The sequence below is a fragment of the Sciurus carolinensis genome, chromosome 16 (genome assembly GCF_902686445.1).
Source record: "Sciurus carolinensis chromosome 16, mSciCar1.2, whole genome shotgun sequence".
In the NCBI taxonomy this organism is placed as follows: domain Eukaryota; kingdom Metazoa; phylum Chordata; class Mammalia; order Rodentia; family Sciuridae; genus Sciurus; species Sciurus carolinensis.
Genome location: NC_062228.1, coordinates 9,248,166 through 9,505,189, shown reverse-complemented (window position 1 = coordinate 9,505,189; position 257,024 = coordinate 9,248,166). Strand labels below are relative to the sequence as shown.

Below are 257,024 nucleotides of genomic sequence, written 5' to 3'. Positions count from 1 at the left end.
GAAAGGCAGGGGTGGTGGAAATCTCTTTTTTCCAACAAAGAGGTTAAGCCTTCTAGTTTATATTTGTCCTTCAGTCCTGGGTAAATCACTTCATCACCCTGGACTGCTGCTGCTGCTTCTATTTCTCTTCTTCTTTTTTATCTCCTGTGTAGAAAGAGGTGAGTGATCTACACCAGGGTTCACAATGTATAGGCCTGACATAAGTCATTTGAAGCCCAGTGGAACCCGTCACCTTTGACCTATTTAAAACTTCCTCTTCCTATGTGGTCATTTTGCAATAAAACCCACTTGTTCCTCATCCCACCCATCCAAAACCAACACACCACAGCTGCTGACCACAGTAATACCCAAAGGTCAACACCAGTGCCACCTCAATAAGTTTCCCTGCTTTGCACGTGTTTTCTTTTAAACTAGCCAATCCGTATCCTTCCTGGAAAGCCCAAGAGAGAGGCCGATGCTCCCTCGTAAGGGCCTTGCCCCATGCCCTCTCTCCACTGCTTTCCCCACTTCATCTGCTGGTTGAGCTTTCTGCTGTCTCCAGACTTCCGGTCAGCACTCTTGACCTCCTGAGACTTTAAGTAATATGTTCTTCCTGCAGTATGTTGTCTTCACCCCTCATTGTGTCACATATGAGACAAACTTTACCCCTTCCAGTCAGGGTTCTCTAGAGAGTAGCAATCTTGACAGGAATAAGCTGGACACAACCAGACAAGAGCCACAGGGTGTCAGTGGTGTAGGTATTTCCTGTAGAGGGACACCGGCTATGGGTGGGAAGCGTGGCCATTGGGCCATCACCAGGATAAACAGGCACCCTGAAAGATAGCACGGGACCATCCAGGACCACCTCCCATCAGGGGAGAGGTGGAATTTATAGCCACTTTACATGGCAGCCTCGGGACCAAATCAGAGAAGACTCACCCAGTTGAGTTCATCCGAAGGAAAGCTGCCATCCACCTGAAGCTCCCGCCTGCAAGCATCGAATGCCTGTGTTTCTGCTACAGCCATTGGTTCTCAAATCGGGCCACATGGTAGAATCAATAGCAGTCCTGTGGAAATAAGGAAGCTTTGTCAATTCCAGAAAGCAGATTCAGGTGGTTTGGGATGATGTCCAGGTAAGAGGAGAACAAAAATTTTTCCAGTTGTTGAGTTTTTCAATTCTTCCAATTTTTTACATTTGTTCTTGAGGTGGGGATGGGACAACCAGAAGATTCAAGCCTGGAATCCTCACACCTAAAGGTACCACCCAGGACAAATCATTTTGCTCTCCAGTCTCCAATTGTCTCTCCTGTAAACCTGAAATTATTTCAGTAAAGTTGTCAGGGAAAATAAGAGGTTCTTTTCCTTCCCCTCCTCACAAAGGGAAGGACACAGCCTCTTCTTAGAGTTACCTTTCCCATCAATCTATGTGTGTACCCTGGATCTAAACGTACCTAGCGAAATGGGATCTTTCAATCAGTGACTCGGAAGGATTTCTCACCAAAATGTGGGGCAAATGTCACTTGTGAGCCATGTGGTCCAGGTGACTCATTCAATAACATAAAGTCACACAGAGAGGATGTTATTCCCCCTTCAAGATTTTCAGCCTAAATAAGGGTTTTTAAATCTTAATTTTCAGCTGACTAAGGGTTTTTGAACCTTATTTTGATTAAAAATGCCTGAAACTCATCTCTGAACTTCTTATGTTCCCTTTTAATTAAAGCCTGGACAAGCAGGCTATTTTTTTCTAGAATGTAATACATTTCCTTTCCTTTTCTTCTATTTGTGTTAGCATTTTCTTCTATTTGTGTTTCCTTTTCTTCTATTTGTGTTTCCTTCTAAGGGAAATTGGCATTTTCATGTCTGATAATAAAAAGATTCTTTTAAAGAAATTAACACTAGTTTAAAACACTAGATTTAAAGAAAATTAACGCTTGCTTAACACTAGTTTCAAATAAAATTAGTGGGTTCAACACAGTTGTGACCAACATCAGTACACCAAAGTTAGTACTTCCCGAACTTGAAGGATGCTCAACAGAAACCCCAGCCTTAAGCTGTTACAGTCAAGGAGAGAGGAGAACTCTGGAAACAGGTGGGAACCAACACTATCTTGAGATAAATGTGAACAATTGATATGATGCTAAAGAGCAGGGTTTATGTATAGAAAATTGAGCAGAGTTCCCGTGATAGAGATGCAGAGGGTTTAGGGGATGTTATCAAAGAATGTGTATTATCCTTTAAACCTGGTTTGTACACCTATAAACACACTGATAGGACTCTAGGATTCAGAACTAAGAGATGGTGCGCTGCTGCATAGCTCTATTTGGGACATTTTATAAACCTCTGGTAAACTCAGTTTGAGCTGAATATTAACAAGTGAAGCTCATGCAGATGGAAGATGCTAGTATAATAAAGATTTTGAAATCTTTGTCACAAGAGCTAAGGCCATAGGATCTGGAAGTATTCTGAACAGGAGAGATGTTCATAGTGAAAATCATCGTTGCAAGGAATATCATGGATCATGTGACCCAGAGGGACAAGCGAAGACTTGGGCACCAAGAGTAGAATCAGCAACCTAGTGCAGTAGGATGTGCTCCATTCCCAGAGGTTACCTGACAGGTGGGGAGCATCTGACAGGTGTGCACAGTCGGGGGAGGGCTAGGCCTGGTTAGTGAGCATGGGTGTCAGGAGGGAGGTGTAGCATGGAAAGTATCTGCGGTGTCACAGACTATTTTACGCACACCGTGGGTGGTCCTCTCATCCACAGGGGAACTGGAAAGTTTTGCCACTTGCTGAGGTTCTCGCAGCTGGTAACCCATTTGAACTCAGGTCTGTTGGTCTTCCCAATCATTGTGCTTTCTTTTGAACCCTGTTCCCTTTGCAGCTCTGAGTTATCTCTCCCTTGTGGATCGTAACCCAGACTGAAACCAAAAATGTGGTTCCATGGATGTGTGTGTGCTTGTTATGGTCTCTGACTGAAGTCACCAGCAGCCAGTATAGAAGAGAACTTGAGGGGTGGTTCTGCGGAACCCAATGACAGACCAAGGCTCCTAGGACACCTTACAGAACATCCATGTCTAAATGCTAGCCATCAACTGTGATCAATGATGTACTCGTCCACCCAGTTCCCACTTTGGAAATGGAGGATTAGCCCTCCCGCTGCTGACAAGCTGCCCTCAGCTATCGGTCCCTTCAGGAACCCCCTCAGTGACAGTCCTCTTCCTGGGGCGGCCCACACCCAGTGACCCATAAGACATGAAGACTTGGCCCTCTTGGCCGAGCTAGGGAAGCTTATGGTCATCCCAGCTTTAGAACTCCCTACCAGGTCAGCTGGGACTTTGATGGAAACCTCTCTCTCTGCTCCATTCTGCTTCCCTTCCTCTCCCTTCTTTGGAGTTGACCCCAAGTGTAGTGCCTAGTGAAGATCCACTATGCCCATCTCCATTTCTGAGTTGGCTTTGGCAGTCAACTGCACAATCTCAGCTCAGCATCTCCCACATGGATTGGCTTGTGTTTCCATTATCCGAAGGAGGGGTCTGGCTACTGAGCTGCACTCATTTGTTCCAATATTCTTCAATAAATATCTCTCAACCACACCTATGGGCCAACCAGTGCTCTAGACTTTACTAGAAATACAGTCACGAGGGAGGGGTCTATCTCAGCCCTGTAGGTACTTTCAGCTAAGGGAGAAGAAAGTCACAGGAAACATAATCACAAAGGGAGTGATGTAATGGTGTCAGGAAAGGTGTTGCAGAGAACTGGGGACACTTCCAGTGAGGCCATGGGTGTCCCCTCCTGGTTTAGGGAAGCCTGTGGAGGTTCTCTGAAGAGGTGATATTGAATCTGAGGCCTACACACTTGGCTGTGGGATGGGCCCCCCATGTGAGAGTATGGAAGTAATTCTAAATAGAGGTAACAAGGCCAGATGGGATGCTTCTATGTTTAAGAAAGAGGGAGTCTTGGATGTCAGCAGCACAGTGAAGAAGAGAAGTGGACAGGAGGCTAGCATGGATCTCACAGGGCCCTATAAGTTCAAGTGCAATTGTATTTGCATTGAAACAACGAGTTTTGCTGTGTGAGTTGGGTGGGATGTTACTTCTCATTTATTTTAGTTCTCCTAACAACCATTTATTTCCCCATTTTTATAATTTAGGAAACTGAATTTCAGAGAAATTGTGCGTTTTGTTCAAAGTTGGAAGAAGACCAAAGAGGCACACCTGGATCTGTGCCTGCCTATGAGAGAGAGGCCTGTGAATATCTTTTGGGGGGTGACATTTTCTCTTTGAGCTACAGCTTATAAAGGAATGACCTTTACCCTATTTTAATTACTTTTAAGCCTGAGAGTCCTTAAATGTTTTTTTATGAGGGTAAAACTGAAAAATATTCACTGCAATGGATCAGTGCCCTCCATTCTGTAAGACCACTCGGGCTGGTGTTCCCTAACAAAACCCACATCGTTCGTTTCAGTACGCAAAGTAAGTTGGTGGCTCTTCAGCTCTGTGATTATTATGACATGGATGTGAGGTGTCCCTCCAAAGCTCCTGTGTTTCTGGAGAAATGTTCAGAGGTAAAACGATGGAATTGTGGGAGCTGTGACCCCGTCAGTCCATCCTAGTTTGAATGAACTGATTGTAACTGTGAGGAGGTGGAGCGTGGCTTGAGGAAGGGGTCACAAGAGCATCGCCTGGAAAGGTGCCCCTTTCTTGTGGTCCCTTACGCCCACATACATCTGCTTCCTGGCTGTTCTGAATGGAGCAAAATTTCTCCACCCTATTCTTCTACCAGGACGTGCTGCCTCACTTTGGGTCCAGAACAATGAATTCAGCTATCTCTGGACTGAGACCTCTGAAACCCTGAGCCCCAGTTAACTTTTCCCATAAAATCTTCTGATTGGATATTTTGGTCATAGCAACAAGAAGTTGACTGGGGGGCATGTCCCCCCAAATACTCCCGTGTTAATGCAGCAACGTTTGGAGGTAAATGATCGAATTGTGAGAACTGTAACCTAATCGACCATGAGTGCTTAGTGAACTAGGTGGTAACTAGGCAGGTGGAGCGTGGCTAGAGGAGGTGCGTCACTGGGGACTTGTCCTGGAAGGGCACAGCTTTCCTGTAGCCCCTTCTCCCTTCTCTCTCTCTGCTTCCTGGCTGCTATGAGGTGAACAACACTCCTCTGCCATGCTCTTCTGCCATGATCTTCTGCCTCACCTTGGACACAGAGCAATGGACTCAGCCAGTCATGGACTGAGCCTCTGAAAACATGCACCAAAATCAACTTTGCCTCCCTTAAGTTGTTCTTGTCAGGTATTTTTGTCACTATGACAGAAAAGACAGAAAGGAAGGTGTCTAGATAAAATATGTTCTTCAAGGGAATGCCCCCAATGCCCTAGTTCCTCTCATTTGTCCCCACTGCCTGAAGTTTCTACCACCTCCCGAGGCCATTAAGCTATGAATCCATCCATGAACTCTCATTTATGAGGTCACAACCTTCAGAATCCAGTCACCTACAAAAGACCCACCTCTGAGCACTGTTGCACTGGGGACCAAGCCTTCAACACCTGAGCTTTTGGAGAACATATAAGATCCCAAACCATAACGGGCAGCATGCAGACCTCGCTTAGCACTGTGAAATACACACAGGCACTGGGGTCAAATGATTTAGAATTCGGGTCCATTCTCCTCTTACCTCTGTACTGTGGACCTGACGCTGAACTCTGTCAGCCTCAGAGTGCCTACTGAGTGCATGCCTCCGTGCCAACCACTGAGGGCATAGAAAGTAACGAGCTATACTGAGTCTCTTCCCTGTGATGAAATGAGAGCCAAGATATCAGCCTCAAAGCCAATGGACCCATTAAATGAGGTAGAAGAAGGGACAGTGTGTGATACCTAGTGGCATTCAATTAACATCCATTTCCTTCTCCTTTTCTACCACTAAAATCTCTGGAGGCTCAGCTCCTCAAATGCCAGGGGAACATCTGAGGATGTCCATGTTGGCTTGAGGGAAGTGCTAGTCCTGGCTTGGAGGGTGCTTCATTTGGGGCCTTTTGATCGCTTGCTTCTCTCCCACCTCGGGTTCTGACAGTTTCTGGGGCATTCTTGAATCTCGGACCTTGTCTTGTATGTTTCCATCTCCCGTTTTCTCTGTGGTACATACTGTGCAATTTCCTCAGAATGATCTTCCAGTCCACCAAGTCTGTAGTGCGACCCAGGCATGGGGCCTCCCCATGACCCTTGAATGGGTTTGGTATGTGTTCAGACAGATTCTGGGGACGCCATTGGCCATTTCCCTGAAGAAGAAAGATCTCCTAGGAGTCACATTCAAGTCCCATTCAAGATGGGCAAAGTACCCATCTTGTTAGGTGCATTAGAAAAACCTTCTGGTGACAGTTTACAAAGAGGAACCAGAGATGACTGGGGGAGCAGGGACTGTACTGGTGTACGTGGCGGGGACTTCACTCATTACTGAACACACTGAATTGCCCTGTCTGAATATCTGTGTCTATTGCAGCTATACCTGAAATAGATACCAAGAAGGTGGTAACTGAACACATGTCTGAGTCTGACCCAAGTACAGGGTTTTGAGTGTGAGGCCTTTGGAACCATGGTAGGAGAGAAGGACCTTGACAGAATGACTTGCCTTTCTTGAGTCTCAGTTTCCTCATCTGTAAAATGGAAATCGGAACACCTAGCTCCCAGTGTGACCCTGATCTGACCTATCCCTGACTTTCCACTCCATTCCAGGGGAGCACACTCGGGCCTTCTCGTACCTCCATCCCTCAAAGCTCATATGCCCAGGACCTTTGTGTTACTATGCCCTCTGCCCAGAGCACACTTGGCAGCATCCTACCAGGGCTGGATGCTCTTCCTCAGTCAGTTCTTATGGAAAGCAGGCTGGATCCGTGTTCTGTTCATTCTGCCACTCCCTGTCTTTTAATTGAAGTGTTCAATACATTTTCCCTTGGAGTAATTCCTCTTAAGGGAGGCCTGGCTTCTGTTATTTTGTTGTTTCTTGTAGTATAACTTACCTCTTTTTGGTTTTGCCTCATTTCCAGCATAATTATCTTCTCTCCTAGTCACTTGATTTTTATAGTTAAACATTTTAATTTCCATCCCTTTCATTTGGGGTGTGTCCTATAGCTATTTCTTGGTGGTTCCCATGGGGTCCCATTTAACTTGGGAACTGGATACCGCTCTGGGGTAAATCTACAGCAGCCTAACTTCAATAACATGAAATACACTGCCCCTGGGGAGCTCCAGCCCCTCCCTTCAGCTTCTGATGTCACAAAGTTACATGTGTATGCATAATTGGGAGAGTGATTATGCATACATGTGTATGCATAATTCAGGAGTCATAATTGGGTTTTGGGGGGCTACATTAGTCTCTTAGACCTTGTAGAAAACAAAAGCAGCATTAATTTTTTATTGTCATGAATTTGCCTTTTCCAGAGATCTTTGTCTTGATCCAGCTGAGTTTCTGTCTAATGCCCTTCAGTTTTACCTGAAGGTCTCCCTCGATGCGTGGTGACCAGCTCCCTCCACTCTTGCCTATCTGGTGCTATGGTTTGAATGTGCATCCATCCCTCCAGAACTCTTAACAGTATCGAGAGGGGGCCTTCAGGAGGTAGGTGGGCCACAAGGCGCCAACTTCATGGATGCGGTGCGTGTCTTTAGACTAGAGGGCTTGTCTAGTGTGCACAAGGCCCTCTTTTGATTCCCAGCACCACATTCACACAAAAGTACATTAATTAAACTGGGTATAGTGGTTACTCATTCAAGGCCAGCCTGAGCAACTTAGGGACACCCTGTCCCAAAATAAACAGGGCTGGGGTGCAGCTCAGTAGTAGAGTGCTTGCCTAGCATGCACAAGGCCCTGGGTTTGATCGCCAGTATCTATAAATAAAAAGGTGGGCTTGAGACAGTTCAATCTTTCCACTCTTCCACCATGTGAGGACATGGTGACAAGGTCCCACCGTAGAAGGAGGATGCCAGCCCTCTCCACACACTGAATCTCCTGGCAACTTGGCCTGGGACTTGCCAGCCTCAAAACTGTGAGAAGTCAATTTGGGTTAGTAGATTCCCCAGCCTAAAGTATTTCCTTACAGCAGCACGAAGGGACCAACGCATCGGTAATGCCTCCACTTCTCCCTCCTACGGGAAGGACAACTTTGCTGGCCACAGGATGCTGGGCTGACAGATTTGTCCTTCATCACTCTGAATATATCAGTGCCCTGCCTTCTGGGTTCCAGGGTTTCTGATGAGAAAACCGTTGAGGACCTTACAGGGAAATGCTGATGAAAACTCCCCTCCTCTCAGTACCCTGCTCTGTGGTGTGTAGGAGGCAGACCACGTGTTACAAGGTCACCACGTGAGGGAAGGCAGCCGTCCTTTCCACACCCCTCATTCTCCTGAATGAAAGGAATTGAAGAGCCTGATGTAGACATGAGGAGGCCTTTCAAAGCCAAAACTGAAACTTACTTTTAGACTCAAAATGAAAAGACCTCTGAAGCATGCTACAGATTTTAGTTTTCAAATGAGAAAATATGAGTCTCTATAACCCACTGAAGCAAAAAGCTTCTTGGTTCCTTTCTTATTCTGAAAGTGGAAAAGGTTCTGGAGGCCAAAACATGAGATGCCCATCGCGAGATGCATGTGGCCGTGACTAGGCCATTTCTCGTTCTGACCTCGCGTGAAGCCAGTGTGGGCAACTCCACACATCAGTTGTAGGAGGCCCGGGCTGAGGCGGGGCTTTTGTCCCAGCACAGGAAGCTCTTGTTGGGTGACCTGTCAGACTCGCGGCTCATTGGGTGATTTTGGTCTTCTGACTGTTTTTTTTGATTTGGGAGTTTATTTTTTTATTTTTATTTTTTAATATTTTGGTTCTTTTTGCTTCACCTTTTTTTTATTTATTTATTTATTTTTTAATTTTTTATTTTTTTTAGCTTTTCTTTTCCTTTTTCCATCAGCCAGCCTCCCTTGTTGGCGTTGCTGCTGAGGATGTGGCGCGAGAGAAGTCAGAGCAGCGCGGTCATGAGCGTGTGGCAGGGCCTGTGGACCAGCAGCTCCGCTGTGGAGGACTATCCTCATTTGCCATCATAAGCTGCTGAGGAACATAGGACAGGGCTAACTGCCCCAATGAAACTGGCCCAACAGCTCCTTATGGGGACAGAGGTGGCCATGAATGTCCTGCCGAAGGCAGAGGAGAACATGGTCTCAGTTCTCTTCAAACTGGATGTCATGGAGACTGGGAAACACCCAAATGTGATGGAGATGTTTGACGTTTTGAAAACACTGCCAGCATCCTCCTGATCATGGAGGACGTGGGGACCTCTGAAGGACCACGTCACGGGGGGTATGTGGGAGGAGGAGGCCTGGGGGCCGTTCGGGCGGATCACGTCTGCCATGTGCTACTGCCACGAGAAGGTCACCACCCAGGATCCTGAAGCCAAGCCATGTCCTGAGGGCATGGCTGAGGCAACCGCAAACTCTGCTACTTCAGCCTGGGTGGCGGGTTCATGGCTGGGCGGGAAGCTGGGCATGGTCTGCAGCACTTTCCAGAACTGTGCCCCCAAAACATACCAGCAGAAGGAATATGACAGCCCTGCCGTGGATGACTGGAACCTGGTGTCGCCTGTACTTCGTGGTCACAGGGAGGATCCCACTCAAGAGGACCACCTGCAGAGCCCAGGGTGCAGAGCCTATGCACAAGGTAAGACATCCCTTGTCACTTTTTGACCAGAGTGTAAAACCACATCAGTGATTTCCTGGCCATGAACTCCACATAGAGGCCCACGGAAGATCAAATCATGGGGTGCCAGTGGCACTTACCAACACTTACCAACCAGCCGTAGCGAGCCACTCCCCAACTGCCCAGATCCCCTGACAACGACCATCATGTTGACACGGGCTGCAACCCGGACTACACGTGCCATGGGTACGCAGCCGATGCTCCAGTCCCCGATCGCTGGGGCTGCTGTTCCAAGCTCAGCTGGCGCCTACGGAGGGTGGGTCTTGCTCACTCCTCACAGCTCCTCCCAACTTCATTCTCTGTCCAAAGAGGAGCGCCAGCAGCCTGCCCTTACTCCCTTCCCTTTCCTGCCCTCCGAGCATCAGCTGGCTGAGGAGGACAAGTAGTCAGGGCAGAAAGGCAGCAGAAGAGCCCACCTGCCTGCCATTCCTGTCTGCAGCCTGCATGCCAAGATCCCCACTCCCAGCGTAGCCTCCAGCATGTCCCTGTGAGCCCTGCACACAGCTCAGCAGGTGGGACACAGAGAACCGCACATGCTCCAGGATTCCTCAGAAGAAGAAAACCCCCTCTTCCCTCAGCAACCCCAGGGTGGGCCACAACCTGTACCCATGACATCAGCCAGGGTCCAGGGGAACACTGGGTGCTGTGGTCCCTCTTCTTTCTGCTGAGATACCCATAACAGCACAAGGAATTCCTGTGAAGCAGACTGCATCGGGAATCTACGCCTCCTTCCTTCCTTCTTTCCTCCCCTGGACTTTGGACAGCTTACTTTTTTTTCCCCACTGACACATAAAAATTTTACGTATTGGTTGGGTATGATGATAGCTGTGGGCTTGTTGAAAATGACTATTACGTTGGGGTGCATTCCTTCTATATCTAATTTGTTCCGAGTTTTTATTATGAAGAAATATTGAATTTTATCAAATGCTTTTTTTCTGTGTGTATTGAGATGATCATATGATTCCTGTTCTTTGTTCTCATTATGATTTAGATATGAGGTGTCCCCCCAAAACTCATGTGTGAGAAAATCCACAGAATTTTTGGAGATGACATGATTAGATTAGGAGAGGTATCACCTAATCAGTGGGTTAATCCATCGATACGGACTAACTGGGTGATAACTGTAGGCAGGTAGGGTGTGTCTGGAGGAAGAAGGTCACTGGGGGGCTTTCCTCTGGGGTTTATGTTTTGTCCCTGGTGAGCAATGCTCTTGCTCTCTCTTCTTCCTGGTTGCTATGTTCTGAGCTGTTTCCTCTACATTATGCTTCTGCCATTATTTTCTGCCTCAGCTTTGGCCCAGAGCTATGGAGTTGACCAACTACGGACTGAACCTCTGAAACAGTGAGCCAAAATAAACTTTTCCTCCTCTATAATGTTCTTGTCAGTCTTTTAATCACAGAGAAAGCTGACTATAAAACAATTCTGCTGATGTGGTGCATCATATTTATTGATTTGCATATGTTGAGCCATCTTTACAATCCTGGATCAATCTGACTTGATCATGGTGAATAATCTTGTTAACGTTCTGTTGGATTCAGTTTGCTAGTGCTTTCCTGAGGATTTTTGCATCTAGGTTCACCAGGGACATTAGCCTGCAGCTTTCTTTTTTCAGTTGTGTTCTTCTCTGGTTTTGGTATTGGGTAATGCAGAGTGAAAGGATTCTAATAAGCTTGAAGTAACTTCTATTTTATAGTTTCTATGAGGTCAAATGAGATGCTACTTTAGAATACACTTTAGAATACATGCTACTTTAGAATACACACGTAATTATTTCATTGTGTGAATGACATTTAAAAATTATTTTCTGATAAAGTTGCCTAATTGGGATCCCCAACAATGACATCTTCTCATAACATTGATGCTTCAGAATTATGTGCACCTGATAAATGGGGCTTTGAACTCCAGAAAGAAAACTCCAACTCTGTGCAGTGGCAGGGATTTGGGCCACAGAGAATGGGCTCAAAGGGCCTTTTGAGGCAATTAGATGCTCTGCTGACAGCTGGCCTTTCTTTTGTGTTTTCACAATGTCCAAAAGCAGACTGAGGATTCAGGCTCCAGTGTACAGCACTGAGCATTCCAGGGGTTTCCTGAATGTGATTATACCCAGGAGATGGCAGCATCTACCTAGAGATGCTCCAACCAGCCATTAATGCCTCAGGATGGTATGGAATATGCTTACAGAACAGCAGAGGGCGCTAAGGCTCCACCACTGGGTGGAGAACCAGCGCTGGTTCCAAGGATCTCCTCCTAGGAATGTCCTCAAGTCTATGACTGTCTGCATTGGTGCTACTTTTCCACATACGCACGTGACACTGTCCCACACAAGATTTACAGATTGAGACAAGGCTACTGAGGCACCAAATTTCAAGGTAGCTCCCCATTCTTACATTTCAGCCATCACAGGAAGTGTTCAACATTAAACACATGTTCAGGGGCAGATCATGTTCAGGGTACAAGTCAGGCAGGAGTTGTATCCAATAGGAAACAACTAATTAAAGAGCTAGGACTAATTGCATACCCGCTACTCTGGGCACAGTGGTCATGAGGTGCATATCACATGAGGTAATACCCAGTGACAGCTAGATAGATACATAGTTTCATACCATCAGAGAAGTATCTGTGTCCTTTATCTCCTCCTTACACTTGAGCCAACTGATTTACAGTGTCAATTCTTGTCATACAACTGCCTAGTTCTTGAAAAAGAGATCCAATCCAAGTTGTGTGATTCCAAATCTTCTATTCCTTCTGCCTCCCCAACTTCCCCTACAAAACTCAGACAAAAGAGAATTTTTTTTTTTTTTTTTTTTTTTTAACAAAGGCAGGTCCTAGTTAAATGGAACATAATGTGAAATTCTGGCTTCATGTGAATTCTCAGGAGCATTGCATTGAGGTTTTTTTTTTTTTTGTAGTCATAATAGCACTAAAAAATGCTTAATTATTATACAAGTTTTAAAATTTGTCAAATAAAATTGTTGTGCTTGTTGCTGGCATATTCTCAAGGTGAAATGAGATCAAAGTGAAGGCTGGCCCAGGAATCCTTTCCACACAGGCCATTATAAATCAGCAAAATGAAGCTATTCAGTAAATCAAGATGACTTTCAATAAAGAATCAATATGAGAATTGATGGATATAAGAATTGATCAAAGAACAGAGTTTTGAGCCATGGGATGGGATGATTTTTCTTTACCTTGGTCAGACCATTTCTGCAGGTGCTGATTTTCATCACAACAATTTGCAGAAGTGTTTTGGCAACTGGAAAATTGCCAGAAGGAAGACTGATGGCCAGATACAACTCTGGGTCAGATGTGGCTGGGCCCTCAGCTGCTTCCCATACCATGGGCTAAAGAAGAGATGGTGTAAGGAGAGTATCGCGCCTGCATTTTAATATGCAGGGCCCGTTTTGATCAGATACAGGCCTTTGAATATGAGTTAGACACGGAGGCAGAGTGTATTTCACTTCAGGAGAAACACCAAAGTTCCATCCCATAGTCAAATAAGTGTGCCCGTGAGAGGATAGACAGACATTTGATGAACTGACAACATCCATAAGCCGAAACTCTTTTCCATGTGACATGTGCTAAGCTAGATACTAGGAACACAGCAGTGACCAGGCAGGCTTTGTCGCTGCCTTCGGGAGACTTGATTCTGGTGGGGAAACCAGCACTACAACCACAGCGTGTGAAACATGTTATACGTAAAAGGTGAAAGAGCAGGTTGCCAAGGATCCCACAGACGGCACCTACTACCTCTCAGAGAAGCATTTCCAGAGAAAGGTTGTCTAATTTGATACCTGAATTGAATTAAGAAAGGAAAATTTCTTCAAACCAATTACATTTAGTAGTTTCCTCAAGCAAAACAAAAATGATTCCGGAAATGTGTAGGACTCAGAACCAGAGCAACTTCTGAGAACTTCCACCGCCAACGGGATCTGAGAGCATCTACAGTGAGGTAGAGACTACCTAACTGGGAATAGCTTGATTGGTTTCAGAGCCTCCTGCAGTTCACTAAAGCTCAGCCACTGTAATTAAACGTGATGGTTTTGGTCTGCTGAGGCTAGTGCAGGAGGCTAGTCCACACAGATGTCCTCCTACAAATATTAACAACAGTGAGCAGAAGTTAGTTGGATAAAGAGGGTAGGAGAAAGGATTTTCCCACAAGAACAATCCACCTTCCCAAACACTGAGGTGCCTGCCTTTTCCTATACATTTGTAGTCTTTCCAAAACACTGAAGGGTCTTATTGTATCTGTTGACTGTTGTGGCTGCCTGTCAAATCACTCTTGGCGTGGTCTGGACTATGGCTCATGCTTGTGGCTTGGGTTGGGCTCAGCCAGGCGGTTCTCCTGCTGATTGTCTGGGATCACCAATGGGCCTGCGGTCATCCCTGAGCATAGCTGAGGTGGGCAGTCCAGATGACCTCAAGTTTCTGGTGGTTCTGGTGTAGGTATCCCCAAGACACCTTGTTCTCCACCTGGACTCTCCCCTCCATAGGAAAGGAGGATCTTTATCTGATCTCAGGCCAGCACTTCAAGAGGGCAAAGGAGGGTGTTTGAGAGGACTTGAGGACCTGGAGGGTAGGACTCGCAAGGTATCACTTCCATCACACACATTCCATTGGCCAAGACGAGTCTGAGGCTGGCCCAGGTTTGAACAGTGAGGAAGTAGCTCCCTCTTTTAATCAACCCAGGAAAGAACAAAATAAGAGTCTAGGAAAGACACCAGAGAAGTAACTTCTTGAGGGAAGAGTAATGTTTTCCTAAGAAGAGCAGAGCAGGTGGGGTACAGCATACCAGAGGGAATAGGGACCTCACACTCTGATCAGAGACATTCGCAGCATTGGGTATCAGAATAGGGGAAGAAATCCTGGGGCAATACATGGCAGGGGGAGAACATCATACCTACCCATGTCTCACAATGCATTGGCTTGTCTGTGAGATAAGCAATAAAGACTGACCTTATCCAGATGAGCATAAGATCAGGAAGGGGCTTGCATGAATAAGAGTCCTGCGAGAAAACATTTAACCCAGGGATTTAGAAAACAATATATTATTTAGATTTTGTGACTTTGAAGTGTCATTACATAGGCCCAGTATAAAGTAGCCTCAGGATTATTTTTCCCTGCAAATTTGGTCAGAACCTTAATTATTGGTGCTTGCAGGGTCTCCTGGTTCTACCATCTCTGCATCCTGCTTCCTGTATTGGTGACGCAGCTTCAGTGGGACTAAAGGAGAGGCCTCTTTTCTTCACAGGCTGTAAGGACCCTATTTGTGGACACCGAAGTTGTTGATTCTAAGGGTCTCTGGAACAGCATGGGGACTTTGGCACACAAAGGCAGAAGCCAGCTAAGCCAACACATGATTCTCTGCCAGCTGGATTTCCAGAGGGTTTTCTTTTCTTTCCCCTATTTATCTTCAGTCAGTAGGGAAAGGACATTTTATTGCTGAACAGCCAAAGAGAGGAAGAATTGAAATAGCAATCAACTTTTGGCAAAACCAGGATGGAGGTCATTTCTTTTGCCCAAGGTCCCATGCTGGCCAGATGACCTCAGTCACTGGAGATGGATAGTGAACATCTCCTTGTGGTTCTGGTCGCTCTGTGGGCAGGAACGAGGCGTGATTTAAACTGAAAGCTGAAACTCCTTTGAGCAAATCCTTCTGTCATTTTGAGGCGAGCTGGCAACTACCTTGCCTTTATATTCAGAAAGTGTTTTGAAAGTCAAGCAGAGACATGTTCTGGAAGCCACAGGGAACACAGGAGTGTCTTCCGCTACCTAAGTACACCCCTTTGTTTCTTCAAACCAGAGAAGCAACTGTAGAAACACCCATCAGGAATCCGGCAGCTCGTAAGCATTGTTCGTTGGAAGTCATGCCCATCGGCCTCAAGGTTTTGTTTTGTTCTGGGGGAAAGCGGAGACTCTTCTAGGTGGCAGAGATGAGGGCTTGTTGACTCACTTCATTGTGTGTTAGATTAGCAGGACTCTGTAACATGACATGCCCCTGAGCTTCAGGTTGCATATATTTTGCTAAGATAGAAAGGATTCCCCTTAGGGACAGGCAGGCCTGGGGCTAATTAGACTGAGGGTGAATTCATCACTAAGTCTTTCACTAACAAAGACAAATGACCTCATACCTTTTACAAGGCCCTAAAAAATTAGGTGAGCCAATCCAAGGTCCAGCCAGCACATACACCCAGTCAGATGGCTCCCTGCCAGAGGGTTCTCACTGTTGGTTTGTGTAGACAAAGATGAGAAGAGGCAACTGTTATCAGGCACATGGTTGATAAGACCCGTCATATGGCATGATCTTTGATCCTCGCTGCAGTCTTTGGGAGAGAGACATTATTATTACCTGCATTTGCAAACAAGGAAACTGTGGTTTGGAAACATCAGGATCACAGTGTGAAGAGCTCAGGTTCTGTGGACACACAGCTTTTTGTTTCCCTACTCATTGACTGTGTGACGCCGCGCAGGGTTTTAAATCTCTGAGATTCAGTCTCTTGTGAGATTGTGACACCAGAAGAGAGTTCATTCACACTCACACACACACACATAGACAACCTATGGCACCCCCAAAGTGTTATTTTATCCAGCGGTTGTTAGGTGGACTGGGGCGGATCTTGGTTCAACTCTGGCTCTGCTGTCTGCTGCAGGTCATTCATTGAAGAACTAATTGAGCCTCTCTGGGTCACTTGTCCTTATTTACAAAATGTGTTCAATTGCAAGAGCTGCTCCAAGGACTTGTTGTGATATTTAAAACTGACCATGTTAGGTAAGGCCAATTATAGACACTGAAAGAATGATCAGAGTGACGATTCTTTTATCAGGTGGAGACATGGTTGGTCCAGGTCACTGTCAAGTTCACAGGGCACATGCAGTCCTGAGCCAGGGTCCAATCCTACATCTCCTCACCTCAAGGTTGGACAGTTTTGTGTTGTGGGACAGGCACAGACTAAAGGCAAGGATAGCAAAACAATGTGAAATCCCAAGACATGGGATTTCTGTAACATCAGAAACTTGAGCAACTTTTAAGAGACAATGGAAGTGCGGGAGGGCTGAGCTAATGCCTTCCTTATGACCAGGGTGGGACTGCACAGGCTTTGATCAGGGAGTCCCACAAAGCGCCTGTGTTGCAAGACCTGCATGGCTGTTCTGGTCTGGGCAGGAACTGCATTGGCCATGGGCCTGGGCTGTGGATCTGGGGTGTGAATGGCAGAGTCAACTCAGGTTCAGGTTTGATAGAGGCGTACAAGCCATGGTCACAGAGTCCATAATGCTGTTGTTCAACCCCTTGATCCCCGTAGCTGCTGCTTTTCAGGGAAGTGTTGGGGGTAGTCATTTATCTATAGCAGGAAGTGCCTTCTCCAGTATCATTTCATGAATTCACTCTTTTTCCTAGCACTACAACTGGACAAAGATCAAATGGCGACCATATTAAGATTCCATTTCCTTACCCAAAAACAGGTAATGAAGTATCCCCTTAGGATTTCAATGAACACCATGGAAGATAAGGTAGGTACAGCACATAGCTGTTATTTATTAGTCTCCACCTTACTACTTATTAATAGGTCTGTCAGAGACACAGTATTCGGGATACAACAGCAAGAAATGGATTTGATCTTGTTTTTATTGTCTGAAAGTCTGAATTTGAGGCCTGGTTCTATCACCAATGACTTCTGTGACCTAGGGGATGTCACTTTTTCTTTCAAATTTTTTTCTTGTCTAATTTTGGAAAAGATCATCACTGAAAGATCATTTTTCAAAAAACATCAGTCCCTATAATAAGATTGTCTTTAGGATCAAAAGGGGTTCCACCTGGGAAATTTGGTGCCTTTTGTTCTTTTCCTAGTATTCCTCAAGGCACTTTATGATGGTAGAGACCTTGAGGAGTTCTGCAGCCGAGAACCTTTTGGATTTGGGTTATATCAAAGTTTTCCAAAACCATTTGACCACAGGATTTTCTTTTTAGTGTATTATAGTTATACCTAACAATGGCGTTCATACTGACATATTCATAATTACATATAACAGTTTCCTCCATTTCAATCCCAGTATTACCCCTCTCTTTCCCCCTCCTTTGACCCCCTTTCTCCACCCTCTCTAACCACAGAATCTTTTCAGTGCCATAACAGCTAGTCACCTTCCCATGGGTTATTCTTTGGGACACACTGAGCAAGGTGATCTCCTAAGAGTCTTTTCAACTTGGACAGTTTTTTCCTTTCTATTCCATGCTTCCTTCTCTAGTTTCAGCCTCATGTGCAAGAGAGGATGCTCCCTTGGTTGGCAACAGCCACTTATCAACACTAAGCCAGGTGGCATAGGTAGCTGACAGGTCTAGTTACCCGGAGCCACGTGGGTAAGGTACACATCCGTTGGTGTGTGTGCAAAGATGATAATATGCAAAATCCAAAAACGTGCTTCACAACATTCTTCCCCCTCTCTGTCCTCTAAGCACCCTTTTTATCTTTAGGGATTTTATCCTATTTTTCTCACCCAAAAGGAAAGAAAAACTTGGAACCAGAAGTCTTTCATTATATTTTGAGTCACTGAGCCAAATAAGAGCCATGGTCTGGAAATCAGAAAGTTTAGATTCTAATTCTGATTGTCTTGTGAATTTGATCTGAACCCAGTCACCTGTCCAATCAAACCTTGAATTTCTCCAACTAGAAAGTAAGGGAGTTGAACAAGATGGGGCTCTGTGTTCTCGTCCAGCAGGAGATGTAGTGTCTTTCTAGATAGATGGCTTTCTTTTCATCCGGTGGTCCTACCATCTGCCACTGCAGCCCCTGAAGTGCCACCTGATCCTGTGTGGTATGTATTAGCCTCCCTGCAGCCACAAACACTAGAGGGGACAGGAGCCCATCTGGCTTTTTTGGTTTGTTTGGTTTTGTTTTGGTACCGGGGATTGAACTCGGGTGCACTCGGCCACTGAGCCACACCCCCAGCCCTATTTTGTATTGTATTTAGAAACAGGTCTCCCTGAGTTGCTTATCGCCTTGCTTTTGCTAAGGCTGGCTTTGAACTCGTGATCCTCCTGGGCCACTGGGATTGCTTGTCTGACTTTCTAAAAGGGACTTCACCTCACCCCTGGTGTGTCAATGCGCACATCGACATCACTCTCATTCTTTGGGAAGATTCTCTCTTCAACTATTGGGACAGCTGTGTCCACTAGATCAGTGACTTGGATTGTAGGAATTCGGGTGTTTTCTGTCTTTGAAAAATATTAGAATAAAGGAATGTTATTGACACAACCCTAATTTAAATTGTGTGAAGGATTTTACTTCAACCCACAAAAGCAATGATAACCAGACCTAAGCCTGTAAGGAGGGCCAGATACAAAAGCTTAGATGGAGGCACCAGGATCAGAGTAAAGACTGAGGGGAAAGATCATTCTTTCTTTTGTGACTGTCAGACCCTTAACATCCCTAAGCAGAGTTGATTTGGGGGAACTGATTGTTCTGAATGTGTGCCTTGGCTTCCGTGTCTCCAAAAGTGTGCTCAGATCCCTGAACTATTGAGCTCAGAGAATCTCTCCCCGGAAGAAGCCTCGATCATTGATTTTGAGGTGGTTCACTGTACCCTTATCCTGCTCCCAGAGGCAATCAGCTAATCAAGACTTGATTTGAGGCTTGTCTGCGTCACCTCAGTTACTCTTGTGGGGAGCCATACACTTGCAGGTAGAGAAACATCAGAGATGGGCTGCATCTCTGGGTGTCTCTGTCTTCAGCACTCTGTGACCTCAGGTCAGGTATTCTACTTCTCTGAGTCCTACTCACCTTCCTTTTCTGTCAAATGGGGACAGAAATCCTCACCATGACACCTCTTCCACCTCTACTGTGTAACATCTGTGGACCGTCTTGGCCTTGAACAAGGTCTGACTGCACCATGTTCTCTGGTGTCTTTGAGACTTGGCAGAGCTGTTCTGGTGTTAGCAAGCGAACTTGAACTCATTGTCCCCCACTCAGACCACGTGTTCTGTCCCCGGTTGGTTATTCTCAACACCCGCAGCCTAGATGCCCCCAGCTGTGCTCCCCCGACACCCTGCATTTCCTTTTCCATTTCTCAGAAAACTGAGAACACCCAAAGTGCCCACCCTGAGGTGCTCCCAGATGCTCATGGATCTTTGATTGTTTCCAGGATCCCTCCTCTACATGAGGGCAAACGGGCATGTCATAGTTCATAAATGAGCATAAGGAATATATCTGATTTCAATTCACCATGGGGTGAAAAAAGGTCCTACTAATGAGCTAAGTGAAATTTAAAAAACAGATTCAATGATCTACCATGAGCCTATAGTAAAGTCTGGGTATTTTACCTCATTTAATCTCTTCAAATTCTGATACATATATGGTAGCAGTGTAATAGGAAAGAGAAAGAAATTGAATCTCGTGGAGTGTAAGTCACTTATTGTGTCAATGGATCCTTCAGAAGCAGAGGCTGGAGAGGAGTTAGTGATGTGAGGGGTTCACTGTGGGGTGGGGTAGGGGCTGCTCTGGAAAGGTAAAAGGGGGAGGAGCCAGATTTTGGCAGGGAAATCCTTCAGACTAAGATGTGGGTCTGGGGTTTGGCAGGGAGAGCTGAAGACCGTGCTGCAGATTTGAGATGGTATCAGCCAACTCACCAGGGGTCTCTAGAGCAAAGGAGACCTGCGGGGGAGACATGGCTATCCTCTAGTCCCCACAATGACGAGAAGCTCAGGAGACACCCGAAGGCACCGAAGCTGGGAGTTCCCAGGTAACTGCGTTCCTTGCCGCAGGTGTTCTAGATGTGCCAACTGAGCCAGGATCTGAAAGTGAGTCGGTCTGACTTTGAAGTCTTCTTTTTACCACACTACCCTTCTGAAACGTATGGGTCCTCCTGTGACATATTCCAAACTGAGGCTTCTAAGACCAAATGCATGACCAAGGTCAGCATAAGACCAACGTAAATCAGACCTTAAACTTCAGTGTTGGATGTAAAGCAAGTTATGAGGTGACCTTCTAGTTCATAATCTTGCTTCCATTACTCTGTTTCCTCTCCCTTGAAATTGTCTTGGCAGGACCAACAGGGATCATATCATACCCCGAATGATTAAAAGTTATTAAAACCCAAGATGATTGAACCCACTGATTAAGCAACTGTGTAGACATCCAAATCACTTAACAGGCTCTGATGTTTTCCAAGTATTGTAACCTTGGGTTGGAAAGGCAAGGGTTTACACAAACTGGATCACTTCTCATGCTGCCTCTACCAGGGCTTGCTCAGAGCCAAGTCTTGATTAACTATGACCTCATCCCCATCTACAAGATCCTGGGACTGCAACCTTTAAACCTCCTCCACTTGAGGGTCATTGTAGTGAGATGGCATGGGATCCATTATAGTATGAATTTTCTGGAGCATTCATGAAACTACAAGTCTTTGAATTCAATGCGCTTTCAGATCTTTTAAAAAACTGCAAATAAATATTGAGATGGGTTCAGCTTTTCCTCAGATGACTCTGATATTCAGTTTTGTAAAGCCAGATCTAGAAGTGGTAGAAAAGTTAAAAATTTCTATCACTTCACTTCTCAGATCCTATTTAGAGTTAGTAAGGGATCTGGGGTTGACTATCAGAATAATTTAAAGATAAAGATAAAAATGGTGCTTATTTGTAGTAGGTACCAGAATCTTGAACTCCTTTATAGTCTACGTGGATCCTAAAATTTCTAGTCAACAGTTCTGTGGTGGGAAGACAAGTCTAGAATCCATCCAGTAGACTGTTAGAATTAAAGGGAGTTATTGAGACATTCAAATCAACATGTTGGTGGCTGGCTGAACTGGTATCATTCTCACCATCCCTGAAGATTACTGGGGCAGGGCAGGAAAGTATTCCCTCAAGGAGGCTGCAGATGAGAGTCTTTAAAAGGGAAGAGGGCAGCAATCCACAAGTTCTCCTGCATCTCTGAAAGTCAATCTCTAATAAAGGTGGGCATAGACAGTCTGTTAGGAAACAATTCACTCTTATCCATGCCTGGTACCATATTTGCTCACACTGTTCTTTTGAGTGCTGTATACTCTCATGTCTGTACTTACTAACTCATAACTGATTGCAACACTAAATCATCCAAAACAGCAATAATGTCCTTTCTGTGTAATCTATCCTGACTGTAACACTTTTCCAATCTGCTTTTCATCCTTTTCCCTTTAGACCCCATCCTTCTCCGTGCCCCCTTATCTCAGAGCATAATGTGAATGGGGGTGCCACCTACATTGGCTCTTCTTTTCTGTGTAACAAATTAACCTGAAACACACTGGCTAGCAACATTAACCCACTGAGTCCCAAGTTTTCAGCTCTACAGATATTTCAATGACATTGACACAGGTGCCTTCAAATAAGTTGGAAATCATAATCAAGACTTACATAATTTTTTATTAATAAAATTAATAATGAATATTATCACCCATCACTTATTTTTTCTCAAGAGAATGGAACTCCAAAACCATAACTATTTCAAAGTTACCATAAATGATATATTTGATGTTCAATATAAGTGTTTTTAGCATTCCATAAATGGAATGATACATGGGTTGAGCTTTTATTACCTCATAGGAATTCAGAAGTGGTTGGTTGTTTGGATCCGGCTTGGGTGTCCCATGAATCAGGGCAACACTGTCTGACTGTCTGGCTGGGCTGGGAGTCTGCTTCAAGTTGGCTTTCTCTCATGGTTTATTGTTGGGAGACCTCAGTTTCTTTTCATGGGGCTTCTCTGAGGACACTTAAAGACCCTCATAACTTGGTGACTGGCTCTCTGCAGAGCATGAAATCCAAAGCTATAATGTTTTCGATGGCCTAGGCTTGGAAGCCACACAATCATTTTGACCATGTTACAGGTTGACCCAAGTCAACTCTTCTCGATATGAAAGGAGACTGACTACCTAATGACATGAAGACCAGGAGCCAGAGAGCATGGGTTTTTCTTGGAGGCCAGTTGTCACCCCAAAAGTTTGAAACCACTGTTTCTTTTGCCTTGGTTGCCCTCGTCTCTACCTGGCATTCTCTCATTTATCTTCCCAGACATCATTTCAGGTGCTACCAACTTTGTGACCTCTTCTTTGAATGCATAAAACAGAACTAGTTTCCTGTGGGACTCCATGCCTACAACTGTGTTCTCTCATGGAAAGGTGCATTTGATTGTAAAGCACAAAGTCTCTCTACCAAAAATGATGTGAAAGAAAGGGCCATATCTTACCTACTGTTTTTAACATTAAGTGAAGTTTTGGCAAGTAACAGGTGCTTATGGAATATCTCAATGGATTAATATCATTTCCCATCTTATCATCCCTAACTTTCTTTTAGTGGTTAAAACTAATGCTAACATAATGGGGGGTGGGAGGGGTTAGGGTTAGAGTTAGGGTTAGGGAGCGGGGCAAGAATGGAGGAAGGAAGGACTATATAGAGGGAAAAGAGGGGTGAGAGGGGTGGGGGGAAGGGAAAAAATAACAAAATGAATCAAACAGCATTACCCTATGTAAATTTATGATTACACAAATGGTATGCCTTTACGCCATGTACAGAGAAACAACATGTATCCCATTTGTTTACAACAAAATAATAATAATAATAAAAAACTAATGCTAACAAACAGTAAAGTGCCAAACAACCCTTAGGAAAGAGGAAAAGGCACCGAGTAATATATTTTTCATTTAAACCCTAAATCTATGTATAACTTTTAATAGGAAGCAAATTTCTGTAGGGAAAACTGGGATAAAATGGATACTGTAACCATAGAGCAAAAAAGGCTTAGAAATTATGTTGGCCAAATCCTTCCTTTAGCAGATGGGGAACACTGAGGTCTCATTTTAACACACATTTTTTATGGTGGGAGAGTTAATTAATCTTTATTAAAAAATAGAGAACTAAATAACTTGAGTAGAATCGGTTTTTATTCTTTTATCACTTTCATAATTTCTAATCTCTTCCCCCTAAATCTTCCTTGAAAAACAACAATAGTGAATAAATGACTTGGATGGGCCAGAGTGATAAGAAAAGCTGATATCAAGTTCAAAATAACCTCATTAAGGGAAGACTCAGGCATTTGGTATCACCAGCACAGGGAGATAAGAGCTCTTTAAGAAAATTAAACACTTGGAGGTGGTCCCACTTGTTTCTTGAAGTCCAGTGTTCTCTGTCTTCCCTGCAAGAGCCCAATTTCCAGAGAGGAGTGTATATACTCTAGAGACGCAAAAGTAAACACAGCAGCAAAGTCTTTGCTGAGTGCCGAAGATCAACATTCTACAATAAAGCTGACTTCCTTTCAGCAAAGGGGGCAGGAGGAAACAGACACCGAGAACACTGACTTTTGCAAATTCTCTCTTGAATTGAAGCAGTAATTTTTCTCTGTGTAAATCAGGACACATTTAAGGCCCATATCTCGTTTCTCCAAGACCTTTACCATCCAAAATTGGTTGAAAGTAGTTCTCATTATAGACAGCTATGCCAAGATTAACATGAATAGTAAGTTGCTCTTAGGGAAGGAGAAAGAAAATAAAGTATCAGTGTATCATGGGGACTGTATTGCAAATAGCACCATCGCACAAAATCCCCCCACTGAGGTGCAGCCAGGGCATTTGCTGTTAGCACGGCAACAGTGGCACACATCTAGAGATTTGAGTTTGCAACAAATTCCTTAAAGACAGGCACAGTGGTGCACACTTGTAAACTCAGTGACTCAGGAGGCTGAGACAGGAGGATCTCAAGTTCTAGGCCAACCTGGGTCATTTAGCAAAACCCTGCCTCAAAAGAGTAAAATGGTCTGGGAATGGAGTTCAGTGGTAAAGTGCCCCTAGGTTCGAACTCCAGTACTGAAAATAAAAGAAAAAAGAGTTCCTTGAGGACCACTTCCCCATGCTCCTCGTGTCCTATATCACCATAGCAACTAGTACTCAGCACAGATGTTTTCAATCTTTGCTTGTTGAACGCACCCAGGGCTGATAAATAAATTGCTTTAGTCACTTACACAATAGGCTGAAGTCATTCTTAGATTTTCATTGAGAATGGAAACCATCATAAAATTATGGAAGATTGAAAGGCTTGGAAGAGCCCTTAAATGACTCATTTATGATATTGTTGGGTCTAAATCAAAGGTTTAGGCCCTGCTGAATATTAGGATAATGTGGGGGAACCTACAGTTTATCTCAAATCAATGGAATCAGAATCTCTGGGAGGTGGGACATGGGTGTGTTTTATACATTCTCTCCAGGTTTTTGTAAGGTACATTCCTTATTGAGGGTCATACCATCTAAAGGTAGGTCAGGGCTCAAAGAGGGTATGAGACTAAATCAAGTTTGTGTAGAGAATCAGTGCAAATTCCAAACCCCAGGCTTTCTGGCTTCCAACATGGTTGTCTTTCCAATGGACTTGATAATGTGCTTGTTAATTAGCATACTTATGTCTACTTGATCAATGCGAGGAGTAGAAACAGTAAGTCTTAAGCTCTCTTTCTTTGAATAATGTTCCTCTGTCACCAGAATATTGGAGTCCATTATTTGTTGAGAATTTGGCTGAAGTATTGTTTTTGAGAAGCCTCAGAGTCCAGAGAAAGCACACTAGTTGCAGGTCCTATAAAACCAAGTCTTTAGCTGAGACTAAGCCAGTGACTGAGGCAAATGACATTCGGTCTAGGACTGTGGTTCTCTTTGCATACCAAAATTACCTGTGTGCATTTAAAAGATAAAAAGAAAGTTCTCACCCAACTTGAGGCATTTGCATTTAGAGACTCTACATTGGCCCAGGAATATGTATTTTAGAAGATTCTCAGGTGATCCTGATTTCTGCTCCCCGTTGAAAACCCCTTTTCTAGTGATGGCCTGACAACTTTCTAAAGGGCTGATGTTCTAAAGATGTCAAAGATTCTTGATTCTGGCTTATGTTCACTTGAGTTTTTCTTTTCTTCATTGAGGTACCATTTGCATACTATGCAATTCATCCGTTTAAAATCTACAACTACAATGACTCTGGGGACTTCAAAAATATATGCAACCATCACCATGATCATTTTCAGAATATTTTCAACACCCAAAGAAACCCTCCAAATGTTCTTGCTATCACCCCCTCTTCTTGGACTCCTAGACTACCCTTAGCCCTAAAATCACTGATCTATTTCCTGAATATATAGTTTCTCCATTCTGGATACTTCATAGGAATCAAATGATTTGTGATGTGATCTTTCATGATTGGATTCTTTCTCTTTGCCTGTTTTCAAAATTCACACCTGTTGTAGCATGTGCGAGTCATTAATTCCTTTTGTTTTCATTTTTTATTATAAATTGACGAATCGTAAGTATATGTACTTATGGATACAAAGTGATGCTATTATTCTAACAGTTTTCTGGTAGAGTCTTTAGGGTTTTCTATATATATATAAGATCACAGTGTTAGCAAATAGACCATTTTATTTCTTCCTTTCCTATTTTTATGACTTTTACTCTTTCTTTTGCTTAATTTCTTTGGCTGGGACTTCTAGTACTGTGCTGGATAGAAGTAGTGAGAGTGGGTGTCTTTGTCTTAGAGGGAAAACCTTCAACATTTTGCTGGCAAGTGTGTTAGTTGTGAGCTTGTCACATATGGCCTTTATTACATTGAGGTATATTCCTTCTATATTTAATTTGTTGGGTTTTTAATCATAAAAGGATATTGAATCTTGTCCAGTGCTTTTTCTGCATTGATAGGGATGATATGATTTTTTTGTCCTTTGTTCTGTTATGTGATGTATCACACTTACTGACTTGTGAAGGTTGGACCATTTTGCAACCAAAGGGTAAGTCCTATTTGACCATTGTGAAGGATCCTTTCGATGTGCTGTCAAATTTAATTTGGTAGTATTCTGTTGAGGACTTGTATCTATGTTTATCAGGGATATTGGCTTATAATTTATTTTCTTATAATGTCCTTGTCTGGCTTCAGTATCAGGGTAATGCTGGCCTTGTAAAAATGAGTTTGGAAGATTTCCCTCATCTTCAGTTGTTTTAGAAGAATTTGAGGAGGATCAGTATTAGTTCTTTAGATATTTGGTGGTATGCACCCATGAAGACTTTAGGTACTAGGATTTCCTTTGGGAGATGTTTAAAAATTATCAATTTAATTTCTTTACTAATTTTTTTTTCAGATTTTTCATTTCTTCATGAGTCAGTCTTGGTAGGTTGTATGTGTCTAGGAATTTATCCATTTCTTTTAGTTATTCACTCTGTTGGCATGTAATTATTCATAGTCATTTCTTATGTTTCTTCGTGGGTCCGTGGTATCAGTTGTAATGTCTCTTTCATTTTTTATTGTATTTATTTGATTCTTATCTCATTTTTGTAGTTTAGATAAGGATTTGTTAATTTTTTTTAAAAAAACTCTTTTCGTTGATTTTTTTCTCTATTTTTCTAATCTTAATTTCATTTATTTATACTCTGATCATTATTTCCTTTTGAGTTTCATTTTACTTCCAATTCCTTGAGGTATAATGCTAAGTTTTTATTGAAGATTTTCTTTTCTGGTTTAAGTGTTTATTACTATAAATTTCCCTCTTAGAGCTGCTTTTGCTGCCCCCCAGAATTTTGGTATGTTGTGTTTTCATTTTCATTTCCCTCAAGATATTTTTTAATTTCCCTTTTGATTTCTTCTTTGACTTATTGGTTGTTTGGGATTGTGTTGTTTTTTTCTTTATACACTTGTGAAAGTTTTTTAGGAGTATGTTGTTTAATTTTCATGTATTTGTGAATCTTCCTGTTACCAATTTCTAGTTTTTATACCATTATTACTAGAAAGATCACAGATAGAATGTTGATCCTGCTGTATTTGTCCAGCTTGTTTTGTGGCCTAACATATGCTCTATTCTGGAGAAAGTTCCATGAGGCTTGAGAAGAATGTGTTTGCTGTGAAATGCTCCATACATGTCTGTTGAGTCTATTTTTCCTGAAGTCTAGTGTAAGTCCAATGTTTCCTTATTAATTTTGTCTGCAGGATCTTTCCATTGTTGAAAATGGAATATTGAAGTCCCATATTATTACTGTACTGCAATCTATTTCTTAGATCCTTTAATATTTGCTTTTGACCTCAAATGCCTATATGTTTATAATTTTTCTAGTCTCACCTGACCTCTATATAATGTCCCACTTTATCCCTTTTAGCAGTTTTTGCTTAAAGTCTATTTTTCTTGGTATAAATATAGCTACTACTGCTCTCTTTTGGTTTTCACTTAGTGGAATATCTTTTCCCATCACTTTTGGTCTATATAGCTTCTTAAAAGCAAAGTAAGTCTCTTATAGGCAGCATGTAGTTGGACTTTTTTTTAACCCATTCATCTTCTCTTTTTAATGAAGAAATAAATTTAAGACATTTATATTCAAAGTAATTTTAATACAGAATGATCTATCACAGCTATTTTGTAATTATTTTTCTGGGTTTTGTAAATGCTTTCTTTTTCCTCTCTTGATGTCTTCTTCTGTGGCTTGACACCTTCTTGCAGGGGTATCCTTTGAATCTCATTTTGTTTGTTGCTTCTACTGTCAGTGATTGCTTTGTGTTTACCATTAGGCTACATAAAACACAATAGATCAGTGGCTTCAAGCTGATGACAATTTAACAACTGTACACTTTTACTCCTCTTCCTCACATTTTAAAAATTTTTTTATTTGTTCTAATTAGTTGTACGTGACAATAGAATGCATTTATACATTTTGATAGAGCATACAAAAATGGAGTGTGATTTCTCATTTTTCTGATTGTATATATTGTAGGATCACATTGGTCATGCAGTCATGTATGTATATGAGGTAATGATGACTGTTTCACTCTACTATCCTTCCTACCCCCACCCCTTCCCCTTCCTTAACTCCAAATATATAGTAAATATATTCTTCCCTATCCACCCCTCCCCCATTGTGAATTAATATCCACATATTAGAGAAAACATCTGACCTTTGGGTTTTTTGGGTATGATATTCTTAGCATGATATTCTCCAACTCCATCCATTTACCAACAAATGCTATAATTCCATTCTTCTTCAAAGCTGAGTAGGGGCTGGTGTTATGGCTCAGTGGTAGAACATGTGCCTGGTATGTTGAGGTCCTGGGTTCGATACTCAGCACCACATATAAATTTTATAAAAATCCATTGACAACTAAAAAAATATTTTAAAAATTATTTTTAAAAAAAGCTGAGGAATATTCCCTCATACATATACACTGCATTTTCTTTATCCATTCATCTGTTGAAGGGCACCTAGGTTGGTTCCATAGTTGAAGGGCACCTAGGTTTGTTCCATAGTTGAGCTGCTATAAACACTGATGTGGCTGTGTCACTGTCATATACTAATTTTAAGTCCTTTGGGTATAAACTTATAAGTGGGATAGCTGGGTCAAATGGAGGTTCCATTCCTAGTTTTCTGAGGAATATCGTATTTGGGAATTTTCAGTCATTATTTCTTTAAACAATCTTTCTGGTTCATTTTCTCTCTCTTCTCCAGTATCTCCTATTGTGCAAATATAACATGTCTTGACAGGGTCCCATAATTCTTATAGACATTCTTCATTCTTTTTTCTTTTTGCTTCTTTGATTAGATAATTTCAAATATTCTGTCTTTGAGCTCAGTGACTCTTCTTCTGCGGGTCTGGGGATTCGAACCGTGGTCCTCGCGCATGCAAGGCGAGCGCTCTCCAAGAGGATCTGTCTCTCGAGCTCCAATGACTCTTCTTCTATCAAGACTGCTACTGAAATTTTCTATTGACTTTTTCAGTTCCTCATGGTAGTCTTCATATCTAGTATTTATATCATTTTCTGTCTTTATTATACTTCTCACTTTTTCATTATTGGCTTCCAAATTTAATTTTATCTTTGTAATTTCTTATAGTTCACCAAACTTCTGTAAGAAGATTCCAAAATTCTTTGTCAGTCATTTCATAGATCTTTACTTCTTTGCAGTTAATTATTGGAGTAGCATTACTTTCTTTTAGTGGTGTGATAATTCCCTAATTCTTCATAGTCCCTGTGTTATTCTCTTGGTGTCTGCTCACTTGACAGGACAGCTACCTTTTCTGATCTTTTTCAGTTATTCTCTGACAGGGATGGACATTTACTATTTAGTGTAGTTTGTGATTCTGGTTCTATCAGCAGGTAATGACCCCAGTAAGCAAGAGCTTCTGAGTTCTTTTTCTTTCCATATTTTTTATTGATGCATTATAGTTGTACACAATGGTGGATTTGTTGTTACATGTTTGTACATGCACAAAATATAACAATATAATTTGGCCAATTTAATTCCCTAGTATTTCCCATGTTCTCCCTTCCTTCTCCTCCTGGTCCCTTTCCCCTTCTTTACTGATCTCCCTCTTATTTTTACAAGATTCCCCCAACCTGCCCCACACCCTTTTGTTTTCCATTTTCCTCTCTAGTTTTGACATAAGAGAGAAAGCATACAACACTTGATTTTTTGAGTTTGGCTTATTTCACTTAACAAAATGTTTCCAAGTTTCATCCATTTTCCTGCAAATGGCATAATTTTATTCTTCTTTATGGCTGAATAAAACTCAAATGTGTATATATACATTTTATTTATCCATTTGTCCACTGATGGAAACCTCAGCTGGTTCTTTGGTTGGGTGGGTTACTGCCTTTGCTTCAAGGTAAGGTGGCACTGTTGGTTGGGCTTCAGCAAGACCACTTATTGGGCTTTGCATTTAGGCAAAGCTGCTGGCCAGACAGTGCAACTGCCTCTGATTGGGCAGGGTTGTGATGTGTATTCCCTTGCCAGGTTGTACTGCTGTTTGGGTCTTGCAGTTGGTAAGGGCTCTAGACTGAGTTTTCATACTAGGCGGAATAGCTACTCTAGTTGGACAGGTCCTAAGCTCTGTGGTAATACATGGCTAAGGCTTGCCTTCCTGCCTAAGCCTTACTGAGGCTGAGCTAAGCTTTTGTTTGGATTCCCGGTTCAAGAAATTCCAGCTCCTGTGCTTTGCAAAAATGCTCTATAAAACATTTCCCTACTTGGGGGGGGATCTTGGAGTAGACTCTGAAATTGGGCATGGAGGCTGGCAATCTAGGGACCCCAGCCAGATTGAACTTCTAACTGTGCTGCTGGGAGCAATCAGCTCCATTTTAAGGTTGAGTCATGCTGTTGACTGGTATTTCTGATCAGCTGCCACCAGTGGCAGAAACACAGAAAACCATCAAGATATGTATGCTCGTCATGGTGAGTTCTGCATCTTTTCTTTGTTTCTATCTGACTCCACATCATCCAGTCCTGCCTTTATTTCCCATTATTCTTCCTGAGGGAGATTGGAGTGGGCTTCCTGGAAACATCTCAGAATGCTAGGGAAGCTAAAATATCCTCCTCTGATTCTCTTTCCCACTGTAGAAACCAAAGACACAAAGGAATTCTCCCTGTGTGGTGCTTTGCCAGCTTGGGAAAGAGTAAGGGCAACACACTCAGGGTGGACAATTTCTCTTATCATTCTAATGCAATTTCTGTTTGACTCTGTGGTCTACACAGGTGTCTGTCTCCATCCCAAGTTTTGGGATTATGATAGTTCATTTTAGGTGGATATTTGACTGGTTTAAGGTATATCCAGGTAGCTGGTACAGCATTATTTCTAGGTATGTCTATGAGGGTGTTTTCCAAAGATTGTTATTTGAATCAGGGGAAGACACCATTCTCCTCCTGCCTACCCTCAGACATCAAAATTCTAGATTTTCTGACTTTGGTCTCTAAGACTTGTACTAATGCCCCCAGATTCTCAGGCCTCTGGTCTTGGGTTGAGAGTTATACCATCACCTTCCCTGATTCTGAGGCTGTTGGACTTGGACCCACCCATGCTACCAGCTGCTTTGGTTCTGCAGCTTACAGAGGGCCTATCATGGGACTTCTCAGCCTCCATAATCATGGGAATAGTAAGTGTGGATATCCTTACCTTATTGTTGATCCTGAAGGGAAGTATCCAGTCTTTATAAATCAAGTATGATATTTTATGTAGGTTTTTCATACAGACACTTCTTCAGGAAGAGAGCGTTCTCTAAATATTCTATTTGCTGAGAGTTTGCTGGGCATTGAACTTTGTAAAATTTTTTTTTCTGTGTCTATTGAAATGATCATATAGTTTTTCTCCTTTATGCCTTTAGTATGTTGAATTATGTGGTGTAACTTCTTTGAATATTCAACTAGCCTTGCATTCCTGGGATAATACTTGATTACAATGTGTTATTTTTATACTTAATGGGTTTTATTTGTTAATATTTTGTTAAATATTTTTGCATCTATTTTCATGAGAAAATTGGTCTGTGATTTTTTCTTCCATTTTTTGGTAGTATTTTTCTTTAGTGGAGTTATCAAGGTTTTATTAGTCTTATGAAACAAATTTGTCAATGTCCCATTCTTGTCTATATTTTGAAAAACTCTGTGAGATTGGTGTTATTTTATCTTTGAAATTTTGCTAGAATTTGCCAGTGAAATGCCTTTGGCTTGGGAATTTCTTTGCAGAAATGTTTTAACAATGAATTCAATTACTTAAAAAGATGCAGGCTATTAATACTTTTCATTTTTGACAATTTTGGTAAGCTGGGTTTTTCAAGGTATTTAAAATTTTAAAGTTTTTGGAGAAGAGCTGATAACAATATCACCTTATTATCTTTTTAATGTTTGATAGCATCTGTAGTGAGAATCTCTCCTTTCATTCCCAATTTTGGTGATTTTTGTGTGTCTTTCTCTCTCTCTCTCTCTCTCTCTCTCTCTCTCTCTCTCTCTCTGGTTTGTTCATTTTTAATTTTTTTCAAATAAATAACTTTTAGGTTTGTAAATTTTCTGTTTTCTATTTTGTTGATTTCTTATTTAGTATTTCATTACTTGCTTTAGAAACACTCTGCTTTTCTTTTTCTACCTTCTAAAATATAATCTCTAGTTTATGCCTTTCTTATTTTTGATATGGGTACTTAATGATATTAGTTTTCCTTTGAACACTGGCTTAACAATATGTTTTAGTACAAGATGTGTTTTATTAGCCTTGAGATTTTTTCTTTGAACTATGCATTACTAAGAAGTGCATTACTTGATTTCTAAGTATTTGGGGATTTGATTTTTTTTTTTTTTTTTTTTTTTTTTTTTGTACCAGGGACTGAACCCAGGGCTACTTTACCACTGAGCCACATCCCCAGTCCTTTTTAGTTTTTTTATTTTGAGACAGGGTCTCGCTAACTTGCTGAGGGCCTTGCTAAGTTGCTGAGGTGGCTTTGAACTTGCAATCCTCCTGCCTTAGCCTCCTGAGTTGCTGGGATTACAGGCATGTGCCACTGAACTTGGCTTATGGTTATTTTTAATGTGATTTTATTTTTGTAAGAGAACAAAATCTGTATGATTTCAGTCCTTTATCTTACAAGTTAACTGACCCTTTATTGTTTTAAAATATTCTTGTGTCTAGTGAGCATTGCATCTGTCTTCAAGTCTATTCATTTGATATTAGTATAATCACTCCAGCCCTCTTTGCACTCTGAGAATTGTGTCTTTTGTGGATAGCATATAGTTGGATCATTCATTGAGCGGATCTTCCCTTCTAATTAGCGTGCTTATTCCTTTTACATTTAATGTAAATACTTATTAAGTAGGATTTATAGCGGCCCTTGTTGCTATTTATTTTCTGTATATCTTCTGTATTATTGTATTCCTCTGTTCCTCTATTACTTACTTTTTTGTGTTAAATATATACTTTCTAGTGTGCATTTTATTTCTCATTACCATATATTTGAGTGTGTTTTAATGGTTTTCCTGAAGATGACACTATATTCATCTGATGTGGATTTATAGAACCCAGCCTCCACAGAGCATTATATTTGTATTTGCCTATATAATCAGTGTTACTGCTTAGAGGCTTCTCTCCAGTGCCCTGGTGCCTTTATTTCTCTTCAACCTGAAGGACTTTCTTTTATATTTCCTGGAGGGCAGATCTACTAGAGACAAACTCCCTGTTTTTGTTTAATTAAAAGTACTTTAATTTAACCTTCTACATTAAAAAGAATAGCCCAGCTGCACATGCACATTTGACTGACAGGTCTGTCTTTCATTCCCTGCCTTCTGGAGCAGGTGATTCCTGGGGAGAAACTGGCTGTGATTACTGAGAATCACTTGGAGGTGACCAACAACTTCTCTCTTACTCATTTCATGATCCTATCCTTGGCTTTGGCTGTGACCACTTTTTGAAGTATCTAGGTGTAGGTCTCTTTGAGTTTATCCTACTTGGAGTTCATAGAAATTCTTGCCATATAAATTAGTTCTTTTAGGACAAATTTAGAAAGTTCCAGCCATTGTTGTTCAGTCTTGCTCATTTTCCTCTCTGCTTGGGACATCCCTTGTGTGCGTCTTGGCAGGCTCAATGATGTCCCGTAGGTCTCTGTGGCTGTGTTCACGCTCATTCTTTCCCCTCTGTTCCTCGAGCTGGATGATCTCAGTTGGCCTGTGCTCACATTTGTTGATTCTTTTTTCTGTCAGCTTCATTTTTTTCTGATCACTCTTCATTGGTCTGACTTTTTCAACTCCAGAATTTCTATTTTTTATCATTTTGGTCTTTTTATGGTCTCTATGTGGTGAGATGTCATTCTCCTACTTTTCTATTATTTTTATGTACTGTGTTCTTTACATTCGATTTTCTTTCATTTTTGATATACTTAAAATAACTGATTTCATATTTAAAGCAGCAAATTGAAACTGTGGGGTGGATAGTTTCTATTGGTTGCTTTTCCTCCACTGCAACACGCATACTTTGTTTCTTTCCATGTCATTCATGTATATAGGTATACATGTTGTTGTTAGGAACTTTACAACTTGAAAAATAATGGCATTTGGGAAATTAAGTTTGTTTCCCTTTTCTAGCTTCTGCTACTGCTATTTGATAGTTTATTCAGCAACGTTCCTAGACAAATTCTGTAGGTCTATATTGTTTATTCCGTGTGGTCTGAAAGATCCACATTGTTAGCTTAGTGGTCAACTGGTGATTGAACAGACACTTCCATAAATACATGTAAACAGAAAATTCAATCCCAGTTGTGCTCGAAGTTCTCTTTGCATATGGTGGTGAACCCTTAGCAGGCACCTTACAGCTCTGCCTTAGCCTCTACCTGCTGCTTGTGTGGAGCCTCCGGCCAGTCTAGGTGGGCATTTTCAGATGGTTCCTGAACAAGTTTACAGCCCGGGACCTCTGCTCAGCCCCAGGCATGCGCATGGCCTTCTAGAATCCCAGGAATACGTCAGAGCTTTCCAAAGCCCTATGCACATCTCATTCTAGAATCCTGGAAGACTTCCCAGCTAGCTAGTTGTTTTCTTCAGCTCATCGCAATCTCAGGCACTCATGGTGTAAATTAGTTGCTACTGGTTGTTTTTGACAAATACCTGCAAAGAAAAGACTTTTCACACTCTGAGTCAGGTTAATGGGAGACAAGCCTTTCGAGTGGGCTTTTCTAAGAAACCACCAGGAAGGACAAATAATAACACTCCTCTGAGGATTGCACTTTGAAGGAACCCCGATACCCTTCTGTTCCTTCCAGCTGCCAGGATATTGACTTTCATCATGACAGACTCTGGGTTGCCCAGGCTTGTATGTTATTGGGGAGAGGAGGATGCAAATAGCCCAAGTAAAATATGCAGTTATTTTTCTTAAATTAATGACCCCTACATTGTTGCACGTCTCTGTTCAATTGCTAGAGTTCTGAAAAAGCTGAATCTGTTTTTCCAGAGTTCTCACTGCTTTTATGAAGAGGCTTTTTGGAAGTCCTATTCCACTATCACATCACTCTTTTTATTTTTTATTCACGCATTCATCTTTCTCTCTTCAGATTGGATGTTTTCTGCTGCTCTATCCTCAAGTTCATTGTTTCTTTCCTTTGTCTTATTCATTCCTCCATTAAGTTTGGGCAGTGAATATTAACAATATTACATTCATCAATTATAAAGTTTCCATTGGTTTTTTTTTTATATTCTACATTTACCTGCTGACTTTTTCCTTTCTGTGTGAGGACATTTTCCTTTCATCATGAAGGATAGCTCTTTCGTTTCCTTCTAAGTTTGTATCTAACTTCAAACATCTGGATTCTTCCACCATCTGGTCAGTTTGGCATTGGCGCTAGCATGTGTTGATGCCATGGAACGGTGTCATTTTTGATAGGTTTTGACTTGTTAAATCACGATAGATTGTATTGTGGGTGCAGTGAATATTTTATTGTGATGACTCTGGGTTCTCTTTTGTTCTTCTGAAGAATGATGTTTTTATTTTAACAATTTGTTAGATCAGGTGGGAAACATAAACTCCATCCCTCCTACTGTGAGGAATTAGTTTAAATCTCAATTCAGTACTTGAAGTCTTTACTGGGATGGTTGGGACTTTCCTACCTGTGAGTGGTGTGGTCAAATATTTATATGGAGTTCACACTCAGGACTCAGAAATGCCTTTCTCTGGACATCCCCATGATGGAATCTGCTTTCATTACCTGTCAGGATGCCTGGGGTTCCTTTCCTTGGCTTCTCCATTCAGGAACTCCATCAGGAATCCTGCTCCCACCCAGATGCTGTTGTGTGTCTACCACACAGCTTTAGGATTATGGTACAATCAAGGAAAGACAGGAAGAGAAGAGAGAGGGAAAGAGAGAGAATAGAGAAAACAGGGACCTTGCCTCTTTGTTGTTTGCTTCTCTGCATTGAATCCCTGGCCACATGCCTGCTGGATTTTTCTCTTCAGTCTTTAAGCATTTGCTTTCTACAGTTTTCTAAGGTTTGTCTGCTTAGGAGTTGTTCTGAAGGAAGCTTATATAATCAAACTCCAAGTGGAAGATACAGGGCAATTTCTAAGCATGTCTTACTATTGACATTTTTTTTTAAATCGATTCCTCTCTTTACCAAGTAGAAAGTTTTTTTTTGTTTTGTTTTGTTTTTTTTTTTTTGTTATTTGTTTTGCCTGAAAGAGACCTGTATTCAAAACCCAGTTACATATTTTTTCACTGTGTGACTTTAGTTAGTTATTTAACTTGACGGAAATTTGTTTTTTTCCTCTTTAAAAGTGAGGAAGTGATAATAAGTGATTTGATGTGAGAATTAAAGGAAAAAAATCACAAACCAACTAAGACAATATTTGGCACACAATTGGGGCTTAGTAATTGTCAGCTGCTTTTCTCTGTGGGAGGGAGTTGAACTACATGGCTACTTCATTTCAAGGCAGTAAAACCGAACTCTGAATTCTCTGGGTTGATAAGATTATCTAGATAGCTGCTAAATCTCCCTGTCACTTTGTCCTGGGAATACTGAGACACCTAACTCTAAAACATAATCTTCCCAAAAGCAATCCTTTACAAGGCAACTCTGAAAGACTCTTTGTGCTAGCAGACAATACCCAGAGTGTGCCTTCCAAGTAGACAATATGGTAAAGCAGCACGTTAATCTTGCCTCGAATCCTATTTCGTGTCTTCCGGACTTTGCAGAGGGGAGGTGGGCGGAAACAATTGATGTATTGAGAATCACAGGCTGACCTCCAACTGAGACCTCTACCTGGGTGACTACATTTGGACAGAGAACAAGTACTTTGGCCCCAGTCAAAGGTGGTTTCCTGTTCCCCAACTGAGGCTGGCTGCAGTTCAGTTATGAACTCTGCTAGCAAGGCTGTAACACTGGAAAACACGTTAGAAGTGCCCACCCAGTCAGGATTTAATTAATTGTCACACAGGAACCAACTTCCTCCCACTCTGGGGAAAGGAGGATGCTGGCAGCTGGCTGATCTCAGGCTGCCAGCTCTCGGTCCTTTGAGGACCTCAGACATGCACCTGTGCCAGGAGCTGGCAGCAGAGCTTCAGATGACCCAGGGCCTCACGAAATCTAGGCAAAGAGTCAACCTGCTTGTCGGCTTCTTTTCTGAAAAGGTTCAAAACTACAAACTCCTTTTTTCAGTTTTGTTGCAGTATAATTGGCAAATAGAAGTTGCATAAATTTAACGTGCATGATGTTTTGATCTATGTATACATTTGGAAATGATTACTACAATCAAGCTAATTAACATACCTTTCACCTTACATAGTAACCATTTCCTTTCCTTGATTCCTTTTGCATGGTGAAAACAATTATGCTCTATTTGTACATTTCACGGATAACTGTGGTCACCGTGCTGTGCGTTGGAGCTCCAGGACTTACTCATCCTGTATCTGAACTTCAGACATGGTGACCAGCTTCCCCACTCTCCCTGGAAAGCACTACTCTCATCTGAGTTTGACTCTTTCAGATCACCCTGGAGTGTTTTTCTTGGTCCGGCTTGTTTCACTCAGCAGTATGCCCTCTAGATTCACTCAAGTTGTTGCAAATGTTGGAATTTCCTCCTTTTTTGGGCTGAAGAACATTCCACGGTTCATGTCTGTGTGACACATCCATAGCCATCCGTCTCCCCGTGGCCTTCTGGGTCAATTCCACAGTTTTGCTTTTGTGAATACTGCCCCAATGACTCGGGAGTGCTGAGGTCTCTTCACTACACTGATTTAATTTCCTTTGGACATATACCCAGAATTTGGATTGCTGGATTGTACAATAGTCCTATTTTTAATTTTTTGAGGAGATTACATGCTGCTTTCTACAGTTGTTAATTCACATCCCCACCCCCAACAAGGGTCCCTTTTCTATACATCCTCACCAACACTTGTTATCTTTTACCCTTTTGAGAAGGGGTTTGAGCTGCATTTCCTTGATGATTTGTGATGTTGAACATCTTTTATCTGTTGGCCACTTATAAGTCTTCTATTTAGAAATATGTTTAGGTTCTTTGCCCATTTTTAAATCTTTTTTTTTTCTTTTTGCCGAGATGTGTGAATTATTTACATATTTTGGCTACTAACCCTGTTACTTAACTGTCTGTGCCTTAAGGTCATATGCAAAGAACTCATTCCTACCAATATCAAGAGACTTTCCCCCATGCATAAAATGCTTCCTCTTCCCTCAAAATCTTTGCTGTTGCAAGAGCATCTGGCACCTTCCTCACTATCCTGCTTTCTTTTCTTCTTGTCACTCTTGCAGTTATCACTTGTATATTGCTTGCTATGTGTCAGGTGCTCCCCTTTAGTGAACAGTACTTTGTATAGCACTGAAATCAAGTCTAGCTACTACAGGTCTTCCTGCTGGGTCAGTCACCGGGGAAGGAATGGCATCCTGTTTGATAGTCGGCACAAGGTAGGGAGGAGAGTAAATTTCCAGGCTCCTGCGGTTTTCTGCTTGCAGGAAAAGTGGGTAGTAAAAGTATGAATCATGCTCTTGGCAAAAGAAATGCAAGTGCTAGCTTTGGGAATAAAGTCACACAGGCCTGTGTGCAAGAAAATGGCTAAGGAACCCAGGGACGGGTAGAGCACAGGGTAGCTTTGGCTACAATCATACGCCTCTCCTGCTCACCCTTATCCTGGCTATAATTTCATAAGCAGCTGTGCGATTCCTTGGTTTGTCTACATCCATGAGTTGTCATCCCCCAAAAGGCAGAAACCCTGTTTGTCTTCAGTCTCATACACTCTGGTGCAAGTGACACTAACTTCCGTTGAATGAATGATGTGTTCCTGTTCCTTGATGAAGAAATTAGGGCTCAAAGAAATGAGGTGACCTTGCAGTCACCCAGAGGGGTTCTCTAGGTGAACTCAGGACATGGACTTGAAGTTCGTGTGGATGCAAATTCCTCACTCTTCATCAACATAACAGTGTCTCCGTGAAGCAAATGCCACTGGTGAAGAATCTCTGAGTTTGGGTTCACGTGTGAAATTATGAATTCATAATTATTTTGCATGCTGGTTAAGGTTCAGATATTAACAGACATTCAGAGAAACGTGGAATACAACAAGCCTATCTTTGGTACACGGCAGATGTGTATTAATTAATCACTCATTGTTAATATCATGGTCATTTCCTCATCACCTCTGCACACTCCTGTCGCTGGTCCTTGGGAACTCTAACATCTCATTACGTTGTTATTCTTGGTTTTCTAAGTAGGTCCTAGGAAAATTTTATGAAACTGAACAAATTATTAAAATTTCATCACATGACCCAAAGCAGATTTTTTTTAAAGTTTTCATAAAATCCATAAGATATTAAAGAACACTCTGTCCAAAATTCCTTCTCCCAAGATACCATTCCCCACCCCCTCTTTTAATGTGTAAAAGAGTAATACCAAATTAGTTTTTCTTGCCCTCCATCCTCTTCAATTCCAGTCTTATCATGAATATTTTTATCTCCTATGGGATAGAGGTGGCTATCAATGCAGACGGAGATGCTCTTGCCAAACTCTTAAAAAGTTGGTTGAATAAGTATGGTGTGAGAGGGGCCCCCATGATCTCAACTGTTTTTTGCATCTGAAGTTCAGAATTTTGATTTTTGTTTGTCTAGCAGAAAACGTCCCTATCATTCAATAATATCACAACAAGCATGAACACTGACAGCCCTTATTTCCACATATTTTTACTTAAACCACTTTATTGAGATATAATAAGGATGCTGTACAATCCCTCCCTTAAAAATGTCCAGTCTAGTGATTTTGGTATATTCATGGAATTTTGCAACATTCAAATTCATTATTAATTCATGCCTCAGGGAAAAGCCATTCCTCAATTCCCTGAAGATACCAGATTTTAGGAAAGTGAATAGGCCAGATAGTTTTAGAAATTAGTACTTTCAAGAGGTTATCCTCTCCCTACCAGAGGGAGGATGACAACATTTTTTGTATTTAGTTGTAGATGGACACAATACCTTTATCTTATTTATTTTTATGTGGTGCTGAGGATCAAACCCAGTGCCTCACACTTGCTAGGCAAGTGCTCTACCACTAAGCACACCCCCAGTCCATCATTCTTAATGACATTTTATGGTACCAGAGTCTTTATTTTAGAGGAAGGGAACATAAGTTGACATCCTATACATTATATGAACTCCCTAACAATTTCTTGCTAGGTTTCTATCTGAAACTCACTACTTATTAAACTGCCTTTAAACTCTGTGTTTGCCTGTCAAGTAAAAATAAATGTTTTGTAATACAATGAAAAGTAAGCTTGCCTGAAAATCATGACTGACTTGACCTTGCTGTAAAATCACTGGGTAACTTTAGGATAGGTCATAAAAAATTGGGGTCTCAGTTTCTAGATCTGTGAAAGAGGAGAGAGATGATCCCTAAATTATCTTCCTGTTCTTTGTTCTATTCATTAATTTACAAGAGGACCATTGTGCATAATGCTATAATTTTGTGATTTGATTATTTTGGAAGGGCATTAGAAACCCCTCTGCATTATCCTGGTGCTCCCTTCGATGCTGACAAGAGCAGACTCAAAGCAGGCCTTATCAAATGTTGACTAGGATGAATATAGACATGAGAGTTTAAAAAAAAAAAAATCTTAGGACTATGTGACCTGGGGACATTATCTGTCTATTGCACAGTTAAGCACTCTAGGTTTTCAAGTATAAATCTGGGTCAGAAACAAAGCATTTTTCCATGTTAGCATCTCACACTGCTCATAAATGCACAATAAATTCTTTTGTTGAAAGAATGAATGTATGTTAGTTAGCAATGTGCTAACTAATATACAATAACAAGTTGAGGCAGACCAAACTATAAAAGAGTGGATGTGACTCTGCATGTTGGAGAGATTTTGATCCTGAAAATAAATACTAACGCTCAGAAAACATGAAGTGTCTGTCCCCTTAGCGGACCAAGCTGCAAGTAATAAAAACTTTGGACAATAAGGGTATCATAACAAAAGAAGAAATTTGCTAAATACAATAACAGTGATTGCCTCATTGGCTTTGGACTATGCAGATAAATAAATAGACAACATGTTACATTTTAAATAGTTGGAGCCAACCTTTAAAAAAAAAAAAAGCACAAAAACTGTGAATTAATCAATATAGCCATTAAACAGAAATCAGAGCCCCAGACAAGCACAAACCATGAATCTAACTTGTTTATACTTTGGCATGGCTGAAAGCATCACTCAAGGAGTTTTTCCTGTTACGTAAGACTTTTTTTTCTTCTGTTGTAAAAAAAAAACATTTCCTTTGGTTGTGTTAGCAGATGAGTTTCTGGCAATGTTAGGAAGGTGACAGTTGGCACCATTAGGGAAAATGGTTAATTCATCTCTTGGCACCTAATGAAACAGGACAGGAAATAGAAGGATGGCCTTTATTCTGCTTTCATGAGCTGCAGATTTCTCCATAAACACACACACCTGAGGCCCTGGGAGTTATGTGCCAAAGACGTGTTCCGATGAGCATTGCATTGGCTTCTCTATTGTGCCCCTCGAAAGAAAAGAAAACCGGACTGTAGCTCTTGCATGTGGGTACTTGACTGAGAGAGTCAGCCGGTTGTCCATTCACCAAACATGGAGCGTGGCCACAGATGTGCTTGGAAGTGAAGGAAACAGAGAGCTGACCAAGGGCAGATGACTGGTCCTTGCCCATGAATCCTTACCTTGCCCAACAAAGGGTTGCCAGGAGAAACACACACATAGAAGATGAGACAAGCGAAGGACCCCTGTATCAGTTGCCTAATATGGGCCAAGCCCTGCAGAACTGGGCAGGGTGGCACATGCCTGGCGTGGGGTGGGGGTTCTACCTAGAAAGACAGACCCAAGGCGCTTCCTTTCTTTGCCTTAGACCAGTGTTTCCAAAATGAGCTGTTCCTTCCAAAACCATGAATGCCTTTCAAAACATGAATTCCCGGACCTCGCCCCCAGGCCTAGCAAACTGGATTTCTTGAAAGGGGCCTGGGAAGTGTATGTATGAAATACCCCCATGCGATTTTGATGTGGTTAGTTATTTAAAAATCATTTTTTTGAAACTAACTTTAGGTCCATCTTAGCTTTCAAGGGACATGGGGACAGAGGAGAAAGGGCCCTCTTTCCAAAAAAAAAAAAAGAAAATAGAAGACATTCAGCCCCTAATAAATGGAATGAGAGTCTTCAGGGCCCCAGGTAGAGCTGGCAAAGCCTCTGCATGTGGGGCAGCAGGGGCTGACAGGCCCTTCCTGTAACCCAGCCACAGGAGCAAGGAGGGAGCTACAGGGGAGGTGTGCCTGGTTCTGTCTCCAGCAGGGACAATCCCTGGCCCTGGTTCACCCTCAAAGACCATCTCCTCCAGGGCTCAGTGAACTCATCCCAGCAAAGGTGCTTGCTCTGTTCATCCACCAGCTTTACAAAAGCCATTAGTCCCGGTGGAGGGAGGGCTGAGGAGCAGAAGGACCTAGGCTCATGCTTTTGACATGTGATGAGGATATTAGGATGTGGCACCAGGTGACATCGTGATACCCTACTCATGTGGGGCAGAGGTTGCCCAAGAGAGGAGGAAGAGAACAGGGGTAGAAACAGAGGGGTGGTGAGAAAGGCCCATGGAGTTTCCTGTTTCCAGACATCTCCGCCTTCCTCTCATCCCTCTTAGGATGACAGAAACAAGCCCTGAGCCTCATTTGTCCATTACACCAACAGTCCCCCCACCCCAATTAAGCTATAGTTTAGGGAAACTTAGGGATACCTGCACACATCTCTATGATATTCAAATGGGATAGAATGGGGGAGAAAATTTGCTACAACTTTGCAGAAACTGACATAACTGGGCACATTTGGCAAAAACAAGTTCTGGATATGCCTTGCCTGCTCCTCACAAAAATTCATTGAATGACAGCCACACAATCTTCAGTGTCCAGCTCTAGCAGCAAAATATAATCACATGGAATAATCTGCCCTTTCTCTGAGCAAATGCGAATTGGGATTCAAGATAATCTTATCAAAAGAAAATTCCATGTTTATCCTAAGCTTGGTGACACTGAACTGAATGTTTTTGAGGAACTATGGGTCATGCAATCATTCTTAAGAGGAATTCATTTTTCAGCTAGAAGTAAGCCAATTGTGGGGATATGTTTAAATTAAAATTAGCATGTTAATATTTATTAGACTTTTATGGCTACCTTCTGTGTGTACCATGTAATATATATTCTTCACTTGAAGGAATTATTAAAAGTCAGCTCTTAAGAAAATATTTAAAGAACATATTTTACTTAAAATGATAAATTTGAGCCAGGCACACCTTCACAGGAGCTCCTAAAGCTCAGGAGGCTGAATCAGGAGGATTGTAAGTTCAAAGTCAGTCTTGGCAACTTGGGGAGGCCTCTGGCAACGAACGTGTCAGGAAGGTGACAGTTGGCACCATTAGGAAAAATGGTTAATTCATCTCTTGGCACCTAATGGAACAGGACAGGAAATAGAAGACGGTCTTTATTCTGCCTCATGCTTTTGACACGGGATGAGGACACTGGGATGTGGCACCAGGTGACATCGTGATACTTAGCAACTTAGGAAGCAACTTAGGAAGACCCTTGTCTCCAAAATGAAAAAAGGTGGGGATGTAGTTCAGTGGTGGAATGGCCCTGGATTCAATCCTTGCTACCAAAAACACTAACAAAAAAGGATAAATTTTAAAATGAATAGAGGTGATGTGTGCTTTGTCATGGTAAATGAGTGACAACAGTTTGAGGTTCACTTCCCATGAGCCTGTGGTCTTCTCACCTGAATTCAGGGGTGACTGATAGGTAGGTGCTCAGAGCCTCAGCACTAATGGAGACCACAGAGGCATTGAAGGAGTTAGGATCTTAGGGGAAAGGTGCAGTAAGGCAGAGCATGGAATGCTTGTGGTTTTTTTCTATATTTTCTAAGCTAAAACCATACCGCATATGAATACATGACCTTTTCATGTCACATGTAGTAACAATGGTTTCTATTGTTTCCTTCCATAAGCCAATCCTTGCATGAGACACAGCTGTGGGCTCATCTGTCCCTACCCTTAACATAGGGAACCCATGTCAAGAGTGTTCTGGTGCACTGTCCCCATCCTAATGAACTTGGAGTTGCAGGCTCCAGACACTCCAGTGCTATTGCCCAGGAAATACCATCATCCCAGAGAGAAGCAGTTATTAGGGAATAAAGACTTAAATATGCCACAAGTCTTTATCCTTGGTTGAAAAAATGTGTTTAGTGGGAATTTATTACCTCCCATCTCTTATTTCTCATCTTAAATTCCCAGCTCTGCCCATAATTTATCATTAAATCATTTATTGCCAAACTCCATTTACATGCCTCTCAAAGGCCTTAAGAGTTCTAAAGCCTACAGGTTCCTCTTTCTCTCTCCTCCAGTGTAATGCAGCTCAGTGACAGGAGAACCCCAGTGGGCCTGAGTTTGAGTCCTGACCCCATCACAACCTGACCATTGGCTCTGGGGCCAAATATGTAATCTCTCTGAATTCCAAAGTCCTCCCCAGCAAAATAAGGGTAATAGTATCTTCCTAATGGGGCTGTTGTGGGGATTAAATGAGATAGCATATATAAAGCATAGTACCTGGCACCCACTAAACACTAATCCAGTTGCTTCTAATAATATTCCCCAAAACCACAAAGAGAACATTTTCCCCCATCACCAGTTACATTTTCTATTCTTAACCTTAGTTTATTATTGCTTGCTAAGTAGCAATAATCAGATAAAATCCTCAAGTATATGTTAGGACTGTGCATATGAGTTGTGTTGCAATCAAAATACAAGAACACAGGCTGGGGATTAGCTCAGTTGGTAGAGTGCTTCCCTTGCATGCACAAGGCCCTGGGTTCAATTCCCAGCATCGCGAGGGAACATACCATCTATTTAGATCCACTGAATTTACTTTGTCCAAATGGTTCTTATTCTCCCTAGGTCTGATGATTCAAAATTTCAAAAACCTGAAAACAATTACTTGTTTTTTCTTCTTCCATCCCTTCTCTCCCATTTTTTGCAAAAAAATTTTACCAGGCCACCTTTCAAATAGAACTAACAATTCATTATGAGCTTTGTCTCAGATGATTTCCATAAATAAATGTTTATAAGCCTATACAGTAGAACAAAATAGCTCAAGATGGGGAATGTGTCATCTATTCCAACCCAGCCTTTTACAGCTGGACTTCCTCACACACAGAGCAAGAATCCTCTTTTTCCTTTTCTCAGTGAAGTTCCCTTGAGATTTCTGACCCACATTTATACAGTGAAACTACCTTGGAAATCACTGAATTCCCACTATATCATTCAAGAACTTAACAAGTTTCAAAGATAAAGAAACAGAATACTTTATTATAAAACTTATAAAATAATTAAATATTACACTTATATTTTTGACTTTTCTCTATAATCCAGGGTTTTATTCAACATTTTTCCTCAGAATATCACTTACTCAGTGAAGCAAGTGATCACACATAATAGGCTATTAATAAATTAATTTTTTTCCATAAAATAACAAAATGATAATTATATAAAGACACAAATAACTTGCCGGTTGGGGGAGGGCACGAGGGTGGTGCTGTGGAACCATTTTTATTCCGGGATAAATTGGCTGCTACTCCAGGGGGCTGAGGGAAGCTCCCAATCACTCTTTCTCTGAGATTCAAGAACTCATGATTTTAATTAGTATGGGAACAAAGGATGCTGCTAAATTTAACCAACCACGGTCTAGTTGGTTATGCTGAGCTGGCTAATCCTTGTCTGAACCAAGACTTCTGAGAGCAGTAAAATTGGGTTACATTCATCAAAGAAGTTGAATAGAGTAGCATTATACAAATATGCCTTTTATAACCACTTCTCAAAAAAAATTACAGGGGGCGACAGTCTTGTAAGTTACTTTGGTTTTGGCAAAATAGTGTGGTGTTTTTCCAATTGAGAACAATTTTAAGCTTATTAATGCCCAACAACAGCTGGCCTCTGCTGACTGAAAATCTCATCTGAAATACCGTTAAAATACTCTGGGTTGTTGAAGGGTCTTGGCATCTCGTGATTATTAATAACCCAGCAAGAAGACTGGTAGACTTTTCTCTTGCCACTGTTTTTTTTTTTTTTTTTTCCTTGTTAACTAAATCCTAGGGCAAATTTAAAATTTGTCTATTGGAAGGAAAAGCCACAGGCAGCCTTTAATTTTCCAAGCACTCTGATAATATGTACAGAGCAGTATAAATGACGTGCTCCTCTCCTTGGGACGTGGCTGTTCTGCTATTTAGCTCGTCCTAGATTTTTACCAGAAATGAACATCTCACCCCCGAAAAGCAGCCTCCCACGGAATTGTTCAGCAAGCACCAAAACTCAGGAGGGGGACTGTGTAGAGGGCAGTGGGATTTGCCTTGGATGAGATGTTTTTCCACCCCAGTGTGAATTTCAATTACATGGAGATTTTAAATAGTCTGTGTTGTCCTCCTTTTTAGAATATTCCTTTAAACACTTTTCAAGTTGTTCATTTTAGTCTTGAAGACTTTTCTCTATAAGCAGAATATACTTTAAACAAATTAATAAACAACACACACATGCTAAATAAACGTAACATGAAGCTTGCCAGTCCAGCAGCAAGCGTGATGGTAAGCACCGTCTGGCTTGAGACAACCCCTGTTCGGGTGTTCATGGTCAGAGTCAAACTGCGAACTCCAAGTAACAGGCAAGGTGTTCCATCCATATCTGATTGGACCTGAAGGCTTAAAAGGACCTCTTTAAAATAGATGTCTTTGCCATTGAATCCTCTGAGGGTCAAGGGGGCCTGTCCCTTCCCGCTCTGTCAAAATTAAAATTCAACAGACCTCAGCGTGATGCCTCGCTTTTACCTAACAGTGCAAATCAAAGACTTTTCTTTCTTTTTGTTTGCAAGTCAGATTTGTCATCGCTTTCCGTTTTTCAAGTGCTTCAGGGTACCGTGTGCTTCTGGGGATGGAATCTGGGGCCTGGAGGCAGCCTGCCACTCGTCCACCCTGCAGAAGCTGGCAGGTGGCTTGCAGTGCTTGGTCTCCTCGCTGGAGGCTGGGAGGTCAGACCCTGGCCAGAAGCCATCAAGGAGGACGTGGCCATCAGCTCTTCCGTGTGCAGGACTTGCAGCACTGCTTGCCGTAGAACTTGTGGTTGCAGACGCCATGCTGAGGGACGAGGTGGCACCAGCTGAAGAGATCCACACAGGACGGGTCCTCTGAAAGGAGAACGTGCAGTCAGCACCTTAGCTCTGCCCGCACCACGTGAAGACGGGGTCCTACAGGACAAAGACCTTGGGCCCCCCGGACTTGTGCCCACTGAAAGCCTTCCCATTCTTTGTTAGAACTTTGTCAGGGAAGGGACAGAGGCAGGGACAGAGTTAAGATACCAGAAGGGACTGCAAACATTAGCAGTATTTACAGAGGGGAAAAGACACATGTTGAAAAACAAAGAAGTCATATCCCGTAAGAGATCATTGTCTGTCCTCACATCACCTGGCATCTGCCTCTGAATGGAAGGTGGAAGGGAAGCACCTAGAACAGCACTTTGGGGATTCCCCAAGGATCCCATTCAGAAGATCCAGGGACTGCAGCTGTGTATTTCTAATAAGCACCTAAGGGGGTTCTGATGCTGCTGGGCCAGGAACTATACTCAGGAAGCAAGGAGCCTCATATAGTGGGAGACAGGACACCTGGATTTGAGGCCCTGCCCTAACCTTCCACACAGGTTTAAATAAACCTCTCCAGTTTGCAAATGGGTGAGTTAATACCTGCCCTTTCTGGTTTCTCCAGCTGCTCAAGTCAGATGGCATGTGATCATACACCGGAAGTGTGACATCATACGTCTGGGATCTCAACACAGCCTCCAGAGGTACGGAGCCCTATGACTCACACCAATGTCTTTATGTGGACAGAAAGGTAATGGCTGAGGCACGAGGGTCCAGGAATTTCACTGTATCCTTAAAGTAGATTTTCTATTTCAAAATTGTTTAGGGTCTCTATTATATAGGAGTGAAATATTCTCATTCAGAGCTGGAATTCTCCTCTTCCTCCTCCATCCAAGCCTGCAGTTGCCTCTGGCCTTCACTCACCAAGCCCTCCCTCTGCAGGCAGCTAGCTGATCTCCTCCTAGTCCATCCTTCAGTGACTCTCTGCTCTCCTGCTGTTCCTGACCTGCAGCTCCTTTTCCTGTGATCAGATCTGCCTATGGTTCCTTCAAGTCTCAAGTCTTCTGCCTAAAATTCCCTTTCGCACACCCTTCCCACCGTGCCACGCCAGTCTAAGGATCTCTTAAAGCCGCTGTGTCATGCTCCTGCTGCAAACCCTCACATCCCTCCGTAGTCACAGTGCTGTAATGGGATCTGGCTCCCCCAGCCCTGGCTTCCCCTTCTCCTCTCACCCCTCTCTTGCCCAGTTCAGCCAGGCCAACCCCCTTGCTGGGGCCCTGGCCCACCAGCCTGCTCTGGCTTCCACCTGGATTTCTTTTAGGATCACTTTTCCTGAAGACATGGGGAAGGTTTTCTTTTTGCTTCAATTCTGTACTCAATGGTCATTTATCTGTGAGACTTTTATGACCATCTATAAACCCATCCAAGCTCCCTGACCCCCAGGAAGTACTCTCCATTCCATACCCTGCTTTATTTCTCTACATTGAATTTGTTGAAATTTATACTATGTGGTTACTTATTATCTGTCCTCTAGGATGCAAACTACTCGAGAGCAGAGTTTGTTTACCACCTTTAAAAGTATTGCAAAGTAGGTGCTCAAGATTTATTGAAGATATTAATTTCCCTAACTATGGTGGCTAAAATAACAAATTTAGACCCTACTAAATCTAAACTTAGGTGTAAAGATGAAATGAGATTATTCTTTTCTTTCCAATAACTCCCGGCTGTTGAGTCTAGAGAATTTGCCAACAGGTTTGGTAAAGAATACAAAAGGGAAACAAAGAATTTAAAAAAAACAAAACATGGGATTTTGATCTGAAGATCTAGAAGAACAGAGTCATGTTCCCTGAAATGGGGACTCCTGCGGGGATGGGTTAGGCTTACCAGGAGGTTGGTTTGACATATATTGTTACAGATACAAGGGGAGACATTGTGAGGAAGAGCCAGCTAGAGTTGAATTATTTTTATAATTTGCTTGTGTTGTGTCTGATACCCCAATCAATTAGCATGTGCTTTAATCCCTATAATATAAGCAAAAACTGACCCAGATGTATCTTCAGATTATTCTACTGATACAAAGGAACCGCAGGAGGATGACACAGGCTGCTAACTTCACCGCATGTTGACACTCACCCCTCTGGAGATAAGATGGCATCTCAGCGGGTACCTGGTACTACGGGCCTCATGTAACCCAAGCAGTAGAAGTCAGGTGTATGGGGATGCTCTGACTGTAAGTACTCTATTTGACAATAATGCTGGTTATTTGGGCACCTAGCTCCCATGAGTCAGGTATTTGATTTACACTATTTAGGGTGGAGTCTTCTTTATTTGCTTCACCCACTGCCTGCAAACAAGCCCCAGGCATTATAGGTTCAGTAGAATCCACCCAGCTTCTTACTTCTGCTCACCACTCCCTGGGGGTGAGCTCTCTCAGGGGACGGCTGCAGCACCCCTGACACAGGCTAGACAGGCCCCCACCTACCCCAGGCATCCTGCCCTCTTCTCGAGGTAGCTGCCTGAGATCTTCTCACAAGCCATCCTACTGCTCCCCCGCTCAAGGTCCTCCAATGGCTTCCATCGAGTTCAGAGTCAAAGCTGAAGTCTCAACATGACTGACAAGGCACTCCTGTTCACGTCTCTGTCCTCATTCAAAGTGGTCTTGTCTGACCTGCTACTTCTCTTATCTCCTCCTCCCCAGTCAAAGCTTTCTTTAAACCCTGCTTGAGTTTTCTTCCTGCTGCGTTATCATCTGATAACACATTTATTGCTGTTTCTATCTTACATGCAACATGTTTGGCATGAAAGTGGGGACTCTGTTCATTTTGTTCACTACTGTGAACTCAATAAGCAAGTGTTGAAAGTCAAACTACCTCATTTAATATCTTTCAAGGTAAGCATTATTTCCCCGTTGAATAAAGACTTGCTCAAAGCTGTGTAGCTTGTAAATTTCAGAGCATGGATTGAAATCTGTGGTTCTGTTTCTACAATCCTTGTTGCTTCCTCATGCAGTGCTGTCCATCTGAAGATAGGGGCTTCCATGAGGGGCAGCGTATTAGCATTACCCACTTAACCTGATCATGCCTAACTTTAATCTCACTAGTTACAGCCCAGACATTGATGTGAAACACAGTGCACTGTGATTGACAACACTACAGTGGTTTCAGGTCAAGTAAGTACGGTGCAAATCATCCAAGATGGATACCCAATCATGACACTGGGTAAGGCATCCCACTGAGATAATATAAAATGAGGTACTCTCATGATTGGCTATTGTTCTTTGGCCATGCTGAGGGGCTTCCTAGACTGAGCCTTGGTATGTGTAGGTTCCTTCAGGGTGGTCTAACTTTCAGGTAGAAATGAAAAATCACTAATGGAAAGGAAGGAGAGAGTCTGGAAGCACATGATCAATTCCTCAGAAGTGTACATTTCTTAAAAAAAAAAAAAAAGTACATTTCTTCCCCATGGACAATTCTAACATCGACTAGAGATGATCTGGTTCTCAGCAATTGCTACATAACACATTTTTTTGTTTGTTTTTGCATGCCTCAGTCCAGATAACTTAGAAAAAGAAAGAAGAGGAAGGAAACTGATGTCCCAAGCCTGGAGCTAAGACGCAGATCCAGAGCAACTTAGAGATGGGAAGTGATGCAGACAGGGGAGCACGGGAGGAATAGTCCTGAGTCTGACTCACCCCAAACTGGAAAAATCAGGGTAAGAAGAGATCAGACTGTCTTGGAAAAAGCTGTGTTTGGATGAAAAGAAAACCCAGCCGTTATGTGCTAGAAAATGATTCTTTAGCGCAAGGAAATCTGATTAGGCTGAAAAATACTTCCTGGTGTTTGTCAGATGACTTTGAAAGGAGCTGGACTAGGAGAGAAGATCTCTCCTATAGCTGGATTTCCCAGCAGCACCCGCTGCACTTCACTTGAACTGCCTTAGGCCAGCACACATTTGTTGTAATTGACTATAATTTATCTGTCTCCTCAATTAAAATGAGTTCCTTGAGGACGACTCTTGTTCCCTCTTCTATTCCCACTGATTAGCATAATCTCTGACACATGGTGGTTACTTTTTCATGTTTGTTGAACAAACATTGAATTTAAAAAAAAAAAAATGGGTCTTGCAATCTGGCCATTTCCCACTTTTGAAGTAAGAATGAGTGGCTACAAAGCCTTATAGAATTAAAATGTTCCCTCCACACCCGGCAAACTAGATTATTTTGACCGCAAGCACCCCTGAGTTGCAGCTTGTACATGTCCAGGGAGCACCGTCATGTACCTGCCGGTGTGAACGGCAGGCCACAGAGCCGCGCAACACACGAGATGCACAGCCCGAGGGTCAGCTTGTGACAAAGTCTCCAAAGACGAGTGGAACTGACGGGCATGGTGCCCTTTACCTCGCTTTTCAGGCGCTGGACAAAAGTTTGTGTTGCAGGCTCGGAGCACTGGAGGCTTCTGATGGAGCAGGCAACTGGAGGAAGGGTGGCCTTGCTGAACACAGTGGACCGAGCGGGTCTGCACCCCTCCCCCGCAGGTGACTGTGCACTGCAGAGAAGGAAAGGAGAAGGGAGTCAGAAGGGCCCGCTGGATGCTGTCCTCCCCGAGGTCTCTGATGTCAAAGAGAAGGACTCCCCATGTTGCTGACATTACCAAGATGCCTGCCGGTGGAGCCGAGATCATCTGGAGCCGGGCACAGGCACTTAGGGCCCATCCCAACGCGTGTGCGCCTTTGATCTGATTAGAAGGGTCTTAAGCAAAGGCTGTCTAGCCCGAGAGCATGCGTCTCCCAGCTAAGTGACTCATAAAGAGGAGAGGTTCCAGAAGTAGCCTTAAGAACACAGAAACAAACCCAGACACATCTAGGGAATGGGGCTCGGTACTTAAAGAATTCCAGACCAACTTTGCAGATGCCATAGGGGAGGGGATGATTCAAAACTAGGACAGAAAAAAGAACTGATAATCGGAGACACTGGAATTATGCCCTCGGTAATTCTGAATTAGCACGGGAATTGGGTGTTTCCTAAAAGCCAGCAACTTTACTGTCCAATTAAAGATGGTCAGCTTTTTCTTCCAGATAGACAGGGATATAAAGTTATTTCATAAGGGGAATAAATGTTATCAGGGAAAAGTATAGCCCTTTAAATAGATTTTGTTTTGCTTTAAAAATTCAGTAATTTATTAATTTAATGGCGACAGATAAGCCTTCATTTGGGACAAACATCACTATATGACTTTGCATTTGGGAGGAAAAAGTATGAGTTTTAGAATTAGCCTAACATTCGAATATCAAAACCTCTAACCCAGGAGTTGGTGAGATTGTATGAATTTGGGGTTTTGGGGGCCACATGCTGTCTGTTGCAGGAACATAGCAAGAGTCAGTGTGGGCGTGTGGACTGTGTTCTCATAAAAAAGCTTACTTACAAAGAAATGACAGGGGTCAAGGGAACAAATTTGGCACCTTGGCATTTGTTGGCTAAGGCTTGATCTAAATAAATTATAAGAATTGATTTCAAATGTGTAAATCACAAAACCTCAGGGATAAAGAGCCTAGCGTTATGGATCGCATGCTGCCTGGCCCGTGACAATAATCATGCCATTCTCCTCCCTGTTTTATTTTCAGATCCTCCTCGATGGACGTGTGCTTAGGTGGTGAGGTGGGCAGTCTGTGCCAATGTGTGCTGTGAGGAACCAAGAACATCTGCCACAGGCTTTCCCGAGGACATGCTGTTCTCTAAGACTCAGTGTCCCATAAAACCCAAACCAGTGACCCAATGTCTTCAGAAGAAGGGTGCCTCTCACCTCTGATGACAGAGAAGTCAGGTGGCTAAGCTGCCAGGGCTGAACCTCTTCTGTCTCACCTTCAAAATAGGGACGAGACTCCCTGCTAAGAGGACTGTCTCAGGGATCAGCTGAGAGATTGCACACGCCGACGTGGCGCACACAAACGGTTTGGAAAATGCTGGCCGTTACTGTATTATTATTCAAAAACATGATCAGAGAACCAAAGAAGCTGTGGTTGTGAGCAGCATTTCTAAATTAGCAGAGCGTCATGGGCCTGATGTTAAGTGCTCTATACTCATTGCCTCATTTACTTAGCAGAAAAGCAACTCTTCCAGTTTTTATGATTCCAATTTTCTAAATGTGAAAAAAAAAAATTACAGATCAAACTTTAGGGTTGCTTAAGTAGCACAAGCCTTTCTTCTTTATACTCAGGCAAGTGTTCATGTGCTGTGAGCGACCATTGGTGGGCTGCCTCCTGTTTGGCATCTCACTGGTGTGTCAACTCCTAAATCTGCCTGCACCCACCTGTTGCCATGGCGACGAGTACCACCCAGCTGCCGTGTGGTACACTGGACAAGACCTTCGGTTGCAGGTTTCCTCCAAGTCCAGGTTTGGTTTCTTAATGTTGCGGCACCTTCGTTCTGGGAAAGTGACCAGTTTTCCCTGGAAAGTCTTCTCACTGCATTTCAACTCCCTCTTCCTCACACCCAAACCACAGGTTGCAGAACACTAGGGGCCGAGAGAGGAGGCGTGAGATTGCATAGCTCCACGGTCAAATCTGCTGAGCGGAGGTGCTTCTACAGTGTCAACCCTACACCCGTGAGGGACATAATGATAAGCAGCCCAGTCCTGGATACAACAGGCAAGGAGACTAAAGGACAGGGCATTGGAGTGACTTTCACGGAGCTCATTCACACCATAGACCACAGAGACACTGCTCATGGGAACTCAGAGATGCCATGTGGATGTCAGATAAGTTCCTCCAGCAAAAAGATGAGAAGAAGCATTGGGTAGTATTCATTCAGATGCCAGGTCTTTCTGAGGAACTGGGAGCCAAGGAAAGAGAGTCAAGAGACAGCGGAGGGGAAGACGCTAATGAATAATTGTCCTTTATGTGTACCCTGTCTCTCCCTTGATGAGATATAATCTAATGCTGTGTTTTGGCCGAGAGAAAAGAGAGAGAGAAGGATGGAGGCTGATGAAATAACTGGGAGAAACTAAACAGTATTATGGGATAATGGATGGGGCCTCCATGCAGTCAGTAAATCGGTGTCAATATCACATACCGTCCCGGGTGACAGTGAACGCCACCCTTTACGAAGGAGCCAACAAGTACAGCTCCCTTGTAAGGATGAGGCAAGTGGGGCTAGCCCCGGGTTATGCATGTGGCCTTCAGGTTATCATGTCTTTGAAAGAAAACGGGTGAGGAGAAGGGAGACTATGCTTACCATTACTGTGTCATGATATGGACCCGTTTATTGTTTAGACAGAAGGAGGGACAATGGTGCTCACCAAGCTCCTTTATTGGAGCTCATTGTCCCACTATTAATTTTTTTCTCTATCTTTCCTACCAAACTGTAGACTCCTCAAAAGCAGAGACCTCATTTGTCACCGCTGTATGCTTTGGGCTTAGCTCCTTTTCCTCATGTCTGTGAACTCGGTTGAGTTTCCCAAGCCAGGGATGGAGACAGCACCTCGTCCCGCACATGAGCCTGAGGGTACCAACTGGTCTCTTTAGGAACTCAAGGGTATGGCTCCTCTCCATGCCAAACACCTTCATGTTCGGGCTGTCTTACTGCAGGGTCTGCACAGGGCCTCCCCGCCTCTGGGTCTGCCTGCTTTGTGCCTACTCCCTGATTTTTCCACTTGTTCATTTAAAATTTCATTCGAAAAAAATAAAATAAAATAAAATTTCATTCGGTCCCTCAGTACCTATAGGACGTATTCATCGCCAATGAAGTTTCCCAATACACCCCGTGACCTGGCTATACTGAGTGCAATCCTGTCATGAAGAACCTGCCCACCCCCACCTGTGCGTGACTCCTGCTCTCCCTGGAGAGTCTCTTCTGATGAGAACTCTTCCTGAAGTCCAGCTCTGGATGACCTGCAGCTCTTGCACATGTTACAGACTGCTTACAGCACCCTGCACGCCATATCCATTTCCCTTCATGTGCTCTATGAACTTCTGTACCCTTTACCCAGGCATAGGCCTGATAGGTAGGCTGGGCACTTTATCAATGATTGAAGAAATCACTGAGGAGGAGCCAGCAATTAGTAGGCTCCTGGTATATGCGTGCAACAAAAAGGAGCCTGGCAAATTTGGACACTGGAGGATGAGCTGAGCAGTTGACCCCTCCCCCTGCCCAGCAGTGCAGCTGAGCTCATACCTCGCTCCACGAAGAGGTGACCCACTGCAGCCGGTTGTTTTTGGGACATCGTCCTAGCACACAGCCCTCCTGCGCCTCAGGTCTGGGGATGCCGGCGCACAGGTTCTCGGGAAGGGTCTCTGCAGTAGAGCTCTTGCACAGGAGTTCACGCCTCCGAACTCCTCGTCCACAAGTCTTGGAACACTTGAGAAGAAAAAAAGTGCCATTGGCATGCTGTTTCAGTAGATGCTTTTCAGGTGAGTAAATTTCATACTGATGAAGTGTTTGCAAAAATTATTTGTAAGCATTTGAACAAAATTCCCCATCAAGTCCCTTGTAGCAGGAGAAACCTGCCCAGGGGTCCAGGGAAGACTATATAAATTGCCATGATTAGCTTTGCCCTCAACATTCCAAATGGCTTCTGGCTACCCCGGGTCTGAAGATGAGTTATATCCATCACAAGACAGAGGTTTTCTTGGTACAGTGCTAGAAAATGGGACGTGACCTGTCCATTGGGACAATCGTGTATCTCTGCCACAAGATGCAGTAGACCTGGGCACTTGGCCAGAGAGGATTGCTTGTGACTCCAACAAGGAGAATAACAGCAGAAATGTGTGCAGACTGAGAGAATATGGGTGTGTGCTATAGCAACAGCAGGCAGGTAGTCGGAGAAAGGGGGCGCAGGGGACCAGGTTCTTACCCCTGACAACTGTGCTCTCCAGGTATTGTTCTAACTATGGGGAGACCGCATAACACACATCGAACACCTGCATGCAGAGAGCTTCATGATGGGGAAACTACTCTTTCACTCTCATTCTCAGTCTTCAAAAGAATTCTTCAAAAGACTCTCCTTGATTTCAGGGGTTAAAAACTTGTCAAGGTTCTTAGAACGCTGGCTCTAGGCTTGTCCTCAAGGGATACGCCACCATCTTGGCCCCTATGATCTTATCTGTCTCTCAGAAGGACCATATGCCACATGATCTCTCTTACCCAGATTTCTTAATTACAATCAGCAGGGTGTATTCCCAGCTTGCTCAGAGGACCAGTGTGAGAACCTTTGCATTCTTAAGGGAGACAATAATGACATCAGGGAGAATCCCAAGAGCAGCAAATACTTAATGCCTTCCATGTAATGATGTAATTTAGTATGTACACCACAGCCTGCATCACACAACCCTCTAACAACTGTACAACCCAATCACTATCATCCGGGTTTACAGAAGAGGCATCTGAGAATCCAAGGGTTGAGGCATCCTGTCCAAGAAAATCACACAGTTGCCAAGAGAGACAGAGGACAAGTCAGTCTGGTGCCAGACCAGGGAGCCAACCACGACACACATCACCACTCTGCTACACACCAAATATCTAAATGGTCCATTCTTTAACAAAATTCTAACTTTTATGTTTGCAATTCTTTTTTAGAATGGCAAAATGTGCAACCTGTCTCTAAGGAAAGAACAGGTTGCGATACATTCTGAAGAATCTCTTTCATTTCAGGTGTGAGCAGGTTCTCAAAGAAACACATTTGGTTTCAGTAACCAAAATTTTACAAAAGAAAAAATATTTCCATGTGAAATTTGGGGTACACTCTATGAACTAAAGCTCTTCTCATAAGGACCACTTGAAATTCACCGGTCCCTATTATCCATGGCCACCATACACATCTGGCTGAAACAGTCCTTTGAATTCTCCCTTTGTAAATTATAGTTCCCAACTGGAAAGAAAGAGAACAGACTCAACATTATATACTACTTACATGTACCCTCTGTTAAAAATCAATGTGCTCTCTCATTAAGTACCCCCTAGCATGCTCAAAGATATTCTTTCCCACCTCTGGCTTCTTATTCTAATAAAGATGCCCCAACATGGGGTGGGGGAATGTCTTCCTCCCACTTCTGCTGGGGATGTGGTACTACACAGCTCAACTTAAGAAATCAGCACCTTGCATGATACAAGGGACTTGAAGGAAAGGAAACATGGCAGACATATGATCAGTGGCGGCCACCTGGCTTACAGTGCCAGTGACCATTCCCCTGCAGCTTTGAGTTCTTCTCTAAAGTCTGATTGCCATCTATGGATGAGCGGAGGATGAACCCTCTCCCGCGAGGGGGTGGTGGGGTGGGGGTGAGGAGGAAGGACGCCTCTGACGCTTATTCTCTGTGGCAGACACCTGTCCTGAGTGCTGTAGGACACCTGCCTCTCTGCACTAGGTGCCAGCAGCACCCAGTCCCCCCTCCAAGTTGTGACAATAAAAAATGGCAAGGCTTCCCTCCGTGGAGAGCCTCTCCTTCAGAGGGGAATTCTGAGTTGTGAATGACAGACAGTTCAATGTCTCATCCAACCTTATAATGTTAAACCTCTGGGAGTTTGTTTCTCTGGGAGTTTGTGACAGTAGTGAATTGAGATGCCCAGATCCTCTGACTTTTTTTTTTTTAAACTCTCTCTCTCTCTCTCTTTTCCATCAAAGTGACAGTTAAAAATTTTTCCTATGGCTCATTCTTTGCACTTGAGTCTTTCCACTTGCTCTGGAGAACTCAGTTGCCAGGTCTATGTGCCAACCTCTTGCTGCACTTCCTAGGCACCCCAAATGGCCTCTGTGTGAATTTCTAAACCACTAAGGAATATTCTAAGCTCTGGAACAGGGGATCCCAAACTTCAGGTCCCGTAGGCATCACTAAAGAATGATAGCTAAAATGCAGACTCCCAGGTCCCAATGTTAACCCAGCCCGATGCCCCATGAAGATGTAAATGGCTGAGCGCCCCTTGGGGAGCAAAGACACCTTGCTGGTTCGCCACCTTCATCTTGAACTGGGGGCGAGACCAGTGACTCCAAGTCTGTCCCCATTACCTGTGACCAGGGTCCAAGGCTCCATTCTGGAGGGCAGGCGTGGCTGTTGCAGACCTGGACCTGGGTGGGTGTGCTCACTGGGCAGAGGGAGTGCAGCACCGCCTCCTCCTTTTGGAAGGGCTTCTTCTGCACGCACTGCACCTTCCGGCTCTGCTGGCCCCCAGCACACGACCTGCTGCACGCGCTCCATTCACCTGGCAGCCAACTTTCAGCGAAGAACAAAATTACTCAACGAAGCCAAGACTTTGTATTGTCACCGGTAAAGCAGTTACTCTGACAGAATTAGCAGCTAGCGAATGCTTTAGACCCATTGTAAAACCAATAAGGGCAATTGGTAGTAATTGCTCTTTATAGATTTTGAATCATATGCTAAGGTGACTCAGATGTAAGGAAGCACGTTGGATCATCACACCGTTCTAGGAAAAATACATTCCTGCCTTCTGCAGGGGAAGAAATACATGCCATTTTAATATCTGAGCAGTTCATTCAGCCAAATTTATTGGGATCTTAACTATGTGTCAGGGCCTCTCCTAGGCACGGGGGTTGGAAAAATGAATGAGGCAGCATTCTTTCCACCAAGGAGCCTTCAACAGAGCGCAAAGATGGGTGTGTGGGCAGAGAGTACTTTCTGATGTGTGCCGCCATGGGAATTAACACAAAGCACATCACCAGGCTAATGGAAGAGTGGCCGATGGAAGGGGTGGCGTGTGCTCACAGGTCTCACAGAGAGGATTCCTAAGAGGGCAGTTCCCCAACTACTTTTCTGATTATTCTTTAAGTTTACAACTACTTAGAGATCTAACCTCATATTAATGATTGGCAGACCAGTTCTTTCACAACTATCTAAGACTTGGTGTCTGTTGTAATGTCAATCAGTGGAAACTATTCATTCTTTCCAGCAACCGCTGTTGAATAATTGAACTTGTATGATTTGCAGGGATAGCAAAAGACAGACACTCCGGATAGGGCTGTTATGCACTTGAGCCATGGCAATAATGTCTAAAACTGATCTCAAATTCTAAGTATCATTTTAGATAAGACCAAATAGGTTTTTTTTTTTTAAATACCTTTGCAATTCTGTCACTTTCTCTAGTCTTTGTTTTCCTTTGCTTTCTCCTGAAAACTTGATGTGTGAAATTAAAGACCTTTAATCCAGAGAACTAAGCACATGAATTCTAGGAATACACGTGTTCTTAAAACATCACATAATCCACATTATCCTATTTTAAAAAAAGATGATATCCAACAAAATAATTCTTCATATCTACATAATTATTTGTATCTTATAACAAGATATAAATAAAACATTATGAAATTATTAGTTTCCACATTTGCCCCTAAAATGGTAATTTCCTACTAAATTTCACTTTCTTTCATGGGATTACGTGATGAGTTTGGGAAGGTACAAGAGGTAATGCTGGGAGACTTTTGCACGACATGGGGACTTTTCCACGACATGGGAACTTTTCCACAGCTGGCCCCAGCTAATTCTCCACCTTGTGGCAGCCACCGGCACCTTCCGGCCCAGACCTGCATGGTCCATTCACCCTCACTACCTTCTCTGCACTGTACTGCATCTCAGTTTCATCTTCACACACCCAGCTCTGCCCTTCCACTGTGGATTGAGCGGGTACAGGAGCCACAGGCTACTGACCTCCAAATCCCAGTTCTCAGGGGCCTCACGTACAGCAAGTGCTTATGACGTGTGTGTAACATGTGAAAGTAACAGAGTCAAGCAGATAAATCCCTTTGTCCTCCTAGTTCTCAGAGTCTAGGCATGTAAACCCTTCCTTCTACACCCCTGGGGAAGAACAGTCCCTGCGAGGGTCCTTTTTCCCAGCAGAAAATACCGACAAATCATAAGATAGAGGAAAAAGGCAGGGAGCTGAGTCCTGCCCGCACACCACCTCCGCTCTGCAGAACCTGCGGGGTTGTTCTGCTCTTCGTCCCTCACCAGACATCGCGTCTACATGCAGTCACTAGGGAAGCTCGAGGAGGTGGGCACGACCTTGGCATGTCCTTCCATGCACACAGAGAAAAATGAGGGCTCTTTCTCTGGTTGGCTGGAATAACCAATGATGGCGAGGAGGTTTAAAAGCAACCAGCTTGCCATTCGAGTGCTCTGCTTATCCCCGCACGTCCACAGACACACACCCAAGTACACATCACCATCTCCACCACCACCTTGGGAGGTTACTCCACAAGGGTCAAGAGCACTTTCTAACAATCACAAGTGAGAGCCACTGGGATATTTCTCAGGCTCAGTTATTTCTTGGCGAAAGAGGAAAATCCATAAAAGCCCCCTGCCCAAAGTCTTTCTCCTTTTTGTGTTCTAGACCAAGAGAAAAACTGGGTTAACCATTGGGCCTATGGGATTGGTGGGTTGCTGAAACCCCAAACCATTTTGACAAATGCAGTATGAGTTCCAAAGAAAAGATATATAGATCCATATTTAAAAAGATCATGTGATATGATTGCATCACCAAAAACCAGACCCTGCCTACTAAGAGGATCTGAAACACTGGTAACTGCACCCATTGCTTTAGAAGAAACTGTCCATTTATATAAATATATTTGGCAGAAGATAAATCACATAAGAAGAGACTCCAGTTGTCTGGGAAGCTCACTTAAAATTAGTGTTCAAACAATGGTGTGGCAAAAATCAGCCTAAGAACAAACCCACTGAGCTCCCCATGGGGACTGTCATCGGGAGTGGGGATCAGCACTTGGCTTTTGCCTCTTTATTTTGTGTCTTGCTACTATGTAATTTGCATTTGGGGTTTTTCATGGTCTGCACAGCATTATGATTTTTAAATTCTTGGATGGCTTACATAAAAGTTAAGCATACAACCACATGTAAATGTAACTAATATAGAATTGTGTGTTATTTAAATATCTGTTTGATTCAGTTCTGAGAAGTGCTCTATTTAAAAGTTAAAAAAAATATACTTCATAGCCTAAGATAATATTGCTCAAGTCAACTGAGTGTCTAATACAGATTAAGATTTTTCAAGTCATAATTCAGCCCTACTTTAAAAAAAATTTTTAGTGCATCACAGATATACATAATAGCAGGGTTCATTTTGACATTTTAATAAATGCCTAAAATGTAATTATCTTCATTTCAATCCTCTTCCTCTACTCTATTGATCTTTCTTTTATTTAATTTTAACTGACACATTAATAGTGATATATAAAATTGGAATACACATGGTATAGTCATGCATGTACCTACGAGAATTTCATTCCCCAGTTCGACCATCTTTTTTTCTAATTTTACCTGACTTTGCATCTACTTTTCAATCACTCTTAATCAGAAGCATTGACAGTGGGCTTTGCATTATCTCACACCAGCAACAAAGGCATTCACACATAGGTATGAACAGAAAGATTACCAGATGACTTACTAGGCCGGGCAGGAGAAAGCATTGCATATTTTAGGTTCAACTGCTGGCTTGGTTCTTAAATTGCAGAATGAGGAATTGACTTGAGTATTTTGATCTCGTAAGCAAATGGCCTTTACACTTATGTAACCTAATAAGACATCAGAAGTAACAGAGTGAAAATTACAGATAATTAATCAGTTCAATTTGATTCCCAAACTTAGCTTTGGATTTACCAGTGTTCTGATACTCCATTTAGGATACAGAATCCTTTTATGAAAACACTTCCCTTTGATGATTGTAACTAATCTGAATTCCATTTATCTCCAAGATAATAAACTTTATATTTTAACAATTTGAATGCATAGAGTTTTAGTTTTCAATACTATGAGGATTCTAGCATCATAAAGTGATAAATACAACTTTTTGGAAACAGCAACTATAAAAGGAAACACCCCAGCAAGCTTTGACACATCCGATGGAAAATGTTTTCCATAGAAAACCCACTAATGAATTATGTATGGGAAGGCGAAGATTCTGCTTTGTCATGAAGCATCTTGTACTTTCTTACTGAATAGATAGCAGGCTGCAAAACCTGGAGCTCTGGATGTGCACTCTGCCCATCAGCTGGAACTGTGGGCTTGTGGGGTGGCATCTGACTGCCTTGCTTTTACTGTTCATTTTAGGGCTTCCTATTGGAGATATTTTGTGTGTGTGTGTATGAATAATTGCATTTTTTTAGCTCCTCTAGTAGGAAAGCTGCCTCCCCTTTGAATTGTGCTTCTTTTTATTTATGTGGCAATTTCCCTTAAAGTGGACTCGGAGAAGCAAATGAAATGTCCCTCCCGCTAGGATGAGTGGTACTCAGTCCAGCTTCTTGGGTGCGAGCAGGTTTGTTTTAAGGAGGCAGGGATCACAACTACATTGGGATTTCTAGAAATTACTGGCATATTTCCACAGAACTTGTTCATCGGGGCCCTTCTTCTCATATGCCCAGGGCTCATTCTACAGTCTGGGAATTGCATGAAGGCCTTGCTAAATCAAGGCAAGTGGGGAGTTCCCCAAAGACTTCTCCTGCACCCTCATCTTGCCTGGATTTATTCCAAAATAAATCCAAAACTGAATCAAAAATGAATCAACTCTCTTTCCTTCCCCAGGTGATAAGCTTTCCCTGGAAGCAAGAAACAATTGGATGTGTTCTAAAATATATTCTTAAAACACATTTGATATCTGAGAAATTGCTCACAATCTAAGACTCAGCAAAAAGAGAGCAGAATACAAAAATCTGTGTACAGCATGATATCTGTTCAGTAAGAAAGAATACAAAATGATGTTTATGGCATGTGGCTGAGACTGTCAAAACTATGTGTTTTCATATGCAAAGGAGGAAAATAAAGTATCGATGTTGGCTATTGCTGATGAAAGAATTCAGGGGAATTATCTTTATAACAGATTGCCATTAAAGTATTTATTATAAAGATGTATTATCTTTTAATATTTTCCATGTGCATTTAAAAATATTTTCTTGTATTTTTGTTAATTAGCAAGGCTACCTACAGATAAGCCTTACAGACATTAGAGTTTCTTCATTTTCTGTATCTTTGCTCTATTCTTGATTCAAAGAGGTCTCACTTTGCTGAGTGGGATGGGCCAGGAGGAAGACCTACTGTCACCTAGTGCTCTTGACAGTAGGAAATAAGCGACCAACCATCATGTTCTGGTTTCACGGATGTGTTGATGACCTCTCATTCTTTTTCCCCAAGGAGCAAGTGAGACAACTATTGACACCTACAAATAGGTGACATTTCTGGCATGTATATAAAATTCCTTCCCTCTACATGTTAAGTGGATGGTTGCTGTTCTTTCCTGGCATGGGTTATTTCTTGAATTAAACTCACTTCTCTCCTGAAAGAGACTTCCTTGACCTTACTCCTAATGGCACGGGATGACACAGTATTCCCATTTCAGACGGTCATCTTAAGTTTGCCTGCTTGTGTTCTCACTTGTCTTAATCCCACTGTCTATAAGTCTAGTAAGATGTCAATAACAAGAGAAAGCAGGCAAGTCAGGATTGGGAGAAAGTGAACCGTAATCAGAAAACAAAGAGACAGAAAGACATAACAAGAGAAAGACATACACCTCTCTCTTCCTATCTCTCTCTGTATACATGTGCTTATATTTATAAATAAATGTATTTCATACATTCCCCCCCCATAAGGTTCAAGCATGTAATTTTTGAGCTTTGATTGTGGTTGATTTGAACTTTGTGAGAATTTGTTCTTTTCCACAAAGGAAAATTCTCCAATAGTACAATAATTACGTTTCGTAGTGATGGTTCCCCTGAAAGACAGTCCTTTGGTGACTTATCGAAACCAGGCATTGTTAAAGAGTCCTGGAGTGAAACCCCTATTCTTAGAGGAGACAGGCTTGGAAGACAGAATCAGGAAATGGTCTACCTCCGCCGCAGGAGACGGAGCAATCCGACTGCACTGTACTCCAGGTGTGGTGGTGTCTTTTTGTAGCTGGCTGAGTTCCATTCGTGGCCTTGGGAAGTGCATACTTCCAAGCTATCCCTGGATTTTTGCCTTGCATCAGAATCTGGGGATGGAATGAGATAAAAATCAGAGATCAAGATACAAGTCAGACCCTGGCATTCCAGAAATCTTGCTAAACTTCTTAAAGATACTTGTAAGTCATTTTGAGCTTAAAGCCAATTTGCTTCATTGTTCCCAAGAATGTTTCATGTCAATTTAAAGTTTTCCCATGATACTTTAAAATATGATCATTTATAAGATGAAACTATGATTTAGATAGACGCTAATATGCAAAGCACAATTTGCTGTTTTCCATAAGCACACAATCTTTAACTCCAGATATACCTATCGATAAAAATATGTGTGTATATACACACACACATACAGTTTTTACAATCAAATGAAGAAAAGCTTTGGAGTTGGGTCTCCACCCTACTCAAACTGGAAGGCCTGGCATGGTCCACATCCACTCAAAGGCCCCCGCAGATAAGTGGGGCTGAAATGGAATCTATGCATATCCATTTTTATGCTGTATCTTTGGCTATAACTTATAAACTTACTCCTGAGTGTTGATAGCAGGTGAGCATAGGAGAAGCACCCCAAACCATAGGATACCCCACTTAGAGTTGCCTAGAATCAACTCTAGAATCCAAATGGGTTTCCAATAGAATTTCCAAAGAGAACTTGCCCCAGAAGAATGGGTCTATTAATTGTGTGCTAGGTCTAGTAGGTACTGAGAAAAGAAAGCCAGAGTTGGTTTGGTAATATGTGGACTGGGATGTATTGAGCCTCAAACAGGCAAGGACTCAGGGTAAATCTGATCTCCTAAGGTCTGACTATGAGGATGAGAGCAATCTTTATTGGGCATTTCCAAGGTGCCATGCACTCTGAGGGACATTTTCTGTGCATTATCCCAACACATTCCTCCAACAACTCTACAGTGCAACTGCCTATTTTTCCATTGAATAAAAGGAGAATATGTATAAGATCACACAAGTGATTGGAGAACAAGCCTAAATAAAAACCTCCCCAAAATGTGTCTAAACAGAGCAATGGATCACCTTGTTTTTGATGAGGGCAAAAGTCCTGTTTTTAATGCCCTCTTTTCTTAACTGTTCCCTTTTATTTTTTTCCTTCCAAGTTCAAAAGCAAAGCATGAATATAAATAACTAGCTTTCTCCAGCTCCATGAGTCTTATGGAAAATCCATTACCACCAGAACTGGGCATTCATGCCCAAGAGGCAAAAACTACTACTAGTTAAAAATAGGATCCTCTGGCTCTATCTCTGTCTGGTGGGATCCCACCTCAATTAAAGCTGGTGGGTGGTGGCTTTTCAAGGACCTCCACTACACCAGACTACTTTTTAGGATGCTACCAAATGATTTCCACTTTACTATTAGCTTAAGCGTTTCCAGGAACGTTATGGATGACATAAGATTCCATGGTGTGGACATCTCTTTGTAGGGCAACAAAACAAATGTGGGTGCTACCCAGAAACAACCAAAATGTTAACTGATGGACCTGTGTTACCCTCACCTCAACGGAGACAAACTTGAAACCACATGAGAGGTAGCACCATTAAAATGAATGGTGGGCTGGGGATATAGCTCAGTTGGTAGAGTGCTTGCCTTGCAAGCACAAGGCCCTGGGTTTGATCCCCAGCACTGCAAAAAACAAACAAACAAACAAAAACAAATGGTGTCAGATCCTCATTAATTGCCAATGAAAATCTTTTCAAAATCAAAGTCCCAGGGGTCATTTTGTTTTGAAAACCTTTCTAGTCTTTGCTTTTCCTATTTTTGCAGCTAAGCCATACAGTTGTTCTTGGAATCATGTGTTCAACTTAAATATTCACACATCTTGAATAAATACCATGCTTTCCTTATTTGGCATTTCTAGTGTTTTTGTTAATGTTTTCATGTGGTATAAATGCAGGCACCTTAGAGTTTTATTTACGAGCCAAGTAGAATTGAGGGCAATTCTACTTGGTGTCCGTTGATATTTCAACTGATAATCCTGGTGCCCGTTGATATTTCAACTGATTTTCTGTTGAAGATAATCCTGGTGCCCGTTGATATTTCAACTGATTTTCTGTTTCATTAAAGTGTATTTCAAATGTGATACTTACGGTTGTTATTTTCTTTGTGTAACAAAAATGCAGAGATTTTGTAGGGAAGAAAATAATACAGTGTATTACATCAACAAATATGGCAATAAAATGCAGGTGAGTTGGGTGAAAGCTAGGGAGAGCTACAGCCCGTGAGGCAGGACCATGTTCCGCTATAGTGGAATCACATCACACATGGATGTGAAGGAGAGAAAGTGTCAGTACTACACGGAAAAAATTTTACTTACCCATCTCCATTTTCTAGACCACCCAGGCCCCCAACCATGCTAGATTCTGATCTGTACTGACACAGGGGACTGGATCTTCAATGGAAATGCAAAGAAACTATAAAAGAGAGCTTTTGCCTTTTGAGCTTCAAGGACTTAGATATTCTGGTGATTTGAGAATAGCTTAGCGAAGTTTCAACAAGCATTTGCAATATATTCTATTTCCATGTTTTAGAGCCTGCACACATGGCATGTGGTTTCACTGCAAAAACATGTTGTGAACATGTTGGAAGATGCATTTGAGAGAAAAATTAGACTGAAGATGAAAGCAGCTGTTTGTTTCCCTTTATAGCAAAAAAAAAAAAAAAATCCTCTAAGAGTTGTTTTTACTCTCTGCTTCCTTGTCTCCTCATCCACCTGTTATCCTCCCCAATCAGATCTCCCTCTCAATCACATCACTGAAACTGCTCTTTCAAGGTCCCTTGTCACATCCCGGTAGTTAACAGTCCTTGTCTTACATTGGACACAGTTGATCACTTCCTTTTTCTTTTTTCTAACCACCAAACTCCCATTTTCCCCCTCCAACTTCACTTACCTTCATTCCTAGTCTCATTTGCTGAATCTTCTTTATCTCCTCTCTATTCATTGTCAAAGTGACCTCAAACTTAAATAAATTTAATCTAACCATTCGTGGCTGATGGCTGCCATATTGGGTGCACAGCTGTTTGTGAAACCTGGCCTCTAACCTCCCATTAACCTGTCTGACTGCCTACCTGGCATTGGTTCTTGAATGTTTAAAAGGTGCGTACACGTCCAACACTGAATTCATCATCTCCTGTGGCCCCAGAAAGGCTGCTCCCCCCTCAGTCTTCCCCATCCACAAAATGACAGCCCCCTCTTCTCATTGTTTAGGCCAACATGGAATCTTGGAGGCATCCTGGACTCTTCTTTTTTCTCATAACCCACATTTACAAGGCCAGGAAATGGGGTTATCTGTGCTTTCAAAACACTTCTTATCACCTCTCCTGTTACTGCCACTGTCCTGAACTAAGCCACCATCATCTCTCCTCCCACTTCCATGCCCAGGGCACTGAAAATAGCACTCTGGGGAGGAGGAGAGGTGATATCCTCCAGTGGAGGAGATGGGGCAGGCCCACAGGTGAAAATAATTCAATGACAGTTAATCAACAGGTTAAAAGCATAGAGCTATAGAACCTGCCAGGGTTGGAAATCAAAGGCTTTTGTGAAACTGGAGGGGAAAATCACCTGAAATCGCACAGTCACCTAAAGCAGCTTGGTTGCCATTATCTTATTAACAAACTATCTTCTGGCCAAGAAGCTGCAAAGCAACAAATAAAAAAGAGCTTATGTTTTCTTTGAGGCTTTCTATTCCCCACAGAGGACAGATGGGGTTTCCCACCACCCTTTCCCCAAAATTAAAATAAAAACATGAAAGGATCCTCAGAAAAATAAAACACTTGAGCTAAAAGTAAGAATAACACTGAACAGAAAATCTAAAAGCAACGGGGAAATGAATCCATTTCACATTATCAAGGTTATAAGGAACTTATGTATCCAGCCAAAGCGAGATGAGAAATGGCCCAAGGTACCGTAAGTGCTCACAGGAACAGGCAACTTTAAATTAGCAACTCATAAAACACACAGTGGCTGGATGCCTGCGTATGCATGTTCCATTACAGTTTTACGGCCACGGGTGTACACAATACATTTGCTATTTTTGAACATGTTGATGCTTCCAGTGAATGCATACATAAATAAACCACTCAGCTTTACAACATCAAGTGACTCAAGACTTGACTTTAGAGGCTATGTAGCTATCAATTCACATGCAGAGCTGTGTGATCTCGTAGGCCTGGAGACAATATCTGTAAAGACCAGGAGCAAGGTGACTTAATAATTTATTATAACATCAACTCACAAAGGCCTCTTAAAGGAAGTAAGAACTTGAACAGAGGAGGCCAGATGTATGAAAGTGAGGACAAGCCAATTATCACACCGTGTTAGTCTCAGGATGAGTCCTCTCCTCTGCCCTTTTCCTTATCCTGTATTAAGGAGGAAGGGGACCAGGGACAGAACAGAGAAGTTGCCTCTTATCTTCTATGCTGTGCTTGTAATGCCTGGGAAACAGACTGTCTGCCTGTCTGGCTGATAGACTCTCTGTGGGTCTCTCCTGTTCTCAGAAAGACTGAGTTTTGTAAAAGAAATCAGTTTTTCCCTCAGGAAGAATGACCAATAATTTATGGATCCAATGCAAAATGAAAATTCAAGACCCCCTTTAGCAGAGCATTCACACAAACCCAGAGCCCTTTTGAGCACAAGGTCATCTGCAACTCCATAGGTTCCATAGCCACGAAACCAGTTCTGCCAAACTTAGAATCGGGGATCTCCTCAAGTGGGTTAGTTTTAAGACCCGAGTCCAGATTTTTCAAATTTGAAATGACTTCTCCTTGCCTTCATGGATGGAGACCATATGCCCCAATTTGGTGGCCTGGTTTGCCCCTAAGCACATCAGTGTGACCAGTGTTTTAACCACAGACGGCACCTCCGCTGTGAAGCGGGAGGATCGGCAGAGGTGTGCACCGGCACACGGCCAAGAGTCCAACTTCTGAGTGCTGGAGAATGCACCCAGGGTAGCACATAATTTGAAAAGGAATATGCATCACCTACGAAGATTTTCACACCTTTTCAGTGACCTTGTCAAGAGCACTCGGTTGCTTTCCGCAGCACTAGTGGAGAGCGAGGAATGCCCTCCAGGTCCCCGGAGCACCCATCCTGCTGTCACGGCATGACGTCACCACAATGCCACTTCCGGCCATCCCAGGCTGCACGTCAGACAGTGTAGCCAAGCTGTTAAATGCACAAATTTGGAAAGACTGCTAGTGATTCAGTCTACTTAACTGGATGTAGTCCAAAGAATTTTCGAGCCAACTGGCATTGGGTCTCTAATTTACAGCTGGCAAGTAACCTCCTTAAATGCTTCCAGGTCCTCAAAAGAACTGTTTAATGTCTACCTTTAACACACGAACCACCTGACTTCAGACACAACACTCAGCAGCTTTTGACCGCAGGGTGCAGAGTTATAAAATTTACAGCTTCTTAAGTTGGAAAACCACAGACGAGGCTGGGCTCTACCAACTGCCCTCTAAAGGAGGGGGAGGTAATAATGTATTTTCTGCCTGGGGCACACAAAGTTAAAACAAAGGACACTTGGAGTAATCTTGGGTAATTACCCTCCTTTCTTTCGCTTCCACTTTTAATTTTATTTAATGCATGCTAGGAAACCTGTTCTTTTAATCTTCCACAATATATTTGATTGCTTTAAAAGTAATAAGAACAATACTTACTGAATGCTTCTTGTGTGCCAGGTAAAACATTGTAAATACATTCTTTTAAAATTGATAATATAAAAAGGCTCTATTAATATTCCAGTCGTATAGGTAAATAAACCAAAGCCCAAGGTCACAGAGCTGGTAGGAAGCTGCAGTGGACTCAGTTCTCCGGTGTCATCTGACTCCAAACCCCGACATCTTAACTCTCACAACAATGCCTCCCAAACATGGCGATGGTGTCCAGGATTCTAATTTTAAATTTTAAACTGTGTTAAATTTTGGAAAGGTTTTTTTATCACTGGGATTCCACAGCAAGCTAAGACGTTACTGTGTGATACAGGATTCAACCCTGAAATGTTTACTTCTTGAACATGCTATTATCTAATTTAAACGTGATTCTTAATCTCCTCTATTTTCCCCCTGCTTTTATTTGTTTTATGGACTCGTTACTTGAACAACTGCAATCCTACAGACCCTACTGCTTGGTCCTTCCTTGATCAGCCTCATAATGCACCACGGTACATGTCTCAAGAAGGAGCGGTTTGGCAGGGCCGATTCACGGTTTCCTAAGTTCACATGCTTTCTGGATCCCTGTGTGAGGTTGAAATGCAGCCAGTCCGCTTTGCCTTCTTGCTTTTTGGAAGCTTGAAGAATCCGACCAGGTATCATCCCTGCTATTAGGTGTGAGTGAGTCGGCTTTGACAAGAGGCAGTAAGAGGGAGACCCTAGCTAGGGACTTGGAAAATGCATCCGGGAGGCAGCTTGGAAGGTGTGCGCTGACGCACTGACTCTCCACCCGGCTCAGAGGCGACTCATCAGCCTTCCTCAGAGCGCAGTGAGCAGAAATAAATAGCATCCTCCAGCCCGGCGCAGAGGTGTCTGCCACGAATTAACCGGAGGCCCCAGCTTCAAACGGCAAAGGGCCACCTCCAGATGAAGGACGTGCCACTGCCAGGTGACCTCAGAGTCGTCCTCTCGAGGTTGAGTTTTATGTCATCTGTTCTGAATTAGCTCTCCAGTACCTCCTGGCCTCTGTCGCGTCTTGCGTCTTCGCTCAGACCACGCTGCTTGGCTGATCTCCTCTCCCCTGCACCGATTTTATCTAGAGCCACATCTTCAGTCATTTCAGCCCCTGTCCCTCGGGGAGGATTTAGCCGGCAGGGTCGCCAGGAGGGAGCTAGACCAGAAGGTAATTAATACTTCGTCAACGCTGCTCACACGCTATCATCTCATTGATCAATGTGCCTGTCCACCTGGTCCCCTGCCACCCCATCATCTTCTTTTTGCCAAAGAGTGGAGGAAGTTGTTTATTACAGTAATTTTCTTTCGATGTCTTTTCCTGCCTCGAAACTAGCCTGGGGTGAACCTATTCCTCACTCCCTGTCATTGCAGAAGCCGCTGCGTGTTTCAGCTTCAGGATTCCCCTCGGGACGCTCTCCAACAGGAGCGGGCTTTCAAAGAGTTAATCACCCCTTTCTGCTGCTTCGCCCAGGAAAAAATAAAATGCTGACATTAAAGAGAGTCTTTCATTTTCTAAGACTTTTTTAAAAAGCAGCACTGTAAAAATACGGACGATCAGATTTCAGTGGTAGACTAGCAACCTGTGTTATCATGTCGTTCTCCATTGCTTGGATGAGCAGACGGGGATGAAGTCACTTTATAATGAAAAACTCACGACAATTTCCTCACGGCCCCTCCGACCGCTTGACGCTTTGATAGAGAATCTGACTCACTCCCCGTGGCCTGTGCACGTGTGGGAGATGACAGAGTGACAGACACTGAAGGCGGGGGAGGAGAGGTGGTACAAAAGCTATTCTTCAGTCACCTCCAGATGCCGTGTCATCTCTACAGGGACACCTTAGCGCATCTCACAGTGCAAGACTTTTTGCACTAGAATCCTTACTGCCGAGGCCTAAAGATGTCTAGTCAACAACCTTTTCCACAGTACTTAAACAAAGAACTAAGGAAGTGACCTTAAATCCCCTGCATCTAAACCTCAAAATGGAAAGACACACAAGCCCAGTGCAGACGACTTCTTCAGATAAAATGAGGGTTTGCAACTGAGCTGTGTAAATTTCAACTCTGGTTCTTAGTAGTCACACTTCCATCACTTGAAACTTTCATTCTTGTACCACATTTCCCCAATACACACTACGCTAGGCTTGGGGGAGGGAGTTCGGAACTAACACACATATTTTTGTTCCCAAACCCAATAAAACAAACATAATACGGGGACTACTGATGCATAATGTCCTAGACACTATCAAAATAAAAGCTCACTTTTAATCCTTCAGATGACCAACAAGTATATAAGTTCAATTAGGTATTATTTTTTAATCTTCATGCCAGACTTAGGTTGTAGAGAATAAGTTGAAATAGATGGAAGTTATCTAGTTTATAAAAACTGTATCTATAGTGATCTCAGAAAGCATACAGTTGCCAGATTAAGGTTTATTTCTTCTTCTGCTGGAGCATGTGTGTCTGTGACTAGCTTTTTCCCTGGGCAATGAAGAAATATATATACATATACATATGCGTGCGTACATTTTCAAAATAGAAGTGTGATTGACAGACTTAAATAATGCCTAAAAATTTCAAGGCCTAAAACAATCAGACAAATCCTTGATTACCCTAAGGAACGTCCCTTGGCCACCGAGGAAATCAGTGAGGTCGGCACTGTTTAAACTGACATCCACCTGCTGCCAATGTTGAATCCATCAGAGCCCAAGGAGAATGACTGTCTCTAATAGAGACTGCATTTTAAAGTTGGACTGGCTCAGGACTTAGTGATAAAAGTGAAAGTCTGTTTTCCATTTAATTTAAACCTTGAGCTTAGACATCCTGTACAGTTTTGACATATAAAAATAACCAGAAGCAGAAGACAACTTTTATTTGGTGTCAGGCCATGCCCTTGTGTCCTGGGGTTACCTGACAGCAGTCAATTACTCCCAGGATTGCATTACTCTGCTCTGCACGGAAAACACCAGGCGTATGCGCAAAGATCTGGAGCCCACCATTCTGGGAAGGCAAAACCTCCTCTCGGGCTGAGGTGAGCCTTCTGTGAACCAGTTGGTCGGCAGCTTCCTATGGGTAAATCATTCACACCGACCCAGCAAGCCGAGTACTTCAGGAAGCACACTGATTCCTCAAATGCATTTTAGGGGATCAAATTTCATCACTTTAAAAATGCTCTTCACTGTACTTAACTGTAGACGGCGTGGCTCTGAGGCCAGTCCTACAAGATGATCAAACACAGTGGTTTTATACTACAGATGTCTAGGGGTCTTCAGAGGACAGAAGATCTGCTCTCCTGGCTCCCAACTTTCAGGACAGAAGTTCTTCTTTCATTGAGTTATTTTTCTAGCCTCAAAGTAAGATTTTTCAATTTGAAAGAAGGTTTTCACTTTTTTCTTTTTTCTTTTTTTGGTTTCAGGAATGGAACAGGAGCTTTTAACCACTGAGCTACATCCCCAGCCCCTTTTTTATGGTTTATTTAGAGGCAGGGTCAAAGTTGCTGAGGCTGGTGTTGAACTTGCAATCCTCCTGCCTCAGCCTCCTGAGCCGCTGGGACGACAGGTGTGCGTCACTACACCTGGCAAGGTCTTACACTTTGCGTGGATAAATTTTATCATTGGGTGTCATTCACTGTGTGAGTGTGTTCCATAATGTTCTAGATACCATGTCAGTTGTTGAATCTACAAAGAAGTCATCCTCCGATAACACAGGGTTGCTGGTACCAGGTGCTGTGGGACACGGCATAAGGCATCTGGTCATCCTGACGAAGTCACTTCCCAATGAAAAACTCAAGACCCAGGTACTCTAAGTGATTCCTCCAAAGTCACAGAGGGACAGTGAGTCACAGCATGAACTACATGTTCCTGTCTAACCCCAAAAGAATAGGGCCAGGTACCAAGGCATTCTCTGAACACTCTTCAGACTTGAGACCATAAAGTTTGACTGCCAGGATTTGTGTCTTAACCATTGGTGCTTCTTATCTAGCACAGGGTTGGGTGTCAAATGATTTCTCAACATCTCTTTCATTTTTTTTTTAAATCAGATGTCAAGAGGAACAAAGAGAAAAAAATTTCTTTCCCCGTAATAACTAAATCAATATGTCTTGAGATGGTCGGAGATAGGAATTAGCTAAGATACTGGGAGGATATGCTGCCACCCACGTGAGTCAGAAAGAAGAGCCTGACCCTCACAGTGGAACCCTTGTTTGTCTTGGCAAACACACCCTTGTGCTGAATTTTACACTATAATGAGAACTTAGTGAATATGCAGCAATTTTAAGTGGCCAAAGAGAAAGTGCCTTTGTTTGTAGACTTATACTTTCTGTGGATGGAACAGCATTTTCCACTTTGGTAGGTTCCCACACTCTGATTTCAGCGTCCCACAGGATTGTAAAACATATTCAACATTTTTATATTGGAGCGAACGTATTTTTGGCTCCCGAAGTATTCATTTTGGTTCAATTGATAGTTGCTGTATGGAGAGAGGCATATGAACTTTATTTAACTTCCTTTAAAGAATAAAGTCATGGGTCACTTGGATATCAAGATACAGTCTAGTTTTGCAAAATTGTTATTCATTACTTATTTTCCTTTTAAGTTTCTAAAGTAACTGCTCTATCAACTTTGGAAAGATATAAGCATATGATTAAAACTGACCAGAAATTTGATGTTCTCCTGAGAATAATAAAGTATAATTTAAATATTAAAGATATTAACCCAAATTCTTTTAAAAGATAAAATAGACATAATGTGGGGGTACTGGAGTTGATTTTTTTTTAACCTTCAAATACACTTGTGACTTTTGAATGAAACCATAAATCCTTTAAAAATACAAATAAGGCATGTCTAATTAATCATGCAGGTTTCTACCCACATAGTTTTCTGACAGCTCCCATTTCAAGGACATTAATTTAAGCTTTCATTGAATCTGAATGAGTACATAAAAGACTTTGGAAAACAATAGCCGAGCAGATGTGACCTTACTCCACCATGGCGAAACTAAAATTTTGTATTCTTATGGATATTATTCTAGCTAGTTCTTATTGCATTTATGTGTAGTAAAAATATATATATATTTGAGCCAGGTGCAGTGGCACATGCCTGTAATTCCAGTGGTTTGGGAGGCTGAGGCAGGAGGATCACAGGTTTAAGGCCAGCCTTAGCAATTCAGGGAGGCCCTTAGCAACTTAGTGAGACCTTGTCTCTAAAGAAAAAGTAAAAAGGGCTGGGGATGGAATCTTGTACCCAACTCAAAGGTTTAGTTTTTGTCAAGGCTAAGTGTGCAGCTGAACGAGACTTGGAGTTGAGCTTTCAACAAGACCCACAGAGGCTCAACCGGAAGCCGGTATCTGCCCAGGGACAACATGTCAGTTGTTACATTTGGTCAACAACAAGGGGACAAGGGGACAGGCAACGAGGGGACATTTCAGGTTTTAAAGATAAAAGTAAGGAGCTCAGTCTCTGCCTGTCACTCTCCATCATTTCTCCTCTTATTCTTTGTTGTGGTTTTTCTGCAGAGAATATATGTTTTAACAGCGAAACTTAAATTACCAACAGAGCTGTGAAGCCCGGGAAGGGTTTTGTGGTGATGAACAAAACCAGAGAGAGAAACAACAATAAAAAAAAAAAAAAGGCTTGCTTGTCATGAAGTAGCAAAAAGCCTGTTCCTCAGCAGGAGTGATCTGCACTCTGTTCTGATTGCCTGTGGCAGAAGCCGGGAGAGGCACCTCGCCCCGCTTCCTGAGTCGCATTTCTTTTTGTCCCCAGCCCCAGAACGCAGTCTGGATACATTTGCTTAGTGATGGATCAAAGGCCTCTTGGCACAACCCGGCATCTGCCACTGATGCCTTTCAGGCTGAATGTACTTCTCAGAAGGGAAAGAAGTTTGCTGTGCAGAGCTTGATAAAGAGAGTGGGGGAAGCCCTCCCTCCAAGAAAAAAAGATTGAAAAATACCTAGAACACTAACTGGGGAATCAAATCTTATGCCTTTGGTTTAATTAAAGTGCAATTTCAAGGATCAGATTCCTTCTTGAGCTCCACCTTTCCCCGACCTTTGTCCGATAGGATTTGGAATTCCTGCTTTCTCCCTGTCAAATGGACAGCCGAGAGGGACAGAAGAGCACCCCTCCCGGTGACAGCCTCTAGTTAGTGTGGAGAAATCTTGAGGGATCTTCTGCCACACAGGCTGAAGCCACAGGAAGTCCAGAGGACCACAGGGACGTCAACTCACGGTCACCGTCCACGGCTGCGTCTGCAAACTCCAACATCGGCTGGGGCCAAACATTTTTCTTAAAAGCGATTTAAAAATCCAGCAAGTGTAACTTGTGTTATTTGGCCCATTCACGAAGGTGAACATTGAGCAGCACAGAGATAAAGCCACTTGCGGGACTTATATTAGCTGCTCAGGGTTAGGGGTGGGGTCAGCGTGCTCCTAATCTTTGAATCTAAAGTTACATATGGATTTTCATTTTATTTTATTTTATTTTTTTGTCATTTGTCTTCTACTCAGTTTCCAAGGTAAATGCTTAAGGCTACTCTATCGCTACTTTGGAGAACGATCCTTCTCTTGGCACCATCAAGTGGCCGCCTTGACGTTGTAGGAGAGGCAGGGGTTTTGAAATCTGAAGAGCAGACCGCCGGGTCTCGTGAGTGTGGAACGGACACTCAGCAGGTCTCTGAGGTTGCCTCTGGAGATCAACGGAATGCTTGACAAGCACACTGCAAACTGACTTTGCACGGCTTTGGAGGACGGGACGCAGACATCGATTTTAAACACCTTAAAAATCTAGAAGGGGGCTGGGGAGATAGCTCAGTTGGTAGAGTGTGTGTCTTGCAAGCACAAGGCCCTGTGTTCAATCCCCAGCACAGCAAAAAAAAAAAAAAAAAAAAAAAAAAATCTAGAAGGAAATAGGTGCAGCTGGAGCAGGAGTAGGAAGAAGACCCAGACCTGGCTCCACTGTCTGCGCAGGTGCAGGTACAGGGGAGGAAGAACGGTGAAAGGCCAGGGTGCTGGGAGACACACCTCTGTGTGCGAAATCCCACCACGCCCGAGAGGGTCCCACCCGGCGTGAGCACGCCTGCCACGCCAGGCGTGTGCTCCCCTTCACTGGTGCAGCCAACCAGGGTTCAGGGTTCAACCATCTCCTTGCAAGGCCTATTCTTGGCACAGCAATTATTTGGCTACTCCCAGGAGGCAGCTTATCAAAGAAAACTGAAACCTAAGTGCTCTGCTCAGTTAACAAATGATACATGACCGAGTAACATTAGGTGTTTTCAGGAACCATTTACACGTCCCTTCCAAGGCTGCTTCGGATGCGCTGCAAACGCATGCAGGACTTTCTGTTGCCAGCCACTCTTCAATCTCAAAGATACTCGTGGAATAGAGGGTGGTCAAAACGGAACTCCCCTCCCCAACCCCGCAGCAGGCATCCTCCAGGCAGATGCAGGGAATGGTAAAAGCTCCCACCAAAGTCTCTAGGAAGAAGCCCGAGACCTCCCCTCATCCCTTCCCTGAGCCCACCTCCCATGCATCCCTAGAGACCTTCCCATCGACGTTCTCTCAATTCACAATATTCGACAAACAGATCCACTTCCTCTGTGTTCATAGTCACCTTCTGAGTTTCAGCTTCGTGCACTTCTTACTTGGAATTCTAGAAGAATCCATTTTTTCTGTTCCCAACTCCCTTGGTGCCCCCTCCAGTCACCTACCTACAGAGTAGCCAGTGTGGGTTTTGAAAACCCTCACTTCGGTGAGACCCTGATCTTCTTAGCACAAAATGCAAACTGCTCACCACGGATTCAAATGTCCTCTGTGGCTCCCCTCCCACCCACCCCCACCCCAGGACTCTCTCCAGACACTCCAGCTACATGGGACATTTTTAAAGTTCTAAAACAGTAAGTTAACTCTCAACGTGGGGTTATAATTGCTGTACCCTCCACTGGAATATCCTGTGCTCCGTCTGGTTTACTCTTCTTTTAAAGTTTCATCCTAGATAACCTTTCTCCACCAGCTATCTAATCCAGAGGTGATCTCCATTTCCTTTTCCCTTACTTTCTTCCACAGAACATACTGCCACCTATAACCCTGTGTCCATTTATGTACTTACTTTTGTAACACTATACTGTACTTCCTAGTACTCTAAGTCTCATGATAGCAGGAAGGTTTAGTTTTTCTAGTGGGTTTTCTTTTTTTTCTTTTGGCACTGGATAATTGATCCAGGGATATTTAACCACTGAGTCACATCCCCAGTCCATTTTTAGTTCTTTTATTTGAGACAGGGTCTCATTAAGTTCATTAGGGCCTTACTAAGTTGCTGAGCCCGGCTTCGAACTTGTAATTCTCCTGCCTCAGTCTCCCAAGACTCTGGGATTGCACCACAGCACCTGGCTTTTTTTCCTCTTTCATCTACAATTATATATCCAGTTTACTATCAATGTGGGACACAGCAGAAGCCCAGGACATGGGACACAGAGTGACTTAGTGACTATTGCATGAGTATTTTCACTTTTCTGCTTTTTAACGTTCTAGTAAATCTAAGAATCCATTGGAGACACTCCAAGATGTCATCTAAATTCCCCCCAAAGAACTTAACATACATAGAACCCAAACCCCAACATATAGGTTAAGAAACTTGTTTTCACTGCTTTACTCACCAAACTGTCAAGAACTGTAAGAACCCACCATCAATGTCACAGTCACATGGTATTATTTGTTCAAAGAATTATCCAGTCCCATGGCGCATGGAAGAGACATTGGTGCCTTTGTTTAGACAGAGAGAATCTGTCTCTGAAAATTGCTTTACTAATTATATATCCCAACAAAATGCGCTGTGACCTTTGGGACACAGCAGGCTATAAGCCCCATGGAAGTGAGTACCGAGACACTTTCCTCAGGACAAAGAACACAATAATGCAAATATTGCTACCTGAATAAATTACCATACCCAAATCACAAAGGAGAAAGAGAAAATTTTAAGCAAAAACCATCAAACAAACTCCTGATAGCAATCCTCTTAATATTCAGCATTTAGATCAAGTCGTATGTCTGAGTTGGTCAAGATACACTGTCATGTTCTCACTGTGTTGTGAATTCAGATCTGGGCAGAATGCATTTCCAAACAGTACTCTGTCTATCCCTCACTCTATTTCCTACTTTTTGGTTTATGTACCCACCAGGGAACATCCATAGCAATTTCATGTTGAGAAAAATCTTATTAAGCCAGGTGGCTGAGCCATTCCAGTGTCTTTGATATAAAATAATGTCATGGCAACAGAGTCAGAAAGACTTTAGTTCAAACCTGAGTCCTGCCACTTAAATGTATCATGATCTCTTTAAGGCTTGGTTTTCTCATCTGCAAAATGGCGATTCAATAACTACTGCATGGCACTGATTAGCATGATGCTGAAATACAAGAGGACGCAGTAACTTACAGCCTTAGCAATTCCAGTCATAATGCTGCATTGATCAAATCCTTCCTTTCCTTGAGAAGAGCAGTGTGGCCAGACTGAGTGTAGATTTCAAACTCTTAGATGGGAAAGATTTGGACTTTGGTTCACCTCTGTTTTTTCCTAGCTGTGAGAGTAAGTCTTTTAGCCTTTTTTCACATTTGATCCCATATTTTTCTGACAAATCCATGAGGTAAGTGCTATGGTTTGGATAAGTGTCTCCCCAAGGTCCAGGGTACAGGCTTGGCCCCAGCCCATGCTATTGGGAGGTGGTAGAAACTAAGAGGTGGGACCTAGCTACAAGTCTTGCAGTCATTTGTGAGCATGCCCCAAATGGGATATTAGGACCCAGGGCCCTCTTCTTTCTCTCTCTTCCACCTCCTGGGGGCTCTGAGGTGAGCATCTCTACCATGCATGCCCACCATGATGTGCTGCATCACCACAGGCCCAAAAGTAATGGGGCCAGCCGATGATGGACAAGCCAAAGTAAACCTTTTTCTCTTTACAAGTTGATTATCACAGGTATTTTGTTGCAGTAACTGACTGAATCACTACATTTTCCACCCCCATTTTTCAACAAGAAATTGAAGCTCAAAATGATGAACATAAATGCCTGTTTCCTAAGTGTTCAGAATATGCAAGTATCATTTCTATACACGCTGAAACAAATCACGTGCCTGAGGGAGCAAACCATCAGTCCCATTTTACCAATGGGAAAAAAAGTAACCTCAGAGACATGATGAAGACTACATAAAACGTACATATAATCATCTTGCAGTTATTTGCAGACATGTTGGCTGGGTTCATTACCGTCATTATTACCCATTAATGTATTCATCTTTTCTTATTTCTGGGGAAATCGTGACCTACATAATTATGATAGTTTAGCATGACAAACTGTGGACACTCAAGCAAGCATTTTTCTCTATTAGATAACTGCTCCTCCCAGGTTAGCTGACCTGGGTCTTGGATAACTACAATGGACCATCCACATGACAGACACAGACCAAGGGGAATAATTTACCAAGTATTCCCGCTGTACTCCTTAGAGTTCAGGAAAGCCAAGCATGATGGTGAAAGTCTGGCATATAAAATGTGAAAATCAACACATTTTTCTGGAAGTCCACTGACTTCTGTTCTCGTCCCCAAAATGGAATCGTTAACTGGCATTTCCTCTTTGTACTTTTTATTTTTATTTTTTTAAATAATAGTAGAGATTGTGTGCTTTTCCACTGAGCCACATCCCCAGCACCCCCACCCCTCTTCAAAAATTCTTCAGACAGGTTCTTGCTAAATTGCTGAGGCTGGCCTTGAACTTGCCTCAGCCTCCAGAGTCACTGAGATTCCAGGCATGCACCACCATATCCAGCTCCTCATTAAACTTTGAAAGTTAGCCTATTAGGAAATAAATTTGAAACACAAGGATTGGAGTCCTTGGAGCTAGCTCAAATTGGAGTCTTTGCTATAAATGTACCTAGAAGCACTGAGAACTGAATCAGCAGAAGGGGCTTACTTCAAAGACCAGCGTCTCATTGGTGGGTCCTGGTGCATACAGTTGTTCTGGGTGGTTTAAGGAGCGCTGGTATTCGAATGTGGTCCCAGCAAAGGAGAAGTCCCCTGGCCAGTCAATGCTCCAGCCCCCTGTGAGGTAATACTTTTGACTGAGGCTTCGAACGGCAAGATAACTGGAAGAAACCTGCAGCTCCTGGATTTCGATGCTTCGGGCCCCAGCTGGGATGATGACCACTGGATAATATTCTAAAGGAAAGAATAGAACATTTCTGCATTCTACATTGTGCACTGCAGAAAGGCAACCAGAAGCACTTAAGATGAGGGGCGCCCATTTTTATACAGCAGAGTTTTTGAATCATTAACTGATATTTGCTCCCATTCCACAAAGTAAAAATGAATAATTAACTCATTTTTCAAGTTGTAGAAACGTTAGAAGAAAATGTATTTGACTCTCCCAGTGTTTCACCAAGCAGGTGTCTATAGTTGAGAGACACGTTCTCCTGCTTCCCAGACCACTGATATAAATGAACAGGGTACTAACTATAGGCTGGTAGGGTGTTGCTGGAGAAGTAAGTCACTGGAGATGTGCCTTTGGGATTTATATTTTGTCCCTGGAAAGCAGAGGTCTCTCTGCTTCTTGCTCACCATGTCCTGAGCTGCTTTCCTCCCCTACACCCTTCCACCAGGATGCTTTGCCTCATCTTGAACCCAGAGCAATGGGGTTGGCCAGCCAAGGACTGAACCTCTGAAACTGTGAGCCAAAATAAACTTTTCCTCCTCTGAGTTGTTCTTGTCTTGTATTTTGGTCACAGAGACAGAAAGCTGACTGACACACCAACGAAGGCCACAACACTCAAAAACCCTCCTTGTTCTTCTTCATCTAGCCAGAAGAAACCTGGCCATGTACCCTCAACAGTGAGCCTCAGAAAATAGGGATCGAAGGTTTGGTTTTACTCAAGATGTTTAGATAACTACTTGGAACGTTCGTGTACCACGGACAGCCCAGGTCAGCTAACTTTCTAAGTTTCTTGTGGGGCTTATGACAGACAGTTGGCACATTGCAGAGTCAGAAGGCATTCCTTCAAAGCATTTCTGAGATGTGCTATGCTGACAAATCCCCCTCCCCCTAAAAGGCATCTACTCTCCCTTGTTCCTGCAGGAGTGACAAAGGCTGCTACCGTTAGCCTGACTCAAACCCAGTCAGCTGCACACATGCTACACCAGCCTTGGAAGAGGCAGAGCAGCATCTCTTACCGTTTGCTTTGTGCTGGTTGAGGTACAGGCCTTTGTAAAACTTGCAAGTCGAATTATCACCTTTGCAAACACCACATGCATCCAAAACAGCTTTAGAGCCAAGTTCATGATCACATCCCACTGGCTAAAATAAAAGAGAAAAATAAGAAATCAGAAACATCAGTGACTAAGAATAACTAGGAGGCACGAGTTTTCTGTGTTTATAGATGGTTACGGAGGTAGCGCAGCACCCGATGTAAAGTCCACTTTCAAGTTTGGTTGGGGCTCAAATCTTTTCTCCACCATTATTATATATGTAACAGAACAGGTTGCACGACTAAGCTGAGACTCTACATCTGCGAAAGTGGGATAAAGTCACCTATAAACACCAGGTAAGAACTTCGGGCCAGTTCTGTGATCAAACAATCAAAATGCTGGAGCATATCTACGCCTACACACACCCTTAGAGGATCAAAGAGCTCACAACCAAACTGAAATGGGGGAGTGAGTGAGCACCCAGCAAGAAAGGAGAAGAGACAGCGCTATTTCAACAGAGATATTTTGAGGTTCTAACAATGCAGTGAATGTACTTAGAAAAAGGCAGACGTTCAGTATTACTTACGTTGCTCTTTTTTTTAACTTCACTATGGAAAGTAGGGTATTCCACACAGGGGGAAATGGAGTCAAAGAGAAACTGAAATAACTGGATGGGGGTCATGCAGAAAGTGAGCCAGGAATGTAGAGATGGCTTTCACATCCCGACTGACCACACTCCTGACGGTGGAAACTTACTACGAGGAAACACGGCATGACCACACCCCCAAAGCAGGAATGTTCTCTTACTTCACAAATCCCATCAATACAGACGTCGCTTTTGTGGGGGGAACAAGGAGTCCCATCTTTCACCTTGCCGGACATGGCAAAAAAAAATTCAAAGTTCTCCGCCTTGCAGTACAGTTTACATCGATCTTCCTCTAGAAGCAAAGAGATGAGAGTGGACAGGGTCAAGGGAAAATTGCAAGGAAAATGCTCTGACCACTAAAAGATCAATTAGATTTACTCAGCAAACGATCGTGATCAACATGGACGATGTGACGAAGTTCCATGCGTGTGTATCTCTGGACCCACACGTGCATGTGGCTTTTAAAAATATGAACCCCACCTAACAATCCAGGGGCTGGGGCTGGAGCTCAGTGGTAGAGTGCTTGCCTAGCAACATGTGAGGTCCTAGGTTTGATCCCCAGCACCGCAGCCACCACAAAAATGACCATTTAACCAACCATGGTGACAGTCACCATGTACAAGACTGGTGAGTCATGTAGCTAGCCTCTTGGATAGTGAGTAGTCTAGGCTTCTTGAACCCTGTGCTCAGCCATAAGTGAAGTGGTGTTGCTGTGTCCAGTGAAATTAATTTTATGTAACAGGTCAGGCCCTGGTTTGATTATCTTGATTTAGGACCGGACTACTTTAGATATTTATTCCATCTGTTAAGAGGAAAAGTTTTAGGCATGTCATAAAAAAAGCACACTGTCAATGTTCAGAAAACATATAGAGCAAAATCATATCATGAAGAGGAAAAAGGAAAAATAAAGAATGCTGAAGGTGGAAATGGATCCCTAGCTGGCCGCGAAGGCCCTCAGAAGTTTCTGGGACCACAGGTAACAGAAAAAGATATTATATTAATGGTTCTCATGTTACCATATCAGAAAGGAGTTACTATGTCAACTTCTCAAACAGAAAGTGCTCTCCTTGGCGGGGAATTCCAGATGACGTCGCTCACAGGGGACCTTATGTAGGCGACACGGAGTGACATCCCTAACAACAGTTTTACAACAAATGTGTAAACAGTTTGCAAACAGTCATGATTCATCAAACCCCCCAATAAAAGACAAAGTCAAAAGTTGATGTGAAAGAAATTAAATTATCGTGGTCGAAATATGTAGATGCGTGGGTGGATGAAGTTTCTCAACTACGATTTTTGAAAAATATCAGCTTTATTTTAATGCCTCCTAATTTCTGCACACGAGATTAGGAAGTTGGACGACACACATCCCTCTTTTTTCTATCATTCCCAAGTTTTAACATATTCCAGAAAGCTCACTTTTTCCAGCACAGATTCCTGGGAAAGTCTGTGAACTGATCCATTAGAAACAGAAAGAAAGAAGGGTGGGGGGAGGTCACCACTGTAGAACAAAGGCTGTCTACAATTAAAGTCTTCCTGTGCTCTTCTTCAATGGCAGCAATGCCACAGACCTTCAAGTCAGTCAGTCTTTTCTGATATAAGTATAAGAAGAGGGAGAGACCAGATGCCCTTAATCTGTCTCCCTTCACTGGGAAATGAGATCCAAAGGCTATGGGCACTTAATTCCACATATTCTCATATGCAACTTCCAGATCACCTCCTACGCAAAAAGAGCTCAGTAAACCTCTGCAGAGAGAATAAGTGAGATTGCATGTGCCCTATTTAGTGAAAACTGCAATCAGATTAGTAAAAGGACATTGAAACCCAAGAGTCATTCTAACTGGAATGAGATGAAATCACAGAATAATTTCAATTTGCATTTTCCTGATTGCTAGAGATGTTGAACACTTTTTCATATATTTGTGTTTTTTTTTTCTTTTGTTCATAACTTGATGGATTATTTGTTTTCTTGGTGTTAAGCTTTTTGAGTTCTTTGTATATTCTGGATATTAACCCTCTATCAGGAGAGTAGTGGCAGAGATTTTCTCCCATTCTGCAGGCTCTCTCTTCATGGTCTTTATCATTTCCTTTGCTGCAGAAGCTTATTAATTTGATGCTGTCCTCCCAAAAAAGTATCTTTTAAGTTATAAAATTTATCTGTCTAACTTTTCATGTATTTGACATAGAAGTCATTTAAAAGACAGTAACAGAACAGATTTCTCAAACATGGTATTTGAAGGAAGTTGCAATGTGGAAAAGACCAAGGGATATCCAAGAAGCCAAAGCAAAGAACAGAGGGAAGTGCAGAGAAGGATGCAGAGCCCCGGGGAAAGGACCATAGGTAAGAAACACAGGGACAAGAGAGTATGCGAACAAATCTTCAAATCCCTAACTGGGACCAACTTCAACTGTTCTGTCCACTCAAGTGCTTGACCTGGCTGCATAGCATCCTTCCCAGCAGGATGCCTCTAGTGATGGAGAGCTTCCTCCTCATAAAGGGGACAGATGCACTCCCATCTGGGACGGGAGATATTGGTTCATTCATTTCTGAAGTCATAGACCCTGAAGAGACAAGCATGCTCAAGATGGACCGAGCCTTAGTCTTTGTGCAGCCTAGATTCTCAAGGGGAGAAAGATAACAAATTGACTGGGTTCAAAAGAATACATCCAGGTCCTGATAAGGGCTATGAAAAAATAAGGCAGGGTGAAGGTGTCGGAGAGAATGGAATGAAGGACAATACTTTGGAGGGACTGGCAAGGGAGGTCTGAGAAACTCATGAGATTCCAAGAGAGCGTAGCCCTTGAATGGTGTTCTCTGCAAGAGTTTCAGACAAATCTAAAACCTTTTCTATTCAGTCGTCCTCCAAAGTCTGGACTATAACTAGTCTCTTTTCTATGGCAATGTCCCCCAAGTTCCCCAAGTCCTTCATTAGTTCCTCTTAAGACAGCTTTCAGAATGTTCCTGTGTGACCATAGCTGTGCTTTTGGACAGTCACGACCCAGAACCCGGTCGATGGTCCTGAAATGGCCAGGATGGTACTCCACAGAGATGCACCCTTCTCCTTTTGGATTTGGAGGCTCTACTTGTTATACTGATGGCTCTAATAACAGTGATTTCCTTGATGCAATTAATATAGGCTCATCTGGAGCTTTTGCACAAGAACACTTCAATTGTTAGAAAATTGAGTTTCTTCCCCTTCCACACCCCTCTACACATGTGCATTTGGGATTCACGTGTATCTTTTCTCAAGGGAACATGGGTGAGTTTGGATAAGTCAAGTGGATACAAAAGCGGAAAGAAAATAAGGAGAATAGTAACAGTTTAATCCTGCTGAGGTAACAGAAAGCACATTAAATTCTCACATTGCAGCTAAAATAAATGCTGTGGTCTTTAGCCAAAATAAAAACAAGTCGATTTAAAAAGCAAAACACAAGCCAGTAACTTTAAGTTATAATAGGTACTAAGAACTTAGTACCGAGGTCATTTTTATTCACATTTTTTTGAGGAGGGAGGTGCCCACGTGCACAAATGCTCTTTATAAATAGGGCTTCCTGGGCTTGAAATCATTGGACTTGTCAGTTACTGAGGATGATGTCTCTGTGGGGTATATATGGTTTCACGAGTTTTGGGTCTGGACAACTCATACCAATTTCAATTACGATCCCTGGGAGACAAAATTGCTGAAATGTCAAAATTAAGTTTGGAAACATAACCAAACACATGGATCCTTCTTGCTTACAGATCTGGGAGACAAGGAGTGTCTTGTGAAAAAAAAAATGTGGAAAAATAAACCAAACGTATGAAAGTGAACAGAAACGGAACCAGGACGAGTCTGGGGAGGGAAAGGTGAACAGCGAAGCTCTGTTACAGAGGCAGCGGTTTCTTCTGAGTTGTTCCTTCTCAGGGAGACGTTTATGAGTGTCCCAGAGGCTGAATTACCTTCCACTTTGGTGTAGGGTTTCCACTGGTAGAACCATCCACGGAAAGGTTTGCTGTTATACTCTGCGCACTGCTGGGCTCGGAAATCCAGGCTGCTCTGGTGACAAGGCTCGGTGTTGCACAGCTGATAAGCCCGGTTAGAGCCGGGACAGAACTTGCCACCATACTGAGGCCTAAAAACAGAATTCAGAACGTTAATGCTAGCCATCGAAGGCCTCGTCATCAGGCACATGCAATCATAAGGGAAGCAACAATCTGAGCACTGTCACAGTGTATTCAGCTGTACACAGTTTATTACAGGAAGGGGACTATGTGGATATGACTTGCCACAGCCCTCTGCATCCACTGCAGACATAATTAACCAATCTAGGCATTCTTTTTTTCTCTCTCTCTTCTTTTTGCAGAAACTTGGCCTTGGCCTGGGTTCAAAATCTTTCTCAGCGTAGCCTTCGGCATCTATTCCTCATTAAATTGGCATTGGGACATAAAATCAAACTTATTTGCCATCTCCGATTTGGTTTTTATGTCCTGGCAATTTCTTTAGTGACTGATGAAAGAATAATTTTTTAATGATTTTTATTGGTGCCTTGTAATTATCCATAATAGTGGGATTGTGACATTTGTGCAGGCATGTACATAATCTGATCAATCTTGTTCCCTGGACCTCCCTTCCCGACCTATCCCTCATCCTGCACGAAAGTCAACCCAAAGTGGATCAAAGACCTAGGAATTAGGTCAGAAACTTTGCCACTACTAGAAGAAAACATAAAGTCAACACTCAACATATAGGTGAAGACATGAACTTCTTTAACAAGACCCCTAAAACTCAAGAAATAAAATCAAGAATCAATAAGTGGGATGGCATGGAATTAAAAAACTTCTGCACAGCAAAGGAAGAAATTAAGAGCATGAAGAGACAGCCTATGGAATGGGAGAAAATATTTGCCAGCTACTCTCTGGACAGAGAATTAATATTCAGAATATATAAAGAGCTCAAAACACAACAAATAACTAACCAACCAATAATCCAATCAATTCATGAGCAAAAACCTTAGCAGACATTTCTCAAGAGAAGAAACACAAATGGCCAAGGAACATCTTTCTGAAAGACTCCTCCTGTCAGGGAAATCTGTAGACACACCCACCAGCTTAATAACATGCTGTGTGCTCACGTGCCAATTGCACAGTGCCCTTGAACTGGCACCCAGGGGCCTGACAGGAGCCCATCCTCACCTCCAGCTTCTCCCATTTCCCATCTTCCTAAGCTTTTCCATGCATCTTCGCAGAGAGGGGCAGGACCCTAGGGAGAAGGCACAGAAAATCCTGTTTGCCATGACCTCCCATCCAGTTGTCGGTCCTCAGGATTTGGATTGATCCTGAGCTCTGAGGGAAAATATTGCTTTGTTCTCATGCACAGAACCATTTCCTAACTTTGCAGGGAGTCTCCTATTTTCCTGCCAAGTACAGTGGGGAATGGGTTTCCAGAGTCGGGAACCCCATGAGGACACAAATGATCATTTCCGAAGGGCAAGCTCTTTAAGATCTCAGTTGGCAGACTCGGAGCTACAAAAACCAGAGACAGTAAGACAAACACCATCAGCACCACACTGACAACTACTACTAACCACCCATCCAGTCTACTGTGCACAGAGCAGTTCCTTCTTCTCATTACCCCCTTTGCACAGCTTTCTGCAAAGACTGAAGCTTGACTGTGGATCACTGTGCATCAAAATTCAATGTCAACGTGTAACATGAAAGGGAGCTCCAGATTAATAAATTGATGTGATTAAAATTCCTGGTCTCCCTGGGAAGCACGAGCATGCTATAAAACACCTCTGGATTTGAGCCAGCATTTTATCAAGCTCTCCCCTAACTGCCTGCTAAGTGGACTCAACAGAAACAGGAAAGGTCACATTGCCAGAATGAGATGTTTCTGCTATTTCAAAACATTCCGGAGAAACTACTTAAAACATGCATCAGAGACCGTGCTAGATCAAACCCCTAAAGACTCCTTAAATTATCTTCTAAAAAGCATCTAGAAAGCCTGAAAGGGCTTCATCATAACTTCAATATTCCCAGTTGTCTTCACAAGGCGTATTGCAAGCAAATTTCTCAGGGTAAGACTTTCCGCCTGAAATTCAACAAATAACCCGCTTTTGGATTGATCCTGTGTAACGAAGGGAAAGAGCACCTCAACGTCTTACTCTTGCAACTCACAGAACTTGTAACATGGAAAATACCTCCAAACTCAAGCAGCTTTCCCCTCGTTTCCTAGACGAAAGGAAAAATGGCTGACTAAACTGAGAAAACTTGGTGAATGATGAAAGCCACACAGCTAGAGGAGGCAGAGCAGAGCCCAGCCTTGGGCCTTCACTCTCTGCCCAGGACTCTATTCAACCCTGCCCAAGTTTAACTGAGTTAGGCAGTAGGGGCCCTACGTGGGAAGAGGGAGAGAGGAAGGGTAGTGCAGTGGTCAGGGAGCCAGCTTCTTACATGGAGACAGTCCTGGATTTGAATATTCTGCCTCTTCCCAACTTGGCTTTAGGCAATTTTATTGAAACCCCTCATCTGTAAAATGGGAGCAGTTTTGACAACTGATTCAGTACCCGAATTTGAGGGTAAAGTTAGCACAAATAAATGATATGTTTTTAAATACTTCATACGCTGCACTGGGTATTTTGCTATCTGGATTTTATATATGTGTGTTTCATTTGTCATTATGGTTGGGTCAAGTCATCAAAGGTAATGACTGACATGAATTTGAGCTTTTCTGTTAATCTCCCAACTCAGATATATTTTTGAGTAGCTTTTGAGGACAAATTAAGAGAAAAAAAATCTACCATAAAATCCTTCAGTGTAGTAAGCTCTTTATGATTAAAAACAAAAAAGAGAAACATAATACAAAAGTCCAAGCATCTGATTCTGCCTTTATGTTGGATTACTAACATTTGCTTCTGCGCAGCTCGTCCTGACTGCTGGTGGCCATACGGATGGTTGGCTGGATTACCCTCAGGGTCACTTGGGGAGCTCCATTAAATAGACATATATACATAAGTATGTATATATACACGTACACATGCTCACACCCATGGATTCCCGGGTCCCTCCACAAACTTTCAATAAGAATGTATGACCTGTGCTTTTAAAGGAGGTCAGTGTGTATTTTTCAAGGACGCTGGGGGCTCTGATCATTAAACCTGGGAATTGCTGGTTGGAAAATGGACCACAGAATCCATTCAATTATTGTTCTGCAGACATGGTCTACCTCTGCTCTCCATTTGCCTATTAGTGTTAGAGTAGCTGGTAGATAATTCTTTCTCCAGAGACTCATGCTTCAGGAAAGTTCTAGAATGCCTTAGAATGTCACTGCTAATTTTCTTGAGAAGTATATAGATCTCTCCTGGTCTCTCTTAGTGTTTTGCAACCAGAAAACAATGTCAAAGGGTTAAGACTGGTCTGACTGCCATTTACATCATGGTGCCCGGGTTGGGGCTGCTGCTGTGACCAGCATCCTCTGCCTCCCCTATCCAGCTGTCATCCATAAAATAACTGCTTTCAATTTATGTGTCACCTCCAACCAGAGTGGGAACAAATGTCTAAAGAAGTATTTTTGTGAGACACAGAAACCAGGGTTTGGACCAATTAAAACCCCTCGGTACAGACATAGAGAACAGAGGTGTCCACAGGTGCTGGTAATGGCTGTTCCAGGATTAGATAATGTTTTACTCTATGAAACCTCAAAAATTTGATAAATCCATAACACAAGCAGGAATGATCTGTTTTATGAAATAAAATATGTACTGGGAAAAGTATGTGGGCTCTAGATGAAATAGAGCCCACATTGCTTCTCAGATGAGAAAATGGAAAAGGGTTCAGCTAACTGATGTGCACAGAACCCAATGCTGAAACTGAAGCAAGAAAGGAACCAGCAACTTGCAATCAGAAAAATAAAAACAGAAAAACAGAAAAAAAAAAAAAAAAGCTTCACTTCAACAAAGCAAATTAGGAGCAGAGATGGAACAATTAATTCAATTGTCCTGGGATCACCTATCCTCTACTTGTTTTATTTGCGACTTCATGCAGAGTTCAAGTAAACACTACCCTTCATCTTGTTCAACATGACGAAACTGCGCTGAGTGGAAATACTTCAGAGATTAATTCTTTTATTAGGCATCTCTGAAATTACAGTATGGTGTTTCCACAAGTGATTCTGTATTATAATGAGAGTTCTTCATCCCATAGAGATGAGAAAGGTTTTAATTTAAATCTCAGGGGTGTCATTCATGCACTTTACCAGCAGAGCTATTAAACTGGGTCATCTATTTCTTTCTTGGGAAAATACCGAGATTGTAAAATTTTGTGATGTATAAAAACCAGATCCATGAAATATGCTTCAAAAATGTAAAGTAATACAAAGATTTTAGCAGTTCTATCCAAGACATGGGCTGCATTCAAAGTATCAGATGGGTGGTTTTAATCATCTGGTATGAGTTATAAGTGCATCAAAGCCTTCCTCCCAGTGACTGGGTCTGATGAGACCCCGTTGGCTCTCAATGGAAGATGATTCTGGCCCCCATAAGACATTTGGCAATGCTTGGCATCATTTTCATTTGTCACAACTTGAAGGTGGGGAGTTGGAAAGCTACCCTACTAGTACCAGGTAGGACGATGGCAAAGCTGCTGCTAACTATCCTGCGATGCATAGGGCAAACCCCACAGAAGAACTTTCCAGCGCTTCATGTCAATAGTGAAGTTGAAAAACCCCAGGTTAACCTGAGATATCCCAAGGAGTGCTTGACAAATCATGGTCAAGTTAACTCCAAACTGGTCCTTATATTTGGGGGAGGGGCAGGGAGACAAACAAAAATACCCAAACAAACAAGAAAACCCATTGTTTATCCAGCTCAGCTTGCTGACTCAGATGAAGTACCCTTTGTCTCTTTCAAAGTTTCCTTCTACTCTAGTTTCATTATTTAATTCTCAAATTTACCATTTATGCAATACTTAAGACATGCCAGTCCCCTCTGCAAACATTTTACAACTATTAGCTGTTGTAGGTGCTATCATTATCCTATTCTCATAAATTAGGACTCTGGGAACAGAGGGAGCCTGTTGTGGGTGGCCACACAGCTAGCAGTGGCAAGGGCCAGCATGCAAACCCAGGGGCTCCAGCGTCGGTATTCTTAAGCCCTGTGTTCTTCCATCACTCAGGCTGTATTGTGAAATCACCTGCGCTATTTTCAAGGTCCCATTACATTCTTCTGACTCCATAGCATTCTCCAGGTCCATGACTATCAGTGATGCCTCCGCCTCTCCCCTTTTATTCTGGTAAACTTGGGGTGAGGGCAATGAAAACCACACAGTCCCCAGAACCTGCAGCTGAGCGCCCACTGGATGTTCCCTATGATACAGGCACTCTCTAGACACCATTTCTAATCCTCCCTAGAATATCACAGGAGTGTCTTAAATACAGCTCCATTCCACACAAAAACCCAAGCTCAGGGTTTCAGTGAATTTCCCAAAGTCATACCATTAAGAGGTAGCAGATACATGACCCCAAGTCCCTCTATCTCCAAAGCCGAGGCTCTTTCTAGAACACGTGCAACAGGAAATACCTATCTGACACGTGACTTAGCGTATATGACAGTAGCCAGTACATCGGCATTGTCACAGAGTATGGATGGCAATTCAGACTCCAGTATGACTCAACCAGAGTGTCCACAGGGACCATGGACCAATTTCAATCCATATGTGATTTAACTGTTTTCACAGAGGCTTTTTTGTTTTCAAAGACAATTGAATTTGCTGTCAATAATTTAAAAATGGGAAAACTTCACACACAACACTTTTCGGTGGTTGTTTCTTTTGAGAATCAGGCAGAACAGTTGACCTGTGTTGGCATATGTTCCTACAAAGCAAAAATAAGCACATTTTCTCCAATTCACAGCTTGAGACACACACATTCTACCAACTGAGCTTCTGTACTCTACAATCTCTCAGGCACCTGACTGTATGACTGCAGAGCCCAGTTTAGGTTAAGAAAGTAACTTGGGCTATGACTGGTGCCTGACTGTTATGTTCATGCATGGAATAAGTTCTTGCCTGTGGTTTGGTTTCTGCCCACCCTGCCTCTCTCTGCAAACTAAAACCCTGGTTGATTGTTATTAACCAGAGGGAAGAAAATGCACGTGTCACAGGCTGAAGGTTAATGCCTTTCAGAGGCTGACTTTCTGCGAAAGCCTTACTTGGGGTTATTGCAGTGTCTCTCCTGATACTTGACTCCTCCACCACAAGTTCTGGAACATTCTGACCACTTCGACCAGGTGGACCACTGGCCATGGATGGGCCGGGGCCCGAGCTCCCCAAACTTTACACACTGGCCTTGCCGACACCACTGTGAAAAGAAGGTGGGACACGGTTCCTGTCAGAGCGCACCTGGGAAAGCATAGAGAGATGTGAACACCCATACAGAAATGGGGAAACCGGGTCTGTGGGCACAGAGGAAAGCGCAAGACACCTTGATAGATTGCTTTCTTGGCAGAGTTTTATAATCAGTTACTCCACGTCCACCGCTTGCATGTTGAAGGGCTGCCAGCTAGAGAGAAGCAGCATCTCCCACCAACGAGCTGAGAACCACATGCTCCATGAGCTGTCAAGGTGAAATGCTGGGTGAGATTCCGCCTAACAAGTCAGGGTCAGGGGAAATGACAATGGGCCTCCCCTGTCACTTAGAAATAATGCTACCTGGGAAAGACTCAGATCACTCACTCAAGGAGAAACGGTTTTTAAGATAATAACAAAGCATTGACCACTTTGAAGGATTAGCTCATGGAAACACACAATTGTACACACAATATATTCTTGCTGGGCACCGCCACTGTTGGGCATTTCTAAGGAAGCCAAGTAACTTCCAGTCTGAGCACAGCATCGTCTTCAGATAACATATGTGGTCCTTTTGTCTATATGGAAGGTCCCTGTTTCAGACCTCCTGATGACTTTGAACTCTCAGCATCTGATGGATTAGCTCTGGGTCTGACATTCACAGTTTCTACCCACGGCAGAGCTGGGATCTGTGCTAACCTTCCCCTTTCAGTTCTTTGTAGCATATTCCAGGCCCTGCTGGTCATCTCCCTTCTTGAGGATTTGGGGTTTGCATTAGTCTCTGGTAGGGTTTTTTTTGGGGGGAGGAGGGTGCAGATATTTTTCTTGTGCTGCTTTTAATATGAGCAAGTTCTGCATGACTTAGCATAACTGCACACTTTCCTAAAAGCCTCTGCAATTAGATCCAAAAGGTTGGGTTTGAACCATGCCAGGTTTTGCTGAGTGGGGGTTCAGTTTCAAAATTATGGGGTGCTTGTTTCACTTTTAAATCTTCACTTTCCCCCATCATACCTTGGGCATTGTAGCTACCTTGGTTGCTATAGCACTTTGGGTAAAGATATTGCTTCCTTTCTTCAAATTCTGGCCCTGTGCTGATTAATTCTTCTGTTCTTTATTTTTCTCTTCCCTGGATTAATTGCCATTGCAGAGTCTGCATGAAACCGTATAATATGGTTGAGAACTTTCTGGGGGGAAAGCAATCCATCATTTGAGGATTTTGTCCACCATAGGCAAGCCTCTTCCTTATCAGGAAAAGTAGTTCTACGGGACTGGGCTTTAGTGACCACCACAAAACACCAGCCAAGCCATGGCAGCTGCAGCTGACCAAGTTGCTCCTAGCCCAACAATGGTAGGTACGAGGTACTTCACACCAGAATTTCACAGAAGCCTTGCACAGCACATAGGGGTTACAGAAATTTAGCAAAGAAAATACTAACTTGCTTAGTCACACAGTAACCCAAATAGCCACCTACTAGCAGAGCCTGAATGGGACTCAGCAGCCGGGGCTCCTAAACAGAATTCATTCTACCTTTGACCTCTGAGGCAAATTACTGATCTATGTATCTTAATTTTAATCTAATTTCCCTTCTGGAAATATATATATTTTAGATCTGTTTCAGTCATTCAATTAATTGGACTTTCTATTATTTCAGTATTCATCCCAGGGTTAGGTTAGACTGCTGATAACTTGTTCCCTCTGGTTCTCCAATTAGTTTAGAAGGTAGGAACGCCAATATCCACATGCATATATAAAATCTATGTATGAGATGTAAATACTAAATGTACACATACACGATTTTATCCAACTACTCATATATATATATATATATATTTCTGGCACTACTTACTTCTAATATTAAACTGAATGGCTATGACTTGCACCAATGCCTCTTCATAGAAAGCATGCATGAATCTTTCCTTGCACACGTATCTTGAGATGAAAGTACTTGGCTTTCATTCTCACTTATTTACTGGATATTCATGTTAACTCATGGAGTGAACAGTCTAGTTAATTACGATCACACCCTCCACGGAAGGAGGAGTCAGAAGATCATATACATAGAAATGCAGTCATTATTATTAGGAGTGATGGTGGATGGGATTCACCGGGATGCTTCCTGCTGAGGGGGACCTTACAGTGACAGGCTTTCCTTAGAGCATGATTATAGCCCAAGTTTCAAAATGATGAGGACTGGGGAGGTAGAATTAGGACATTTGTTTTCTAACTTCTGGCCTGATGTATTTCTGCTTACTGAAATCTAATCCAAATACATCTTAGTCCCCATGGAACTTCAGTTCCTGATGTATTGACATATTAAATCTTACACCTTGTTATATCTTATCTATTTCCCTCATTTATAGCCATCTGTTCTTACATATGCCTTCCCATGTTTAATGCTGCTGGATTTTTTAAAAATGAAAATCATCTATTAATTCTCAAGTTATGAGTTCTAAATTTTCAGGTATCAAAAATAAATGGGCTTATGGGGGCTGGGGTTGTGGCTCGGTGGTAGAGCACTTGCCTGGCATGTGCAAGGCCCTGGGTTTGATCCTCAGCACCACATATAAGTAAACAAAATAAAAGATTCATTGACAACTAAAAAAAAAATTTAAAATAAAATAAAATAAATGGACTTAAATAGTTATTTTCAACTATTCAATTAATTCATCCATGGCTTTGTACCACCACAGCTTCACAGTAAGTCTTCACAGTAAGACTTCTATTAGCATTTTTAATGAGAATCCTCATTGGGATTTCCTAAGAGCAGTGTATCTGATTAAAAACTGCACATAACTCCAATTTTTAAAAATTTAATTGTATTAAAGTATAAACATTATAGATCTTCCAAGAGATATTGAATAAATGCCTTAATGAATATCAGAAGTACATTTGCTGACCACCCACTGATTTTCATTTGCTTCGTCTGCCTCTATTTTTGGCTACTCCCTAAAACGTCTCTTCTTTCTCACATCCAGCTCAAGAGCCTCCTCTCTGGTGTTGGCCTGGGAGAACCCACCCATGGAAGTGAATCCTAAGAGCGTACCCAATCCTGAGCAAGATTCGCTTCCATTCCTCTGGGCTTTGACAGCCACTGGTGCTTACAGAAGACGAGCTTTAAAGGGAGTTGGAATCACTGCCTCTGCACAGCTTCCCCTGCTGAACTGTGAATTCTTGAAGGGTTACAGCTGAGTTCTATTCACTTCTATATCCCCAGAGTCTCCTGTCCCCAATATCTGGTACTGAAAAGATCACACAGAAATTGAATTCACTTTAAATGGCCAATTCATCTACAAAGGATTGTGCTGCCTTAAGGGAGTCACCAACAGAGATCTGTAAACCTATGACATGTTATCATTTGTAGCAAATGTGCCAATTTTTGTCAAGTGAATGCTCCAAATCTGGATCAACTACTGGTACCTTCTAATGTTTTGGATATGAAGTGTCCCCCCATAGACTAATGTATTGAAGGCTTGGTCTCCAAGTGCTAGTATCCAGAGTTGGATAGTGAGGGCTGTGGCCTTACCGGTGGACTACCCCACTGATAACTGAATGGACTACTGGGAGGTGGTGGAGGCTGTGGGAAGTGGGACCTGGTTGCAGGAAGTCAGTTCCTGGGGTGTGCCCTGGAAGTATATAAGTACATTTATTGTTATTGCCCGCCCTCATCTCTCTTTTCTTCCTACTGCCATGAGCCGAGCAGCTTTTCTCTGCCACACCCTTCCACCATCATGTTCTGCCTCGTCTCAGGCCCGAAACAATGGAGCCAGCATGGACAGATGCTACTGCAACCAGGAGCCAAAACAAAACTTTCCTTTACTAAGTTGATGTTCCCATTAGATGTTGTGTATTTTGTCACAGTGATGAAGAGCTAACTAACACTTATCTCAAGTGAACTTTCCCTACAGACTGCTTGGAAAGGGGAAGAAAATGAGAAACTAATACATGAGAATGTTTCATTCAAAACAGAGGTCCGCCATGATTTTCCATAAAGGAGGTGAAGAGGCTCACTAGCAAAAAGGCCTTTTGGCACTTGTGGATGGAGATGCCTCTTCCCCTTCCATAGCAATATCATATAAATGATGGGCACCGATGCAGCATGTCAGAAGCTCCACGACAGTCCTGTGAGGTGAACTGAGTGGCAGAGGCCTTGGTCTGGACAGGCAGTCATTTCTTTGCTACTAGTGGGAACATCTACTCCCTGACACTCTTACCTATGGTATCAAGCTTAAAAGGCAAGTGGAAGGCAATGAAACCCACTAGCTCATTCAAAGAGAGAAATCTCAACTTGAGACCCCATCTATAAAAAGAAGAACAAAGGCAAAAAGAAAAATCTGCTTCAACAATTGAACTGACCATTATATTAGCATTGTTTTATAATCACTGCTCATTAATGCTCCTTATTTTAAAGAGAAGACAGAAAACATATGCAGCCAAAGCACTCCATTCTGAGGTCACAGTGCAAAGAGTCCAGGTCTATGCCTCATCAAGTTTCCAGAGCCCAAAACTAACAAGTATGCAGTTTACCATACTCAAGCCACACACGGTCCCTTCCGCTGCAGGCATAAACTTGGTCTCACACCTGTGACCCACTCGGTGGCACCAAAGTGATTTGCAAATGTCCTGAAAGGCAAGAAGGGACTGGTAAGGGTGGTAAAGCAAGCAAAATGAAAATATTCAAAGCTTTTGTACACAATATTATATTTTGAGGTGGCGGCTGAAATCAGACAAATTACTCAGAAAATAGAGGCAGATGAAGTTGGTGGAGGCCAAATGCTCTAGCAACTTGTAGAAGCAGGACATTGTGACCACACTGTGTTCAGGTGTTTAGTAACTGGGAGGCAGCAGCAGTCAACTGAGAGAACCCTTGGATGGACCAAAGAGACAGGGTTCTAATGACAATAATAACCAGTGTAGCAGAGTCAATCAAAATGGGAATAAAGCAATTCTGATTCAAATCCTTGTCCTGGACATGTGCCCTAGGGATGTGCTGGTGGGGTTGCAAATTAGTGCAGCCACTCTGGAAAGCAGTGTGGAGATTCCTCAGAAAGCTCGGAATGGAACCACCATTTGACCCAGCTATCCCACTCCTCGGCCTAAACCCAAAGGACTTAAAATCAGCATACTACAGAGATACAGCCACATCAATGTTCATTGCTGCTCAATTCACCATAGCCAGATTGTGGAACCAACCTAGATGCCCTTCAGTTGATGAATGGATAAGAAACTGTGGCATATATATACAATGGAATATTACTCCGCCATGAAGAATGATGAAATTATGGCATTTGCAGGCAAATGGATGAAATTGGAGAATATCATGCTAAGTGAGATAAGCCAATCTCAAAAAACTAAAGGACAAATGATCTCGCTGATAAGCGGATGAGAACATATAATGGAGGGTGGGAGGGGTTAGCGTTAGGGTTAGGTTTAGGATTAGGGTTAAGGAGGGTGGCAAGAACGGAGGAAGGAAGGACTGTATAGAGGGAAAAGAGGGGTGTGAGAGGTGGCGGGGGAAGGGAAAATAACAGAATGAATCAAACAACATTACCCTATGTAAATTTATGATTACACAAATGGTATGCCTTTACTCCATGTACAAACAGAGAAACAACATGGATCCCATTTGTTTACAATAAAAAAATAAAAAAAGAATTTCTTAAAGCTACGGTTTCTTCTGTTTTCCCCATAAAAAGTGGTAAAATTAGCACTTGACTCTACAGAGCTGTCCTCGCAGATAAATGACATGCTGCATGCAAAGTGGTTGGCTTGCATGGCACCCACGGTTCTCCAAAACCTCGGCTATTATCATCATCGCCATTACTTTCTTCATCCTTATTACATCTTTAATCATTTCAATCATTTAATGCTCACACTAGACTTCTGAAACAATTTCAGCTATCATGCTCGACTGTGGTGGGCGAGAAAGGGCCCCAGAGATGTTCACCTCACAATCCCTGGAACCTGTGACCATGTGAGCTTATACAGCAAAGGAGAATGAGAGCTGCAGGTGGAACTAAGGTCACTCCTCAAGTGACCTTGAGACAGGGAGACTCTCCTGAATTTTCCAGGTAGGTCCAATGTAGTTGCAAGTTTTCACATGGGGAGGAGATGGAGAAAGGAGAGCTTGTGGGGTCTCAGGAGGAGGAGACTGGCTCTGAAGGAGGAGGGAAGGTCTATGAGCCAAGGAATGCAGGTGGCTTTTAGAAGCTGGAAAGGCCAAGAAAATGGCTTCTCCCGGATGAGATCACAGGGAACACAACCTGGCCCACCCCTGCTCTTAGCCTGTTCCAGCTACTGCCTCCAGAACAACAATGCAACAAATCTGTGTTGCTTGACGTCACACTACGCTCCTGGGGGTGCATTACAACACCAACTGGAAATTAATATGAGCACCACCACTGCAGGGGCGAAAGCCGAGTGAGTGCCTCATCTGAACTCCTGCAGCTGAGGAAGCGGAGCTACCATGAAGTCACACAGCTGGCAAGTGGCACTCAGCACTGGAACTGGCCTCATTCCAGAGTCCGGGGTCTTCATCATCACCTGGACCTGGGCTTGCCAGGAATGGATACTGGAAAGTTCCCAAGTGCTCCAGGCCTCCGTTCCTGACCTACGGAGTCAAGGGACTGAACCAGGAGACTTCCAGTTCTAAGGATCCAAGTCGCCGCTGAGAAGGATGCCACTAAGGGAATGTCACAAACATCCAGAACTTCAAAGTGATTCCACTTTGCCCCATTCTGTTCACAAAGGTAGAAATGGGAACTCACCGAGGGGGTGCGGGGAAGAAAACGAGATGACTCTGGGGGTTACTTCTTGTGATTGTGAAAATTCAATTCACCAAACACCCAGTTCCCCAAGCATTCAAATCAATATTGATTTTACAACTAGAAAATAGGGCCAGAACAAACTCGGTAATGTTTCACCCACCAGCAAAAGCTTTCTATAGGATTGAAGACGGGAAGTATGTACATGTTTCTGTAGAGAAACCAGAAATATATGTGGTCATTCTGATCTTGTAAATCATAAAAGTCTTTTCTTCAAAAGAGAATGGAAGAAAAATTCATCTCACTGCTTAGAACACCACCACCAGCAGCTGCCCCAGACCTGGCTCACGTAACATTTGCAAATCTCGGAAGAGCTCATAAGATGGAAAATAGACATCGTCCCCTGAACTGCCACTGACGTTAGAAAGCAGGAGGCAGCCCCCCAACACAGTTAGCATTGGGGCGAGCACTTTCATGGGGTCCATACCGAGTCACCCTGGGGTCCAGGCATCCACGTGATGTGGAAAAGAGTGCAAACTGGAGGAGCAAGAGGACCCAGCTGTTGGAATAATTAAAGCCACTTTTAGAAAGGCTTTCGGAATTAAATTATTTTCTTCCTTGCAGCCAGAGGAAAGCCATAACCCTTACCCACGGCTCGTGTGTCAGTCACTAAAACAGGCATGGGTGCCTCAGCCAGTGCCAAGCCACGGGGCCGAGAGAAGGGGCAGCTGGAGAGGACAAGGAGATAAAGCAAAACCAAACAAACAAACAGAAAAAACACACAAGGACTGCAGAGTGAAATCACACGGGCTGTATGAACATGTTATTTCTCCTGTGGTGAAGAGCAGAAGTCGAATGGAATTATAGGCAACTCCATGCTCTGGCGACCATGAATGCCCCCTGAGAAAGCTCCCTTTCAAAGTAAACAGAAAGGCAAGTTTGCACTTTTTTGTGTGTGTACCTCTCATTTTCTTTTTTTGAGACTATTCAGCTAACTTTTCCTTATCTATAATTACCTGGACTTAAGTCATAATTTAAGGGCAAAAGAAATAACCACAGAGACCCCAAGGCCTCATGCTGCCTGGATATGGTTTTGCTGAAGGAGACCATGTTTTTAAGGAAAGAGTCTCAGGTGCCCCATCCTCTGTCCAACCCCTTGCTGATCATGTTCTCTAGTGATATTCCACTGGATGTACACCCCTTCACATAAAATCCGACATGCTGAAAATGTGAATTGCTTCTGAAAAATCCAGTTTTCTAAAACATCTCAAACCTCACACATTCGGAATAGAATTCCTCACCAGCCCTCTACACCTGTGCCATGTTCAGCCTTTTCCACCCCATCTCATGGTTTCTCTAGTCTTCCAGCTGTTCAGGCCCCAAATCCTACAGTCATCTTTGACTCCTTTCTTTCTCTCACATTGTATCAGAAAATTCGCTGCTAGATCATGAAATCACATGGGCTTTACCTTCAAACTATTTCTAGAATCTGAACAATCATCTCCTCTTCCACCACTCCCTGTCCCAAGCCACCTTGCATGAGGCTCAACACCACACCCTATAATGGGCCTCACACTCTGTCTTTCCCCATCCCCACCAAGTTCATTCTCAACATAGTGCTGTCCAGTAGCTACATGTGGCTTGTTAACTAGGAATTTCCATCATCTTAATTGAATAAAAAATTCACTTCCTCAGTCAGTCACACTAGTCACATTTGGAGTTCCTAAGAGGCAGATATGGTGAGTGGCTACCATATTGGATACAGAACGTTCCCACCACTACAGAAAGTTCTACAGGACAGCACTGGGCTAGACATCCTTCCACAACAGGTCATGGCATTTGTCAGTTCAAAACCATGCAATGCCTCCTACTTCACTCCGAAAAATCCAAAGTCCTCATTATCCCCCTACAAGCCATATGTCTCCAGGTCCCCTTCAGTGATCTGCTCTATCCACATGGGCTCTGCATTGTTCTGCAAACACCTCCAAACATGGGCCCTTGCCCTGCTTGTCCTACTTCCCCCACTACCTGAATACCTAACACCTTCTCACCTCCATCAAGTCTTGGCCTAAGCTTCACCTCCTATCACTTAACCAGTCACCATGCAATCAGCCTCCCAATTTCTCTTATCCCACTCCAAACTTACTTAGCACTTCTGACTTCATGTACTATGTCATGTACTTATTTACAGTGTCTGCTGTGTGTAGCCTTCCTCCTCGTTACAATTCATTACTACATGGGTAAGGAACTGCTTTTTCTCTGATGCATCCCAAGAACCCAGATGAGTGTCTGGGACAAGGCAGGCATTAATAAATACTTTTTAGTAAATCTCAAAATGTGAATGAAAATTGTTGACTTTATAAGTACAAATCAGCTACAGTATTCATAATAACTCTAGAATACTTAAAAGTGATCTTCAATTTTAAAAATGTTAAGAGAACCTAACGAATTATGCTGCTGCTCAGGGTCTTCCCTGAATTATTTCTCGGCATCCTCATGGTGACCTTTTTAGGAAGGTTGTGATCCTTCCCTTCCATGTGCTCATGGGAAAGCTGCTCAAGAGCAGTTCAGCAGATTCCTCAACAACCTTTAGCAGGTAGGACTCTGGTTGGCCTGAATTTAAACCCACTTATGTTTAAACTCATTGCTCAAAGTTTAAGCTAAGCAATAATTAAAAATGAAAAAATGAAAAGAGTTAACAATGAAAAAGTAACAACAAAAATTGTCACTGGTATCATTTTTTAAAAATCCAGTTTGCAGAGGACTAATTTGCTATAATAATATGCACTCATTTTAACATATGGTTCTAGGAGTCTTGACAAAAGACATATGCCACTGAGACACCACCACAATCAGGACAGAACACTCACATCACCACCAAAATTCCCAAGAGGCAACCAGTGTTCTGATTTATATCCCCATAGATTAGCTGATGCTTTTTCTTAAATGTCATCCAAATAGAATTACACTGAATGGATTCTTTTATGGTATTTTGCTTAATTTTTTTCTCGTAAGTTATTTATGCTTTTGTGTGAATCAATGTTTTTCTTTTTTGAATGATGACTTGTCTCATTGTACAAAGGTACCAGAATTTGTTCATTCATTCACCTCTGAAGGCTATTTCAGTTGCTTCCAGTCTTTGGCTCTTACGCATCAAGCAGTACCTAAGAACCCTCCTGGACCAGTCTTTTTGTGATCACCGTCTTTTATTTCTGTCAGGTAAATACCTTGGGGTGGATTTCTGGATCAGAAGGTAACGCCATGTTTAATTTTCCACATTTAAAATGCTCTGCCAGGCCATGTTTCAAAATGGTTAGGCCATGTTACCCGCTCATCAGCAACAGGAAAGAGTCCCAGCTGCTTCATGTCCTTGATGACACTTGGTTTTGTCGGTGGGTGTGCGGTGGGTTTCACTGTGATGTGTTCTGTGTCCTCCTGCTAACTAACATCGAGCACCATTTCACGTGTTCCTAGACTGTCATTGATTGACCCTCCTTTGTGACGGACCAGTGAAGTGTCCTGCTACCCTTTCCTTGCTATTGTTGTTTTTCTCATAAGGGGACCAGCCCTGGTGCCATTCTCTATTCCCCATATAGATACGTGAGAGGCGACAGACACAGTCAAGAGCATGTGCTACCGAGACCCGATCTATTCTGCCATTGACTAGTTTTGTAAACACAAGCAATATATTTATATCTTAATGTGAAAAATTGTAGATAACAGTGCATATTCCAAAGGTACATATGAATGAATGTTTTAATGTATGAATATGTATACACACACATATGTATATAATGTGTCTGCAGCATCGTAGTATCTGAAAACTGAATATGTACAGCTATTCTTATACAAAGGAATGGCTATCCTTCCTCCATGTCCTAAAAATTCATTCAAAATACATTCATTTTCACCACAATTTTGACTTTATATCCTGGGTTTTTTGTCTTCTTATCCACTGGCACTTTCTGCCTGATCTTGGCTAGATAATTCGCTTCAATTTCCTTACTGTTGGATTGAAGGGCAACGATAAATAATGCCCCTATCTGTTCTACCAGTACATAAATAAGACCCTGGAGTCAGACAAATGAAGATCAAAATAATCTTATTATACACAGCTGAAGATGAATTGGTGGTGTAGAATGTGGTGAATCTACAGCCAAATGCTGTGTTAAACTAACTACCCATCCCCATTTGCAGAGAAAACACGAGTCTCCATCTGAGGCACACCACCCGGAGGATTTTGGAAGAGAAGTACGCTTCCTGTAAGGTCCTCTGGCACACAGGCTCAGACACCTTCTTACTCAGACAAGTCACACGGACGTCCTTGAGGAAGGATGAGAAAAGAGAGCATCGTCTTTTACTTTATGGAAATGGGAGTGGTGCCAAAAAAACGTGGGCTCCGGTCGCCACTGCTAATCCAATGATGCGTCACCAAGCATCTGCGATTCTGTCAGGCACACTAGGCATGCCACCCACTGAGCAAGAGATGGACAGAGACAGTTACACTGTGGCGTGACCCTCTCGTGATGCTAACACAGAGGATGGAGAGAGAGCCCAGAGACAGGAATGTTCTGGCCTCCAGGGGGGATACAGGAGGTAACTTTTGAGCGACATCATTAATAACAACATGAAATGATGAGGTGTCTGTCACTCAGGTGGCCATGCAGTGTTCTAGGATGGGGAATACACAGACAAAACCTTGGACACAGGAGAGAGGAATTACTTGGAACCCATACAGGGACATCAATATTACTGGGACATAAGTATGTGGGGGAAGTTAGTAGAAGATAAAGCATGATGTAATAAATTTGGTATATTACAAAGGGCGTGTGAGAAGATACTAGGAAATTTCTATTTATTCTCCATTCTTAAATCCCAATGTCAAATTCTTGGAAGAAGAAATACACACACATCCTACTATCCTTCAAAGGGAATATATTCTGAGGTGATTCACTAGAATCAAAATACCATCCCCACAATTTCTTTTTAGCTTCAAATTCTCTCAGTGGAGCTATAAACAAACATGACAGACCTTCCTATGTGACAGTAATAGTGCTGGCTACCCAGCCACAGGATGGACTAAAAGATGGAGCAGCTGTTCGGCTGCCCATTTCTAACTCGGAGCAGAACCAGCATGGAAGTTCTGATTGGACTCCCCTGCAGTGCGTGGACCTCTGACTCCCAGCAGCAATCACTTTCTGAGCCAGAAAACATACCAAACGGACGTTCACCCCTGGTGCTATAGATGTCACCCTCCATTAGATCTGTCCAACTAATATGGAACCATTAGCTGGATTAGCAACTCATTTTCATCAAAATTGCTATGGCTTGGGGATGGTCTGTTCCCTGAGAGTCCATGTGTTGGGAGTTTGGTCTTTGGAGTGGACACATTGGAACTGTCCAAGATGTGGGACCTAGTGAGAAGTCATTGGGTCAGTTGGGAGTTTGCCCTTAAGAGATAAAGGTATTACTCATGGAACTCTGGTTATATTTTGAGAGAGAATTCTTAGAAAACACTGAACCTGATCCTATCCAGTCTACCTGTTTTACTATTTGCCTTTTCCACCCACCATGATGTGATGTAGAAGAAAGGGCCAGCATCAGAGCTGAGCCAATGCTAGTACCATACCCATGAACCTCCAAAACTGTGAGCTAAAACAAGTTCTCATTCTTCAAAAGGAGCCTGCCTCCAGAATTTTGTTACAGCAATGAAATACTGACTAATACAAACACTTTGAAAGAGAATAAAGATCAAGTTTAATACCAAATACACAGAAAATTTGAAAGAAGAAGGGGAAGTGCGAACAAGTGATAAAAATAGCTGGCCTCAGACCCTTTGACAAGGCAGCTGCTGTGAAAGAATAGTCAAGTACAATGGTAGTGATGATGCTGAAGAGAGAGGGAAGAGAGCAAGAGGAAGCCACCTCGTTCCTTATGGAGTGATACAAATGCAACAAGAAGTTACTCTCCACAGAGTTTCCAGGGAAGAAAAGACCTTCTCCTTATGCATGTGTACTCTGAGATTGAGGGCAGTTAAGGCACTTGCCCAAGTCACTGTTCTAGTAAGTGGTGGATTGAGACCCTAAAGCCAGGACTATCTAGTTCAAAATATCAGTGTGTGTGTGTGTGTGTGTGTGTGTGTGTGTTTAACAGTGAAGGTTGTTTACCTGTGGTTCTCAACCTTGAACCTGCATCAGAATCAACTAGGGTCTTTTCTAAAATAGAGACATTTTAAAACACCTGAAATTTCTTATTCCTTTGGCCTGAGGTGGGACTTGAGCATTTGCATTTCTAACAAGTTCCAGGTGATGTCCACAAACTATCTGCTAGTTGGAGAAGACACTTTGAGAACGGACTTTGTGTTTGTTTTGGTGCTTCTAACCACTATGCAAAACTGCCTTTCTAGAAGTCATGGATAAAGTTGGCAAACTGAAGGGGAAAAGGTAGAAAGTAATGATGGGATAGGGAAGGCCTTGGATCCAGGTGACCCTTCGCTTGTGCTGCTGGAGCAGAACAAACGGGTTTAATTGTTTCTGGAAGCCCCTCCTGGTTAGAGCCCAGCAGGCCTATTCAGGACCCTCAGAGCTATGGCCATGGTTCAGACTGTAACTAGGGTTAGGAATGATGTTAAAGGCGAGGTTGTGTGGAAGCAACACTCTCCAGGTTCTCGACCGGTCCTTCCTTCCTTATTTTCCCTCAACACCATCTAATGTATTGAGTAAGTCTCTCTAACCCTTGTCCCCTGCTTCAGATATCCCTGTCTGTGCCTCTCATCATTTTAGTCCATCTTCTAGATTGGAAATGCCATTTCCTCTTGTTCTGCTTCCCAGGGAAGACCCTCAGACTGAGATACTGTCTTTTAAAAATATGGTGGGGTCCCAGAAAATGGTCTAAGAATAGTTGCTTAAACCCTGTGCACTGCCTGACCCGGGGCTGGCAGCCCACAGACATTTGGGGCATGCAGGATCCTGAAGGAATGAGAATAATTTTAGGAATTTCCTTTGTATTTCTAAAGGAATGCTCATTACCCATTGTGCCCTTGCTGTACAATAAGGGCATAATGCAAATCGGATGAATGATTGGGAAAAATAATATATCCTCTAGAATGAAGTGACAGGCACAGCCAAGGGACAAACTTTTTCAACAAAAGTCTCAACAGATAAATAGCAACCGCTGTGGATCCGGTAACTTTTACATGGTATACCAGCATTTGCTGAAGTCACGACCATGTGCTGTGGAAGAGACGGGGATAGGGACACACACACAACACACACCAGGATCTAGATAAACTCTTTAACAGTTATACACTTAAATTGCATTAAAAAATATAGACCCATATTCAAATCTATGATTTGATAGATGTTATTTCTTAGGATTGAACTTACATTTTGAAAGTGGGTTGTTTCATAGAGAATGAGTAACTGAATAAAAATACAGAAATGTACAAATCCCACCATTATGTACAACTATAATGCACCAATAAAAATGTGGGGAAAAAAACACCAGACACACTGTGAAGGTAGCTGTTAATGACTGAATGTTAGTGTAGGAAAACCTGGTGTTCACCAGTGGAGAGAAGGAACAATATCAACGTGGATGATTTGTTAAGATTTCACCATATGAAAGTTTTGTGGCTTTGAGCAAGTCGAGTATCTTCTCTGGGCTCCAGGTGAAAAGCAATAACTTCTACTTCAAAGTTTTTGGGGGACAGTGAGGTCAAGTGAAATAAATCTTTGAGCAAATGCCTTATGTGAAACAGAGGCTCACTTAGAAACTGCAGGAAGTGAAAGTGGGTGGCGGTGTTAGGGATGATGATAGTGAGTGATGGTGGGAGGTGGTGTAGGTGACAGGGGGTGGCAGTGGTGGTGAATGAAAATGGTGATGATGATGGTGAATGGTGGTGGTGATGGTGAATGGTGGTGGCGATGGTGAATGACCACAGTGGTGATGGTGAATGGTGGTGGCAGTGGTGGTGATGGTGAATGGTGGTGGTGATGGTGAATGACCACAGTGGCAATGGTGAATGGTGACGGTGGTGAATGGAAATGGTGATGGTTTGATTGGTAATTACGATGGCACTGGCATTGTTGCTATGGTGGTGTTGACACCAGCATTGGTGGTGGTGGGAGGGGGAAATAGGGCCAAGAGGAAGAGGAGGAGAAAGGAGAGCAATAATAGAGGGGAAAAGAGAAGCTATTGACCTTCATGGTTCCCAGGTACCAGGACAAGTACCTAGGACTTCAATTTATTTCACTGGACACTGGTACCAAACCAATCTAAAAACCTTCTCCTCTGTACTGATGTACTGTAACTCTACCAATGTGATTCTTGACCAACTGGAATGAGATGGCTCTCGTTTCTACATCCTGGGCTCCTGCCTTTTACCATTTATCTTTTTCACTATCTTGAACAAAATCCTTAACAGTCTTACAAAGAATACTCAAAATACACTGTGTATTTTTACATACCAAAAACATTGGCTGCCAGTAACAATTTTCCTATACTATAAAAGGTATATGGGGTGGTGAGGATCTTAAGTGTACTGCATTGAAAGGAAATATGAACATAGAAAGAACAAAAGCAATGATTCGCAGCAGGCAAAAACTATTGTTCCCATATTTACGACCAGGGGTAAATTCTTCATCTAGGGAGGAGGAATTTGCTTCCAAGGATACGGTCAAGTGGTATTGAAACCAGGCCTGGTCTATGGGGGATAAACCTGGATAAATCGTTGACAGTAAAATTGCCACTTAATTATCATGCCAAACAACTGACACTTGAGAGATAACCCAGATTCTAACCTTTGGCCTCAGCAAGCCAAATGTTTATCCTTTGGGTAGGTACATTGATGCACTGCAGAATCTTAATGTAAGTTTGAAATCACAAGCAACATACCTTCACAAAACCAAGGCTGCACAACTTGGCTTTTGCTCCGAATTGCCACTTGCACTGTGTGTCGGCATCATAAATCTGTCCTGGTAGTTTGTCCGGATATTTATACTGTCCTGTTTGCTTGGGCTCATCTACTAGACATCCAGCCTGAGGTGTGCTGTAGTGATAACACAAGGCTATTAATCACCGTGTTGATCTGTAATCTTTGCACTTAAAACAATACCCCTCTGAATGCAGTCATGCAAAGAAGAATCTAACAAGGCGAACGGGTATGTTTAACATTCAAGTGCACAACTATTCCAAAGGGTGAGTCCTGTCCAGGTTATGGAATGTGCTCGACCATGAGAGGTGTGATAGGTGCTGGAAGTTCTAGCCATACAATTGATGTGGCTTGGGACTGGAAAGGAGATGGGAAAGGTAAACAGACAGACCTCTCCTCGACAGTCTTGCTCAGCAACGTTCACCACATTTATACTGCGTGCCCTCTCTGTGGCAAGCATTAGACCAAGCCCTGAAGGTACAAAACAAACCAGACGGAGACAGTACCTGACTTTGTAGAGCTCTAAATCATGCTATGCTTTTTATAGATGGTGAGGCAGAGGTCAAAGATGTACTTTGCCTCAAATAAGCTTTACAATCACAAATAAATAAGGTTACTTGGAAAATTAAGAGGAGGGTACATTAGGTACGAGGCAGAAAAACTTATCTGAGATTTGTTCATTTGGGATGTTAGGGACAAAATTCATTGTTGATGTGTGTGTGTTCTTAGAAAACACATTATCTCCACTTAAATAATTAAACTGCGGCATCACAGAGAGGTTAAACTGCATGGGTGGGTAAAAGCAATTTTGGAATCAAACAGAAGGGGTCCCATAGACCATGCATCCAAGATCAGGTTGTAGAACTCTTGTACCCCCCACCCCCATTAATGACAATGATGCTCAGGGAGTTTTTTTGTTTGTTTGTTTGTTTTTGCGGTTTGTTTGTTTTTGAACCCAGGGCCTTATGCTTGCTAGGCAAGCACTCTACTCGACTGAGCTATCTCCCCAGCCCTCATGGAGTTATTATACGGATCAAGTAAGAAAACTCAAATCACAGTAGAAAAAGTTGGCAGCTGTTGCTATAATTACAACCCAAATCATTTAACTATAGCATATTGTGATGGAAATTTGATCTATATCAAGTTGATCATGAATTATAATAGTTCTTGATTCCATTCTCATGTGAGTTGGAAAAGATAAATTCAGACCACACATAATAAAAACTAATTTAAAAAAATCTATGTGGCAAAGCTTATTATGAGCAAAACATTTATCAATTTTTTCCTGTCCAATGACCTTCGTTTGTTCAGATGTCCTTGAATTTAGTTTGCCTTGCCTATGCTAATTCTGTGAACATTTGGAGATAAAACACATGTGTACAAGTCAGAAAGAATAAAAAAAAGTCAGTTCCTAAAGACACTTCACTAACATCTGGTCAAAGAGAGACAGGATTAGAACTAAGAGCTTGTTCGTGTGGGTCAACACAGATTAAAAAGATGCACCTACATACATATAATTGAACTTGGCATTCATTGTTTAAGGTGAATCTAATAATTCCTACTTTTACTAAAACAGTCTGGGAGTGCTGAGTTTTCAAAAGGATTTTACACAGTTGTATCTCCTTCAGATGTTTTTGGACATAGAGCTAGCCCGTGCCATTTCAAACAAAAGTCAATCAAGAAAATGTTCTATTCATGAAAAAAATGAATAGAGCATTCTTTATAGCTCTTGAGACAAATTGATGAGATTAAAAGAATTAATTACAGTACAAAGGCAACACATCCAGCAGCCTCTGGAAGCAGAGAGGGGAGAGAGGTGGGGTTCTGAGTACAGATCCTGAAGTCAGAGTGGACCGGTGTGAGTCCTCCACCTGCAGCAACGTGATTGACCTAAGACTCACGTTCCTCCATTCCAAGGTGGGGACAGCAGGAGGACTGCCGTGGGGACTGGGCATGGCAGTGTGGCCAGTACTCAGCACAGTATGAGGCCAATACACCACTGCAGGACTTGCTGGTCTTTCGGCTCATTGAGGTCAAAAGTCACTGCCATCAAGTTTTCTTTTCACACCTGTTGCCACCGTTTCCTGCCACCACTCCAAACCCGGAGCACCCTCAGGCTTCACCTCTTACCTGAGGAACTTCTTGAGATACTGTCGGCTGCACGAAGACCATGAGAACACCCCGTTGTTTCCGGTCAGCGTGGGAGACATGATGTTGCCTTCCGCCTTCCTGCAGGGGTTCCCTTCGCCATCGTGGATCATGCCGAAGCTGAAAGGGAAGGCAGAGGACCACCCACCTGCGGGTCCGCTTTCCAAATTACAACCAGAGGGAGGGGACAGATGCACGGAGAATTCAGGGATCCCAGGGAGAACGTGTTGTTGAAATCATAAGACACAGGAAGACAAAAATGAGACCGGACAGACGGCTGTGGAATTCACACAGAAGAGTTTAAAGGATGCTCAGGGTTGTAATATATTTTTTCTGGGCTGTGAAGATCAGAGAATGGTGGATCTGGATCTGCTACACATTTTAAGAGTGAGAAAATCGTGCTCAAGATTCCTAAGCTAAAGTAGTGATAGGACAGTCAACTTCTAAAATTTAAAATAGCCAATTTTTTTTTTCTTGCCTCCAATCATGGATCTATGGCATGGAAGTTCAGAGTGAGTAGGGGGAAGGTACAGAGAGAAGATCATCAATTACAAGTTATTTAAGAACAGTTCATACATCAGGCTAGTGTGATATAAAAATTTCTCCCCAATGATGACCAGTTTATTAGGTGAAATTAAAAACTCTGAATACAATTCTCTTATAATAATGAACACCTTTAAAAATGAATGGTTGAAGCCATCTATGGAAGGTATAAGAAGGACTTTCTTTAAATATATGAGAAAATTTTAATTTGTTCCATTTGACAGCAGAAAGTTCTAGCAATTAAAAGAGTAAAAATGATTTTAGGTGATCTACTCCCTAGAAATCATGCACACTGGATCTAAATGATTTGCAGTTCTCTAGCTGATAGAATAAACGTGCTATTAATGCATACACCTGTATATTCCCCCCCAATACAAGCACCTTAAGACAGAGCTTACTTATTACTTATTACTTACTTATTTACTTATTTATTATTTACTTTATTTATTTTATTATTATTTATTATTATTTTTATTTATATATTTATTACTTATTATTATTATTATTTATTATTTATTATTATTTATTATTTACTTATTTATTAGCTTACTTATTACTTATTACTTATTAAAGCAGTTCCCTAACTGCTTTAATAAGCTGATCTAATCACTATAAGGAAAAACATTTGGTGTACAAAAAAAAGTCTTTTGTGACTTTTTTTAGGGAGGCAGAGGACAGAAGGATATAGATATCATAAGTTAGGAGGTTCTTAATCTCAATATTTAAAGAAGTAAGAACAGTTTTTTATAAAGCAGGTATGATTCCTGTGGAAATAAACATGTTATTGTGATATAATTCAATTTCTATAGCTATCTTTTGAAGACAGGTGATACTAAATGGATATAGTATAACCACAGATGACTTCCTTGTGACCCACATGTCCATTATCTGGTCATTTGCCCAACATTCCTTCCTATTTGTCAGTCAAGTAATGGAGGGTGGCTGTGCATCAGGATTCTATCTGTGAATTCCCTAGGTATTTAGAGATGACTGTTCACAAAAAGGTCTTCATTAATCTCAACATAGGTCCAGGGAAAGTGTTCTGTCATCTTCAATTTTGCCTAATTCTTTGTACCTAACTTGGAAGTCAAGATTTATTTGGGAAACATTCCTTTTAACAATATTTATGAAATCCTATAACTTATAAATGAAAAGCAAGATTCCCAAAAATGTAGAAACAGTGGAAAGAGATTGAAGATATTACTCAAAGAGGTAATGGTGCTTCTTCAGTACTTCTTTGGAATTTCATGGACACAAGAAAACTGAATTCGAATTGATTTTTGTGCTTTAAAAAAATCTAACTTTCTAACTTACTTTAGCAGCATCTTAGAAAATCACACATTATTTTCTTTATGTGCCTATTCCATAAAACTTAAAGCTACAAGGCCATGCCATCTAGAACTTGTGTTCTACATCTGTTCTCCTCTAATCTCTGATTCCTCTCCCCCACCCTACCTGAAGGGTATGTTTTACTTTTCCCTTATCTAAAATATGGGGTTTGGTCTTGGGTAATTTTAACTCATATACAGGAATGATGACATTTTTTCAATAAGCCAGTATTGTGTAAAGGGAGCTCTGCTAATCTGGACTTTGTGTTCGTAAGATGAATTCAGACATTTGCTTGACATGAACCGATATTTTATTTCCTGTTCTATACAAAAGAGCTTTGTGCTTAATGGGAATTTCTGCACCTCCATTCATAATGAAATTGGCTCATTCATCTCTCACTGAGAAAGTGGCTGTGTGTATGTGTAAGTAAAATGCTGGGAAACTATTGGATAATAGCAGTGGCCAAGATTCAGATTTCCTGAAGATAATAAACTTAACTCATAAGAGACATCAGCACCAAAACATCAAACTATGAATTATAGATGTTGAATGGATGCTGTTTGCTTTTTCTTTTTCTTTTTTTTTTTTTTTGGTACTGGAGATTGAACCCAGAGGGGCTTTGACACTGAGCCATATTCCCAATCATTTTGTTTTCTATTTTGAGACAGGGCCTTGCTCAATTGCTGAGGCTGGTCTCGAACTTTCAATCCTCCTGTCTCAGCCTCCCAAGTTGCTGGGATTATAGGGGTTTGCCACTATGCCCAGCTTGATGTTTGCTTTTATGTCAGAAATGAACTGGATGATCTAAAGATGTATAAAAAGTCATATGTTAAATTAAATATGTATATACTTGTACATATGTACACATACTCCTAAACTGGCATATCCAAAGAGCAGGGCCCTTTGAAAGCATCATTTTGTGAAGTTGTAGTTCTTCCAGGGTGGCAGATGCTACAGCTCAAGTGTCTGATAATTCTCTGGAGGTTGTCTCCTTACCAGATTATATGCCCAGGAAATGAATCCAGTTCACTACTCAGCTTCTCATTCCATTTCTAACTCTATTTTCACAAGATTCATCACATCAGTTCAAAGAAGAAGTGCACACAATATTACCCACTACAAGAATATCCAGCATGTGCAATGAAAATTTATTTAAACCAGCACACTACTGCACCCTGGAAGTTTGCACGTCTCCATGATTATTTCCTTAGTGTAAAGAATGAGCTGAAAGTCTCTTCACTAAAGCAAAACATGAAGGGAGATAAATGGCTAAAAGACCAGAGAATCAATGGAGTAACCTGAGGTCCATTTTTGCACACAATGTAATGCTGCAGCATAAAAAGAGTGACATCAACAATAACTGGCCTTGACTGAGCCCTTCTTATAGTCAGGCCCTGTCTGAAGCTGCCCACACGATTTGTCCCATTCATCCCACCCAGGTCAAGGGTCATCGTTAGAGGAGGGTCGAAGAACCCACTGGCTGGTTTCTGTGTAGTGGTGAATCAAGGAGCCACTCACTTGTGCCCTGACTCATGAGCAATGGTGAAAGCAAGGCCAAGCCCCGTGTCTTCATTGATGGTACAACTTCGGTACTTACTGCACATCCCGCTGATGGGGGCAAACCCTATGGAAAGATGAATGTCGGATGTTAATACAAAGGGGGCACACAGGCGTGATCGCTTCTCACATTCTCCAAGGGCTCCACACACTTTCAGTTTCATGGATTAATGCATTCAATTTTTAGCAAGAAAACACTTAAAGGTATATAGTTCTGTGTGCTGGGTGGTATAGTAACAGTCGTAGTAGTAGGAATAATAATATATAAATGTTCGTTTCATATTTTTTGCTGTTTTTAGATATTGTCATTGATTGTTCCTCCTAACGTCCTTGTAAGGTCATAAAGCTACTATGATTCCCATTTCATATATGGGAGAGTGTCACACGCAGAACATTTATTTGCCTTATTATCATCATCATTACACAAATGGCTGCCGACTCCACACACTGTGCAGTGTGTCTGCCATATGATTACATCAGGAAACTGAGGCTCGGAAAGAGGAATCAGCTTGCTCAAGATCATACTGCCATAAATTCCTGACTTGGGAATCAAGCACAGATATGACTGAACGCAAAGCCCATACTCTTTACATCAGGACATGTCGCTTAAAGAGAGTGACCCATGGACACCTGGTAGGATTCCTGGGGCTTTGTTTGTTTTTCTCAGACTCTCCTTATACTCTGACCTTTGTTTGACTGATAAAACTGTCCTTTTCGCAGAAAATCTTTTCAAAACATCAACAATGTGTTGGGTTATTAGATGTTACTTTATATATTCCAAACTCAGAAAATGAAGGAATTTTAAAATTCATTTAAAAAACCCATCATTTGGAACAATTCCTAAGATGGTGTTTTTTTGAAGACTGTGATTAATGGTGAATTACTAAAATAGACTTATAGGGCATTATAGCTATTCTAGAGAATTCTAGAAAAACAACCCAATGTGTTGTAAAGTCCAAACTACCTTTATTTCTAAAATATCATGAAAGATTAGAAGACATTTTGAAGAAAATGATGCAAGAAAATCATGTAAATTTATCTCAGCTCCCCCCAGATTTCACTATTAACCTGGATTGTTAACTGTGTCAGCAAACTGCGGCTTCCATTGTTGGCTTTTGTCAATAAAGTTTTATTAGGACACAGCCACACTCATTGGCTTATGTATTTTCCATGGCTGCTTTTGCCCTACTACAGCTGATCTGAGTCTTGCAACAGAGACCTGGCCCGCAGAATCTAACACATTTACTCTCTGGCCCCTTTCAGAGAACGTTTGCTGATCTCCATCTAGACCATCACTAGTTCATCAAAATAGAAAAGGTTAAATCCTTTCTAAGCGCAATGAAATATTTTAGAAAATATAGCCTTGATGTAAAAGTCCTCACTCTCCCTGCCTTGTACAAATAGGGAAGAACTGAGTCCTCCAAAGTCCAGCCACTTTCCAAAGGAGGCGCTGCACCCTAGTGGCACAGTCAGTCCCAAGGAAAGCAGTCAGTTTCTTTTCAGCTACCTGGTTCTGCGGTCACGATGCTTATGGAATTATCTGCAACGTGTCTAGTTAAACAGGGACGCATATCAGACCTCAATGATCACTGCAGGATCAATAAAGAAAAATACAAAAGAATTAAAGTAAATGGCTCCTTATTCTGCACCATGTTCAGTTAAACAGAACAGCATTTACCAGGGTTCATGAGGGGCCTCCACAATTTAAATACAACGATGTGCTGCATGATGGGATTTGAGTCAGCAAAGGGCCGCGCACATGATGGTGGTCTTGTAAGAGTCTATTCTCTACTGTCTCATCCCTCTCACGGTGTGTAAGCAGGTGTGACCGTATTAGGACTCTAATGACAAGGGTCATCCACCCAACGAAAAGTCTCCATACTGAACACAGGTGGGCATCGAAGGATCTGTTCATACCATACCTAGCGTGTCACATGGTTCATTCTTCCAGGAACAAATATCAAATCCGGTGAGCAAGATGGCGTGGTCATGCCTCTTGCCATTCTTTCCCACGAGGGCAGACTGCCACTGGCAAAAACTATTCAGAGACTGGTCTGCATGATGGTTGATCAACAATCCTCCCTACGGAAAACCCACACAAATCAGAGCACCATTTTTGCCACAGAGATGAGAAGTTTGAGTCATTCTATGGATACAGGCGAATACAAAAATACCGTGCTTCTAAGGAAAAAGGTAAGTAGAGAAAAACACTTGAGCCGAGACAGAGGGAAAACAATCTAGTTAGGAAAAACAGCTGCTGTAGGTAAATGCTCTTCAATTTTAAAGCAATACAGAATCCAGGTAAGGACTTCCCAAACAGTTATGATTCTACAATAAGTAAACTGACATGGATTGGGAACACCTTTGCTCATGCCCCCAGGTACCACCTTCCTAAACCTGTCGAACTCTTAGAACATCATCATCAGCGAAGGGTGATGACCATCCACAGCTTCTTCAACAGCACAACAGAGATGCTGCACACTGCCATTTACCTCTATGCCAAATCCCAGGAAAGGGTCTGACACATGGCAGATCAGGACCAACCAAGAATCAATGCAGCACAAGTCCTCAAGGGTAAGATAAGACCTAACCTTAAAGAAATCGTTTACCAAAATGTCTGCTCAGTCAAAACTACTCACTTGGGTCAAGTTGAGGGGTTTGAAAAAGAACTTTAATTATCTGTGAATTAGGGTGTCTCTAGCTTCATGTCCTGGGGCAACATATAAGTGGTAGGCTGCGACCAAAGTGTCTTCCAGCCAGCACACACGCCTTCTGTCTTTCCAAAATTCCAAGAACAACTTGACAAGTCGTTAACCTCTGAAGCTCTCCACACCTGGGCAGTGAGACCCCACTTTTGTCTCACCCCTGACTCCCAGCCTTTCACATTCTTTATTGGGGTTACAGAGGAAGAGGAAAGGCCTCAGGGGATTGAAGAAAACAGTCTGATTGGTAAACTCTACTTTGGAAAAACAGCTGAAAGGGCAAAACTCTCCAAAGTAGTGAGTACCGTGCAATTTAGCAGTTATTATATGTTTGGTTTTGTGATTCTCCCCAGGCCTGTGTCCTGCACCTCACTGTAATTAATTCCAGGGCAGTGAAGAGTCCCTTGCTCATTCTCTGTAGTGCCTAAGAGGGTGTGAGGGAGATCGCAGGTTTACAACAAGAATTCTCTGATAACTTACTTTCAAAACATCCTTATGCATCTCCCATCACCTGGTATAGGCGGCTTCAAAAGCCAGTAATCCTTAAATCTATGACCAAATTCCACCTGCACGGTGAAGTCGACATGATATTTATAAAATAATTTCACATTTTACCCTGTTTTCATATACATTTAATATTCTGTGTACCTATGGTACACATATGTGCATACACACACAAACTGTGGTGTCTGAATTTCATTATTGGATTTTATAGCCCTATTAACCTGTACTTTCCTTGAGGAAAGGGTCAAATGTGAGTATCTAATGACTAGTACGTGGATCCGCACACGGTGCATATTCAGTAAATGTAACCCGAATGGCAGAATGAATGAAGACATGAGTGAAGTTCACCACTTACAGGCTCTTGTTCCAAAAGAATGAGGCTCACCACAACAATGTTTATGTCACTTCCAATGGTCCCATCTTTAAACAGACTGGAGACCTGTTGGAACAAGGGAACTCTAATAAAATTTCAATCAAGAATTTCCAAACCATTTTGGGGGAACCAGTCAGGCATAGTCACAGGTGTGCAGGATTTGGTTTCGCCAAACACGTGCCTGTGAAGGCAATTTCCTCAAATCTTGATCCCCTCCCAGTAAAATCACCTGGCTCCAGCTCTGCTTCTGCCCAGGCACGGAGTTCTCTGAACTGTGGCCCTGTGTGAGTCAGAGGGCTCCAGACGGCCCCTTACCATGTTCATGACGGTGAGAATGTAGGTGGTGACGTTCCCCTTGCCATGCTTCTCCACCATCTTCCTGTCTGCCACCACCAGGGTCTCCACGTTTAGCCCCTTATGTGACTTTCCGGCTGATCTTCGGGGTCTCCCTGAGTTTCCGTATTCATCAAACCTTAGGTAGGTGTCCTCAGTGGGAGGCTTGGGGGCATCTATAATGAAGATAAGAGCGTGTGGAAGTAATCTCAGTGGAGAATATCTGGATGAGACAGATTGAGAGAGATCTAAACAGGGGAGGACAGAGACTAGTAATCGTGGCTGCACTACTCCACTAAGTTGTCTGCCCTGGCACTCTGCACCTGGCCTGTGGTGGAGAAAAGTCCATCCAATAGCTGCTTGGATGTATGGGTGGATGGGTGGGTAACGGGTGGATGTAGTAGCCCCAACATGTTCTAAAAAGTAAGAGAAAGCAAGTCATAATTCTAATTAGTAGAGAAAGCAGGCTAACAAAAATAAATTAAGGGATCCTTAAAGAAGAAAATGCTCATTTTGTTTTACTCAGAAATTGTAAAAATAGACATTAGTCTTGTTATCTGAATTCATGAAACTTTATACATTATTTTCTCTTTTTTGGTGGGGAGTACCAGCGATTGAACTCAGGGGCACTCGACCACTAAGCCACATCCCCAAGCCCTATTCTGTACTTTATTTGGAGACAGGGTCTCACTGAGTTACTTAGTGCCTTAGTGCTGAGGCTGGCTTTGAACTTGTGATCCTCCTGCCTCATCCTCCTGAGCCGCTGGGATTACAGGTGTGAGCCACTCTGCCCAGCATATTTTCTAAATAAAATGTGAACTTCTCTAAAACCTCGTGCTTGCCTTGTGGTCTCATTTCATCAACACAAACGTAAATATTGCACATGATAAGCCATCCAGAAGGACTCCTCTTAGTTACTGGGGAAACAGTAAAGTCAGGGGTGATAGCAAAACTGTCTTAAATACTTCCACCACAGTTTTTGAGCAGAGACCTGCAAGTCCCTGTTGGGGCAGGCACGACACCTGTGGTCAAAGCACAGTGACAAGATCAAGGACACTGAGAAAACTCAGGATGTAACTATGTACTAAACAAGTACAGAAATAATTTAATAGTACACTGAGAAAAGGACACTGAGAAAACTCAGGATGTAACTATGTACTAAACAAGTACAGAAATAATTTAATACTATAACAACGATACAGTCATGATCGTACACACAGCTGTCCACAGAATAAAATTAGAAGATCAAATCATGAAGAGTTAGATGTAAAACTGCAAGTTCACCCTGTGGCCCTGGATCTCAAGTGCCTTTTCCATGAAAAAAAGAATAATATCCACTCATAAAGCTGTCCTGATATCAGCTCTGATGTCTCATGTCCCGTACATTCCACTCCATCACTGCCGTGATTGATGCCACCCTTACAGACAGGTGCTAAATGGATGTTCCTCAAGGAGATGTTTCAACAACACCAGAGTCAATGAAAACTGGGAGAAATGCTGCTTTATTAATGCTCCTGGTTAAATTCCCAGTGATGCCAATTCCTCTTCTCCCTGGGAAGAGCCCTCATCAGCCTGTGCCATCCAAGGAGGTAACTGCTCACCACTTGTGGCTGCTGAGTCACTGAAATGTGGCTGGTGCAAGAGAGGAATTGAATTATTTCATTTAAATTGAAAATGCAATATATGATTCAGTTAATGAAAAAGGTCTATCTTTGGAACAACCAAAATATGTAAATCTATTTTTTTAACCTCAAATCTTCTGAACTTTAAATATGAATTATTTCTGATAAAAATTTATCACCTCAACTCCAATTGAGCTCTAAAAGTAAAATAAACACTGGATTTCCAAAACTTAATATAAAAAGAGAATGGAAAATCACTCATTAGTAACTTGATAGAATGATTACCTATTGAGATGAGATTTTGAATATATTGATTTAGCTCAAATGGCATCAAAATTAATTGAACTTTTGAAACTTTTAAAAAATGGGATTGTTAAATTTAAAAATGACATTTGAGACTCATAGTGCATTTCTACTGGACGTTGCTGGTCTAGAAAATACAGAAGGTGGTGCCTGGGTCACAAAGCACGCTCAGTCATTCACTGCTGCCTCTCTCCCTGAGCCAAGTCTCTTCCTCATGTCCCCCAAAGGAACACCCAAGCACTCCTGGACATTTGCCTCTGCTGGCTCTCATCACTGCAAGTCTGTCTGGGTGCTCTTCCCAAGGGCAGAGAAACCAAGATGAGACTGTGGCCAAAATGAGATGATAAAAGAGAAGGAAGGAAGGGAGGGAGGGAAAGAGAAAGAAAGAGGAAGAGAGAAAGAGAGAGGGAGGGAGGGAGGGAAAGAAAGGAGGGGGAGAAAAAAGAGAGAGGAAGAGAAAGAAAGGGAAGGAAGGAAGGAAGGAAAGAAGGAAGGAAGGAAGGAAGGGAGGAAGAGAGAAAGAGAGAGGGAGGGAGGGAAAGAAAGGAGGAGAGAAAGAGAGAGGAAGAGAGAAAGAAAGGGAAGGAAGGAAGGAAGAGAGAAAGAGAGAGGGAGGGAGGGAGGGAAAGAAAGGAGGAGAGAAAGAGAGAGGAAGAGAGAAAGAAAGGGAAGGAAGGAAGAAAGGAAGGAAGGAAGGGAGGGAGGGAGGGAGGGAGGGAGGAAGAGGACAAGAGAAAGAGAGGGAGGGAGGAAGAGAGAGGGAGGGAGGAAGAGAGAGGGAGGGAAGGAGGGAGGAAGAGAAAGAAATGAGGAGAGAAAGAGAGGAAAAGAGAAAGAAGGAAGGAAGGAAGGAAGAGAGAGAGAGAGAGAGAGATACCACATCTATCTAAGTCTTTCCTAGAATAACCCAGAAGAACTGTCACCCTGGCAGGAACCGGGCCGGGCTTTCTCCTAGACCACACACCGTCATGAGTGCTCAGCGTAGCCCCGTCTTAACCTGCAAAGTCACCCGACAGCACGCAAGAAACCCATGGAGGCCCAGCTAGGAACAGAGTGAGAAAAAGTTTCCTTACATACATTTCTTGCGTCGTCCACAAAAATGTTGCTTTTGCCACCTTCGATGGTGGTACTCTGTCTCTGGACTCGGGGACGCAGGGGGAGTGTGACTTGGGGAGTGGCCAGGGGAGGTCCGGCGGGAGCCAGGGTAGCCACGGTACCGCTGCACCTTCTCCTCTGCTGTCCTTTTGTACAGTACGTGAGGACGGTGGCCCGCGGGGGAGCTGTAGTTGTGTTCCTGGGCCAGCAGCTGAGGTAACGGTGAGATGAGGAACTCATTTTTTCGTGTCCTTATTAGACCTGACTAAAAAGCCAAACACAAAGAACACATTCATGGTTCCATGCATCCCTTCTTCCAGGATGGATTTCCAGCAAATGCGTGTTGACTACTTCCCGTGGACAGGCACCGTGCAAACTGCTGGACCTCGGTCATCCCAATTTTATCTGCACCAGTATGTCGCTATCTCTGTTCCCATTTTACAGAGTTGGGAACTGGGGACAAGCTAGCGGGTGGAAAAGCTAGTGTTGGCCCTCTACCTCCTGAGCCAGAGCTCTTTTCCACTGGGCTGTCAATTGGAGGGGATGGCACCCAGGTATGAACTGCAGACCCTTACATATGCTAGACACACTACCACTGAGTCACATTTCCAGGGAGGCTGGCCATCTTGGTGTGGGTGTGCCTACAGGGCTGAGCTCTGGACAGCCTGCTGCCCTCCGCACGGCAGACACTGGTGCGCAAGATATTCCATCTTGATTTCACAGTGCTAGGTAAAAAGACTAGCAAGGGCAGCGGAGGAAGGAGCGGGTGGTTATCTGTAAGCGGGGATCTAATGAGCTACCCTAGCATGAAGAGATATATTGGCTAAATCAATAAGGAGGGAACCCCGGCGAGTCCGCCCAGTGAGTTTCTCCTTCCAAGTCCAGGCGCATGTATCCTTGTACCTGATCCTGCTGCCACCGTGCACCTTTGCCTTTGAGCATGGACTCCACTCCCTTCTCTGGATATCAGAGTTCTCGGGCCCCACTGTGAAAATTGTAGTCTGTGGACCAGCAGCTTCAGCCTTACCTGGGCTTGTTATGAATGCAAAACCCTTGGGTCTCACTCACCCAGACCTGTAGAATCATGATCTGCACCTTACTCAGATGGACAATTTGTACACCCATTGAAGATGGAGAAGCACTGTTTAACAGACCAGTGACTTCTCAACTGTGCTGAACATTAGCATCCTCTGGGCATCTTAAACACGTGCGTACACTCTCCTCCAGGCAGAATCCTACACCTTTAACATCAGAATCACTTTCCATGTGACTGACACCACAGTGGTTTCTATTCATCTCAATATTATGAGTAGCTGTGAACCCGTGAGCTAGGCCTTACCTTCTTCATGTGCAAAATGGGGAGAATCCTTCCTGCCCTGGCACTGCACAGGGAGAGAGAAAGTAACCTCTGCTGAAGTCCTTTATTTGCTGTGGTCTGCAGCAATTTGATGACTGATAAGGAGGAGGAGGAGTGACTGACTCAACAAGTATTCATCGGGCACCAAGCAGGCACCTGGCATGCAGGTGTGCACTAGGCACACACCTGTGCAGGAGCAGCACAAACCATGTGGCTTGCCAGGGAGACGCAGGCACCTGAATCCGTGAGGATGATGCAGAAGGTTAAGTGGGGTGAGGTGGTAAGGACAGGTCCCCATGGGAACACGGCTGGCACCTAACCCAATCTGGGGGCAGGGCAGGTGACTGACTGGCTGCAGAGGGGCTGTCCCCAGGCCTTAATTTGGCCCTAAATTGGAATCAATTTCTTATTCCTCAAGGAAACCCCAGAACATGTGGTTTGGTCCTGATTTTCCTGCCACCATCTGTATGGACTGTGGCACTGACATGGTATCTAGAACCCAGACACAAAAAGAGATGGTTTCATCCACCAAGTAGTCACTGAGCGCCCAAGTCTTGGTCTTATTCTAGGCATAGGTATTTAGAAAAAATAGGTACCTACTAAATAAATAAAACAGTTCATGTCCAAGTCCTGGTGGAGATTATGAGAGAGGAGAACTAATAGGCAAGATGAAGAGAAAAGGAAAGTCAAACCCCACGGTTCCAGGCAGGCTGCCCATCTTCTCTCCAGGACCATGTTGGAGGGGCACGCCCTTCCACATCTGGCCCAGGCCCTGCTAGCAGAAGCTGCCTTGCTCATTTAGACATTCTGAACTGCACCTGTCCTGGCCACATCAGCCAAGCTCTCACCCAAGGCAAGGACCCTCACCCCATGCACCCTGACATTACCTCTTTTCCTGGCCCTCAAATATCTGTGCCATCCGCTCCCTGCAAACCCTGCCAGCTTCACCCATCCGCTCTCCCTCATCTTCCTGCTGCTCTAAACAGGATGCTGCTGTCGTTCTTCCAAGTCCTTTCACTCTCCTGGTGTCCATGCACATTACTCTTTCACCTGCCATCTTGTTCTCCAATGGACTGGCTTGGCTTTCTGGTGCTCATTGCTGATGCCCCAGCTTCAATGCCATCTGCTCAAAGAAGCTGTGCTCCTGACCCTGTCGAAGGGATCCTCTCCTGCTTCCAAATCCATCTAGGCTGTAGTTTACTGGCTTTGTGTCTGTCTCCAATGAAGGCAACAAACACAATACAACCCTTTGTCCCTCTCTGACTCATGACGTGAATGTATACTTGCACTACCAGAGGCTGCCTGGGGATCCCAATTAGCAGCCAGTACATATTTGCTTCTTAGAGACATTGACCAGAGTGGAGGTGTACTGAGAGCATACCAACAGGAGAGGGGAAAACCAGAGCCCAGAAGTGGAAAAAGTTTAAGGCCCCAAGACACGGGAACTCAGCAATCCTGTGATTCAACCTCACAGCTACCTGGGAGGAAATCCCCGCAGAAAGCACACACAGATGGACGGTGGGCTCCCAATTCCCTGAGTGGGGGCCTCTCATCCAAGACAAGCCTTCACCTCTTTCAAACGGCATGCAGACAAAAGACACCATTTACAGTCCCCCAAGACAGTGATTAGTTAAAGAAAAAAAAAAAGTGAATTAGCCTTGAAAGCCCTGCAGCCTTACTAACTTCCTTACCTGGTTCAACTAATATCAAAGGCTTAAGTCACTTAAGAGCTTTGAGTGGACTAACCGGTTTGGAAGCGTTCAATTTTCTCTGTTTCATGAAAACTGTAGGTTACACAAATACGTGCTGAAAACTTCTATACTGAGAAAGCAATAAAAAGAATCCTCCTATATTGGGACAAACACCCTGATCCACACACTTCAGCATGACAATGACAAAAATCTAGAATAAGTCTTTAAAATGAAATGAGAATTGTACAGTGCTGGATAATAAAGAAGAAAAACATTCTTTTTCTGGTTTGATGAAAAATGTTGGAGTCTAAGCAAATGAATACATCTTATAACATCAGGATATAAGCTCAGGGATTCCAAAAGAGCCAGACAGGGGTGAGGGGGACAGATCCTTGGTCTCCCCTGGCCTCCAATTAAAAGAGGGAAGCAAAGGTTAAACTAGTAAATATCATAAATGAATATGAAATATTTACTTGTATATAGCATGAAGAAAGAGCTCAGGTTCTGAGAGGGACAGTAACAGAAGGGGTGGGAAGAGGGGAAGTTGATTATGGGGTGGCATTATAGAGTGTTTTTTAAATGGGCATTTCCATTGAAACCAGGGGCAGTCTTAGTGAAACTCAGAGACTGACAGCTCAGAAAAGCTCATGAGAGCAGGAAGAAAGCAGAGACCCTTGCTGCCTGCAAAGAAGGGAGCAGAGTATGAGGTCACTTGGGCTTCCCCTGGAGAAGTAGACAGGAAAGGCCCCAAGTCCACTGCAGTGTGGCTGCTGGCAGCTGCCGGTGGCGAAAGAAATGCACCCAGTTCTCCATTCCCTCCATAAGGCAAGCCAGGGGCAAAGAGCTGGGCGGTCCCACTGGACTCTGCAGAAGGACCAGCTCACAGTGACTCTCCCATACTAGCCCCCTTTATCCCACACCCCAGATAACATAATGCCCAATGTCCTACTTACAGGACAGCTTATGCATGTAAAGGATACTGTCTTGGCCCCATGTCCTTTTTATAGGACAATCGATATTTTCACTTATTTTCATTATGAATAATAATAAAAGATATGTAAGCTCTAGGCTATGGTCCCCAACCTATTTAATGTACCTGGGTGTAGTTTGTTCCACTATTTTCAGAATTGAAAACCTGGGATATAAAGAGTTCAGAGTGTTCCATTCATTCCAGTTTTAAAGATAGAGAAACTGTCACATGGTTTAGAGCTTCTGAGCTTTAAAACTAAGTGCTTATTGACCATGTTCCATATTCTATTCAGATATTTTACCATTTTATTCCTTAAAAGGTGAGAAAGTATGTTTTGTGAGCAGACATGCCCTATTTTAGATTTCAAGAGCAAAAAATAGAAGAACAAAATATAATTCTCAAAAAATTCACATCAAGTATAACTCACAGTTCATGAAATTTCCCCATTTTCCTTTAAGATGCCCTCCCTATAGGTCATATTTCAATTCCATTAAAGGCTTTAGAATTAACAGGAAAAAGGAGAACAGAGATTCCAGGAATACCTGATAAATTCAGTGCTCAGATGCGAGCACAATTCACTTGAAAAAGTTCATTGTGAATAGTCTTAAAGAGGAATAAAAGCCAGGCACAGTGGCGCATGCCTATAATCCCAGTGGCTTCAGAGGCTGAGGCAAGAGGATCAAGAGTTCAAAGCCAGCCTCAGCAACGTCGAGGCACTAAGCAACTCAGTGAGACCCTGTCTCTAAATAAAATACAACATAGGGCTCAGGATGTGGCTCAGTGGCCAAGTGCCCCTGAGTTTAAGCCCCAGTACCAAAACAACAAAACAAAACAAAATAGGAATGAGAATCAGGCAATAACAAGTTCCTGGAAGGTAGAGGCCATGTCGAAGGAACTTGCATTCCAGGCCTATATCTACCAAAAAATCAAAAAATTAAGACTTTGTGAACTAATGATGCCTCCTGCAACTGAATCAGTACTTCCAATGGAATGATATGAGTAAATCTTAAAGAAGTATCTTGATATGATAATAAAAGGAGCCCAGGGGGCAATATCATTATTCTATTTCCTTTTTAGTCAAGTCTAATTGACAGATGCAACAAAGTAATCCCTCATAGCCTGGATGGAAAAATACTGGGAAAGAGGTATATTTGTGGTCACCAATAATCAAATTATTTTTCATTTTTTAACTTTTAATCTAACCACAAAAACCTGTAAATATATTGTTATTTCAGTCAAGATTACCACATTCTTTCGAAAATATATTATTTTATTTAAACAAAAGCACTAAAGAACAAATAATTGATTAATTGTAGGAGGACACCCCAAAGGAAAAAATCCTCAGTGGAGAATCAGTGACAGGCTAAAGAATGTGTGTTTGGGGGTGTGGTGGTGCTCACCTGACTCAGGAGGCTGAGGCAGGAGGATTACAAGTTCAAAGCCAGCCTTAGCAATTTAGTAAGGCCCTGTCTCAAAATAAAACATAAAAAGGCCTGGGAATGTCGCTCAGTTGGTTAAGTGTCCCTGGGTTCAATCTCTGATACAAAAAAAAAAAAAAAGTGAGAAAGTGTAGTTACTATAAAACAGAAATCTACGGTCCAGGTTGGGGGGGGGGGGTAAAAGGTTAAAAATAAAGGCCAGGAAGTCTTTATTTGAGGAAAACCAAAGGCAAGAGGATATTTTAGAATTTCTTCCAGTAATAACAAAAACTATTGAGATAAAATGGAATGAGAGGAAAAGAGTTAAGCGAAAGTTTCAACATAGAACTGAAGGTGTTGAGAAGCAAAATTTAAGCTTTGCTGAGGCAGGAGGATTGCAAGTTCAAAACCAGTCTCAGCAACTTAGCAAGGCCCTAAGCAATTTAGCAAGACCCTGTCTCTAAATAGAAAATAAAATGGGTTGGGGAAGTGGCTTAGTGGTAAAGAGACCCTGGGTTCAATCCCCAGTACCCAAAAACAAAACAAAACAAAGCAAAACAAACAACAACAACAAAAAAATCCACAAAATTTAACAATGGCTTTAAATAGAACATTAGGGACTTGATAAGTCAGAAACTGTTTACCAAGTCCAGGGGAGAACAAGCAGAATTAGTTGGGCCACTGATCAGGCAGAGGCGAGGAAAATCTGATGCTATCATGCCAAGTACAGAATGACACTGATAATATCCTCCAGAACTCTAGGAATATAAAATATAAATTTTTTGTCATCGGCATCTGCACACAGAGATGGTTTAATAGACAGTTTGAATCGATCTTCAAACATGGACTTCAAAAAAGAATGTATGTTCCAGATTCCCAGTTACTATTAGAGGGAAAAACATGTTTTGCTTTTGGAGGAAAAAATATAGATTTTAAAAGAAAACCTGGCACTTGCTCCCCATTGTTGGTTACCAATGTTACTACTGTGGGATTCACAACACCAATATCATGTAAATATAATCCAATATGTGGGGATTTATATTTTCCAGATTTGTACAGCCACCAATGTTCCTTCAAAACCTGTCAATCCACGCTTAATCAGGTACTGTCAATAAGAGTCACCAAGTGTCCACAATTCTGCCACACTGAAGTGCTTCTTTTGTCTTTCTCTGACCTCCTTGGGAAGTTCCAAACCTCTCTGATAGTCAGGGCCCTGGCCTGTGAAATGGGAATAATAATAGCACTTCATTTGCAGGGTTTTTAGAGTATTAAATGTGTTAATATTTTTAAAGCCCAAAGACTGTGCCTGGCCCGGGGGTAACACTCAGTACCTATTTATTATTCTTATCATTATTATTTGAGGGAACAAAGCAGAGAAGCCAAGCCTATTTCTAACTGCGTTTATAATTTTCCTCTTCATTGGGACCTGGAATTCTGGTCCAACTGAATAGTAAAATAAAATAAAAGCATGAATATTATTTCAGTTTATTGAGAAAGCAATGAAAGGACTAAGCAAGGCTTAAAAGAAATGAAAAGAGACATCGTAATGAAATTCTCACATTCTTGACTGAAGGTATTTAGACAGAGACAAAATCACAAATGTCTCTACCTTGGAGAGTGGCTTAGCCCAGGGATTCCAGACCTTGGTGTGTTTGGGTGGAGATGGGAAAGATGGCGGGGAAGGAAATCACCAGGCTACTCCCTTCACATGTCCCTCTCGGTTGGTGAGCTTCACATCCATAATGTTGGGGGGTTCAGATGCTTCAATCCAGCCTTACTGCCTTCTGAAGCCTAATATCTTGTCTTCCCTCTCCACTGAAAAGAGGTGACAAGTCCCTTTTCAGTCTGATCAGCGTCACAGGGAAAGAAATATTTGTGAATGGCCTGCAAGAGTACATGGAAGGTCTCTCCTGGGAGTACTTTCTGGAGAACATGGCAGAATGGACCAGGACCATGGAGCAGGGCTCTTAGGTCATGTTCTGGTCCTCTGTTTGGATGAGACAGGTAACAGTCTTCCCTTGCAGCAAGCACCTGGGCACACCAAGGCCCTTCCCCATTTGCCCACTAAGTCCTCAGCCTGCTGTTCACATGGCTGTACCTGTGAGTGGATTTGTCCATGGGACTCTTAACGTCAGTGAGGCAGGGAGAGTCTCCATGACTTTCTGAGTCTTGCTGACGATGATGAACTAGAAGTAAAGGTACCAAAATCCTGCTTTGGAAGTCTTCGTCAAATGCTTGGTTTTCTTCTCTACCCTCACCCAGATGTTCAAAATGAATTATCCTTTCCTTTCACTTACATGAACCTGATCTAGCTCCAAAACAAGATTAACTAACATGGCCTTGACCACAAGCAATGGCTTATGATCCTGACACAAAGATAAAGAGATTCAGTCCCTTTCTTCAAAGCACTTGCACTATAATCACCAGGACCAGTATAGATCACATCATTCTAGCAGCTCCTTATTTAGCTAATTAATACTATTTCTATTGAAATAAATACTTAATGACTTCAACAGCCCAAATCCCATGAGACCAAAATACAGTGGTTCACAGCTCAATATTGGTTTGGAAGTTATAAGTACCCAGATTCTGTCCAAGCTATGCCTGGTTCATTCTCCAGAATTGACTCTTGTTTTTTAAGCTATTATATGAAAATGGTTGATATATTTACAACCTATTGCATAAATTTTAATATTTCAAAAATGCATAAATGCTAATAAGTGCATATAGTTTTTTTCTTTATTTAAAAATATTTATTATTATAATCATACCTTTTTATTAGAGAGACAGGAAACTGAAAGAACATTATAAGGAAATGGACTATTACTATATTACTATGGTAAGAATGGACTATTTCATGCAAATTTAATTTAATCTCTCGTATCAAGTGCTTTGTAAGATTTCATGCTACATTTTCATCCAAATGAAATGAGTCAAATGAGTAAAGAGGTTTCCATATGGTCTTTTTCAGCTTAGTGACTTTGCTCTTGGTTTACTGTGTAATAAGTCAGTTACCAGAAATCATTTCATAGATTTCCTTCATTCTTTAATGGTGTGATTTCATTATTATACTCTTTGCTATGTAAGTTGCCCACCATGTTCATAATAGCCTTTACACCCATATAGTTTTTAAACATTTTTTAATTTGTTTTAATTAGTCACAACCTACATTTCAACACTTATTAATTAATCCATGATGAGTAGATCTTGGAGAGTCCTTCTCCTCCCTCTCCCTACCTTCTCTTATTGTACCACCTATAGGAACAAGCCCCTGTTTCTTAGGTACCAGACAGAGAAGGTAGCATCTCATCTGCAAAAGCTCACCTGACCCTCAGAACCCTTCCATTCAAAGGGGACCTTTAGTTTTTCATTAACTCCTCTATATCTCACGGTTATCTGACTACACCCTAGACATGCATCCTCTTAGGATTCAGGAGATTGTGACTTCAGGGGAGGGAAAAGGGAAGTTCAAATAACAGATTTCAAGGTAGGACACTATCAGAACAGACCACTTCTGGGATGGCACATTGTATGGATCAGAGAGACTCAGAGACACAAATTGACTTGGGTCTTTCTCAGAAATGAAGGCTGAGGTGGAGCAGCATTAAAATCAGAGGGTCAGGCTGGTGGCCTCCATCTCCATCTTCACACTGAAAAGTATAAAATAAAGGAATGGCCCTGTGACCAATGGTGACATTGAGACATCGAGTCAGCCTCCCTCTTCACATAGAGCAGTTTGAGTGAATCGGGGGAGATGGTCCCACCTCTATAGCCATCTGAGTGGAGGTTTTTAGTGAGAAGTTCAGGACCCATGTTTGGGCTCCCCACAATTCCTCTGTGTTGCAAGCAGCAGCCTATGGAATGTGGGATCACATGGCTATGAATGTTGACAGATGTCAATGTCCAGCTGACCTCTGGAGCTCCTACCTCTGCCCCCGTGCTTCCATTCCAGCTCAGACACGTTTTCGTATCTAAGCTCGTCTCCCTGTTGACAGTCTGTTCTCTCTCATTCATAGTTATTTTTATAAACCATAGTTATTTTTACAAACCATCACATTGAACAGACATCCCTCATACTCTATTACAACAAGATGAATTCTTGGCTAAGAAATAAGAATTTCAAGATTCCCTCCAGTTCAGTCCAGCCCCCTCCAAACCCAGCCCCTAGGAACCTCTAGCATCTTCTGCCTTTTTCTAAAAACTCAACTCCAGCTGCATGGGCTCCATTGCTGGCCATAAATAGGAAACCTCAGCTCCCATCTCAGATCTCAGTCTCTGTGTTTGCTGTTTCCTGTACCTAGAAAGCTCATTTCATTTTTGCATTTTTTTTTTAATTCCAAAAGGCCCCCTCTTCAAACCATCTTATTGTCATTTTCCATCTCGGTCATCTTGATTTTTCAGTACTTGATGGTCCATCCTGTTGCTCTTTGCCTCCGTGCTTATTGTCCATTGCTATTAGTTCCACGAAGCCCGGGACTTGTGTCTCTCTTGCTCATTCTTTGCATGCCAAGGGCCTGGCATATGGTAGGTGCTTTGTAAATAATTTCACAAATGAAGCCACATGATTGGTGCTAAGGGAGTCATAAAAGTAAGCAAGATATTGATGCTATATTCAAAAACACTTCTACAGCGGGAGACAGACATAACTAAGCAGACACACTTCTTTCCCAACTCATCGTTCTGATTTCCGGATCCCCCCATAAGCCTCCACTCCATCCTGTACTTTAACATAGCGCTCATCAAAGAGGCTGTAATTTCTCTAATTTCCCCTCATTCCCGGTAATGTAAATCCCTGGTGAAGGAGAGATAGTGTTGTATCTGACTTTGTGCCTTTGGGACTCAGATGGCACTGCATGACAATTCATCCTGAATTTAGGAAGGGATATACAAAGTCAAAATCCTCTGGGAGGGAACCACCTCTGAGGATATGTTTGGGCTCATATGCGGTGAGGAACGTCTGAAGGTTCTGAAGAGAGAAGCCATCAGAACACAATCGACGCTAAAGAAAACTGGCTGACTCCTGCACTGTAGAGATTTGCTTCCTCCTGTAGTACCAATCTAACACATATTCTGCCGGGCATTACTGTGAAATATGACAAAAATTTAGATAACAGGAATTCCTATAATGAGCACACATCCCCTAACATGCAGTTTATCAAGTTTTGTTATGCTATCTGTGCTCCGGATTTCTTTTTAAAAACTTAAACATTATACCTTTGGGTAGTCACATACTGCAGTCTAAACTCTCAATATCACATCAATTCAGGTAAATATTTTGATACAAGATTAGTATCCCTTTCCATGAAAACTAATTCCTTGCAGCCTGACAATCAAAATCAATTCTTGGTATCACTTGCTACTTAAATTCCACTCAAGTCTATTTAATTTCTAAGTTTGGACAAGGAGGAATTTATGCAGTTGAATTTCCAATACATGCTGGCTGAAAATAGTGACTTTCCAAGAAGGAAAAGTTGACACGCGTGCATCCTGTATCCCAGTTGAAACCACATGAACAGGGCCTGGTGCATTTGCAAGACGTGGAGGAAATCGCCTTTGGGGTAGACGATGCTCCTTGTTCCCCAGGCTGCTGCCTGCTGATGTGCAGGACATATGTTTCTACTTGTTTCTGTGGTGGTGATGGGTTATGTCAAGCTCTCCACCCAGCCCTGCCCTGCCCCTCTTGGAACCGATGGCATTCATTTGTTAAACAGACAGCTGGTGCTGGAAGCCATGCCAACGATCAGCTGTTAGAAATGTGATGAAGTAACCACGTGGCATCAACCCATTGGGCAGTTGCTGGAGGGGCTGGATGACTGACTGAACATCCCAAGGTCTCCTAAGGATGGGGTGGAAGAGTCAGAGGTGACCACCATGTTGGAAACGTCTGGTCCCAATTTTCCTCAGTTATTTATCTTCTCCTGCAGGTCCCCTTATCCCCTGCCTTAAGGTAAAACCAAGGAAAATAATCACAGGATTATGGGGTGTTAGCAACTGTGTGGTCAATTCCCCTGATTTTATGGAGGAAGGAAATGAGATCCATGGAGAACAAGGAATTGTCCCAAGTTTCAAAACCGATGAGAACTTAGTTATCTAGCATTAAGTTTTCTTGTCTACTTAAGGAAGAGACTGGACTTGATTTAAAAGACCTTGTACACCTGAAATTCTATCCTCTTTTCACTTGGGAAGATATGCAGGTAACTTACTACAAAATACAATTTCTGTTACAAGACAGCAGAGGCTGGAATACACTTAGCAATAAAAGTGTTTGTTGATGCTATGTCCCACGGGAGTCCAGCTAAGATCCCAAGAGCCAGACTTCAACCTGGATGCACACCAGGCTTAAAGATCCAAATGCTGTACCCAGCCCAGACTTTCAGAATCTGAATTTCTAGGGGTTGGAAAGCAAACTTCCAGAACAGATGCTGCGAATTTATACCCATAGGCCCAATCTGGCTCTTTGTAGACTTTTCTGGTTCCTCTCAGTGTTAACATTTTATTCCATGTAGAAATTTGAACACACTATTGTTATTTCATTCGGTTTTTCAAGAGAAGCTAGAAGTTCTGTTTTGCATGCATGGGTACTTGGCAGCAGCTAAGGAGAGGCTACCCCGTAAGGCAATGGCATAGGGTTTCCGGTTTAAAGTCCCCACTCCTACCACATCCCTCATGCTACCAGTCAGGTGTCTGTAGACACTGGACTTTGTGACCTTTCACCTAGTTAAACCCTACATCAGACACACCTTGCTAGCTGAGGCATTTCTTTTTCCTTCTTTTGTATCAGCCAGACCACCTGGCGCAAAGCTCACTGCATAGATATGTCACATACAAATGCAAGTATTAAGGAAAACATACCTTGAAATATGTGTGAGGAGAGGAGATCTGGGAATAAAGGAAAAAGAACCGGGATTGTGAGTCTAGATCTAGATTCAAATTCTGACTCCATTCCTGAAAATCTTTGCAACTTTAGACCATTTGCATAAACTCCTGTGGCCTTCGTTTCCTAGTTTGTAAAGCGAGGATAACATAGAATTTTACTCTTAGTATGGCTCGGGTGGGTGAATAATATGTATGCATACATATGTATGGATGTATGCATTTACACATGTATGTACATACGTATATTTGTATAAGACTTGGTAGAGGCTGTGCATTGAGAAATTAATGAATGCTCATTGTAAACATGAGGCAGGAAGATAAACACAGCTTTCTTAGAAGGTTGGAATCGAGGCCTGGTTTATTTAACCTTGTGAAGTCTGTGAGTTTGCAGATTCTTGGTGCCTTCATACAGAAACAAACTACAGAAGCCTGCAAGAGGGTAAACATTTCTGTCCTGTGAACTATGCTTGCCTTCTGCTGCATCCAAATTGCCACTCCAAACAGATGCTGGGGAGGAAGGAGGGAGCCTGAGGGGGGGCAAAAATAGCAAAGGACTGTGTGCTTCAAATTAAACTAATACCCTCCATCCAGATCCAGCTTCAGAGAGACGTAAGTAAGAGAAGATGTCAGGCCAATGCATATGCTGCTAACTCGCTAACACACACATAACAGAGTGTGCAGGGACTTCCAAGTTTGTCTCATGCTCTCATAGTGGTCCCTGGCTCACTCAGCTGTCATGCAAGATCCCCTGTTATGAGCACCGTATGACAGAAATGCGACAGTAGCTTTCTTGCCCAACTCTGGCTCATTTCCATCTCCTGCCTGATAGTTACCTATCAGGCTGTCATGTCTTACATTCCAGAATGTAAGATGGCCCAGGTCACCGTCATCATGGAATAAACTGGATTTCAACAAAGCAAGCATGTCTAGGCTTCCGGATTACCAATGAAAACAGGATTTTAGAAGCAACTCAAAAAGCACACTATGAAGAGCATTCACACAGAGGCGCTTCTGCCTAACTCTGTCTGCTCGTGCTTTGCACGCCACACTTTCTGTATCCCATCCTGGTATTTTAATGAACATATTTTAAAGAGAATTGCTTCTGCTATCATGTCTTTCTTTAAAGAGGTGATTATAGGCTGCATATCAGTGACTTACCATGATCACATTAAGAAAATCAACGGCAGGATGTTGAGTTCTTTAACTTCTGCCAAAAAGAGAGTTTTATTTGATTCTCCAACCATAGCTGATAACACATGAACTGTGACGACAGCCAGTGTCTTATGTTTGTCCATCAACAACCAAGGCTGTGAGTAAAACTGGGCCTTTTTTTCTCCCCAGTTTGTTTATTTAACTGATGACTGCTGCTCTCATTTGTGTGGAACAGACACATCTACCCAGCTTGGATGAGAAACACGGAGCCTGCCCTTGTATTCTCTCTGGTATCATCTCTCACCACTTGACCCACCCCCATCCTTTCCTGCTTTCCAGGCAGGCAGGCCTTTCTGCCCTTCTTTAAACTTGCTAAACCTGTTTCTGACTTTCCCTACTAGGAACACTATAAGCCCCGTGTTCTCTGCAAGGTTGGACTTATCTAGTCCGAAAATTCTTCCCTGATCATCTAATCAAAAATAGTCCCCAGTCAGAATTTTGGATTGCACAGGCTGGAACCAAGTGCCTGGGTTCAAATGTTGGCTCTGCTGCTTGTAAGGCTTGTGAGCTTGGGAGGGTCATGGATGCTGTGTGCCTTGGTTTCCTCAACATGATGGAGGGTACGTGAATGGTATTGGCTTGATCCGGGCTTGAAACACTAATATACACTTAAACCACTTGGAACACTGAGGCACAGGGAGTGCTGGGAGGCCTGTTGCATTCGCTGCTTCCCTGGCTGAAAATACTGTGGTCTTTGACCAGCATTCAGGGTAGTGGAGAGGAGGGAGTCTTGCAAATTCTACTCAGTTTTATATCCTCAGCTTCCTGGACCAAGAGAAGCACCAGATGCATAACAGATTCTGAGCATTTGTTTATAATAATTAATAATATTAATATTAATAATATTAATAATGTCCAAATGATGCTTTTGAGGCAAGATGGCAGCTTCTAATGAAACTGGCATCAGTCAACCAAAAGAGGGAGTCATTAGATGGAGGATCAGGGCTGCAAGTTAACAAGAAATAAAGGTAAGAGTAGCCTGACCTTTGCATTATCTGGTTCCACAAAAAGTATAGAAGTTCCAGTCTAAATAGGGATTTGGATTTATCTTGTTAGCTACTGTTTTCTTTTTCCCTTTGGCAGGGAAGAATAGTCTGGAAAACTTCTTTCACCACAGTGTATGATTGGCAGATTAATGTATTCAGTCAATATTGAGCATTTATAATGGGCTAAGTGCTGGCCCAGACCCTGGATCAAGGAATGAAGCAGGGCTGCCCACTGTTCTCAGGGTGCTTGGGTTCCAACCAGGAAAACCCAAACACGACAAGACAAACCCTGACCCCCAACACCCAGGAGTCTGGGAGACCAATGACAAGACACTAACCAATTCCTGGAACGGTTTCTTACCAGAGGAGACATCTAAGCTTAGTCCTTTGTGAGGCCAGAGCTGACCAGGTGGATGAGGAGGGGGTGGGGAAGCAGCTCCAGGTGAGGGAGCAGAGGTGAGCTGGGGAGAGGGGCTCAGTGCCTGCGGCGATTGGATTTGTCAGGCGTAGCATGGCTATGCGTCCGGACACGCGCACGCTACCCGGAGTGGAATGCGGCAGGTTTTTTAGAAGCCTCGAGCCTCAAAAACATCATGTGAACACTCGTGTGCTTCAAAATAAAAACATCATCATTAGCAAAAATTTACATTGAGGTGACATGTGAATAAGATTCTGCAACTTGGAATAAAACCCACAGAAGCCACTGGGTTCACCCAAGTTAAGGACTTTGGGCTTTATCCTGAGAAAATGTCCTCTCATGGGGGATTTAGAGAGGGAGGGCGGCCGTGGCTGCAAGGTGGAGGATGAATTGAGGGGAGGAGCAGCTCCGGGGCCAGGAACCACATCCAATGCTCCTGACTGGGCCTCTGCAGAGACAACCAACCCAGGATGTCAGAGAAAGAAGAAACCAACCGGAGGAGGAGATGAGATTGACATGGTGTCACCACCAGTAAGTGGCAGAGAAGAAAATCTCAGGAGGGTGCTCGGATCTCTCCTGTAGGCACCTGGGTACCCTTGGTCTCCTCTTTATCACCTGCGAAGCCTCACCCAGCCTGCTGGTTCCCCGTAGATGGCTCCCTCAGCCCATCGAGTCTACAGTCTGGACTTCCCAACTGAGCAGCTGCTAGCCACTGTGGCTATTTAGTTCATTAAAATAAAATAAAATTTAAAATTCAGAGCCTCATCCACACCAGCCACATTTCAAGTGCTCAGCAACCACACGTGAACAGAGTGGAAGGTCCTGCTGAGCAGTGATGAATTGAACAGTCACCAAACACGTTGGAGATGCTGCCATCAGCCACATCGCCATCCTGCCATCGACCTTATCCATCAGTCTGTCCAGTAACCTCACCTGTTTGTGTTTTGTTTTCCTTTTTAATCGAAAGGACATCAAACCACTTCCAGAAACCACCCACTCGCCATAAGCACGAACTGCATGCACAAAGGCCATCGAAGAGAAACACAGCAGTTAGACACCAAGTGCGTGTGCTTCTCAGGCTTGCACAACACCAAAACAGGCCCGGGGCTAACGAGCGGGACCTACCATGTCAATAGTAGTAAATGCTTGCAAGAGAGAAGAGGGTGCCTTAACAAGATCCCGTCCCTCTCCCTTTTATAACTGCTAAAAGCTTCATGAACCAACCAAGCTGCTGGCCTTAGAAATAACGAGATTATAATATGTGAGAACAACAACAAAACCTACAACTGTACTTGGCTTCCAGCAGAAACCAAAGAACAGAAAGAAAATGGATTTTTTCTTTTCCTGGCAAGGAGACCCAGTTCATTTCAGATCAACCCATGCTTCTCTCTGAGTTTCCAGAGCCTCACCGACGGACCGGACCCTCCCACACCTTGGGATTTAGAAGGTGGTTTGGGAAACTGAACAGAGGTGCCCGTAGAGAAATGTACCTCATCCTGCTAGTCACTAAATAATAATGCATTTCATTGACTACTTATATTCACAGGAACTTCATTCATTACAAGACCAACAGTCCCAGATTACAGATGCCCAGTCATGGTACAGGAAATTGAGCAAAATGATAAGAATCATTTAATCAAATAGTTGACCACATACTCTATGCCAGGCGTAACGGGCAATGTTACAGGAAGGAAGGCAGTCGGGTCACGTGGTGTCACTCCTCCTCTGTTTAGGACTCAGAGCGCAACCTGGAGCTCCTCCATGGCCCTTGGGATGTCAAATTTCAGACTGGCATGATCTGAACACACCCCTTCTTTGGCCCCTTCTCCGAGTGCTCGGCCCTCACTGACTCTGCACAAGCTACCCTGGCCTGAGGGCTGGTCCTGAAACAGGCCACATGGGATCCCCAGGTGGGACTTGGTCAGGTCTGCTGCTTCTGCCCAGGACACGTTCCCACGTGGCTCTCTGACCCATTTCCTCCTGTTCTGTGGCTTTCTCAGTGACAACTTCCCGGAACTCCAGTGTGAAATCCCGCCTCTCCTGCTGGCTGTAGCCCTTCTTTCCTCCTAACACTGTGCCCTCGGGGACACCACCAATGCCTCCACTACAGTCGGTTCCTTCTCCCTGGAGCAGGGACTCCAAGTGGGCAGGCACATTTTTTGTTTGCTGCTGAATCCCCAAGTCCTGGCTGAGTGGGCACTGTGACGACTGGTTAAGGGAATGAGCACCTCCCTCCTGGTGGCACTTACATCCTAGGTGGCAGAGCCTCATGTGAAGGCACCAAGTGCTAAAATTACACCCTTCTGATACCATAAGAATGCATTTCATTTCTTATTAAATTGAATCAGACATTAAATCAGAAGGTGCAAACACAACTATCGAATCCTATTACATGCTGACTTGATGGGTGGGCTGGAAGAGGGACCTTCAACAGTATGAAGAGACCATCGCCTCTCAAAGATCTAAAACATTCATTAAAAAATGTACTCAAGGAAGAAAGAGACTCAGAATCTGTGGGTATCCACAGAGGGGTAATGTGATCGCTATTTTACAAACGTCAGTCACATTTTTATGGATCGTCTTTAAAGCACTTGAAAACTGGAAGGGCTCTCAGTGACCATCTGGTCACCAAAAAGGTGACAATGGATGTTCAGGGCAGCCTGTGATTTTTTCCAGGTCACAGAGTGGTCACACACTGCCTAGGGCCAAGCGTGGTCTCCAGAGTGTGTCCCCAGTCCTGCGCAGTCTCTACTATCTGGTGGGGTTGGGGCAAGGCCTCCACACACAGGCTTCCTGGGGGTATGTGGGCAGCCAGGCAGGGTGGCACTCTGGGGGCTCAGGCCGCTGGGACTGAGATTACAGACAGGCTGAGGGACAGCGTTCTGGACCCTTTGCTATTCAGCCAGCTGCTATGGTCTGAACATTTACAGTGGGCCCTCAAAATTAATATGCCAAAATCGAGGGGGTGGACTTAGGAGGCAGGAACTTTTGATAGGTCATGAAGGTAGATGAGGGATTGTGTGTCCTTATAAAGTAGGCCCCAGAAGCCACACTGGCCCTTTTGCCATGTAAGGACACAGCAAGAAGCTGTCAGTCTGCAACCCAGAAGAGGGTCCTCTCCTGAACCAGATCGTGTCAGATCCTGACCTCCAACTTCCACTTCCAGACCTGGGATAAAGTTCTGTTGTTGGAAGTTACCCAGTCCAGGGCGTTTTGTTACAGCAGTCCAACAGACTGAAACCCCAGCCAACCAAAACACCTCCCGGGGCAGGGCCTATCATAGCCTAGAGGGCTCTAACGTGAGGCCTGCTGCAGTTCCAACCTTTCTTCAAATTCCCCGGACAAATGCTGGCTGAGCACGGGGCCCATCTCCACCCGGGAGGATTCACGGAGCGCTGGTTTGCACCATTTTCAGCTGACTAGGAAGCATCATGTGGCCTGAAGGGATTATCACTGCCAAGCCGTTGGACTCAAGTTGACAGGGCTTCACATGATTGATGGTGATTTTGTTTGTTTTTCAAGACCATCAACTTCATTATGAAGATTCGTCCAGCAGAATCCATTCAACTTGATATCACTGCACATTAAAATACATCCTCAGCAGCCATTCAGCAGGGTCAGAGGGGGAGATAATGGTCCGACTGGCAAAGGGTTTTTTCACTGGGCCAAAAGGGGCCCATGACTGTAAGTGGAACTGTTTATAGACTGTTCACTGCTTTTGTCTGCAGAGCTGCTAGTCCGAGGATAGATAAGGCGTTAGACCCACCTAAATCCCAGACACTAGCTAGGTAATAATTTTGAGACTACTTAACCTCTGAGCCTCAGCAGTCTCATCTAAAAGATTTTTTTAAATAGCTGTATTTGGGGACTGATGTGAGGATTAGATAATTTTCCAGTCCCTGGCACAAGGAAAGATGACAGTCATTAGTGTTATTGGAGAAGAAAGTTTTGGGAGAGAGAAAATATAACTGACAAAATTCTGGCATTTGCTGGTAAATGGATGGAGTTAGAGGATATCATGCTAAGTGAAATAAGCCAAACCCAAAAAACCAAGGGACAAATGTTTTCTCTGATATGTGGAAGCTAATTCACAATAAGGAAGCAGATGGCTAGGGAAAAATAGGGTCACTTTATATTAGGTAGAGGGGAGTGAAGGGAGGGGAAGGGGAATGGAGGAAGGAATGATAGTAGAGTAGACATTATTACCTCATGTGCATGTGTGGCTGCATGACCTGAGTGATCCTGCAATATGTATAGTCAGAAAAATGAGAGATTATACTCTATTTGTGTAGGATCTATCAAAATGTATAAATGCATTCTACTGTCATGTACAACTGATTAGAACAAATAAAATAAAATAAATTTTAAAAAATTTGTGTCAAAAGAAACGGATCAGTATTTAGACAGACCTTAATGAGCAGAAAGGAGGTGGTGGGGGTGGAGATTGACCTATCAGAGAATTAGAGAAAGCAATTTTAAACATAGTGTATGAATAACAATAACAATAACATTCCCTCTCAAGATGTGATTTTTCAAGGAAAATTTTCAAGACAATTCCTACCCTACCATTAAAAAAAAAAAAAAAACAATCAGGAAATTCTTGGATTTTTGGAATTCTGGGATCTGAAAATGAAAACTATACTGACATAATTAACATAGAATTGCTATCTTTATTCTTCCTAAGAAGGGTCATCACAAACCCAAACCTATCATCTTCTGTCAATATCATTTAATAAATAAAAAACTAGGACATTTTATGAGCCAAAGGTAAGAAAGAATTTGAATATACACAGATGCATACAAACATCCCGATTTCTTCTTGTCCTCCTTGAGCATCATTGACTTATCGGGTCTGGGATGGTCCTTAGGCCCGTGCCTGCATGAGATCCATGGGTGAGCCAACCCAGCAGGCCTCGCACCAAGGCAAGCAGCGAAGCTATAAGACAGGAGACCATCTGCATATACACAGCCATCCCACACTGCGGCCACCCTCTCCGCCTGGGTTCTCAACACGGAGAAAATCAAGCAGACCTGAGATCTGTCTACCTGTGACTCCTGAGAGTATGGATGCTGTCCCCAATCAGGAGGTTCTTCACAAGAACCATTTCTGGTCTGACAAGGACAGACTGAGTCCCCAAAGCCTGGAACACCCAAGGTAGGCTGGTGAGAGGGACACGCATTTAGGTCTTCCTTCCGAGTCAACCAACAGTTAGTAAAGGTGACCTGAGATGGGGTTGGAAGGTGGTTAGGGAGTATCTGTGGGGAGGCCAAAGTCCTCTGAAAGTCTAACATGGCCCAGGAATGTGACCCTAAGGAACCTTGCTCCTCAGCTGCCCACTCAGCGGGGCTGTATCATGCTGGCTCACCAGTTGCTCAAGCCAGCCCTGCTTCCTCCTCCTACAGAGCATCTGCACAAGCCACTGTCTCCACCTGGGGGTGCTTATGGGGTCTTCTTTTAGCCTGGATAGGGTGTCTTTCTACCACCTCTCACTTGAATCCCCTTTTCTTTCAGAGTCACCTTCCCTCTCTATGAATCACTCCTTCTCGGCACCTTTCTTTTGAAGCAAATACTAGAGTTGCAATTGTACATCTCCATGATTCTTTAACAGAACACCCACCCAGACAAGGTGGGAGGCTGTACATTCCAGAAGGGCAAGGATCATACCCTGTAAAAATTAATCGCCTCTCGCACGCACCCAAGGCCCTGCAGTGGAAGAGGAATTCAAAAATAGAATCATGAAAGAAGGAAAAGCACCATGAAACAGGACTCTGGAAAAACCTGAATTGGAAAAGCATTTTAAAACCTGCTATAGAGAAAAGTGATGTATGTGATTCCTGTTGTTATTACTACCACTGTTACTACAAGTAGCCATGGTGGTAATGGTACTTCCCCGTGTTTATGAGGCACTTACCCTGATGGACTGGGCAGGGTGCCAAGCTGCTTAATCTCATTTAGTTCTCCCAACAGCACTCTAGGGCAGGGAAAATATCATTAATATTTTGTAGATGAGGAAACCGAGCCTCCCCTGCAAAAGTTAAGTAACATGCCCAAGACCACCCAGTTGGTATGAAAAGATAAAATTCTTCACTAGTCATTGACTACCAAGTTCTAGCATGGAACTATAACAATCTCTAACTATCTACAACCCTCAGTTCAAGTCTTATCTAAAATTAAAGACGTGTAATCTGTAGACATTCCAACCGGGTAAATAAAGTTAGTGCCACTTGACAGTGAGGGAAGCCAAGAGGTTAATCAACTTACTGTGTTTGCCATAAAGGGAAATTTGAAATATCAGCAGAAAAAAAAAATCAATATGGCTTCAAACTGCTGTAAATTAAAAACAGAACACAGCCCTTCTACAAAAATATGACTACACTTCAGCATAAAGTCATTTAAAAATAACTGTTTCCAGACGCCATATGGGTTATGAACCAGTTTCACATGATTAGTATAAATTTTGAAGGAAGTTGTTATCAGAACCACAAGGTTGAAAAAATCATTTTAGACCAAAACCGCAGGACATTTTTGAAGGTAAAAAATCTTAATCGAAAATCAAATGTTGAAGGTAAAACAATTGGTCAAAGAAAACCTGCAAAGAGGAAGTTCCAAGTTCCAGCACACGGGGGAAATCAAGATTCCAAGAATGCGCGTAAGAGATGGGGGTTGGTTTATTTTGTAAACCAAAGTCAGAGACCAGGTGGACTCCAAAAACATTAATGTTTTCAGAGTTGCACATGAAAGGGTTTCCCAGCTTTGTTCACCAATGATGTGCCAATCCACGTTGCTTTTTAAAATACTCATGTTATTCCAAATCTAACGCTATTATTTCTACACGAAGAGTAAGGAAGAAAAATAGTTTCAGAATCTGATTTAGACATGGGAAAGAAGACAAATCAACGGGGTATAAAAAAGAGAGCTTTGTGTGTTTATTTACTCCTTTGCAAGGGAAATACATTCAAAAGAAGGGGAGAGTCCTTGTTTTTCCAATTCCCCCAGGTACAAACATAAGAGCACCTCAGGCTTCCCCAATGCTGTGTGGATAATGTGAATGGAACACGTTGACCTTTCCCTGTGACCATGGGCACCATGACAGTTATTGGGTAGACGCTGCATTCCAGTGACGAAGATGGTGCTCTGCTTTGTCCAGCTTAATGCATTCATCTTGACTAAATATGAAGACCTGGAATAATGTGGAGTCACCGGCACAGCAACATCAATGAAGTCTAAGCACCAAATAGGTGTGTCCTTTCTGCACATAAAGCATAAGAGGTTTATCTTAAAAACCAAAATGGGAAACACTGATGTTTAAGGAAGAGGTGGATGTAAACTGTTAAGTGCATATTTACATCAACATATAGGTTTAAAAAATGTGGAAGGGGTCACCCCCCTCACACCTGGGAAGATGTCGCATAGTACCCAGATGTGTGCCTTGCTTGGAAACCTCAGAGAAGCTGGCGAGTCTGGGGTGCTGGGAGGCAGTCTGCACCTTCCCTGTTTGCCAGAGGACCCTCTGTATCCTCCTATGTGCATCAAGATTTCTCAATTTCCTTGTCCAACCTGCCTAGCCCAGGATTTGAATTTGGGATATCTGACATAAAGGAAGACACGGGTAAGAAGCCAGGTGTATAAAGTCCCAAGAAGAGCAGAGACCCCAGGGGCAGGAGGAATGTCAATCCCATCATGCAACGAGGTGGAGGATTTCCAGGAAGCAGTGACCAAAACCGTCAATTACTTTAGAAAAAGTTAGAGAATCTAAAGGCTGAGAGCAACACGACAGCTTCGCAACGCCAAAGGCATGATTACTTCAGCAACAACCACTTCAAGGCATCGATCAGGAGGCTTTCTCAGTCTCTGCAGCACTGGCATTTTGAACCAGGTTAAGTCTGTGTCGCAGGGACTGTTAGCGCCTTGCCGGAAGTCGAGCAGCAACCCTGGCATCTACTACTAGATACCACACTCAGCCTGAGTTTTACCTAGAATCAAGAGTACTTCATCTCTAGACGTTCCAGTTGGGTAAAGAAAGCTGTTGCCACTTGACAGCGAGGGAAGCCAAGAGGTAGTGCAGTAGCAATGGCCCTTCCCAATGTGATCACCAAAAATGTCTCCAGACATCGCCAGATGTCCCCTAGCAAAATGGCTCAGAGCCATTCATAGACATCCAAGACCTGAAGAGAGGGAGGATGGAAAACATGTACCCAGATGTCTGGGATGGATAAGATAAACAGATATAGCTGCCACCTGTGCCTGCACTGACCACCAGCTTCACTCCGTTAGAATCAAGCTGGTCTCCAGCCCGGCGGATGCGTCAGCCCTGCGCACTTCACTGTTGTTAGTGTGAAACTCTTTGCTGGTGGGAAGCAAGACCAGGACTGCTTTGGCTGTTCTGGCCATCACCCAGCAGAGGCAGGGAGTGGGGCTGAGGATGAAGCTAACGTGGAGGAAAGCAGAAAGCAGAAACCCCTGGAGATGGAGACAGACCACGTTCTGCTGCCATTGTGTAGCACTTGACTTCCTGAGTCAGATCCAGACACTCTGTTTGCTTTTACCACTTGGGAAAAAAAGAAAAAAACAAGATCCAGGGAAGCTCCACAAATTCTGAAGTTTCTATGGGGCTTATTTTGCTCAAAGACTATCCAGTTAAGTGATGCCTGATCTTTCTCCTAAAAGCCTCTGTCTACTACTTGGTGTCAGGTTCCTAGAAAGTTACCTCCTCTCCCTGGTCAGCGGTCATTTTTATTTCAGTCATGAAATGGAGAATAAAACTCCAGATATCTCCCTGGGCTGTCTTGGGCTGTTAAGTAGGGCAAATGCCCAAGCACACAGCATAGTGCCAGGGTCACACCACGCACTCAGCACACATCAGTAGACAGCATTCAGTGGGCAACCACGGCTCAATTACCCCCACAGCGGCTGCTAATGCCAAGGATCATTACTACAGCAACTGTAACTACAATTCCCCAAGTAATTATCTCTGATATGAATTAACTGCACATAGCTGGGCTGTCTCAATCTAGAATCTTATATGGATCTATCTTTAAGAAGAGGGCGTTTTATCTGAATGACTGGTGAGGTATGTCTTTCTATAAGCAAAAGGGCTTTCCAGTACCAAAAAGCACACAGCACAGCACTGGTTAGAATAAACCAATGCCCCACAGCTGCATCTCCCCCATCAGCTAATAAGATTTAAATGGAATCTCTGATCCTGCATAGCTGAAAACCTACCCATCGATTCAGGATCTCAAAGATCTCTGTGGTGGCTTACACACATGCCATACAGCCCCCTCTAACTTCAGCCCCAGCTACAGTGGATACTTCGGGGTGAGTTCAGCTTTGCCTCCATTGGACCTCATCCCACCTCAAGCCAGCAGCATGTATCTCTGTGTATCTTACAGGGGATTTTGTCTACACCACAGGTTTTTGTCTACACTCAGCCTGTTGCTCACTGGAAAGAGTTAAGAGCCCTGGGGCAACCCTCACTGGGAGGGGACCCCTTGAAGTGAATCCTTCAGGGTGATTGCAGGAGGCACTATGTTTAACTCTCAAGAGATTGTGGCAGAATCAAGCTCATAAAGCTTCTAATAAAGTCCTCTAAAAACAAGCTCATACAGTAGTTTTTTCTTCCTTATGTCATTATCCCTGACCCCTCACCTCTGCCTCTTGGGACCAACTTCCAAACAAGCTACCTGTATCCAAATGCCTGTCTCAGGTTCTGCTGTGGGAGAAACCAAATTAAAAAAAGACGTAAGTCAAGGCATGACAATCCAAGATAAGATGCAATATACAGGTTTACTGGTTCCAGATGCCATTTTCAGAATTTTACTTAAATCAGTCCCTCAGTCCTTGGAAGTAGGTAACATTATTGACCCTGCTTTAGTGATATGGAAAGTGAAGCATAGAGCTTTGAAGAAATTGGCTCAAGTCCCATAGCCACCAAGTGATGGAGGCAAGATTTGAACCAGCTCTTGCCCCAGAGTCTTAGTCACTGTGCCATACTGTCCTTGTCTGAAGCCAGAATCCATAAGCTCTGTGTGATGGTGGGTTTAAGCATTCACTTTGCTGGGTTAAGGGATGTCCAGATGGCTGGTAAAACCTTATTTCTGGGTGTGATGGTGAGAGTGATTTGGGAAGAGATTAGCATTCGAATCAGCAATGAATGAAGGAAGAAGACTCACACTCAGCTTTATGGGCTAGCATCACACTACCCATGGAGGACCCAGATGGTACACAAAGGCAGAGAAAGGGTAAATTCATTCCTTCATTTTTTGAACTGGGGCATACATCTCTTCTGCCCTTGGATCCTGGAGTTCCAGGGTTTCCGACCTTCAGAACATGGGACTTACACCTATAGCCACTTCAGGATCTTCAGTTGTCAGCTTTGGACTGACAGTTATACCATCAGCTCCCTTGGGTTTCAGGTCTTCAAAGTCAGACTGAATTATATCATCAGCTTTCACAGTTTTCGTCTTGCACAATGTTTTCTTGGCCTCCATAATCCCATGACCCAATTCCCATAGTAAATTCCTGTTATGGTTTGGATGTGAGGTATCTCCCCAAAGCTCATGTGTGGGACAATGCAAGAAAGTTCCGAGGAGAAATGATTGGGTGGTTAAGAGTCTTAACCCAATCAGTGATTTAATCCCTTAGTAGGGATTAACTGAATGGTAACTGAAGTAGCAGGGTGTGGCTGGAGGAGGTGAGTCATTGGGGACATGACTTTGGGGCATATATTTTATATCTGGCAAGTGGAGCCTCTCTCTGCTCTCTGATCATCATATGAACTGGTTCCTTCTGCCACACTCTTCTGTCACGATGTCCTGCCTCACCTTAAGCCCTGAGGAATGGAGCCAGCCACTATGGACTCAGACCTGGAAACCGTGAGCCCTCAAATAAACTTTTCCTCGGCTAAAATTGTTCTGGTTGGATCCTTTGGTTGCAGCAGTGAAAAAGTTGACTAAAATAATACCCCTCTTATCTACCTACCTACCTATCTGCCTTCTTATCTACCTACCGATTCTAATGATTCTCTTTCTCTGGATAACACCTCTGTCTCCTACTCAAACAGTGGCAAATACACAGGTTTAGAACAGTATCAATAGAAGAAGAGGTCGAAATTGGAGAATATCATGCTAAGTGAGATAAGCCAATCTCAAAAAACTAAAGGACGAATGATCTCGCTGATAAGCGGATGAGGACATATAATGGGGGGTGGGAGGGGCTAGCATTAGGTTTAGGGTTAGGTTTAGAGTTAGGCTAAGGAGAGCGGTAAGAATGAAGGAAAGAAGGACTGTGTAGAGGGAAAAGAGGGGTGGGAGGGGTGGGGGGAGGGGAAAAATAAAATAAACATCATTACCCTATGTAAATGTAAAAAAAAATTAAAAAAAAAAAAGAGTATTTCTTAAGTTTTCTGTTATGATACAAAATCTGACCCACCCACTTGCATCCTGTGCAAAGAAAGGAAGATTGCTCTGGTCTGTGTCCATGTCCCTTCACCACTAATCCCCATGGTCCTCTCCTAGAGGCAGTCCCAGGGGCCGGCAGTGTCCACAGACCTGACAGTCCTGGGGGCACCCTTCCAAAGGCAGAGGCAGCTCTTCCAGGGCCTGGCCTGGAGCACTGAAGCATGGGAAGCAGAGAACTTTCTAGTGCTGGCTGAGATTTCTAATGGAACTTTCAATGCTGAGGGCAAATTTTAAGTCTCAGATTGAAGCAGAACGTAAACAACTTTAAAAGTCAACTTTAAATAGATTGTTTATGTGCTTTCCCTTCCCCAGGTACAACACACTCACATTTGATCGACAATGGATAACTCATCTAAAAACAACAGAAAATAAAATTTTGCAAAACAAACAAACAAAAAAGTAAGGCTGGATTAGCACTGTTGGCCTGCACGAAACAAAGCTTTAACTTTTCAGTTCTTATTCGTACAAAATTATCCTAATTTTCTGCAGTTTTAAGAGATGGCTGGCTCAGGACCAAGAGCTTCAGCCATGGTTGAATGCCCCGAATTCTTTACCTCTGCATCCCGCTCCCTCGTGGGAAATGGCCCACAATGTTGTAGAAGCACATTTATCAAACACACATGAAGAATTTAGTAGGCAATAGTCGCAAGGGAATACATTATTAATGACTATTTTATCATTATTATCATAAATTACAACATATAATAGCTCCTACATGACTGTGTGTTATGTGCCAAATACTGTTTAAACATCTGTACATGCATTAACTCAATTTCATAGTCCCTATAACCACTAGATAGCTAATAACACTGCCAACTTCATAGTCAAGGTGACTGATGCACAAAGATCAAGTAACTTGGTAACATTTTTTTTTCTTTTTTTCCTTTTTCAGTGCTGGGGACCAAACCCAGGACCCCCTTCACCTTAGGCAAGCACTCAATCACTGAGCTAAGTCCACAGCGCAAGATCAAATCATGTATCCAAGGTAATACCAATGATCAAGGGGGAAAACAAGAATTTGTCATTAAGAGGGGACTGACACCATTAAGAGGTAGAGTCATAAACTTTAAGTCCAGACAGACTCATTTTAATCCTGAGCTAGTTGTTATGAATAATGGCCAGCAGGGATGAATCATGCCTCAGGTCGCCTCATAATGGTATCTGGAGGCAGACAGGATGAAGATTTAGGCAGTCTCCTTATTTTCACAACTCTATGAAGTGGAAGAGCCAGGATTTGATTTTAAGATTGTCCACCCACAAAGCCTGTGCTCTCAACACCATACGTCACACCCTGTGTGACTCATGAGGCAGGAAAGGGGGATGACTGGGGTCTAGGGACCCACGTAGTTAAGATTCAGTAGGCCCCTGGCCTCTGGATATCTGGGTCCCTTTGCCTGAAACACCCCTGTGGTCCTCTGAGCACACAAATGGCCATGTGTCAGCCAGCTTATCCACTGGGGCAGATTCCTTCATGCATTCGAAAATATACTTGTACTCATCAGGGTGGTGAGAAAAAATCCGCCACAGTCCTGTACCACAGTCCTTAAAGTTTAGAGGGAGAGACACACGGTGGCCAAAGAATCACATAACTTAGTAGGAGAAGGGAGCTTTGAAAGGTAGAGGCATGATGCTCTTCACGTGGGAAGGAAAGGAACCTGAATGGATCCCATCTGGGAAGAGAGTGCTTGGTCGGGAAGGGAGGCTTGCCCAAGAGCGGGACCTCGGAGCAGGGAGCCCAAGGACAGCTGGAGTTACATGCAGAGCACGTTTCTTCAGAGCGCCACCTCTGAAAACTCTTCCAGAGTCGGTTCTTGTAACCCAAAGCCCTGACTTTTTACAGCCTAGCTGGAGGAAGTGGAGGAGGAAGAAAATATGAATGAATGAATCAAGAGTCTGAATAGACGTCTGCATTTCTGCTAAAACAATTACAAAATGCCAGGAGGCGAGAGAGGCCTGTGACCAAGGGGAAGGTGGAGACTTTCAGGGCAAGAAAAAAAAAATAGATTTAGGGAATAACTTCTCAGGGCCATGAAGAACGGGGTTTGGGAGGAGATGCATTTTAATTCCATCCTACTAGGTCATGATACAGACTCAGGGCCTTTCCTGCAGGTTAATAACAGAACTAATGGCAGCAATATAATGACAAGGAAAGAAGAAACAAAATCATAGAAAACTGACTGCAAAGTGTGTGTCACTAAAGGCCACTTCAAAGAACATTGAAACAAGAGTGCACATGACTCGATTCTCCAAACCGTGGTAGGTGGGGTCATTAGCAATGAGGGACCTTTGGTTGGTTCTGTCTGTCTCATGGAAGGCTCTGACCTCTCAAAAGCTCAACAAAGTCGTCCTGTCCATCTACCTTCCTAATGTACTTCACAGTCCACTCTGATCCTCTGCATCAGATGCGACTGATTCTCTGCCAGGTTCTGAGGCTGCAAAGATGATTAGGATGGGTCTCTTGTCCCCAGGAGTCAGTTACCTGCCTCGCAGGGGAGATGGAAAAGTTAAGTGGGTACAGCAGAGTGACAGAGACAAGCCCCGAGAGCTCGAAGCAGAGCCCTTAACTCAGCCTGGGAGAATCAGACGATCTCCTGGGAGAATCAGAGGATCTCCTGGGCAAATCAGACGATCTCCTGGGAGAATCAGAGGATCTTCTTTATGTTTAAAATGGAAAAGGGTGTTTGAATATTATCTTAACGAAAGAACAAGGACAGAGCCTCTGAGGGGGAAAAAGTGTTTTTAGCACTGCTGCTAATTACCTTAGCCACTGGTGGGGAAAGGATTCAGAGTGATTTTAGGCAGATCAGCTCTGACTCAAAGTGACACTGAAATTCAAAGGGAGTGTTTGTCTTGAAGCAGCTTTGGCCACCCTGTGCTGGGACCGGGAGAGAAAATCTGGCCTCCTCAGTGGTGTGTTGACAGCTAAGTGGATTCAAATTCATGTCCAGACAAGCAGCTCGTGTTCAAATGAGTCCAGCATCTTTCAATACTGAATGAAAAATCAAACCGAAACAATGGAATGGTTTTCAACATCCCGAGTACCTCCTGCATCCCGCTGGGCAGAGCAGCCGGCACTGCGCAGTCCGGCGTCCAGCATGGCTGATTTTAACCATCGGTAGAGCGGATCTGTGGCGATGCTCTAAAAGACCAGACAGACTCTAGTCAGCTTTGTGTTCTGCTTAATGCTGATAAATGCTACCTGGGAAATGAGTCCTTCCCGTGTGCTCTTAAGTACCACTTTCCATAAGCAAGGAAAACGTGAAGTAGCTACGAAGTTTCTTCCTCTGCCTCCTTAGCCTGGAGATCTTAGGTGATCAGCCTCTTGTATTAATCTAGCAGGGCTTCCATACCAAAACCCCACACACTGGGTGACACCAACATTAGCTTATTCACACACAGTCCTGGGGACCAGAAGTCCAAGATCAAGGCCTTGTCCTACTGGGTTTCTTCCTAGTTTGCAGATGACCACCGCCTCACCAGGTCCCCATATGGTAGAAGGAGAAACTTCCAGTGTCTCTCCCTCTACTAACGATGGCAGCAGTCCTTTCAGATTATGGACCCTCCCTTATAACCTTATTGAACTTGTACTGCCACTTCACAGGCCTCCTCGCCAAACGGTCATGCCGTGTGTTGGGGGGAGAAGGTAGGGACATAGTCCCTAATGCTTCTCTAAGACTAAGTGTCTTCTATAAAATGATGGTAATAAAAGAACTTCTATAATGTGGTTCTAAGACTTAACTGGGTAACAAAGTAAAGCACTTTTATTTTAAAAGTAAACCCTTATCAATTGAAAATCAATATCATATGTCAGATTAAAAATCTTAGGCCTTACAATATAGTATGTCATGCTTAAAAGTCTTAGGCCTTATAATTTGTCAAGAATACAAGTAACAATAAATGTTGGGGAGGATGTGGGGAAAAGGTACACTCAAACATTGCTGGTGGGACTGCAAATTGGCACAACCACTCTGGAAACCGGTATGGAGAGTCCTCAGAAAACTTGGAATGGAACAACCATTTGACCCAGTTATCCCACTCCTCCTCGGCATATACCCAAAGGACTTAAGATCAGCATACTATAGTGACACAGTCACATCAATGTTTATAGCAGCTCAATTCACAATAGCTAAGCTATGGAAACAGCCTAGGAGCCCTCCAACAGATGATTGGATAAAGAAAGTGTAGAATATATACACAATAGAATATTATTCAGCAATAAAAAAAGAATGAAATTATGGAATTTGCCAGTAAATGGATGGAACTGGAGATTATCAAGCTAAAAGACCGAAACACCAAAGGTTGAATGTTCTCTCTGATATGTGAATGCTTACACACAATAAGGTGGAAGGGAAAACGGAAGTACTTTGAACTAGACAAAGGGGAATGAAGGGAGGAGTGGGAGATGGGAATAAGAAAGACAGTTGAATAAATGAGAAATAACTTTCCTGTGTTCATATATGAATACCCAACCAGTGTAACTCCATATCATGTACAATCACAAGAATCACAAGAACTCCACATATGTATCCTATGTCAAAATACATTCTACTATCATGTATAAAAAGAATAAATTTTTAAAAATCTTAGGCCTTAGATCTAGAAAAACATTTTTACACTTCCTATCTATTTGTAGAAGGAATTTTGATAAGGGAATGAACTGTTCAACTACCTTCTTGCATGCAACTCTTATTACTATACAACTCTCATTTTTTTAAAAAATGTCATTACATGTAAAATGATTGCTGATTGCTCCTCTTTGTCAGGACTTGTGTGGTTGTCTCTCAGCTCTTCACAGTACCAGCCATGAAACAGGTGTGCAACAGAAGTTTGTGTTGGCGGTTCCCATACTCCCAAATTTTAACATCCCCTCTTTTCCAGTTTCTTTGGTAAATTAATAATAAGATAATAAAAATATAAATAGACTCTATCTTATTCTGGTTCATATTCTTCATTGAGAATAACTAGATGATCTTTATAAAAATTTCTCTCTCTAATAATATCTAGGAAGATATTCAATAGATAACATGACATTGAGTATCGAAAAGGTTAAGATCCCAGAATGAAGGGAAACTAGAGGAGGTGACCTGACCTGTCTACATCACTTCCCCCCAGGGCATCCAATGATAAGGGCTGACTAGCATAAAGCAACTGATTACAGAAAGAAACCTAAGCATAATTTTCTGCTGATTCAAGAAACTAGGAATACAGAAACTTGTGTTTGGGGCTAATAAAAATATCCAGGACATGTAGGGCCAACATCCCATAGAGGAGAGAAGTACAAAGTAGTAAGTTCAACAAAACGAAATGCTCATCCTTCGAGGAATTTGCTACTTCCCAAATAATACTGGTTCAGAGAAGTCAGGCAGAAAGTGACATCCCAATGTTTGGGGAAGCTAACCCAAGATCTTAGTTTCATGAGATGATAAGAGTAACTGGATGGAGTTGGAGAATATCATGCTAAGCTAAATAAGCCAATCCCCCCAAAAAATGAAGGACAAATGTTTTCTCTGATATGTAGACGCTGATCCATAATGGAGGTGGGCCAGGGAAGAATGGAAGAACTTTAGGTTGGGCAGAGGGCAGTGAGAGGAGGGGATGGATAAGGGGGTGGAAAAGATGGTGGAAAGAAACAGACATTATTATCCTATGTACATGTATGATTGCACAAATGGTGTGACCCTGCATGGTGTACCACCAGAGAAATGAAAAGCTGTGCTCCATTTGTGAACAAGGAGTCGACATGCATTCTGCTGTCTTGTGTAACTAATTAGAACACATGAAAAAGAAGGAATGTAATCTTAGTAACTCCCAAAAGGAAGAAAAGTGGTAATCACCTCAAGTCTTCATTCGGGATACCTGAAAGAGTACATCCTAGGAATATGGGAAAACTGGAAGGAGATTTACAAAGATTAAAATTCAGCCTCAAAATAGGTGATGGGATTAATTTGGTCTACCTACTAGATTCCACACTTATAGAACTGCCTCTAGAAACTAAAGGCTCACCTAGAATCTGTATACTTTTCCACATGTAATGTTGACCATTTGATTAAAATCACAAGGCATAACAAGAAACAGGAACAAATCCAAAAGAAAACAAATTATAAAGCGACCCACAGGTGGTGCAAATATTAGTGTTACTAGCCACAATTTTGGGAGTAATGATCATGTTCTGGAAAGTAAATAGCAAATAAAAAAATGCACTAGAAAATTAATATTTATTTTAAAAATCAAATTTTAGAATTAAAGTTATAATCAATAAGTATGTTTAACAAAAATTCAGACACAGAAGAGAGAGGATTAATTTCTGGAAAACACATCAGTAGAAAATGTATATGATGCATATTATTTGAAAATATGTATGTAATACATATGTAACTAGAGTCTCAGAAGAGCCGAGGCAATACAAGGCAGATACAATATCTGAAAAGTTACTGATCAAAAATTAAAACTTATAATAACTTTCAACCATATATATCCATGCTGTATTACAAACACTGAGAAATTAAAACAAAAAAGAAAAACATAGCTAGACACATCATATAGCAATATTGCTTCAAACCAAAGCATTAAGAAGTCTTAAAAACATCCAGTGGGAAATGTGAAGGTAAATAAATAAAACTTATAGAATTTTACATTAGAAAATATCAATACAAAAAGCCAAAGACCAATGAGTCGGGAGATGTTAAAGTAATATTATTTATCAAAAGAAACCATTCAAAGGGTGTAAAGTCAAGCCAGAGAGAAGAAAATGCATTTATCCAAGAAGATCCCATATCCAGATAATCCAGTAGAAAGATGGCAAAAACCCCAGATATTTGACAAAAGAAGAAATCCAAATGTCCAGTAAACATGAAAAGTTTGCTCAACTTCAGTGAAACACAAAAACACAATATGATCTACTAAGTCCACTCCAGATTAGTTAAAAAAAAAAAAAAAAAGACAAATATATCAAGTCTAGGCAATGAGGAGGAAGCTAAGCTCACACTCAGCTCGTGAGAATGTACATTGGTAGAACCTCACTGGAGAACCATTCGACATTTTCCATGGACAACTGAATCTGTACATTTTATGATCCAGAAATTCCATTTCTAGATAAACATACTCAACAGAAATGAGTACCTCTTTGAATCGTAAGACCTGCAAAAGGAATATCCGCGACCGTTTTACTTATAATAGCCCCAAAACAGAATCAACCCAAATGTCCATCAGCAGTAGAGTGGACAAATACACCATGGCTCTTTGTGCAATAGGACACTTGAGAGAAATGAGAAGGAACAACCTGTGGGCATGTCAACGTGGACGGATGTCGTGGACATGCATGCCACAAATGAAGCCAGTCCAACAAGAGCGTTCCACGGATTAGGTTTATACGAAGTTCAAAAGCCGGCGAACTGATCATGGGTGGAAGAGCCATGGTACTGATCATGTTCGCGGAGGGAGATCGGAGGGAGGCCTGAGGAACGCTTCTGGAAAGCTGGTGGTCAGAGATATTCTGACCTGGTTACAGGAGGACAGTGGCCGCTTTGTGAAAACTGAGCTGCGTATCATTGCCTGTGCCCCCTTTTGTGCATGAGCTCTTTGGAACATTTTTAAAGCAGAATCTGAAACATTCTTTTGAGCGAAGCGGTATGCAGATTTCAGAAGCACCTTGTAAAGTGAGTGGCACCTTTTAGTCAAAACCTGCAGACTAAAGCTGCACAACCCCAAGCCTGGTCCTACCCAGACAGACGCTGAAGAAAGCGCAGATAAGAACTGCATTAGAGTCAAAAGGAGCATTTAACAGAGGACTGGCTTACTCCACAGAGAGCGACAAAAAACTGTTCTCCTCAGCTGATGTATCAGGATAAACAGTACCACAGACGTCCTGCCCGCAGTAGCTGACTCGACAGCCCAGGCTGACAGATTTACAATGGAGAACAGAATCCTCAGATAAAGACCCATGTGCTCTGTTTGGGACTTGATTACCTACAGTATACACTGAAACCCTTAAATCAACAGGTTGATGGCATTTATGGTGAAGCACTCCGACAGGTCTGCTCCATCAGACAAGCCTCGTCTTGAGTCTGAGCCCAGCTGAAAGCTGTGTGATCAGAGTGGCACACGGGTTAACACGGTGGGGGAAGCACCACACTTCTGCTCAAATAAGGGACCTCATTCTTGTGCTCTGGCGGTGGGGGAGGGGAGAAGTGGCACCGATGTATAGAAATGTACATGATCTTTGAGGCAAACCAGTGCAAGAAAATACTCCTCCAATGACTCCTACCTCTCATTGTTGTTACCATGACAGTGGGACTCTCAGGACGTGTCCTGTTGGACCTGAGCATTTCACATGATACCACTTGCTATATTCATGAAATATGATGCTTTATCACAGTGTCTCAAACCATTTGACTAAAAGCCAAGGATAAAAATATAGCACACACACACCCACGCAGATCCATACTGCAGAATTTCACCGATTTCTTGAAACACCCTGTCTAGATAGTATATAATCAGATATTCCATTTATGCTCCTCTGTTACCTATCCTTGCTCATTAGTGTGGACCATTGCATTGGCCTATAGTCCACTGATTGGGAGAAATCCAAATTTTGAAAAATAAATGTTCTATAAAGAATCAACGTGTTTTTTAAACTGCCGAGTTAGGCTACCCTTTATCATTTTATTGATCCTCAAAAATCTTCTGTGCATTATGAATCTTCTAGGGTGCTTATTGAGAGTGCAGGTTCCAAAGTCCCAGTGGAGAGATTAGGATTCCATAGGTGGAAGTGGGACTTAGGAATCTGGATCTTTATCAAGTGTTCCAAACAAGGTCTACCTAGGCAGGTACGCTGGAGATGAGAGCATGACAGATGCAATCTCGTCCCTTGGTTTTCAGATGAGGAAACTGAGGCCCAGAGAAGGAAAATGATTTGCTCACGGAGCACGTGAGAAAGTGATGCTACCTAAACCTTAAAACTTGGCATGTTGATGGAGGAAGAGGGACCTATAACAACAGAGGTGCCTCTCCAGAAAAGAGAACAAAATCCAGGACAGTGCAGGTGGCTGCGAACACCTCCTCCTTCCAGCCAATATGCAACAGAACATTCTGCACAACAAATCTTTCCAAGTCCTTCCTGCTTATCATCAAACCTCACGGTGCAGTACTGCACAGCAATATTAATATTCTGGCCTTTCAGATATTTCCTGTTTATCCAGCAGTTTTACAAGACCATCATTTCAAACTGGCTCATTTATTTCAATCGAACCCCCTATTTTCCTGCCAAGTGCCAATGAAGCGTGAATACCCACTGTCTACCCATTTAGGTGGGGCGCTGAAGGGAGCAATCATTTACTGTGGCAGCAATCATTCATTGTGACGGCTGACGCTCACCCAGCACTTAGAACACCTGGAATACAGCTGCCACAGCCTTTCACCACAGAGCATTTCCACCCACTGCCGCTCCTCCTGGGGTGCTTTTCCCCAGCACAGCCATAGCACTGGTTCCCTTGCATCTGACCTTGATCTCTGCTCAACTGTCAGTTCATGACTGCGATCAGCCCAATAGAAAGGAGCACAATGGATCAGTTCCTCACTCGGGCCCTTCTTTGGACCACTAAGCTATACTGTTCCTGGATACCTTCTGGTTGGACATGGTGGGTGACATTCAGTACATATTTGATGAGTGAGTGTGTTGATCTGAAATTTTTATATTTAAAATATCTGATTTCACGAATACATCATTACCGTGAGGTTCAGTCCCTCATGACACCAGCTATCTAGTGCAGGAGACAGACATCACTCAAACACATGACTAAGTGTAAAGACACAACTGTGGCATGTCAGAAAAGAGAGGCAAAGTCAACTCTGCTAAAGAGGAGTAAAAAGACCCTGTAACAGTTCATCTTATGTCAACTTGGTGAGGTCACAGGGTGCCCAGACACTTAAGCATTATTCTAGGTGTGCCTATGAAAGTGTTTCTGGGTGAAATTAACCTCTCAGTTGGTGGGCCCAGTTAAGCAGATGGCCCTCCCCAGTGTGAGTGGGCTTCATCCAGTCAGTGAAGGTCTGAGTAATGGAGAATTTGCTCTGTCTTTGAGCTGGAACATCGACCATTTTCTGCTTTCTGACTCAGACTCGAACTTACACTATAGGTCCTCCTGAGTCTAAGCTGGCCAGCAACAGATCATGGGACTTCTGAGTCTCTAAAAAGCATGAGCCAATTCCTTATAAGAAATCTCTTTACATGCACACATGCACACAGAGAAACTGGTTCAGTTTCTCTGGAGAATCCTGGTTAATATGGGCTTACTCATGATCAGCCTACCAGCAAGAATAGGAGGAGGAGGCATATCTGAAAATCAGTTGCTATTATTTCCCTCGACTGAGAATAATTTCAGAAGAATAAAGACTACCCGCTCCTTATTTCAAGTATTTCTAAGAAAAACTCTTTTGGATGGGTGTGGGAGCTACAAAAGCCAGGATTCAATGAGACAAAACAATAGAACCAAAGTCTCAGACTCCTCAGTTAGAAAGAAGCCACGTGGGGTCCAGGGGTGACACATGAAGAAGACCTTCCAAGGGGCTGATTCCTCCAGGCTTTCTGTGGAAGCTGCCTGCTTCAATGAGCATTGCTTCCAGCAAGCAAACTCTGCTCAAACAGCCAGCTGAGCAGAAATACAAGAAAGCTGACCTTTCTGATATGCTAAATGTGATGCCACATCAGGTACCATCTACATTCAAATGTCCACTGCTCTGGGTTATTTTTGTCACTGAACCTCTCTACTAGAGAGAGACATTGATAATAGTGTGACACTAGTTTTTAATTTCCTAACCAGAGATCTTTTAAAACCATATATTGCTTTGCTTCCTAAATATGTTATGTAGCATAACTGGGAACATTATTGTGGAAACCAAGTATAAAGCTGAGTATTAGTAACAAGGTCTCCAAAAAGAGCAAAAGTGAATTAAACTAGCATGTGTGGGCCACATGTAAAAGAAAATGTGCATACAAATTCTGAAATTTTTCAAAATATATTCTCAATTACCTGCAAGGGAAATATTTAATTCAGCATCTTTAAGTCTGATTTTTCATCAATGCATGCAGTTTTCTATGTGATTGTGTAACGAACAAGTGCCTCCAAACCAAACTGCCAATCTGTCCACACCAGGGTCCTCAACAGGAAACTGGACAGGCTCTGAAAGTACTGACGGGAAGAAAAGCAATTTCAGCAAACTAGGCAGTAAAGGGGGACTCTCTTCTGCCTGTTTGGTTTCTCTGTACTTAGAGTGAACTTCCGGGTAGGAGATGCCACACCCATAATCTCCAGTACGGGAGCCAGCACTTGGCTCTTGAACCAAGCCCGGTCTGAACCGAACACGTGTATGAGACTTTGAAGACACAAGCAGAAGTGAAGTATCTCATTGATCATTTTTGCACTGATTATATTTTTAACATCTTAACATAAGATAAAATGCCAACATAAATTCCGCCCATTTCTTTTTCCTTTCTTGCCTTTTTTTTTTTTCCAGATGGCTACTAAAGAGTTTAAACTTAAATATCTTGGTTTGCATTCTATTTCCACTGACCACTAGGCCCAAAGAGATGTGGACTCCTATGCATTACAAATATAAAATAGATTTTATTTTCATTTGATGAAAAAAAGATTAAGGGGGAAAAATCCCTTCTGTTGTCATTACTTAAAACTAAAAATCTACTGCACACTAAAATCAGATACATTAAAACAAAGACACAAACAAACTTTACATGAAAGTGGGACAACGTAATCCACTGATAAGCACTCTTGATTTACGATATTACCCCACATGTCATCATCCCAACAAATCAAAGGAACCAATTAAAGTGGTTAGAGTGTGAAGTCATCCTCTACGCCAACCATGAAGCCTATCTCCCGCCAGCTGCTCACTGATGGGCATGAAACGTGCTCACTCTGGAGTTCCTGTTGGCAGATGTGGACAGGTGTGTCATAAGAAGACCACTGACAAAGTAGTGAATCAACAAGATAGGTCATGTATCCCAGATGCACTGTCAGGAACAAATATTGACAATGACAATGCCAGATGCCGTAGTACTCTGTGTGACAGGCACTGCACCCAGTAAATGTGGGTCCACAACGTGCACAGGCAGACTGCCTGCTGAACTTATAAAGCAGTCACTCTGCTGCTTTATACTTCACTCTTTCCTCTGTGAGACACAGAGCTCTTTGCAGAAAGTGTCCATAGCTTGCTCATTTCTTCTATCATAGTTTGGAATCCCAAAGTTCATCAATTTCAGGCACACTGGACATCAGGACTGTGATGACCCTATTCTCCGTTGGCAAGATAGTCACCAGCAACTCTGACTTATATCCCTTCTCTTTGCTACCCTCAGATGTCCCAGCATATGATCTCTTTGGCTCTGATCCTGTTATATCTCTAAACCAATCACTATAGACAAGGATATCTGACCTTCTGATTGGTCACCAGAGAAAAAGCATGTCACCTGCACCCAGAACCCATGGATATGAGGTGGAAATAGAGGTAAGGTAGGTCCCCATGGACAACTGCAAAGTTCTTATCACAGACTGAGACATTTTAAGTGACCGCTGCCATTTCTCAGTTCCTGAAATCCCACATGAAAGATAATCGATCTATCTTTTTTCTCAGTGAATGAATGAAAAATATCAAATCCATGATGTATTTCAATATAGAAATGACTTATTTCTAAATTGCATACACTCAAGTAAGAAATGCTTGTTGAATGTCTTTTATCTGCCAAGGACTATTAGCCACTAAAAGGACAGCAGAGATACAGCCCAGACCCTCACTGAGCTGACATTTAAGAGGGGAAGGCAGTATAAGCAAAATAATCCACAAATCTGGTACTGAGTGATTAAAAAAAATAGTATAAAGAAAAATAAAGCTGGGGAAGAGAGTGGGGAGCAATGCAGGTGTCGGGAAGAACTTCTGCAAACACACATCTGCATGGAGAAATGCAGGAGGTGAAGAAGGAAACAGGAAGAACACTTGAAGTTCAGTTAGTGAGGTAGAACATCTGGGGGTGCTGGAAGACAACGGGGGCCAGAAGAGCTGAGTGTGCTCGGTGGAGGAGATGGGAGGTGAGGTTGAAGACACCAGATCATAGGGCCTTCCTCGCAGGGCCACGGGAAGAATCATGGGCTACATGCTCTGCCTGATGGAAAGCCAACCATGGGTGGAGATGAGGAAAGTGAAATAATCAGGCTCATGTCATATGGGGACACAAGAGAGGAAAGTGACCAGATAGAAGCTGCTGTCGGAACTCAAGTGAGAGACCACAACACCGTCCTTGGCCATGATGTTAATTCTGCGTTGTCCCCATTACTTCCCACCCTCACATTGGAATATCATAGGATTTAGGAACACCATTTTTATATTCCCATAGTCTATCACAGTACTAAGACACATAACAGGCTAGAAATAAATGTGTTGGTTTAGAAGGATGGGTGGGTAGATGGATGGGATAGACAAAGAAACAGAGGGAAAAGAATGGAAAAAATGCCATCTGGTTCTTGACAGCTAGAAATGCTGGGCCCAAAGTGACTTTGACTTTGTTTATCTAGTTTATAAGAAACAGTAATTGAGAGGATGTTGCCAATTATATAAATACGACTGAACTACTGTTAACAAATGAATCTTTTGAAGAAAGGGATGAAACAGATTAAATGAGGTCAGCTGGTAAGTCTATGCCTATGGGAGAACGAGATTCCATGCCCTGAATTCCCATTAAAACAGAGCTCCCTCACTCCCCAAGCACCAGGGCTTTCTGAAAAGCAATGTGTAAACGACCCAACCACATGCAGTAGAGACGAAAGTCTAATATACCTGTACAAGTTCTTAGGCAAGAGTACAGAAACAGATCATTTCTTAATTAATTTCCAGAACTAGAACAACCCATTGCCCTATCCTTATAGGTCAAGAGAATACACAAAATATTTCATTTAGATCTCAGGTGAACTGCAAGCCCAGAAATATAAATCACATTTCTAATCTACTTCCATAGGGTTAGATCTTTTTCAGAAGAATGCAAGAGTAAATGTTATTATATCTGTTTCTTTAGCAATCCACTTATCATCAGTAGTCTGGGTTGGCATGCTATGAAATTCAAAATCAAAAATACATTTTTGACACACGCCCAGGTGGTTTTTCTGCTACCATTCAATCCACTCCCAGCCCCAATGCACCATTCATACAACCTCAGCATCTAAGTTCCTCAAAGGAAGGTGTGGTAGAGTTGGGTATCCCTCATCCAAAAATCCAAAATGCTCTGTAATCTGAAACTTTTCAAGCACTGATGGGATTCCCAAAAAGTTTCAGACTTTGGATACTGGACGCTAGGTCTTTAGTAAAGTCTAAGTAAATATTTCAAAATCTGAAACACTCCCAAATCTGAAATACTTCCAGCCTCAAGCATTTTGGATAACGAATACTCAACTTGAACCTGATATCATTAGTCTTAATGTTACTGAAATCAACAGCATGTATACTCAGGGGGGAAAAAGTAAACTTGAATAAATGCATTTTATTAATGAAGCTAGTTTGTGATTGTGATATTGCTAGCTGTTAGCTGGTGACAATTGTGGCTATGTCTGGAAATATTTTTGGCTGATATAACTGGGGTGCTACTGGCATCTAATGAATAGGGCTTGGAACGTTGCCAAACATCCTGCAACGCAGAGACATGACCCCCACAAGAAGGAATTATCCATTCTAACTTATCCATAATGCCCTGTTGAGGAACCCTCTGCCAACAGACCAACTTCCTAACAATTTTCAAAAGTGGCTACCTAAGGAAACTTGCTTCTCCTTGAACCCGCTGTCTTACCTATCTCATGATGGAGGGCAAGTGGTTGACCAGATGACTTAAGATGACCATGAACCTGAAAAGGGTACTGAACACCTGCAGAGTAAGCCCCAAGGACACTCTGTTTTCTACTGCAGCTCAATGAGTTATCACAAATAAGCAGCTTAAAAACACTGGTATTAACTCACAGTTCTGTCAGTCTGAAGGTAGGCCCAGCCCAGAGGAGTGCTTAGCTCAGAGTTTCCTAAGGCCAAAATTGGGATCTCAGCAAGGTTGCCTCCCCTTGTGGAAGTTCTGGGAAAGAATCCACTTCCAAGCTCATTCAGGTTGCTGGTGGAATTCAGTTCCTTCAGGGTACAGGACAGAGGCTGCGTGTCCTTGCTGCTGTTAGTCAGAGGCTGCTGGGCTCAAGGCTGACCACTTTCCTTCTGACATGGCCCCTTCTGTCTCTGCTACCCACAGCAAGACTCTCTCCCACGTTAAGCCCCTCCAGCTACGAGTCTGACTTCTGCCTAGGAACTAGAGCTGGATTTAAAGGGCTCACGTGACTAGATCAGACATCCCTGGAAAATCTCCCCATCTTAAGGTGAATTGTAAAATCCCTCCCCAGCAGTACCCAGATCAGCAATGGAGTGAAAGACTGGGAGGGGCTTATGAGTACCAGGGGCCAAGAATTATGGGGGCCACCTTAGAATTCTGCCTTTTACATTTTTTTATACATTATCTCATTTAATTCTTATAGTACCCTTTGGAAGGTTTTTGTGTGTTGTTTTTTTTAAATTTCCACATCACAGACAAGAAAATTAGATTCTCAGTTTGAGTACTTCCCAAAGCTGGGTGAAGGGTACACGGGAACTCTATTATTTTTTGCAAATTCCTGTGACTCCAAAATTATTTCAGAATAAAATGTTGTCCAAAAAAATAATCCGAAGACCACATCATGAGAAAGTGAGAGAGACTGGCTTCTAAAATCCCTCACATTTTAACACACCACCCCAACATCTCCAACCATCCAACAAGACATTTCTAAGATGACATCTTTAAAGCCTCCACATTTACCTAGACCCAGAGGTGCTCAAACTGGGCTATGCTTTAGAACCACTTGGGCAGTCTTCAAAAACCCAGATGCGTGGGCGCTATCCTCAAACATTCTGTTTTGCTGGGTACAAGCTGGGATCTAAGCACAGGTATCCATGTTCTCTACTGCTCCCTGTCCTAAGAATCATGGGTCTAGACTTATTTTTCAGTCATAAGTGACAGAGTTAAACATGCAATATTAAACAGATCAGCGTTTGTTTTACACACAAATGGAATACTTCTGCTTGAATTCACCTGACTCCAATGCATTTTACTGGAAAACAAGAACTGTCAAACCCTGAGATGAGATGTAGACATGTATATTAGCATATTGAAAAGTGAGAGCACATTTAAGTACCATCTTCTGTCAATGGCAACTCTGACCGGCATAAAAAAGATCCACTCAATAGTCAAGGCAAAGAGAAAATTGTGTGCATCATTTATTCACAGAGAAACTAACTTTGGGTAAGTATTTGGCAGAATAAAACAGGAAAAAGAGGTGGGAATTGTAAAATCACAGGGTGAGCCCAGATGCTCAAGTCACCCTGCTACAGACCTCGGTAAGGTCGCAGAGATAATCTCCTTTACCAGCTTATCTCAATCTCTTTCAAGTGCCTTCTCTCAAATAGGGGTGTACATACAGCTGACGTCTCATAAATTAGTGATGTGCACTACATAATTTATATTAGAAAGCATGCCCCCTTGACTGGTCGTGGTAATAAGGGCAGATAAAATACTCCAAAGCTCAGTGGCATGAATAAGCAATCAAAAGAATTCTGCTGAGAACGAAATCCTCAGCTACATCAAAGGCATCCCTCAGGAGAGGCGAGCATGCTGTCCAGGCAGCGCTCAGCAGACTTGCATTATGGTAGCTGAGTGTATTCTGCCCTGTAATTGGGTAGAGCAACCGTGGGAACAGGCTTTCAAGGAATCACTTGATGTAACTGTTGAGGAGCTCCTGGGTTTGTGGACAGAGATGTGTATGAAGTCAAAGCAAATATTTTTGGTCACAAAACCCTTCATGTGCAGTGCTATCATTAGGCCTGTTTATATTTGGACTTCAGAAATTAATGAGTACCATTTTTTCTTAAATCGTTTATTGCCGATGGTGGGAAATATGCAACTCCATCAGCCCATGTGCTCCACTGGAGGGAGCTAGTCTAAGCTGCCTCTTGGGCTCATGGACCATTAGGATGAAATCCTCTCTCGGTAGATTGGCTTGCGATTCAACCAAGGTAATGGTGATGGCAAGAGTGAGTGACACATGTCAATATAAGCAGGTAAATCTCTGGCCACAGTTCATGTCCTGTAGGCTTTTGACACTTCAGTTTTTCACAGTGAGAAGTCTCTCTCCCTCATAAATATAGAAGTGAATATAAGAAAAGTCCTATATATGCATGTTCTTTTCACCAACATCAAAACACTGGAAATAAGCATATAAATCAGAAGGGACAGTATGTAACAGTTAAAAGAATAAGCTAGATCTATGTCTAGGGATAAGGAAAGAACCCTGAGTTATACGTTGCTTTTAAACTCCCTGTTCCAAAAAAAGCATTGGCTAGTGCAATTTACATATATTTTAAACATACATGTGCATAGGCATCCACACAACAGGACAGGACAGACACAAATTCTGGTTTCCAGACGTTTCAGCGTGGAGCCCTGAGCTGGCTGTGCATCTCTTCAGACCTTCCTCTGTGCATTCATCCACAGCAATAAGGAACCAGTTCTGTCTTGTTCTGATTCAGAGATGAATTCAATGTGGTTCCCTGAGGCTTACAGGCAGGTGAGAGCAAATAAAGCCCAGAGTCCCATACACGTGTTCTCAGGTATGATGGAGCTGACATAACATGTGGTATGTGATGGAATAAGTCACTAGGTTCCCAAGGAAATGAGTGAAGCATGACTGGAACTGAGGAGATCCTGTAGCAGAAGGAAGTCAAGGGTGAGAGAATGAGGAAGAGAGACAGCATAGGGATGATGGACAAGGCGGAATATCTTGGATCCAGCCAATCAGGTCCAAGAAGGAAGGAGGGGAGATGAGGACTGGGAGGGGGAGAAGATAGAAAAGAGGTAGGAAGGAAAGGGCAGAGAAGAAGAAAGGGTAGGATGGAACAGGGAAGGGAATAAGAGAGGAGGGGGAAGGGAGGGAGGGAAAACAAGGAGGGCTTAGAAAATTAGCCCAGAGCCCACAAAACAGTTCAGGAGGGAGCTGTTCTGGTTGCAAAGGAAAGTCTTACAATACAGAAAGAATGGTCTCTGCATTAGTTTCACATTAGATATCCTGACCCCCATCATTCATCTGGCTAATACTAGTTTGTTTGTTCACAGTCACGCTGTCATAGCATGATACAGGCCATAAAGCAAAACCAATTCTCAAAAAAAAAAGATACAAAAAGTCGCAAGGAGTCCTGCTTCCCCTGAGACGGTTCTTTGCAAACACCCTCAGGAAAAATTCACAGTCAGTCACCTGTGCCCACTGGGACCATGCAGGCAAGTTTTCTTCCCTTTATTAAACATGGACACACAGGCTCTATTTAGGACAGATGGCATTTCGGAGGTGGGGCCTGAACATATGTATGTATTTTATTTTTCAAAGTGCCCAGGTCTTTTTGAAGCATCTTGCAGAAGAAAAAAAAAAAAAAAAAAAAACTACTTTACCTTAGACCTTAAAATACTGATAACCAATCCATACTTAAACATTCTAAAGGGCTACCTCTGTGTCTTAGCTGAGTCTCCCAACAGCTCCAGTTTTAAAAGCCACATGTGCTCAGTAACTATTAACTCTTATTTTTATCTAGGCTTAAGTTTTTTCCTGCCTGTGGAGGATAAGGGTTGGCATTAACCAATTCTGCAAACTCCTTTATGGAAGAAGATCTTCAATGCTGATGATTATTACTAAATCCTTATTACCACAGGGTGAGGGCCCCTTATCTGAAATGCTTCTGACCAGGGTATGTTGGGTGTTTTCTTTTTGGGATATTTGTATATACATAATAGATATCTTGGTGATGGGACCCAACTCTAAACATGAAATTCATTTATGTTTCATATACGCCTTACAGACACATAGCCTGAAAGTCATTTTATACCATATTTTTGGTGTACCTGTGTTCAGACTGTGACCCATGGCGTGAGGTCAGGTGTAGGTTTTTCATTCATGGTATCATGCTGCCACCCAAAAAGTTTCAGACCTTGGGGAATGGCGGATTTTCGGATTGAAGAAGTTCATCCAGCACCAATATGACTGTGTCAGCACTGTTAAGCATTCGCACAGAGTATATTTCTTTCCATCAACACACCATAGAGAGGTACCATGAGCCTCATGCTACCAATGAGGAAACTAAGCCCAGAAAGTGTGAACAATCTACGTGGGTCATGCATTAGTGGCGCCTACAGCCAGAACCTCAGTCAGAGCCCACAGTCATGGCGCCCAATGCTTTATTGAAAGGGAATTTATCCAAATGATGCTGTGTGTTTTGACCTTCCCCTTTGAATCTCCCTTTCTCCCACCTTTTTCTTCTCAGCTGATAAACTAGTGGTTACTTTCTCCCACAAAACCCTCAGCATTCCCACCAGGATGGTGGCCAACCCCCTAAGTGTTCTTTTCCTGTTCTCACAGACCTGGAAAGCCTTGGGGATTGGAGATTACAGTTGCTTAAGGGCCATCTCCTGCCTGACCATCTCCTAGTTCAAAGTCAAGAACAATCAACACAGTCACATTCCTACTGTTCATCAAGTTAAGTGCTCATCATAAGTCTCCAAAATCTGGGAGACGGAATGAGCATTTCCATTTCACAGATGAGAAAACTGAAGCAAAGACACAGGAAGGAAGCCCAGAACTCACGACACAGGGGCCTGGGAGCAGGACTGGCAGGCAGCATGGGGAGGCAGGATGGTCCTCTCAGACTCTCCTGTGAGGCCTTTCAGCCTGGCCTGCACCACTCTGGTGTCCTGCTCTCTGGCAAGAACCTTAGTTAGTTATTAGGTTTTTTGAAGAGTTTAGTCTGGCGTTTTGCTCAAAGTGTTGTTATAAGCAAATAATTCTCTTTATAAATTATGTCTGAGGAGGATTCAGAGGAAAGCAGCCAAAAAAAAATTTTTTTTAAGTCTTTTTACCCTTGATGAATTGAGTAATAGCCTAAGAAAACACCTCTGGTTTGGGTCAGCCTGTATCAAAAAACACAAATACAACCCAGTCTAATCCTTAATTTCACGTGATCCTCTCAAGTGACCACGAAGTTCCAAGGGGGTGTATGTAATTCAGCAACCCCTGTGGGCTCACAAGGCCTGCTAAGTGTAGAGCCGTAGACTAAGGTCACTTAACTTCAGCCCTTTTATGAATGGAAATCAGCTTTCTAAAGACAACTTGGCAGGCAGGGACCAGCAACAGACCGCTCGATGACGGAGCCTTCTGAGTCATAAAATACTTTTGAAAAGGAGAGATCAAAGCATCCCTGCTGCCCTATTGAAATCCAATGGCTTCCAAAGTTCCTCACAGGGACCCAGGTTCTCTGGGGAATGGGTCACTGCAGTTGTAGTCTGAAAAGGCCACTACTAAAGAAAGATACAATGGGGACATTAGGGCAGCCAGCCATGGAGGAGAAATGCCACTTACGGTTTAATTGTTGGGGACAAAGGAACAAGAGAAAGGAAGTGACAAAATTAGATGGCGCATCAGGAATTGAGGCTGGACGTGGTACACATTCCACCGGGGCCTCCGATGCAGACTCGGAGGACAATCAGAGCAGGTCCCCAACTGGAACGTGTGGTCACCGGGGGACATGTCAGGAACCAATGAAGGGCAAATAAACTGAGGCCTAAGAATTGCTCCTTCATGGTGACACACGGAAAGGAGCAGGTATGAGATGGTGACAGAAATATGGCTTGCAAACGGGAGGGGTCAGGTCAGAATCAGTGCCCTCTTTGGGATCTCGCCATGCACATGAATGTGCTGAAGTATGAAATGTGTCACAGTCAGATTTTCTTTAAACTTCCCCTGACTTATATGACCATGAAACTCTTATCCCCAAAGCCTCTCCTAACAGTCAGAAAGCCACACAAGAGATCACAGCATCTCTGTGGGGCTTTTCTTATCACCAAACTATGAAGAGATGTCCCTCAAAAAATCTTCCATGACCAGACAAGCTGGAAGAAGCCTAAACAGAGTTAAATAAATGTTATTAACGTAACAGTATTAAAATGGGATTCAAGGAGAACTTCTCTGACTTGCTAATATGTAAGGACACTATAATTCTTCAAGAGGTGGCGTATTATACTAACTTGGCCCTGTTTTCCAGAGGCTACCCCCTGTCAGCTCTTTGGTCTGTGGAACCACAACTTGGTTTACACTAAAATAGCAACTTCCAGGCCTAAAAGCCCCACGGCATCTTCTCCCCCAGGTTGTGAGCTCTGTGCTGGGCACCAGCATCCTCTTAATCTTAACTGTCCCCCCTGCTCTGCACAGTGCCTGGCACCACAGAGGTGGAGAAACAGTTGTTGGAAGAAAGAAAGATGATTCAGTGGGTCTTTCCTGTAAATTCCAAAACTACAACCGTTTAGTGCCTCTCAAATGTTAGTATGCATCAGAACCCTTTGGAGAATTAAAAATATGCATTTGGGGGCCCAGTCCCCTGAGCTTTGCTTGCAGTTAAAGGACACCACAGTTGTAGCACCTCAAATAAAGCTAACGGGGTTGACCACACTCCAAAAGTCACTGTTCCAACAAAAAGGATCACCACAGTCGAGCATGTTAGAGCAGAAACATGTCTTAGAGCTCCTAGTACTTAAGAAGAAAAACACAGGTTTGTTCTGTGAGAAAACCATTAAAGAACACAGGTGAAAATCCTACACTGGCTATGGTTCAACAGAAAAACGAGGTCCCCCTCCAATGGCCTGGGCTTGCAGACATGACAACCTCCTCACTGCAGTGGTCAGGGGAGGCTGGGGACAGCAGAAAGGACACACATGACAGGTGTCGATGATATCAGGTGGCGATGAGATCAGGTGAACCCTGAGATTCTGGGAGAAAGGCTGCAAGCCCAAATGCCTTCCCAGAGTTTAAGGTCCCCAGGTGCCATGGGCAGTGGTGGCCTAGAAAAGGCATTCAAAATTTGAAAAAACAATCACCTCCAAACATAATGTTGGCAGGATTCATTTAGGGAAGTTTGTAACTTCTGTTTTATGAGTTATTTCCAAGGAAGTAACAACCTATTCAACTCCTGCATAACGTGAGACCTCTCGGTTGGGAGCTGGGGATGCAGCGTGCATTTCAAGAAGGTACTACGAACATTCCACACCAGTCTGAATTAAGGCTAGAAAAGCTCCCGCTGGAATATGCACACCTGCCTGTATGTCCACATGGATGCCTACCCTTCCGCCTCTCCCCATTTTCTGCTGGGGTTTCCCTAGTAGTCACCGCAATGGCTAGTTTTCCCACGGGTACTTTGCCAGGTCATTTGGCCATGTCTTCTTATTCTCCTAATGTCCACTGCATGCACACAAGGAGATCTGGGGTCTTAAGGAAGCCTGATGCCAGTGGCCCAACCCCACCAGAGAGCTCATTTGCTGGCCACGACCCCTCTGAACATTTGATGGGCAAGACTCCCCAAAGCTGATCATGCATGTGTCCTGTGACCCAGCAGCCTCATTCTTAGGTGTATACTCAACAGAATGCGAACACAAGTTCACCAAAAGGCATAGTCAAGAATTTTAAGCAGTCCTCTTCATAACAACCCCAAACAGAAAACCCCTGGAGAGCTAACCAACAATTAGATAGAAACATTGCAATCTTCACACTCAGAGACAGCTTGTGGTTCTGCTTGGGCACATTTTTGAAATAGACACAATTAAACTATGTTAGAAGTAGGACAGTGGTGGCCTCTGGTGGGTAGTGAAAGGGACAAGGTGGGTCTTCTGGGGCATTAATATGTCCCATCAGATCTGGCTGGTGTTCACACCGGGGTGAACTTTGTGACAATTGACGGAGCTTGACTCTTCCAATGCAGGGGGATGTGTACAGGTGAATGTGTTTTGCAGTTTGGTGGGGCACAGAGGGATGGGTTATGGTAATCTCCCCACCAGTGACCAAATGGGCCCTGCCAGTGTCCACGAACTGGATAACCAGAGTCAGAGGCCTAGAGAGCACAATGATCTTAGAAATCACCCCACGTGGTTCACAAATGTAAACTGAAGTCTAGAGAAATAAAGTTAATAAGTTAAATCTACACAACCTATGTTTCACATCCCGACCTAAATCAGCCTTTGACCCAGGCAGATCTGCTGGTCAAAAGATGGACATTTTTAACTCACGGTTCTGTGCTCAGTGATCATTTCTCCCTGTTCGAGAGTGAGTCTCTTCCTGATGAGAAACAACCTGACATCTCTTAAGGAGAAGTGATCAGACTTCATGTCATGGACAGATGGTGGAATGCTAGGAGGACCCAACATGGGGTCAAGTTTTGTGGGAAAGAGAAAAGCAGCGAGCCAAGAGCTCCATAAGCCAGTCCCTCCCGCAGCCCTTGCGAGGTCATCCCTCCTGATTCCCATTTCAGAGATAAAGAAACTAAGACACATACAGGGTAAGTCACTTGTCTACAGCCCTCCTGGTAAGAGCTGGTGTAAGAACTAGAGCTCTTAACCATGCGTATACAGAATGAGAGTGTTAAGCCACTATGGTAGCTGGGCACAGTGGCACACACCTGTCATCACAGAGACTCAGAAGCTGAGGTAGGGAGATCGCCAGTTCAAGGTCAGCCTGGGCAACTGAGTGAGACTCTGTCTCCAAATAAAAAATAAAAAGGACTGGGGCAAAGCAGCCCCTGATTCAATCCCCAGCACCCCCGCACAAAAGGCACTATGGTAGACAGCCTAAGCCCCAGAAGACTCTAAAGGGGAAATGTGTGGGCAGCACCAAAGAACAGCAGGCTCTATACCATAAAACAGAAAACCCCAAGACGTATCCAGGTATGTGTGCACGTGTGTGGGTGACCATGCTGGAGCACAGGTCACTAGTGAGCAGCAGCCGTCATTTTTTAAATAGATCCAGCTCAGTTGGAAATTGTTAAACCTTCATACCTTCAATTAACCAAAGAATATCATGACAATGGTTATGGGGAAAGGTTTTATCTGAATTTCAGGCCACATCACGGAAAAAACTACAAAAATAACAGTGTTTCCACTAGCAAGAATATGGAAGTGACTTGCCCCACCCCCACCCCATGGCTTCTGCCATGACGCGCCCTGGACATGACCAGCTACATCCTCAGTGGGCCTTCTCAGCTTCCCTCTTCAGGCCATGCCAAAGCGTGAGCATGATCACCACACGTCTTTCAACAAAGTCTTCTGTCAACCCAGCACATTGTTTCAATCCAAGAGACATTTTTTAATTTGCAAAACAAAATGAAAGCCCAGAACGCCATTTACTGCCTCATATATTTAATTGAATCCTGAGAGAGGTATCATTTACACCAATAGCCCTGGCCTTGTGGTCAACAGATGAGGAATACACAGAGAGGAAATGACATTCACTTCAAATGCTTTTAAATGTCCTGCCTCCCTGAACACCACCCTTAAATTCTGCCAGCCCAGAACACACCACGTCCGGTTCTAAAAGGATGCCTTCTGTGAGCAGGACACCACCAACAGATTAAAGAAAACAAAAAGCCCCCGCTTCAGTAGAGTTGAAGGTTAGGGCTTACCAGGGCTGCTGAATGCGATTTTGCACTGAAATACAGTTTTCCCTTTTCAAAGCAATGTAGACGCACGCAGCTTGTTAGATTTATAGAACGCCTGGTCTCCCAAGACTTCACAAAGCGAATGGCATCCATCAGATTAATTTCCTTAGGGATCATCTCAAACATGGAGAATGAAAAGGCCCAGACCATTAAACATCAAAAGAATGTTCTAAATGGTAATTAAAGTTCTATTATATTTTCTTCTTTCTGAGAGCAGATTAGATTAATTCAATTGAGAATATTATAAGTATCAAAGCTGACAGTGTGAATGTGTGGAGTTGGCTAGAAGAGCACTTAATATTGGAGACATGTGTTCACTCGAGTTTACAGAACACCAGAGAGGGAGCTGGACTAGCTGGGGTGCACTCACCAAGCCGGCACACGTAGACACAGCGACGGAGGAGGAACTGTCATTTCTGATAAATCCCTGATAGAAACATCGCTGCACCACAGGTTCCCGAGTTTCTGAAGCACCGTCTTTTCCGAGTACCTGGACAATAAAGTGACTGCTCAAAATCGCCGAGGGCTTAAGTTCTAAGTGTAGTTCCTGTCCAAATGCTGAAAATCGGTAGTGCAGGGAGCCGCCGGCACTCTGCAGCGATCGTTTTTTCCTGCCGTTGTGCAAAATGTCGTGTGAAATATATGACCCGCCCGAGTCCACTTCTACTGGCGTGACAAAGACGTAATCTGCAATGGGAAAAGTTCAGCGGTCAGCACCCAGAGCCCACACTGCCAATGGTCACTCTCCAACAGGCTGACCAAGAGCCACGGACGGCTCATAGACCCCTTCCTTCTGGTACCAGGCACCTGGAGCAAATAGGCTCCACAGCAGCTCTGAGGAGGAGGACCTGGGGTCCCTGTGACTAGCTCTGCCACGATACTTTCTACACAAACCAAGAGCCAAGCACAATTATGACACATTTCAAGGACATGAAAAAGGTCACAATTCTCATGGTCTGTAGATGAACTCTTTATATTAGCCATAAAGTCATTCATATGGAAGATTTGTTTTCTGGTAGGAAGATAAAAATTGATCAAAAACCACAAAAGCGAATAAATGGGATTTTTTTTTAACCCAGGATATGAATAGTTTTGTGCTCAAACTGAACTGAGAGCATTTTTGCAGGGGCACAGTTAAAACTGCACAATACTCTAAGGGATGTGTATCTTCAGATCATCCCTCAGGTTACCAACAAACAACAGCAGTTTCTATTTCCAATACTATTTACTTGTGATGATAAAACTCCGACACTCGGCTCACCCTTAGCATTTTACTATGAGTTTTCACAGGGACAATCCCATTTCATTGTAAGCCTAAAATAGAGTGCATGCCTAAAAATGCCGCAAAATTGTCAGATCCATCCTATACAGTCTGGTGTGGAAAACTGCTCAGACATGTTGGAGGGGGCGTGGCAGATTGGGGGACACCTGGAAAGGCATGTTTAAAAATACCTTCGCCATTGCTCCCCAGAGCAGCACTAATTGCTGCATGCTCTAGAGAGAGAGGGAGCTAAAACACTTTGCTGTTTGCAAAAGCAAAGCCAGCACACTGTTTTCTTTCACAAAACATTGAAACTGAAAAGCATCGTCCCACAGAATGATTTGGAACATGCCCTTTGTGCATTAAAAATGCTCTGCATTTCTACTTTCGAGGCACAGAATGGGAAACTAATTTGGAAAGTGTTTAGAAAGATTCTGAATAACTACAATGCATGCGTGAGTCACTTGGGTCTTTGGTTACTGGAGGGTGGGGGGTGGGAAGAGGAAGTTCTCTTTTCCCAAGACAGTCAACAACAACAACCAAAAATAACAAAATTGTAGAAAGCTAAGGAAGACAGAACCCCTCAGCTAGTATCAATGAGGGATATTCCAATGAAGCACACACTTGCAAAAACAAAACCAAACCAACATGACAATAACTTTCAACTATTCTATATCTATTACCATTTGTGATCTTTATTGCTTGGACAACTCTTATTCTTATATCCTTTATTCCTGTCTTTTCCATTGTCTCCTGGTTTTTCTCTTTTAACTAGAAATGCCACATAATGGACATTTTTCAGAAATTGGGAAAAACTGTTTTCCCCTTCTCTTATCCTTAAAAACCTGAGCAAGACATAGAAGATTTCATTTTACAAAAAAAAAAAAAAAAAAAAAAAAAGAATCTTAAATGTTTCTTCAAAAGTATGAAGCTCTGGAATAAATGCAGACTTTATTAGAGAAAATCTACCTCTGCCCTCTACCAATGCAAATCCTACCTGACTACAAATGCATCTCGGATATGGTCCAGACAGAGTTTCTACAGTAAGTTGTTTCTTACCTCCTTGTCCAAAAGCATCTGAAACTTGGCTCACTCCAGAGGCCTTGTGGGAGCCTTATCCAGCCAGCCCCACCCCCAGACACCTGCTACTGGTTTGTTTCCAAGGGGAGAATAAACAGGCTGTGGGTTACAATCAGTCCTTGATGGAAGAGAGGTAGTCAGAGTCCCCTGTAAAGAGTGCTTTGATCCATCTCTTGAGCTGACTAAAGATGAGGTCTTTACAGGTGATGGCTGGGTCAGAAGGGACCTCCAGCCATGTGATCCTGATGCAACAAGGAGAGGTGGTTTTTAGAAACTGCAGCCTCTGATTGGACAAAAGGTAAATTTCCCATGAGCTAATTTCTGGGTTTCTTGTCCTCTCACCCACGTTCTGCCATCTCTTCTCTGTGACCCTACCATCCTCCAGTCCCAGTGTGATCCCTTGCCCCCTGGTAAGAGGAGTTAATCCTGCATCCCACAGAATATAAGCTGAACAGCGAGGTTTTGCTAGACAGCTTGGTTCAGCAATCAGTCATTCTCTTGTAGCTGCTAGGAAACGGTGCAAACAAGGATTTCCCTTCTGGGCACCACTGGGAAGTTGATAAATGACAGAAGTTAAGGATATTCTGGAAGTTTATGGCCGGGAACCTCAGAAGAGAGAATAAAGGGCTCCAAGACCTAAAGCTACTGCTTTCCTCTCTCTAAAAGCCATCTTTGGGCACCCATGACTCAAGCGCGGTAAAGAAAGGAACGGAAGTGGAGAGGGGTGAGGAGGAAGGAGGTGGTAAGAGAGGGGTGCCCCGTCCTGCATACCTCACCCAGGGTGAGTTTTTGTGGGCTTCCCCAGGACAGGAGGAAAATGCGGAAGGAGCCCTTTGATCCTTAATTCCCTAGTTGGTGTCCACTTCCTTTCTAACTTCTCACCGCAGTTAAGATTTTTTTTCTTAACAATTCATCTATGAAGGAGGGAAAGTATTTTTTTCATTTATGTGACTTGCCGCTTGAGGCACTGATTTTTCTGATAAGTCCTTGCCACAAGTCCCGCTCTCCAAAAAGGAACCATTTCCAAGACAGCACACACCTGCCAGGGTAGGGGCTGCGCTTTTCTATCTCTTCCCTCTTCGGGCTAATAAAGGGACAAAGTGCCCTGAACGGCCCCTGGGGAGGGGACGCAGATACGAACCATCATTTAATCCGCTGCCGCCGCTGCTGCTGTCACTGGCAAAGGCGGTGGCGACTGAAGCACAGCAGAGGCAGCACAGCTGGAGCGCCTGCAAGAGAAGAGATGGCATCGCGCGTGAGGGGCGCGGCTGGGCTGCCGCCCCCTACCACCCGCTGTCCGTGAGCCCCTCAATGGCACCTGCCTTGGCCAAGCGCCCCAGTCCCGCGGGGCCCCACGGCGGGCCGGACCCTGCGGCCCGGAGGGCACATGCGAGCAGGAGGGCGCACTCCATGGTCAGGTGCGGGCGCGGCGGCTGCTGGTGGCCGGACGTGGCGGGCGGAGCGCACCGGCGGCGCACATTCTCTCCGCGGCAGCCCGGAGCCCCAGGTGCGGCGCCAGGTGGGGGCCGCCGCCGTTCACCTGGCAGGGCGGGCGCGCCGGGGCCTCGCCTCCCCGGGCCGCCCGCGTGCTCTCCCTCCCGGCGGCGCGCGCCGCCTGCGGCACTCCGAGGGTGCCCGGGACTCCCCGGGCCGGAGCTGGAGCGCAGGCGGCTGGGAGACTCTGCCGGTGCCTGCCCGCCCGCCCGCCAGGCTGTGCGTCTGTGTGTCGGTGTGAGCGTCTGCGGCTCGGGGGAAAGCCGCGCCAGCTGGCTCCCCCAGCGCGCCCGCCGGAGCCGAGCGCCCGCCTCTCCACCGCGCGGTGATTGGCGACCAGCGGCTCCCGGGCTTGTCCGAGCCCCCGGGCTGATGCAAGGGCGTGGGATTCCGGGCTCGGGCTCGAGGGAGGGGGCGAAGGGGGCGGGGAGGCTGGGTGGGAGTTGGGGGAGGGAGGGACCAAGCGCGAGAGCGGGAGGGGCGCGCCGGGGGTCAGGCTTGGCCAATGTAATGGGAGCGCACGAAGACAGGAGCTGAGAAGAGGGCGCAGGTAAGAGGAGCGACTTCTTTCTCTGTCGGCTCAGACTTCTCATTTGCAAGTCTTCAAGCGAGAGTCCAGAGTTCAGGCTTCTCAACATCTATCCCGGTTTCACCTCCTTTGCCATGGACCCTGTCCTAACAAAGTAGGAATCTTAGCTCCTTGATGAATATGAGGAAACTGAGGCCCAGATGCGCTCAAGATAACCCAGCTAACAGGAGTCTTGCAGGCAACTCGCAAATCTAGGGCAGCGGGAGGACTAGAACAATGAGCCTGTCGCTGTCCGTGTGTGAATACTCTTGGTCTGGCTGAGGTGACCTCCTCCAAGTGGCCCTGGGTCCAACTCTGGAGGGTTGAATCTTGACCCCAGACACCCAAACCTACAGCCATCATCCATAACAGAGTCTGCCGTCAGCATGGCATGTCTCCAGCTTGCTGTGTGAATGTTCATTCACTCAGTACATTTATTTAATCCTTTGATGCCTACGTTTGCAGTGAGGAACAAAATACTTTCTCACGAGCCACTGGAAAAGACCCTCATTGGCTAACTCAGCAACAGAAATGGAACCTAAATGATCACTAGTTCTATAAAAGAAGATAATGGGCTCCTAATTAGAAAGATAACAGCAGGATCCAGTTTAAATGGGAGCAGGTATGCACATGTTAAAGACATCTCTTGGGAAGTGACTTTGAAAATAAGACCAAAGGGAAGTATGAGGTCAGTTTTATGTGGAACAGGGGGCACAGCATAAGTGAAGTTTAAGTAGGACTAGCCTTTGCCATGACAGAGAGTTACAGGCCAGAGGGAGGGGCAGAAAGAGGTGGCGGGATATCAGGACCCAGTAAGGAAGGCAGGGAGAGAGCATACAGGAAATTGCTAGATGTCACACAGTAAATGTGTGAGCGAGCATCTGTGTATAAGAGGCAACATCATTTAAAAAAGTGTGGATCTTTTTGAGAGTCCAGGTGCAGAGGCAGGGTCAAGAGAGGAAGAAGTTAGGCCACTGTTGCTAGCTAGCATCAAGGTGAACAATGAAGGTCTTGGACCAGATGGTGCAAGATGGTGACATATTTCACTGCTGTGGGTACCAAACAGTTCAAAACCAGGTCCTTGTCAACTTAGAATAAGTGATAGGTCAACATGTATAGTCTGTTTCAGCATCAAACAGGTAAACCTTGGGGTTGTAGACACAATACATCAAAATAATATTCTGAGGACTGAGTATATTTTTCCAAGCACCTTATAAGTGGGCTTTAAAAGTAAGAACAGAGAGTACTTATTTCCATGACTTCATATATCCTTACCTGTGATCCTAGCTTGAAATGCAGATTCCTGGGCCACAATCCATTGAAATTCTGATTCTGTAGATTTGGTGTGGGACCCCAACATGCTTTTGTAGCAAACACCAGCAGGTGGGTTCTGACACAGGTGACTTAAGTGCTTTATTTCAGTGAAAAACTGGACTCTAAAGGAAACTAGACATCAGACATGCAGTAATTCTAGTTACCAAGCAGCAGATGGAACAAGAAAAGGAAACCAGGGTCCACAGCACTGTAAGTCACACCATCAAGTAAATGCCGAAGGAAACTGGGGTGAAGGGGTAAATGGTGTGCCCACACTCAGCTGAAAATAACCGTGTCACTCCAGTGAGATGTATTTGCACGATATTGCTTGGTCTTCATCTTCTGTGATTGGTGATACGGGTTCTTCACAAGGGTCAGGGATAGAGTCCCAGAAAACATCTCTAACCTATACACTATGCTGGATTATAGAGTTTCTCTATCTTAGCACTATTGACATGGGGGCTGGATAATTCTTTGTTGTGGGGACTGTCCTATGCATTATAAAAAAGGGCATTGAACAGCATCTCTGGCCTCTACGCATTAGATACCAGTAGCACCCCACACACAGAAAATTGTGACAAAATGTGAGATTTTGACACATTTCTGGGGGGTCAGGATTGCTCAAGCAAGAACCTGGGTGAATAGTGCAGATCTGGATTCTATTTTGTGTCCCTTCTCCAACAACAGGGAGTCTTGTAGCCTCTTATTCAACTGGACACATGTTTGTTGAGTGCTAACCCTTTGGGGCTCTGGAGGCCACCTCCTGGACCTAATGTAAGAAGTACATCCCCTATTGGTCTTCCAGATCTTCTCCCATACCCAAAATAAGTCTTTACTCCCTGTAAATTCCAACCCTCCGTAGTTTGGCACAGAAACAAAGACTAATTTCTTGCATAGTCACAGATGTAGTTCCCAAACTTCCAATTGTGTACATTTGCAGATGACAAGTTCCAATCTCTTCTGTAGGACTGACACACAAATGCTTGCAAAGTCATAACTTCTGAATGATTTTTTTTTTATACATTCAATTTTCCAGGAACTGGCCCTGCAATATGTATAAATTGTCTCTAGATGGTGACAGAGAGTCATGAGCATGTGGTCCAGCCTTAAGATGTGAATTACAAAGTAGCAGTCTCTTCCAAGTTACTTGGAAATAGAAGTCTCAACCTATTTTAAAACTACAAATTCAAGACACCATAACTATCTGAAGTTCACAGCAAACCCATGGGGAAGGGAGATCACTGATGTCTTGTATTCTTGTATTCTTTTGGCCCAGAACATGACACACAGTAGGCATTCATAAAGGGAGCAAGGACAGGAGGGAAGAAATTTTTGAGATAAAGAAAAATCATACAGTTGTTCTCGCTCGTAACTTAAAAAGTTTCTCCCTTTTCTCCCTGTTTTTTGTTTAAATCCATGGTACAGATGGCTTTGGTTTTCCCTTTATTTTCTAGTGACATAAGCATAACTTAAAAAATAATAAAGCAATATATCTTTAGTAATATACCTCCTTCTGACCAGAAATAAATGGTAACTTCTATTATTTATACACTTTTCCCTTTGTCCCTGATCTGTGAAAACAGAAGGTAAGAAGTATTTACCATCTCTCTACCACGGTGCTATAATCCGCTTCTGTGCTGTAATCAGCTCCTTATTTTCTCCTCCTTTCCAAGCTGAGTGGAGGGTCTCAGTGTCCTCAAAGCTGCATTAAATAGTTTGTTGGGTTTATAGGACAGGTGTTTAGCATCAGTGGGGAGGGGGAGAGAGAGGAGGTAGAAGATCACAGAAAGATAGAGTTCACCACACAAAATAAAGAATGAAGTTCAAGCCAGTGACCGGCAATAACCTGTTCTCAAATTTATCTACTAGTAACGGTACAGGAGGTGTTCGAACCTCTTACTTTAGCCACAAATTTACAACTAGTCATTTAGAATTCTCTCCTCTTCTCCCTGCATTGTACCATCCAAGCCCTCGGTGTGGTTGGGTTTCCCTCATCTCAGTTTTCCTCTGTGGATTGGACTCCTTGCCTCCCCCTGTCTATTTTTAGCCATTTCCCAAGCCCTACTATTAAAAGTCGCTTGTGTTCCAGAGGCTGAAGAGGTAGTATTAAAACTAGACTACTTATTTCCACACATGAACTCATGGCCAAGTTCCGAGCCCTCTGTATAGTGGAAGAGTAGAACATATACTTTGCAAAGGCTCTGGAAAATATCAGGCTGCCTACAAAGGACAAGTGACTTTTGTTTTCAAGCACTGTCCTCCGCTTCTCCACACTGCGATCCCATCGTGCACAGACTTAGGCTCCACCTCTCCCTGAGCCTCAGGACTGGGGCAGCCAGGACTGGGAACAACTGTTAATCAGAATCACCTGGAAAACTTTAGAAGTACACATTCTTGGCCTCCCTACCAATATTCTAATTAAAGGGAGTCTGGGTTTCTGATGTAACTGAATGTATTACAAAATGATAACTGTGATTCTCAATACATCCTCTTTCACTGAGTGCCAGCATGACTTCCTAGCCAATAGGACTGAGGCTTCCAGTGTCATTTCTGATTCATGAGGACGCCAGGTAGAACAGAAAGAAGCAAGAACAACCCTGGAGCTGGATCCTTGCTGTGGTGCTGAGGGCTGAGGGGGAAGGACTGGTCCTTGTTGCCTGATGCAGTTTTGTGGTGGCAGAGTGGATTTGCCTTCCCAACTCCCCTGTTTCCCTTCTTCTGACTGAATCTATGATGGAGGCATGTGTTAAGTTCAGAACATGAAGTGTGACCTATTATAATCTCTTGCAGGTGTTGAACTACACAATTTGGGAGAAAGAGTCCATCTTTCAGTTAAGGTTGTTACACTGTGTGTTTGAAGTCTGGAGTTGTCAGCAGTCCTGTTCCTGAGCTGTGAAATGGATATTCATCTAAAAGTAGGAAAGACAGAAGAAAACACACAGACTCTGGTTTCAAGTTCTGGTTCTTGTACCTTCTTCTTAAATCCTTGGAATTACTACCAGTGAAACCAAGAAATCTCTCTTCACCCCTCTTCTCCTTTTTAGGTTAGTCTGCCTAAGGTTTCTATCATTTACAATGAAAGTAAGCCTAGGACTTTGGTTATGTGTATTAGTCAACTTCCTGTGACTATAACAAATACCTGAGATGATCAACTTATAAAGAGAAAAGGGTTATTTGGACTGACAGATTAGAGGTTCCAGTCGATCCACTCCTGGTCCCATTACTTTTAGGCCTGTGGCAACACATCATGGGGAGAGGGTGTGGCAGATCAAAACCACTCACCTCATGGCTCCAAAGCAAGAGTGGAAGAAGGGACCAGGTCCCAGAATGCCTTCAAGGGCACACTGCCAAGGATCTGAAGCCTCCCATCAGGCGCCACCTCCTGGAGGCTCTACCACCTCCCACCCTGAGGATGCCACCTTGGGGAGCAGGGCTTTACCACATGGACCTCTGGGCAACACTCATGATCCAACTGCATCACCATGTGACCCCTGAACACAGTCTCGATGTGCTCGTCTCTAGCACAGGGACAGCCATCCTACCCAAGGGTCTTTATTTATTTCCACGAGCGTTGACGAGGCAGTGTGTATATGGTGGCTGATACAACATCCAGGACCCTTGAGGGCGCCCCCTTTCTCCATCTCCTTTTGCTTCCTATCCCTGTGGCCCATCTACTTCCTGAGGCTGGGAACTCCATGAAGATGAAGGCCACCTGAATGATTTCTCACCAAATCCAGCCAGGGCCCAGAAGCTTCCCATCAGGTTTCAGAGTTGTTGTTCCCAGGTACCCTGCCGGGGGCACGGGACAATTGCATAAACAAATATGCTCCCTTCTGCATGACAAAAGTGGAAGCTCTGGGCTAGTGTTGCCTCTTAGGACTCAGAAGCTTGAGACCTTCCGGGTTTCATTTCCACTCACTGCCCAGCAGCACAGGCCATCCAGTGCCCAGCTTGGACTGGCATCGCCTCTTCAGACTTTTCTTCTTGTGGCCTGGGGAACAAGGAGCAAGGATTCTTCCGTCCACAGCTTCATAACTGTGCTACTGTTCCTAAATCACCAGTTCCCGTGTGCCGCTGCTACCCAGCAGCCTTCACGCTTGCTCTCACGGTCTCAGGGTGCTCGTTCAGGACTGGCAGTGCAGGTGACGGCAGGTGGGTCCCACCTGTAGTAGCTTCCCCTTCACATCTCACCAGCCTGCTATTCGGTTTCTAACCCTGGTCACGTGCTTCTTTAATAAAATTGCAATGAAGTCTATAAATGAATGAACAAATCATAGAAATAAGAAGACATAGATCCTGCTCCTTTCTCTCAAAATAGTAAAAGTGAGACAGAGAGTCAGTCCTTGAAAGTGTTTATCTTCTTTAAAGAATTTGAAACAAAGTTCCCTGCCACTTCCTCAAAACCTCTCATCTCTTCAGTTTCCAGATCATTATTTGTCCCGTGGGGATTTTTTCTGTCTTGTTTAAATTTTCTTATCAATAATTTCTTTGCCATGTGAAGAGAGAGCCTATGGAATGGGAGAAAATCTTTACCACCTGCACCTCAGATAGAGCACTAATCTCCAGGACATATAAAGAACTCAAAAAATTTAACACCAAAAAAAAAAAAAAACCACCCAATTAATAAATGGGTAAAGAAACTGAACAGACACTTCACAGAAGAAAAAATATAATTGATCAACAAATATATGAAAAAATGTTCAACATCTCTAGCAATTAAAGAAATGCAAATCAAAACTATACTGAAATTTCACCTTGTTTCAGTCAGAATGGCCATTATAAAGAATACAAGTAACAATGTTGGCAAGGACGTGGGGGGAAAGCCACACTCATACATTGCTGGTGGTACTGCAAATTGGTGCAGCCACTCTGGAAAGCAGTATAAAGAGTCCTCAGAAAACTTGGAATGGAACCACCATTTGACCCAGCTATCCCACTCCTCGGTTTATACCCAGAGGACTTAAAATCAGTACACTACAATGATGCAGCCACATCAATGTTCATAGCAGCTCAATTCACAATAGCTAAACTATGGAACCACCTTTCAACAGATGAATGGATAAAGAAAATGTGGTACATATACACAGTGGAATATTAGCCATAAAGAAGAACGAAATTATGGCATTTGCTGGTACATGGATGGAACTGGAGATTATCATGCTAAGTGAAATAAGCTAGTCCCAAAAACCAAAGGCCAGATGTTCTCTCTGATATGTGGATGCTGACTCACAATAAAGTGGGGGTGAGAAAGAATAGAAGTTCACTGGATTGTACAAAAGGGAATAAAGGGAAGGGAGGGCGGATGGGAATGGGAGAGACAGTAGAAAGAATCAGATGTGATGTTCCTCTGTTCACATATGAACACATGACTAGTGTCAATCCATATCATGTGCAACCCCAAGAGTGGGAAGTTATACTCCATGTATGTGTGATATGTCAAAATACATTCTACTGCCAGCATAACTAAAAAGAATAAATAAAAAATTTTTAAAAAGTAATTTCTTTGCCCTTTGATGCCTCTTCAATATTGGTGCTCCATAAACTCATCCTTGTCCCTTCTTTTTTTCTCACAAGATGATCTCCCTCCTTCCTGGGCATTCAGAGCCCAGCCCACCTTCAGGGGCTCCAGGCAAATCTCTGTTCTGAACTCAGACACCTATTTCCACTCACGCACAGGATGTTTTAGCTGGATGCCTTTGAGGCCCCATCTGCTCAGGGTCCCCAGCTGGGAAGCTCTGGGTTGCCCGTGGATGGGGTGGTGAGGGGCGAAGAGAGCAAGGTCAGCGCATCTACCACCTGAAAGATCTGTCCCAGAATCAGAATGACCTTATTTCAGGCCTTAGCCTCTGTCACCTGTGACATCTAGAAACAGATGCTGCCCCAGGCAGAGTTCCTCAGTCACCCTCACGTGGCTGGATATGCACACCTCCTAGTGTCCCCCAAACACCTGCCAACTCCTCCTGGCCTCTCTGAGATAATTGAGAGCGTATTAAAGGCCATAACCCCACCTGCCCACGTGGTGACCGTGCCAGCTGTCTGGAGCAGGGAGGGTGCCACCGTCATCTGTTCCTGGTAGTGAGCATGGGGCCAGCACAGGCGTGCTTGATAACGCAGTGACTCAGACCTCAGTGCCCCGCAGGGGAGTAACCCAGACTGCTGGAGCAAGCACTTTATGCCACCTGCACGGCCAACCCCCCTCCAGAGCCTTACTCTATGCTGGAAGGGACAATTCCCACAACCCGTCAGGTCCTCATTCCTGAGGTGGTGTTTGTTTGTACGCCTTCTCTCACTCCCCACTTTTCCTCATTTTTCTCCCCTCCCTACTCTCCAGCGCACAGGGGTCTTTCCTTTTTTTCTTCTCATCCTAACTAAATGTTCTCCTCCTCCTCCAAGTGCCTCAAACATAGCCTAACTTTTAGCCACCTAACTCTCCCCCTCTGCAGATATTCTCAGCCTGGGTGCACATTGGCCAAATCCCCTCCCCAGAGATACTGAGTTAATGGGCCTGGAGGCACAGTGGACTAGTTTTAAAGTCCCCTGATTCCAGGTCAATCTGACATGTAACCAGCTGACAACCAACCTCTGTCCAGTGTCTCCAAAGTGGGGTCTCCAGACCCGCAGTGCGGGCGTCTCCTTGGAGCAGGACAGACATGCAGTCTCAGGCCCTGCCCAGGACCGCCCAGGCACAGCCTGCGTTAGCTGGAGACCCCCAGGTGAGTTACGCACAGCCAAGGTGGAGCAGTGCCATTGCAGAGCCAAGCAGGACTCCGACACAACTGGCTGAACTTGGAAAGTCTCCTGCCTTCACTACAAGACAGAAAAAAATAATAATACTGGACGTAGGGTGGATCATCGAGTTAAGTGGCAAAGCTGGCCCTTGACAGGTGGTCTTCTTGTCACCATTTTCTCCCTCTCCCCCTCCTCTCCAGCATCCCTCTGCCCACGGTGGTGGGGTGGTGGAAGGGTGGTCTTTATTCCCAGGATCCTGACTCTGTGATCCTGGGAAACAGCCAATACTAGGTTTGGAAATGCCACATTCACATCCAAATTAAATAGTTCCAATTTTAGGCATGCGAAAGTTGGGGTTCCATGACTTGTCCACATCACCCCTGCCACCCACACACTCTGGCCTTCAGACACCCTGTCTCCCCAGCTACACAGTCACCACCCGGCTGTACCCCATCACATGGGCCATTTGGTTTCGGAAGCTGCGTGACAACTTGGATGGCGTTTCCACAAGGCTGCAAGGCCTGATATCAAGAGGCCAGTCATTGAAAACCAATTGGTGGAAGTCCACTGACTTTTGCAAGGAATCAATTTAAGGCATCCAAGGGGTCAGAGGGGCGAAGGGGGAGAGGGCTGTATTTCTTCTTTTATAAAGCAGGCTGGGACCTATTTAGAGAAATACCAAGTAGGGCTTATATCCAAACAGCAACCCAGTATTTCGGTAGCGTCCCATCGCCCCCCATGACTGGATGCAGTATCTTGCATTTTCAGTTGTCAGGAAAAGGAGAAGAGCCCTCTGGAAAAGTCTGGAAAGTTATCATTGAACCGGAATGTGACAACGGCCTCGGACATCAGAACCTACTTGTGCCCGCCCGGCAGTGTGGGGCGTTTTCTGTGCATTACATAGGAGCTTCCATCTCTCTGGACAAAGCGGGGAAGCGCTTCCATGGTGGGTGGCCCCAATTAAACCCTGTGCCTAGCGAGCTTCCGCCCAGGCAGACTGGAAGTCAGCCAGGGCTGATTAGAGAGCAGGTACCTCAAATGGCCCCACACTGCCATAATGAGAAAGCCCTGGAAAACTGCTGGATGACACAGAGGAAAATCGTTACGATCGAAAGCCCCCCCACCTTAAAAAAAACACACTTCTCCAGAATTGTCTAAATATTGCTTTGCTCAGTGAGCTGGCTTTATAGTAAATGAAAGGTCTCTTACCAACACACAGCCTGGAGCACATTGCTTTAATTATGAAACATTTATTTGGCTTAAAAGCACATAAAGAAGACCAAAACAAAATAAAAACAAAACAAAAACAACTCCCCCACCCCCTGAAAAGCAGATAAATTTCCACATGTAATACAGAACTGAGAAGCAGCCCTCATACAGAGAACTTAGAGACACTACTGTACTTAAAAATGTAATAGGTATTTGTATGATGGCGAAAGTCCATATAAGCTCTTCTTGAAAACTGCAAGGAATAGAGCAAGTATGGGGAGGGTCAGAACCATCTGTCCCACCCCTCACGGTGACCACAGTTGACACACTGTGGCACGTCCTCCTCCCGCAGCACTGTTTAACATAGCTGAGGTTGTACTGTACGGACTTTTGTGTCCACTTTTGTGACTAGTCTTATTTACGGAATGTGTCACAGGTACTAAAACTCCCTGAACCATCCTTGGGAGTGGCTGGGCTGTAACCCAGTGAAGGATTGTGACGTAATCTGGAAGTGGCCTTGCTGAGGGATGGCTGAGCTGCACCACGTTACGCCAGCAATGGGCACACCTGCACCTGAGGATGGGGACGCGAGCTGGAGATGGATGTTTCTTGAGTAACTCTGGGCCTCCTGTGTCAAGGATGATTCCATGGGGATCCATTGACTCCTCCATGGACACTGAGAAAGGGTTACGATGAATCTCCTTTAACAGATCAGGCCATGGGGGTGCTCTGGTAGGGGCGTCAGTGGCTAAGGGCACAGAGCTCAGATGAGGACTCCGGGCTGTCATTCTCCCTTCATTTTCACGCCTCATCCACCTGTAGACACAAAGCGGTGTAGTCACAGAGCACGGGTTTGGAATCCAAGTAGTATCTTCCTTGTACCTTGGAAATGTTGGGTAACTCATAAACACACGCTGCTTGTGTTAGGCGGCTTTCTAGCACTGTAATGAAACACCTGAGATAAAGCATAAATAGAAAAGGTTATTCTGGCTCTCGGTTCTGGGGGTTCCAGTCCTGGATCTATAGGTCGGCCACGCTGCCTCGCATCTGTGGTGAAGAACATCATGGCTGGAACACGTGGCAGAGCAAATTTGCTCACCTCATGGCCAGGAAGCAAAGGGAGAAAGAGAAAGGGGTCAGAGACCCACTCTCCCCTTCAAGGTCACACTTCCAATGACCTTAGGACCCCCAACCAGGCCCCGCCTCTTAAAGGCACCTTCCAGTAGCAGTGCCCTGGGGTCAAGAATCCAAACTACAAATGCCCTTTATGCTACTTAAACTTACGCAGGTGCTGTCACTCACAAACCTGATGGCTGCACCCTCGAAAAGTTAGATTCAGACAGTCATGTCTTTTCATAGGAGCTAAAATTCAGAATGCAGCTTTACGTGTGAAGGATAGCATATGTTTACTTGATAAGGTAGATCCAAGAAAACAGAAGCAAGGCAAGGCACACACGTATCCAAGAACATTCCATGGTAGTTGAGAGGGACTTAATTTGATGGTGCAATGAAGAAAAGTAATAACATCAGTGAAAAAACTTACTGCTACTAATGGAAGGCTTCCTTGGAACTGGGCCGACCCTGGGGAACTTTTAAAGAATGTCAGCGTCAAAGTAGTTTTCTAATCTGGAAAATGAAAGTCAGAATGTCTGATGCACAGTGAAGGTAAGTCACTGCCAGCTGACATAATCTGGATGGGAGGCGATGGTAGCATCAGGCAGTTTCTGGCTCCACCTCATTCCAGAAACACTTGTTGGGCCTGTCTCGCCATCTTTTGTTGGGTAGCATGATGTGTTGAGCCACTGGGTGTGACAACCTCCAAGCACGCCAGCGTCCATTTCCGGTTTATGTGGTGACACCCTGTGGGAAGAGTCAGCCAACAGGTGTCTACCATAGCCTCCCTCCAGGCCTGGCCACGAGACCTCAGCTGACCATGGACAGTGTTGGCAACTCTTTCAGAATTGCACAGAAAAGGACCCTCATAATTCACAAGGTTATCCCTACATGTCGGAAGACTCACCCAGGCACATCACAGGCTTGACCCCAGGTGGCATTCATAGGCCAAATTATTGGGAAAAGGAGTTGAGAGAAGGAAAAGCCAGGATTCAGTTCCTGAGCAAAGCAGGTAACATGCTGTGCAGAATCAGAGGCCTGTTAATCCCACACCTTACTCTTCTATGGAGAATAACTGATCCAAGGAGCCTCAGGCCCCTCCTGCTCCCCAGTTCCCACACATGAAAAACAACTGAGAAGAGACGGACAGATGAGGAAACAGCACGAAAATACCTAGAGAATGAAAACCAAAGGCAATAACTACCAAAGGGGTGTCACGTGACATCAAATAAACCCTCTAACAGAGGAGAGAGAAGAAATGGTGTGAACCGGCCACAGCAGGGCTAAGCATTTTATATGACTACCTCACGCCCTGGACCCTTAAGACAGCCCTCGGAGACAGGTGGTGTATGCCACGGATGATCTCTAGAGCAAAGTCCCTTCTCCTCCTTCTACATCGGCCTGACCACGGTTGAGCCCTGTACCTTAAAACGCAGACACGCACAGGATCCCTAAATCCCATGCACCACAGAAAGCCAGTCTAGCAGCCTGGCAGGGCCCCCAGGGCTCTGCTCTCTTTCCTGACACCCACAGACCTCTCAGCATCACCCACCCTCGCCTCTAGCACTGTTCTCCCCTCTGCCGGGCATCGACCCAGAGAATGTAGCCTGTTGTCCTTGTTCCAGACCACTCAAGGGGGCCGTGAGTGTGCCTGGCAATGGCTACTAAAGTTTGGACATTTTTGCCAGCTTCATAATACTGGGGCAAAACACCTATCACATACAATTTGACAGTTTAGCCGCTGGAGAGGGGACAGTCCCGCAGCATGAAGGGCATTGGTGATGTGTAACGCTTGCCACCATCAGAGGAGAGTTACATCACAGGGTGGAACCCAGGTGACAGTGAACATCAGGTGTCCCCACCTTACCTGTTACTTGGCCCCCAACCTGGTGCTTCAGGTCTTCAGGTCCCCAAAGACTCCCTTCCTCATTCCTCCTGCGTTTCATGCAGAAGAGTTCAGCAGCCAGCCCGAGCAGTCCGAGGATCCGCTCTGAGGAAGTCAAAGGTGGTTGGTTCCTCGCTTCCCCTCAGCAGGGGACCACAGGGGTCTCAGGTCCTCTCCCGGCCCCCCCAGTTTCCACAAGTGAAAAGCAACTTGGAAGAGACGAATTCCCTAAGTTTAGGCCTCAAACAAGAACGAACAAATGTCTAAGATATAAGTTCTGGGATGCCTTCTCTCCGCCGTGGAGCAGGAACAACGCTGGGCCTGGGTCTCTCATCCCAGGCTACGAGTGACCCAATGAGTCTGTTGACACAGGCTCTTGGTGGGAGGTAAGGCCAGTCCAGGGGGCCCTGGGTGCAGGAGCGCTCGACTCCTGTGGTGTGGATCCCCGTCCTTCCCCCATGCGCCCTGAACAAGCCCAATTTTACTCTGCAATGAAACATGGAAAATAAAATCACCAATTAAAGTAAACCGGGAGGCCCGCCCTGCTGCCCCTTGAGACCTGCAACCCAGGAGCCACATTCTCTCCATGTCGACGGTGTTCTTCATCCAGATCGTCCTCCATCCAGGGGACCTAGGGTGGTGGCAGGAGGCACATTTGGTCACCACGCTAGCCTGGGGACTGCTACTGGCATCTCATGTGCAGAGGACAAGGACACTATTCCACGTGCACACTGGCCAGGTCAGAACCCTCAGCAGCCAGAGATGGTCAGTCCAAAATATCAAGAGTGGTGAGACGGAGGAACCTGGATGTGAAAGGCCGTCCATTCAGAGACATTTCTTACGTACCATCTGCGTGGAGTACCTTGTGCGAGGGCTGGGAACGGCGCAGGCCTGTTTGCTGACTGTTTTTATCAGAATCTTAGTAAACACCCAGCGAGCACAAACAGGTCTGGAGCCCTGTGTTAAGTCCTTCACATGTACAGCGTCATCCTGTATAATCTTCATGTCAATCCTCTCCTCTTCACCATCCCTTCCTTTTTTTAAACAAACGATAGCCTGAGACTTCAGAGAGAGGGGGTAACTTTCCCAAGGCAACCCAGCATCCGGTTTATGTCTCCACATTCAATCGCCTACCAGCTAAAAAGCAATTGTGAGTCACAGTCTCCACATTGGAGTGCTATTACAGAGAGGATTTATTCTACCTCGTTTTTTGTATTTAATGATTCCACCAATAGAGCAGGTTTTCAGCCTGGGATCCCAAGAATGACCGTTGCTCTAGTTGATGGCTTTAGAGATGCTAGATTGTCATTTGAGGTGAAAGAGAAGAGAGAAAAATCTAAAAGGGGGCCATGGCAGTAAGGTCTAGAAGGCCAAATTAGTCTCCAGTAATGACAAAGCTTCAAGAGTGTGTGTGTGTGAGAGAGAGAGAGGGAGGGAGGGAGGGAGAATGAACTCAATGGGTGGCAGAAGAGAGGGCACACGGAATCCTGGTAGATGGTGCTGAGGAGAACCTGGACCGTGACAAAAGTCAGTCCTGGGAAGCTCTGTCTCCCTTTCAGTAGATTTCTCTCTCTCTGCACATTAAAGAGCCCTCCGTGCCCTCTTATTTTACCAGGGTCCTCTGAGGATTAAAGGAGCGAGGGTCTTAGGGGAAATGGAGAGGGGCCTGGGAGAGGGGGGACCCATCAGACCCTGATGGGACCCAACCTCCAGGGCAGGAGAGGGGCAGCAGCTTAAGGGAACCGGACTCCTTGGTGTCGCCTTGCTAAGGTAGCCCTGGGCGCAGGGTAAGGACTGCGGAGGCCTCGAGGCGACGCCAGCGTGAGGGCTCTGCAGCCCGGGGAGCCTGCCCCATGTCTGCTGCCCACCCACTGGTTCAGTTAGCCACTCCGAGGGGCCTGGGCCAGATGCTGGAGCAGAGCTGGGGCACGGCCGTGGGCTGGCTCAGCTTCCCTCCTGTCGCTGAAGTCGGCGAGGCCCACCCTCAGGGCACTTCTAAATGACCCCTCTGCCTTGGAGGCAGCCAGGCGTGCATGTCCTCAAACACCGGCCCTTCGGGAAACAGCACGGCCCTGGCCAGCCCTGAGCTGCCCGTGAGCATCGCTCTGTGGTGTCATTCACTTCAGGGTCTGAACGCCCTCCCTGTGTGCAGGTGATCTCCAACTCCACCCGCCTCCCCCTAAAAACGGCCCCTTAATGTGTTTTGTTTCGTATTCAATCCCACATCCCCGCTTTGACGGTCCAGCACTCCTGGGTCTCTCTGCAGCCGCCCGCCCTGGGACACCAAGCTGTACACCCTGAAACCACGTGTCAACCGTACCTCTCGAGGTGAGCTCCCGGCCAAGGAGGGCTCCCAGAGTCCTCCCTCATCCACGGTCCTCCCACCCTCCTCCCAGCAGAGCAGAGGATGTGAGCGCCAGGCCTGAGCTGCTGGACCCCAGCCAGCAGGCTGGGAGTCTTCAGGTGGGACCTGAAATAGTCATCAGGCCAGGCAGACGGAGGAGAGGGGCTTTCAGGATCCTACCTGAGTGCTCTGTAGGTGGCCGCAGGGCACTTGACTCAGATCCAGGAGAGGCACCTGGCTCCACGCTGGCAGGGCGCCAGTTTCAGAGGGTAAGCTCATCCTGAATGACGGTGTCTGGGCTCAGCTGGGGCTATATTGTTGTGGGACTCTTTAAAATTAATTCCTCAATGAAAGATGTTGGAAACCTAAGCCTTCCCGGCCTCCCGCCCTGTTTTATTTTCAGTCCTGTTGAGGACTCAGAGACTCTTGCCAGGAAGAGAAATCGCTGCTGGAAACCGACTCTGAGCATTGCCGGGCACAGCGGTTGAAATACTGAAGCTCTCCCAGGTCTGTTAGGAAAGAACAGAACTCTCCATCTGCCCCAGCATCCAAGGCTGTGCAGGGTGCACGGGAGGCAGCGATCTCTCTGGGGTGCCTGAAACAGGGTCTAAGAACCGTCTCCCCAAAAGGTAATGGGCTGACGCAGTAGTTCTCAAGTAGTTCTGTGGTCCCCAGAAGGCTGCAGCAGCAGCACCAGGAAACTCATTAGAAATGCAAATGTTTGACACACCGTCACATAATGAACCGGGAACCAGCCCCCTCTCTTAACAAGCTTAGAAGCCGATTCTCAACACCACCAAAGTTGAGAATCCCTGTTTTAGGGACGATGATTGTTTTTTTCCTCCCCCATTAATAAACCATTCCAGAACAGTTAGCTTAATTATGTAATGATCCTATTGTGCCTTGTCATAGTGTATGTGTTCAGATACTTACTGAATTACTACCATGGGCGAGGCCTAGGAGGCTGGGATGGCAAATAACAAGAGACGTTCTTATGCGCTTACCTCTGGTCAAAAGAACCAGTACTGACCAAATACATAAACAAATAAGTGTATAAACACTGGTTATTTAAAGTGCTTTGAAGGTGGGCACAGTGGCACATGCCAGCAATCCCAGCGGCTCAGGAGGCTAAGAAAGGAGGATTGAAAGTTCAAAGTCAACTTCAGCAACAGGGAGGTGCTAAGCAACTCAGTGAGACCCTGTCTCTAAATAAAATAGGGCTGGGGATGTGGCTCAGTGGTTGAGTCCCCCTGAGTTCAATCCCTGGTACCAAATAATATAAAAAAGTGCTTTGAATAAAAAATAGGAAGTTTTATGTTTATATTAGAGCATTTTAATGATACATAATAGTGGGATTCATTGTGACACATTCATACAGGCACATAATTGGTCACATTTCATTCCCCAGTACCTCCCCTTTCCCTTTCCTCCTCCGTTTCCCTAATCTCCTTCCTCTACTCTGTGGTCTTCCTTCTATTTATTTACGTAGTTTTCTCATCGGTACATTATAATTATACGTAAAAGCGGGATTCATGCATATTGCATAAGTTGGTCCGTTTTATTCCCCTGTTCTTGGTTCCTCCCCTCCTCTCCTCCCTGCCCCTTGATTGGCTACCCCACGCACACCCCACTCTAGGGATCGCCCTTCTCTTCTCATTGGTGAAATTTCTTAGTGACATCACACTGGCCTATTATGGGAACGACACCTGAATTGAGATAGAAGGGAAGCTGAGAAATGATGATGGTGAAATCTGGAGTTGGAGGTGACTTTTCAGGCAAAGAAAAGGACACAGGGAGGCCCCACATGTGCGCTGAGACGGCTCCTTCAAGGAACTGACCCAAGATTAGAGTGGTCCGAGCACAAGACCAAAGGACATAGAATCATGACATAGTGCAAGTGACAAATGCTTGGAGTCATGTTAAAGAGTTTGATCTTACTGCTGGGGGTGTAGCTCCAGGGTAGAGTCCTTGTCTAGCGCGTGCTAGGCCCTGGGTTTAAGTCCCAGCACCGTAAAACACTGGTCTTTTATTACAAGGACCATGGACATCCAGTGAAGCGTCTGACCACAGGGTAGGGACAATAGGAGCAGGCTGGCCTTCCGAGGAGCCCGTTCTGGCTGGTGCGTGGAGAACGGGTGGAAGTACCATGGGGGTGGGGAGGGGGAGGGGTGGGGTGGCAGCCGCGGTTGTGGCCAGAGGTGAGGAGTAAGATGAGGACAAGGTAGGGGAGGTGGACGCTCAGGACGCGGGAGGGGCTTAGAGACAATAGGAGGAGCTTAGAGACCATGGGAGGGGCTTAGAGACCTTGGGAGGAGCTTAAAGACCATGGAAGAGGCTACAGAAATGAGGTGGGCAGGCTGTTCAGGAGGAGTCTGCTCACCTCTCTAGAGGAAGGGTGCTGTTCAATGAGGTGACGGTCTCTGAAAAGCATAGGTTTAGGACAGGGTGGGTGACAAAGCCCCAAGAATTAAGCTTCTCAAGTGCTAGGCTTCAGCTTCCCTTGAGGCTCGTGGGTGTAAGGGCCTGGAGTGGGATGTCAGAGGAAGCTTTGGACTGAAGGGACCACGATGTGGCGTCTCTCACACTTTTAGTCTTGAGAGTGAAGCCCACGGAGTAAAGAGTGAGAAGATGATGGGTCCCGAGATCCAGCCAGCAGTGACCCCAGTGCATGGAACTCATGTGCCCCCAGAACTCAGCTGAAGTTTGTATAGCACCAGGAACAAAGATGGAGAGGAAGGGGAAGGATGAAAACAAGACAGCAGAGTATATTGATTTCAAACCCCAGTTCTGTCCTCTGAACCTGTGTCTCATCTATCCAAGCCTCAGTTTCCCCATCGGTAAAATGGGACCACAGAGGTCCACATCTCACACACATATTGTGAGGATTAAACAACGTGACGTTTGTCACAGAGCAAACCTTACAAATCGTTACCCTGTACTACATCTTATTGCTCATGAGAGTGCAGAAAAAATGACTCATCAATTGAATGCATGATACCAGTCCCTCTTCTCACCTTCTTCTGGAATCCAAGTCACAGTAATGGCCTCAGAAGTGGAGGAAGGGAGCGGACCTGGAGTTCTGCATTTCATCTGACAACCCTGGGCCTTCATTTTGAGCCTCTGTCTTGCTGAAGCAGTGAGACCAGAGTCAAATGGGGCAAGATTCTTTTTAAAATATACATAGACCATTGCTGTTGTTTTTATTCTCCAGGGACATATAGGTGCCCCTGGATTCCCCTCGGTTTCATCTATCAGGAGGGATTATGTCAACAGCTCCATCTGACCCTGCTCCCCCTCATCAGTTTTAAAAGTTGGTATTACTTTGGAAAGCTCCTCTCTTTCAGAACTATCAACGTATCCTATGCACTTTTACAACAAAACTAAAAGGCAAACACCAGGAGTTATAAGAGATGCCAAAATGACTGGACCAGTGAGCTTGTTTCCAGAAGACTGGGAATAACCGAAAACTGGTTTATGAGCAGCCAGCAAAAGCAAGCAGAGACCTGGGAACATCAACCCAACCAGCCTTCTCTTTATGTTAGCATTCATTTTAATTAGCATTGGAGACCTGCATAGATTAAAAGTGTAATAGTCATGGGAGTAACTAAGACCACTTGCCACTGTGTTTTATTGGGTGTTCTATCCACTTAATGACTGAAAATGTAATGACAGAAGTCAGGGTTCTTACTCGGAAGCAAACTTTAAAAATGATTAATAGCTCTATTGCATCTTTGGATAGAAATAAGTACAGTCTCAGAATCGATTTAAGGAATTCCGCTTTCTCTTTGCTTGGCCCTCAGAGAGCATAAGAGAAGCTTGTCCTCAATGCCACATCCTAAAAAATGATTTGAGGAATAACTCCAAAGGTGTCTCCGGCCAATAACCTCGAGCTGGCTGTACCCTGGAAAAAGTCATAGAACCGGGAATACTGTCTGAAATCTCATAAGTAACAAAAAGGATGATCCCAACAAATTGGTTAGCAGCATGGTTAGCAGCACTCCAAAGGCTTGCCATAGAGACGTCACAAACGATCCCTCCCAACACCCTCGTCTCCACCTGTCAACACTGAAATAAGAAGGTGTGTGTCACTAATAAACAGTGTCTCAAACATGATGGTGATGAGAAGAATAAACAGCAACTAGAATTAAATGCATGTTTACTAGGGATAGGTTACTCATTCGTATGCATTAGCCACTTAATCCTCAAAGTAAGCCTATGTTGTTCAACCCATTCTACTGAGAAAGAAACTGAGGTCCTGAGAGGTCAGATCACCCAAGGCCAGTTACCAAGGCTACTTGCCTAGTGAATGCCAAAGTTGAAATTAAGAAAAAGGCTTATCTGACTCCAGTGGAAGCTTTCTTCACATGAACTAGGTAGTCAAGGAAGATTAAATTGTTACCTAGGTAGACGTAAATTACATGAATTTGTTAGGTATCATTACCATGGTTGTTCTAAAGAAATAAGGGAAACAATATAAATAGAAAAATGAGAAATGGAGTCCACATATTTTTGTGCCAGCCTTAATTTGTGTGTGTGTGTGTGGTGGGGGAGGAATGGAGTTGATTTTGTTTGGCCAAATCTGTGTATCACCTAAACTTTTTGCTTTTATTTATATAACTAGATTTACTTCACAAATTAAAATATTTTTTATCTAAGGTGAAATTCTTTCAAATTCCGTATGCCCCCCCAGAACCTTCTGGAGTGCCAGAAATGGAATGCGTTTCCCACATGGGAGCCCTGGGTCAGTGTGGCGGGGAATGCAGGGCGGAAGACAAAGAAAGCAAACAATGGCTGGGAGACGGGTGGCTCCAGCAACCTCATCTCCGACATCTTTCTCCAGCTTCCCAGGGAATCCCCATCGGGCAGGACTGGGTTGCCTGGGAAACTCTGGTGTGTTTAACCTGACCACCTGCCATCGTGTGACATATGGTAGGGCTAGTCAGCCCTACCAAGGACCTACCGTAGTCATGTCACCCGGGTCTGCACACTGCAAGCCCTATGAACTCTGAATCCAAAATCAGACAGCTGCCCAGAGGAAGGAAAGGCATCACAAAACGAAACGTGAAATGCTCTCAACAGTGGGCTTAAGAACATGTATCTCTGTGTACAGGCAAAAAAAAAAAAAAAAAAAATGCAGCAAAGCCCCAATGTTTAGTTTCCAAAAAAAGAAAGAAAAGAAAAGAAAAAAGAAACATCTCGCCAGTCATGTTCCCGTGTCTTCTCTGTGGTCCAATTAATCAAATCAGAATGGTTCTCAAACTGGTAGCCACTTGCCAAGCCTGCAAAAAAAATGTCTGATTCTGATTATTAAATAAACAACTCCCAAAAATGGAAGCATTATGGAAAGAGACAAACATTTTCTTCCCCTGAATTGCAGTGTTTTGAACTTCTCCCACGAGTTGGTGGTAGAAAAAGACTAAACTAGCTAGAAATTGAGGATCTATCGGTTTATTCCAGACACCAAATATCAGAATGTCTAAATTGCCTCTTAAAAATGTAGGAGTGTTGTTTGCTTTGTCTTCCATTTTTAAGCAAATAATTGTGACACATTCTTGGATGGTAGAGCTTTCGTGGTACATTTCTTTACCGAGATTCATAGGATATGTCTTCCCTTAAATGTGGCAGTTCTGATGGCCAGTGTGAGTTCATTCAGTTCTGGTTTCATAGCCTTGTGCATGGGTCTTTGTGCCGTAAATCAGAAGGTTGGTTTGCACAGCCTCAAGGCAACCTAGAATCAGAATAAGAACCAACTGTTTTGCATAGATGGGTCAGAACCCTGAGTGCCACCTACTGCCTGTAGGAGAATGTTCCTGTCACTCATCTGATCTCTAGATCCACCTTCTGTGAAGCAGCAGCACCTGATGCGATTGTTGAGCCTATTAATGAAATAATGTGAAATGAAAAGATCTGTCGAGGCTCCGACTCCCTCAAGGAACAGCTGGAGATCCTTGCTTGAAGCATTTTAAAAAGAAAGAAAGAAAGAAGCACAAGGCCCTGACAAACATCTCCAGTCCTTCATTTTATCTTAACTCTCGCCATCAGTCATTAGCAGACATTGTCATTCTGCTCTGGTCTTGGAGTTGTGCCCATTATTTCTCTTAGTTACACAAGACAGCAGAATGCACGTTGACTCCTTGTTCACAAATGGAGCACAACTTTTTATTTCTCTGGTCGTACACTATGCAGGGTCACACTACTCCTGCAATCTTACACATACATAGGGTAATAATGTCTGTCTCATTCCACCATCTCCATCTTTCCCACCCCCATGCCCCTTCCCCTCCCCTCCTCCCTCTTCTGTCCTATCCAGAGTTACTCCTTTTTTCCCTTGCCCCCCCCCATTATGGATCAGCATCCACTTATCAGAGAAAACATTCAGCCTTTGGTTTGGGGGGATTGGCTTACTTCATGATATTCTCCAACTCCATTTACCTGCAAATGCCATAATTTCATCTTTAAAGCTGAGTAATATTCCATTGTGTATATATACCACAGTTTCTGTATTCATTTAGTCATTGAAAGGCATCTAGGTTGGTTCCATTGTTTAGTTATTGTGACTTGAGCAGCTGTGAACACTGATGTGGCTGCATCACTGTAGTGTGCTGATCTTAAGTCCTTTGGGTATAGACTGAGGAATGGGATAGCTGGGTCAAATGGTGGTTCCATTCCAAGTTTTCTAAGGAGTCTCCATACTGCTTTCCAGAGTGGTTGCACCAATTTGCAACCCCAACAGCAGTGAATGAGTGTGCTTTTCCCCCCACATCCTCACCAACACTTATTGTTGCTTGTATTCTTGGTAATTTGTGCTCAGTATTCCTTTAATAAATGGTTCCTCTGGTGCTTGCTCAACCACTTGATGAAGACACCATTCTCACCCCCACTTGGCATGGGGGAAAAGTAATGCTGGAGGGTCACATAGCTCATCTAGGGTCACAGGGTTAGCAAGCTGTAACACCAGGACCTAAATCCCAGCAATCCAGGATGTCAGGTGGGCTTCATCAGCAGAAACTCAAGAGCACTGAAGCAGTGAAGTTGGCAGACAGCCCTTTCAGGATAGGCTGGGATTCTCATGGGCTTGGCTCACGGACTCAGCATTTCACCCTTGGAAGGGGTGGTAACGCCTTTGAGTTCAACCTCTCCCTTGAAGAGTGGGAGTAAAGAATCTTTTCCACGTACCCATGACAGATGACCACTTATTCTCTGCTTCACAGTCCCTGTAAAATAAATCCAAAATGTGTGTGTACAGATCTTTGCACTGTTGGACAACGACTCATTACAAATTCTTCCTTAAATTAAGCAGAAATGGGTTGACCCATGAAATTACACCAAGGACATTATTAGTTCATGTATCTGGAGACTCAGCAAAGTCTGTATCCTCTTCCCTGTGATAATGTCTGACATAGATGAAGACAATACTCACATCCATAATATGCTTGAATGGTTTCTCTGGAAGAAAAGACAACCCTCGGGCCTAGGCAGCCTACCGTCTTGGGGTCAACTCTCATTTGGCCCTCTACTGGCCATTGATCTTGGGGCAAGTTCTTCAAGCCTCGGTCTCCTTATCTACTTACTGATGAGTCCGGTACCCATGCCATTGGATTTATGAGAACAGATATTGAGTTTCCAACATAGCACAGTGCCAGGTACAGAATAAATATCTAGTACGTGTTGGCTACTTTTCTCTCTTTTGTGGTTTCGTTGAACTTCCTCTGATGCTTTATGAACCTCTTGAAATATGGGAGTCCCTTTCAGACACAGTACTGCAGATATTCTCAGACCAAGCAAGGTAGGACAGTCAGGCCCTATGACATATACACTCTGATTTTTTAAAAGTGTCCTTATCATTCCAGTGATCCCCATTAATCCTGGAAATGGATTTAAAAAAATCAGATCTCTTTTCCCTGTTTCTTAACCAAGTCTCATGTCTCTCATGCTAAAATTAGCAAACTATTTACTCCAAAAGTTCACACTAGTTTCTTTCCCTATTGAAGTCTATTTTCTAGTTTTCCATCCCTTATTCCTGCCTGCTGATCTCATTGTGTGATCATTCTGTTCTCCATGCATTAACAATCCCTCCCTACTTCTGTGGCAGCCGAAAATGTGATAAGCATACTTTCAGCCCAAGGAACTGATAAAAAATGACAAACCAGAGAGGGCCAGGGAGTGATCCCCAAGTCACCCTGCTGCAGACCTCCCACCAAGTTGACAAGGGTCATTCATCAGCCCTGGCTGGCGGGCTGGCTGGAGCCCCTCAGCTATTTATGACTGTGTCCAGTGGTCCTGTCATTCAGTTCCCTTGTGTATGTGGCCATCAGGGAAACCATCAAATGCTGTCCAGAAACCAAGAAGCATTTGGCCCCTGGTCTAGCAGCCTCCTAGTAAAGCCATCGCTGTGGGATGGACAGCCCCGACATGAAAACACAAACCACGTGAGAATCGATACTCATTTACAATCGGCGCGGAATTTAACCTGAGCTTCCTTAGAGATTACCTTCCTTAAAAAGATCAGGTCACTTCTTCAGTTGCCCAAAGTGACTGAAGTAGATGTCCTCCATTGTAGGACACTAGGCAGCCCAACTGTTCTCCAGTAAAATTCAAAGGCCGCAGAAAATGACTCTAACAAAACTTCAGGTCCGAGGATTGTTTTTAAAAGCCCTGAAGGAAGAGTTCTGCTTTTATACACAAGATCATTTTCTTCTTCCCTTTCCAGGGTGGTGGTTGCTGCTCTTCAAAACTCTATTTGATCTTCTCTTCACTGTAAGAAGACAGAACCACGCAACTTCGACCCAACTTAGGATGGGAAGAAATAGACTTGACGAGATACCTCACTCTTACAGTCTTAGCACTTGGTCCTCTTCTTCCTTATATCGTTCCTAATTTACTCTATTCTAAGTGGGAAAAAAGTATTCTAGGAACTTTTCTTTAATCGTGACATTTCCACAAGCTTCTTTAAGACAGTAACCTCAGCATAATAACTAAAAACTCACCTTTTCTTTATATGTGTTTATACATTACCTACTTAAAATTGCGGACATTTCTATTTTTAAAGTAGGATTGAAATATTTCCTTAGTTGTGATGCTACATATTCTGCTGATGAGATTTAAGCTAAGTTTGATATATCAGCTAAGTGGATAATAATATAGATCTTAAAACACTGAAAGTCTAATCAATACGACTTTTAATTTTTGTATAAATAGGATAACAAACCCTTAACTGTATTAGTAAATAATTGCTTTTTATGTACTTGAATTTATCTTCTTCCCATTAGTTTCCCTAAAAGAGAATCAGGTCAAAGAGAATGAATATTTTCATTCCTCTTAATGTATACTATCATATACATTCAGAATAATCTATAGTGCTCTCTCTCATGGACAAATATGTTGCTAACACTACACCTGAATTTTATATACTGCCTTACATCCATAGGCACACACACATAAGTAATTTTACACCTGTTCTTTTTTATTTGTTCTTTTTAATTATAAAAAACAGTAGACAAATTATACATACATAGAGTATAACTGGTTGTATTTAGGATCCCATTCTTGTGGTTGTATGTGATATGGAGATACCCTGGTTGTATATTCAGATCAAAGGCTAGGAAAATTCTATCTGATTCATTCTACTGTCTTTCTTATTCCCCCACCTCCCTTCATTCCCCTTTGTCTATCCAATGGATTTCTTTTCTTACCCTCCCCACCCTCCTTTGTTTTGGGTTAGCATCCACATATCAGAGAGAACATTCAGCATTTGCTTTTTTTAGAATTGGCTTATTTTACTTAGCATGATAATCTCCAATTCCATCCATTTACCAGCAATTGCCATTATTTCATTCTTCTTTATGGTTAATATCCCACTATGTATACATACCACATTTTCTTTATCCATCCATCTGTTAAAGGACACCTAGGTTGTTTCCATAGCTTGGCTATTGTGAGTTGAGCTGCTGTAAACATTGAGGTGACTGTGTCACTGTAGTGTGCTGATTTTAAGTCCTTTGGGTATAAACCGAAGAGTGGGATAGCTAAGTCAAATGGTGGTTCCATTTCAAGTTTTCCTAGGAATCTCCAAACTGTTTTCCATAGTGGCTGCACCAATTTGCAGTCCCACCATCAACGTGTGAGTGTACCCTTTCCCCACATCCTCGCCAACACCTATTGTTGCTTGTATTCTTGATAATAGCCATTCTGATTGGAGTGAGATGGAAAATCAGTGTAATTTAATTTGTATTTTTCTAATTGCTAGAGATCTTGAACATTTTTTCATATATTTCTTCTGTGAAGTGCCTGTTCAGTTCCTTTGCCCATTTACTGTTTGGGTTATTTGTTTTTTTGGTGTTATACTTTTTTAATTCTTTGTACAACCTGGAGATTCATGCTCTGAGGTGCGGGTGGCAAAGATTTTCTGTTCACATTCTTGATTGTCTCCCAGAACTTTCTTGTTTGTTTTTTGTAATATCCCACCAAGCCTTCATCTGTGGCTTGTAGGTATTTACACAGTATACAAATAGTGGCATTTGTTATATCACTTTTCTCCATGGTAAATTAAAAGAAAAGTCATCTGTTTAGTTTGATCCCTTTCCTTCGGAAATGGTGCAATTGGAATTTGGGAGGTGGCAGTTTGGGCTCACCTCATTTCCCTATGATCTACCTAGAACATGGATCAGAGAGCTGTTGGTGATGCTGAACCAGCCACAACAGCCTCCAGCTTGGCCCAATAAGAGGCAGCTTTCAAAATCCACCCCATATCTGCCATAAACAGATCCTTCAAACCCTCCGTGCCAAGCATGATGGGTGCTGTGTTAGAGGCCAGATGAATAAGACGGGACCTTTATACTTAGAGACATGTAATTGCTGAGGAATCATAATGGAAATCTTGAACAAAACAAAACAAAACTCCACAGAAACAGGAGGCTGAATGTGGAAAATGCCCTAGTTGGCACAAACATTCAGGGACTGGAAAATGAATCTGAGGTTTGAAATCCCTACTTGGGGCAGGAAGGGGTGGTGGAGTTCATAGTGATTAAGACTTAATCAAAGTCCCAAAGAGACATTTTTTTTTTCTGCTGCTCAAGTTAGAAAAGAGTGCCAAATAAGGCTAATTCCTGGGGAATCAGAAATAAACTCTTCTCCCTAGAGAAGGGTCTTCCCTTACTGGTTGTTTTTTAGAAGTTGAGATTGTGCTGAGAAATGCAACTGTTGGGGAGTTGTTCTGTGGGAGAGTGCAGTGTGTTTGGGGCGTGTTTGCTTTTGGGTGGTGCTTTCCCAAGAAGAAGAGTCTGGGGTCCAGAAGGACTCTGGGAACTGGGCTTGGTTCCCCATAATCTTGCAAGTGAGGAATGTGACTTGTACACTGAGCCACCTCTGAGTTTTGCCATGTTGCACTAGGGATGGTGAAGACAATTTGTCACTCTGATATTTATCAGGCATGTCCACCAAAGGCCAAGTGTTTGCATCTTGTCTCTTCCGCCACCCACAAATCCCACCGCAGCCAGACTTGGAGCTGGAAAATGGAACGCGTGTGCTGCTTTCTTTTCCAGGGTAGCTGATCGGGGTGCCTGCGGCCTTACCATGAGAGGGCTGTTGTTTATTGATCTTGAGTAATGCTGGGAGCCTACATTCCAGAGTGGTTTATAAAAATACTGGTCAAATTAATAGGTCATTTGATTACCTCCTCATGGCTGCCAAAGTTTCCATACATTTGATACATAAAGAAATACAAATCACATCCTTTCTTTCCCTCTTACCCTCCCCCACCTCTCCACTGTGTTTAACTCTTGAGTCCTTCCACTCGATTAACCTGAAACACGTAATGCAATTGGTTTCAAAGGGGAGTGGAGAGACCTGGATGCAAATCATGACTCTGCCACTCTGATCCAGGGGCTGGGTGGCAGCGTGTGCCCTCCATGCAATCGGATTCAGTTTCTCTCAGATCTTTAAATAACTGACCCCCGCATCATTTGGGTACCAGTGCAAATAACTTCCGAAGGAGGGCTTCCCTGACCATTTACATACCTATCCCTGGTCCCTCTCTATCCCCTTATATTCTGATATTTAGTTATTATTATTTAATATTTATTTTTAATATTTATTTTTTATCATAGAACTTGTTACTATCAAATATCATCTAACTTATTTATTTTGTCTCCTTTAACGAGAATAAAACCTTCATAGGGATAGCAGCTCTTTGTCTTATTTAGCATTAGCATCTGGCATGTTTAAGGCTTAGGGCAAGCAAACAGTATTGTTGAAAGCAGGGTGAATGGGCCCTTAGGTGTGGCCTCAAAAGCACATTCAAAATGAAAAAGTAGACAAAGCATACTCCATCCATATTAATAAGTGTTGTAGGTTAAAGGATCTCATCAAGAAAAAGAAAAAGTCATGCTACAGAATGGAAGAAAAATATTTCAAATTGTGTATCTGGGTTTAATATTCAGAATATATAGAGAACTACAACTCAACAGCAAAAAGACAAACAGCCCAATTAAAATATGGGTAAAGGACTTGAAAAGACATCTCTCCAAATAAGATATACAAATGGCCAGCAGACACACAGAGAGATGCTGGCCATCATCAGTCATTAGGGAAATGCAAATCAAATCCACAATGAGATGCCAGTTCTCACCCACTAGACTGGCTACACTCAGAACAATGGGAAATAACAAGCAAGGGTAGGACGCAGAGACACTGAAGCCTTTGAACATCGCCAGTGGGAACGTAAACGGGTTCAGCTCCTATGGACACAGCCTGGCAGCTCCCCCTAGTCAAGCATAGAATTATCACATGACCCAGAAATTCTGCTCCTAGGTATATGTTAGGTCTGTGTATGAGCTGTTTCCCCTGAAGATCAGTGCAGAGGTGAGATGATTAGATTATGGAAGCTTTTATCTAATCGGAGTAGTCCACTGGAGGGTTAATGATTTAATGCACTGACTGGGTGGTAACTGTGTGCATGGGGCGTGGCCACTGGGAGCACGACCCCAGTGAGATACCAGTTTGCATCTGTCCTTGGTGTCTGGCTCTCTCTGCTTCCCATCTGTCAGGAGCTGAGTTTCTTTCTTCTACACTCTTCTGAAGATGTTCTGCCTCAGCTCAGGCCCAGAGCAATGGAGTGGGCCCACCATGGACTGAGACCTCTGAAACTGAACCCAGATAAACTTCTCCTCCTCTAACTTGTTCTTGTCAGGTATTGTATTCACAATACTGCCATCCTACAGACCCAACAGCACTGAAACAATTCAAGGGACTAAAACAGACACCTGTATTCTAAATGTTGAGGGCAAATAGGGAGTGCAGATTTCAGGAGGTCTGATGGAGGATGGCTGACCATGAAGACAGCACCCACTTCTGCTGGCCCCAGGGTGGGGACTTAGGTCAGCAACTGCAGGCATCTTGCTCTCCTGAGCCTCAGAGCCTCGGTTGTAAATGTAGGATCATTTGACCTGTATCATTTGATCACAGTAAAGGTGGAAGGAAACATGGGCACTGTCACTCACAGAGTCAGGTGGCTAGTTCAGCCCCCATTTCCTCCCTGTTTCCACACTCGATCTTAAACTTTGCTATTTTTTTTTTTTATTCATTGTACACAAATGGGGCACAAAGGTGCCAAAAACATCCGATGGAGAAAAGATAGCCTCTTCAAAAAATGGTGCTAGGAAAACTGGAAATCCACATGCAGTAAAATGAAATTAAACCCCTATCTCTCACCCTGCACAAAACTCAACTCAAAATGGATCCAGGACCTAGGAATTAGACCAGAGACCCTGAACCAAATAGAAGGAAAAAGTAGGCCTGAATCTTCATCATGTTGGCTTAGGACCAGACTTTCTTAACAAGACTCCTACAGCACAAGAAATAAAAGTAGGAATCAAAAAATGGAATGGATTCAAACCAAAAATCTTTTTCTCAGCAAAGGAAACAATCAACAATGTGAAGAGAAAGCCTACAGAGTGGGAGAAAATCTGTGCCACATGCACTTCAGATAGAGCACTAATCTCCAGAATTTATAAAGATCTCAAAAAACTTTACACAAAGAATACAAATAACCCAATCAATAAATGGGCTAAGGAAATGAGCAGGTACTTCACGGAAGATCTACAAGCAGTCAACAGATATATGAAAAAATGTTCACCATCTCTGGTAATAAGAAAAATGCAAACCAAAACTACCCTAATATTTCACCTCACCCCAATTAGAATGCCTATTATCAAGAATATAAGCAACGATAAGTGTTGCCAAGGATCAACTTGACTTTGTAAAAAGAAAAACAAAATTTTCCCACTGAGCTCCTCTGCCTTTAAATGATGTTGTGCCTATGTTTTTTTTTTTTTAAATTGGTAGTAGTTTTCTTTCTTTTCTGTTCTGTAGACTCGTTCAGAGATGTTTTATGTGGTTAGGAAGAGCATGACTTCCATAGTTGTGCATGAATATATAAAGTTTGCCAGTTCACGAGAAGCATGGCTTTCCAAAGCGGTAGAGGGGTGGCTTGTGTAATGTCTGGTCCTAGTTCCTAAGGCTGTGCCCCACCACTGTCCAGAAAGAATAGACCAGGGCCAGTATAGCTGGAGAGTAACTGATGTTTACAGAGGTCACCCTTAAAACTCCCACCAAAGCAAATAGTTTAGGGTCCTGCCTTTTGCAAAGAAATCTCTCCAAAGGGCAGAACTGATTTCAATCAATCGTGGAAAACACTGTCTAATTGGACTTCTGGCTGGGCGGGAGAGGGGCTGCATTTCCCATCTGCTCCTGCAGAAAATGCGAACCAACTTCCTCCCGCAGTCCTGGAGATAATTTTCAGAAGCCCATGGACAAAAGAACATGGAAATCTCAAGAACCAAACATAATTGGAAAGGGTCTCACTTTCTCGCCTGCTGATTGTATCAAAGGGAAGCTCTGCTTTGGCTCAGCCCAAAGAGAGTGTCTTCGATATCTGTTTAAAAGGGAGATTAGCAAGAACTGGGGAGAACAGGCTTCAGGCAAGAGGCTTTGGCAGGCAACGGTATCTAATTAAAAGGTGATTTTTAAAGGCATAATGAAAAGAATATGATGCCTTAAAATTCTCATTGTGGAAAATGATGTAGATTCCTTTTTATCTATTTTTAATTTAGGAAAAAAGTGAGTTGGCTTAAAGGTGAGTATCAAGGAGCTATTGGCACAAGTCCCTCTGGACTTGTGCTGGGAGCTCTGTTGCTTCCCTCAGGGGTTGTCTGTCCACATGATCTATTTTTTACCCCTTTACTCCTGAAGGTCAAGAACAGGCAGGAACTAATGTAGATCTTTGTGAAATTCTATAGGAACTAGAATAATGGTCCCTTTGATATTTCCTTCAATTTTAGATTCATTACCTGTTTTAATCAGAATTCTCTAAGGGCTCTTTAAACTGTAGCTGCTTACTTTTTAGATGAAAATGTTGGGGTCCAGAGAGGCAGTGAAATTTGCCCAAATGCACAGACCTAGCAAGTGGGAGAGCCCACCCAGGACCCTGGCTCCCTGTTCTCCACCTGTCCAGTGAGGCTGCCCAAGCAGGTTTGGGGCAGTATTCTACTCTTCCCGGTTCCAAACGTACTCCATCCTGCCAGCTCAGGCCTATCAGCTTAGGCCAGCTGGGACAAGAGAAATTTCAGCTTGCCAACTCCAAGGCAGAGACCATCTGGTGTGTGAGAAAGACGTGTGTGACAGTGACCTCAGGGACGAGATGACACCAGCCCCAGAGCCACTGGAGACCCTGCAGTTCCGTTCTCCCAAAGAGCTCAACTGATGGTCTCTTCCTTCCGATGACATAGGAGGCTGCCCTGTGTTTATTGTTCCCACAGCCCAGACCCAGGGTGGGCCTTCTGCGAGCACTTCCCAGCCCCACCCTGTCTGAACATGCGAGCCCCCCCACGCTCTCTGCAGCCATCCCAGAGAACTGTCTAGGCCCTACAGTCGGCAGAAGCTGAAAGCCATTGTCACGAACGCCAGAGGTGTCTGTGTCTTTTGGTTTTTTAGTTTGGATCACTCTGATAGTAGAAGGTCTTCTAACTTTTTGACAACACCAAAAATTCAAATAAAAAAAAATAGGAAAATTACTTCCCAAACAGGAACCCATCCAGTTATAATGGCACTCACGCCATTGAATCGTGGATGGAGTGTATATTCAGACGCCAAAGCTTGCAAAGGTCACACTAACCCACATTTCTTTCTTTTGCTTTCTTTCTTTTCTAATCGGGGTAACTGAGAATTCTGTAAAATTAAGCATGTTGGTGTCAATAAGAAGGAAAAGCAAATTGGCTTGTGTTAGACACCAGTGGATCAGATTTGTGGGCTACACGGGAGCCATAGGTAAATGACAGTCACACCACTGATTGGGAAGTCCAGTTCAGGCACTATTGGATCTGGAGATTATAAATGACTGCACTCTGTTCATCTCCTTGTTTCTGATGCTTTACCTTCCTCTCTGGTCCACTCTAATTCTTGGCTGTATTTCAATGGTACCCTGTCGGACTCTTTTCTTCTGTACACAAGTTTCTTTTGCATGGCTTGCATGATCCTGGATAATCCTGGTTCATGCTTATACTTCTGTGTCCCAAAGAACAAAACCCCTTTTTCTTTCAACTCGACCTGAATTAATTCTTGAGAAGAACTTGAAACAACCCAGTTTGATGAAAGGAATTGGAATCAGGACCAATTGCCATGACTGGAGAAATGTGGTTCTAATGATTGACAGGGTCTACAGTACACACCCAACTTGTCTCTTGCCTTACAGTGAACGGAGTGGAATGTATCCACAGAAGAAAGCAGACTGTGGAACAGAAAGGAATAGTTGTGCACTTTTACTCAGTCTAATCTTACCAACCAGTCTTTATTATCATCCACCCCATCACATTTTATAGAAGAAGGGAGATTCAGATGAGATTAGATGATTGCCTGAGCTCACACAGTAAGCTGGTAAGTGGGAGAACCCAGACCTTAGCCCACATTTGTCCCTTGGAACTATAGCTATATAATCCTCCATTGAAAAATATATACCAGGTGTCAGACGTTCTTGTGGGACGTGCATCCCAGAATTACAGGAAGAGAATAGAGTATATTCCTTTTCAGTCTCTCCCATATTTCTAAACTTTTATTGTGTTTTGTAACTCAAGACTATATGTCCTTCACCATCAAGAGTTTATTTGTTTCAACTTTGAGACCCACAGAGCTAGATGATCCTAAATGATGTTTCCCATTTGGGACCATGATTGCTAAGAAGGAAAAAATGTCTTATTGGTGTGGTCCCCCATCTGAACCATGTGTTCCCATTTCCACCCTTTCTTAATTTTTACATCTCAGAGGAACTGGGAATGAGTCCACAGTGGTTCCAGAGAATATTCTATGTTCCTATTTCAACCGTAAACTAACTGTCCCTCTCCCAACACCTCCTAGAGCATTTTAAGTCAAGGGACCGTGAAGCAGAGGAAATCAGAAGAACCCTGACAAAGTCAAGTGGGGTGGGGTTCACTGTTGCGAAGGCTGATGAAATCAAATGAGATGCGAGAAGAGTGTCTCCTGCTTCCAGACAAGACAGGGTACCAAGATGTATCCTCCTGCCTGAAACAAGTCAGCAAACTAAGAGAGACACGGGAAGAAGGTTTTCAAGACTTTGTACATCAAACTACATAAGGTGGCGATTCCTGAGAGGGGAAAGTGGTCACTGTAGCATCATAATGACTCCAGCTTGCCTCTTTGAAAGGGGTTGCAGTCCGTGGTGCAGGGAGGGGGCCCAGGCAGGAGGCCTACAGGGCTGGATTGTGCAGTGCAGAGCCCTAAAGAAGAGCAGAAGGCAAAGAGCATACCAAATCAACAGATGGCCTCACCTGGGTACTCTGCCAAGTGTCCATCACACAGGCACGTAAGACACTGCATGCAGAAGAGAAGAAGAATCAAAAGGACTGAACAGAACATTACCTGGTACTCTTACAGGACCAGGAAGAACTCCCTTTTCCTAGCTCTAACTATCTACTTTGTGGGGTACTTGGTAGATCCCTCGGGAAGGTCTTGCCTCAGTTGTAGGCATTAACTAACCCTAGGCTGTTTCAGACCTGCTTAAATCATAAATACAAAGACCCTAAGTGATTGAATTACTTCCAAGTAACTTCATGCATTCCTGAAAAATCTCAAGGATATTTACAGAAATATAAAAACACCCATTACCTTGCAGATTCACAATGACTAGAAAACATTATGAGGTGTGCATTCAACAAAACCAGAAAACATGACCCAAACTGGGAATAATCAATGCATTATAAGTGTCCATGTTTTGTAAGCAGACACAGATGTTAGAATTAGCAACAAGAATATCAAAATAGCCAGGCATGGTGACACATATCTATAATCCCAGCAGCTCGGGAGGCCGAGGCAGGAGGATTGCGAGTTCAAAGCCCGCCTTAGCAAAGGCAGGGAGCTAAGCAACTCAGTGAGACCCTGTCTCTAAATAAAATACAAAATAGGGCTGGGGATGTGGCACAGTGGTTGAGTGCCCTGAGTTCAATCCCCAGTTCCAAGAAAAAAAAAAAAAAAAAACAGAATATCAAAATAGTTATCCCCCTATTCCAGGTGTTCAAAAGTTAAGTTTGGACAAGATGTTGTGATTCAAAAAGACATAAAATTTAAAAAGAAAAAAATAACACTGACCATTGAGAGCTGAAATCTACAGTGTCTGAGATGAAAAATACACTGGAGATTATTTCCAGATTAGGTATTTCAGAAGCAAAGAATGGTAAACTTGGAGCTATAGCAATAGGAACTTTTCAAAACAAAATTCAGGGACAAAAAAAAAAATTAAGGACAACCTGAAGCAGTCTAATATGTATGTAATTGGGTTTGGCAGAAAAGGCATATGGAGATAGAAGATTTGAAGATATAGTGGCCAATGGCTTTGAGAAAGTTTAATGAAAATTACGTATCTACGAATCCAAGAAATTCAGTGTCTACCTAGCACAAGAGACAGTAAGAAAATGATGCAAAGGCACATCACAACCAAAATCTGCACGTAATTATCAAATCATAATGAAAATCTGCTTAAAACCAGTGACAAAGAGAAAATCTAAAAAGCTTCCAGAGGAAGGAAAAAAAGATGTGATATCGTATAGAAAAGCTAAAGGAAGGATGAAAGCAAATCTCTCAACAGAAACAACACAAGTGAGAAGACTGGAGGACAAGTCTTCAAAGAACTTACGAGGGGCGGAGGAAGCAATCAACCTAGAATGTTCTACACAGTGAAATTCATTTCAAACGTGAAGATTGGATAAATATATTTTCAGGCAGAGATGTCTTTCAGGTTGCGTGCTTGCCTACAACGTATGAGGCCCTGGCTTCAATCTTTAGCACCATTTTTAAAAAGGAAAAAAGGAAAAAGATAAGAAACTTAGAAATAAGTACATTTTCAAAGTAGAAAGAATTCATCACCAGTAGCACACACAAAACACAGAAGTGTTAAAGAAAATCCTTAAAGAAGAAAAAAAATGATATCAGATGGAAATATGGATCTACATGTGAAATAAGGATTATCAGAAATGCTACATAATATACACAGATATCAGGTTTATGGTATATTTAAATTGGCATACATTTATATGTCAATGACAGCATAAAGGTTGAGAGGAAAGAAATGGAAACAGACTATTTTCTTGAGGTAAAGCAGTATAATATCACATGAAGGTAGACTATGATAAGTTAGAGGTAGATAGTTGTAATGGTTAATTTGAATTGTTGACTGGATGAAGAGATGCTGAAGATTGAGAGACTTCCGGGTGTGTCAATGAGGGTGTGTCTCGGAATGATTAACATGTGGGATAGTGAACTGACCCTCCCTAAGTGTGGGCAGCACCATCCAACAGGATGGAGGCTTGGATGGAATAAAAGAAGAACAAGGAAGCTGCAGCAAATGCCATCTCTGTTCTTGAATGGGTTCGTGATGGCTGCTGCAGTCATCTGAGTACACCAGACTCTCACTCCTTCACTCTCCCAAAGCAGACCCTGCCAGTGATTCTCCAGGGAGTTTCAGAAACTTTCAGTCTCAAACTGAGGTAGCATCATTGATCCCTCTTCTTCTGAGATATCACCATCTTGGATTGTGCATCTATTGGTTCCTCCACATCTCCAGCCTGCAGACAGCCATTGTCTGCAGCTTACACAGTTTCTGATTATGTAAGCCAATCTAATAAATACCCTTTTACAGTCCTTTTATGATCATACTTCTTATTGATTCTGTTCCTCTAGAGAACCCTAATACAATACCCTATGTCTTAAGCACAACCACTAAATATACAAACTTACAGCTAATAAGCCATGAAAGGAGATTACAATAGAATCATTAAAAACCTCACAATTAATTCAAAACACAGCAGAAAAAGAAGGAAAGAGGGACAAAGGACAGATAAAACAAAGAGAAAGCAAACAGAAGATAGACTTTAACCCTTACAATATCAATAATCTATTAAATGTAAATGGTCGAAATACCCCCAATGGAAAGGCAGGGATTGTGAGATTGCCTAAAACAAGATCTAACTCTATGCTACCTGCAGGAAGACACATTAAATATAAAAATAAAGATAGGTAAATATATATGCCATGTTAATAGCCATTTAAAGAAAGCCAGAATAGCTATATGAATATCAGAATACATACAGGCCATAGAAAATTACCAGGGAAAGAAAGTCAATTCATTAAGAATACATAATCCTAAATGTTTAAGTCTCTAATAAGAAAGTATCAAAACACATAAATCAAAAACTAGTAGGACTGTAAGGATAAATAGACAAATCTAAAATTACTCTGGGGGATTTCAATTTATCTCTCTCAATAATTTGTAGAACAAACAGAATATCTGTAAAAATTTGGAAGATCTGACAAGATCATTAACTAATTCTTCCTAATTGACAGGTATGGACCCTCACCACCAAGAGCAGAACACACTTCCTTTTAAGAGCACACAGAACATTAATCAATACTCTATTGTGGGTGAAATATTTAAAAGACTCAGGTCATTCAAAGTATATCCTCTGCATACAATGGAACTAAATTAGAAATCAAAGTCTGTTTTACATCACAATGGATTTAGATTACAGCCAATGACAGAAAGAGATCTGGATACTCTTAAAATACTTGGAAGCTAAAAATGACACACTTCTAAGTAAACCTTTAGCCCACAAGGAAACTGAAAGGGAAATTAGTGTTTTGAGCTGAGTGAATATGCAAATGCAACATGTGAAATTCTGTGAAATGCCATGAAAGCAGCATGTAGGGAAAGTTTATAACACAAAGGGCCATTATGACACAATCCCTAAAGAGTCCCAGATCAATGGCCACAAATGCCTCCACCACAGAAATTAGAAAAAGAAGGATGAGCTTTTAAAACTAATAAAACTGAGCAGCATAAATAACATAATAAAAATCAAGGAGAAGCTGGGCAGGATGTTACACACCTGTAATCACAGGTGCTCAGGAGGCTGGGTCAGGAGTACAGCACGTTCAAAGCCAACCTCAGCAACTAAGTGAGACCCTGTCTCAAAACAAACTGAAATTGGCTGGAGATGTCGCATGGTAGTAGAGCACCTGCCAAGCATATTTGAGGCTCTGGATTCAATGCCCAGTACCAGAAAGAAAAAAGTGAGAAACAAGGAAATAGAAACAGGAAAACAATTTAGAAAATAAAGAGAAGATCAAACTAGATTGATCAAGAAAAACACAAGAGCACACACACACACACACACACAAACACACACACACACTTAGCAAGAGGAAGAGAAGTAAAATCACTACAGATTCTGCAGATCTTTAGAGGATAATAAGAGAATATTATTAATCACCTTGTGACTGACTATACATTTGAGAATTTGGATCGAATTGACGAATTCTTTGAAAGATGCAAATGATTAAACTTCATTTGAGAAGATAATAATCTGAATAGTTTTGTCTTAAAAAAATTAAATTGTTAATTAAATACCTTCCCCCCAAAACCCCAAGTCTCTATGCCCATAATTCAAAGGTTCATTGGTCAATTCTATCAAACTTTTAAAATTTTTTTGTTCTCATTAGTTGTACATGACAGTAGAATGCATTTATACATTTTGCTAGATCATACATAAAATCTCTCATTTTTCTGATTATACATATTGTAGGATTGCATAGGTCATACAGTCGTATATGTACATGAGGTGATAGGAATAAGTAATACTAATTCTACATAAATCCTTCCAGTAAATCAAAGAGGAAGAAAGGCTTCCCAACTCTGAGGCCAATATTATTCTTATTTCATACAGCAGTTCAAGATAGTATAAGACAAGACAAATACAGGCCAATATTCCTTGTGAGCATGAATTCAATTTGTTAACATCTATTTAGAAATACTGTGTCTAAAAATGTATGTGAAGGATGATAGGTCAAGTGGGATTTACCCAAGAAATGCAGTCCAGGGATGAAAAATCAGCACAATTCACCCCATTAAAACTAAACCAGAAAAACCACATGTATCTCAACAGATGTAGAAAATGTATTTGAATAAAAAAGTCAACATATATTCCTGAAAAAAAAAAAAACTCAACAAAATGAAATAGAAAGTAACTTTGTAAACCTGATAAAGGACTTATATGAGAAATCCTACAGATAGGTCACTTCAAACTTAATGGTAAGAGACTGAATACTTTTCCTTAGGATTAAAAACACAGCAACATGGCAACTTTCACCATCTGTACTTATCATCGTCCTAGAGGGCCTGGGTGGTCCAGTCAAAGACAAAATGAGCAACAGAATCAACACTGATGAAATAGAAATTGAAGGCATCCAGTTTGGAGAGAAAGAAGTAAAATGTCTTTATTCGCAGACATGAATATAGAAATTCCAGTGGAATCTACAAGGTAGCCACAAGAAATAAGAAGTAGATTTAGAAATGTGCAGAATATAAGGATCATTCTGGTGTGGCGATAGGATGACAGATTGCCATTACTAAAACTGCAAATCAGCATCCACGTGGGACCAGCGGAAGTGGAGATATTGGGAAATCAACCAACCAACCCACTCCCTGTTCCCAGCTGGGGGACGATCACTTCACTCCTGCACAGTTTTCAGAGAAAGAGTGGACAGCTGAGATCAGAAGTCCCTGCTTATACTTAATTATTTCTGTATATGTTTATTTCCATATTTGCTGGAAATTAAACCGGTTTTCCACAATGATAGTTGTTGGGGGCTGTGCCAGCCAGAACGGCACCTGATCACATCGGCAGTGAGGAGGTTAATTGGTATAAGGGCACTCAGGTGATTTATCACTGGCCGTATTCTGTTAGGTCCAGTGCACAACGGGTCGTACACAGGTGTTCCCGAGCGCACCTGCTCAGGCCTGCTCCTTTTAACCCTTGCCGTGATAGGGCAGCTGGCTCCTCGCCTGATCGCAACTGGCGTGGCCCCGCCCTCCGCCTCCTGGAGGGAATATAAGCGGGTGGTGGGCGCGAGAGTAAGGAGCGACAATAAGAGCAGCAGCTAGCAGAAAGAAGCGGAGAAGCCATTAGCAGAAAGGAAGAAGAAGAAGCGGCAAGTAGATAGAAGCAGCAAATAGGGGCAGCGGTGGAAGGCAGATCACAGAGCAGAGAATTGAGAGCACACCTCTAGATGACAGATAGGCAGATCGCAGTACTCGGGAGGCATCATTAGGAAGCACCTCAGATAGACGCACCCTTAGTTCACAGGATGCAGGATGCACCTTTAAGAAGCAGCAGAACTAAGAAGATATAGATCTCTGAAAGTGTAGTCTCTCTCTCTTAAGCAAAGTCTCTCTTTCTCTCTTATGCAAAGTTCTCTCTCTCTCTCTCTCTCTCTCAGAAAAGCCTTTCTTCCTCAATAGCCCAGGGAACAAGCGAATAAGCGAGAAAGCAGCCCACTAAAGGAAAGATAGAAGCAGTTCGCTTCCAGTCCACCACCCATAAAGACCCGCGCAAATTGTTGCTGCAGGCAGTGACAAATACCCATGGATTTGGCACTGCAAAGAGCCAGCGACAGATAGTCAGAAGCTCACACTTGATGGAAACCTAGCTCTTCATTTCTCCCCTCACCAAAGCCTCGCTTTCTCTCTTCTGTCCCATCTCAGGTCATGGGTCCACCATTCTTTCGCTTATTTGTCCAGGCCAGAAGCCAGAGTCATTCCCTCCACATCCGATTTGTCAAGTCCATTCACAAAGCCTACTCAAAGGGGCCCACTCCATTCGGCCCTAGAAAACCCCTAGTCCAGTTCGGCACCATGTCTTATATGAACGACTCCAATGGCATTTTATTGTCTTGCTGTTTTCACGTATTCACACATCCCCGACACATACTCCAAATTATTATCCAGAGATATCTTCCTAAAAGAAACTGAGTACTCTCTGAAGTCTAACAGAGGACCCATCACCCTTGATCAGCCTGCACCACCCCTGAGGTTGGCCACGTTCTAGTTACATTGGCCTTCTGAAAGTTCCCTAGGCTGCAATGATTTCTTTCTCACCACAGGGCCTTTGCACCTGCCATCCTGCTGCCTACAATGGCTTCTCTCTTGTCCTGCCTGGTAACACTTTCATCCTTAAATATCTCCTCAGTGAAACCTTGTCTAACTAGCCTGCCAAATGCAATTTCTTGCTTTTTTTTTTTAAATAGAAACATTGTAATTACACAGAATAGTGGGATTCATTGTGCCATATTCATACCTGCATACAATTTGATCAATCTCTTTCCCCAGTACTTTCTCCTTCCTTTCCCTCCTCCCCCCCATTACTTTGCTCTTATGTACTGATCTCCCTTCTTTTACTGTTATGGTTGTTTTAGTTAGTGTGTTATAATTACAAACACACATGCACACACACACACACATATGGTTCACTGTGGTATATATATTTTTTTTATTGTAAACAAATGGGATACATGTTCCTCTGTACATGGAGTAACAGCATACCATTTGTGTAATCATAAATTTACATAGGGTAATGTTGTTTGATTCATTCTGTTATTTTTTCCCTTCCCCCCACCCCTCCCACCCCTCTTTTCCCTCTATACAGTCCTTCCTTCCTCCATTCTTACCACCCTCCTTATCCCTAACCCTAAACATAACCCTAACCCTAACGCTAACCCCTCCCACCCTCCATTATATGTTCTCATCCGCTTATCAGCGAGATCATTTGTCCTTTAGTTTTTTGAGATTGGCTTATCTCACTTAGCATGATATTCTCCAATTTCATCCATTTGCCTGCAAATGCCATAATTTCATCATTCTTCATGGCGGAGTAATATTCCATTGTATATATATGCCACAGTTTCTTATCCATTCATCAACTGAAGGGCATCTAGGTTGGTTCCACAATCTGGCTATGGTGAATTGAGCAGCAATGAACATTGATGTGGCTGTATCTCTGTAGTATGCTGATTTTAAGTCCTTTGGGTATAGGCCAAAGAGTGGGATAGCTGGGTCAAATGGTGGTTCCATTCCAAGTTTTCTGAGGAATCTCCATTCTGCTTTCCAGAGTGGCTGCAATAATTTGCAACCCCACCAGCAATGTATGAGTGTAGCTTCTAATTATGTTTTGTATTTCAAGCGTGTCTGTTATGGTATTTCCTTGTTCATTCCGAATTTTAGTAATTTGAGTTTTCTCCCTCTTTCTCTTTGTTAGTGTGGCTAAGGGTTTATCAATTTTCTTTATTTTTTCAAAGAACCAACTATTTATTTTGTTAATTTTTCTGATTGTTCCTTTTGTTTCAATTTCGTTGATTTCGGCTCTGATTTTAACTATTTCCTGTCTTCTACTACTTTTGGTGTTGGTCTGCTCTTCTTTTTCTAGGGCTTTGAGTTGTAGTGTTAAGTCGTTTATTTGTTGATTTCTACTTCTTTTGTTGAATGCGTCCCATGAAATAAATCTTCCTCTAAGTACGGCTTCATAGTGTCCCAGAGATTTTGATATGATGTGTCTTTGTTCTCGTTTACTTCTAAGAATTTTTTTATTTCCCTCCTGATGCCTTCTGTTATCCATTCATCATATAATAGTGTATTATTTAATTTCCAGGTATTGGAGAAGTTTCTGTTTTTATTCTGTCATTTATTTCTAATTTCAATCCATTATGATCTGATAGAGTACAAGGTAGTATCTCTATCTTCTTGCATTTGCTAACAGTAGCTTTGTGGCATAAAATATGGTCTATTTTAGAGAAGGATCCATGTGCTGCTGAGAAGAAAGTGTATTCGTTCTTTGTTGGATGGTGTATTCTATATATGTCCATTAAGTCTAAATTGTTGATTGTGTTATTGAGATCTATGGTTTCTTTATTCAATTTTTGTTTGGAAGATCTATCCGGTGGTGAGAGAGGTGTGTTAAAATCCCCTAGTATTATTGTGTTGTGATCTATTTGATTTCTGGAATTGAGAAGGATTTGTTTTACATACATGGATGAGCCAATGTTCGGGGCATAGATATTTATGATTGTTATGTCTTGCTGATTTATGCTTCCCTTAAGCAGTATGTAATGTCCTTCTTTATCTCTTCTGACTAGTTTTGGCTTGAAGTCCACATTATCTGAAATGAGGATGGATACTCCAGCTTTTTTGCTGTGTCTGTGTGCATGGTATGTTTTTTCCCATCCTTTCACCTTTAGTCTTTGGGTATCTCTTTCTATGAGATGAGTCTCTTGCAGGCAGCATATTGTTGGATTTTTCTTTTTAATCCAATCTGCCAGTCTATGTCTTTTGATTGATGAGTTCAGGCCATTAACATTCAGGGTTATTATTGTGATATGATTTGTATTCCCAGTCATTTGACTCATTTTTGTTTTTTGACATGATTTGGTTACTCTTTTATTTGGCTATTCCTTTTGGGTAGGTCCTCCCGTTGCTGATTTGCATTGTTGTTTTTCATCTCTTCCTCATGGAATATTTTGCTGAGAATGTTCTCTAATTCCGGCTTTCTTTTTGCAAATTCCTTTAGCTTTGGTTTATCTTGGAAGGATCTTATTTCGTCGTCAAATCTGAAAGTAAGTTTAGCTGGGTATAAGATTCTTGGTTGGCATCCGTTTTCTTTCAGGGCTTGGTAAATGTTGTTCCAGGCCCTTCTAGCTTTTAGGGTCTGGATTGAAAAATCTGCTGATATTCTTATTGGTTTCCCCCTGTATGTAATTTGATTCTTTTCTCTCGCGGCCTTTAAAATTCTGTCTTTATTTTGTATGTTAGGTATTTTCATAATAATGTGCCTTGGTGTGGGTCTGTTGTAATTTTGTATATTTGGAGTCCTATAAGCCTCTTGGACTTGATTTTCCATTTCATTCTTCAGATTTGGGAAATTTTCTGATATTATTTCATTGAATAGATTGTTCATTCCTTTGGTTTGTTTCTCTAAGCCTTCCTCAATCCCAATAATTCTTAAATTTGACCTTTTCATGATATCCCATAATTCTTGTAGATTCTGTTCATGATTTCTTACCATTTTCTCTGTTTGGTCAACTTTGTTTTCAAGATTAAATATTTTGTCTTCAATGTCTGAGGTTTTGTCTTCTAGGTGTTCCATCCTATTGGTTATGCTTTCTATGAGTTTTTAACTTGGTTTATTGTTTCCTTCATTTCAAGGATTTCTGTTTGTTTGTTTGTTTTTTTTTCAATATCTCTAACTCTTTATTGAAATGATCTCTTGCTTCCCGTATTTGGTCTTTTAACTGTTGATTGGTGCGATCATTTAATGCCTGCATTTGCTCTTTCATCTCCTCCTTCAATGCCTGCATTTGCTCTTTCATCTCCTCGTTTGCTTCCCTGATCGTTTTAATTATGTACATTCTGAACTCCCTTTCTGACATTTCTTCTGCTGTGCTGTCATTGGGTTTTATTGATATAGTATCTAGGTTGTTTGGGACATTTTCTTCCCTTGTTTTTTCATATTGGTCAGATGCCAGTGGGTCTCTGAGATATTGCAGATTTCCTCTATTGGCTTATAGTGTCCCTGTAGATTTCCAGTGTATCACCTCCCAGCCTTCAGTAGCCTGAAGTCTTGGAGGAACTTGATAATGCAGTGCTTCCGAAGAAAGCTGCCCCTAGCCCACTACTGGTTCCAGGGCTTGGAGCTGGCTCTGTGTGGAAAGGCTCTCACTGGGCGGTCTGCTCCAAGAAGCTGGCCATGAATGGAGCCTGCCGCCGGAGGGAGCAGGACTGCTTGGGGAAGTCCCTGGCTGCCCTGTCCTGGTCCCTGAAGCTGCCTGCAGGCCGGAGCTCCCTGCTGGTTTCGGGATTCAGAGCTGGTTCTGTGCAGAAAGGCTCTCAGTTGGGTCCTGCTCCGAGAAGCTGGCCGTGTGGGAGGAGCCCACCACCGGAGTGTGCAGGGCTACCTGGGGAAGATTCTAGCTGCCCTGCCCTGCTCTGATAAGCCATCCCTATCCAGGCCTGCTGCCCAGGCCGAGCTTCACCCATTGGGGGAAACTCACCCCACGTCTCTATTTCAGTCTGAGTCTCTCAATGTCTCCCCTTCTTGAATCCTGGGTTCTGGAGCGACTGGAGATGCAGTCACCCTCTAGTCCGCCATCTTGGATCCACTGTGGTATATTTTTACATAGACATAGCATAATTTGGTAGATTTCATTTCCCACTACTTTTCCATGCCCTCCCTACCCCCCTCCCCCTCAATTTCCTTCTTGTCCTCTATTGGTCTTCCTTCTGTTTCAGTGAGATCCCCTTTTGGATTTTCACTCATTTTCTCCCACCCTCTCTAGCACATGAGAGGGAGCAGTCACCCTTGCCCTTGTGAGTGTGGCCCATTGCACTCAGCGTGATATGCCCGGTTACATACATTCACCTGCAAAGGACCCACTTCCGTTCCTCTTTATGGCCGAGTAAGTCTCCATTGTATAAATGGACCATATTTTCTTTACTCATTCACCAGTCGATGGGCACCCAGGCTGGTTCCGTGACTGCATGGTGCACACTGGTGTGCATGGAACACTATGACATGCTGATTTCAGATCCTGTGGATACACACCCAGGAGTGGAAGAACTGACTCCATTACTAGACTTCGGAGGAATTTCCATGCTGCTTTCTAAAGTGATTGTCCCCCCAACAATGGTTAAGTTGGGGAAAGTTACCTTTGCCCCTGCCCCTCGTCAGCAATTCTTGTCTCTTGGCTAAGAAGGTATAGGAAAGTCATCCGGAAGGCAGGGCTCACTCAGAATAGGAGCCTGGTTCTGGGTCGCATGACGTTCCATCAATGGCCGGCAGTCTCGGGCAGTCAGCAGGCCATACTGAAACCCGTTCCTCTGTCGTGCTGCCCACCAGTCTTAATACATCTGGCAAAGTACCATAGACTGGGTGGCTTAAAAACAAAATAGACACTGTCTCACAGTTCTGGGAACTGGAAGTTCAAGGTCAAGGTCCTGGCACATTCAGGGTCTGGGGAGGGCCTGATCCTGGTGTACAGACAGCGCCTCTTTTGCTGTGTCCTCACTAACCCCAAACGTGAAGGTTCAGTCCTTACCATCTAATGACCTCCCAGGGTCCCACCTCCAAATGTCGTCACGTCACTGATTTGCTTTCACCATCTTGATTTAGAAAGGTCAGAAACTCAGTCCACAGCAATCACCCACACGGCGCTGAACCCCTCCATAGGACTGAAGCCAGCTTCTCCGTCCAGGGAGTGGGCGTGAAAGAGACAACTCCCCTTAAAGAACATGACTTGGAAAACACACACGTTATTTCCAGCCAGGCATCCATTGGTCAGAACTGGGTCACAGGACCACACCTGGCCACAGGGACGCTGTAGGCATCATCTCTACAGGGAGCATTACTGCTCAAAAGAGAACAGGTATTCCATGGGGTGATTACCAACATCTGCACAATGTCCCGCTCCAATTAATTCTACATCCAACTCCATTTTTTTTGACCCATGAGCGAATGTGTGGCTGCCTCAAGACTTTTAACTCTAGGATGGGGACCAACTCAATGGGTCCATCCCCCACCAAGAACTGAATTTTTGTTTCTTTCTTTCGTTCTTGTTCCTTTAAAAAACAAAAAAACAAAAAAACACTGCTTTTACACATTCTTTTCTCTTCGTGGCTTTATTGATCCAGAATTCACAAAGTGCACAGTTCAACCATTTAAGTACAACTCGGTGGTGCTCGTAGATTTGCAGGATTGTTCAGCCACTGTCATGATCTGATTTTAGAATATTTCACTCCCTCAAAGAAACCTCATAGCTGTGAGCTGCCATGAGATGCTCAGCAGGCAAAGGCTTCCTTCAAAGATTGCTCTAGTATATATGCTACTTGGGGGACATCATCACCTTGTCTTGATGCTCAGACTGCAAAAATAAAATCCACTTTCTGGTGGGAAGTACTTTTCTCATTGTTTCCTCTGCAGCTGTCTATGGAGGGTACGAGGGTAGCCCCCATTTTACAGATGGGAATACTAAAGTCTGCCTCCCCTCCCACAGAGTCGCTCCACATTGAGAATTGCTAACCCATTTGTACCACACAGATGGAACTGAGTCCTCATGTTCAACCAGGCCCAGAGTGAAAACCCACACCTCTTAGAAAACGCTGCCTACCTGGGTCTTGAGTCCGGGTACCCCACCTGTTATGTAAGCCATATTTGTTTTTAAGGGGAATCGTTACGACCTGCTGTCTGATCTGCTCGCCAGCCACCTCCATATCAGCCAGTCGGCCTGTGCCAACCTTTTCCCCAAAGTGACATAAATATCCACACCAACACTCAAAAGCACTGGACATCTTCACAGACAAGAATTTTCTCTTCCTTAAGCTGTTTCCCAGCTTGCACTCACTGTTGGCAAGAGGCCCTGTGGAACCTCTTGCTATTCTGACTTTTTTTACCGCAAAATCCACAGGCAACCAGGAGCACAGACCCAGTGCCCACTGTGGGTACCGGGTACAGGGGAACCAGAGGCCGCGTGAGGCCCACTTGCAGATCCTAAGAGTTGGGATCTATTGGCTTTATTTTAACAGAGCCACTTATTGGACCTTTTAAAAGTTGTTTAAAGTCCCTCCTCTCCTGGCTCCTGGTCCTTGCCCCAGGTCACAAGTTGCCAGGTGTTGCCGTCTGCACTCTCTCCTTTCCAGCAGGCCCTTTTCTAAGGAACAATAGTCTTTCTTTCCAGACGCCCTGTGGGCAGGACGGATGTAGACAAGAGAGGCTGGCCAGGGCGGGAGCTGCTTGGGAGGCTCAGGTTGAGCGGCAGGATGGGAGGGAGGCTGTGAGGAGGCGAGCAGCCGGGCTCCTGTGGGCTTTGATGTTCTGAAGGCTCGTGGAAGGCGGCCAGGGAAATTCAGATACACTACCCGGTAATTGATTATTCAGCTGCATCTCAGAAGACACGGCTTGGCAGGGGCTGACAGCTATTGTTTCCTTTCGCAGCCTCTGGGGACAGGAGCCAGGGAGATGTGGGGCAGAGATGCAGCCTTAGGGGCACCGAGGTAAGAAGTCACCTGACCCTATTGTTCAGGTATCTGCAGATCTTGCTCTTGCATCCAGCCTGGGAAGGACAGTTCTGTAAAACAGAAACTGATAAGAAAAAGACAGAGCCACCGACCAATGGGTGGAGAAGAGAAAAGGAGTGCAGCCCGATGGGCAGATGGAATCTTTGTGGGTTTAATGATTTTACAATTCTTTGTGGGGTGGATAATATGAATACACCACGGTCCAGTGTGTGCACAGAGATTTAAGGTTATGAATACTAATGCTGCTCCACCAGGCTTTAGTTCTGCTCCTGTTAACTTTCACTTCATTTTTATATACACTACTAAGCGAATTTTTGGAACTTTATTCCACTGGTCCTCTCGGCGCAATTTTTCTGGATATTTTTTGACAGCTCACAAATGTCCACGATAATTTTTGAGTAACAACTTCCATTGATTGCTTTTCATCAGCAGAGCGAGCTAACCCCTGGGGCTAAGAGGCGAAAGGTAGACAAGAACTGGGACAATGACCCCTCTGACGGGCGACTATGTTAGGGAGAGAGTGAAAGAGGAAGGTGCGTATCAGACTGTCCCAGGGCAAATACGCTCACAAAGATGTTTAAATTATTTTATGGCTCAGATTAAATGTCACTCAGTTTGATCTATTCAGACATTTCAAGGGATGGAGTCGTGCATGTTTATTAAGAGAATAATGTGGATGTGATAACGACTTCTCCTTTACAGACAGGTGAACTGACCCCAGGTAGCTGGGACCGGAACCAGTTACTAGGATTCCAAACCCAGGCTCCTTTCCCTGGTGTTCACGCATTCCGCTGACTCCAAGTACATTCTTTGTGTTTGTCCTCATTGTCTCTGTGCTGCACGAGAGGGAGATGAGAGCCTTGGGGAGACAGTTGATGTGCTTCTCCAGGTAGTGAGCGCTCGGTAAGTGCTACTCGTCTGTGGCAGTCACTGCGCTCAGCAGCTTTGCATCCATCATCTCATTTAAACCTCATAGCCTTGCTACTGTAAGACTCCCTGTTGTGCTACTATAACCACTCCCGTTTTTTCAGTAAAAAACCTAGGATTCAGAGGGACTCAGTATCTTATCCAAAGCCACGCCGCGAGCGTGTAACTGTCTCGGGAACAGAAAATGCGCAATCTGACTGCTGGCACACGTGACGGTCTCTGTCCTTAAGCCCGCCAGCTCTAGGCTCCTAGCATTTGGAGTAGAATGTGATGAGGGTCCCTTTGCGTTCTAAAATCATACCAGTCCACCTCAGCATAGAGTGAGCTGAACAGCTCGGAGAGAAACCGAGCAACTGTGAAATATCTACTAGGAAACAATGCCAGGGATCCTGGGGGAAGCTACCGGCCCCAGTGAAGCTGAGGTCTTTTCTGATATTGGGTGTTTACGATTTTCATGACTTGCTTTCTGTGCCTTGCCTTATAGCTTTCAATTCACCAGTTTGGGCTTCCGCTCGTCTCTCTTCCATGGTGTCTATTGGTGTTACGAAGGTATACATGTGGTCTTGAGGACACCACTAAGCCACCTTCCACGGAATGTTTGGAAATTCTAGGGAAAAATCCATCTCTGAGAGGTTAGCATTTCTATTCTCATCCTAGGGAGTCAGTCAATAAACAGCATCCAAAGACTTTTTCTAGAGTCCTGTTAGAACAATGTGACCTGGGCTTGCAGTAATATGTGCAATAGTGATGAATCCTCACTTGAAAGCTGCCTGCCCCAAAGAAACCCAGCAAAATGCTGGGCCTGCAGATTATTTGAACAGGAAATGACTGGATTATCAGCTGGAAGGCATTTTTGTTTTGACACATAAAGAAAACTAGAGAGAGTAAGCAAATTGTTCTTTGCCACACAGCTAGTTGACTGTAGGGTCAGCACAGAAACTTTGGGACAGCTCTGAGATCTTCCCGAGGAATCCTTCCCTCCATCTGCACACCCACTTGCCCATCTGTCCATTCATCCATCCATCCATCCATCCATCCATCCATCCATCCATCCTATAAGCTTCTACTGAGGGACTTCTTGGCTTAGTCTGTGATACTCTGGGTGCAATAGGGGTATATAGAAAATGATTACAATAATTTGCTAGACACTATAATAGAGACATATAGCCTCTATGGAAATACAGGGAAGAAAATAATTAAATTCCAGGTGAGGCATCCTAGAAAGAATTTTCCTTCAAACTAAATCTCAGAGGATGAGCAGGTGGCCTACAAGGAGAAGAAAGGTATTTTAGGAAAATGACAGATAGGTGAGAGGTCATGTAGGAATGAGGAAAGGGAGCTTCCACTTGACACACTGAACACACAGAGGAGAAAGGTCTGGAAAAGTAGAACACTGGACACCTTAGAGAACCTTCTGGGATGTAAGCTTCTTCAGGAAACTTACATAGAGGAATCCGTGGAAGTGGCCATATAGAACAATTGTCTCAACCTAAGATATCTAAGGTCCCACCTGTCTAATGGGTCCTTGTCTCATCTCACACTGGTTTGTCTTTTAAGATAGTTTTGGCATCAAGAATAAAGTGAGGAGTCACCGCGGGAGGGACCCTGGGAAGCATGGCATTTTCTCTACTTTTTCTTCCAGGGAGGCAGCTTTTGGGGTCAAAGTCAGGCATGATTTAGGGGCACCATAATCTCACAGAAGGCAAGTGGGGAAACACAAACTAGCATCTCAAAAGGCGAGGGCAAGATACAGAAGCAGGTCTCAGGAACCCAAGTTTCGGGCAGCACAGGTCCCTGGTTAGCAACTGCATCTCAAGTACCAAGAGTCCTCTTGACTAAACCCATGCTTATGTACCTGGAAGGCTTGATTTACGGGGTTCTAGGCTGCACGAGTGAATAGGGGCTCCATGTGCCACAGTGGTAATACAATTGAAAACTTACCCTCCACTCCGGGAAGACCTCTGGACCTCGAGGAATACAGGAAGCCAATGGCCTCTCCCTCAGCACCATTCCTTGAGGTCCAATGCAGCCCCGATGAGGAGGTCACCCTCAGAAGGGTCGAAGGTCTCTTTGGTAGCACATGACTGGGTTTCCTTTCCCTCCAGCTTCTGTCTCTGCCTACACATCCATAAGGTATGGATTTGGCTTACGTTGGGATTTAGTTTCCAAAAACATTGCTTCAGGTCAGAGAGAGGAGTTTCGCTTGATTCCAGATTGGCGCTAGACCAGTAAATTTTGAAAGATACACAATGTGACACAATAGTGTGTGCAATACACTATTTGGTTGTGCAATACACTACTTTGGTTGGAGTGACCAACAAAGTATGGAACTTTTTATCCACATAACGTCTCTGGACACTCAAAAAAATGTTAGCAGGTCTACACTACCTTTAATTATTTGAGACATTAATTATTTGATTCATGTAAGGAACTAGGTAGCTCCCTAAAACATAGGCTGTGATGGCTATGCTGCATTTCAACTTAACTGGTTGATGTTGCTCAGGTACTGGTGAAACATTATGCTGGATATTTCTGTGAAGGAGTTTGTGGATGAATTTGTGGATTTTGAGGGTAAAGCAGATTTCTCTTCATAATACGGGTGGGGCCTGATTCAATCAGTTGAAGGTCATAAAAGACAAAATACTGGCCTCCAGAGCAAGAAGGAATTTCTGTCAACAGTGGGCCTTCGACTCCTCCCAGGATCTCAACACAATGGCCTACTCTGCAGATTTTGGATTTACCAAACCTCCACAACTCCCTGAGCCAATTTCTTAAAATCAATCCAGCAGGGCTGTGGTTGTGGCTCAGTGGTAGAGTGCTTGCCTAGCATGTGTGAGGCACCAGGTTTGATTCTTAGCACCACATATAAATAAATGAATAAAATAAAGGTCTATCTAACATCTAAAAATATTTTAATAAAATCAATCAAGAAATTGATCACCTATTGTTTTCATTCTTCTGGAGAACCCTAATATACTCTCACATGCATAATAATGCCTAAGTACCTACTATGTGTCAGGCAATAGACCAGGCTATTCACATCTATTCAATATTCATAAGCACCTTAAAATCCAGCTCCTTTTGTCTCCATTCTGTAGGCGAGAGAATTGAGACTCAGAAATTCCACATACCTTGATCAACACCTTATGGTTAGACAGAGCTAGGACTTGAATTCAGATCTGACCTGACCCAGATATTGTGCTCAAACTCCCAAAGTGATGACAAGAACTAGACACAATGAAACCATTAAGTGGCAGGGACATGTGACAGGGAGAGGACCCACAAGTGTAGAACCATCACCCAATAACTGTCCCCCAAGGAAATCATTCACACTTGGAAAAGTCAGGCTGCTGGAAGACATCGGGCTGCCCTGGCAAAGCAAGCACAGCCCAGATCCCGGCCTCTCTCTGTCTCTTCCCACTCCCCTGCACGACTTTTGGTGGGTCTTAGTTGACTCTGGATGTGCCCTGGAGGGAGAGGAAATCTATGGCAACCCAAAGGGACAATTCAGCTTCCCAATAACTTCTCTTCTGACTTCATCATTGACTATTTCTTTCTGTTGAAATATTTTAGAAAATAACCCCAGACACTTATCTAGAATACAAAGAACGTAGAGATAGTTGTCACGAAGGACATTCCTCCTAGAACAAGCTCAAGTGTTGACTCATGAGAGGAGGTACACTCTCGGCGTAATGCCAATGGCTACTGGCAGTTGAATCTCAACTGCGATTTAATTGGGGTGGACATGGATACGGGGCAGTGCACCAAATTTCTTCCCAGATCTCCAAAGTCTAGCTTGGATAACGATAGTCACCATCAGCCCGACTTCCTCCAGACTTCCCTTCCTCACCATGGCCTTCCCGTTTCTTTCCCCCAACATACCCTGCTGCCACTTGAATGGGAACCTTCACCCAGTTTTGATGGCGACCAACTCTGGTCATTCCTCTGCCTGGAAATAACCAGCACCCAGTGCCTAAGGATGAGGTCATGGGAGCATCTTTGCATCCAGAGTCAGGAGTTCAACTATTTCAGGCTTGCGTGTTGCCTCCCATTCTCGGTTAGCGTAGATAACCCAGGGAGGACCAAACGATTGTCCCCCTTTGCTTTTCATAGTGAGAACATTCATTTCTAGTATGCCCTGATATTTCACAGATGTAGTTACAATCCCATACATATCTCAGTGTTCTCCAACTTGACTCTTTTGGTTTTGTTTTGTTTTTATTTCCCTCTTTGTATGGTCTTTAAGTAGTCCCTGATGGTGTGTGTATGTGAGTTCATATCACGAGAATGGTGTGGCCCGGGCAGTGAAACATGGGATGTACCATAAATCAACCACGGCTTGGGGAGACGATGACAAGCATGATTTATAGGCTATTTCAGCTCTGATTTCCATAGAGTTCTTCTCTGATTCCCAGTCATTCCTTGGAGGAATAAACAGCAAAAGAAAGTGCAGTGTGGGTGGCAGGTTCCCTCCCTAGAAATTCACAATCGTCATCATATCCATGTAGGAAAGCAGATATTTATGCTTTGCGTGGATGAGCATTGTCCATGGGAAACTCAGAGCGGAAAGAATGAGTCGACTAAAACTGGTTTTCCCTGGACCTGCATAAAACAAGACAGATTTTCACACAATAGTCAAGAAATTTGAAAAATTTTCCCATAATTTTGGTATCATAAATCCCAGAATGAATCTGAACGATCCATGTACACATTAGGTAAATTTGATAATCAATTTTGATGTTAAGTAGAAGAAAATGTGATCAGTTTACCAAATGATACATGTTTACATATACATAGGGTTTGGGGCCTGTCTTTAGCTCGGGTAGATCATATATCATCTAAATCAGGATCTTTTGAAAGCAAAAAGAGTGCTTACCATTATTACAGTAACGTGGAAAGTTCCTGGCAAAGTGGATCACACTGTGACACCTCGTTCACGCGGTGATCACTGTATCTTGTTCTGCTTTGTCCTACACCCTTAGCACAAGGAGCCAATGTCCCGGGTGCCTTATTGGGGGCCTACTTTATTCTCTGCTAGGGACCAAGAACACTTTGCATCAAATAAATGACACATTGATGATTGAAATATTTCCATCAAATACCTGGTATAAGGCTAGTCCTTGATAAATTTTGTTAATAAGTTCATTTTAAATACAAAAAAAAATCAGTACAATATGCTATAGTTTAGATGATTGACATCTTTTCGGATGTCTAATTAACATCCGTGGTTTGGTGAACACTGAATTTTTCATTATTATTTTCACTCTGCCTCTTTTTGTGGTTTTCAAATGTCATCTTGCCTGGAACTTATATGTAAAACAGATAAAAGCAACGAAGCACACGTAGCTTGGGAGAAACAACCTCGGCATTTGCAGTATCCCTAGAGCACACTTTCAAATCCAGATGCTTCACCTGGAACCACTCTAAATAAACCGGACTAAAATGTTAAAATATCAACTAAACATGATTTGTAGAATGTTTTCTGAACATCCAGAAGAATATTTGGCATTCAGTAGGCTTCGGTTTCCTTTAAAGCCTATGCATATGATAAAGCAAGTTGAGTCCTCTACGTTCCCTCTGACTGAATGTCAGAGGCAGAACAGAACAGAAAGAGAAATGACCACTGCTAATTGCATCATTTATCTTTAGACTTCTCAGACCCAAAAAATATTTAGTGGAAACCAGAGATTTTCTGAATGAGCTCTGTGATATTCTCCTAAAAGTCATCTTCCTCTCTGGACTGCCAAGTCCTTGCTCTGGACACTCCAGTTCTTTAAAATATTTGCTGAAATATAAGTAGGTTATTCCATTTCATTATGATCCCAAAAGATTCCGTAGAATGTTTCTATTAAGGATTGTGAGCATTGGAGCAAAGATTCGGATTCAGTTATTCCTTCTACAAGCCTCTTTCCCATGTTTCGCAAAGCACAGGTGTCCACAGCTAGACTATGCCAACATCACAGAAGGGTCACTCTCTCAAACTTGCCAGGCCCAAAGTTCAAGGAAGCAGTTGGCTGGGTGTGTGGTCTTCTCTAGCCCACATATTCCTTTTTTCTCCCGTGGATCTCGGAACATCAATGTTCTCCATTGCCGCACAACACACAATCATTATCTCCCAGTTTCTGTGGACCATGAATCCAGACACAGCTTGGCTGGGCCTGCTGCTCCAGGGTCTCTCACAAGGCCGCAATCAAGGTGCGAGCCTTGGGCTGGGATCTCATCTGAAATTTCCACTGGAGAAGGACAGGCTTCCAGGCCTTGTGCTTGATGGTGGAATTAAGTTCCTGGAAGATGGCGGGACAAATGGTTGGTCCTCGGTTCTTACCTGGTGTTTGGCCAGAGACGGTCCTCGGTTCTTTGCTTTGTGGACTTGCCATTAGGACAACTCACAGTGCCCATCAGGGAAGTTTGCTCCATCAGGAGAGAAGCCAAGATGGGCCAGAGAAGGGAGAGACCGTGAGATGGAAGACAGCTTTTCACAGCCTGACCTTGGCGGTCACGTCCCACAGTGTTGCTGTATTCTGTGGGTTGAAGCAGGTCCCAGGTGCTGCCCACACCCAAAGGGAAAGGATTTCACCGGGCAATGAGTACAGGAGGCAGGATCCTGGGGGCCATCTACAAGTGCCCTGGCCACCATCACTATTTGCTGTTAAGAACCAGAGGTCCAGAGGTTGGGAGGAAGGCAAGATGGAGGAAGGATGGATTGTATAGAGGAAAAAGATGGGTAGGAGGTGTGGGGGAAGGAAAACAACAGACTGAGACAAACATCATTACCCTGTGTACACGTATGATCATGCAAATGGTGCGACTTTACTTCATGTACAACCAGAGGAAAAAAGTGGTACCCCATTTCCGTACATGAATCAAAATAAATAAAATTTTAAAAAAAAAAAGAATCAGAGGTCAACATCTGTCTCCACAAAGCTTCGAAATCCCTTGTTTCCACTCTGCCTCTTCAGGTCCTCCCGCAGTGCCCGCTTCCTCTTTACGCCTTCTGCAGAGGCACCCTGTCACCCAAGCTTGCCACCCTCATGCCCCCTCTCCTCAACACCTACAAGGTTCTTCTCCAAACTCCATCTGCTAGTGGCTCCTTCCCAACCTTCAGTCCCTATTTAAATGCCCTTCTTCTCAGAGGCTAAACTGAATACTTATTGAATATCTGTTTACTGACTCCTACTGTAGGTTAGGCCATGTCCAGAACCCTGAAAAAAAAAAAAAGATAAAATCCCCAGAGTCTGGGACCTCTAGGAATTCTCCACTTGGTAGGAGAGACAATACCCAGCACACAGCAAGCCTGTTGCAATGTCCTATGGGAAAGATAAGGGTGAGATGGGGAAGGAGTGAGCTGGCGAGTCTCACCGAGTTGAGGAGAAATCCACTAATTTGCCTTTAGTGGAAACCAAATACTCAGCGTGGCACAAAACTCCCTTCACAACTGGCCACTCCTCAGGTCCCTTCCTGTCACTGCATAATCCAAAGACGGAGAGAAAGATGCTGTGTGTGGATCTGCCCGGGGCTTGTCCATGGGTAGTTCCTTCCGCCATGTTGTTCCTGCTGCCAAAAATATTCCATCCGCCTGTTGACCTCTTACCCATGCTTGAAAGAGTCACATGCAATCCCTTTTAGGAAGACCTGCCCCCAATCCCTAGAATCTCCTGCAACTCCAAGCATGATGGTTTCCATAACCTAACCTGAGTAGTTCACAGTAACACATGTTATAATGTGTGAACGGGACCCTCTTATTAAACCCTAAGCTCCTTGGTGCAGAATCCATTGTCACTGCTGTCTCCCCAGTACATGACTGGCACCGGTGGTTTACAGTAGCACCTGTGAAGAGCATTTGAGAGAACAATACCTCCAGGGAGCAGGGAGCCCCTTCTCTCGCCTCCTGGGCTGCTCCTGGTTCACCTGGATCTTTCCCTTCAGCTTTGTCAATGGCCCCTGAACACCTGGCTTGCCTGAACCTCACAGGAACACTTGCAGAACTTGGCCATCCAGAACTGGTGAGGAAGTTCCAACTTGCCCACCCAGAAATTAGAAACCCGGACTTCCCCCTGACTCTTCAGAGTTAGCTCTGGTCTTTGAACCCCAGTCTGAGTTGGGCACAGCCGTTTTCAAAAGGATTTAAGTTTCAGCGTGGAAAGTCAGGGAGAGAAGACTGGCTTCCCCTGTGTGTTTTTCTGTCAGGTTGGGAGTACTTGCTTAGGGCAGGACATGCAGGCAGGTGCCACTTCGCTCCATCACCTGTGCTCTTGAGAAATTGCTTGGTTGCCAAGGATCTCTGTGATCTTTCACATACAGTCTTACATACAGCATTTTATATGCCATCTCCAGTATATTCACAGTAGCAAAGTATGTCTTTTTTCAAGGCTTTAAAATGAAACTTAATGTGTTTTAATTTTAGGTGATGACTTCTGTCTTTTTAACTCAGTTCATGACATTCATGGTGATAATAGAGAGAACATGAACCAGAGTTCCAGTCTAGAGCACTTAGTGTGTACCAAGAACTGTACCAGGTACTTTTTCTATAGACACATTTGTTTTTTCACATTTATTCCCTAAAGCCATCTGAGTGGTTTTGCTAGTGCATCTTACAAATGAGAAAACTTAGGCTCAAAGAAGTAGCGAGAGGCTGACAGAGAAGGTGTAAGTTTTAGGCAAAACAGGAAGAGGCCTCAGTTCCCTAGCTGACTGTAGGTTGGAGGCCACCCTCCCCAGGCTGCCTCCCTCAATCCTTGGGAATAAAGTCTATTGTTTCCTAATGAGAAAAAAGATCAGTGTACCTGTCACGGCAGGATCGCTATTTGTAATCATGCCAAGATAGAAGTGAATAAGAACGCTACCTTTTTTGAGGACAAATTCAGTAAGGAGTGGGAGGAAGGATGGGAGATGAGTAAACCAAGGACCCTAGACAACCTAAAGAGAAAAGGGGGGACCGACTCACCTCCACGGCAGACAACCAGATGATTAAGGTGTATTGGACTGAAGATCAATTGTTATGACTAATTCTCCATTATTACTCATTCCTGCATCCACTCAGCAAGTAATAGTGTGGCTGTCTATCGTACAGGATTACATAAAACATCTAAACCAACACTCCTCAACATTAGACTTGGAAATTTTCTAGAAATAAATCGGTTCGATGAGTCATCAACAATTCATTTTGTCTCTGCATTTGTGGCAAAAAAAAAGAAAGAAAGAAAGAAAGAAAAATCTGTTTCTTATGGTCCAGTGAAGAAGATGAGCACATTAAGTAATTCACAGTCTTGCAGAACCTCAGGATAGACTTGACGGTGTCTCTGATACTCACATTCCTCTGTAATGGAGGCCACTTGAGCCACCCCACCATCTAAAGCCATAACCTGCAGTCCAATAGCTGGTGATCTGACTCTGCCCAAAAGTCCTGCTCAGAAATCAAGTTTCAGCCATACCCTGTGTCCCATGGACCCACTGCCTGGCACTGCTTGACAAAGGCATGACTCGCAGGGTCACTGCTACGCCTCTGGCTTTCCTGTTCCTCCTCTTGGGTGGGCCCTCCTATATGTACTGAGGCTCTCTCTTGTCCAGCACCTGCTCATCTTCCTTGGCCTTTCCTCCTCTTGTGAGAACATGGTGGTGGGGAACCTATCCTCACATCTCCTCCATTCATTAACGAGAGAGTAGACAAACACCCTGGCCTCAAAGTTTCCTCTGGATGTTTTCCTTAAAAATTCAACTTCTTCTTTGGGGGACAAAAGCTCAACTTCTAGTTCATAAAATGTTCTGGATGAGAGGTTTTTTTTTTATTGTAAACAAATGGGATACATGCTGTTTCTATTTGTACATGGAGTAACAGCATACCATTTGTGTAATCATACATTTACATAGGGTAATGATGTTTGATTCATTCTGTTATTTTTTCCTTCCACCCCACCCCTCCCACCTCTCTTTTCCCTCTATACAACCCCTCCTTCCTCCCATTCTTGCCCCCCTCCCACCCCCCATTAGTGTCATCATCCACTTATCAGTGAGATCATTCATCCTTTGGATTTTTGAGATTGGCTTATCTCACTTAGCATGATATTCTCCAATTTCATCCATTTGCCTGCAAATGCCATAATTTTATTATTCTTTATAGCTGAGTAATATTCCATTGTATATATATACCACAGTTTCTTTATCCATTTATCAATTGAAGGACATATGGGTTGGTTCCACAGTCTGGCTATTGTGAATTGAGCAGCTATGAACATTGATGTGGCTGTATCTCTGTAGTATGCTGATTTAAGTCCTTTGGGTATAGGTCAAGGAGTGGGATAGCTGGGTCAAATGGTGGTTCCATTCCAAGCTTCTGAGGAATCTCCACACTGCTTTCCAGAGTGGCTGCACTAATTTGCAGCCCCACCAGCAATGTATGAGTGTACCTTTCTCCCCACATCCTCTCCAACACCGATTGTTGCTTGTATTCTTGATAATCGCCATTCTAATTGGGGTGAGATGGAATCTAGTGTAGTTTTGATTTGCATTTCTCTTATTACTAAGATGGTGAACATTTTTTCATATGTTTGTTGATTGCTTGTAGATCTTCTTCTGTGAAGCGTCTGTTCATATCCTTAGTTCATTTGTATTCTTCGTATAGAGTTTTTTGACTTCTTTGTATATTCTGGAAATTAGTGCTCTATCTGAAGTATGAGTGGCAAAGATATCTCCAACTCTGTAGGCCTCTCTCTCGTATTGCTGATAGTTTCCTTTGCTGAGAGAAAGCTGTTTAGTTGTGAATCTATCCCAGTTATTGATTCTGCTTTATTTCTTGTGCTATGGGAGTCCCATGAAGGAAGTCTGATCCTAAGCCAACAAGTTGAAGATTTGGACCTACTTTTTCTTCTATAAGATGCAGGGTCTCTGGTCTGATTTCAAGGTCCTTGATCCACTGTAAGTTGATTTTTGTGCAGGGTGAGAGATAGGGGTTTAGTTTCATTCTGTTGCATGTGGATTTCCAGTTTTCCCAGCACCATTTGTTGAAGAGGCTATCTTTTCTCCATTGCATATTTTTGGCCCCTTTGTCTAGTATGAGAAAATTGTATTTATTTGGGTTTGTGTCCGTGACCTCTTTTCTGTACCATTGATCTTCCTGTCTATTTTGGTGGCCAATACCATGGCCGTTTTTTCTTACTATTCCTTTGTAGTAGAGTTGAAGTTCTGGTATTGCGATACGCCCTGTTTCATTCTTCCTGCTAAGGATTGCTTTAGCTATTCTGGGTTTCTTATTCTTCCAGATGAATTTCATGATTGCTTGCTCTGTTTCTGTAAGGTACGTCATTGGGATTTTAATTGGAATTGCATTGAATCTGTATAGCACTTTTGGTAGTATGGCCATTTTGACAATATTAATTCTGCCTATCCAAGAACATGGGAGATCTTTCCATCTTCTAAGGTTTTTCCTCAATTTCTTTCTTCAATGTTTTGTAGTTTCATTTTAGAGATCTTTTACCTCTTTGGTTAGATTGATTCCCAAGTATTTTATTTTATTTTTTTGAGGCTATTGCAAATGGAGTTGTTTTCCTCATTTCCCTTTCAGCTGTTTTGTCGCTTGCGTATAAAAATGCTTTAGATTTATGCGTGTTGATTTACAGCCTGCTATTTTGCTGAATTCATTGATGAGGTCTAGAAGTTTTCTGGAGGAGGTTTTTGGATCCTCTAAATATAGAATCATGTCATCAGCAAATAGTGACAGCTTAAGTTCCTCTTTTCATATTCGTATCCATTTAATTTCTTTGGTCTGCCTACTTGCTCTGGCTAGAGTTTCGAGGACAATGTTGATTAGAAGTGGTGAAAGAGGACATCCCTGTCTTGTTTTTAAAGGGAATGGTTTCAGTTTTTCTCCATTAAGAATGCTGTTGGCCAGGGCTTAGCATAAATAGCCTTTACAATGTTCAGGTATGTTCCTACTATCCCTATTTTTTCTAGTGTTTTGAGCATGAAGGGGTGTTGTATTTTGTCGAACACTTTTTCTATGCCAATTGAAATAACCATATGATTCTTATCCTTAAGTCTATTGACATGATGGATTACATTTATTGATTTACGGATGTGAAACCATCCTTGCCTTCCAGGGATGAACCCCACTTGATCGTGGTGCACGATTTTCTTAATATGTTTTTGGATATGATTTACCAATATTTTGTTAAGGATCTTTGCATCTAAATTTATCAAGAATATTGGTCTAAAATTTTCTTTCCTTGATATCTTTTCCTGGTTTGGTTATGAGGGTGACATTAGCTTCATAGAATGAGTTCGGTAGGGTACCCTCCTTTTCTATTCCTGTAATACTTTGAGAAGTATTGGAATGAGTTCTTCTTTGAAGGTCTTGTAGAACTCGGCTGAGAATCCGTCTGGTCCTGGGCTTTTCTTGGATGATAGGTTTTCAATGACTTCTTCTATTTCATTGCTTGATATTGATCTGTTTAAATTGTGTATGTCCTCCTGGTTCAGTTTGGGAGGAGCATATGTCTCTAGAAATTTGTCAATGTCTTCGGTATTTTCTATTTTGTTGGAATACAGATTTTCAAAGTAGCTTCTCATTATGTTCTGTATCTCAGTGGTGTCTGTCGTGATATTCCCTTTTTTATCACAAATTTTAGTAATTTGAGTTTTCTCTCTCCTTCTCTTTGTTAGTGTGGCTAAGGGTTTGTCTATTTTGTTTACTTTTTCAAAAAACCAACTTTTTGTTTTGTCAATTTTTTGAATTGTTTTTTTGTTTCAATTTCATTGATTTCAGCTCTGAATTTAATTATTTCCTGTCTTCTACTACTTTTGTTGTTATTCTGTTCTTCTTTTTCTAGGGCTTTGAGCTGTAATGTTTGGTCATTTAGTTGTTGACTTTTCATTCTTTTCTGGAATGCGCTCCATGCAATGAATTTTCCTCTTAGTACCGCTTTCATAGTGTCCCAGAGATTTTGATATGTTGTATCATTGCTCTCATTAACCTCTAAGAATTTTTTTATCTCCTCCCTGAGGTTTTCTGTTATCCATGTTTTATTAGATAGCATATTATTTAGTTTCCAGGTGTTGGAGTAATTTCTGTTTTTTATTTTGTCATTGATTTCTATTCTCAGTCCATTATGATCTGATAGAACACAAGGCAGTATCTCTATTTTTTTTGCATTTCCTAAGGGCTGCTTTGTGGCATAACATATGGTCTATTTTTGAGAAGGTTCCATGTGCTGCTGAGAAGAAAGTAAATCCACTTGATGATGGATGGAATATTCTATATATGTCTATTAAATCTAGGTTATTGATTGTGTTATTGAGTTCTATGGTTTCTTTGTTTGGTTTTTGTTTGGAAGATCTATCTAGTGGTAACAGCAGTGAGTTAAAGTCACCCAGAAATATTGTGTTGTGGTCTATGTGATTCCTGAAATTGAGAAGGATTTGTTTGATGTATAGGGATGCACCATTATTTGGGGCATAAATATTTACTATCGTTATGTTTTCCTGATTTATTCCTGGTTCCCTTAAGCAGTATGAAATGTCCTTCTTTATCCCTTCTGACTAACTTTGGCCTGCATTTGCTCTCTTATCTCATCCTTTGCTTTGTGAATCATCTTAATCGTGTATAATCTGAAGTCCTTTACTTACATTTCTTCTAACATACTGTCTTTGGATTCTATTAATATAGAATCTAGATTTGTTTGGATCATTTTCTTCCCTTGTTTTTTCATGTTGTTCATGTATCTTCCCCTCTAGCAGTGCAGATCTAGGGTATTGCAGATTTCCCCCTATAGGCTTATAGTGGCCCTATAGTTTTCCAAAACCCTTTCTTTAAGGGGAGATCAATATTAGCAGTGCCCAATTCAGACACTATGCAATCCTAGACCAAATAGCCCCTATGAGGACAATAACAAAGTTGTCATAATAAACAGAATGAGTTCAAATATTATCTTCGGTAAAACAAACAGATTTGCAATAAGGTCTGCAGTGTCTAATGGAGGATAAAGAGGATGCAGAGGGATGTAAAATGTGGCTGTTAATGGGATAAGAAAGAATATACAGAAGTTCTAGAAATAGAAAGGGTGAGAGTGTAATCAAAAGAAATTGGATATTAGCATGCAAAAAAGGGAGAAAGAGACTATGAGGGAACAGGTAAACAAAAGGAAAAGAGAGCAAGAAAAGTAAAGAAATAAAAACTTGAAATTTTTCAATAAGGAGAAAAAAGAAAATCTACAGTATAACAGTTATATAGTAATGAAACTTCCCAGTCTTCAGAGGTACCTGACATTGAGTTTCAAGTCTCCAGCAGGTGTCTCAGGATGGGATTTGCCCCACCTAAAGATCGGAGCTATGGCTTCCAGGATTATCCAAGATGGCCGCTCTGGCTTCCAAATGTGTTGGCAAATGGGGAGCTGCAGCTCAGGGTGTGGACGTGGTCAGCTGGAGGTCCTGGAGGCAGGGTGCAGGTGCTTAGGCAGTGGTCCTGGAGTTTGGGTGTGTTTGGTGTGGTTGTGGGATCCTGGAGGCCGGGTGTAGTCGGTCTGGGGTCCCGGTGATAGGGCGCAGTCAGTTGGTCTGGGGGTCCTGGCGGCAGGGAGCAGTCAGTTGATGTGAGGGCCCCAGAGGCAGGGAGTGATTGCTGGAGCTGAGGGTTCCTGGAGACGGGGCTCAGTCAGTCTGGCCAGGGGTCCTATGGGGCCTGGCTGTTGTCTCAAAATGGCGGCAGCCACGTGTCATCAAACCTGCAGGTACTGTAACAGTGAACTTCCAGGCAACAGCAGGCACCTGGTGCTCCACTGGCGGTTGGCGATCAGTTTGCTGACTGTTGTCAGATGATCGCGAGGTGAACCTCGTGCGTTGGGTGATGGATAGGTGTAAGGCAGGCGATGGACAGGCGAGAGGCCAGCAAATGGCGGATGATAGATGCCTGACAGTGAGCAATCTGCACTCAAAAAAGGCGTCAATATGCTGGCAGACTGCAGGTCATCATAGCAGACAAATGGGGTAAACAGCAGGGGATCCATAAGCAGCAAAAACTGCCTCACCAAGAAACAGATATCCTCTGCTTGAAACTGGAGTTACGTGGAGTGACAAGGAACGCAGCCTCCCTCTAGTCTGCCATCTTGGATCTCAAGTCCGCCATCTTGGATCTCCGAGAGTTTTAATAATATCCTAAATCTAAGCCCTGGATGGCCAGCAAATGAGTGTTCGTCAGTGCTGCTCTGAAACCCACAGAACAGATACCCCACATGTGTGGTAGAGCAGGGAGCGCCACGAATTCCAGGAGTTTTTAGAGGCTGGAAACTAATACCCATAAACTTTGGACCACACAGATGGACCTCATCAGAAAGAAAAGCAAACAAGCAAACAGAATATAAAGACTTTCATCTTCAATGACTCAGTTTTAATTAATAACATTTAGATCATCCCAAACAGAATGCTTAATAAAGAGATGACATAGATCCATGGATGGATGGATGGATGGATGGATGGATAGATAGATAGAACAAATGAACTATGGTTTGTATATGGTTTACATGTGTCTACCAAAGGTTATGTGATGGGAGCTTGGTCCCAGTGTGTTGTAAAGGTGGTGAACCTTTTAAGAGGGGGGACCCAATGGGAAATAATTAGGTGATGGTGGCATTGCCCTTAAAAGGGATTAATTCTGACCATGAATTCTGGTGGGGTGGGTTGCTATACAGCAAGGCTATTTCATGCTTTTGTGCATGCAGTTGGTTTCTTTTCTGCTTTTTCATCATGCTATAACACAATCAGGAGAACTTCTCCAGGATGCTCTTTGACCTCCCAAACTATGAATTAAATTAACATCTTTTCTTTATAAATCAAACAGCCTCAGGCATTTTGTTACAACAATAGAAAACAAGCTAAGATAGATAAGATAAACAGAGGATGAATGAATGTACTGAGAGGTCTATAGGTAAGTAGATGGAGTATATAATTAGATATAAAAGAAGATAGTGTATATATATTTAAGATAAATGATTGTTTTATTTGAATGACTGACCTTTTATTTCTTCACCAGTACTCAGAAGTCACCATAAAAGGAAACCTGACACTCTAGAACTAACAGCTAAATGTTAGAAGAGATATTTCAGCATAAGAAGCTGCATCATTTTCTCCAAGCTTAGCCACCAACGTGGATAGTAAGAAGAAACCTAAGGAAACATCCCATACAAGTCCTCTCCTTGTTAGAACTCAGGTGGAATTAGAGCCCTGGCAATTAGCATCCTTCCATCTCGTCCTCACTCTGGACCCCTTCAGGAGCCAGGGGCATAGTTTCCTCTCCCTGCCTGAGAAATCAAAAATACTAGAAATTAGAAAAGCAGAAGTGAGGCCTCTGGGAGGAACTCAGCTACCTCCATTCTGAAAACTGAGCATGAAGAGTTAAATCCGACTTCACTCCTCTGAAGACTGGCCAAGGACCATTTGGAGTGAAGGGAGAAAAAGACTTGCTGGGAAGGACGGTGGAGGAGGTGCTGACAGTGACCTATAGCTTATCTGCACAGTAGAGGAAACAGCTAAGGATAAAACTTTGATGGGTGGATGCTGGGAGGTGAAGATGATGCAGAAAGTAGGCTGAGGAGGAGGAGCAGGGCAGGAGAGTGGAGGATGTTTTGCATTAGATAAACAGAGGCAAAAATGGAAAGCAGGAAGGAATATATGTGGGTCATAGGATAGGAGTTCCATTTAAAAGTCAAAGAAACTACCTTTTTTCAGACTCAGCAGAAGACGACCTGCTCATGAGCCCCCACCAGGATCAAAAGTGACCCTCCTCCTGCAAGAAAACTGGAGGAAGTTTGAGAAAAGCAAGTTTGTATATGTATAGTTTTGCTCCAAATATCATTCATCCTCAGGCTAGCCTCTCCTCTGGTACACTTTCTGTGGAGACATGGACACTAAAAATAAAATCCATGCTCCACTCTTGACTTACCCATGAAAGAACACAATCACATGACCATTGAAAACATAGGCACTGTTCTTTAAGCATGTCTTATATACCAAACTTATCCTCACATTGTGAGGTAGGCATTCCTATCCCCATTTCATAAATAGAAAAACTTGAGACTTGGGGATGCTAAGTCATTTGTCCAAGATTTCTTAATGAATTAGAAGTAGATCAAGGTTGCAGTACAAGCAACCCCAGCTACACTGAGTTCCAAGGGCTGTGTTCTTTCCATAACAGTCCTGTCTGAATTAAAAGCATGAAGGAAGTTGAAAAAAGGAAGAGAGAAGAATGACATGGGATGATTTCTAAACTACTCCTAGTGCTTTATAATTTTAACAAGAAACAGAAATTGGTAGTACTGTGGAGAGGATTTCCCATGAGTCTTACACATTTCTGCACATCTCAAGAGCAGAGGATGGGCTGCCTTTGTTCTGTACTCTGTTTTTAAGGACGTGTACCAAACAGGCTTGGAAGGTAGAAATAATAAATCCCAAAAGGAACTCCCAGGCAGAGTTGGTGGGAATGTGAATTAGTAGAACCATTACTGAGAATGGTATGTTCCTCAGAGAACTAAAAATAGATCATATGATCCAGCTACCCCACTTCTGGGTATGAATCCAAAAGAAATGAAATCAGCAAACTAAAGAGATATTTTCACACCCATGTTTATTGTGGCACTCTAAGTTACAGAATCAACCTAGGTGACAATCAGTCGATGAATGAATGAAGAAAATGTGATATACATAAGTGAATATTACTCAGTCATAAAGAAGAATGAAATCCCATCATTTTCAGCTCAATGGATGGAACTGGACATTTTGTTAAGTACAATAATCCAGACACAAAAAGACAAGTACCATGTGTTCTTTCTCATACCTGGAAGTTTTAAAAAGTAAACCGAATAAAGAATAGAAATTACCAAATATTAGGTAGTGGGAGGGGGAGTAAAGGAAACTGGATTTGATTTGTACACACTGTGTGCATGTATTAAAATACACACTGGATTGGTTTTCAAGATGGCGGACTAGAGGGCAGCTGCATTTCATGTTGCTCCAGGACGCAAGATTCAAAAGAGGAGATAGTGAGAGGCTTGGGACCAACTCAAAGCCGCTGGGTGAGTCTCTCCCATTGGGGAGGCGTCCCGGATGGGGCGGTAGCCCCGGAACGCAGGGAACTTTGTGAAGTAGAGTTGCCCAGCAAGACGCCCCTCCCCCCACTGGAGCGGTAAACACGGACAACTGGGATCATCGTAGAGGACGTGGCTCAGCACAGCGCTTGGACTCGGAGCAACCACTGGGGCTCCGGGAGGCTGCCTGAGGAGGAGCTGCGTGGCAAGCTGTTTGGTCTCAGAACGACCGCTTCTGAACACCGGGGGTTGCCCGGAGGAAGAGGAGAAGCGCAGCGGGTCGCTTGGTCTAGGAGTGACTGCATCAGAGCCACAGGCGGTTGCCAGAGGAGGAGGCGAGTGGTGAGTTGATTGGACTAAAAGCGACCGCTCCTGAACACCGGTGGCCTGCCTGGAGGAGGAGCGCGGTGGGTCACTTGGTCTCGGAGCCACCACTACTGAACACCCGGGGGGGTGCCCCGAGGAGGAGGAGGAGGAACAGGGCGGGTCACTTGGACTCGGAGTGACTGCCTAGGGCTACTGGCGGTTGGCGGGAGGAGAAGACGCGAAGTGAGTTGCTTGGACTCCTAGTGACTGCGTCGGAAACCGGGCCGCTGTACAGAGGAGGTGTGTGGCGGGTCTCTGGGTATCGGAGCTATTGTACGGGGCTCCAGGTGGCGGCTCAGAGGAGGGGCTGCATAGCCAGGCGATTAGGTGCAGAGCAGGGTCACAGGAGCTAGGTGGCTTCTTGCTGGAAGAGCCGCACAGAGACACGCCTAGGGGCGGAGTGAAGTTTCCAGGACTGCGGGCAGATTATCTGGGAGAGGCAGCCTAAGGAGACTCGCCTGCGAAGGGTGAGGCTCCCAGGCACAGGAGGTAGGTCCGGGCCCCTGGGAACGTTGCAGAGGAAGACCGCCCAGCCCAGGCGGTAGTTGTAGATTGAGGGGAACCTCTAGGAGGGCAACTGACCAGCGAGACATTCCCACCGAGTGAGTCTTCCGTGCCGGGGGAAGTTTTCCCACAGGGACGGTAAAACCAGAGACACAGGCACAAACAGGCCTTGCCTCAGCCCGCAGCCTAGTTCCCCATTGGATGACCATTGGTCAACAAGTGGAGGCACCTCTGCCCACTAACAGGAAATATACGCCACCTGAGGGTCGCCACCCCTAGAGAGGCAGCTTCTTCATGGAGCTCCGCATTATCAACTTCCTCCAAGACTTCAGGCTACTGAAGGATAAGAGGGGATATACTAGCAATCTTCAGGGACATTATAAGTCAATAGAGGAAATCTGCAATATCTTAATGACCCACTGATTCCTGAACAATATGAGAAAACAAGGGAAGAAAATGCCCCAAACAAATCTGGATGTTACATCAATAAAATCCAACGACAGCATGGCAGAAGAAATGACAGAAAGGGAGTTCAGAATGTACATAATTAAAATGATTAGGGAAGCAAACGATGAGATGAAAGAGCAAATGCAGGCATTGAATGATCGCACCAATCGACAGTTAACAGAGCAAATTCAGGAAGCAAAAGATCATTTCAATAAAGAGTTAGAGATATTGAAAAAAAAACAAACAGAAATCCTTGAAATGAAGGAAACAATAAACCAAATTAAGAACTCCATAGAAAGCATAACCAATAGGATAGAACACCTGGAAGACAGAACTTCAGATATTGAAGACAAAATATTTAACCTCGAAAACAAAGTTGAACAAACAGAGAAGATGGTAAGAAATCATGAACAGAATCTCCAAGAACTATGGGATATCATGAAAAGGTCAAATTTGAGAATTATTGGGATTGAGGAAGGCTTAGAGAAATAAACCAAAGGAATGAACAATCTATTCAATGAAATAATATCAGAAAATTTCCCAAATCTGAAGAATGAAATGGAAAATCAAGTACAAGAGGCTTATAGGACTCCAAATACACAAATTACAACAGACCCACACCAAGGCACATTATAATGAAAATACCTAACATACAAAATAAAGACAGAATTTTAAAGGCCGCGAGAGAAAAGAACCAAATTACATTCAGGGGGAAACCAATACGGATATCAGCAGATTTTTCAATCCAGACCCTAAAAGCTAGAAGGGCCTGGAACAACATTTTTCAAGCTCTGAAAGAAAATGGATGCCAACAAAGAATCTTATACCCAGCTAAACTTACCTTCAAATTTGACGATGAAATAAAATCATTCCATGATAAAAAAAAGCTAAAAGAATTTACAAAAAGAAAGCCAGCATTACAGAACATTCTCAGCAAAATATTTCATGAGGAAGAGATAAAAAACAAAGAAGCAAATCAGCAAAGGGAGGAATTATCCTAAAGGAACTGTCAAATAAAGGAGGAACCAAGATGTGTCAAAAATTTGAAATATGAACAAAATGACCGGGAATACAAATCATATCTCAATAATAACCCTGAATGTTAATGGCCTGAACTCATCAATCAAAAGACATAGACTGGCAGATTGGATTAAAAAGAAAGATCCAACAATATGTTGCCTGCAAGAGACTCACCTCATAGAAAGAGATACCCATAGACTAAAGGTGAAAGGATGGGGAAAAACATACCATGCACATGGACTCAGCAAAAAAGCTGGAGTATCCATCCTCATTTCAGATAATGTGGACTTCAAGCCAATGTTAGTCAGAAGGGATAAGGAAGGACATTTCATACTGCTTAAAGGAAGCATAAATCAGCAAGACATAACAATCATAAATATCTATGCCCCAAACAGTGGCTCATCCATGTATGTTAAACAAATCCTTCTCAATTTTAGAAACCAAATAGACCATAACACAATAATACTAGGTGATTTTAACACGCCTCTCTCACCACTGGACAGATCTTCCAAACAAAAATTGAACAAAGAAAACATAGATCTCAATAACACAATCAATAATTTAGACTTAACAGACATTTATAGAATATACCATCCAACCAAGAGCGAATACACTTTCTTCTCAGCAGCACATGGATCCTTCTCTAAAATAGACCATATATTATGCCACAAAGCTAATGTCAGCAAATACAAGAAGATAGAGACACTACCTTGTGTTCTATCAGATCATAATGGATTGAAGTTAGAAATAAATGAAAGAGTAAAAAACAGAAACTACTCCAACACCTGGAGATTAAACAATATGCTATTATATGATGAATGGATAACAGAAGATATTAGGAAGGAAATTAAAAATTCTTAGAGGTAAACGAGAACAAAGAAACATCATATCAAAATCTCTGGGACACTATGAAAGCAGTACTTAGAGGAAGATTTATTTCATGGAGCGCATTTAATAAAAGAAGTAAAACTCAAAAAATAAATGACCTCACACTACAGATCAAAGCCCTAGAAAAAGAAGAACAGACCAACACCAAAAGTAGTAGAAGACAGGAAATAGTTAAACTGAGAGCTGAAATCAACGAAATTGAAACGAAAGAAACAATACAAAAAATTGACAAAATAAATAGTTGGTTCTTCGAAAAAATAAACAAAATTGATAAACCTTTAGCCACACTAACAAAGAGAAGACGAGAGAAAATCCAAATCACTAAAATTCGGAATGAACAAGGAAATATCACAACAGACACGACTGAAATACAAAACATAATTAGAAACTATTTTGAAAATCTATACTCCAACAAAATAGAAAATTTCGAAGACATCAACAGGTTTATAGAGACATATGAATTGCCTAAACTGAACGAGGAGGACATACACAATTTAAATAGACCAATTTCAAGTAATGAAATAGAAGAAGTCATCAAAAGCCTACCAACAAAGAAAAGTCCAGGACCAGATGGATTCTCAGCCGAGTTCTACAAAACCTTTAAAGAAGAGCTCATTCCAATACTTCTCAAAGTATTCCATAAAATAGAAGAGGAGGGAACCCTCCCAAACTCATTCTATGAAGCCAATATTACCCTGATACCTAAACCAGACAGAGACACATCGAGGAAAGAAAATTTCAGACCAATATCCTTAATGAACATCGACGCAAAAATTCTCAACAAAATTTTAGCAAATTGCATACAAAAACATATTAAAAAGATAGTGCACCATGATCAAGTGGGTTTCATCCCAGGGATGCAAGGTTGGTTCAACATCAGGAAATCAATAAATGTAATTCACCATACCAATAGACTTAAAGTCAAGAATCACATGATTATTTTGATAGATGAAGAAAAAGCATTTGATAAAATACAGCACCCCTTCATGCTCAAAACACTAGAAAAAATAGGGATAGTGGGAACATTCCTTAACATTGTAAAGGCCATCTACGCTAAGCCCATGGCTAATATCATTCTAAATGGTGAAAAACTGAAAGCATTCCCTCTAAAAACTGGAACAAGGCAGGGATGCCCTCTTTCACCACTTCTATTCAATATCGTCCTTGAAACTCTAGCCAGAGCAATTAGACAGACCAAAGAAATTAAAGGGATACGAATAGGAAAAGAAGAACTCAAACTATCCCTAATTGTATACTTAGAGGAACCAGGAAATTCCACCAGAAAACTTTTAGATCTCATAAGAGAATTCAGTAAAGTAGCGGGATATAAGATCAATGCACATAAATCTAAGGCATTTTTATACATAAGCGATGAATCTTCAGAAAGAGAAATTAGGAAAACTACCCCATTCACAATAGCTTCGAAAAAAATAAAATACTTGGGAATCAATCTCACAAAAGAGGTGAAAGACCTCTACAATGAGAACTACAGAACACTAAAGAAAGAAATTCAAGAAAACCTTAGAAGATGGAAAGATCTCCCATGTTCTTGGATAGGAAGAATTAATATTGTCAAAATGGCCATACTACCAAAAGTGCTATACAGATTCAGTGCAATTCCAATTAAAATCCCAATGATGTACCTTACAGAAATAGAGCAAGAAATTATGAAATTCATGTGGAAGAGTAAAAAACCCAGAATAGCTAAAGCAATCCTTGGCAGAAAGAGTGAAGCAGGGGGTATCATAATACCAGATCTTCAACTCTACTACAAAGCAATAGTAACAAAAACGGCATGGTATTGGTACCAAAATAGAAAGGTGGATCAATGGTACAGAATAGAGGACACGGACACAAACCCAAATAAATACAATTTTCTCATACTAGACAAAGGGGCCAAAAATATGCAATGGAGAAAAGATAGCCTCTTCAACAAATGGTGCTGGGAAAATTTGAAATCCATATGCAACAGAATGAAACTAAACCCATATCTTTCACCATGCACGAAACTAAACTCAAAATGAATTAAGGATCTCGGAATCAGACCAGAGACCTTGCATCTTATAGAAGAAAAAGTAGGTCCAGAGCTTCAACATGTCGGCTTAGGACCAGACTTCCTCAACAGGACTCCCATAGCACAAGAAATAAAAGCAAGAATTAATAACTGGGATAGATTCAAACTAAAAAGTTTTCTCTCAGCAAAGGAAACTATCAGCAATGTGAAGAAAGAGCCTACAGAGTGGGAGAAAATCTTTGCCAATCGTACTTCAGATAGAGCATGAATCTCCAGAATCTATAAAGAACTCAAAAAACTCTACACCAAGAATGCAAATAATCCAATCAACAAATGGGCTAAGGAAATGAATAGACACTTCACAGAAGAAGATCTACAAGCAATCAACAAACATATGGAAAAATGTTCAACATCTCTAGTAATAAGAGAAATGCAAATCAAAACTATACTAAGATTCCATCTCACCCCAATTAGAATGGCGATTATCAAGAATACAAGCAACAACAGGTGTTGGTGAGGATGTGGGGAGAAAGGTACACTCATACATTGCTGGTGGGTCTGCAAATTAGTGCAGCCACTCTGGAAAGCAGTATGGAGACTCCTTAGAAAACTTGGAATGGAACCACCATTTGACCCAGCTATCCCACTCCTTGGCCTATACCCAAAGGACTTAAAATCAGCATATTACAGAGATACAGCCACATCAATGTTCATAGCTGCTCAGTTCACAATAGCCAGATTGTGGAACCAACCTAGATGTCCTTCAATTGATGAATGGATAAAGAAAATGTGGTATATATATACAATGGAATATTACTCAGCCATAAAGAATGATAAAATTATGGCATTTGCAGGCAAATGGATGAAACTGGAGAATATCATGCTAAGTGAGATAAGCCAATCTCAAAAAACCAAAGGAAGAATGATATCACTAATAAGTGGATGATGACACATAATGGGGGGTGGGAGGGGTTAGTGTTGGGGTTGGAGTTGGGTTTAGGGAGGGGAGCAGGAATGGAGGAAGGAAGTACTGTATAGAGGGAGGGGAGGGGTGGGGGAGAAGGGAAAAAAATGGCAGAATAAATCAAACAACATTACCCTATGTAAATTTATGATTACACAAATGGTATGCCTTTACGCCATGTACAGGCAGAGAAACAATATGTATCCCATTTGTTTACAATTAAAAAAAAAATACACACTGAACCAGACTAACATGTACAATCAATAATGTTAATAAGATAAACAAATTACCCAATTTAAAAATAGAAATAGTGCCTCCCTTTAGAGCCACGGGCAGTCATGTTTATTGTCTGGTATGAAAACTTCAGATTCCCTAAATCTATGATGCCTCACCTGCAACATATATACCACTTTGCATTGCCCCGTGAGAGACAGGGCAAGGACATCTGACACCAAGGTGAATTTCGAGTAACTTTCTATTTGAGGAGTAGTAAAGTCCTTTATTTCTGACCTAGGAGTCTCATGTCTTCTGTCAACATCCATAAAACCTTGGATCACTAACTGTGAGTTTGCAAGTAGGGTCAAATCTCATGTCTCAACACAGAAGCCTTCATGGGTAAGCAGGAAATGTACAGAGAAATCCAGATGAATATCTCCCTTCTTATCTTCTGGCATCAAAGTCCAGATGTCCTCATATGTCATACCAGAGAGTGTCCAGGTACTTTATGTGTCCTTGGGCAATGCTACCTAGTACGTACCTTGAGTAGCTGCCAAGCCATTCTCACCAGGCCCCACTTCCTGAATGAACACGGTCATTCCCAAGGACACCATGTTCTATGCAAGGAGGACACCAAGGTGGAGTAATAACTTTTGATTTAAGGATATCAATTAACAATTGACATTTCAATTTTTTCATTGAAAATTGACAATAACTTCATATATGAGGAATCACTGCTCTTGGGAAGGTAGATAACTCCTGTGGATCACAGAGCTGGTGCCCAAGTGGGTCTGAACCAACGCCCACCTTGAGCACTCCTGGGAGATTTTATCTGTCTTCTGTCACCAGGAAATTTATCACTATTTTTGAAACATATTCCCTTTCAATTTTTTAAAACAGTTCTTTAAATCAAGAACTTTTTGCTAGTAAGAATAGGCAATTGCCACTCAGGATGAAAAGGGGAAGGAAAAAAACCCACTCTTGTTTAGTTAATGAGGAACACTTGTTCAAGCAAAGCAACACTCTGGGGCAAAGGAAACTTTATTTTTTTTTCCTTGATTATCTGAAGTCCATGTTGGGGTAATCCAAGCCTCCCCACAGAGAGGATGCAGTCTGTATAACCCCATATTCCCTTTATCCAATTGCAGGAGATATAAAGCCCTGAGACTGACCCAGGTCACTCGTTCCTTTGGAATGAAGGAAGACATGGCGCCAGTGAGCCTTGGCAGTGAGAATGTCTTTCATCAGGCCAAGAGATATAACCAGCTCCTCAGTTCATGCTACATTCAGGACCAAGGCCAGGCTGCAGATATGAGCCTCCCTGCTGCTCAAGAAGCTACTAGGATGGTGTGGCTGCCATTCTTCAAGGTCTCTCACCATTGACAAACCCAAAAGTCCTCTGGAAGAGTGGACAGATGTGATCAGTTGAGAGCAGACTGTAAGTCTTGAGTTATTATATTTATTTATTAGGGCTGCCTTAACAACCTGCCATGAACTTGGGGGCTTAAAACAATAGGGATGTATTCCTCTCCCTACTGTATCTGACCTTCACATGGTCTTCTCCCCTGTGTCTATCTCTGGTTCCTCTCCTCTTCTTAGAGTGATATCAACCATATTGGATTAAGGACCCACCCTACTCCACTAGGACCCCATTTATATCAATTATATCTTCAAAAACTCTATTTCCCAATAAGGTCATATCCACAAGTACTAGGAATTAGAGTTTGGACATATCTTTTGGGGGATACCATCTAAACCACAACAGTTTTTAATGATAAAGTCCTAAGTTTGTGAACAATTTAATTGTCTTACAGCTACTATAATAAAAATAAATCATCATAATGTTATCTTCATGTATTTGTACTCTAACTCTGTCCACTATGCTCAGGTATGCTAGATCTTTCTTGCCTTGTACATGCTGCCCCTATAGCCTGGAACATGCTTTCCAGACTCTTTGTATGGCTGACTCCTTGTTCTTTGGTGTCTCTGTCTAAATGCCATCTCCTCTCTGAGGACTTCCTGTGTACCCCTGTGTTCCCTGCCTGCATCCCATTCATCTCTCTGGTGACACTCAGCATTTCTATATTATAATTGTCTCTTTGGTTAAGGAGCATTACCTGCCACCCCACTCGTGTGCAAACTCTATGTGGGCAAGAGTTTTACTCTGTTTTTCCTACACTTGCCCAGACAATCACAGGACCTGGCACATACTGGAAATTCAATAAATACCTGTTGAGTGGGTGAATGTGTGAAGGAAACATTTCCAGACGCCAAAGAAAATGAGTTGTACTTAGCACATGGGGAGTGATTCCTGTCAGCCAGAGGTCCTGGATAGCATGTGCCATTTCTTGTACATTGTGCTTCACTATTTTATACTGGTTGAGAGTAGACTTTAGAGTCAGACAACGGGGGTCCTAGCGCTGGTCTTTCCCCAGGCTCCTGTGTACTTTCAGCATGTTATTCAGCCTCTCTGAGTCTGTACAATATAAATGTATATTGTTTACTTCATAAGATTATTGTGTGAATTATTCATTAAACAATATGTTATTGGATATCTTGTTGGTTAACATGATAAAATAAAGTATATAAACTGTTTAGCAAAGCTTTGGCCATGTAGGAGGTATTGTGCTCCATGGAATACCTAATGTGCAAAAAACAGCTAAGAGATACCCCAGGTGTATGATGAAGACCAGAAAGACCAAATGTCCTCAGCCTCCTTCCTCTCCCAGGGTGCTCCACTCTGCTGCTTCTTGACCAAAAATATTTCTACTAATCAGCTGGAAGACAGACAGTGAGAGGGTCCGTGGGAAAAGGGAAGTGAGGAAATATCAACCTAGTGAAGCATCATTTGTCACCATCCTGTTGAGGAGCAGCAGAGGTAGAAAGGTGGGCACTGAGGACTCCAGAGGTGCCCCCTTCTATCAGCCAGTGGTGAGGGTTGGGAAGGTGGTCAAAGAGAAAAGTCTTTGAAGTCAACCTTGGGTAGGAATCCAGTTTCTGCCATTTACATGCAGAAGATGAAGCAAAAACTACATTTGAAGAGCAGCTTCATTGAACCTCCCTCTGTGCATATTCTACAAACACTGTATTATTTTTGAGTCCTCATGCAATTCCTTAAGGTAGGCATTGATATCACCACTTGACACTTGTAGAAAATGGCTCCTAGGAGATCAGTTGGATTTCCTAAGAACAACCATTCAAGTGGAGCAAGAAGTGGAATCCCTGCATTCCTTCTACTCCCAACCCTCCGCCTTCCCTCCTATAACCCAAGATCCCTGGCTGTGTAGTTCTTGAACCTCACGCAGGCCAAAGTTCTAGTTGGGTTGCTCAGTGTATGCATGTCTACATGGCTGTTATGATTTGAATGTGAGGTGTCCCCAACGAGCTCATGTGTAAGACAATTCAAAAAGGTTTAGAGTTGCAATGATTGGGTTATGAGAGCCTTAACCCAATCAGTGCATTAGCCCCCTGATAGGAATTAGCTGAATGGCAACTGTAGAAAGGTAGGGTGTGTCTGCAGGAGGTGGGTCATTGGGGACCAGCCTTTGGAGTATATATTTGGTATCTAGCAAGTGGAGTCTCTTCTGCCTGATCATCATGTGATCCACTTCCCTCCACCACATCCTTCCACCTTGATGTTCTGCCCCACCTGGAAGCCTGAGGAATGGAGCCAGCTATCTGTGGATTGAGACTTCTGAAACTGTGAGCCCCCAAAATAAACTTTTCCTCCTCTGTGTTGTTCTTGTCAGTTCTTTTAGTCCCAGCAGCAATTAAAGTTGACTATTAACAATGGTCATTTTTTTTATTCCATCACTTATAGGACACAGAGCTTATTTGAACTTATTAGTACAGAGGACTTTCTGAAATGGCCTTTTACATGACTTCATGTGATCAAAAGCAGATAACTTAAATATCATTTTTATGTTCAGGATGAAATAAAAGAAGCTCTGATGTGGTGACATTAGACCAGGATTTCTTGTCATGAGTACTGTTAACATTTTGAGTGGGATAACTTCATTGTGAGGACCAATCTTCACTTTGGAAGATGACTAGCAGACTCCCTGGTCTCTACCCACTTGCCACTTTCACAGTATGTGATAATGAAAAATATCTGTATATACTGCCACAGGTCCTTTTCAATGGGAGTGGCAAAAGCCTCCTGATTGTAAAATAGAAAATGAGACAAATATAGACTAGACTCAAATCTCAGTCCACCAAATTTGCCCATACTCTCCTTGAGACTATTTTCTTATGCATAGAATGATTGATGATTTTAACTCCTTTCTTGCAAGGCAACTGTGAGAATTAATGAGATACTGTTGGTAAGGCACACTGTTAATAGACACTCAATAAGTGGGAGTTATTTTTATGAGACTTTTAGTTAGCTCTCGGAATGCCCACATTTGAGTGTCTTGTTTTCTTTCCTTGCAGACTATGAGATACACTATCTTTAAAAGTTTTGCTGCCCATTTCATAAAAACATGTCACTAGTATTTGTGAAAAACATCTACCGGTATGTTATATGCATCATCTTTTAATCTTTACAATAGTCTTACAAGTAAGGAGGCAACTAAAAGGAGGCAACAAAGAGGATTTGGAGATATTTTTAAGTAATTTGCCTAAGATCACACAACTATATAAAGCAGGGTTCTGATCTGACATCCCAAGCTATCTTCTAGAATCTTATCCAACAAGAACTTCCTGAATTCAATACTGAGGACAGAGTCTCCTTTACTGAATTTGTAAGGAAAAAAAAAAAAAATAAGCAATTGTCTTAAGTGGGTTGAATAAATTTTACATAAGGGTAGAAACAACAGGTTATGAGCACTCGGAGGAGACATATTTATTCTCTCTAGAAGGGTCCAGAAAGCTTACTAAGAGAAAATATGTGGAAAAAGATAATAAAGAGCAATTTGGAGTTAGACCAAGAGTATCTTGGAAAAAGCAGAGGTAACGTGGGTACAAAGTCCCGGTACTGAGAAAGATCATGGCAGAAGCCATTCCAAATGGAGAAGGATGAGACGGCAAGGGGAGGAGATGGAGAGACAGGTGGGAAGGAGGCAGGGGCCCAGCACCCCAGGGATGTGCCTGGTTGTGGTTTCAGAGCACATCCTTCGGGCCAGGGGGCTTCTTGGCGTTTCAGTTCTCTTTTGTCCTCCTTCTCACATCAACCCCTAATGTCACCCCTGGTGGTTTAACAGGATGGAAAGGATGCTGTTTCCTTGGGAAGGACGTGGCTGGGAAGTTGATGTTCCAAACTACGACAAGATGAGATGCTCTCCTGGTAGGGTCCATGCATGGGTTGGCATGTCCTTTGGTCAAAATCATGACGAGGAATTAACAAGCAAGCTGCATTGTGTGCAGGACCTGGGGCAAACCACACACAGCACCAGGTTCTTCCCAGAGCCCTGCATGGAAGCAGATACTCAGCCCAGCCAGCAAATGGAGACCAGGACTCCTGAGGCACAGTGGGTGAGAAATGGGCAGGCCAGTAAGGAGGGCAGGTCAGCTCTCCACTGATCTTGGCAGAGCCTTGGAGGATCCTCCCCGAGGAAGAGATTTCCTCAACCGTGCCTCCCTGGCACTGGGGTTCCTCCGGGTGACGCACAGGCAAGCTGACTGTCCTTTCCTTCCATTTTAAACTTTCAAATAAGAAATGTTAATTGCATTTCAGACTCCACATGCCTAAACTCTCCAATCCAGCTATTAGAAGAGGTGTGACCATAACAGCCAGGGGGTTGAGGGCAAGACTTGAGGTGCATTCTTCAGATCCCAGTACCTCATCCCTCGTGGGTACTCAGCAAATGGCGGGTTCAGGGACAGGGCGTGAAAAATGACATTTCTATAGTAGCATGAAAAGGTCTTGTCCATCCTTATTTTCCACAGCTCTAGTCACTTCTGAAAGGTGCCCCAAATATCCAAGGACTAATTCTTCCCAAAGTCTATTATGTTGTATTTGTATTCATTTTTAAAAGAGCAGGAAAATTTGGAAAAGAGCAGCGAATCTGGAGGTCAGACCCCAAGGGTACATATACACGCACAGGTCTCAGTACACCGAACCGAGTCTTTTAAGTCATCACATAAATAATAAATCATTTGCATTGTAAGGTTATCCTGGAAACACTGCTTTAAGAAGGAAGAAAGAGGAACAAGGAAGGAGTTGGTCTGAAAAAAATGGTATTTCCATGTAGCCTTGGATGGCATCAGGAGAGCCACAGACTTGGGAAGGATGTGCCCCATAGGCAAATTGCATGGGCATGAGTGGGGCGGTCAGAAGATTCCTCTAGATTCTTCTAGTCTCCAAGAAATGACTTTGAGTAGTTCCAAAGTTACGTAAGTTCATACCCTAAAGCAAGAACAGGAGAAACTGCTGGTTGACATAGTATATTTCTGCCTTGCCTCTGATTAGGGCAAGCTAAACAAACCAATAAATGGTACCATCTTTCTCCTTGAGAAACATCTGAGGTATTCTGTACTTCCTGTGTCCCCGTGGCCACCCTGACAGATAAGAAGCAGAGTAGATAACTGAGCCATTGCATAGAGATTTTGAACTAAAGCAGGAAACAAAAATACACATGGGCATTATTACATGTTAATACACAAGTATTTCATATTAACCTTCCACATCAGCTTTCCTCATTGAGTTCTTGATCTTTGACCTGCCTTTCGTACTTGAATCCCCAAAGGAAAATGAGAAGCAATGTAGTTTCTCTGAGGCCAATTTTCCAAGTTTAGTCCTATTCTGAGGTCCTGACCAAGCAAGTTTCAGAGAAAGAAATTTCTCTGTTTCTAGCTTCCACTGATGATGACCTTACACAATAGAGTGTAAGGCTGTCTAATAAAAAAAAATAGTCTGGGTTTCTTCACTTAAAAAACAAGGACAGTCAAGACGTTATTCCTGTTCTGAGTAGAGCAGCCTCTGTAGGGAGGTTGTGTCTGGCTGACTCTGGAGACTCCAAAATCTCATCCAAACCTCTAAACCTCTCATCCAAAAACTCACAGGCAGTTTCGCATTGAATTCCAGGTTTACAGTCCCCCTGGAAGTCCATGTGTGGACTTCGTTCTAGAAAGGAAGGCTTTGCTAAGCAAGTCAGTGTGCATAAAAATTACTCCTCCAAGTACAATTTTTACCTCTGAACTTCTTCTAAGTCATTTTGTTTCCTGTGGATCAATTCCCATTTTTACAAAGTTACCAAGAAGATTTATGGAATGAGACCAGAAGGATCGCCACTGGATTTTCATTCATCCTTAAGGTGCCATCATGAACTTATCCACAGGAGAAGTTTTGGGGGGACTGAAAGTTGATGCTGGGTTCCCCTTGGGAGAACTTGAACAAGACATTTCCTTTTACCACAGTGCAGTTTCTTCACCTGCTGAATGGAAGGCTTATGCTGGACAATCTCTAAAGCTCCTTCCAGCCCCTGAGATAACTAACCCTCACATCCGGGCCCCTGCAGGAATTCTGCCTTCCCTGGAGAGAAAGCAATAGTTAAATTTTAAACTACGTGTGACCAGAAGAACAAGTGCTTTCTGTAGACAAAGCAGAATGAACAAAGGCCGTGTTTGGATCAAGAGCTGAAAATAAATCAGTGGTCTAATTTTTCCTCAACCTGTGCTTAGAGAATTAAAAGGTCTCTGTGAGTTAAAAAAAAAAAAAAATCTCAAAATCATCAACAGTGGTTAAAAAATAACCATAATCAACTGCAAAGATTTCTTGCAAAATATTAAAAGAGAAGACAGGGGCAGGTGTCTCTTCCTTTTGGTTCTTCTTGACTCCACCACCCCTTCTGTTGACTGTTTCTCTCTTACAACATGGAAACTGAGCCGAAAGTGGATGAGGAGGGAACAGGAGAAAGGGAATCGCTGTTTGCCAGTGATGATTACAAGCCAAGAATTGTGCACATATTTCATCTCTCATAGGAACTCATTTTGAATGATGAGGAAACTGAGATTCAAAAATGAGAAGCTTACAAAATAGTATCCCAAGTAATAGCATCCAACAGAGATGCCAGCTCAGATCTGCCTAGGCCCAAGCTTCACTTTCCAGCTGTGTGCGAGGCCAAATGTGTGCCCTCCACAAAGATGTCTGAACATCTGAAAGCCAAACTGACATGAGGACCAACACATGACCCACCTCTGTAAATGTCCAACCCCACCCAAAGGGCCACAAGTGGCCGGAAATGTATCATTGTGGTGGGGACCAATGGTATTGCTCTTTGGAAAAGATCATATTGAAGATAGGAACTCTGGGCCACCCTTCCCCACTAACCAGCTGTGAATCTTGATTAAGAACTTAACACAGCTACACTTCTTTTCCTTGACCTTGAAAACACAGGTGAGGTATCCCTAGGGCCCAATCCCTCAACGAGGTCTTTGGGATCACCCAACAGAATACATGCAAAGACATGTTGCAGAGAATAAGGTGGTCCTTATGAAGGCAGTGACTTTTGATTTCTGGCTACCATTTCAGATAATGAGAGCTCAAACCAACTAGCCA

General features: G+C 43.1%; 1 protein-coding gene across 4 annotated transcripts; it reads right to left on the bottom strand.

Annotated features, from left to right (window-relative positions):
• Positions 1 to 45,861: 45,861 nt before the first annotated feature.
• Positions 45,862 to 176,746, bottom strand: Adamts18 (ADAM metallopeptidase with thrombospondin type 1 motif 18). 4 transcript variants are annotated; one of them, XM_047529949.1, is made up of 23 exons: positions 176,333 to 176,746; positions 176,152 to 176,239; positions 173,040 to 173,356; positions 121,631 to 121,913; positions 118,611 to 118,804; positions 118,278 to 118,361; positions 116,639 to 116,798; positions 114,678 to 114,783; positions 111,270 to 111,407; positions 109,103 to 109,256; positions 97,971 to 98,066; positions 93,310 to 93,458; positions 87,065 to 87,237; positions 83,286 to 83,416; positions 82,464 to 82,587; positions 81,211 to 81,455; positions 64,476 to 64,617; positions 62,044 to 62,170; positions 58,637 to 58,841; positions 55,810 to 55,992; positions 53,948 to 54,151; positions 52,039 to 52,186; positions 45,862 to 47,693 (listed from the first exon to the last, which is right to left on the bottom strand). In XM_047529949.1, exons 1-23 carry the CDS (start codon positions 176,420 to 176,422, stop codon positions 47,578 to 47,580), a joined length of 3,657 nt encoding a protein of 1,218 aa, XP_047385905.1. In that variant the 5' UTR covers positions 176,423 to 176,746; the 3' UTR covers positions 45,862 to 47,577. The 4 variants fall into 4 exon arrangements, with proteins under 4 accessions (XP_047385905.1, XP_047385901.1, XP_047385903.1 ...); XM_047529945.1 differs by lacking the exons at positions 176,152 to 176,239; positions 176,333 to 176,746 and having other exon boundaries at positions 83,235 to 83,416; positions 121,627 to 121,913; positions 173,040 to 173,134; XM_047529947.1 differs by lacking the exons at positions 176,152 to 176,239; positions 176,333 to 176,746 and having other exon boundaries at positions 121,627 to 121,913; positions 173,040 to 173,134.
• Between the last annotated feature and the right edge of the window lie 80,278 nt (positions 176,747 to 257,024).

Bases quoted from the DNA above. Each gene is read 5' to 3' on its own strand.
- Adamts18 (XM_047529949.1), bottom strand. From the start codon at position 176,422: ATGGAGTGCGCCCTCCTGCTCGCATGTGCCCTCCGGGCCGCAGGGTCC. The intron at 116,799-118,277 runs GTAAGTGGTGAA...GGTTTTCCGTAG, and splicing joins TTCTTTTGGAACAAGAGCCT to GGAGGATTGTTGATCAACCA. The intron at 109,257-111,269 runs GTAAGAGGTGAA...TTATCACTACAG, and splicing joins TATCTCAAGAAGTTCCTCAG to CACACCTCAGGCTGGATGTC.